Genomic DNA, 288,358 nt, shown 5'->3' with positions numbered 1-288,358 from the left:
CACTCAGTTCGATTTTAGTGGGGAACTGAGGCACTCCTCCTCCTAAAGCTGACTCTTCTATTTTAGCTGCTTACATGAGCCAAACGCAGCAGGATTGACTCAAGTCCCCTCTTTGTTTAGCATGTCTACTCTCAACCGTACAGTTACCCTCAACTTGACAGTTTAGTTTTTGCCAGGCCATGCCTGAATTTACCCTGAAATGCTTCTGTGAAACCCTGAAGGTACTGCTGGATGGAATCAGACCATGGACTGAAGAGGGCCCATGTTAGGAGGGGGAGAACTTGATTTAAAGAAGGAGGTGGAGATGGGTGGATGACTGTGATGTCAAAGAGGACATGGTTTTTTGTTTGTGCTTTTTGGGTTTACAAGGGAGGAGGAGTGGTGTCTAGAAGCAGCAGCGGGGAATGCTCATGAAGAATTCCCATGGTGTGTGGGAAGCCAGTGAATGAGCAACCTTCCTGAGATGCCTTCAGAGAAGGTAATATCTGTTCACTCAGTGGGTACGTGTCAAGCATGTCTAGGTGCTGGGAACACGAGGTAGTATGTGCCTCATGACCAAGGGCAAGAAGAGTGAAGCTGTGCTGAGATCAGCACCATCCCAGCCAGCACTCCACCAAGTCAGGGAGGGCCGGTCAGGTGGAGGAGAGCTCCGTGGGGTCTGAGTGTCCAGCCATCCATTTATAGTGGACAGGGGTCCAGGGCAGGAGGGGAGAGCGTTGGAGAGAGGGAGCAGAGAGGGTCAGGTGAGGGGACCCAGGAAGCCCCTCCCTTGTCTCTATTTTCTCTTGTCTACAGACACTTCCTGCTCCCTTTCTCTACACTGGCTTTCTCTACTTCTCAGTCCACTTAGCAGAAAATGCCTGTATTCACAGCCCTTGGGTCTTTGTATCTCCTCTGTTCCAGGGGTCAGCCCAGACTGAAACTGGACACTCTTAGCCCTGACTCCAAATTTCCAGCTTTGGCCCAGACTAGGTCACCATAGCCAGGAGGGTGGGTCACAGAGTACAAGCATGTCCAGTATGCCTAGCCTGGCAAGGGGACCTGCTGAGAATTAGGTGAACAGCCTGCAAGATGTCTTCCCCTGGCCACTTTCCAAGGGCCTAAGGGTTGGGGAGGATGTTGGGTGTGAGTCTTCCTGTCTGGAGTTTGTGTGGGAGCAAAAGCTGAATTTTGCTCCCTGGCTCCCTGGCACATCACTGCTACTGCCTGAAGCCTCCTTCAGATGACCCCAGAGGCAGAAAAGTGCCAAAATATCCTCAGCCTGATCAGATGAACCTTCACAGTAAAGAGACAGCTTTACATCCCTGCTCTAGTACTGAAAGGAGTCTATGTTGGTTTTACTTCTCCTGAGCAGCTCAGCGTTAATTGGCAACATGTTTTTATTCATAAAGAATATGGAGTATATCTTTGATCCATATGACAAATTTAAATCTGAAATGATAAAGTAACACTATTGATCTGATCTCCTCCTCTCCCCAGCACCACCTCTCACCGCAGCAGCTAAGCCTTATAGCTGCACAGTTCTCTTCTTGCAGCATAGGAGTCCCCTTTGTTTTTAGACACGCCCTTTGGTCCTCCAGAGGCAATCCATCAGAGCTGGTGCAGCTGCTGGTGTCCCTGGGTTGCTAGGCCTGCATCACTCTCCTCATTCCCTGGTGTTGACAGCAAGACCAGCCCTGTTACTGATGATGGCAGCTATGGCCTTTGATGTCTGATGAATGGAGCTTGGGCCCAGGTTTATGGATTATATTTTTAATGGGATACAGTCAAAACTCAAAGAACCCTTAGGTCCTTGGCTTGACACACCCTGCTTGGACAGACCTTGTCAACAAGACAAGAGGAATCTGTTCTTAGAGAAGATGGAAGAGGCCTCCCAGGGGCAGAGAAAATAAATCAAGCTTAATACCTTGTAGTCATTTACTCCATTCATTTGTAAGTTCAGGTTTTCAACATGATATCATTGACTTAATGCAAAGTAGTCATCCATCAAATCCCACCCTCAGGGAGCTTTCCATCCACTTGTGAGCCAGCTTCAGTGGGGATTAGAGGCATTAGGAAAGAACTTAGCATATGTACTGACTTGCACCTCTGGGGAGATGAGATATCTCCGGAGAGGCTGGTGAGTAAGCAGAGATGCAAAGATGAACAGGAGACAAGAGAGCAAGGTGTCTGAGAGGCTCTCTGGAAGCTGGAAGCACAGGAGTGGGGGTGGCCTGGGCCTGGAACAGGAGCCGTGCTGTACCGAGCATGATGCCCAGACTTCCTCCCAAAGGGAATGGGAGCCGAGGGAACACTCTAAACAGTGGAGAGGGCTGAAGGCTCTTCTCCTCCCTGAGTACTTCCAGTTCCTCCTGCAGGGTCAGCATTAAATAGCACAAGTCCACCTTTGTAAATATTCCCAGAACAGTCTCATTTTATCCATGTGAAGGATTTAGAAGTGAATTAAAATGAAGAAAATACACGTGTTTGATCTTATCTCCAGGCACAGCCAAGGTCCTATCTTAGCTTCCTCTTTTTATTTACTCAGTTCCTGCAAACCCCTGGGACTCAAGCCCTGGACTCCAGTCTAGCAGGGCCTCTGGCCTTGGCACAGTGAATGACTTTGAAAGAAGTCTCTGCTCGCCTGGTGAAAGCTGGGTTCCTTGCCTGGGAAGCATGCAGGACCCTGTATCATTCCTGCACAGTCTGTAGGAAGTGTGGGGCAGGAACCCAAGGCATCTCTGTCACGTTGAGGCTGTACGTGGATCCCCACGGGGCCCAATCTGCTGGAGGTTTACTGGGGTACAGGGAGGTTATTTTCATCTCTCTGGAGCTGCTTCATTCTGTGCTTCCACTCAGGTGGCCTCCTTGCGTCATCCCACTGTTTGCATCAGCAGGAAGGCAGCAGGGGGTGGGGGGAATGATTGAGGAAGATTCCAGTTATGTCAGTAAGATGAGTGTATGTGCTCTATGCTAGAAGTGAAAGAGTACAAAGTTAAGGTTCACTCAGTTCACGGTTTTATTTCTAACTTTGATTATCTGAAGACCAGAGGATATTGAAGGTAACTGAGTCAGGAATATGGGTGCCAGAAATGAGATGAGCCAACTGGGGCTGGAATGCCGGATCTGCCATCATTTGAGCATTTGGCAGATAAAGCCTCAGTTTCTTCTCCAATAACGTGGACAAGGTGCCTATTCAGAAGGTGGCTGTGAAAGCCTTGCTTTTCCAGCTTTATTGAGATATAATTGACATATCACACTGTATAAGTTTAAGATGTACAATGTGATGATTTATGCAGTTATATACTGTAAAATGATTACCACAATGAGACTGATTAACCTATCCATCACCTCACATAGTTACAATATATTTGTGTGAGGTGAGAACACTTAAAATTTTCTCTTAGCAGCTTTCAAGTAGATAATACAGTATTATTAACTGTATTCACCATACTATATATTAGATACCTAGAGCTTATTCATCTTATAACAGGAAGTTTGTGTCCTTGGACTACCATATCCTTAATTCCTCCAACCTCCAGCACCTGGCAATGACCATTCTAATCTCTGTTTCTGTGAGTTTGGCTTTTTTTTTTTTTTTTTAAAAAGATCCCACATATCAGTGATACTATTTGGTATTTATCTTTCTTTGTTTGACTCATTTCACTTAACATGATGGCCTCAAAGTCCATCCATGTTGTCACAAATGGCAGGATTTCCTTCTTTTTATGGCTGAATAATATTCCATTGTATATGTGTGTGTGTGCAGAGATGTGTATATGTGTGGGTGTATCTTCTTTATCCGTTCATCTGTTGATGGACACCTAGGTTATTTCCATATCTTACCATTTTGAATAATGCTGCAGTGAGTATGGTGGGGGAGCAAATATCCCTTCAAGATTGTGATTTTATTTCCTTATGATCTATACCCAGAAGTAGGATTGCTAGATAATATGATAGCTCTATTTTTAATTTTTTGAGGAAACTCCATCCTGTTTTCCAAAGTGGCTGCACTAATTTATGTTCCCACCAGCAGTGCACAAGGGTTTCCTTTCTTCCACATCCTTATCACACTTGTTATCTCTTGTCATTTTGATAATAGCCATTTTAATACATGTGAGTTGGTATCTCACTGTGATTTTGATTTGTATCTCCCTGGTGATTAATGATGTTAAACATCTTTTCATGTACCTGTTAGCCCTTTGCATGGTATCTTTGGGAAAAAGGGATATTCAAGTCCATGGTCATTCTTAATAAGATTTGTTTTTGCTATTGGGTTGTATTAGTTCCTTATATATTTTGAATATTGACTCCTGTGTGATACATGGTTTTCAGATGTTTTCTCCATTTTGTATGTTGTGTCTTCATTTTGTCAATTATTTCTTTTACTGTGCAGAAGCATTTTAGTTTGATCTAGTCTCACTTGGTTGTTTTTGAGTTTGTTGCTTGTGCTTTTGGTATCACATCCCCCAAATTGTTGCCACAACAGATGTCAAGGAACTTTTCCCATATATTTTATTCTAGGAGTTTTTTAATTTCAGACATTTAAGTCTTTAATTCATTTCAAGTGAGTTTTTGAGAGTGGTGTAAGATAGGGGTCTAGTTTCATTTTTTTTTACATGTGACTGTACAATTTTCCCAACACCATTTATTGAAAAGACTGTCCTTTCCCTATTCAGTGTTCTTGGTTCCCTTGTCAAACATTAGTTGGCAATATATGTGTGGACTTATTTCTGGGCTCTTAATTCTGTTCCATTGGTCTATATATCTGCTTTTATGACAGTAATATGCTATTTTGATTACTGTAGCTTTGTACTATAGTTTGAAATCAGGAAGTGAAATGTCTCAGCTTTGTTAGTCTTTCTCAAGGTTGCTTTGGTTATTCTGGATGTTTTGTGTTTCCATATGAATTTTAGGATTGTTTTTTCTATTTCTGTAAATCATGCCATTGAAATTTTCATAGGGATTGCATTGTATCTCTAGATGACTTTGGGTAGTATGGACATTTTAACAGTATTCTTCTGATCCACCAACATGGGATATCTTTCCGTTTGTTGTCTTCTTCAATTTCTTTCATCAATATCATTGTTTTCAGTGCGTACATATTTAATTCTCCAGGTTACATTTATTCCCAAGTATTTTATTGTTTTTGATACTATTGTAAATGGGATTGTTTATTTCTTGTTCAGATATTTAGTGTTAATATATAGAAACACAACTAATTTTCATGTGTTACTTTTGTATCCTGGAGTGTTACTGAATTCGTTTATTAGTTTTAACAGTTGTCTTGTAGAGTCTTCGGGTTTTCTATATATACAATTATGTCATCTTCAGAGATAATTTTAGTTCTTTTCCTATGTGCATGCCTTTTCTTTTTCTTGCCTAAGTGCTCCAGCTAAGACTACCCTGAAGGCTTGATGGTACTTAGCAGGTGCTCAATCAGATCAGATCAGATCAGTCGCTCAGTTGTGTCCAACTCTTTGTGACCCCATGAATCGCAGCACGCCAGGCCTCCCTGTCCATCACCAACTCCCAGAGTTCACTCAGACTCACGTCCATCGAGTCAGTGATGCCATCCAGCCATCTCATCCTCTGTCGTCCCCTTCTCCTCCTGCCCCCAATCCCTCCCAGCATCAGGGTCTTTTCCAATGAGTCAACTCTTCACATGAGGTAGCCAAAGTACTGGAGTTTCAGCTTTAGCATCATTCCTTCCAAAGAAATCCCAAGGCTCATCTCCTTCAGAATGGACTGGTTGGATCTCCTTGCAGTCCAAGGGACTCTCAAGAGTCTTCTTCAACACCACACTTCAAAAGCATCAATTCTTCCGCGCTCAGCCTTCTTCACAGTCCAACTCTCACATCCATACATGACCACTGGAAAAACCATAGCCTTGACTAGACGGACCTTTGTTGGCAAAGTAATGTCTCTGCTTTTGAATATGCTATCTAGGTTGGTCATAACTTTCCTTCCAAGGAGTAAGCGTCTTTTAATTTCATGGCTGCAGTCACCATCTGTAGTGATTTTGGAGCCCAGAAAAATAAAGTCTGACACTGTTTCCACTGTTTCCCCATCTATTTCCCATGAAGTGGTGGGACCAGATGCCATGATCTTTGTTTTCTGAATGTTGAGCTTTAAGCCAACTTTTTCACTCTCCACTTTCACATTCATTAAGAGGCTTTTTAGTTCCTCTTCACTTTCTGCCATAACGGTGGTGTCATCTGCATATCTGAGGTTATTGATATTTCTCCCGGCAATCTTGATTCCAGCTTGTGTTTCTTCCAGTCCAGCGTTTCTCATGATGTACTCTGCATATAAGTTAAATAAACAGGGTGACAATATACAGCCTTGACGAACTCCTTTTCCTATTTGGAACCAGTCTGTTGTTCCATGTCCAGTTCTAACTGTTGCTTCCTGACCTGCATACAGATTTCTCAAGAGGCAGATCAGGTGGTCTGGTATTCCCATCTCTTTCAGGTGCTCAATAAATGACCACAATTATTATTAATGAAATGATACATAATGGAAAACTAGCCTTTTATTACCAAAATGACCAGTGGAAGAAAGCAAAGGCCATAAGGATGGAGAACTCATACCCTCATGAACATTAAAGAATCTCTGCAGAATGGGAGAGGGGAGATTCTTCCTCAATGGACACCTTTTCACCTTGCTGCATTGTTCCTCTGCACCTGATTATGCACGTTGCTTTCACCGTGAAGGACCTGAGCACATCAGAAGGAAGTGTATGAAACAAATTGGCATTATGCTGCCCAAGCTCATCAGAAACAAAAGAGTGAATCCACCCCAGCTTTCACTAACTGGGCTCCCTTGCGTGAGCAGCTGCATAGAGACAACAGCCCTGTTTCACAGTTCTTTCAGTTGGGGATAAAAAGGTCAATACAGGCGTGCCAGCTACTGAAGGACAGTCGTGGCTTACTTCCAAAGGAACTTTCAACATTATTATCATAGCTCAGGTGGAAGTTGCGGAGAAGGCAGTGGCACCCCACTCCAGTACTCTTGCCTGGAAAATCCCATGGATGGAGGAGCCTGGTAGGCTGCAGTCCATGGGGTCACTATGAGTCAGACACGACTGAACGACTTTACTTTCACTTTTCATTTTCATGGATTGGAGAAGGAAATGGCAACCCACTCCAGTGTTCTTGCCTGGAGAATCCCAGGGACGGGGGAGCCTGGTGGGCTGCCATCTCTGGGGTCGCACAGAGTCGGACATGACTGAAGTGACTTAGTAGCAGGTGGAAGTTGAAGTAAAATGTTAGTCGCTCAGTCATGTCCGACTCTTTGCAACTCCGTGGACTGCAGCCCACCAGGCTCCTCTATCTGGATCTTCTGACCCAGGGATCAACCCCGGGTCTCCTGCATTGCAGGCAGATTAGTTAGTGGTGGTATTTTGAAACTTGCTTTGAGAAGGCTAGGTGCTACAGACAGAAGCAAAGGGCCTGCCACCAAGAAATGCTCCTGACTGCTCCAGCCATAACAGGAGTGTCGGGTGGCAGCTCCAAGTGGCCTTTGACATGCAGGAAGTGCGAACGTGGAGAAGCAGTGACAGCGACAGCCTTGCGACTTCCCATCCACATGCTGGAGAAGTGAGGCTGCTGTCCACCTCAGGGATCTTTGTCTAGAAGAAGAGGTTCACAGGGCTTAGAGGAAGGTCACTGAGGAAAACAACCAGAAAAAAATCTTCCTTCATTTTGGCAACTGTTCATGCACTTAGCTTGAAAGATGACATCCAGGGCAAAGGTTTGGAGCCCTGAAGTTTCACCCCGTGGGCCCCCGTCTTTGCTGAAGTTTCCAGCTGTCGGGACCAGGCTGGTGTGAGAGACAAATGGACTACGTCTGCCAGCTCACTTAGTTGTCCTTGAGGCTAGAGTCTGGGCAGAGGTCACTCAAGCCTGCTGACCGTGTGTTCCCTTGTAATCCTGCGGTGAAGGCAGGCAGTGGGGCCAGAGGCACAGCTGGCAGAATCCATCACCATCTGCCTTCATTCATCAACAAACGTCTGATGCCTACCATGTGCCCAGCACTGGGCTGAGTAGGATCTGGAGCTCTGGAGATGAAAGTCCTGATTCCTTGATCCACGTGGACAAGTGGACTTGATGATACAGTGTGACGAGGACTTGACAGGACACCAGAGAAGCAGAGGGGAAAGGGCACCCAGCCCAGCTGAGCCAGGAGGAGGGAATCAATTTGCTCCAAAAGATACATGGAAGTCCTAACCTCAGAATGTGGTCTTATTTGGACTAGAGTATTTACGGAGATAATCAGGTTAAAATGAGGTCATTAGGGTGAGGTGGGCCCTAACCCAATATGTGTCCTTATTAAAAGGGGAAGATTTAGACACAAAGGCACACACTCATACAAGGATAATGCCATGAGAAGACTGGAATTACGCTGCCACGAGCCACATAAACCTGGAGAGAGTCTTGGAAGGGGTCCTCCTATCTCATCTCCAGAGGGGACATAGCCCTGCAGACACCTTACTTCAGACTTCGCCTCCACGATGTGAGACAGTGAATTTCCATTCTCAGCCAACCAGCTTGTAGCACATTGTTGTGGCAGGAACTGGGAAACTAATACAAGGACTGAGGGGTTATACAGGTGGAGAAGAGGGGAAGGGAGCCCCCAGCCCAGGAGAGGAGGTAGGGACACCGGGCCATGTTTGTTGCTACAGTCGGAGGTGCACAAGAACAGGCAGGGTGGGGCTGTTGGGGGAGGACTGCCCTGACCAAGATGTATCTCAGTTTCAGTCCCACTGTTCTGCTGGCTAATGCTGTGTGATGTCAAGAAAGTTTCTTAACCTTTCTGAGCCTCCTTTCTGGTCCTCAGTTTCTGCATCATAAAATGGGGCTAATAATGCTTTCCTTATGAGGACTGAACGATCTATGGAAACTCATAGAATATACTCCAAGAGTAAAGCTGTTAACATTACCACCGCCAAGTTGAACGTGTTGATTGACAGTAGGCAAATGTTTATGGAAAGCACCCTATGTGAATATCTATGCTGCCTTACTTATCCCCACCACAACCCTGGAAGGAAGGCATTATTACTCTTGTTTTAAGGTAAGGAACTATAGACTTAGAGAATTTAAGGAATTTGCCTAGGATACCCAGCCCCCATCTAATTGCCTTTAAGAGTTTTTTTTTTTTTTTTTAAGTGTTTTAAGGAGAACTATAGTAATAGTTCCTTTGGTATCTCTGATTTTTTTGAAGAGATCCCTAGGAACTAAAAAGCCTCTTGATGAAAGTGAAAGTGGAGAGTGAAAAAGTTGGCTTAAAGCTCAACATTCAGAAAACAAAGATCATGGCATCCGGTCCCACCACTTCATGGGAAATAGATGGGGAAACAGTGGAAACAGTGTCAGACTTTATTTTTCTGGGCTCCAAAATCACTACAGATGGTGACTGCAGCCATGAAATTAAAAGACGCTTACTCCTTGGAAGGAGAGTTATGACCAACCTAGATAGCATATTCAAAAGCAGAGACATTACTTTGCCAACAAAGGTCCATCTAGTCAAGGCTATGGTTTTTCCAGTGGTCATGTATGGATGTGAGAGTTGGACTGTGAAGAAGGCTGAGCGCGGAAGAATTGATGCTTTTGAAGTGTGGTGTTGGAGAAGACTCTTGAGAGTCCCTTGGACTGCAAGGAGATCCAACCAGTCCATTTTGAAGGAGATGAGCCCTGGGATTTCTTTCGAAGGAATGATGCTAAAGCTGAAACTCCAGTACTTTGGCCACCTCATGCAAAGAGTTGATTCATTGGAAAAGACCCTGATGCTGGGAGGGATTGGGGGCAGGAGGAGAAGGGGACGACAGAGGATGAGATGGCTGGATGGCATCACTGACTCGATGGACGTGAGTCTGAGTGAACTCTGGGAGTTGGTGATGGACAGGGAGGCCTGGCGTGCTGCGATTCATGGGGTCGCAAAGAGTCAGACACGACTGAGTATCTGATCTGATAGTAATAGTAACTGTAAAAGTAATAGATACCCCATACTGGATAGCTTTTTGTGTTAGGCATTGGCCCACTCCAGTATTCTTGCCTGGAAAATTTCACGGACAGAGGAGCCTGGTGGGCTACAGTCCATGGAGTTGCAAAGAGGTGGACACGACTGAGCATTTTACATGAATGATCTGGCATTCTTTAAAACAGTCAACAAGAGAGGTATTCTAATTATGTTTATTCTATCAGTGAGGATGCTAAAGCTTAGAGAGTTCCTTTAGCAAGGTAAGGATCCAGAATTCCCCAGACAAGGACAGGAAACTGTTTATTGTTTGATATACAAGTGGGCATTGAATGGCTGCCATCTCCCAGTGCTGTGTGAGACCCTGAGGATTCCATGATGTACAGACAGGGTTGCTGCCATCCTGAGCCCAGGAATCTTGCAAGAGAGGCAGTCACACACACCAGAATGCAACTTGGATCTTGGTCTATTGTCTCTAACTAGGATTCTTTCTCCTACATGAGACTGAGGAGGAGCTACAGGTTACCTCCCAGCCTGCTAGGCCAGTCTTAGGCCGTTCTTATTTTTGTAAAAGCCAGATGGAATTTCATCAGTGCAATGGCCTCGTTTTCTGGACTGGAGTTGTTTATTTTTGTTTTAGCTATAGAACTGTGCCTTGAAACAGAATCTTACGTAGGAGCCCAACTTTGAAACAGAACAAAGCTGGCACTTTCTGGTTGAAGGTGGGGGGTGGGTATTCCTTCTCATCTCTGATGCTGCTGGGGCATGGGGGGTGCCTGTCCAGACTGAGGGGAGCCTGCTTTGAAGGTGCTACTGAAGATCATACATGAGGCTTAGGAGTGGAGAACAAGCATTCAGGCATTTTCATTCAAGGAAGTGATCCAATTTGGGGAAATTTTTGTTCTTTTGATTGATTCTCTCTCCCTTGGGTTTCATCTCTTTTACATTATTAATGAAGGAGTCTTTGGGCCTAGAAAAAGAAAACAACAGTCTCAAAGGCCCTTGCTGAATCACCTAACTTCGGAGAAAAGAAAACAGAACTTTAGGTCCCGCCCTGATGCTCCAGGCCAGTTGTATCTATCTGGGACTTATCATCCCCTGCCCAGAAACCTTCCACTCCCTACACCTGCCCAGAAGACTTATCATCCCCTTCACAACTACAAATGCAATCTCAACTAAAGAATACCCAAAACATCCTGCCTGATTAACATTTCTCTTATCGCTTCCACAAACCTCCCTATAAATATGGACCCTCCCTGATCCCTCTCAGCCTGGTCCTTAGGCTGACTGTCGCCCCTCCTTGCCTGAATAAAGGTAACCTACTTCCGTTGAGGTCATTTCTCCTTTTCTGCCTTGGCTGGAACTATACCTTACAATTATTGCTTACTAGCATCTTTACCTGGAGAAGGCAATGGAACCCCAATCCAGTACTCTTGCCTGGAAAATCCCATGGATGGAGGAGCCTGGTAGGCTGCAGTCCATGGGGTCGCTACGAGTCGGACACGACTGAGCGAATTCACTTTCCCTTTTCACTTTCATGCATTAGAGAAGGAAATGGCAACCCACTGCAGTGTTCTTGCCTGGAGAATCCCAGGGACGGAGGAGCCAGGTGGGCTGCTGTCTATGGGGTTGCACAGAGTCGGACATGACTGAAGTGACTTAGCAGCAGCAGCAGCATCTTTACATGAAGGTTGACAGGGAAGGTCAATATTGTTAGTTAACAGCTGAAAAAAGCCTTATTTGGGAGGAGGCTGGAAATGGGAATAAGACATGGGGATTTTCCATTGACTGGGTTTATCTGAGCTCTGCCAGTGCATTGACCACAGAGAACCTGGGGCTGTTGCAAAGTTGAGGGCATTTTTTCCCCCATTCAGTCATTTGCTGTTGTTGTATTTTTTCCCCCTGTTTTTAATTTTAAATCCCCTCACCCTAAGATGTGGGGCTCCCCAGGTGGCTCAGCAGTAAAGAATCCACCTGCCAATGAAGGAGATGTGGGTTTGATCCCTGGGTTGAGAAGATCCCCTGGAGAAGGAAATGGCAGCCCACTCCAATATTCTTGCCTGGGATACAGGAGCTGGCAAGCTGTAGTCCACGGAGTCGCAGAGTCGGACACGCCTTAGTGACTAAACAACAACACCCTAAGGTGCAGCCAACTGGAAATCACAAAGGTAATGGAGAAAGAATTTATTCTTTGCCTTATTCTGTAGACATGAGCCGTTGTCCATGTGGTTATGTGTATATAGGCACATAAGTATAGATACACACAAATACAGGCATGTGTATGTGCATGCATAGGAGACAAAAAGCTTTTCCCTCTGTGCTCTTAGGTTCAGTGTTTGGAGGCCTGTGAATTAAACTGACAAAAGATAAATAAGCAAGAGAAAAAACAGCTTTTTATTCATGTGAGTATATAGGTAGGAGTACACAGAAAATTGTGACTCAAGGGGCTAGTTAGAATTTGGGGTAAATAGAATTTATTTACCATCTTAATTGGGTAAGGTAAGAGGGAGAAGGGCACTTATAGAAACATAAATGACTTCTTAATAGGAAAGGGCAGGGAGCAGAGGGCATTAAAAAAAAAAACAAACATTTTGGGAAAGATAAATGGACCCTTAGGAGGATAGGAGATATGAGAGGGTTGTTCTGTTTTTGTTTTTGATGATGAATCTATTTGGTTGTGGTGGTAAGAGTCAGTCTTCCTTGGTTACCTCTGGAGAGAGTATTTATAGATTCTTTTGAGTTCTTTCAGGAAGCTCTGCTTTTAGGCAGATCAAAGGGTTCAGGAATTCAAGTGCCTTCAGATAAAAATGATTTTTATGCCACAGTGGTCTGTTCTGGGCCCTTTCATGGACTATATGCCCCCATGCTTCATGCTCATGTCCTGTTAGGTGTAGAGATGACAGGAGAGGGCAGCTGCGAACAATAGTGTTATTTCTAGGTTTCTTGAGTGGGGATTTAGGCCCCCTCTGAGCAATGGTCATCCATTTCTGCAGTGTGGGATTCATGTGTTTCCAGGGGCCTGGGAGAGCTGGAAAGTCCACACTTCTCACATTTGTGTGTATCACCTTCTGTTCATCCCATGAAGACTTTTTCATTACTTGCCAGATGTTGGGTTCTAGCAGCTGGGAATATAAAGATGAAAAAAATTTTTTTTCACTTTTAAGGAGCTCATAGCCTACTGGGGAGATAGTTATGAAGCTCATAATTAAATATTGTGGATAAATACTAGGATAAAGAAAGACCTGTGATGCTTTTAGGAGTAAGGGAGAGAAGTCTCAACCCAGCCCAGGATGGGGAGGGCAGTGAGAGATGGCTTCACAGGGGAGGTAGCTTCTCAACAGAGTTTGGAAGGCTGGGAGGGCAATCCCCAGAGCTCCAGGGACACTGCAGGCAGAGGGAATGTGTGCACTGGCATAGGGGGCACACAACCCCGTGGTGTGTTTGGGGATTGTTGGTGATGCCATGATTAGAGTGTAGGCTGGGTACCGGGGTTAGATGTTAAGGGGAATGCAGATGATGAACCTGGAAGGCTCTCTAGGGCAGGCTGGGAAGTGCCCCAGAGCACCTAATGAGACAGTGGAGAGTAGGTGGGAGGCAGGGGTACTGTGGACAGGGAGCCCAACAGCAGAAGTGGAATTAGAGTCATGAGAACAGATTAAGATGAACAGGCATACCTGCAGAGGCACTTTCACTATCCACCTGACTGGGCCAAGGGGAGGCTGAAAGCTCAAGGGCCAGCAGTGGCAGGTTGGAGGAAGCTGATGTGCCCTGGAGTATCTTCTTCCATAATTGTGACAGTTCATGTGTAGCCAGGAAGGAATTATATGTGCGTATTTCCCAGTGGCTACTGCTAAGCCAAAGGGAAAAGGACATTTGCATTTTTTAAAGAATCGATTGAGATTCTAAAGCCACCCTGGAAGGTTAAGAGTAAAAATGCACAGCTTGAAAGACTTGGCTTTTTGGCATCAAGAGTGCTGACCAGATTGACTCTAACCGAGACACAGTTTTTAATTAAGTGTTTATAATGAGACATTTATAGCCACTCAAGAGGCCGTTTTAGTCCTTTGGGAAGAAGAGTTGATGGAGGAGACGTCTGTGATTCTAGTAGAAATTAATATATAAACAGACCTCAATGTGCGTTTGGAAAGAAGCAAATAGGAGGGAAGCACTTTGTGAGGTGAAACTCGTCACACAAATTAAAACTGAATACAGTGGGGGAAACTTAGGAAAAATGCATAGATGAGTGTTTTTCACTCCAAAGCATTTGCTACTGGAAAACCAGCATTAATACTGATGAGGAAATTAGACAACACTCTGAAGTTAATTAATTTATATTGATTTTGATTTAACAGGCATCATGTTAAGTCAATACCAGATGTTTCCTTAAAGCAATACAACTGGATGTGAACTGCACTGAAATAGATGAATTCTTATTTCATATGGAATCGTTAAGCTCAATCAGTGGCTTGATACTGAGTCCATATGACAGACCAGGCCAGCAAGACAGGGATTTGGCTAAAACTAGACTCAGTGATGGACTTCCCTGGTAGCTCAGCTGGTAAAGAATCTGCCTGCAATGAAGGAGACCCTGGTACTATTCCTGGGTCAGAAAGATCCCCTGGAGAAGGGATAGGCTACCCACTCCAGTATTCTTGCCTGGAGAATTCCATGGACAGAGGAGCCTGGCAGGCTACAGTCCATGGAGTCACAAAGAGTTGGACACAACTGAGTAGCTCAGCACAGCACAGACTCAGTGATGTTTTTAGTAGCAGGGATGAACTATTATATGGTAGCTGAATTTCCTCTTCCTTGCTTCCTGTCTGTATGAACACTCCATGACTGCTGGGACTTCTAGTTGTGTCTCTCTGAGAGGAGGACTTGGTGTCTAATACTTGTGCCTTCTTTTGTATTGGGCATTTATATCTAACTGTTTAGGAATCCATGGAGTAATTTAGTGTTGACTCCATTCTTTCCAACTAAAGTTTGTTTGTCTTTATGGAGACTGGACTAACATTCCTACAATAGGAATTTTACTTCATAATTTTAGAGTTTCTACTAACACTATAAAACTGAGCTCACATATTTATGTTGCCCTCCATGATTTCCCTGGGCTTCCCTGGTGGTTTAGATGGTAAAGAATCTGCCTGCAATGCAAGAGACCTAGGTTCAATCCCTGGGTCAGGAAGATCCTCTGGAGAAGGGAGAGGCTACCCACTCCAGTATTCTTGCCTGGAGAATCCCATGGACAGAGGAGCCTGGTGGTCTGCAATCCATGGGGTTGCAAAGAGATACACACACACACACACGCAACATAATTTCCCAAAACGTAGAGTCTTCCTTTCTCTAAGTCCCCTCATAGTTCTTCACATATCCCTGATATACAGCAGTAACTGTATTGCCTTGTAATTATTTATCTGTCTCTCTCATTAGCCTGTGTTCTTGAGGGGCTGGGCCTTCCTCATCTTTGCATTCCCAGAACTGTACTTAGTACCCCCATATGCCCTTTGATGAATATATGAAGAGATGAAAGTCAAAGCTTAACAGGCAAAAATATTCCCACCTTTCCATTTGTGTTGTAAATGTGTTCCTTCGCTTTCTGATGATCCCCGTGTGAGTGTGTGCAGGCCCACCTCTACCCTTGAAGTTATTTCCTAAATTTCTTGGAAGAAAGGGATCTCTGTAGAAAAGAGTGACCGTTTCTTATAGGTGGGGACAAGGGAATAGGCCCAAATTTGCTATCTCACTGAAATAGAAGAAGAAGTATTTATTCAAAATTCAGTTTGCTGCTCTTTTCATTGTTATAGAGTGTCATGTGATATTTATGTTTACTTTAAAATGAACTGCACTGAAGAATATCCTCTAGAGTTAGGACACACATTGCATTTGGAGTCCAAGTGACCAGGTAGCTTATAAAGTTAGAACTCCACTGATGAATCTATGTCCTGTTTTTTCTTGTGTTTACTACCAAGATAGCAATGATCTGAGGAAGGTGCTGGGTGAATTATTCAGGCAGTTTAACATGAGAATACTTTTCCTGCTCAAATGGTGTCTTTTTACTTTTGTCTCTATCCCTTGAAGAATTGAGAATGTTATTTTCTTAAAGATTTCAGATGCAAAAACTTTGTTTTCTAGCTTAAACTCTCTCTACTTCCTCAGAAGGAGAGCTTGGTCTTTCCTTATGGAAATTTTATATTAAGTCATTTCTTTTCCCAGATTTAAAGAACAGATGAGAGAAAGAGTTTAGGAAAGGCAAATTAGCCATATTTTTTCCCAGCTAGAACAATTGGGTAATTTGCATCCTGTGTTTCCTTATAGCATTCATTGACTATGTAGCAGTACTGGTAAGATAAAGAACTAAACTCTACATTATTTGAAATATCAAAGGAAGTAACCACACTCATGGCAGACAAATTTGGTTACTAATGCAAAATGTAATTATTTATTACACTGGTAGCATGCCTGTAACATTGTTAAGTACACATTAAAAATAAAGCACAAAAAAAACCCCAGATATAAATAGATCACAATAGTGTCATATTGTTTAATAATCCTATATCTTGCCGTTCCACCTTCTCATTATAATTTGTGATTTTTCTTTTTTCACCTCTACCTAGATGGCATATTCTTTGAGAGAGCAACTTACTTTTCTAATTGGAGGATAATTGCTTTACAATGTTATGTTGATTTCTGCCATACATCAACATGAATCAGCCATAGGTATACATATGTCCTCTCTCTTGAACCTCCCTCCCATCCCCTACACCATCCCACCCCTCTAGATTGTGACAGAGCACCAGGGTGAGCTCCCTGTGTCATACAGAAAATTCCCACTGGCTATTTACTTTACATGTGGTAATGTGTATGTTTCAATGCTGTTCTCTCCACTCATGCCACCCTATCCTTCCCCTGTTGTGTCTGCAAGTCTTTTCTCTATGTCTGCGTCTCTATTGCTGCCCTGCAAATAGGATCATTAGTGCTATTTTTCTAGATTCTATAAATGTGTTAATATATGATATTTTTCTATTTTTGACTTCACTGTGTATAGCAGGCTCTAGGTTCATCCACCTCACTGAACTGACTCAGATTTATTCCTTTTGATGGTTGAGTAATATTTCATTGTACATATGTACCATAACTTCTTTATCTGCTCATCTGTTGATGGATATCTAGGTTGCTTCCATGTCCTAGCTGTTGTAAATAGTGCTGCAATGAACATTGGGGTACATGTGTCTTTTAGAATTGTGGTTTTCTCAAGGTATATGCCCAGTAGTGGGATTGCTGGGTCATATGGTAGTTTTATCTTTTTTTTTTTTTTTCTTTAAAGAAATCTCCACACTGTTCTCCATAGTGGCTGTGTCACTTTGCATTCCCACCAACAGTGCAAGATGGTTGCCTTTCTCCACATCCTCTCCAGCATTTATTATTTGTATATTTATTGATGATGACCATTCTGACCAGTGTGATGTGATACCTCATTGTAGATTTGATTTGCAGATCTCTAATAATAAGTGATGTTGAGCATTTTTTCATGTGTTTATTAGCCATCTGTATGTCTTCTTTGGAGAAATGTCTGTTTAGGTCTTTTGCCCATTTTTCAGTTGAGTTGTTTTTCTTATATTGAACTGCATGAGCTGCTTGTATATTTGGAGATTAATCCTTAGTCAATTGCTTCATTTGCAAATATCTTCTCCCATTCTGAGGATTGTCTTTTTCATCTTGTTTATGGTTTCCTTTGCTCTGCAAAACCTTACAAGTTTTAACTAGGTCCCATTTGTTTACTTTTGTTTTTATCCATCACTCTAGGAGGCAGGTCATAGAGGATCGCTGTGATGTATGTCAAAGTGTTCTGCCTTTGTTTTCCTCTAAGAGTTTTATAGTTTCTGGTCTTACATTTAGATCTTTGATCCATTTTGAGTTTATTTTCATGTTTGGTGTTAGGAAGTGTTCTAATTTCATTCTTTTACATGTAGCAGTCTAGTTTTCCCAGCACCGCTTATCGAAGAGACTGTCTTTTCTCCATTGTATATTCTTGCCTCCTTTGTCAAAGATAAGGAGTCCATAGTTGCGTGGATTTGTCTCTGGTCCTTCTCTTTTGTGCCATTGGTCTATATTTCTGTCTTTGTGCCAGTAACATACAGCCTTGGTGTCTGAAGTCAGGAAGGTTGATTCCTCCAGGTCCATTTTTCTTTCTTAAGATTGCTTTGGCTATTTGGGTTTTTGTGTGTTTCTATACAAATTATGAAATTTTTTGTTCTAGTTCTGTGAAAAATGTCATTGGTAACTTAATAGTAATTGCACTGAATATTGCTTTCGGTAGTATAGCCATTTTCATAATGTTGATTCTTCCAATGCAAGAACATAGTATTTCCAACCCAAGAGCCATCTGTCTATCTCATCTTTGCTTTCTTTCATCTTATAGTTTTCTGTATACAGGTCTTTTGTCTCCCTAGGTTGCTTTCATTTTGCTAATTTTTATATTTTATCTTTCACTTAATTCATAATGCAATCATATTAGCTCAAATAAATAAATGTTCTTTATTATTTATTAAAAATGAGAAGCTAGTATGTGGCATAGCATTTATTATAAAGTGAAAGTGTTAGTTGGTCAGTAATGTCTGATTTTATGCGACCCCTTTAATTGTAGCCCGACAGGCTCCCTTGTCCATGGGATTGTCCAGGCAAGAATACTGGAGTGGGTTGCAATTTCCTTCTCCAGGGGATCTTCCTGACTCAGGGATCAAACCTGGGTCTCCTCATTGCAGGCAGATTCTTTACCATCTAAACCACCAGGGGTTGCTTTTTTTTTTTTTTTTTTTACTATAAGCTCTTCTCTAATTAATATTTAGTGACTTTTATTGAAGTTGTTGTTTAGTGACTGTCATGTCCAACTCTTTGAAACCCCGTGGAGTGTAGCACACCAGGCTCCTCTGTCCCCTGTTATCTCCTGGAGTTTGTTCAAATTTATATCTATTGAGTCAGTGATTCTATCTAACCATCTTATCCTCTGAGGCCCCTTTCTCCTCTTGCCTTCAATTTTTCTCAGCATCAGGGTCTTTTCCAATGAGTTGGCTCTTCATACATATCAGGTGGCCAGGTGGCTTCAGCAGCAGTCCTTCCAATGAATATTCAGGGTTGATTTCCTTTAGGGTTGATCTCCTTGCAGTCCACAGGATTCTTGAGAGTCTTCTCCAGCACCACAATTCGAAAGCATCAGTTCTTCAGCACTCAGTCTTCTTTATGGTCCAACTTTCACATCTGTACATGACTACTAGAAAAACAATAGCTTTGACTACATGTACGTTTGTTGGCAAAGTGATATCTCTGCTTTTTAATATGCTATCCAGATTTGTCATAGCTCTCCTTCCAAGGAGCAAGCATCTTTTAATTCCATGACTGCAGTCACTGTCCATAGTGATTTTGGACGTTAAGAAACTAAAATCTGTCACTGCTTCTATTTTTCCTCTTCTATTTGCCATGAAGTGATGGGACCAGATGCCGTGATCTTAGTTTTTGAATGTTGAATTTCAAGCCAAATTTTTCACTCTCCTCTTCTTTCACCTTCATCAAGAGACTCGTTAGTTCCTCTTCACTTTCTGCCATTAGAGTGGTATCATCTGCATTTCTGAGGTTGTTGATATTTCTCCCAGCAGTCTTGATTCCAGCTTGAGATTCATCCAGCCTGGCATTTCACATTATATACTCTGCATATAAGTTAAATAAGCAGGATGACAGTATACAGCCTTTACATACTCCTTTCCCAATTTGGAACCAGTTGTTGTTCCATGTCTGGTTCTAACTACTGCTTCTTGACCTGCATACAGGTTTCTTAGGAGATAGGTAAAGTGGTCTGGTATTCCCATCTTTTTAAGAATTCTCCACTGTTTGTTGTAATCCATGCATTCAAAGGCTTTAGCATAGTCAATGAAGCAGAAGTAGATATTTTTCTGGAGTTCCCTTGTTTTTTCTATGATGCAGTGAATGTTGGCAATTTGATCTCCGTTTCCTCTGCCTTTTCTAAGTCTAACTAGAACATCTGGAAGTTCTCAGTTCACGTACTGTTGAAGCCTATCTTGAAGGATTTTGAGCATTACCTTCCTAGCATGTGAAATGAGTGCAGTCGTGTGGTAGTTTGAACATTCTTTGGTATTGCACTTCTTTGGGATTGGAATGAAAACTGACCTTTTCCAGTCCTGTGGCCACTGATGAGTTTTCCCAATTTGCTGGCATATTGAGTGCAGCACTTTAACAGCATCATCTTTTAGGGTTTGAAATAGCTCAACTGGAATTCCATCACCTCCACTAGCTTTGTTTGTAGTGATGCTTCCTAAGGCCCACCTGACTTCACACTCAAGGATGTCTGGCTCTAGGTGGGTGACCACACCATCGTGGTTATCTGGGTCATTAAGATCATTCTTATATAGTTCTACTGTGTATTCTTGCCACCTCTTCTTAATATCTTCGCTTCTATTAGGTCCTTCCTGTTTCTGTCCTTTATTGTGCCCATCCTTGCATAAGATGTTACCTTGATATCTCCACTTTTCTTGAAGGGATGTCTAGTCTTATTCTATTGTTTTCCTCTATTTCTTTGCATTGTTCATTTAAGAAGGCCTTCTTATCTCTCCTTGCTAGTCTCTGGAACTCTGAATTCAGTTGGCAATATCTTTTCCTTTCTCCCTTGCCTTTTGCTTCTGTCTTTTTCTAAGCTATTTGTAAAGCCTCCTCAGACAAACATTTTGCCTTCTTGCATTTCTTTTTCTTGGTTATTGCCTCCATTGTATGGTTTTGATCACTGTCTCCATACAATGTTATGAATCTCTGTATTGTGTGATACAAACTACCATTTAAGACAGTTCTTGTATAAAGATTACTTTGTATTTCTCAAATTAAGGTAGTTTATATTCTTATAAAAGTAATTACTGTGAAATAAAAACTTGGATAGGATTTAAACATTAATTCCTTGTTTGCCCCCATAAATCACACTTTCATCACATTCTTTCTGACTTGAGAATTTACAATCAGGGTAGAACTCAATTTTGAAGGGTGTAAAGCTTACATAGTTTTGATATTTCTCATTAAGTAAAAGAATACAAAATCTAAAAACACAAAATTAGGTACAGAATTAGTTATACCAAGAGATCACAGCTAAGTACAGATTTTATAAGAGCTGTTGAGAACAAATATCACAGAATCAATTGCCTGACACATTGACACAGAAATTTCCCCCTTCATTCGTGGCTGTAAATTCTTCACCATCTCTTCTGTGATGACAGTTTTACAGTATTTTCTATAGGGAGAATTGAAAGACAATTCACTCTTCTCTTTATAATGGTTGGTTATAACATGTCATTATTACTGATAGTTTAGAAAAGTTTTTTAAGCTTCACAGTTGAGTGCCATATCATGTAGATTTTTAGAACTGTTGACAAACCTGGGGAGCCTTTATCAGTTTTCTTTCTACGAGCTGTCAGATGTGCTTGCTCTTTGCAGTACATCTTTCTGCTCTGCACCATAAATGTAGGGGTTTCACATCCTGTTTTAAGGAAGCTGGACATGAGTGAGATGGGGGAACTATTTAGACCATGGACGTGGTATTGATGATTGTGAATACAGCACTACCATTTACTGGGTATTCTCAACTCTTGGTCATTAAATGTTCAGGTAGAGATTAGGCTACTCAAGGGCTCCCAAGTCAGGTTTTAAAAATTTAAATAAAAATTTAATCTTAGAATAGCTTGATTTACAGTTTCAAGCCCCTTTCCACATGTGTTGTCTCATTTAGTTCTCTTAATTTTGTGGGATGGGCATTTTGAGATTTAAAGGGATATGAGGATCTTACCTAAAGTGACAGAACACGACTGTTACGGGCTCCACACTAAAGACAAAACATCTGTGCAAACAGCTTTTATACATTACTAGGGGGCAGTAGCAATAGTTATAAGATCATTGTGTAATTATCTTAAAATCCCTTTTCTTTTTATCAGTCCATTATATTTGGGTCAAATTCTCTTTATGAGTTGAGCAAGTTTTCTTGGTGATTCATTTCTCTGTCAGGACTTTAAAGTGTTTACTAAAGTCATCGCAGGACAGTTAACCCCAGTTTTCCTAGAAAGACTGTCTTTGGACACAGCATGGCACTGAGGGGCTATGTTGACCTCTTAAAAATCGGTTCCAGTAAGTGACCACTAAAGATAAGGTGGTACCTTTGCAACTGACTATGAAGTTGATCATCTATAACTTTCTCTTGATAGATCTACCATAACTAGTTAGTGAAGGCAAATCAGTTAAAAAAGAGGGAAGTAGATTATTAGAGTGAATCATCACATACAGAGAATGGCGAATGTCTGTTCCGTTACCTAAACTGGTGTTAAATGCTGATGTAATAAACAGTGAGAGTGAAGAAAAGTTGCTGCTAAGTCACTTCAGTCATGTCCGACTCTGTGCGACCCCTCGAACTGCAGCCCAGCAGGCTCCTTTGTCCATGGGATTCTCCAGGCAAATATACTGGCTGCTGCTGCTAAGTCACTTCAGTCATGTCCGACTCTGTGCGACCCCATAGACGGCAGCCCACCAGGCTCCCCCATCCCTGGGATTCTCCAGGCAAGAACACTGGAGTGGGTTGCCATTTCCTTCTCCAATGCATGAAAGTGAAAAGTGAAAGTGAAGTCGCTCAGTCGTGTCCGACTCTTAGTAACCCCATGGACTGCAGCCTACCAGGCTCCTCCGTCCCTGGGATTTTCCAGGCAAGAGTTAGCAGAACCATTTGTTCCAGCTTTAAAAAAAGCATCATAAAAAAATCACTGTATTAAGATATCTTTGCCATCAGCAATACAACACATTGGAATGAGCAAAGGCTTTGGGTTAATATAGAACTTGATTCAGATGCTCACTTATTGCAGCTCACCATTGCAACTCAATGCAGTCATTGCAACAATGCAAGAGTGACAGATTTTATTTTCTTGGGCTCCAAAATCACTGCAGACGGTGACTGAAGCCATGAAATTAAAATATCCTTGCTCCTTGAAAGAAAAACTATGACCAACCTAGACAGCATATTAAAAAGCAGAGACATTACTTTGCTGACAAAGGTTTGTCTAGTCAAAGCTATGGTTTTTCCAGTAGTCACGTATGGATGTGAGAGTTGGACCATAAAGAAAGCTGAGCACTGAAGAATTGATGCTTTTGAACTGTGGTGCTGGAGAAGACTCTTGAGAGTCCCTTGGACTGCAGGGATATTCAACCAGTCCATCCTAAAGGAAATCAGTTCTGAATATTCATTGGAAAGACTGATGCTAACGCCCCAATACTTGTGGCCACCTGATGTGAAGAACTGACTCACTGGAAAAGACCCTGATGCTGGGAAAGATTGAAGGCAGGAGCAGTGGGGGATGACAGAGGATGAGATGGTTGGATGGCATCACGGACTCAATGGACATGAGTTTGAGCAAGTTCCGGGAGTTGGTGATGGACAGGGAAGCCTGGCGTGCATCCATGGGGTCACAAAGAGTCGGACACGACTGAGCAACTGAACTGAACTGATTGCAGCTCACTTATGATATTGGGTGAAGTATTACAACTGTTAGAAACCTTTGTGTCTCATCAGTGAAGTAGCCAATCGTTGCAAATGTTTAGAATTGAGGGTTGTTATTGTGGAGAATGTGTGCAAATTGCCTGGTACATCACATTCATGTGACAAAATTTGCTGTTATAATTCACATAAAGTTGGAAGACTTCTTTCTTTCTTGTCTGAAAGCAATCTATTGCTTTTTCTGATAAAATAAGAGGTCTGTTGAGCAAGAAGGCAAGGATATAACAAAAGCTGTGTGGAGCAGGTTTTTGCCTAAAACAGTGTGATGGTTAATTTCATATATCAACTCAGCTAGGCCACAGTAACTGGATACTTTGTCAAACACCAGTCAGGCTGTCGCTATGAGAGTATTTTTTTTAGATGAGCTTTTCATTCAGATCACATGGACCACATCCTTGTCTAACTCAGTGAAACTATGAGCCATGCCATGTAGGGCCACCCAAGATGGACGGATCATGGTAGAGAGTTCTGACGAAATGTTGTCCACTGGAGAAGGGAATGGCAAGCCACTTCTGTATTCTTGCCTTGAGAACCCCGTGAACAGTATAAAAAGGCAAAAAGATAGAACACTGAAAGATGAACTCTCCAGGTCAGTAGGTGCCCAGTATGCTTCTGGAGATCAGTGGAGAAATAACTCCATAAAGAATGAAGAGATGGAGCCAAGGCAAAAACAACACCCAGTTGTGGATGTGACTGGTGACGGAAGTAAATTCCGATGCTGTAAAGAACAGTGTTGCATAGGAACCTGAAATGTTAGGTCCAAGAATCAAGGCAAATTGAAATAGGAGATGGCAAGATTGAACATCAGCGTTTTAGGAATCAATGAACTAAAATGGACTGGAATGGGTGAATTTAACTCAGATGACCATTATATCTACTACTATGGGCAAGAATCCCTTAGAAGAAATGAAGCAGCCCTGATAGTCAGCAAAACAGTCCAAAATACAGTACTTGGATGCAGTCTCAAAAACAACAGAATGATCTGTTTGTTTCCAAGGCAAACCATTCAATATCACAGTAATCCAAGTCTATGCCCCAGCCAGTAATGCTGAAGAAGCTGTTGAACAGTTCTATGAAGACCTATAAGACCTTCTAGAACTAATAGCCAAAAAAGATGTCCTTTTCATTATAGGGGACTGGAATGCAAAAGTAGGAAGTCAAGAGATAACTGAAGTAACAGGCAAATTTGGCCTTGGAGTAAAAAACGAAGCAGGGCAAAGGCTGACAGAGCTTTGTCAAGAGAACGCTTTGGTCATAGCAAACACCCTGTTTCAGAAATAGAAGACTCTACACATGGACATCACCAGATGGTCAATACCGAAATCAGATGGATTACATCTTTGTAGCCAAAGATGGAGAAGCTCTATATAGTCAGCAAAAATAAGACTGGAAGCTGACTGTGGCACAGACCATGAACTCTTATTGCAAAATTCAGACTTAAATTGAAGAAAGTAGGGAAAACCACTAGACCGTTCAGGTATGACCTAAACCAAATCCGTTGTGATTATAGAGTAGAGGTGACAAATAGATTCAAGGGATTAGATCTGATAGAGTACCTGAAGAATTATGGACAGAGGTTTGTGACATTGTACAGGAGGCAGTGGTCAAGACCATCCCCAAGAAAAAGAAATACAAAAAGGCAAAATGGTTGTCTGAGGAGGCCTTACAAATGGCTAAGAAAAGAGGAGAAGCAAACAGCAAGGAGGAAAGGAAAGATCTACTTATTTGAATGCAGAGTTCCAAAGAATACCAAGGATAGATAGAAGGCCTTCCTCAGTGATCAGTGCAAAGAAATAGAGGAAAACAATAGAATGAGAAAGACGAGAGATCTCTTCAAGAAAATTAGAGATACCAAGGGAACATTTCATGCAAAGATGGGCACAGTAAAGGACAGAAATGGTATGGACCTAACAGAAACAGAAGATTTTAAGAAGAAGTGGCAAGAATACACAGAAGGACCATACAAAAAAGATCTTCATGACCCAGATAATCATGAGGGTGTGATCACTCACCTAGAGCCAGACATCCTGGAATGCAAAGTCAAGTGGACCTTAGGAAGCATCACTATGAACAAAGCTAGTGGAGGTGATGGAATTCCAGTTGAGCTATTTCAAATCCTAAAAGATGATGCTGTGAAAGTGCTGCACTCAATATGCCAGCAAATTTGGAAAACTCAGCAGTGGCCACAGGCCTGGAAAAGGTCAGTTTTCATTCCAATCCCAAAGAAAGGCGATGCCAAAGAATGTTCAAATTGCCACACAATTGCACTCATCTCACACACTAGCAAAGTAATGCTCAAAATTGTCCAAGCCAGGCTTTAACAGTACATGAATCGTGAACTTCAGATGTGCAAGCTGGTTTTAGAAAAGGCAGAGGAACCAGAGATCAAATTGCTAACATCTGTTGGATCCAAAAAAGCAAGAGAGTTCCAGAAAAACATCTACATCTGTTTTATTGACTATGCCAAAACCTTTGGCTATATGGATCACAACAAACTGTGGAAAAGTCTTTAAGGAGATGGGAATACCAGACCACCTGACCTGCCTCTTGAGAAACCTGTATGCAGGTCAGGAAGCAACAGTTAGAACTGGACATGGAACAACAGACTGGTTCCAAATCAGGAAAGGAGTATGTCAAGGCTGTATATTGTCACCTTGCTTATTTACTTATATGCAGAGTACATCATGTGAAATGCCAGGCTGGATGAACACAAGCTGGAATCAAGATTGCCAGGAATAATATCAATAACCTCAGATATGCAGATGATACCACCCTTATGGCAGAAAGCAAAGAACTATAGAGCCTCATGATGAAAGTGGAAGAGCAGAGTGAAAAAATTGACTTAAAACTCAACATTCAGAAAACTCAGATCATGGCATCTGGTCCCATCACTTCATGGCAAATAGATGGGGAAACAGTGGAAACAGTGAGAGACTTTATTTTTGGGGGCTCCAAAATCACTGCAGATGGTGACTGCAGCCACGAAATTAAAAGTGCTTGCTCCTTGGAAGAAAATCTATGACCTACCTAGACAGCATATTAAAAAGCAGAGATATTACTTTGCCAACAAAGGTCCATCTAGTCAAAGCTATGGTTTTTCCAGTAGTCATGTATGGATGTGAGAGTTGGACTGTGAAGAAAGCTGAGCACCAAAGAATTGATACTTTTGAACTGTGGTGTTGGAGAAGACTCTTGAGAGTCCCTTGGACTGCAAGGAGATTTAACCAGTCCATCCTGAAGGAAATCAGTCCTGAATATGCATTGGAAGGACTGATGGTGAAGCTCCTGTACTTTTATCTAATACTTGACGTAAAGAACTGACTCACTGGAAAAGACCCTGATGCTGGGAAAGATTGAAGGCGTGAGGAGTAGGGGACGACAGAGGATACAGTGGTTGGATGGCATCACCGACTCAATGGACGAGTTTGAGCAAGTTACCTGAATTGCTGATGGACAGGGAAACCTGGCATGCTGCAGTCCATGGAGTCTCAAAGAGTCAGACACAACTGAGCAACTGAACTGACTGACTTTCATTCAGATCGGTAGACTTTGTAAAGCAGATTACCCTATAATGTGGGTGGGCCTCATCAGCTCAGTCGAAAGCCTTCAGAGAAAAGGACTGAGGTCCCCAGAGGATGCAGAAATTCTGTGTTCAGAGTGATGCTGGTCAAGCTGTAATGTCAGCTCTTCCCTGGGTCTAGAGTATACCAACCTCCACTGTAGATTTGGTACTTAATTGGCTTCCAAAATTGCATTAAGCAATTCCTTAAAATAAATCTTTATTTTTCTCATTCTTTTTCATTTATTGTCTCTACCCCTACCCCTGGTCTCTCTCTATCTTTTATTGGTTCTGTTTGTCTCTAGAATCCTAACTAATATGCTCAGATGAAATATTGACTTGATTTGTAGTAGTAACCTTATGGGTGACAAGTTCAAGTGGAGCCCTGCCTCTCTCTGGCTTATTTCTCTTCTCCTTTTAGCTTCCTTTTGATTTTCAGGTGACAGACACCTATACAGCTTTGCTCAGTAATTGTTTTCTATGTTATAGATGATCAAAAAAGTCAGCAAATAACAAGTGTTGGGTAATTTATAACCGTTTACAGTGTGTATTTGTACACATCATTTAGTACATACACCAGCTCCGTGGAATAATTAAAAGCATCCCTGTCTTAGAGATAAAACAATAACAATGAAAACAATACTGAGTGTTTATCAAGTTCTTCTGGACTAAGCATGTCACAGAAATAATCTCATGTACACCTCACAGCAAAAAAAAACTACCCCTAATTTACAGATGAGCACCCTGGCTAGAACTTGAACTCTCATCAACTGATTCAGAAGGAGCCTTTTTACTCCCATGGAAAGATGAGAACATTCCTTATCCCCAGACAGACAAGACACCCTCAGAGCCCATTTGTGGCATAGGTCTCTGTGCTACTGCCATATTTCTGGAACTTAGTTAAGTCTGGTATTCAATTAGGACAGAGATCAAATGACTCAAGGCAGCGAAATCAGCCCCTTGCGTCTCTAGAGCTAAAGATTCTCATTTACAGCTATTAATATTGAAAGGGATGAGACATATCTTTATATCAGTCATCAATTTTCCCTTGTCTTCATGGTGCAATGTCAGGATGATTCTGGGAACAAGTTCATGGCACCTTAGGAAGTAAGAGGAAGCAGAGGATTACAGGACTTAGATGCTGTTGGGGCACTTCGCTTCTTACCCTTCTCCCTTTTTGGATAGATGAGGAAGCTGAGTGAAGTCACTTGCTCAGGGTGCAAGTGAGCAGCTATGATTTGATGTGCATGCAAAATCACCTGAAATCTTGTTAAAGTGCAGGTTCTCATTCTGTTAAACTGGGATGGGCCTGATGCTTCTGATCCAGGGGCTGTGCCATGAGTCAGAAAGGAGAGGGAAGCATTATGACAGAGAGGAGAAGTGGAAGGAAGGAATGGGGTCTTACCAGGTCCCATAAATAGGTGGCGGTGAGACAGGTTGGTCTCTACAGTGTTCGTTATTACTCAGATGCTCTTTCATAGCCACTGCTTTATGGACGATGACATGATTTCACATGGTACCATAGGGGTTAAGAATTTTAGCAGGCTAGAACAGTGGACTAGTTCTTAATATGCTTAAAGTTAAGGGGAATAAATACAGTCCAAAAAACACATGCCAATACAGGATAGGGGAGATACAATTTAATAGCTGCCTGTGTGGAAAAAACCTAGAGGCTTTAGTTGCTTATAAGTCTGTTGACTTAATAACGTGGTGTGTGCTTTCATCAACAGGAGTATGGTCTGCGGGGAAAGGGAGGTGATGGGTTCCTGCCACATTGCATGCATGGTAACACGTCTAGAGGATTGCTCAGCTTAGTGGACATCACATCGAGAGGGGTATGAGAATCCTGAGTGCATCTGAGTGAGCATGTCTGGTGAAGCATCTGTGGACGATGCAGTTGAGGAATAGTTGAAGAATCGGGGTTTGTAACCTGGATATTAAAATAATGTAAGGCCTGACTCAAGTAATATTTCAGTGGTCATCGTGTGTGTGCTAATATCTGGCTTGTCCTGTGTGAACCACAATCAGTAAAAGTTGAAACTAGAGACAGATTCTTCATATTCTAAGGCACTTGTGACTGAGTAAGGGAACACAGCTTGAAGTTGAATTCCAAGTAAATCACTTACCACTCTGCCTCAGGCTCCCTAGAAATATGGGAACAAAATCTTCCTCCCTGGTGGTAATGAATCAGTGATAATGACTTATAACACAATGAGATAACATGTGAAAAACCATGGCCACGTATGGCAAAGAGTGCTGACTCAATCACTTTTAAAAAATGAACTACCTCAGGAAGTAGTGAGTTCTCTGTTGCTGGAGGTATGCAAACCAAGGACAATGAGCCTCTTGGCAATTTGGGATGAGAACATTGCACAGAGGTTTGCTGCGGACAGGAGATTGATGTACAATGAACATGATTTATAGGACCCTTCCAATTTTAAGAGTCCATGCAGGTTGGCATCACTTTTCCTGGTTATAAAAATGCAGGTGGAAAAATTGCTTTATTCAGTTGTAATATTGATATTAAATACTATTCACCTCACAACCCAAGATAGGGAGGCAGAAATGGACTTTATTTTGAGCATTTCATTTCCTACTCCCAAACTGAATCATTTTCTTTTGAGTTCTAAAATGGTACTGTTTCATTTTATGAGGCTATCTAGGGCATACATACCATACAGAAGAGTTTCCTATGTAGTATGATTTGAGGAGAGCAAGTTCAGTTCAGTTCAGTCGCTCAGTCGTGTCTGACTCTTTGCAACCCCATGAATCACAGCACGCCAGGCCTCCCTGTCCATCACCAACTCCCGGAGTTCACTCAGGCTCACATCCACTGAGTCGGTGATGCCATCCAGCCATCTCATCCTCTGTCGTCCCCTTCTCCTCCTGCCCCCAATCCTTCCCAGCATTAGGGTCTTTTCCAATGAGTCAACTCTTTGCATGAGGTGGCCGAAGTATTGGAGTTTCAGCTTTAGCATCATTCCTTCCAAAGAAATCCCAGGGCTGATCTCCTTCAGAATGGACTGGTTGGATCTCCTTGCAGTTCAAGGGACTCTCAAGAGTCTTCTCCAACACCACACTTCAAAAGCATCAATTCTTCCGCGCTCAGCCTTCTTCACAGTCCAACTCTCACATCCATACATGGCCACTGGAAAAACCATAGCCTTGACTAGACCTTTGTTGGCAAAGCAATGTCTCTGCTTTTGAATATGCTATCTAGGTTGGTCATAACTTTCCTTCCAAGGAGTAAGCGTCTTTTAATTTCATGGCTGCAGTCATCACCATCTGCAGTGATTTTGGAGCCCAAGAAAATAAAGTCTCTCACTGTTTCCCCATCTATTTGCCATGAAATGATGGGACCAGATGCCATGATCTTTGTTTTCTGAATGTTGAGCTTTAAGCCAACTTTTTCACTCTCCACTTTCACTTTCATCAAGAGGCTTTTGAGTTCCTCCTCACTTTCTGCCATAAGGGTGGTGTCATTTGCATATCTGAGGTTATTGATATTTCTCCCGGCAATCTTAATTCCAGCTTCTGCTTCTTCCAGCCCAGCGTTTCTCATGATGTACTCTGCATATAAGTTAAATAAGCAGGGTGACAATATACAGCTTGACATACTCCTTTTCCTATTTGGAACCAGTCTGTTGTTCCATGGCCAGTTCTAACTGTTGCTTCCTGACCTGCATATAGGTTTCTCAAGAGGCAGGTCAGGTGGTCTGGTATGCCCATCTCTTTCAGAATTTTCCACAGTTTATTGTGATCCACACAGTCAAAGGCTTTGGCATAGTCAATAAAGCAGAAATAGATGTTTTTCTGGAACTCTCTTGCTTTTTCCATGATCCAGCAGATGTTGGCCATTTGATCTCTGGTTCCTCCGCCTTTTCTAAAACCAGCTTGAACATCTGGAAGTTCACTGTTCACGTATTGCTGAAGCCTGGCTTGGAGAATTTTGAGCATTACTTTACTAGCGTGTGAGATGAGTGCAATTGTGCGGTAGTTTGAGCATTCTTTGGCATTGCCTTTCTTTGGGATTGGAATGAAAACTGACCTTTTCCAGTCCTGTGGCCACTGCTGAGTTTTCCAAATGTGCTGGCACATTGAGTGCAGCACTTTCACAGCATCATCTTTCAGGATTTGAAATAGATCACCTGGAATTCCATCACCTCCACTAGCTTTGTTGGTAGTGATGCTTTCTAAGGCCCACTTGACTTCACAGTCCAGGATGTCTGGCTCTAGGTGAGTAATTACACCATCGTGATTATCTGGGTCATGAAGATCTTTTTTGTACAGTTCTTCTGTGTATTCCTGCCACCTCTTCTTAATATCTTCTGTTTCTGTTAGGTCCATACCATTTCTGTCCTTTACTGTGCCCATCTTTGCATGAAATGTTCCCTTGGTATCTCTAATTTTCTTGAAGAGATCTCTAGCCTTTCCCATTCTGTTGTTTTCCTGTTTCTTTGCATTGATCGCTGAGGAAGGCTTTCTTATCTCTTCTGCAAAGGGAGATTCAATTACAGCAAATTATTTTTCCATCGGTCCTGCTATTATGCTGTGTGTTGTATATAGTAACTAAGTTGTGTCTGACTCTTTGTGGCCCCATAGACTGTAGCCCACCAGTATCCTCTGTCCAAGGGATTTCCCAGGCAAGAATACTGGAGTGGGTTGCCATTTCCTTCTCCAGGGGATCTTCCACACCCAGGGATCAATCCTGCATTGCAAGTGGATTCTTTACCACTGAGCCACCAGGGAAGCCCATCTTGGTCCTGCTGTGTATCTTAAAATTATTCTGTCATTCCTTTGTGCAGAGCTATCAAAAGGTGAATGTTATTTAAGGCTTAATGCCTTAAGCCATTATCAGTCATTAACATCATGGTCAGACACAGTTTGTTCCTTAGTGTGTTACTGTGCACTTGTGAAAGTGAACTGTTCAGTCGTGCTTGAGAAAGCCGTGTCACCTGGCAGCCCCAGCTGCTTGCTCGCTCGAACCCCCACCGTATTAGCAGCAGGCCAAGAAATGTGGGCCACTCCCAGCCACTGGCTGATCAGAGTGAGGGTAGTAATGCAGGTCTGTCCTTGAGAGATGGCAGGTCCTCTCCAACCAGGACTCCCCAGTCAGCCCAGCTGACCTTACCCAGTCCCAGATTTTACCTGCCCAGTCCCCTCCCTTCCCCTCTCATTCTCAAGTACAGACCTGCTCTGTGGTCTAAGGCCCTTCCTGCCTTCTGCTTCTCCCCTTCACCTTCACAGGCATTTCTCTCTACAGTTCTCCTGCATATCCAGCCTTAGAGGACCCAAACCAGCGCAAGTGATAAACCAGAGCAGTCTGAGAAAGTGGGGTGTCAGATGGGGTTGTGAAATAGGCTTGAAGTCAGAGAGGGCTGAGAAATATCCTGAAACTCACAAACATTCTGAGTGATGTTTAGGGCATGGGTGATCCCCGGCACAGGGTGGGGCCCAAGCGCTAACCTTCAGCAGTTTAGGTGACTTGGGCAAACCCCCAGTGAGGGAGACCCCCTTGTGGAAGCAGTGGCTCAGCATTTGAAAATTAGGGGCGAAACAGAGTTGTCTGTAGAGGCAGTGGAGTCAACTGGTTACTATTTATTTGTTCCAGTGCCCTGCTGAGAAGGCCGTGGGAACCCTTCTGTGAGAAACCAGGGCCTCTGACGAGCAGTTAAAGGCTAACCTGAGAGCCAGAGGCTGTCCTTGAAAGCTTACAAAGAGACCTGGCTGAGCAGCATCTTTAGAGAGAATTGCAGAGTTCAGAGATTTTGAATGCTCTGCTGAGCCAGGTCTGTCAGACCAAGGTCAGGCAGGGCCCTGGTTGAGGAAACCTGGACCCAGAAACATGGCAGGAAGATGTCTGGGTGGATGTCTCTGAAGACTTCCCTGAATCCACCAAGTCTCCCTAGTACAAGCCAGCACTTGCCCAGTGCTGGGAGATGCTATGGGTCTCATCTCCACAAGAAACAGGAGCTGCCCCCCTTACCCCTACTTGGCTGCCAGGTATAATGAGCTGTCTTCTTCTTCCCGCCTCGCTTCTTGCTTGAAGTCTTCCTGACTTGGTCCAGGTCACACGCACATGCTCTTTTGCTTCAATGCCATTAGAACTTGCATGTCTGCTCTCACCGGGCTCTGGCATTTTGCCTTGTGTTCTGCTCTGGGCGCGTAACTTACCTCACTTGAGGAGAAATGTAAGGCAGTCGAGGTGGTGGATAGAGCATGAGATGAGGGACCAGGATGACTGGGGTCCATTATTCACTAGCTATGTGAGCAAACGACTTCGTTCTTCTAAGCCCCATTTCCCTTACCTGTAAAATGGAAATGTACAATTTACCTCATATATTATGAATAGTTAGAGGTGAATATGCAGAGCACCTGATACATAGGAAAAAATATTTTGTCATGTATTATCTTTTTTTCCTCTTGGTGTCTGTCAGAGAATCTAGCAGGAAGGACACAAAATTTTCTTCATAAATATTTGACATAAAATTGAATTGTGTTTTTGTGATCATCTTTTAAGATAAAGGCTGTGATGAAACTGGTGCTTCTTGTACTTTCCTGGGTGTGTGCATCCCTTGGAAAATCTGATTTGATGGATCTGAAGAGTGAATTTTAACATGTCCTCAGGGCATACTGATATTCATACCACTTGGGAAAATTGCTGTAATCTCAGAGGATGCTGTAAACCCTTAACTATTATGTCAGGGTATCTGTTTCATAAAAATAAAGGACTTATTACACTATCCTCTTAATAATTGATTCATATTGCTGTGCAACTGATTTGGGCCAAGTGACCAGCATTGACAGGTGGGTGTATGTGGAGAAGTAACAGCACCATTTACCATTGGGGCAGAGCCATCAGCTGCATGAGTGGGTGCTCAGTTTCCAAGTGGGCTCCAGATATATTTTCTTAATTGAATAAAATCCAAGATTTCAATTCATTTCAAAGCTGCATAATGTGGTAATTAGAAGCCTAGTTACTTCTAATGCCCTGAAGAGAGACTCAGGATTGTCTCAGAAGTCCTGCGGCCTGAGCAGATAATTACAAGCACTTCTTGGTGATAATTGCAAACCTGAGAGCTCCACGGAGAGAATGCCCGTGAAACCCAGGGCTTCGAAAAGCTAGAGCCCTGCTCTAACTCAGGCATTGTTATCAGTAAAGAGATTTTTGCCTTTTATGAAGCTGAAATTGTCAAAAAGAGGTTCTTTCACATGTCATTTGTTTCATTCATCAGTCCACAATGAAATGGTTTTAATGAGGCATGGGCTGGGCTGAGACAGAGATGAAAATAGAGCAAAGGCCAACGGGGAAGAGAAAAGAACATTCTTCCATTGTGGAAGTCTTGAAGGAGATTTCCTAATGGGAGGATTTGCAGTTTTAATAGCACACTTGAAATTTAAACTCAATCTATTTCCAGGCAACAAAGGAAGTATCTTTAGAGATAATCAATATATCTTTTTAAAAAATTAATTTATTTATTTTAATTGTAGGCAAATTACTTTACAATATTGTAGTGGGTTTTGCCATACATTGACATGAATCAGCCATGGGTGTGCCTGTGTTCCCCATCCTGAACCCCCCTCCCACTTCCTTCCCCATCCCATCCCTCAGGGTCATCCAGGTACACTGGCCCTGAGCACCCTGTCTCGTGGATTGAACCTGGACTGATGATCTATTTCACGTATGGTAATATACATGTTTCAATGCTATTCTCTCAAATCATCCCACCCTCACCTTCTCCCACAGAGTCCAAAAGTCTCTTCTTTACATCTGTGTCTCTTTTGCTGTCTCGCGTATAGGGTCCTCATTACCATCCTTCTAAATTCCATATATATGCATTAATATACTGTATTGTGTTTTCCTTTCTGACTTACTTCACTCTGTATAACAGGATCCAGTTTCATCCACCCCATTAGAACTGATTCAAATGCATTCTTTTTAATAGCTGAATAATATTCCATTGTGTATATGTACCACAGCTTTCTTATCCATTTGTCTGCCAATGGACATCTAGGTTGCTCCCATCTTCTAGCTATTGTAAACAGCATTTGGATAGATTCAAAACTAGTGGGAGAAGGTGAGGGTGGGATGATTTGAGAGAATAGCATTAAAACATGTATATTACCATATGTGAAATAGATCGTCAGTCCAGGTCAGTCCATGAGACAGGGTGCTCAGGGCCTTAGGAAGCATCACTATGAACAAAGCTAGTGGAGGTGAGGGAATTCCAGGTGATCTATTTCAAATCCTGAAAGATGATGCTGTGAAAGTGCTGCACTCAATGTGCCAGCACATTTGGAAAACTCAGCAGTGGCCACAGGACTGGAAAAGGTCAGTTTTCATTCCAATCCCAAAGAAAGGCAATGCCAAAGAATGCTCAAACTACCGCACAATTGCACTCATCTCACACGCTAGTAAAGTAATGCTCAAAATTCTCCAAGCCAGGCTTCAGCAATACGTGAACCGTGAACTTCCAGATGTTCAAGCTGGTTTTAGAAAAGGCGGAGGAACCAGAGATCAAATGGCCAACATCTGCTGGATCATGGAAAAAGCAAGAGAGTTCCAGAAAAACATCTATTTCTGCTTTATTGACTATGCCAAAGCCTTTGACTGTGTGGATCACAATAAACTGTGGAAAATTCTGAAAGAGATGGGCATACCAGACCACCTGACCTGCCTCTTGAGAAACCTATATGCAGATCAGGAAGCAACAGTTAGAACTGGCCATGGAACAACAGACTGGTTCCAAATAGGAAAAGGAGTACGTCAAGGCTGTATATTGTCACCCTGCTTATTTAACTTATATGCAGAGTACATCATGAGAAACGCTGGGCTGGAAGAAGCACAAGCTGGAATCAAGATTGCCGGGAGAAATATCAATAACTTCAAATATGCAGATGACACCATGCTTATGGCAGAAAGTGAAGAGGAACTCAAAAGCCTCTTGATGAAAGTGAAAGTGGAGAGTGAAAAAGTTGGCTTAAAGCTCAACATTCAGAAAACGAAGATCATGGAATCTGGTCCCATCACTTCATGGCAAATAGATGGGGAAACAGTGGCTGACTTTATTTTCTTGTGCTCCAAAATCACTGCAGATGGTGATTGCAGCCATGAAATTAAAAGATGCTTACTCCTTAGAAGGAAAGTTATGACCAAGCTAGACAGCATATTGAAAAGCAGAGACATTACTTTGCCAACAAAGGTCCATCTAGTCAAGGCTATGGTTTTTCCAGTGGTCATGTACGGATGTGAGAGTTGGACTGTGAAGAAAGCTGAGCACCGAAGAATTGATGCTTTTGAAGTGTGGTGTTGGAGAAGACTCTTGAGAGTCTCTGGGACTGCAAGGAGATCCAACCATTCTATCCTAAAGGAGGTCAGTCCTGGGTGTTCATTGGAAGGACTGATGTTGAAAGTACTCCAGTACTTTGGCCACCTGATGCGAAGAGCTGAGTCATTGGAAAAGACCCTGATGCTGGGAAAGATTGAGGGCAGGAGAAGGGGACGACAGAGGATGAGATGGTTGGATGGCTTCATTGACTCAATGGACATGGGTTTGGGTGGACTCTGGGAGTTGGTGATGTTCAGGGAGGCCTGGCGTGCTGCAGTTCATGGGGTCGTAAAGAGTTGGACACGACTGAGCCACTGAACTAAACTGAGAAAACTAGTTGACAGTAACACCTGGAATATTTCCCAGGGTGTAACCCAAGCAAAGTAAGTCCAGAAAGGCAAGTGGTGCTTTATCTGCTCACATCTCAAAGTTAAGTCCAGAAATCCAAGGGATTGGTTTTCGAACCTTCTTGGAATAGGAGCTGAAAGAGAAGCCCACAGAACAGGGATGTACGTATGTGAGTTGCACATATTACGTCATAGCAGACACTATTTGACATCACTCTTTACCAAAAATCTGCCTTCATTTCAGTCTTAAAGTAATCTATATTGTCTCCAATTGACATTATATTATACTTCCTGAGGAAACATAGGGCCTCTCGCAACCACTGAATAAATGTTGGAGTACAAACCCCCCCAGAACTGTTCACTGTCTTACTTTATAGAAAGTAATTTGAAATATTGATGATATTGATGTCACACTCTTCAGATAATTGTACATGTGAGATTTGTTATTAATGTGGTGTCTTGTTCATGGTGAGAAAAATCACACAAATGTGAATGGAGGTGGTCTGCAAGTTGAGCTATTACATCAGGGGCCTCAGGCGGGGAGCAAGTTCTAGGATGTGTCACATTTCCAGAGTGGTATGTGTGGTTAAGACTCTCAGGTGTTGAGATCACCTAACCACCTACCCAGACTGCCATATATCATGGTGTGTTCATGAAATAAAAGAATTAGATTTTTCTGTGTGTGTGTGTTTTAAAGATTTGAAAATAAGGGTAACCCAGTGTTGCTGATAGAAGGAAAGAGAAAGTTGAGGTTGAAGACAGTTCTAGTTCTTAACTAGAAAACAGAAGTTTGGGGTAAATCAAGCAGTGAAATGTGAAATTCAGCAGTGACCCGGTTCTATGAATATAAGCAATTCACCATATATTTTCCACAAAAAGAAGAAAAAAGTACTTTGTGAAACAGTTTCAGCTGGTGTCTCAGCTAGTACAAAAATTGCTCATCAAGTGAGAGATAAAATTTTAGTGGAAATTGAAAAGACAATTTGTGGTATAATGATATGCACAAGAAGTCTGTGTCTGTAGAGAAAAGTGATTTGGGTGAAATCTAGAAGTTTCCATAATTAAGATCTTGGGGACTTGAGAAAAACTAAATAGTTATTTTTCAAATGGATTAGGTATCTGAAGAATTTTGACATCCTTCTATCTATCTAGTATATCATGCATGTATCCATCCAGTCATTCTTTTTTAAAGAAAAAAAAAGTGCTGTGTGTCAGGCATTGTGCTAGGAGGACGGTTATAGACTTTAAGGGATGTATAATCCTAAAGGCAGAGGTCTAAGACATCACCATGGAAGAACACTTACAGTGGATTAGGGACCCATCTGGTACAGGATTAGAGAGACGTAACCCTTATGGTTCACCTTTTCTTACTCATTTTCCACTCACCCTACTTTTCTACATCAAGCAGTTTGACTGGGGGGCAAGTCCATTCAATCTTACCAGTCCCTTGACTTTTTTTTTTTATTCCCAAGTGGTTTTGAAAGAATCCTTGATTAATTGGCCCTACAAAGTATACCTCATAGAGAGTCTTGCCAACACAATATACAATACCTATACAGGAATGAAAGCAGGTCTCCCCTTTGTTTTCCATGACTTCCCATGGTTTATGGTGACTTGAGAACAAGTATTAAGGGCACTTCCTTGTTGCTGAGTGTGCTTCCACAGGGGGAGAACCACCCCAGGTGCTGACGGCCACGGTGATTTCTGGAGGAGGACCCAGCCTAGGAGCTGGCTCTGGCTTTCTCTCGTTCACGGTCTCAGTGGTTTCACATTATCCTGCTCTTCTGTTTCCTTTTCTGCATGAACACAATAATAGCAAACCCATTGTGTCTTGTTTGTTAAAGGGCCTTTCCTGTATTAACCCATTTTTTGGTAACAACTCCCCTAGGAGGAAGATGCTATTATTATCATCTCCATTTTACAAATGAGGGAAGTGGGTCCAGGGAGATTGGGTAATTGTTCTAAATTGCCTGTATCCCAGATTCAAACCCACAAGGTCTGGCTCTGAAGATGCTAACCATCCTACCTCTGACACCATATCCCTCATCTGTCATGTCCTTGCTTGCTGTTGTCTGTGATAGGAGACTCAGAGGTCTTCCTCCTAGTGGATTTCTATTGACTGTCCTCCTCTATCTCGTTCAATTAATTCATACACAGAAAGGGCAAAAATCAGTAAGCATTTTAGAGAACATCTAGTGGGAACTGGGAAAATTCTAAAGCCATTTCCAAGTGTGATCTGGTTGTGGTACTGGATTTATGTTGGGTGGACACAATAAAAGTAATTAAGTTAATAAAAGGTCCTCAAAAGCAGACACTAAGTGTTCTTTCAGAAATATGACTCCCTCACTCTGCAACCTGTAGGGAATGAGTTGAATTGCGTCTCGTGAGCAGAAGCAAAGAATGCTTTGACTTTTAGGGACTCAGTCTCCCCATTCCTCACAGACAGATAGTGGGAGGATGTGATGGAGGGTCTGTGGAAATCCTGGACTTGTGCCAGACCCCTTCTCCCCTGACCAAACATCCCCAAATGCCTTTCACTCTCTCCCTTTAAAGCAGTAATAAAATATATCAGAAATAAAAATCAAAGTTCTTATCTTAGTTCACAAAATGGATGAGCCAACACTGTGTAACCTTGGCCTTTTCTTTTCTCTGTGAAACATTTTTTGAAACTATTTTAAGTTGCTGAAGAAACATTCCACTCGATGCAAAGGTTAAAACAGTCATGACTGGACTGAGGGGACAAAATCCAGTAAATTGAGCTCAGGTTCCAGGGCCTTCGTTGTACCTATTTCTGCCAGGTTCCCGAACCAGGGCAGCATCCTCACCCTTCAAGTGGCTGGATGACAGTCAGGGCAGATGACAGTCAGGGCCACCCATGACAGGCATCCTCCCAGGTCTGGACATTGTCTCTCTGCCCATCTACCCAGGTGACCACTGTGAGGGAGTGTGGGGGCCAGGCTGCCCTGAGCATCGGGAGAGTAGAAGGCCTTGCCCCTGAATGTATTATTTCTGTCTGTCCCTCCTTTCCCCTTTCCTCTGGAACCTCAAAGGGCTCATTTGATTGCAGGGGGTAGGGGAGAATGCAGTCCCAAAGGAGATTCATCTAGATGGGCTTGTGAGCATTTCTGTCCCAGCTGTGCTGGGTCTGATCTAATCACATGCCCAAGGCCACTGAGAGTATACGATGCACAGCTCAGATCTGTAGAACCAGGTCACAGCTGAATCTCATATTCCCAAGCTTGCTTTCCCCCAGACTTCTGTCTTCTAGTGAAGAACTTTAACTTCCTTTGATCTCAGGGTTCTTTCTATCAGTCAGAAAAATCCATTGTTTCCTTTTTCTTATTTGCTTTCTTTTCTCTCATTTTCCTAATTACAACAATTTCTTTTGAAGTAATTCAGCTTTGGGCTGATCTTAAAAAAAAAAAAAAAAGATCTATTTGCATGTCTGTATCTTCCATTAGACTGTGCTTTCCCTAGCTAACATAGTGACACATTGCGGAACCCAAGAAATATCCATTAAGTAAGCAAATGAACATTCAAGTCACTGTGCCCTGGAAGCCAGCTAGGTCACGCCCATTTCTCCAGTGACTGTAGTAACTGGATTCTTGGTGCCGTCTCCCTAAGTGTCCCAAGTCTCTACAGTATGGACTTAGGGCATGTTGCCTGTGCCCTCAGTTGTCAAAATGGCTCTAATGACAGGACTACTTCACTGAACTGTTGGAGGATTAAATGAGATAATCTGTGGAATTTTACAGCATTGCCCAGCTTACAGTACCTGTTGTTTCTAACTGAGTGCCCCTGCTTCCTGTGGGAAGCAGGGGACGGGCACTCTGCTGCTTAGCACACTTGGAGAGCAGAAATGACTGGTCTGTCCTTTGTGCAGAGTATACTGAGGCCTCGGGTTGCCGTATCTGAAACCCCAATGGCTCCTGCTCCACTGACTATTAGCATGTGACAAAATACTCCAAACTTCAAAGCATAAAATGACAACCACTTATTTATGGCTGCATTTGCTATGGGGGAGAAATTCAGAGTGCAGTGGGATGGCGTATCTGTTCTATGAGCCTGGGGCCCCAGCCGAAGACTTGATCGGCTGGTGGACCGCATCACCAAAGGCTTTGCCACTCACATGTTTGGCACCCTAGCTGTGTGTGTGTGTTTCTGAGGGCTGCTGTAACAAGGTGCTACAAATGGGGCGGCTCAAAACAACAGAAATGTAATCTCTCACATCTCTGGAGTCTAGAAATCTGAAATCAAGGTGTTGACAGGGCCGTGTTCCCTCCAAAGCCTCCAGGGGTGGAGCCTTCTTTGTATTTTCCAGCTTCTGGAAGCTGCCAGGTGTTTGCTGGCCTGTGGCAGCATAGTGCCAGTCTCAGACTCTGTCTTCACACGGCCATCTTCCTTGTGTGTTCGTCTTTGCATGGTGTTCTCATCTCTGATGAGGACATGCTAAGGGCCCTCCTACTCTGATATGAAAGTGGAAGAGTCACTCAGTCATATCCACTCTTTGCGACCCCTGTAGCCCACCAGGCTCTTCTGTCCATGGGATTTCTCAGGCAAGAATACTGCAGTGGGTTGCCATTCTCTTCTTCAGGGGATCTTCCTGACCCAGGGATTGAACCTGGGTCTCCTGCATCACAGGCAGATTCTTTACCATCTGAGCCACTCTAATATGACCTCATCCTAACTCATTACATCTGCAATGACTCTTTTTTTTCAAATAAGGTCACATTCTGAGGTATATTTGAGGTTAGATTTCAACATATCTTTTGGGGAGACATAATTAAACCCCAGAGCAACTGGGATGACTCAAAGCCTGGGCTCACTGGCACTGTTGACTAAAGCACCTACTATGTGGACCCTCCACTTGGCTCAGGCGTCTCATGGCATGGTGGCTAGATTCTGAAAGTGGACATTCCAAGAGAACCAGGTGGGGACCACATGGCCACTTATGACCCAGCCCTGAGGTTACATAGCATCTTTTGTGTTGTGCTCAATTGTCAAACCAGTCACAATCCACCCAGATTCTACCTCTTGCTGGGATGATGGCAAAGAATTTGGGGCGGGGGGTGTTTTGCCCCACCCCCTCCAGCACACACATAGCCTGGGAGTAGTTTTTCTGAACTTGCTCATTTTGATTTCCATTTTAAATTACAGAGCACAGGGTCTCCTTTGAGGAGAAAGAAACACTATTTTCCCCTACATCCCCATAAAACATTGTTACTGTTGTTTTGAAGATGGGCCACTAGGCTGAACTAGTGGAGCTATATATGTCTTAATTTAAAAATCACTGAAGAATTTTAAAGAAGAAAAAAACCAGGCTGGGGAAAAGGATCTTTGAAAAATATTTTTTATATGAGCTGAAAATAGACAACATGACTAAGGTGATTACAAGCTGTTGTCAGGAGGAGGAAGAGGCTGTCAGGGGAGAATGCCAGGATCCCACAGAAACCAAGACCATGGCGTAAGTTGAGTTGTTGCTGCTTGGTTTTCAAGAACAAACTGCCAAAATATTATGGAGAGATGATGTGACTGTCAAACCATCCTATTTTTTTTTTCCTAATGGATTCCTAAATACACACAGCAAATACTTTCTTACTGAGATTTCTAGAATGGAGCCTGGAAAAATGTATAAATACATGACCACCTACTGTGCTGCCAGACATTACTAAAAAATATGACTTTCTATGTATGTTTACCATAAAAAAGGAACAAGATGTTTAGAGAAGTACTATTTGAAATAGCCTCCAACTTGTTGTTCATTGTTGAGTCACTCAGTCATGTCCAACTCTTTGTGACCCCATGGACTGCAACACACCAACCTTTCCTGTCCTTCACCATCTCCCGGAGTTGGCTCAAACTCATGTGCATTGAGTCGGTGATGCTATCCAACCATCATTTTCTCTGTCGCCCCCTTCTCCTCCAACTGAAAACCACCAAAATGCCCAGCAGCAGAATGGATCCAGGGTGGTGTATTCACAGTGGGTGCTCTTCTGTATAGTGGTGAGAATAGCAGCTGCTGTGCACAGCAGTGCAGATGCGACTCCCAAACAGAGGTGAGGGAACTGACACAGATATAAAAAAAGAACATACTGTGTGATTTCAGCTGTATAAAGTACACACCCAGCAAAACTAACCTATGCCAGGAATTGACAGGAAGGATGAGGGGGAGAGCTTCTGGTGATGATTTTTATTTCTTGATCTGGGGGCTGATTCTGTGGTGGTTCAGTTGTGAGGTTCTGGGCTTCTCATATGTGCACTTTTCTGGATGTATATTTTGCTGCAGTAAAAAAAAATTAAAAATGAAGCACTTAACACAAATAGTTACCAGGCTATGACAGAAGAATATTATTTTTTTTTAATTTAAAATTTCTATTTTATTGTGAAAAGAAATATAAGATCTACCCTTGATAAATTTTTAAGTATACAATGCAGTATTTTTCATTGAGGTATAGTTAAAGTATTTTAGTTTCAGGAGTACATCATAGTGGTTCAGTATTTTTACTGAATATAATTCAGCAATATAATTTTTCAGATTATATTCCATTAAAAGTTATTACAAGATAATGGCTGTATTTCCCTGTGCTGTATAATATATCCTTACTACTTATCTATTTTGTGCATAGTAGTTTGTATCTCCTGGCCCCATACCCTTCTCTTGTCCCTCCCTTCTTCTCTCTCCCCACTGGTAACCACTAGTTTGTTTTCTGTATCCATCAGTCTGTTTCTCTTTTTTTTGCTGTATGCATTCATTTGCTTTGTTTTTTAGATCTGTATATAAGTGATGTCATATAGTGTTTGTCTTTCTGTGTCTGACTGACTTCACTCAGCATAGTATTTTGTAGGCCCACCCACATTGCTGCAAATGGCAATATTTTATTCTTTTTATGGCTGAGTAATATTCCCTTTGTGTGTGTGTATTTGTATATATACCACATCTTCTTTATTTATTTGTCTGTTGATGGACACTTAGATTGCTTCCATAAGTTGGCTATGGTAAATACTGCTGCTGTGAGCATTGGGATTGGATGTATCTTTTCAAATTAATGTTTTTGTTTTTTCTGGATATATACCTGGGAGGGAAATTGCTAGATCATATGTTGTAATATTGTAGTATTAGTATAGTTGTAGTATTCGTTTTTTAAGGCTCCTCTCCTACTGTTTTCCACAGTGGGAGCACCAATTTACATTCCCATCAATAGTGTACAAGTGTTCCCTTTTATCCACATCCCCATGAGTATTTGTTATTTGTAGATTTTTTGATGATACCTCTTCTGACAGGTGTAAGGTAATAACTCACTGTTTTGTTTTACATTTTTCTAATAATTAGTGATGTTGAGCGTCTTTTCATGTGCCAGTTAGCCATATATATGTCTTCTTTGAGAAAATGTCTATTCAGGTCTTCTGTATGGCAACCCACTCCAGTACTCTTGCCTGGAAAATCCCATGGGCGCAGAAGCCTGGTGGGCTGCAGTCCATGGGGTCGCACACAGTCAGACACGACTGAAGTGACTTAGCAGCAGCAGCAGCCCATTTTTTGGTAAGATTGTTTTTTTGATTTTGAATTGTATGAGCTGTTTGAGTATTTTAGATATTAACCCCTCATTAGTTGCATCATTTTCAGACATTTTCTCCCATTCCGTAGGTTTCCTTTTTCTACCCTCTGTCTTCCCCCGCTGTCCACACATCTGTTCTCTGTGTCTGTGTCTGTATTCCTGCCCTGCAAATAGGTTCATTTTCCAAGATTCCATATATATGTGATAATATATGACACTTGTTTTCCTCTTTCTGACTTACTTCACTCTGTAAAACAGGCTCTAGGTTCATCTACCTCAGTTCAACTGACTCAAATTCATTCCTTTTTATGGCTGACTAGTATTTCATTATATATATGTACCACGACTTCCTTATCCATTTGTTTGTTGATGGACAGCTAGGTTGCTTCCATGTCCTGGCTACTGTAAATAGCACTGCAGTGAATATTGGGGTACATAAGTCTGGTGACATGTTTTAACTCATCAGTATATTTTTATTAACAGTAAAACAGGTACTGTCACTTAAATATCCAAAAATGTTGTTTGACTCTGGTTCTCATGTAAAGGGACAATCAAGGAATATAGGGTCCTTTGGAGGCTGGAAATCACTTACCTGGCCCTTTGAAGAGATCCAAGACTGCAGAAAGTGAAGAGGAACTAAAAAGCCTCTTGATGAAAGTGAAAGAAGAGAGTGAAAAAGTTGGCTTAAAGCTCAACATTCAGAAAACGAAGATCATGGCATCTGGTCCCATCACTTCATGGCAAATAGATGGGGAAACAGTGGAACAGTGTCAGACTTTATTTTTGGGGGCTCCAAAATCACTGCAGATGGTGATTGCAGCCATGAAATTAAAAGACGCTTAACTCCTTGGAAGGAAAGTTATGATCAACCTAGATAGCATATTGAAAAGCAGAGACATTACTTTGCCAACAAAGGTCCGTCTAGTCAAGGCTATGGTTTTTCCTGTGGTCATGTATGGATGTGAGAGTTGGACTGTGAAGAAAGCTGAGCACCAAAGAATTGATGCTTTTGAACTGTGGTGTTGGAGAAGACTCTTGAGAGTCCCTTGGACTGCAAGAAGATCCAACCAGTCCATTCTGAAGGAGATCAGCCCTGGGATTTCTTTGGAAGGAATGATGCTAAGGCTGAAACTCCAGTACTTTGGCCACCTCATGTGACGAGTTGACTCATTGGAAAAGACTCTGATGCTGGGAGGGATTGGGGGCAGGAGGAGAAGGGGACGACAGAGGATGAGATGGCTGGATGGCATCACCGACTCGATGAACGTGAGTCTGAGTGAACTCTGGGAGTTGGTGATGGACAGGGAGGCCTGGCATGCTGCGATTCATGGGGTCGCAAAGAGTTGGACACGACTGAGTGACTGAACTGAACTGAAGACCGCAGAACAAGGGACCCATTGCTAGGGAGGAAAGGGAGTTAAGGAGGATGCCAAAAACGCCCAGATGAAATACAGGCTTTGCTGAAGGCCCCATTTACTTCCTTGCCCTTCAGATCCAGGGCTCTCTCTGACCAGATCCCAGGTTTCATTCCCCCTTCTTTACTTCATTTCCATTACTGTGTCCTGTGTCTCCAGGATGTTCACATGGAATTCTGTGAAAACTGTCTTTTGTGTGTCTTTCTTGCTTTACGTCCTCTTCTGGGACTGACGGCCACCTGTCCAGGGTTCTTGGTCTTTTCACGACAAACGACCCTCAGCAGGTTTCTCTGAGGCCTGTTTACTTACAGGCTTCCGAGTCTTTGCGGGGATGCAGACCAGACTCTCCTGCTCTGCAACACACCAGTCATACTGATACATTGGAATGCTCTTGGTACCTGGTGTGTTTCCCATGTGGTGGCAGGGAAGAACAGGGTTCTTTGGTTATTTTGTGAACCTGGAGCCAGCGCCCTTGGAGAAGATTCTGTCACTTGTGCTGATTCAAAAAGAGAGTTGCCTAACGAAGGGGGAAAACAGTTATGGACCAAGGCTTGAGCTGGGCAGTTCCAAGATGCAGCCTTAGAAAATGTCCCCCAAGGGCACCGTGTGTACATCACCAGTCAGGAAAGTTTCCTCTTCCCCTGTCTTGGTGAGGTGAGCAGCACATTCGATTTCAGCTGCTGGGGCCTCTGCTCTACTCCATTCCTCAGCTGTGTTTGCTCCTCTGCTCTCAGAGCATTTGCACTTGGTATAAACTGTGAGGCACGGTCTGAGCAGACATACTGGTTACTAATAAGGAAACTGGCACTGACAGCTTTTTAGTCTCTGATGAGAGAAAAGAGATGTCTTCACATCAGAACAGTTTAACTCTCAGTGTAGCATATCCATTGGTTGAAATTTAAAGAGAAAGAGAGAAATTTAATTGTCAGGCTGCGGTGCACAGTGTCAGAGTTACTTAGAGGATGAGAAATAGGTCTTTTCAACAGCTTAAAGGCCACAGTGCTCATCTTTTTTTTTTTTTTTTTATGGGAAGCCCAGACAGAATTCAGAAACCCCAGCCTGTAACTCATAGTTCCATCAAATACTCAGCAGAGAAACAAGAAGTATTTGATTGTAATATTAGCATGGACTGTTCCCTACAAGTCATTTGATTCTGTTAGCTCAGCTTATTCCTGTCAGGATAATAGATAATATCAGATATATTTAGAATTAGAAGGGTCCAGAGAGAAAACCCAGGCCTATGTTCTCATTTTTAAAAAATTTTTAAATTTTAAATTAAAAACAAACCAACATAGTCCCAAAGATATTAAGCAGCTTGTCTGAAGCATTCCGTCAGTGACGGAGCTGAGACCGTAGTTCACTCCTTTAGCCCCCAGCCTGCAAGGACCCTGTTCACTGAACCACTCTGCAGCCCCACTTCCTATAGAAACCTTTCAAAGTCTGAACGGCTTCTTGCCAGAGAGGTACATGTCTCTAGGATAAGCTCCATCTGGGAAACAATCAGAAAAGCAATGAATCAAATCCCTTTTGCCCCAGGCCTTCCTTTCTTCACAAACATGTGACTGTTATTTTCAGCCTCCACTGTGGGACTGAGATCAAACACCAAGGACCTCTAAGGGGTAGTGTGCTGAGCCTTTCCTGGTTTAAGGGTCCCTTGTGGGATATTGGGAGAAGGCAATGGCACCCCACTCCAGTACTCTTGCCTGGAAAATCCCAGGGACAGAGGAGCCTGGTAGGCAGCAGTCCATGGGGTCACTAAGTCAGACACAACCGAGCAGCTTCACTTTCAGTTTTCACTTTCATGCATTGGAGAAGGAAATGGCAACCCACTCCAGTGTTCTTGCCTGGAGAATCCCAGGGACGGGGCAGCCTGGTGGGCTGTCGTCTATGGGGTTGCACAGAGTCGGACATGACTGAAGCGACTTAGCAGCAGCAGCAGTGGGATATTAGCAAGATCTGTTGATGGGAGCTGTTATGATTTGAACCCAGGCATTCAGTTCCTTGTGGGACTCCCAATGCCATCCCAAATCTGGATCATGGTTCCCAAATACCCAGAAGAGTAAAAATGTCTCCCTTAAGTCCTTCTGATGTTGGAAGACCTTGTACAGAGGCAGAGCTTCCTGAGGCTTTCTCCTAGGGTTTAAATGTCTAGAACATTTTGGGTGTTAGGAGACTAGTGTTCATGTAGATAAACTGCCTTCCCCATGGCAGGATTTATTCTTGGAACACATTCATAGTGAGTCCCAGAGAAAATTCTGCTATCTTATGTTCTTGCCAGGCAAGGTTTGCAGCAATAGTGGTGGAGATGAAGGAAGTCACGGGCAACACTGTGCCACACTCAACATTGCAGATCACAGCACAATTAAATGAACCGACAGTTCCGAGTTTCTGAGCCTGTCTCCTTGACTAGTGCAACTGTCAGAACTAGTGGGGCCATCCCCAGGCATCCTAGGGATGCTTTAGAAAGACGTGAGATTTCAGACACTGGGCTCTTCCCTTTGCTTAGCCACATTCCCATTGTCTGTCTCCTGTTGGTATTCAACAAGTATTTCTTACACACTTGTTGAAGACTCTTGAAACAAGACTGATGAGTAAGCGTTTATTAAAATGGAAACAGTGGGAGACTTCATTTTCTTGGGCTCCAAAACTCACTGCAGATGGTGACTGCAGCCATGAAATTAAAAGACACTTGCTTCTTGGAAGAAAAGTTATGACCAACCTAGACAGCATACTAAAAAGCAGAGACATTACTTTGCCAACAAAGGTTCGTCTAGGCAAAGCTATGGTTTTTCCAGTAGTCATGTATGGATGTGAAAGTTGGACCATAAAGAAAGCTGAGCATGGAAGAATTGATGCCTTTGAACTATGGTGCTGTAGAAAACTCTTGAGAATCCCTTGGACTGCAAGAAGATTCAACCAGTCAATCCTGAAGGAAATCAGTCCTGAATATTCTTTGGAAGGACTGATGTTGAAGCTCCAGTACTTGTGGCCACCTGATGTGAAGAAATGACTCATTGGAAAAGACCCTGATGCTGGGAAGGATTGAAGGCAGGAGGAGAAGGGGCCGACAGAGGATGAGATGTTGGATGGCATCACTGACTCAATGGGCGTGAATTTGAGCAAGTTCTGAGAGTTGGTGATGGACAGGGAAACCTGGCTTGCTGTAGTCCATGGGATCATAAATAGTCAGACACGACTGAGCGACTGAACTGAACTGAAACCCCTCCTCTGTGTCAAGCACTTGTGCGTACACTGTCTCAGCTGCACTCAAAATACTGTTTTGTGTTAGGTTCTCTTATACATCCTGAAATTGTGGTCTAGAGAGCTTAGGTGAAATATAGAGACATACTCTGGAGTTGGAATGCTAGAGCTCAATTCCTGACTCTCCTGTTCAATACCTGCCTGATTCACCAAGATTATTAACACTCCAGGGCTTCACTTTTCTTATCAGAATAGTGGTAATTATAGGACTCATCTAAAGGTTTCTACAAAAACAAAAATAGTATTTATATAAAGTGCTTAATATAGTATCTGGCTTATAAAAGACATTCAATAAATTTATTTTATTACTTATCACTATCAGTAAAAAAAAAAAAAAAAAATAGACACAGAGCTGCATTTCAGTTCTCGGGCTTCTGATTTGGGTTCTGGGTAGTTTCTACTATATCTACCCATTCCAGTAATGTGCCCTCAGCCACTGAAATTATTGACAGGAAAAATGTGTGGTTATTTTCCTCAAAAGAACTCATCCAAGTCAAAATGTTTGGTTCAGTCAGTATTCTAATTTAACTATACTGAGCATGTAAATGATAGTGACTTGATATAATGGGTGATAACTGTAGTGCCACGGATAGTTTACCTTGAAGTGTATCTATCACACTTCTTTTTAATAACAGATTTATTTCATTGTTTGGTCCAAATTGATTTTGAAAGTATCTTTTTTATTTCCTGGGCTCATTTCAATTTAAAGGAAGTCATCTAGATAGCATATCAGAGTCAGCCTGGGACCACTGAGGGTCATAACCCTTCGGACCCAAATGCAGGCAACAGCAAGAAAGCACAACAGCAGTGGCAGAAACTGCCAGTGGGAAAAGGAGAAAGCACACGCCAGCCACCCTGCAGAAGCAATTAAGCTCCTTACGAGTTACCCAGTCCCAAATCTGGGAACCAGCACAGCTAAGAGGATAAGCTTTGGAATCTGAGAAAGCTGGTTCAAAACCAGGCTCTGCCTGTCATGTGCAAGCTGTATATTGGGAAATGAGTGAAACCTAAGCTACATCTCAGTTTCCTTCTCTGAAAAATGGTGTGTGTGTGTGGTGGGGGGGTGGATACAATGGAGTGTAATACCTCCTTCATTGGATCATTGGGAGGCATAAATGCCCCTTAGCACAAAGTGGGGCATGTGGAAAGTGTACTGTGAGTGCCAGCTATTGTTACTAAATATGATGCATGATGATAAGCAAATAACATAGCTTTATGCTGTTTCACTCAGTAAAGTAAATTTTTTTCAGGCAAGTGAAGGACTTCCCTGGATTAAATATCTGACAAGAGCTTAGATAGGTTGACCTTTATAATAGTTCATTCCATGCCTGAGGGTCTCAATTTTATAAGTCCTTTTGGGGAGCTGAGTGAGTACTAATTCTAAGCAAGATGCAAGGTCATATTATTTTCAATTAGGTGGAATATTAATGAATAGATAAATAAAGTATAACCGAGAAAGAAACCCATAGATTGAACACTTGCACTCATCTTCAGTCCTGTGCAAATCCTCATAGTAAAACCCTTAAAATACATGAACCTATATATAAGAACAAGAGAAAGGGAAAGGTGATGAGAGATGGGGAAAAAATGGCAATTAAAAAGCAAATAGAAGGGCAGTAACATGCTTAGTGGATTAGGAACAGTTGAAAACCTCATGTCTACGGAGGGGAGAAGCCAACAAGAAGGAAGAGAAAAGGAAGCAAATTTTGAAATGGAATTTTGGGAAGGCTTAGAACAGGAAACCCCTTGAACCACTGAAAGCAGGAGCATTGAGCAGGGGTGAAAACAGTAGGCTTGCTTCAGATTTTTTCAAAAGGAGAACTGGTACCCAAGGTCTCCCCCTTGCCACTCGGCCAGGCAGCTACCCGAGTTCCACCTCTCTCCCAGCTTCTCCACAATCACATCTGCTAAAAATTTTTTTGATCTTGCAACAGCCTTAAGTTCACTTTACCCCAGAGAATAGATATAGAACCTTCTCTTCATTCTCCAGTGCTTATTAACACAAAACAAGGTAGTGGCATTCAACAAATGTTCCTACAGAGAAAGAAAAATCTAAAATAAGATAGTATCGGTCTTCCTAGATTCTACTGTCATGGCCCTGTGAGCACGGAAGACAGTCCCCTGCTGTTTCTCCAGCTCCTCTGGCCCTAGCCTCCTGCCACTGGAACAAGACCTGTTCTTCCCCATGCTTGGATCTCCTTTATATCTTGTCTTCCTGTAGTCAAAGTAAGGGAAAACGTGTTGACAGCGGAATGAGAGTTGCTTAGTTGTGTCCGACTCTTTGCGACCCCATGGACTACAAAGTCCATGGAATTCTCCAGGCCAGAATACTGGAGTGGGTGGCCTTTCCCTTCTCCAGGGGATCTTCCCAACCCAGGCCTCGAACCCAGGTCTCCCGCATTGCAGATGAATTCTTTACCAGCTGAGCCACAAGGGAAGCCCAATAGATGCTGTCATAGTCAACAATATCACTGATGCATCTCTGCCTAATCTGAAGATAGCTTTTGTCATTGTTAGAATAATGAACATCCTCCACGGAAGTTATCTGCGATTGAAATACTCCTGCTGTTCAGGGCTTCTGCAAGACCAGTGAGTAGGTGCTTCTCTCTAAGCAGGACTAAAGACTCACCAGAATGAATCAAGAACAAATGGAAGAGGATCTACCTCCAAGAATATATTCTAAATTCTACCCAAAAAGCAGGTGGGGCTAACAACTCTTTAAGAGACGATGTTTTTTTCAGCTCCAGATATATCAAGATTGAGACACATTTCCAAGCACCAAGAGACTGCTGGGCTCTCTCTCTGAAATATCCTTTGGTTTCGCATTACATTTCCTTTCTGATTTCCCTCAGTACTATTTGCTGCTCCCTTACAGGTGTTCTCATATGTTTACACAGACAGCAGTGTGCAGTGTGATTTATTGCCCTGTCACGGCTTGCTGTTATTACTTGTTACTGGGATTGTCTATCCTGGTAAGCTGTGAGCTACTTGAGGGCAAAGAGTATTTTATTCATCTTTACATTCCTAGTACATAGTAGGTGCTTGATAAATGTTGCTGCTGAATTGAATTGGCTGCAGTGAAAAAACAAGTTCCTCCTCAGTCAGCATTTGTTTTCCAGGATCCTTTCCAATACACTTCCAACTCAAACACGTGATTTAAGAGATAGGCAGAAAGCGAACTGAACTGAATGTTTTGCAAAAACACCTTGTCTTTAAAGGTGGGGAAAAAAAATCAGCCACCTTCCCAAGATAGCTATTCTGTCCCACATCTTGAAGCAGTGAAATGACGAGTGCTGTGATCAGAGAGGGCTCTCAGGAAATACATAAAAACTCAACGCTAGTAATGAAGGCACAAGCTAGGAGGGAAGTGACGAAGGATATCATTATAATCCTGATATTTTTAGAAGTTCTCTGGTGACAGGTCAGATTTGTGAGATTCGGAAAATGGTAAAAATAATCTTGTTATTCCACAAAGGAGGCTCTATATGTATCAGGCTGGTTTTTGAGCACTGTTGGACAGTGTTAAGAAAATATTTTCAAGTGTTCGTGAAATGATAGTCTTAGGGTTCTTTATAAAAGATTTATCTTGGAGGGGGGTGTTGAGAGATTTTAGAGATGTTGGCACAATTAAAAAGACAGCAGTGGATAAAGGTTTCTATTTTTAAAATTTTTAAGAGAAAGGTCCACATGGTAGAATTTCATGAGATGCACAGAAAACAGTGAAAGTTGCTTCTAAAGTTATTAAGTGGAGAGTCCTCCTGGCCCTGCCACCAAGGGGACCATGCCACTTACATTTTAAGGCACCTCCTTTTTCCCTTATATTGAGACTGCAGCATTCTGGAGATTCCTTTTGCAGTTTCCATTTGCAGCTCTTCCTGAGTTGTCCCATAAACATATACCTACAGGGGCTCAGGTCTCCAGCTTTCAGTAGAAATTACCCTTTGTTTGTTTGGAATGTTTGGCTGCTTTAAATACTCAGCCATCTGACTCTCTAATTGTTTAGGATTAGTCATAAGTTAAGTAGGACAGAGAAAATGTTATAAATAGATTTATTGCATATCCATTCAAGAAATTTAGGCTAAGTTTACATATCCCAACCACTGAAAGACAGAGCCTATGTGTTTATTTTAAACATGTTATTTTTGTTTGGAGTATATGAGTCTAATGTGACCATTCTTTAAGACTTATAATGTAAGTGGTTCTTTTCCTCATACTTATCTCCCTGCCTCCTTGTTTCTTGTTTTAAATCTTGAATTCGAGCCTTTGAATGTATTCCCTTTATGAATTTTTTATTTATTTATTTTTGGACAAATTCATTTTATCATAAACTAATTAGGGAAAAAAAATTTTTAAGGCATTGAATATACACAATCACATGTTAGATAGATGATAGATACATAGATATGTAAACAAATTCTGAAGACTATCCAATTTTAAAATAAAAAAGATCCAACTAATTTTAATATTTTTCTCATTACTGTATTCCCTTCTCAAGATTCACCTTCTTCGGGACTATAGAAAGTGTTACCATAATATTGGTATCTCCTAAGGTCTGTTCTCCAAATTTTACATTTTGTTTCTTTAAAAGAAATATGAACCAGTGCTAGCTTGCTTTTAAATTATCTTTCACATGAGTATTTTCTTCTTGTTTTGTATCACATCTTTGAAAAAAAAATTATCACTATTTAACTTCCTCATCAATTTACTTGGTACCTAAGTGTATCTTTTCCTGTGTTTTATCCATATACTGAAGGAGTAGACCTATTTTCTATTGATGGAGTAATGTATCCAATGCTTATAACAATATGAATTTTTTAAATGTTTCTAAAAACTAAAAATGTAAGTCCACATGTCAAGGTAGCTTTATACACTTGTTTCCTTGGACTGAAGAGGTGATCACTATCAACACCAAGTATGTTTTGCTAAATAATGTAATTTTGGTAAATTTTTGGTAAATCAGGTCTCACTATAGCCCAAGAAAACCCGAGTACAAAACTGAGATAATATTAAAATATAATATTAAGAAATATGTAGCGGCCAAAAGAAAAATATTCTAATATTACTGCAGTAAGCACAGTTGACAGTTGGACTTTTAAGGGGCTAAGGTCTTTCCTCGTGAGCCCCAGGACAGCTCTGGCACCGTGCGAGGACAGCCTTTAGGTGTTGCTGCTTTGGGAGGATTTGAGGAGTTCTGAGTTACTTGCTTCAAAGTGACGAGCACATCAGTATACCTGCCACGGAGCCCACATGTTCTCCATCTGTCAAGCACTTAGACGTAGGCACTGAAGGCCTCCTGGAGAATGCAGACATGCTATTGGGAGGGAAAGTACAGGAGTACATAGCATCTGGTATTATTAGTTACCCAGTTCACTGGCCCATCTCCTAAGTGAAGCTCAGAGACAAAGGGGAAGGGAAGGGGCAACTTGTTTTGGCCCAAGGGGGTGGACCCTGTGAAGCCCATCTCTGGGAAGCCAGGATTGGGAGAGGAGAAAGGAGCAAAGGGAAGAGGAGGGATCAGAGGGACCATAATGAGTTTACAAAGTTGCTGTGAGGTTGCAGTTTCCAATTTGGCAGAGCCACTTAGATTGTCAAATTCTCAGTGGAAATTTACACCAGCTCTCTCCAGTTTCCCGTGGTGTTTCTGTAGGTCAAGGACTCTGTTGCTGTTAACCTGAAATGTACCCTCTTTAGAAGTTCGGCAGCCTTGTGGCACTGAGCAGGAGTCTGAGACAGGTAACGTGAGTGGCTCAGCACTCCCTGGGAAGACAGGTACTGGGAAGTTCTCTCTGGCAAGCATGAGAAGCATCCCAGCCAGCATCTTCCTGGGGTCCTCCCCTCCCGAGAGCCACTTGTCCTGGAAGCAGTCTCCTCACTGCAACATCAGAAGGAAGTGCAGGAATACCTCATCATGACTGGGACTTGCAAAAGATGTCAGGAAAATGCTGCAGTTGGGGGTCCAAAGGATCATAGCCTGTGCCCTGTGAATGCAGTATACTACGTTGGTGCCAGTCACTCAAGAAAGTGTTGGTTGCTCAGTTGTCTGACTGTTCGCAACCCCATGGACTGTAGGCCTTCAGGCTCCTCTGTCTGTGGAATTCTCCAGGCAAGAATACTGGCGTGGATTGCCATTCCCTTCTCCAGGGGATGTTCTCGACCCAGGGATTGAATCCATGTCTCCTGCATTGCGGGAAGATTACTGTCTGAGCCAGTCACTTAGGATGGATGTTTCCAGGTCCTTTAATGAGCCCTTGAAGCCTTAGTGAAGTGTGCTCATGGATCACCTATGTTCATGAGCCCAAATAGAGAAGGAGCTTCCCCCATCAGATTCCCGAAGGAGCTAACTGCAGGGCAGTGCATTTATATAAACATCTCACTGGGGGATTGGCTCTTGGACAGAGAATTTTTCTTAGTCTTCTCTTTCTGCACAAGAAGTATAATACAGTGGGAAAGACAAGAATTTTGAGTAATGAGGCCATGTATCCAACAGCAGTCTACCAATTTAAAGCTCATGCCATTCAGGACAATTAATTTTGTCTCATTGCATCTCATCTCTAAAATGCAGATGGTTTTAATAATTGCTTCCTAGAGCTGTTGAGAAGATAAAGTCAGGAGTGGAAAATTTGACCTTTATCAAAACAGCGTTTATGAGATTCCCAGTGGCGTGGACTGGCTCCTGATCAGATAGTCAGCCTTTCTGAAGGGAAAAATCCCAGGGCTCTTCCTGAGTGGACTAAGCTTTGAGAGCTTGTTCCCTTGGATTTTAGATATGAAAAGAACCTTAGAAATCATCTTGTTCAGTCATCAAAACATTTAAAATTTACTTTTTATCAATGAAATGCCTGCCTTTAGTTTTAAAATAAAATATTTATAATGAAAAACAAATTTCCTACCCCTACAGCACCTCTGATCCATTCTCTAAAAAGTATTGTCCTGATGAATTCAATTCTAGACATTATCTTGCATCTGCTGCTCTGATGTATGAGTATTTAGTTCATTATACCTACCATGTCCTTCCCCATCCTCCCAATATAGTCTTATTACTTCTTTGTTTTAGTTTCTTCATGGGATAACTTTGTAACTTCAAAAATATACTCCTTCATTTCCAAGTTTATCATAAGGCCATAATCCTTGACTTTACACTTGGAAAGATGAGGCCACTGGCACCTGCCCCTCCCCCCTCACTGCTTTGAGCTTTCCAGTTTCTGTCCTTTGAATTTTTATGTCTGTGTTACTAAAGTCGATGACATTTCCATTCTGTTTTATGATCATAATTGTCTCATGCCTTATTTATAGGTTGTTTATAAAAGCTTAAAATCAATAAATCCTTCACCTAAGTGTGGTTAAGTAACAGTGATTGACTATAGAGCCAGGAGGAAAACCATGATCGCGTCACCTTTCTTATATGGCATTTTGTTTTTCCAGGAGTTTCTCCCTTTTCTCCAGGAACCCTCTATTCTCTCCTGAGCCACACTGATTGATTTCTAGATTTGTGCTCATGTTTGTTATTCTGAGACTTGTCTTTGCTTTTCTGGATCGAATCTCCTGTTTCCTGGATCCCAGGACTTCTGTTTTTGTTTGTTTTAATGTACTTAATAGGCTAAAGTCAACCCTCAGATAATTTCCTCAAAACTGCTCCTAGATATGGGAGGTCTCAGACAAGTCATTTTGGGGGGACCTCTTTCTGCATAAATAATCGAATTTTTAAAGTTTTACAAAGACCATGTGGAGTACAGTGTTTTGTTGGATGTAATTTAGAATGTTAGGTAGAGGTGAGATATTTACATATTTAATGTTCAGTCAGTGTATGCTCAGGTTCTTCTTTGTCTCTGTATTCTTTATTGCCAAATGCACTATTCCTAGCTACCTTCCACTATAAGCAAAAACTAGCAAGACTTATTAGTCACAGTGCCAAGCTCTCGAGAACCTATTTGCATTGAAACAATATAGATCTGTATTTGTGCATTAATGTAACACCATTTATTGAATGCTGGTTATAGCATTACTTATAATGCTGTAATCATTACTTATGAGTGGCATCCATCATGCCACTCATGAATATTGCTGTATTTTATTGATGACCACAAGTTTCAAGTCTTACCCAGAGTATGCAGGAAAATGTGAATAATAATTTGTTTCCTGGTTATGCTGAATTTACCACTTGGAATTTTATAACATAAATATAGAACAATATGTCTTCCAACTCTTCTCTTGAATTCCTTCTGCAGTAATCACTGCATTCCTAGAAAGTGATTATTTTAATGTTAACTGCACCCTGCCTTCTATTCTCTGCCATCAAAGGAGAGGACTATAGGAGAAATGAGGAGTGGCCTCACTGGGTAGAGGAATGTTTGTCCCTCATCTGGAAGGCTTCAGCTGACTGGAAGAACAGGACGTCCTCACATCAGTGGAGGCGGGAGAGAACATCACTGGGGTCACACCGAATAAAGAATGCCTGTTGTCACTCTCGGTTGCCCTTGGGTGCTAAATTCAGAGGCAGAACCGCAAAACAAAGCCAGGCAAGTGCTGAGACATGGGACCCCCATGCAGCTCAGGCTGAAGGTCCTTGGTCCTGACCCTCTAGCTTGTCCTGTGTGTGATGTTGGAGAGTCACTTAAAATCATCATCAGTGCCATTCTCACATGGCCCAATCTGACGTGGTTCTGTGAAAGAAACAGAACACCAGGTAGCAGGCTCAATCCACTTGCCAGGATGCCCTCCTGGAACCAAGGTCCGCCCAGAGCCTCAAGAAACCCCACGGCATGAGTCCTTAGGGCATCTTGGTGAACTCATGTGCAGGGTAGATGGTCGGAGAGCACAGGGGGTGGGGATCAAAAGGAACTGGGGCCCACGTGGACCCTGGTCCAAGCTAGGATGCCCCACCAAGGGGCTCTGCTGGCTCTCGGTGACCCCAGGCACTAGAGGAGGCTGTAGGAAATTTCAAAGAAGATACCCTGGAGGCCAGAACCCATGCAGAACCAGGTCTGAGCTTGGTTTGTCCTGTGCAGCACTGCCACACCCCAGACCCTGGAGGGGACTTAGAGCTTCAGAGAGGGCGCTCTCAAGGACCAGGGCTCTCCAGGCGGTACTGCTTGCAGGTGTGAAATGTCATGTTTTCCGTTTATGCGTTTCTAGAAGTGGCTTTTTGCTCCCTCATCCTTATTTGTTGGATTGAATATGACATTCAAGGTTGACATCCATTTCCACACAGAAATCTGAAGGCCTTTGCTCTACTGTCTTCAGATCCATTGTAGCCGACGATGAGGTCTCCTGCTGGTCGGACTTGTCTTTTAGAGGTACCTTTAAAATTTCTCTTTCCTTCTGAATCATCTGATTATCTTCTCTTTATTACTGATGTACTAGGCTCTCGTAACACTGGGTCTAGAGGCATCTGTGTATGCACGTACATGACTTAGGGACCTCCTTGCCTTGGGTGCTTGATTGGCATTTTAACTTGTATCCTGATGTCCTTTGACTCTTGGAAAAGCCTCTGTGATATTTCTTTGATTTCTTCCTCTTGGTTTTCTCTTTGTGTCAGTCTGTAGATTAGATGTGAGGCCTCATGGATTCATCCTCTATATATCTTTCCTTTTCTCTCTCTCTCTCTCTCTTTTTTTTTTTTAAATCTCTTTGTTCTGCTATCTGGTCGTTTATTAGACTTCATAATCTATTTGAATTACAGAGTCATATTTTTATTTTATAATAGCTCGTCTTTGTTAGCTGTTTGTATTTTGTTGACACAATGACATTTTTACTCTTTTTAGTAATATTAAGAGAACTTTTAAAAGTTAAATTGTGTTTCCAAACTATGTCTGTTCCTTTCAGAGTTGTGTGTTCTGCTTGTTTATCTTGGTCTCTCTCTCTCGTGTTGTAGAGTTTCCTCAGAAGCTCAGTGCTCTTTGGCTGCTCCATCATGTATAAGAACCAGTCGATAAGCTGACCCTGAACTGTGTATGTGTCAGGGAGGAGCAGGTAAAAGGAAAGGAGGTAGTGCTTGCAGGCTGGCAGTTCCTCTTCATGTCATCTGAGGAAGTAGGCAACAGTCCTAGGGACCTATAGTTGGCAGATTGAAGGTCTTTTCCCTATGGGCATTCCATTTCTTTGGAAAAGAATTCTCATTACTTGTATATTGGGTATATTAGTTTGCTAGGGCTGCCATAACAAAATACCACAGACCATGAGGCTTAAACAACAGACATCTACTTTCTGACAGTTTAGGAGGCTGGAAATTCCAGATCAGAGTGTGGGCAGGTTTGGTTTCTCCGTTTCTCTCTCCTTGGCTAGCACATGACCATCTTCTCACAGCATCCTCTCATGGCTTTTCCTCTGTGCGTGTGTATCCCTGCTGTCCCTTGTTCTTCTATAAGGGCAATAGTCCTATTGGATTAGGGCCCGCCCTAATGGTCTCACCTTAAGTTTTGCCTCTTTTAGGGTCCTATCTCTAAATACAGTCACATACTAGATTAGAACTTCAGCATATGAACTTTGGAAGGACACAGTGCAGTCCATAGATGGATGTCTGTCAGTCTGCCAGTAAGGCGAGCATTTGGAAGTCTGATGTTAACTCTTGAGTCTAGAGTAGAGTCTCTTAACTTTGGCAGTTTTGACATTGGGGCTTCACCATTTTTTGTGTGATACCTGTATGGGACATCAAAGGGTGTTCATCATCTACCCACTAGATGCCAGTCATGACAATCAAAAATGTCTTTAAACATTGACAGATGTCCCCTGAGTGTAAACCAAGATCCCCCCGTAGCTGAGAATCAGTCTGTGGATTTCTCCAACCTTTATTAACAACTGATGTTCCAGAACCCCAGGTTTAATAGACAGATGGGTGTATGTCTTTCTTTCTTTGCTCTAGCCTGTGGCTTCCTCTACTTGTTTGATTAGTCACCACTCCAACCTCTTTTCTCCATCCCCTGGAAGTTTGTTGATGTCCTGTCTCCACAATGGGTTTTCATGTTAAAGTGTCTAGTATTTTTCCTTCTTTAATATTTTAGGAACTGTTAGGACAGAATGTAGATGTGCATGGAGGATCAGTGTATTATATTTAAGTAAAGACTCTCCACCACACCTCCCAGATTATAAATGAGAAAATCAAGACTCTGAGGGAAGAACTAATTTGCAGACAGCTGCATCTAATAATTGTAAAAAGACAGGATTGGAATCCTGTTCACTCCCAGTCCAGTGTAATTTCCATTAACTCAACTCTGTTGTTTCAGCATACTTTATTAGTAAACATACTACCATTCTTCTCAGAGAGTTCTTTCTTTAAAGGAATAGGTCCTCAACAAATCATTTGATTTTTTAAAAATAATAAATGGTAGTAACAGCAAAAGTGTTGGGAGGAACCCTTTACTCCAGACTTTTGAATTTCTCTTAAAAGAAATTAAACTCCAGTATCAGTAAATAAGTGTTTAAAACTGGAAGGGTTGATAGTAGGTGGCTGTTATGCTCCATCCTCTGTTAAATGATTACAGATAAAACATCCGTGTCACTCATTCATTCATTCTGTTAGTTATTTCCCGAAACTCTCTGGCTGAGAATAAGCCCTGTGGGTGTGTGTGTGATTCGAGTGCCTTGCTTGTGTCTGTGTGTTGTGAGGGTGTGTGATGTCTGTGCATTTCCATGTGGTGCATGTATGTGTGCACTTGCATTGGGCACACTAAATTTGGGTTTGTTCAGAAAGGAAGAAGCAGAATTGTATGGGACTAGTCTAGGGAGAGCACATGCTCATTCGGTGACGTGGGTTTTCATCCCCTGCATCCATAAAACTGTCTGAGGTCTCTTCTAACACCTTGACAGGTGGTGATTTGACCCCCGTCCCCCATCACCCCAGTGGGGCTGACAGTCCTGGCAGCCTGCTGCCTGCAGGGCTTCTGCTGCCCGTCAAAGTCAGCTCTGATGAGGCTTTCAAAACACCCACAGGTGTCAGGTGTGTGTGAGCTGCATGGCTGGGCCCAGACCCTCTAATCCCGCTCCCAGGAGGGGTTGAGAACTCGGCCCCATGGAACCACGACCTTGACCAGCTAAAGACAGTGAACCCTGGGCTGTGGAGCAGAAAGACTGCTGAGGACTGTGAGTCTTCAGGGGTCCAAGGAAGAGACAGATGATTGGAGACCGATATGCAGGGGAGAGTGCAGCCTGGGAGGACAGCGGGCAGAGTTCAGTCATTCTTTTGTCACTGTGTGGGCTAAGTTGCTTCATTTTTTTCAAACATAACTTCTGTCATAGAAGGGACTCCTCCATACCCTTTCTCAGTATCCTGCTAGGGCCCAGCAGATAGTGGCTGAATCCTGGTTGATTGATGGGAGGGTTATGTTTTGTTTCAGTAGTGCTTGCTTGGGGATTTCATCCATTCGTGTATTTAACACATATTTATCAAGTGGCTATTTTGTGTCAAGCATTGTTTTCACTTTAGGTTATTATGACAGTGAACAAAACTGTGTTCGCCACAGTGTCTCTTGTGGAGAGACAACAATAAACCCAATAATTACGGTAGATGGAATTCGAGTGCTCAGGAGGACAGGCAGAAAGGGAATTTCAAGTGTGTGAGGAGAGCAGGTGAAAAGTTTAGACAGATAGGGTGGTTAGAGAAGGCCTGCGTGAGGATCCAGGCGGACACCAGAAAGATTCTGCACACTATGAGATGAGGGCACCTTCTGTTGGGATCACTTAGTAGTAGACTCAGCACATCACTTACAAAGCGGGTATTTTGGTTTGTCTGGTTTTGGCACAACATCTTTCTTCACCTCTCAGAGAAGTTCATGTTCTTTGGCTTCTCTCTCGGCCAGTCCCCTCACTCCCCACTTCTCCCCCACTCCAGTTCTATGTCAAGAGCCACCTCCCATCTCCTCAGATGCTTTGAGTCACCAGCATGGGCGCTCACCTTTCTGCAAGCTTGCTTTAGGGCCCAGTAGTTAAACAGCCATCCTGAACATTGCATCTACTTCTTCCTACCACTTTATCCTCTTTTCTCTTTTACTGCAAAATGTTTTGGAAAACTGGTCCTGATTTACTGTCTTGATTTCTGCTTCTCAACCCATGCTAGATGGCTTTCCTGTAAACACTAACTTACCCTTGGGAGGATTTCTGTGCAAATTATAATTCTGATTGCTTAGCCTCAAACCACCTCTGTAGATGCTGCTTTGGGAACCTCGGGCCAGGAGTCGGCCAACTCTTTCTTCTCTGTAATCTGAGTCTTGCTGAGAGGGAACAGTAGAGGGAGACCAGCAGATGGGGGGACAGGAAGGGCTTGCTCTTCCCTGCTGCTTGCTGTTTTGGTTAGTACCTCCACAGTAGCAACCCCACATGCCAGACGTGGCAGTTGGGTCCAGTGTCCTGCTTCTGCCAGCACCCCAGAGCCCCCTCTTGACTTCGTCCTCAGAGGTCCCAGCTCCTGCTCTTCTGGGTCCACCCTCCAGGTTCTAAGGCACCAGCCAAATGGGACCCTTCCCCTGAGTCCAGCTCCCTGAGATCCCTCTGAGCTGCAGAGGGGGCAGCACCCAGCTCTGGGGGTGCCGCTTCTCCAAGGCTTGGGATCCCAGTGACTCCCATATTTGCCCTTGGTTCCCTGGTGCTCAGGGAGGTCATTGCTCCTGTAGTTAACAGTCTCTGTGTTTTCTCCATGTTCCCTTTCGCCTTTTCAGCTCTAACTCCTGTTAACCTGATTCTTTATATTACATTTTCTCTGTTGAAATAACTAGTGTGGTTTCTCTTCTGCTAACTAGACCCTGACTGACACAGCCACCAAAAGGCTGTCAAACCGATTGGATTTCTCTCAGTCCTTACACCGTGGCACTCCTGTGCAGCGTTTTGCTTTTCTGACTTCCTCTCCTTCGAGAGCTCAGCTCCACCCCTCATCTGGCCTCATGGTACCTTTTTTTTCTGGATGCTCCTTCTTGCTCTTGAACTAGCGCTTGTCAGCCTCCCCTGTGATCTCCAGCTGCCCCTTATCCTGGTTTTCTCGGGTGCCTCGTCTCGTCCTGCTCCCCCTGGGCCGTTCCAAGCCACAGTTTCTACCTCTTCCTGAAGATTCCAGTTCTCCAGCCTTGCCCATTCTCCCCGTAGGCTCATATCCCACGTGCATATTCCTACCTGAACATCCCCTGGCTCTTCAATATCAATATTTCCCAAGTTAATCTTGCCATCCTCTCATCCCAGACTATCCTGCTGAGTTTACCATCTGCCTCATCGCCCAGAACAAAATGATGAGATTCATTTGGACTTCCCCCTCTGTCCCACACCCCGCCTTTTCTCACATTTAATGTCTCTCAAGGCCACGGCTTCCACCTCGAGCCCCTGTCATAGTTGACAGTGAGAACAAATCCTACGCACTTCCTGTTTCAGAGCCATGCTGAGGACTTTGCATACAACTCAATTAATCCTCACAGTATAACTCTATGAGGTGAGTTCTACTAGTAGCCCCATTTCACAGATGAAGAAACTGAGGCATGAAAAGTTACATGACCTACCCAGTGACACAACTAGGAAGTCATAGGGCTGGGATTTGAATTGGAGAAGACTTTCTGACAGGCTGTCTGACAGCTTCTGAGGCGCTGTGGACAGATCCAAGCTTGCCAGCATTGATTATAGGATTTCTCACTGGTGTCTTCTCCAGCGCTGGGCCTAGCACACAGCAGGCACCCAAAGCATTCATTATCATAATCATTTTACATGATATCCATCAGGTCCAGGTAGCCTGAATGTATTCTCTGAAATACACATCTTTCCTTGTCATCTCCCTGTTAAAATCTCACCGACTCGCCATTAGCCCAGGATCTCATGTCCAGTTGAGAGTCCTTTGGAGCTCGCCCTTATCGACTGGCCTCTCTCACGTTGCCTTGGGGCTCTTTCCTCTCTGCACACTTTCGCTCAGTACAGGAAACCACTTGTCATTCCTGGAATACTGAATCATCCTTCCAGCTCTGCTTCTTTTCTCTGAGGCTGTCTTGTCTGCAGTGACCATCCTTCCTCTGCTTGTTGGCCATTCTTCCTTCCAGTCTCATTTCAGGTATTGCCTGCTCTGGGGAGCTCTTCTTGAACCCTCCCTGCCCCCTCCCCCCATCAGAGTGGACTCCCTTCTTCGTATGCACAGAGCACTCACCGTACATGTCATTGTTACTAACGTGTCTTCCTTGGTGGGCAGTGAGTATCTCAAGGGCAGCAGGGGTTTTCATTGTTCATTCTTATCTCTAGCACCAACCACAGGGGTGGGACATAGTAGACGCTCAGGAAATATTCTAGGGACTAGTGAGAACTGTTCTCAGTCCTCTCTGGCCAGTTGAGTTCAGTGGTTAGAAACCTGAATGGGGGCCTCACTCGGAGCACACGTGTATCAGCTGCAGGACACAACCCCAGGGTAGTCACAGAGTAAGAAGTCTGCGTTAGGCTGAAGTTGGCAGGGTGGTCTTGACTGCCCAGCAGACCCCAGGATAATATTGGAAAACTCTGACCAAGAAGTGTGACCTGCTCTTGGCTCTGAGAATCCTACCACATGGTGGGGAAAGAAGAAGCAAGACTCGCAGCAAAGGCAGCGTGCTAATCAGCTGCCGTGTCTTGTCTCATGTTGTGAGAAAAAAGAATCATGCAAATGTTGTATAATTGTTTGTCTTCATTATGGGAGCTTGTTCCTTACTTCATTATGCACAGAATTTGCAAGTTGATTTCTGCCTTCCTCCCACTTCAAAAAGCTGATTTGAAATTTCAGTAAAGGTACATATCAATTAGCAGGATGATATAGCAAATATTAATTTAGAAATTGATGTGAAGCATAAACATCAACCTGTAACTTCCATTACAGAATGAGAAACTACACAAATGTTTTCAAGGCCCACAGACATGGAGAGGTTGGAACCTATTTTGAGGACCTGGGTAAGCACATTTTTTAGTGTGTGCATGGGTGCTCAGTCATATCTGACTCTTTGTGACTCCATGGACTGTAGCCTGCCAGGCTTCTGTATCCATGGGATTTCCCAGGTGAGAATACCTGAGTGGGTTGCCATTTATTAGTAGATTGTCTGAATTGCTCTGGGGATGGCAGCAAAGGATGGACAAAAGGGAATATTTGGCATAGTTTATAAAGAAGAGGTGTGAGGATTAAAATTAAGGAGAAAAACCAAAGCAAACAGCAGAATGACTGTGTGTAATGCCTTGGGTAAGTTTCCAAGGCTGTTCGCACTGAGCTTAGGCATTTTGGGGAGTGTTCTCGTTTGTGTGATATGTACCTTAACAGTGTGATATTCCTCAGTCACATCTGGCGCTTAGTGCTGAGGAAGGAGACAGCTAAGGAACAGGGCGTAAATATGGTGCTTCAGAAACATGTGTCGACACCCCACCCCTTCCCAGAGCTCCTGGGCATCCTAAGCGAGAGGAATGGGATAGAGAGGAGGAGCTCTTCAGGATCCCAGGATCCCTCCACATATCAGCTGGGGGACATCAGCCAAGTTACCAAGTTCTGAGCTTCCGCTTCTGCATCTATGGAATGTGGTAATAACATCTCCTTCCCCGTAGGGTTCCAGTGAGGATTAGAGATGAAGAGGGCAATGCTTCTAGAAGTGTAAACAAGAGAAACCATGGTTAGGGATGGAGGTCCCTGTGGCACTGTGCTGTCAGGAGCCACCCCCCGGGATTAGACAGGGAAGTAGGACAGGAGGGAAACAGCAACCCTAGAGAGAAACCCAGACAACCCAGCTTCAGGGGTTTGCTGAAGAGCCTCCTCATTCCTTATCTCCACAGAAAAAGCCCTATGAAAAGTTCAAGTGCCCAGGGAGATGGCTTTTAAGAAAGCACTGAAAGATCCAAATAGATTTGTGCATTTTCTAAATTTAGACCAGTGGAGAGACATACTGTTTGTGTTTGAAAGGTGTAAACATTAAGAAAAGGTAAAAGGCAACTGAAAGGCTTCTCAAGTATCTGTGGAACAGGCTGGTCTGACGCTGGCCATGCCTGTGCTGGTGCCACTCCCACCCTCTCTCCCATCTGGGAAAAGGGGGAACCCTCCAGGGCTTGATCAGGGAGAGAGGTAAGATGAAGAAAAGATTTTTAAATGTATTATGAGTGACTATTTGCTATTGCCTGATCTTAGAGCAGAGACTACAAATGGAATGATAGTAAGGTTCCCCAGAAGCAATTAGGGTGTAGAGAGAAGAGAAAGTGAATCCTCCGTCATTGTGCCTTGTTATCCAGATCTCATCTGGAGACCCTGACAGGTCCATAGCCACTTGTGGGGTAATGGAGGCTCCCACCAGGAAGAGAGGGACTTACTGATCTTGGAATGGAAAAGAGAAGTATATATGTCCTTGTATTTTTATATTAGTTATCAATGTTAATGGTTGTTTTTAACCCCTTTTTAAGATGCAGAGTCCCCCTGTGAGTGCGCCTACTTTCAGTTAAATCAGTAAATGATTAGTTTAAGAATAGTAGTTTCAACACGGAAATAATCCTTAAGAGTCCTCAGCCAAGGAATATTGCTATTCCTAAGTAAAAAATGTACCTTTGTTTGAAAAGACTGAGAGGAAGCTGAAATGCATATTGCAAAGTGAAAGAAAGGGTTTCTTTTTGAAAGGGTTTCAGTTTGAAAAGGGTACATGTTGTATGATTCCAGCTTTATGTCGTTCTGGAATAGGCAAAACTATAGGGACAGGGGATTTTTAGGACAGTGAAATGATTCTGTGTGATGTAGTCCTGTGGACATGTGCCATTGTGCATTGGTCAAAATTCACAGAATGTACGATACAAAGTGAGCCCAAAGTAGACTGTGGACTTCAGTTACAAATAGTGTATCAATATTGGTTCATCAGTTGTAACATATGTTCCACATAGGACTTGTGAACACAGAGGAGGAGGAGAGGGTGGGTAAACTCCGGGAGTTGGTGATGGACAGGGAGGCCTGGTGTGCTGTGGTCCATGGGGTCACAAAGTCAGACACAACTGAGCAACTGAACTGAACAGGAGGAGAGTTGAGGGGAGAAAGAGTATATGGGAATTCCTTGTACTTTCTGCTCAATTTTTCTATAAACCTGAAACTGCTCTTAGGAAATGAAGTCTATTAATGAAAAATTTTTTTAGATCAGCTGGACATCAAAAAGCCTCCAGTATTAGAAGAAGAAAAACTTGGTGATTACACTTATTTTATTTTGTTAATAGATCTGTGTCAAGCCTAATAAATACCGGACATAGTTCTAGGTCCTGAGGAGCTGAGACTGGATGGAAGCACCTTCTTCAACTGAAATAGCAGCCAGGTCATTAGCCTAGCAACAGATGTGCAGTGTTCATTGAATGCTTCTTATATTCTATCTCATTTCATTCCACAACCCTAAGAGGAGAAAATAGAGAAACTGGCATTTTAGAATGATTTGACAGATACGTTTGGAAATTTTAAATACAGGTCCAAGATCACCCAGCTTGGAAGTAATAGAGTAAAAGCTGTATTGAGGTAATGTGACAGCTACCATGCTCAGAAATCTAGTGTATCTCCTTAGGAAGGGAGAGTCAGGTGAATGCTTTATTCTATTTGCAAGGCTTATTTCTTAGTGAAATCTTCATATAAAGACACTAGAATGAATAACTTTATAAAAAGGAATCAGATATAGTATTCTGCCTCAAAAGTCTGCATAACTTTTTATAAAAGAAATCTATCAGATTATATAATTTACTTCTCTTTGAAAATTAAAAAAAAATTCCTTCATTGCAATTATTGTTGTTGCTGGGAAGATAAAAGTACATTAGCACAAGGCAGAACTTCACAGCTATTAAGAATTAAAGTACAAAGAAAACAAGTTGGAAAATGAAATGGAGCTCAAGTATGTATCTATATTTAACTTTATATGAATAGGAACATTAAACTTCACTGCAGCTTGAGGCTGTTAAATCTTTTCCATTATCCTGAGAATGCTGTTGTTCAGATCATTTCCAAATTTTATGCAAAAGAGAACAGTGAATGTGGCAAATCAGACAGATCCTTTCTTTCCCACACATAGGTTTCATACAACCCTCCTTTCAAGGACTCGTTGACTTAGAGTTATGAGACCACCCTGAACTGAGGTAGCCTTTCTCTCTTTTTTAAAATGTTTATTTTAAACATTGTGACGGGTCTGTGATGGGTCTCAGTTGCAGCACACGGGATTTTCATTGCAGCATTTGGGATCTTAAGTTGCAGTGTGTGAGATCTCGTTCCCTGACCAGGGTTTGAACCTAGGCCCCCTGCATTGGGATCGTGGCATCTTAGCCACTGGACCACTGGGGAAGTCTCAGCCTTTCTCTTAGGTAGGATATACATAGTCAGTCTCTGAGAACCAACACACACCCTGTGTGAGCAGTGTACTAGAAGTTATAAAGAAGTGGGAAGTGAGCTCACAACAAGCTGCAAGACAGATTAACAAGCACACACACACACACGAAAAATTAACTGTAGATTTCATATTGAAAGCTAACATCACGTTTCCCACAGATGGTTGACAAAAGCCTTGGGAGAGGAATAGAGCCTGTAGCAAGGTTCACAAAGGGTCTGAAACCAGAGCCAGTAACATCTTTGAGATCCACAGCTCCTGAGTACTGGCTGCCTGTCTCTGTCTACCCCTGCAGCTCTTGTTGCCTACTGCCCCTTGAGTAATCAAATTTCCTTTTGGAAGAAACTTGACATCTCCAACTGCAATTTGTCTAGGAAACTTCTGCCTTTTCACACCTGAAGAAGGTCGTCCTTTGCAAGGTGGGCTCACAGATTTCCCTGGGCTAAATTACTGTAGAGACCAACTCCTTCCCCTGACCAGGAAGTGTGCGAACAGTCTGTTTCATGAATAGCAAGGGAGGGCTCAGCAGCTCCTTTCTATAAAGTGACCCCTCCCCTGGCAGGTGATCCTCAGAAATACTGGAAATAGACTTGTGTCCATACCCTGAAACACTCTCTTCAAGGGTGAAATGTGTCATTTGAAATTATCCCCCTGGAAGAAGTAAAATATTAGCAGCTTTAATCATGGAAATTTAAAGAATTTCTTTCTTTAAAGAAAGAAAGTGTAGCTGAACTCATAAAATGTCTTCGCTTATTGCATCTCCCAACTTGTCTCACAATGAATGAACATGCTCTGTGGTCAAATACACCTGGCAGAGGCTGAAGACTTGGGGATTTACACTTCAGAATAAAAATTTTTTTAAACACTAGAAAATTTTGCAGTAAAAAATGTGTTTAACTTTTATTTAACCTGTAAATAGGGGCTTCCTGGTGGTCCAGTGGCTAAAGAGTCCAAGCTCCCAATGCAGGGGCCTGGGTTCCATCCCTGGTCAGTTCCCACAGGACAGAACTAAGATTTCACATGCCACAGCTAAAATCCCAGTGACACAACTAAGACCGGGCACAGCCAAGTCAATGAAAACAAATGTTAAAAAAACCCACAAAACTTTAAACAGCCCCTCATTTTTCTCCCATTGTAACACTGGTAACATTCCTAGGAGGGTTCTTTGGCAAAAATTTCCTTAGAGTCAAGAAATGTTCATGAATATAAATACCTAATTAGGATGCTGAGTTGATGGATTTCTTTCTTATGACCAACTATTGTAAGATGATTAGTTCCTGCAAATTGCCCTTCATGACAGAAAGTTCACACACATCCTCTCACTGCCCTCCATCCATTATCGGAAGCCTAAAACAGAGAATCTGATGTATTACGATGTAAATAGAAAGGTCAGTCATGTCTATCAAGACAAGGGCTTGTTAGAGAAGCAGAAACCTGTCTCCTTTCCAGTGCTCTGAGTCATCTCCCCAGGGTCAGTTAATACCTAACTTCTGGAAAAATAAAGGGACAGGCAACAAACATTGGGAATGGTAACATTCCGTTTTCTGAGGGGAGGAGGTAAGGCACCCAGGGACAATTTCTGGCTGCTGAGAGATCTGTTGACTTATGGGAAAATGAAAGGAAGCCTTACCATCACCAGCCTTGGGACGGGAGTGTGGTTGCCCGTGGTTAGTATCCTGGGCTCCTGGAACGATCCACAGGAGACCCTGCCACTGTCCTGTACAGCTCCCGCCACCACTGGCGTGTGAGGCTCACTCTGTAGGGGCCCAGTGGTAATGACCCAAAGACCATAACTCATTTGCCCACTTCCTTGCCCCTCCAGCTTACTCTCCACACTGCATTTCGAGAGGTCTTCTGAAATGCACTCATGTTTACCAACACCCCCCCGCCCAGACACTGCCCTGAGACTTCATTTAAGTGGTAGCATAAACCCCAGATGAAGAGAACAGGGTAAAGACTGTAAGCAGGTGGGAGGGATTAATGATCTTCTGAAATGAGGAGAGCAGGAAAGATGAAGTGGTGTCTGAAGAAGCATGGAAGAGGAAGTGGCTGCAAAAGGTCGGCTGAGGAAGGGGAGCCGAGGATATGGAGTGGTTGCTGAGGAAACAGGGGTGGGAAGATTTCTCTGGCCAGTTAACTTTTAAGTTTCTAAGAGGAGGAGGAAGAATTGTTGTTAGGCAGAAATTCACAATTAGGAACAGAGTCTTAATCCAATTACATAAAATGTATGCACTCAGAGAAAAGTCTCAAAGAAAACAAAATATTAATGGAGACTATATATTCTGGAATGTGAGGGATTTTGTATTCTACTTTACACTTTTCCAGTTTTTTAAGTCTTCTGTAAGGAGGATGAATGGCTTTGATCATCAGAAGAGATTAATAAAGGTTACAGTTACTGGTGAAGCAGTTAGATACTTGTGCTGTTTGAGGTCCTTTCCCTAGTGCTACCTATGGAAGGTACAATGACCAAACTACCTATCCACCTATTGGCATTTTTAAAGGCTGTCATTGGAGATGGTAGATTCATTTCAGCAAATGTTTCAGTTAACAAATCTGGAGACTGTCTTCATTTGCTATGAACTTTGCTAATAGAAGCATGTGTTGGGATCTCCTCAAAGTCAGGGAGATGCAGATGGCAGAAATATGCCCAGCAGGTATCTATTATTCCTAATATTTCATTACTCATTGAACTGCTGTGCCATGCCTTTTAAAATTTAACTATACCCTTCCAATATGTTCTTATTGAAAAATATGGTTGTAAGGATGAAGTAATCCCTATTTCGTGCCCATGTTTCTTGGCTTGTTTTTAGGCTCTGAAAGCATTTAAATTCGTTCTCCAGTGACTCCTTTGAAGAATTTATTCCTGCATGTAACATTAAATTTGTCAGTGGTAATTTTTACAGACTTGGCTATTTAGTTTTCTGTATATGTAAGTCCTCTTGCAGTATGTTATTTCTGCAATCACACATTTGTGTCATTAATTTGAGAACTACATAAGCTCTATACTTTCTCAAAAGATCTCTTTTTTCCAAGGTAAACTAAGGTGGAAAAATCAATGCATCTTAAGTTGGCAGTGTATTTGAAAACCTCATGTTACAGTGATGAGATTCAGCTAACGGTACACTGCAGCGCGTGCACAGAGGTTGGGGCCCGGGCATCAACATGCTCAGGGCATCTTTGTGCTGTCTTGCCTTAGGTGATTTATTAATATACGGAAAGTCTGAGAAAAGGTAACTCAGGATTAGTGTGTGAACATATTGCTTCACTTAGATTCATCTTCTCATTTTAATTTATTCTTGCGTCTCTACTGGAAAAGGAAGTTCAAAGGGTATTGTGATATTATGGAGATAATACAGGTGGGTAGTCAAGGGAATGGAGTTCTGATTCTGACTTTTATCACAAGCTGAGTGACTTCACGTAAGTCACTTAACCTTTCTGGCTCTTGTTAAAACCAAATGATTTCTTCCAGTCATTTCTGATGTGAATGCTCAGTGATTTGGTGAGATCTAACTTTTGGTTAAATTGTGGTGAGTAGGGATTACTCTGTACAACTCCTTCACTGAGATCTAGGCCTTCTATTCCTCACCCCTAGTGAGAGCCACTGTTCCCAACTAACTATCTGCTCAAGGAAAATCTCACAGCAAGGATTCAACAGTGTTGAGGGAGCTATACTAAAACAGCATCCTCCATATGGCCAAAGAGGAGAGAGATCTCAAAAGGTTTGGGGCCAGTCAAAGCCTGGAATAAGCTGGGTCTTCAATGGGGCTTCCCTGGTGGCTCTGATGGTAAAGAATCCACCTGCAGTGCAGGAGACATGGGTTCAATCCCTGGGTTGGGAAGATCCCCTGGAGAAGGAAATGGTAATCTACTCCGGTATTCTTACCTGGGAAATCCCCTGGCGGGCTTCAGTCCATGGGGTCACAAAGAACCAAACGTAACTGAGCAGCCAACACTTTCACTCTCTCTGGAGGAACCTCCCAGGTCTTCCCAGCTAAACCTGTTGTCTTTCCCTTTCCTAGTTCTACTTCTGTATTCGTTTACCTCAACTTCCCCTTCCAAACCTATTTTCACCTCCAGATTGATACCCAAGCTGAAATATGTCAGTGGGGACAGAGAATGATTATTTTCTTACCAACATAAAACACAGTTTTCTTCTAAAAGCTCAACTAGTTTTTATGATTATGATCTTCTGTAACAACTCACATCTTCCCCTGAAGACATATTTCTTTCTCTGTTCTCTTATGTCAAAAGTCCATTCGGTAGTACAGTGATCCAACTATGCACTGACTTCTCTGGAAACAGCCAGAATTTTTATTTTTACCTTCCTTTTATTTCTTGGAGCAATTGTGAATTAGTATAGACTCAAAAATGGGAGTTGAAATATGCATTGTATCATTTGTCAGGTTAGCTACAAAGGAATAAGCAGAGGTAACCAGAAATGAGGAACAGGAAATTTCTGATAAACAACTTTGATGGTTATCTAGAAGCTGAATTGAATCATAGACACTAGAGTTTGGAATTGCATTTTGAATTGCAGAATATATTGGGCTTCCCAGGTGGTTCAGTGGTAAAGAACCTGCCTGCCAATGCAAGAGATATAAGGGATGCAGATTCAATCCCTGGGTTGGGACGATCACCCGGAGAAGGAAATGGCAACCCCCTCCAGTATTCTTACCCGGAAAATCCCATGGACAGAGGAACCTGGCAGGCTACAGTCCACAAGGTTACCAAAGAGTCAGACACAACTTAGCAACTAAACAACAAACAAAATTTGCACAATTACAGGTTAACAACCTCCCACCTATATGATATCAGTTTATTTTGAAATATTAGTGTGGTTTTATAGGCATTCAATTCTGTGTTAGTGCCAGAGAGCATTTATGTATTTATCAGGTTCCCATGCAGCATATTTGAATTTAGAAAAAGAAATAATTAAAACAACAACCTGGGTACTCCTGATATGGGCACTGTCATGGATGTTAATAGTATTTGGAAGTAAAATGAATGAGGTTATCATTTTTACAGGCTCAACATTCATCAGTGAAAACATGTAACTGATAAATTCAGCCCTATAATCAAGCAGTTTAAGTCTTTCCCAGTATAGAATGGGAAGTTAGAATGGATGCTTCTGTCATTGGGCTTGCATTAAGGAGACTAGATAAAGATTGTTTACCTCAGTTACCTCTTACTGGCCCTTTCTCTAATTTAGGAACAGAAAAGTCCACAGTTAATTTCAGATTCTGAGAGAAGAGAACAAGGAGGAACAGTGAGATTCTGGGAAACCTTAAAATCTTTGCTGCACCCCTCGCTGATTCTGGTTTGTGCCTCTTCCTCATGGGAGTAGCTCTTGCATCATTTAAAAAACTTGAGCAGTGTTTCAAGAGACTTCTTGATCTTACCTCTGCAGACTCATAATTTCTTTATCTGTTCTTGGGAGGATAAAGCATCTAGAGCTTTAAAAGCTGGATGTCCCTGCAATCCCATCTCCTTGTTCTTCATTCTTTTCCAGGCAGAAAGTTAATGGGACATTTTGTCTCTAGCAGAGGGATATTTTCAGATGCTGAGGAGTTGCCTGACACAGCAGGTCAGAGGAGTTAGGTGGGAGAATGGAAGGAAATGTCCAGAGTTACCCCCTATCACAGGACTGTGTGTTGATAGACTTCCCTTCCCCTTCTCTCCCCTCCCATTCACTCTCTTTTCTGACCTTCCCTTTGGCCTTTCCTAGTAAGAGGCCAGTATGTTTTCACACTTGGGAAATCTCATTCAAGAATTTTTGTCAATGGACAAGTCATAAGAAGCCCTTCCATTTTAGGGCTCGTTGACGTCATCAAGGAGGCGATAAATATCTGTTGATATAATTGGATGTGAGATTCAGTGTTGAGATAGCAAAAATTCTGCCCCTCGTTCCCGGGCAGGGCCCTATGATTTATGCAGGAGCAGAGGCAGCGCGCAATCCAGCTGTCAAGAGAGCGTCAGCTTATTAGGCAAATGCTGCGTGGTTTCTGAAGAGGGTCGACACTATAAAATCCCCTTCCAGGCTCTGGTGTGGAGAAACTCAGAGCCCACATCCGTGGAGAGACAGAAGAGGAAGAGAAGAGGAAAAGAACAGAGTGGGAAGAGAAAGGAGAAGGGAAGAGAACCGCTGAAAAAAAAGCCCCAGAGACTTTCTCTGCAGAGAAGCGCTGCGCCCCGCTCACCTGCAGAAGCACCTCGGAAGGTAGGGAGCGCCTAGACAGAACTGCGCCTCCAACTTTGCACTGCCTGAGCTGCCAGGGTGTGCGCAGCGCTGCCGGCTGTTCCTAGGCGTGTGTGTATATGTGTGTGTGTGTTTGTGTGTGAACGCGCGCGCGCGGGCGCGCGTTTGTGCGCACCCGTGCCACAAGATTCCAATAGATAGTAGCTGAGATGCTACTAAAAGCAAACTTAGACGGCTGCTCAGCGTTACCTGAACTGGCCGTTAAGCCTCGCTGTGTAAACGAGCCCCCATCCATCCCGACCACCACCGAGAGAACCGAGGGCAGGGATGGGAAAAGAGGAAGGAGAGGCAGCAGTTCTGTTTGGAGGAAAAGCTGAAACATCCGGAAAGGGTGGTGGTGGGGTCGCGGGGAGGGGGGAATGTTTAGAGCCCTTGAGACCACGAATTTGCAGGTCTTCTTTAGAGCCCGGGGAATTGATCTGGGGGAATCGTTAGACAGGGGACTCGGGGACCCTCCCTAAGTGAGTCTTGTAAGGAGAGTCGCTCCAGCCTGGAGCGGGACTGAGCCTTGTTGCTGCGCCCTGCCCTTCCAAGCTGCTCCCCTTGGTCTCACTCCATCTCTGGAAGTCCTAATTCGGGCGCTTCAGCACTACGGACAGCGCCCCACCCGCGCCGCGAGCTGGGTCTGTGGGTGTCGTCCTGCGGGAAGACTCCCAGTGGAGCTCAACTCTGATAACTCTTTTTTTCTCTCTCATTCCGCCCCCTGCCCACCTCTGTACCGCAATTAGCGCCCGCTAAAATGCGACTGCGGCTGCTCGTGTCCGTGGGCGTCCTGCTGGTGGCTCTGCTGCCCTCCCCGCCATGCAGGGCCCTCCTCAGCCGGGGGCCCATCCCGGGTGCCCGGCAGGCATCACAGCACCCCCAGCCCCTGAGTTTCTTCCAGCCGCCGCCGCAGCCCCAGGAACCCCAGGCTCTGCCCACCCTACTCCGTGTTGGGGAGGAATACTTCCTCCGCCTGGGTAACCTCGATGAGACCCGGGCTGCTCCGCTCTCTCCCGCCGCCTCGCCTCTCGCCAGCAGAAGCAGCAGTCGCCTTTCTCCGGACAAGGTGGCCGCCAACTTTTTCCGAGCGCTGCTGCAGCCCCGGCGCCCATTCGACAGCCCAGCGGGTCCCGCGGAACGCGGCACGGAGAACGCCCTCGGCAGCCGCCAGGAGGCGCCGGCCGCCAGGAAGAGGCGATCCCAGGAACCTCCCATCTCCCTGGATCTCACCTTCCACCTCCTCCGAGAAGTCTTGGAAATGACCAAGGCCGATCAGTTAGCACAGCAAGCTCATAACAACAGGAAACTGTTGGACATTGCTGGGAAATGAAACGGTGCGTTTGGCTAAAAAGATTCTGTATTTAGCACTAAAGTGAATTTAAAAATCTAAAAATTGAAAAATAAAAATACAATATTCTATACCATAGCATTGCTCTGATACCATGTTTATTTTTATATAGATTGAGATGTAGAGGATGTACAGCAAGAGCGCCCAGACTCCTTAATTAGCATGCACACAGTGTATTCACATGCAGTAACAGCGACAATATGTAATTTGCGTCCTATACTTCTAGTTTCTACTTCCAGGTGTCTTAAACAGTGTTTTATAGAGAGTATAGACCCAGGGGAAAATGTTTTGAAGTAGTAGACATAAGTCACCATACTGATTTTACTGTGTTTTGAGCCAAAAAGAATATCATTCTCTAGGTGGGTGAGACAAAAATATGTAAGCTCTTTGAACCAACTTTTCCTTGTAAACGTTTCAGTAATAAAACATATTTCCAATCCTTGATCAATTTGGCTCTGTAAGGGAATGCTGAATATTTATATTTCTAATAAAAGCTGCAAAGGTAATCACGACTTTATTTTTCCTCTCCAATGCTCACAGGGGAAAACGGAGCTCCTTACTTCCTCCAAATTGACATCAACACAAGAATAAACAAAACTGGCATTTTTATTTTCTGCTAAAACCATAAACATATGTCAATGGCTCACACAAATCCTGCAACTACCTTGGACTCATCTCTGCACCTCAGATTACCCCTCTGAGATTGAGTTCAAGAATTTAGTAAGTTTGCAGTTCTGAGGCTTGGTAATTCTATAAATGAAATATTGATTCATAACAGAAATAACATTCAACCCTGATTAACTACAGAAAGTATTAGTCACTCATGACGGAGAAGGCAATGGCACCCCACTCCAGTACTCTTGCCTGGAAAATCCCATGGATGGAGGAGCCTGGTAGGCTGTAGTCCATGGGGTCGCTAAGAGTCGGACACGACTGAGCGACTTCCCTTTCACTTTTCACTTTCATGCATTGGAGAAGGAAATGGCAACCCACTCCAGTGTTCTTGCCTGGAGAATCCCAGGGACAGGGGAGCCTGGTGGGCTTCTGTCTATGGGGTCGCACAGAGTCAGACACGACTGAAGCGACTTAGCAGTAGCAGTAGCAGCAGTCACTCATGAAAGTGTTAGTCGCTCAGTTGTGTCCGACTCTTTGCAATCCCATGGATGGTAGCCTGCTAGGCTCCTCTGTCCACAGACTTCTCCAGGCAAGAATACTGGAGTGGGTTGCCATTCCCTTCTCCAGGGGTTCTTCCCAACCCAGGGATCAAACTCGGGTCTCCTGAGTTGCAGGCAGATTCTTTACCACAGGGAAACCCCCTGATTTGTCATAAGATGTGACATAATTGGGGAGGACAGGAAAGGAAGAAAGGAAAAAGAGGTTAATGGTTGTGGCAAGGCTTCCCTCCAGTTAAAGGGCCAAAATGCTGTGTTGTTTTTTTCTTTACTTTACCAAACTATTATTTTGGTACCATTATTTTTTTTCTATTTTCCATTGCTGTCTTCTAATAGAAACAATAACCTCTCCACTTAAAACAACTAAATGTAGTTGCTACAAAGTGCCCCTTGGGAACATTTTTCTTATAAAGCACATTTTGACTTTAATAACTTTACAAACACCTCATTTATGTCTATGCCAACACTAATCTCTTTAATTCTTAGGAATATAAACTATCTCTATGCACTTCTAAAATCAAACAGTACCCCTAATACAGTTTATAATGCACTTGCCTTTGGTAGTTTAATTATAACTTTAAAAATTCAATTGAGTGTTTAATATTTCAAAGTCAATTTGGATGTATGAAGATGCTTATTCCCTTGAGACCCTTTAGATTCACTTGACTAATGGATTAATACAATGATATGAACACAATAAATCACTGTAAGACTAAGTTGTTAAAAACAGCATTTATTTAAGAGTTCATACAGAGTGAAGTTAAAACTTAACTTTACAAAACTTATGTTTTGAATGAGGTGTTATGGGGGGACAACACATGATTTAAATACATATATATGTACATGTGTAATGTGTATTGTGTGTGTGTGTATATATATATTTAAATACATGCAGTTGCTCTATAGTTCAGATTGGTGCCTCAGTGGATACATGAGACAGTAGACAGTTCCTGTTGAAAAGTCTTTTTCAGGTAAAGTATGTGATATCTGCATATTTGAAACTAAGATTAGAAAAATGTCACAAGAAATGTCCTTGGCCTTTGCCTTCTGGACTAGGAAAGTGTCACCAGAGACAAAGAACATTTCTGGATATCCATCCAGCGACATCTGTTGTGGAAAAGAGAAAAGCTTTGTGAAGCATCTCATATCTTTGGTCAATGATTTACCTTTTGTCCATATATTGATAAATCGGTCACTTCTGAATTAACACTGAATTTCACTGACCACCTGCACTGTTAAAGAGGAAAGAGAGTAAGAGCTACTATGACATCAGAACAATAGCCAGTGCCTATTAGAGACGAGTGTAGTGCCCACTTTTTTCAACACTTGCCACTTGTTACTGATGTACACACACACATACCACACCTACACACCCTTCATAACATTTCCCACACAATAAAAAATTTGCGTAAGATCAAGTTCCTTTTTTCCCCAGTGCTTTTCTGCAACTTTCTTCTCAGAGCATTGTTCTCCCTCAATGTGTTAGCTAAGTCATCTGGAATTAAAGGGTATTTTTGGTAGAAATGCCATTCAGAGGTCCCTTTATATGATTCTAGTTTCATCTGGGTCCCTGCTGCCTGTGAATATCTCAGCCAGGCAGGCAGAGGCGCAGCAGTTGGAATGAGTGTCATTCGCTGAGGGAGTTCAACCAGGAAAAGGAGAAGACATGGCGAGCTGGCTCAGAATCAGCTCCATTCCCGCTCCCTGAGGCAGCAGCCTGTCTCTGGAGGGGAGGGTTCTCAAATCCAGCCTGCAACAGAAGAGAACCTTCGTCAGAGGCAAAAGAGGCCAGTCCTTTCCAAGTTGGTCCAGTCCCTCTTCTACCGAGGAGAAAAGGTAATAATAATTATATAGGACATAATTATTATTAGGGATGGAGAGCAAGCTCAGGTTATCTTGGCTGTGGCCAAGAGCCATGAAAGGATTTCACACGCAGGGATAAAAGTATGCATGCAGTGGAGGAAAGTTCTAGGGAAAGAGTATAGGCTATTCTACTTTTTTTTAAGTCGACCTGTATATCATTTACTGAGATGAAAATCACATTAAAACTAACAGGAGTTTGGATTTAGAAAAGTCTAAGATAAAATCCTAAATGACTTTGCTACATCACATGACATAATCTCTCCACTGCTAAATTAAGAATTTCTAAAAGCATGTGAAAAATATATAAGCAAATTTTGCAAAACTGTAGGTTTTGAGAAAGGATTCATTTCTCTAGGCAATAAAATCTAGTAACATAAACATTTCTAGTGAGGTATCTTTTATAGATACCAGACAAATCATAGGTTATGATTTTGAATCTAATCTCAAAAGTGAAATGTATTTATGATGCTTTGAGTTTAAAAAATAAAAGTTTAGTAGAATCAGGGACACTCATAAAGAAGTCTTGCTGAAATGCAATGTGTTGTAAAAACACAAACTCCTTACGTGGAAGGTATGACACACACAGTTCTTCCTAGGAGAAACACCGAACATAGACTAACATATTCTGATGACGTCACTGGTAAAGTTATCCTGTGAGATTAGAAGGCTGCTGATACCAAAGCAATGAAGTAGGCACATGCATTCAACCCAGACGCCCAGGGTGATTTTTTGAAGCTGCTATATGATTGGATAACAACCGGCACAGGCAAAGCAGGACTTCAGTGAGTGTGTAGTTTTGTTGCCACTCAAAACAGTTTCAAGTGAAAAATGAGCACTTGTCCTACACTTTACCCGATTTCGCCCTAAGTATGTATTTGGGGGTAATGTTTCAAGTTCAGTAAAATTATCCCAAGTCCTTATGGCCTTAGGATTACCCTTCCCCCTGCCATGTTACTCCCTGATAAAAAGTTAAGAGGGGCCATGAAATCATATTAGCCATGGAATCATATTATTTTTATTAGAATAAAACTGAAGCAGGTAGTTTTCTGTAAAGGAATAGCTGAGACATCAAGTGTGACTGGGCTTCTTTTTAAAAAGGCTGTTATTAGATTCTGTTGGTAACAGGCTAGCTACCTGAATGTCCTTGAAGTTAAGGTGGAATAAACATCATCTTGACAGAGGTCCATCTAGTCAAAGCTATGGTTTTTCCAGTAGTCATATATGGATGTCAGAGTTGGACTATAAAGAACGCTGAGCACCGAAGAATTGCTGCTTTTGAACTGTGGACTGCAAGGAGATCCAACCAGTCAATCCTAAAGGAAATCAGTCCTGAATATTCACTGGAAGGACTGATACAGAAGCTGAAACTCCAATACTTTGGCCACCTGATGTGAAGAACTGACTCATTGGAGAAGACCCTGATGCTGGGAAATATTGAGGGCAGGAGGAGGAGGGGACAACAGAGGATGAGATGGTTGGATGGCATCGCTGATGCGATGGACATGAGTTTGAGTAAACTCCAGGAGTTGGTGATGGACAGGGAGGCCCGGTGTGCTGCAGTCCATGGGGTCGAAAAGAGTCAGACACAACTGAGCCACTGAACTGACAGAGCCTGTTTATGCACACCAAACTCTTCTCGTCCCCATCAGAGTCACCTTACTCTCATGAATCCTAACAAAAAACCCAAGTGATCTGAGCACATCATTGATATGTAAAGAAAGCACTTTTCCTAGCCATTTTGTATGCGCAAACAGTGAATTCTACATAGATGAACAGACCATCAGGCTTCACTGTGTAGCCTCTTTTTTTGAAGACAACTTCTAATCTAGAGGAAACTTCTGTGACAGTTTTCCTGAAATATCAAAAGGGTGAAACTAGTTGCGTAAGGTATAGTCTGTGTGGGATAGAATCTTTGTGACACTGCTGGAGGTGTGCAAGCTATTTCAATGGCTTTTGGAATTTGTATTTCTGTGCTTTTTTATATTCAAGATTAAAATCTGTGTGTTAGTCGTGTCCAACTCTGCAATCCCATGGACTTTAGTCCACCACGCTCCTCTGTCCATGGAATTTCCCAGGCAAGAATACTGGAGTGGGTTGCCATGTCCTTCTCCAGGGGATCTTCCTGACCCATGGATTGAACCAGGCAGGTTCACACCTGATCTGAACTCAGGTCTCCTGCATTGCAGGCAGATTCTTTACCATTTGAGCTACCCGGGAAGCCCAATGGAAAACCTATCTTCCATTTAAAATGTTTTGGCAGTTAATAGCCTACAGCCTTCAAAACTTAGTATCAAATAGTTTGGGTTTTCTGCTTTAACACCCTCACATTTCAGTCAGTTATTAGATTTTTCCTTCTAACAATATGGACAAATGCTATCTTTCAGAGAAGAAAGGCTGGTGCCAGAGTGGGGGCCAAGAGCAGAGATTATTCTGAGTATCTGTAGGTGACTACACTGTCTCCTTGGTCTTATTTATGTGAACTTGAGGATCCCTAACCATCTCAGCAAGGAAGTTTTATGCAAAGAGGCTGAGTCTGGTTTCGAATCCCAGAATAACAATTCATTAGCAGTATGACTCAGGCAAGACACTTAACCTCTCTGAGCCTTTTTTCTTCTCTTCTGTAAAACAGAGATGACACCCTATAACCTGCCTGCAAATGCAGGAGACATAAGAGACATGGGTTCAATCCCTGGGTCAGGAAATCCCCTAGAGGAGGGCATGGCAACCCACTCCAGTATTCTTGCTTGGAGAATCCCTATGGACAGAGGAGCCTGGCAGGCCACGGTCCATACATCACAAAGAGTTGGACATGACTGAAGTGACTTAGCACTCATGCACCCTATCCCACAAGGCTGTCATAAGGACTGAATAAATAATGTACCTAAAGCACTTGCCGGAGAAGGCAATGGCACCCCACTCCAGTACTCTTGCCTGGAAAATCCCATGGACGGAGGAGCCTGGTGGGCTGCAGTCCATGGGGTCGCTAAGAGTTGGACTCGCTAAGAGCGACTTCACTTTCACTTTTCACTTTCATGCATTGGAGAAGGAAATGCACCCCACTCCAGTGTTCTTGCCTGGAGAATCCCAGGGACGGGCGAGCCTGGTGGGCTGCCGTCTACAGGGTCACACAGAGTCGGACACGACTGAAGTGACTTAGCAGCAGCACTTGTATGTGACTTACTTATATTAAGTGCTTCATAAATGTCCATCTCCTCCCTTCCTTCCTTTCTTCTTTTTCATATTAGTGAAGAGGCTCCTCTGCCAGGCAGAATCACCTGGGGACTATTTGTGAGGAATGATATACAACAGCCAGGACCCTCAGTAAAGAAAGACAGTTGTATTGGGGATGTTCATCTTTTCAGAACTGGACATCATGTATGTTTCAATTCTTTTAGCATGTTGTAATCATGACTATCCATCACCCAGTCCAGTGTATCTCCATGTGGCCCGACTTTAAATATGCCTCTCTCATAAAGGAAGAATGAGTTAAAATTTTAGAAATCTTTCTATAAGCACAGTCTATTCAATCAGAGGTTCTTCCCGGGTGACGCCAGTGGTAAAAGAACCTGTGTGCCAATGCAGGAGATGGAAGAGACACAGGTTTGATCCCTGTGTTGGGAAGATCTCCTGGAGGAGGGCACCGCAACCCACTCCAATATTCTTGCCTGGAAAATCCCATGGACAGAAGGGCCTGGCAGGCTACAGTCCATGGAGTCACAGAGAGTTGGACATGACTGAGCACACATGCACGCATTCAATCATAAGCAGACATTTTCCCTACAGCCTTCCCCAAGAGAACTTTATATATGCATTCTTTTCAATAGTTTTCCAAATGCTGGCTCTCCTTCATCACTGGAAGTGCTATTTCTTAGGAATACTGATGTCCCATGAATCTGAACAAAGGACAGAGAATGATAAGCACTGATCTTCTCTATCTGCTTTTGAGTTTGTCCGAGTTGGAGTTTGGTCCAAGGGGCATGACCAAGGGAAGAAAGGATTGTTCATCCCGTATTATTTCTAAATTTCACACATTTTCCTCAGGTAACAAATGAACAAACCTACAACCATCATTTAACACTGCTCTGTCAGCACAGGGCTTCAGATAAGTTAAGAAGTGTGAGTTTTAGTAATAAAATAAAACCAGGAGATAGAATAGGGAGGCAGACTTTGCCATCTCAACTGTGAGACCAGTTCAGTCAAGATCCATAGAAGACCAGCAGAAGGGGGTGACACACCTTTGCTCAAAGGAAAGACTATTTTTGTCAGATGAACTTGACCAGAAATTCTGGGTATTCATGAAGCAGACTCAGTCAGAAACATAAAACCTTTTATTTGCCTTTGATTTCGTTGCTGCTGCTACCAAATGTCCTTTAAAAGGGAATGAATGCAATGTCAGATTATGGTACTAGAGTGTCTTTTCCCTGCACAGAAGGGGAGGGTCATGAGAGGCGCTTTTACTCAGGGCTGAGTGATGTGTGGGCAGCATCCTTCTCATGTTATCATCTAGCGCCATTTCTTGCTGATGGAGATTGAGGAGCATGCATTCTGCCAGAGGCTTGTGGCCAACCTGTTCCTGAGTGCAGAACAGTTCCAGGCTATGGCCAGTGTTGGCTTGGCCTGAACTGTGCATGGTACTTTGACAAAGACTTTAATTAGTTGCAGACATCAAGAATCAGGTGCAAGAACATGGAGAAAAAGAATCTCTTGTCACTGTTGGTGGGAATGTAAAATGGTATAACAGAGCATCGCAGTTCCTCAAAATTTGAACATGGAATTGCTATACAATCCAGCAATTCCATGTTTGGGTATATACCCCAAAGATCTGAAGGCAAGAACTCACACAGATATTTGTACACTTATGTTTACAGTGGCACTATCAGAACATCTAAGAGGAAGCAACTTGAGTGTCCATCAATGGGTAAATAAACAAAATGTGGCATATACACAGAATGGGATAGTGTTGTTGTTGTTCAGTCTCTCAGTCGTGTCTGACTCTTTGCAACCCCACAGACTGCAGCATGCCAGGCTTCCCTGTCCTTCATCATCTTCCGGAGCTTGCTCAAACTCATGTCCATTGAGTCGGTGATGCTATCCAACCATCTCATCCTCTGTCACCTCCTTCTCCTCCTGCCCTCAATCTTTCCCAGAATCAGGGTCTTTTCCAATGAGTTGGTTCTTTGCATCAGGTGACCAAAGTATTGGCGCTTCAGCATCAGGCTGAATGAATATTCAGGGTTGATTTCCTTTAGGATTGACTGTTTTGATCTCCTTGCAGTCCAAGGGACTCTCAAGAGTCTTCTCCAACACTACTCAATCTTAAAGGAAATTCTGACACCTGCTGCAACAGGGGTGAACCTTGAGGATGTTATGCTAAGTAAAATAAGCAAGTCACTAAAAGATACAGTACCATCCCACTATCTAGAGTCATCAAATTCATACAAACAGAAAGTAGAATGGTGCTTGCCAAGGGCTGCACCAATGGAAAGAGGTTGTTTAATGTGTAGAGTTTCAGTTGCAAGTGAAAAAGTTCTGGAGATTGGTTGCCTAATAGTGGGAGTTTACTTAGTGATACTGGGCTTCCCAGGTGGTTCAGTGGTAAAGAATCTGTCTGCCAATGCAGGAGATGCAGATTCGATGCCTGGGTTGGGAAGATCCCCGGGAGAAGCCAATGGCAATCCATCCAGTATTCTTGCCTGAGAAATCCCATGGACAGAGGAGCCTGGTGAGCTACAGTCCATGGGGTCACAGAAAAGACAGACACGACTTAGTGACTGAGCATGAGTGCCTTTACCTACAGGCAGCTTGGCCCACTTGATTGAACAAAACCAGACAGATGCTTTCCTGATATTTACGCTGGCATAAGTCAGGGTAGCCATGTTAATAAGAGGAATTACTTTTTGCTGACCTAAAATAAAAGAGTGAGCTGTGCCAGGTCACGTAACGAGCGACCAGTGCCCTCGGGCTGCCTCTCAGCTTCCCAGGGCCTCTGTAAGGTACCAGCCTTGGCCCTTCTCCAAATGGCCAGCTTCTGTAGCACCCACGATTCTGATCCGTTACCTTGTACCTGTCCCGGGTTCCATTCCCTCAGGCATATCCAAGTGATACTAACTGATCAGATGAATTGCAACCAAGAGATTAATGGATGCTGACAGCTTCAGGTCCAGTCCTGCCATTTACCACTTTACCTAGAAATTGTCCTGCCTAACCCTGCGGGCTGGCTGCTATATGTATGTCAGTCACATGCCTGGCTAGGAAGGGGAGGGGGGCTGGCAGTGAGGAAACTGTGTCCAGACCCCACCCTTGGACCATCCCCTCCACTCAGCCGCTTCGAATGGCAATCACAGATTCTACCTGACGAAAGGGTCTGGTTACCACTGCATGTTAAAAGCCAGTCTTTCTGGGCCAATCCAAAGGAAGCTTTGGCCTTCTACAGTGAAAGCCACTTGCCTTAAAACAATGAGGGTGGGAAAGGTAAGGCTTGACTGGAGGCTGCTGGGTGGGTGACCACTAGGGTCTGTCCTGCACCTGCTGGGCTGAGTCAGAGAGTCAGTGCCAGATGCTGGAAACAGGTGTAAGGGGGAATGCTGAGGGCAGGGTCAGAATGTTTATTCAGAAAGACTAAACCCAAGCACTGGCTGCTCCCTACTCAGCATTCCTGAACCTCGGGCCTCAGATAGCTTAAGCATCATGGATTCCAGGACAGCCAAGAGCCTGGGCCAGTCATCAAGGCCTGGGCAGTGCTTGGGGCCTGGTCTGTGACTCACAGCCAAGAGCCTGAGCCCCGGAAACTCAGTTGGGCAGGTCTATCCTGGGCATTTCCATCACAGGGATACAGTCTGTACTGCTCAGTGGCAGAGCAACTGAGGTATGTCAGGACTGCAGCACAGAGTTGTGAAAATACAGCACATTCTCAGTGGATGCTTGAGGAAGGGTGAAGAAGACACCCTCCCCTCCAACACAAGGAGCCATGGAAAGAAAACATTCACTAAAGGGCATTTTCCCCCGTAGGAGAATTTACAGCTGTGAGCACTGAGGGATGGAAGGGAGGGATGGAGCTGATCTGGGGGCTTCACCGCCTGTAGCTGCCTCCCTCTTGCTCAGTTAGGGAAGATCAGAAACCAGGCCTACGAAACAAGAAGAAATTAAATTCACTCCTTTTTCTTAACCTGGAAGAAGACATCTGGTGTACTGACTTTGTAGGGCCTCTAGGAATAGAAGGAGTTGGGCTGGGGAGCAGGAAGGAGAAGTGAAAATGTCGATGTCACAGTTTTGCAGACATTATCAGCAGCCTTCTTCTCAGGCATGGACCCGCCATTATGTGTCCAGCAGAGTGTGGGTGCATGTTCTCAGCCTTTCTGAAAGGAGAGCTTTATTACAAAGGATGCTAATTAGATTATCAATTCCTCACTGATAGGACTTCTTTGCCTTGTGTGAGGGAAACAATAGGTTTTCCTCAAGAGCAGAGCCATGGGAGGTCGATGGTATTGTTATGCCCAGTTCATGGAGGAGAAAACAGGATGGCTGAGGAACTGGCTCAGAGTAACTCTAAAGTGCTGAGATCAGAACCCCAAAGGGAAAAGAGGCAGCCAGAGCTGCTGAGCATGTGCGACAGGCTGACTCCACCCCCACAAGTCAGAGACAGGGTGGGGGGTGGGGTCAGCAAATGAAGGACTGGTGTTTTCTCGCAGGGGGTGGAAGCCTAGAACTGACCTCTCTGTGCCAATGTGTCACCAGGGGTGAGTCAATGCAGAGAACCCTCGGTCACACTGTTATATCTTCAATCATATCAACCCTGATAAAGTGGGGATTCACCCACTTTCCCTAGATGTGGGTGTGACCTCCATTCTATCGCAGGCACACACTCCGTGGTGGTGGACAAGGGGTCACTGGGCACCAGGCTCCCAGCTGCTCCATAATTTGGAAAAAGTCACTCATCCTCTGTGATCCTCTACTTAAAAATGAGGAAGTTTTATAATAACTAAATCACTTTGCTGTACAGCAGACATTAACACCACTGTAAATCACTTCAATAAAACTAATTTTATGAAAAAATAACAATAACAATATCAAATTTTAAAAATGAGGAAGTTAAAAAATTCCTTCTGTGCGGGGTTGTCGTGAGGTTTAAATGAGAGAATCTCTGTGAAAGACCTTGCACAGGATAGAGCAAGGTGCACCTTAGTTACAGCCTTTGCCACACAGCACTGGTTTTTCAGATGAACAGTGGTGGATTTGTTCTTTGCTTTGTGAGTTCTAGTGGGGAAAAGGCATTTCATGGAAATCACTGAGATGCATAAATAAAGGGAGAAAAATCCACAGGGTGTACAGCACTAATAAGGGCCTTAGGTTAAATCAGAATGACAAACATTAAAAAAACTGCAGAAGTAAAACTCAAGTAGCTTTGTCATGACAACTCCCGCAGAAAGCTCTCCCCGGTGCCTATGTCACTGTTTTCATGGAATTGTAGGACTGCAGGCACATGTTGCCAGGGGAAGTGAATTCATTACACTGCTGCTGCTGCTGCTAAGTCGCTTCAGTCGTGTCGGACTCTGTGCAACCCCATAGACGGCAGCCCACCAGGCTCCCCTGTCCCTGGGATTCTCCAGGCAAGAACACTGGAGTGGGTTGCCATTTCCTTCTCCAATGCATGAAAGTGAAGAGTGAAATTGAAGTCGCTCAGTCGTGTCCGACTCGTAGCGACCCCATGGACTGCAGCCCACCAGGCTCCTCCGTCCATGGGATTTTCCAGGCAAGAGTACTGGAGTGGGGTGCTATTGCCTTCTTCATTCATTACACTGCTCACACATAATTTACATTACATTTCCCTCTTTAAAACAGATACATCCATTTCAGCTTCCTATTAAAGTGACTTTTAGGAAGGAAGCTATTTGATCTTGAGAAATATAGCCTACAGTTTTATTACAGATTTTTTCTTTTCTCTTCTAGTGTTAGTGGCTCAGTCATGTCTCACTCTTTGCAACCCCATGGACTGTAGCCCACCAGACTACTGTGTTCACGAGATCCTCCAGGCAAGAATACTGGAGTCAGTAGCCATTCCCTTCTCCAGGAAATCTTCCCGACTCAAGGACTGATCCCAGGTCTCCCGCATTGGAGACAGATTCTTTACTGTCTAAGTCACCAGGGAAGCCCCTTCTAGAAAAGCCCCCAAACTGACACTTACTAGGATATCACTTTCCCAGCAGGGGGAAAAAAAAAGAGAAAACTGCAGTTGCAGGATACAAATGAAAAAGCAATAATAAATAGTCTCATTAAAAACTTACTTCTTTAAATAAAATCCTTCCTCTCTCCAAAATTTTTTCTATGTAAAAATGCTTGCATTTCATTATCAGAACTTCTTATAATTTCCAGGACTATTAAGTCCTGGATAATATTATGCAGTAAATGTAGGCCTGAGTGCTGATCATTTTTTCCTCTATTTGTACCAAGTGAAATTCCAGCATAGTCAGGGTGCCTGGCTTAAAAGTAATTTGATTCATAAGCTTGAATCTCCTAATTTGTATAACACAAGCAGTGCTCTCAGTAGAGATTTCTGTTTGAAAATAATTTGACACCCTGAATCCCTCAATTAAATTTAGAGAACATAGTTAAATTTTCATTCATTTCAGTTTGTTTTGGAAAATTAAATAGATCATTTCAAAGAACATAGGACCTGTAGTGAAACTCATGGGAAATCATATTCTTGGTCTACTGGTTTATTTTTTTTAAACATTCTCTGATACCTTGTGAAATTAATCTCACGAAGGATAGAAGCTTTTGCCTCAGGCATCGCTCACCACCGAGTCCCTAGTGGCAGGTGGACTTGATATTTACCCTTAAAATTGGACTGAATGATTTGGTCTCAAAGGTTATTTGCATGAAAATTATTTTATCTTTTTGCATGTGATATGTTGTGGGGACCCAGGGCTCCACATACCTGCTTTTCTTTGGAACACTGGCTACTGTTCATCCCAGTTTAAGAAAATATGGATATTTTCAAGGAGATTAAATCTTAGGTAGGGAAATTTGATAAGATCTCAGGTCTGGGGACACATGTATTGGTTTTTGAGAGTCTAGGAAATAAACCCTGGGCTTCAAGAAGAGAAGAGAATCTTGGCTAGTACCATGTATCTTTCTTTCCCCCCTTCCTTTCTTCCTTCTTTACTTTCTTTCTTTCTTCTTTCCTTCCTTCTTCTAAGAAATGTTTTTTATTTTTCCCTGGAGGAGCACCTTTATAATCTCAAAGGACAACATTTATGGAACGTGGGCTGGGAACTAAGATGGCCACGGGCTGGTTTTCCTTGGAGACACTTCCTGCACTGGACTTGCCCTCCACACACTGCTTCTGCTGTTTTAGGGTAGAGAATCCAAAGGTGTGGGTCACCCACATTGTCCCCGATGCTCTGTCTCTGAAATCATGATATATTCTATTGGAAGCATCTGGCAATCCTCAGGACAGGAGGAAGGACCATCTGCACCTTCTTGTCAGTCTTTGGGTGGGGAACCTTGTCAGCCAAGAGGATAAGCCCAGGGTTGGAAGGCCCTGGCCCAAGCTGGGGGGGCCTCTGCAGTCCTGTGGAAACTGGTGTAGACAGCACAAGGAGTGAACTGGGACAGAAGCATGTCATTAAAATGTACAGACATCTTAGCTCATAAAGCAATTTACATCTACACTAAAAATAGGGCCCCAAAGACCTTAATCATCAGATTGTAAAGTTGAGCCTAGTCACTTAAAAGCAGCAGGCGCCTCGGCTGTCAAGACCTTGCTCTGCTAGGCCTTGTTGGTGGCTGTGGGAGGAAGGGGAGACAGGTGTGCTGGATTTAGGCGGTGAGTCTTCCCGTGGCCAGCTGTTTGGAACAGGTGAAGCTTTGTCCTCCTCCAGGCTACCCCCATCTGCCCTCTAACTTTTCTACCCTACCTTAAAGAACAGTATATGTGAACCCATTCAAGCAGGCAGACACAGAGAGTTATTTTTTTAACACTTTCCTTGGGATAAACTCTTCGAGAAAATATAACAATGCTAATTTAGGTAGCTAAACAGAGTTTCAAAACACATAAGGCAAAACTGATAGAACTGCAAAGATAAATAGACAAATCCACAATTATAGTCAGATCTCTCAAAATTCCTCTTTTAGCAGTTGATAACAGAGAAGGCAATGGCACTCCACTCCAGTACTCTTGCCTGGAAAATCCCATGGACTGGTAGGCTCCATGGAGGAGCCTGGTAGGCTGCAGTCCATGGGGTTGCTACGAGTCGGACACGACTGAGTGACTTCACTTTCACTTTTTCCTTTCATGCATTGGAGAAGGAAATGGCAACCCACTCCAGTGTTCTTGCCTGGAGAATCCCAGGGACGGGGGAGCCTGGTGGGCTGCCGTCTATGGGGTTGCACAGAGTCGGAAACGACTGAAGCAACTCAGCAGCAGCAGCAATTGATAAAACAAGTACACAGGAAATCAATGAGGATATAATGAACCTGAACAACACTCACTGACCTGATGGACATTCATAGAACATTCCACCAGCAACAACAGAAAATACCCGGTTTTCAACTGCACATGGAACATTCACCAAGTTAGCTTAGTACATTTTAAAGATCTGGAAGCATATAGACAATATTCTCTCTCCACAATGAAATCAAACCAAAAATCAAACAAAGAAATCTGGAAAATCGTAATTACGGCTGATTCATGTCGTATGGCAGAAACAAGGCAACACTGTAAAGCAATTATCCTCCAATTTAAAAAGAAATCTGGAAAACCTCCATACAATGGAATACTACTCGGGAATATAAAGAAATGAGCTACTGATACATGTAACCAAATGGATGACTCAAGAACGATATGCCAAGTGAGAAAACCAGTCACAAAAGCCTATATATTGGATGTTTTCACCTATATGATCTTCTAGAACTGGTGAAACTATAACGACCAGCAAAATAGCAGCTGGGATGCCAGAAGGAGATTACCCGCAAAGGCACATGAGGATAGAGATACTCTACAGTTTCACTGTGGCCTGTAGCCACATAATGCTACATACCTGTCAAAACCTACTGAACCTTACAATCAAAATAGGTAAATTTTTAAAAATCACACTATTTTTCATCTCTTCATTCATCTAATCTTCTATGACTACATTTACTGTGTACATTCTAAGTCCTTTGTTCTACTGGGCAATGAGGTCTAAGCACCAGTAGGTAGACTTCAGACCTGGATTTTATGGGGTTTATGGAATCTGAAAGGGTAATCACAGCTGTGTAAACATTCAGCCAAATTGGTGTCCAGGAGATGTGGAGATAGTCTTGGAATTAGGGATTTGTGTAATAGCTTCAAGGCAAGAAATACATTTGGGGAAATGCAGTGGGCTATGTGAATCTATTATTACAGTTGCCAGAATGATTTGTCAGGCCTCAATTCATAACCCTCCCAATGAACACATCCTGAAACAATTGACAAGATTCTTGGTACCAGATTTTTCGCTCTCTAATGTTGTGCAAACAGATGAATCCTTTCATCAAGTAGTTGTTTCATTTTCTTCATGAGAAAACTGAGGCTCAAAGAAATTAAGTGCCCAGAGTTGCGACTGAAGTTCTTCCTCTTGATTTCACAGATCTTTCCTGAGCCCCAGGCCATAGCACAGTTTCTACCCAACTTGCTCGTCTATTTTCAGACTTGAGGAATGCGCGGTGGAAAGTGGATATTCTAATCTTGCAACTACAAATAGCTATGATATGGTAAAAGCTTTCAGGGTCCCTGACAACTACAGCTTCGTGCTCTGGTGAAATATGTGAGCTGTGGTTCTTTACAGAGGCAGAAATGGCAGAGATTTTAATGTCAAAAACCCCATCTTCACAGCGGCTGGCTCTCTGAATGCATGTGTATGTGTGTGGTGGCAGTGGGGCTGGGGTCCTCTGACCTTGAGGCAGCTGCCAGGGTCCAGCTCAAGTGTCAGCCAGAGCAGCTGCCAAGTTAATCTACCAAGCAGGGAGACATTTCTCTGGACATCCCTGTTCCCATCAAGTGGTTTGGACAAATTTCTCCAACCACAGTCACTAAGCCTCATTGGGAAGGGCAAAGGGGAATGTGGAGGGGCTTTCATTGCTGCTGCTCCTGCTTCTGGGAAAATCTAATTGCCACACATTCCCGATATAAAACCCAGTTGTCCTGGTGGGTGTGGGGGTGGAACCTGTGCTAACCCTCAGGTGTAGTTAGCATATAAGCAGTGTAGGAAGAGGAGGACAATGGAGGAAGCAGAGAGGACCAGGAAATCTCCCTGGAGATGAGGCTCACAGAAGCTGCTTTTCAAGCGCAGCCGCCTGATCACAGTGCACTCCCCACTTATTATTGCCCTGTCTTCTGAGGTTGACTGGGGCATGGTGCAGTTTCTTAAAAAAATATTTAAAAATTAACACAGGAAGTAGATCAGATATAACTGCCACCAAACTCTTCGTGTTGACTGAGTGTACAACAGGCAGGGTCTAAAAGGGTGGGAACTTTAAGGGTTGATTTTGCAGCTGAAGACAAGCTAATGTATAGGACCTTTGCACAGTGTGACACAGCCCTGAATTCAAACCTTGCTGAGCAGTTAGTTTTCTTGGAGAACCAAGGTGGAGAAGGCAACAGTGTGCCTCTGATCTAACAAAGAGCAGAATCCCAGGTCACCACCAATGCAGAGAGCCAGCGTCTGGTTTTTGCCATCACCAGTTTCTAACACATAATCTTCCCATGTCATTAGGTGAAGAGAGAATGTACATGCTACGGCATCAGAAATCACCGACAGCAAGAACAGGGTAGTTTTCACTGTGTGAATGGCCCCGAGGCAAGCATCAGGAAACATCTTCCTTCTTAAGTGGATTATGGTTCTGCTGATGGGGCTCAAGTGAGTTTACAGATTAGCAAGTGAGCCTGAGATGCTTCTGTCATTCTAAGGCCACCTTATTTCCCAGGATGGGTTAAGAGAGGTAAGACCACCAGTGAATCAAGGAGAACCTGCGTGTCACATCCTAAATGTTCACGGAAAGACTAACCAAGTGTGAAATTCTACAAGCTAACCTTGCATTGCATGCCTGGTCACTCAGTCATATCTGACTCTTTGTGACCCCATGGACTGTAGCCTGCCAGGCTCCTCTGTCCAAGCAATTTTCCAGGCAAGAATACTGGAGCGCGTTGCCATTTCCTACTCCAGGGGAACTTCCCGACCCAGGGATCGAACCTGGGTCTCCTGCATTGCAGGCAGATTCTTTACCCTCTGAGCAACCAAGGAAGCCTCGTTTATCCCACAATATAATTAAATAAGAGCTGTAACCACCTTATATAGAGCCTGTTTAAATATACCAATTTATATACCTTTATCTAAATTCCGCCAACTTCTATACCTTTAAGTTTAGTTTCAATAAGGAAATTGCATTAGACAAATATCTAGTGAGTTGAGTTCTGAGGCAGTGAAGGTGAATCAGGCCTGCAAAACCTTCAGAGGGATGGGGAATCTGATGCTGTGGTGAGGTCTCTATTAATCTGTCCATACCTCCTTTCAGGCAGGGATCAAAGAGTGGTCCTCCATCATAAACAGGTGTCCTTCTCTAAGTGAAAGGCTCTTTCTCAAACACCAAGAACTACCCAAGGTTCTTGGCAGTAGTGAAAGTCAATTCACCATACCCTCCACCCACAACCCCACCCCCCTGCCTCACCCTCACGACAGGCATGTGAATGACAGCATCCATGACAGGGGCTCCAATGGACAGCAGACAAGAAGCATGACTTCCCCCGCAGCCTCAGAGAAGCGTTACAAGGACATATGGCAACAAAATCCCAAACCTGAACTCTCAGAATATAAACTTAACTCTTCAGACAATTATTCAGATCCACAATTATTCAGGACATTCCAATTATGCACGGACTATTCTCTCCCTCCTCATTTGCCCCACTGAGCCCATCGCTGATAACTTCCTCCCCCTGTTGTTCATCACAAATGACAGGAGGAGGAGTTATGCCCTTGAGCTGACCAAGACACTCAGAACATTCTAGAATACACAGGTTATGGCTGACTATTAGACACTGGGGTAGGTGCCACTCACACCCAGTTATAGACATAGCAGGGACCCATGGGGAGCCTACTGCCATTGCTGAGTAGACAGCTAATGAGGCAGAAAGGAGCTATGAGGGGAACTTCCAAGAGAGTCAGTGTCAACCCGGAAAAGTCAGCGAGCCAGAAATAGCTGAGCCCTTTCGGCTCTAGTCACCCTGGATCACTTCTGAGCCACAGGCACAGGGAGCTGGGTCTCAGGTCCAGCAGCGTCATTTACTCAAAAGTATGTGGGGTTTAAATCTTTAAATATGATTCATGAAGCTGATAATATTCAAAAGGTTACGAAAGGAGTAAGATGATTAGTCCCTAAACCCCTTAACAGTCATCAAGAAAAGGCTTGACTATGAGACAACATACCAAAAATAATATACTGTTGGCTTTATGACTTTTCTTTGGTTCTAATTTGTTATAGCCAGTAGATTGAACATTGGCCCTCTGGCTCCTTATTCATTCAGATCTCACTTGGCCAAAATGCCCCCTATGTGACTGCGCCTGGGCTCCCCTCTCTTAGGAGAGACACTGTGGACTCTGAGGGTGCAGAGAGAACCAGAAGTCACCTGGTCCACCTGCCCACCAAAGCAGTTACCTGCCCACCTGTGCACCTCTCTGGTGAGGCAGATGATAGGCTGCTACTGAACTGATGGAAACCTGCATAGTCCTGTATGAGGCCTTAGCTGGTCATCCATCTAAGAGCAGACTACTCATAGCATTCTGGACACCTTTGGAAAATGGCCTCCTCAAATGGCTATTCTGCCTGGAGAATCCCATGGACAGAGGAGCCTGGTAGGCTACAGTCCATGGGGTCACAAAGAGTCGGACAGGACTGAGTGACTAACACTTTCAATGGCTATTATGGAGGGTCCACTCCCACTGGATTACTGAATAATTGCCCAATGAGTCTCGTTCTGAGTCAGGATCCCCTTCCATGCAGGATTAGATGACGGAGTGATTCTCTTCAGGAAGGGGCTGTGAGGCCACGAGTAGTGCTTGGAAACTTGGGTCTTTTTAGATTGGCAGAGCCTCAGAATTGGGGGAGAAATTCATCTCTGGGCCTACAGAAGAGAAACATTATTGAAGAGCTACATGAGATGTTAGTCAAGGGAAAAGAAAAGATTTCCTACCCATTAAAGTAAAAATCAAGCATTGAATCTGACGCCAGATGTAGTGAAGTATAAGAAAAGCCAAAAGTGCTAGGCAGATTCCTAACTCCTGTGAGAAAACAAGAAGAAAGCTTCACTGATATTATCACAAATAATATTTTCATCTTCATTCAGATGGATTTTTCATTTTCATTTCGATTGTGCTCCTATCTTGGGTTATTGTATTACTGTCTTTCTGCCTGACTCAATGTCCACTAAGTATGTAAGGAATCCCATAAACTTTCTAGAAATAAACTTTCCATCTGTCTTTTAGAAAACTTTCTACTCCACTTTTTTTACAACCTAAAATAACCTTCAAAGATTTCCTCACACAAACATATCTTTTTTGTCATTTTTCATTCGTGAAAATAAATACATGGCACGAAAGCAGTCCATCTTTGAATTTTCCAAAAATCATTTCCATTTATTACCTCATGGAAATCGAGGTTCACTTGAGCAGATAGTTAAAACAGTAAGAATTTTATGATTTTTGAAAAAATGCTGTTTGTTGTTGAAATCACCTGATAACCCAGGAGCACGGAACTCGAGCATATTTTTTCCGCCAGCCCCTGTCTGGGCAACACCCACACGTCATTTAAGAATACTCATGGGTATGGAGTAACCATGAACATTCTTCTTTGTGAAGAAATTGTAGAAGATTTCTTCTATGGAATCTTTGAGCCATGCAAACATCTAGCCCAGTGTTAGGAAGAAGAACTTCAAACTCGTATTTTGATAAGAAAAAAAAAAAAGTATTAAACGACCCCTTAAAAAATTCCAAAGGAGGGAAGTCTGTGCTTTTCTGCTCCCAGCAGCACATGCGTAGGAAGCACTGGTTTAATAAAGCCAACACTATCTTTGTCCAGCCTTCACCAGCACGCTCCCAAAACCAAAACCCAAGAATCAGAGGTTATTTTCCAGAGCCGACATAGAAGTTGACTCAAACGTGCCTGCTAGGTGTTGGGAACGACACAGAAGCAAGTGATTAGTCTTTGGAAGCTCAGAGAGGACGCAGAAAAGGCCCAACAAGGGCCAGTGGCCAGTGCAGAGGAGGACCAGGGATGCCAGGCAGTCACTGCAGACAAGCAGCTTTCACCTGCATGCCTAGGGGCCAGGCCCGCTTGCACTCCCGCCCCTGGGCAACCAGGTGTGAAGTCTCCACGCATGGGCAGAGTAAAGTCAAATTGGTGTCTCTTTCACTTCATGTCAGGCTTAGAAAAACAAGCCAACTTGGGATAGATGAGTCGTTCCCCTTATCCCCCAGGCCCCGGGTTCTGTCCGCCCCTTCAGAAGCCCTTCCTCCTTGCTGTCATCCCAGCAGGACCAGGCGGCGCAGGGCGCATTCAGACCCCAGAGCATTCATTGACACTAACCTGAGAAGTAGCTGCAGGTGAGCTAGCATCCTTACCACTCACTGCTGCCCTCTCCCTGGCTGCGGCTTCCGCCCCTTCAGCCTTCCGCGCATGAACATCCTTGGAACCTGAAGGCCCTACGCGCGCGAGACTTCCGCTCCCTGGGGCGGAAGGTGGGTTGGCGGTGGATTTCCGGGTCTGGCCTTTATACCAACTAGGGTAAAGCAAGGGCTCCGCAGTGTCCGTTGCTGCTGGGACTGGAGTTTCAGACTCTGTGGTCTGCTGGGAGCCAGTGGGCACCACCTCCCCCTTCACAGGATGGATAAATTCAAAAGCAAAAAAAGAGAAAAGCAGTGGATTTTAGTTCCCTTCAGGTTTGCAAAGGAATAGCTCTCTGTGTGTGGGCCCGATCTAGTGCGTGTTTCAGCTCAGCCCACCCTCCACAAGGGCTCAGGCCAAGGAATGCAGCCAGCATTCTTGTCTCAGCGTCTATTTGTGCCCCCTCGTCTTTCCTGGGCTTGTCTCACTAGACTGTGGCCTTGGTCAGGTAGACAGCAGAAGCCTAAAACAAAGTTTGCTTATAAAGTAGCAGATAATGGAAGAAAGGGCAAACTATTGACCAGAATTAATTTTGTATATTATACGTGGGTCCCCCAAAACCTCTTTTCTCAACCCCCAAATTGAAATCTAATTGATCAAACCCAACTGTCATTTAATTATCATACCCATTTCGATTTCAGTGCAATTGGTACACCCAGAATTTCAAGATTCCAGGAATTATAGTCTTTTAGCTTAGTTTCCAATGGAGACAGAGCATAAGATATAATTCCATCTCTTGAGTTCCCTCTTTGCAGTTTTGTTTCTATTGATAATTCCAATCCACATTGAAACCAGGACTTTTTTTTTTTTTGATAAGTCTTCATTGCCCACAAACTCAAGGGGTTGGGACTGTCAAAGGTGTCGTGAAGTCAATACAGACGCTTGAGAACCAAACAGTGACATCTTAGAAAACATAAAGTCAGCCACAGGACAACCACAGACAGTGTCTGGGATGAGCTAATTTCCTAAGAAATTTTTAAAAACAATTCTATCAACACATTATCTCATCAAATAACAGAGACATAGGAAACCTCAGCTTCCTTTATTTGCCCATTGACCAAAAGCTATAGTTCTGTTTCAGGGTAAGCAACAGGGACATAAACTAGCATGGTTTCTCTATTTAGTTTCATATTACCTACAGAAAATCCAAAATTCTGAAAATATAACCATTTTTATCTCTCAGCCTATACCCTGTATCTATACTAAGTCAATGCCATGCTCTCAGCTCTCTATGAATTCACATGTTAACACACACATACACAATTGCCATAGATTGCCTCAGATTTGAGGGTGGGAAAATTATGTGAAACTGAGTCTTGCCAACCGGTTATAACCACAAAGACCCTGCTGAGTGCCCTAGAAGACTTTCTCCCTGACACTGTGACGGCCCTAAAATCTCGTGTCCTCCATATACAAACGCCTGGCGTGGCGTTTCCTTTACTTGAGGTAGAATAAATGGTTTGAGCTGCTCAGCAAGGAGGCACACCTGCGTGTCCTGCAAGAGGGAACTCATAACTGAGTTACCTGTGTCACCGGGGCTTCCATAGCAGGTAGCAGGGCTGGAGGGGGGTCCGGAGAGGGAACTGGGGGTGCCTCAGGGGCAGCCTGGAGCTCCAAGGTCGGTGGAGAGGGCTCCAAGCCTTTCTCTGGACTTTGATCTCCCCCTGATGACTCAGTCTGGACGTCTTCCGCCTCTTCCACTTCTACTCCCTCTTCTTCACCTTCTCCTTCTCCCTCTTCTCCCTCTTCTTCTTCGTCTTCATCCTCTGATAAGGTAATGCGTTTTCATATTGTTATAATTACCATTGCGGCCATGAAAAACATGACTGGCCAATATTTGTAGCTCAGATTAAGGTCAGGGCTACGGAAATCCTCTCCATCAGACACTCGACAACAGCAGGGGGCTTGCACTTCCAGTTAAATGTGGACATGATGCTGTGCAAGTGGTCCCAGTCATCACCACCCTGCTTGCTCCCCTCCCCAGTACAAAGTGTGGTCCTCTCGACCACCGTGCACCATCCGCCTCACCCCCAGAGCCTGTTCCCATATCCATCATGCTCTGTCACATCTGCCAGTTCCTGGAGGGCTGGGACTGTCACTTACTTTTTTCTGTCAAATTAAATGGAAAAGCAAATCTCTTCCTTATGTCAGAAGACACACAAAACCCTGGTCCTATTTAATTTCTCACCTCCTTTGTTCAGTGAAGGATGATTTTTGCCACAGTTAATGCCATGACTCTTTGAAACCCACTGATCTGATTTTTTTTTTTTTTGGGGGGGTGCTGTCTTCAATGTGGTTTATTTAAAATTAATTTTTATTGGAGTATAGCTGCTTTATAATGTTGTATTAATTTCTGCTGTACAGCAAAGTGAATCAGCCATAAGTATACATCTATCCCCTCTTGTTTGGATTTCCTTCCCATTTAGGTCACCACAGAGTGCTGAGTTGAGCTCCCTGCATACAGTAGGTTCTCAGCTACCTATCTTATACATAGTATCAATACTATAACCCACTGATTTTAATATTTCCTCAGGCAATATTAATGATAGACAATATTAAGTAATTTTTAAAGAACATCCATCCTGAAGATTTACTTCTAAAGTTATGTCTGTGGACACTGATATAAATCCATGGCATTACAGTGGTCTAGCCAAGGAGCCCTATCATCTAACTGAGCTTCTCTTTTCAACTATCTCATCTGGATCAGTTTCCAAGAATGGGATTTCTGGGCCAGATGAGAGGGATGTGTTTATAACTCATTGAGTACATCTGATCACATAGCCTCAGTTTTATTTCCAGGTGTGACTTACTCTATGACTCACTCTATGACTCACTCACTTTTCTTGTCCTCTAATATTTAAGTGAAAGTGCTAATGGTACAGTATCTAAATCCAAGTGTCTTCCATGTTTTATTTTTATCTCATCCTTAACCGTACAGCTGATGACACTTTACATCATTATCATAATGGCTAACACATTGTGTACAGTTGAAGTTGAGATATTAGCATCACCATCAATTATTAAATATTTGATGAACCAGAGTTAATGCTCTATAACTGAATGATAACAAGCACTGTGATGGGCAAAGCTAAATAAACAACATCCACAAACTGTTTGATTCTGTCAAGAAATAGAGCTTCATGTTGGATTATGATCCTTGTGAAGTTGTCAACATCCATTATGGAGATGATCCTGAATCCCCCTTTCCTCCCACCAAAACCTTCTTCCACGGTCACACACCTGCAGTTTTGGGCAAATGGTCACAAGAATAACAAACCTCTGTAAAAATCAATTTCACGTATTATTTTTTCTTCTCTATTGAGGTTGACTGTGAAGTGGTTCATGTTCTCATAATCATGTTCTATTTTCTCCATCTGAAATGCCTTTGATGCTTCAGAAATTCTGCAAAAAGACAAGTTCCCACTTTCTGTTACTGTGTAAAGTTTGATGGCATTGGGTAAAAATGAAAGATATACTTTTTTTCAAAAAATGAAAATTACTTACTTTTGTAACAGGGTTTTGGCATTCTGTGGAAGCAAACAAAAGACAAGCCTACTTAAATTGTTTTCATCAAAGATGTGTTGAAATTGAATTCTTTCCTTTGCTGTCTCTTAAACATCTCATAGCTTAGTTTTTAAATGCTGTAAATAACTACCGTTTTCTATACCAGATCCCTCTTATATTTAAGCAACTCCATGGTTCCTTAAATATATGCTTATGAAATAGTTTAAACAGATGGAGAGATAAACACATATATTTTAGTTGAGAAGATAGATCTAAGTGAGATGTACAGAAAATATTGAAAATTCAATGACAGTCCTTCAGCACCCACCGTCTTGGTTTGTTTCCTCTGGGGCCAGAGATACTTACCTGCAGAAACACTGCCATTTCTGGCTCATCCATGAACTGTATCCCTGATTCAACCAACTTTGACACATTCTCCAAATGGTCAGAATACTTTTTGATGAGAGCACGGACATGTTCCAACTTCTCCTCTTGAGTTCGGGTGATGACTTGGGTCATTTCATTCTTCCTCTCCTCCAAGATGCCATACAGGTAATCAAACTTCTCACAGAGTTCCTGTTTCTGTTTTCTGCAGCATTCCTGTTGGGTTAGCTAATGTTAGTGTTCAAAGAGTGTCTGGAGAAATTACATGGGCATTTCAGGAGAAAAGAAACTTTACTTATGTAGGATACTTTTTTTCTTTCCCCTCAGGCTATCCTTTCGGTATACATACCTACTGTGTTCACGTGTTGAAAATCCCATTTTTATTATACTTGCTGCTTAAGACTCTCCCCAGTCAATCAAATTGGCCAAGTGGATGGATGATTTTGTTTTCCTTTTGATGAGTCATACAGCTTGCAGGATCTGAGTTCCCTGAGCAGGAACTGGACCCCGGGTAGGGCAGTGAAAATGCTGAATCCTAACCACTAGACTGCCAGGAAACCCCCTGGATTATTTTTCAATCTTGTGTTTTGTAAGTGGAGAATTTCATAGACATGGTTTTAAATGTGGACAGGACTGAGTTTAAGTGTTGTAGTGGTGGTGGTTTATATAATAGTTTTATATCTTGCTTTGGAATGAGTTTAAGTATGGTAGTGGTGGTGGATTAGTTGCTCAGTCGTGTCCAACTCTTTGTGACCCCATGGAGTGTAGTCCACCAGGCTTCTCTGTCCATGGGATTCTCCAGGTAAGAAGATTGGCGTGGATTGCCATGCTCTTCTCTGGGGGATCTTCCCAGCCCAGAGATCAAATCCGTGTCTCCTGCATTATAGGCAGATTCTTTACCACTAAGCCACCTGAAAATCCCAGTCAGGTGGGATTCTCTTAGTCAAATAAGTGACTAAGTATTCTCTTAGCCAGATAAAAATTAGATAGCTTATGTCAGCCATCTAACATTGAGTGGTTTAAATGGAACAACTACTTTATTCCTATATCATATTATTTCTGTTAATACCCTGCTCTTTAAAAAAAATTAAATAATTTTATTTATTTATTTTTGGCTGTGCTGGGTTGTCGTTGGCGAGCAGGCTTTTCTGTAGTTGTGGCAAGCAGGGGCCCCTCTCTGGTTGCCGTGCATGGGTTTCTCATCGTGGTGGCTTCTCTACTTGTGGTCCCGGGCTCTAGGTGCACGGGCTCAGTAGCTGTGGCTCATGGACTTAGTTGCTCCACAGCATGGGGAATCTTCCTGGACCAGGGATCAACCCGTGTCTCCTGCATTGACAAGTGGATTCTTTACCACTGAGACACTGGGGAAGCCCTTTAGTCTGCTTTTAAAAAATGATTTGTGTTATATTGACCCTTAATAAAATTGCTGTCATTTTAACAGCAACTATCATTTGCTTGTACTTTACAGTATCCAAAACGCTACCCCATGCACAGCGTGTACTTTTTTATTATTATATGACTATATATGGTGTAAAGCACTCATAATATTGCCTAGCATACAATAGGCACTGTGTCAATGTTTGTGAAATTTAGATTCCATTTTCTTTGAGTCATTCAGTTGTAGAATTTTGAAGCTATGTGGACGATCAGAAGTGAGTGCATGTGTGCTAAGTCACTTCAGTTGTGTCCAACCCTATGGACTGCAGGCTGCCAGGCTCCTCTGTCCATGGGGTTCTCCAGGCAAGGATACTGGAGGGAGTTGCCATGCCCTCCTCCAGGGGAATCTTCCTGACCGAGGGACCAAACCCACATCTCACGTCTACCTGCATTAGCAGGTGGGTTCTTTACCACTAGCGCCACCTGGGAAGCCCGGACTCTCAGAAGTAACCTGCTCCAAACCAATCATTTCACTCATGTGGAAACTGAAACCTAGCCGAGTTAAGTCACTTTCTCAAGTCATTTGCCATTTAGCATTGATGCCTCACATATAGCCAAGGTTTCTGAGCTCTTGGGTCTTTGCTACTCCAACCAAATAGCTGTGATTTGCTTTAATTTGAAAAAAATGTATGTGAACCACTTATGAACTAAATATATGCCTCTTCACAAAGCTACCGTGCTGAAAGCTGAAGGTAGGCTTTTACAGGCAAGAAACCTCAAATTGTTTCAGAAGCACATTCATTATAATTCTTTTAGCAAGATTCCCTAAGTGCTTACTGGGTATCAAGCATTGTAAGATCAAAACACTTGTCATACTTTCCCAGCGTTCAGGTGGATGGGAGGGAAATTATTGTACTTTCTACTTTCTAAGAGGAAAACCTCACTTGTTTTTTTTTTTTTTTTTCTTTTTCCTCTTGCTGAATGTGCCTTTATATAATTCTATGTAAAATATGTAAGAATTAGACAACTCTGTTTCTGAAATGGGAAAAACACATGCTTATTTTTTGGAATTATGAAAATGGTACTTACAAAGTTTTAGAAATTCACTTAAGATGTTCAGGTTAACCTAATGTCATATTCAAATGAGAAACAGAAACACTCCATGAAGTTGAAATTCTATTTTTCACACATACTCTGAGGTAGAAGAAACACATGAGATATTAGCATGGTCAACCGTCCATCTTTCTGGGCTATGAGACTTTCAAAGTGCCGTGAAAGTCAGTGAACACCAAACACTTCAGTTTATCAACTTGCCCCCTGAGGCAATTAGGGAACAGGTGTATATGCTATGGGGAAAAAAAAAAAAAAAAACACTCTCAGAGGCCACCTTGCTACTGATAGTGATTGCTCTGATGTCACATCCACTGTGCCTTTGTAAATGTGGACCTGGAACGCTTTCAGCGGAGTCTTTCTAGCAACCTAAAAATGGAATGCAGAACATGTGAACCTCTGCATTATCAAAATGCTGGCAGACAGCACACTGTAAAGGACAGCTGTCACATGCAAAAGCATGACTGCAACCGTGTTTCTCTCTTCTGCACACGAAATAAAGGTCCCCACCTCAAAGATTTCTCCTTGTTTTTGTCATAGCTTTTCATTTATTTGAGGAAGAAGACGTGTATGTTTAAGCCCAGTTCCAGGCTGAGTACCTCCCCCATTTTTCTGTGTACTAACTGAATCAAGACGTATACTTTCCGAACTTTCAAGATTACTTTTACAAATATTTTGGACTTCCCTGGTGGCTCAGATGGTGAAGAATCTGCCTGCAATGTGGGGCACCCAGGCTCAATCCCTGGGTCAGGAAGATACCCTAGAGAAAGGAAGGGCTACCCACTCCAGTATTCCTGCCTGAAGAATGCTATTGACAGAGGAGCCTGGCGGAGGAGTCCATGGGGTTGCATAAAGTGACACAACTGGGCAACTGACACTTTCACTTTTTCAAATATGATGCCTGTGGTTCCTATGAGTATAGTGTAGTGTGGTGTGGTGTGTGTGTGCATGCACGCCCACACACATGTGTTTCTGCATGAGTGTGTTTAACAATTGAAGTAACTTCCATCATAAATACACTAGGCGTTGGCCTTCAAGCATATTCTGATGCAAAGCCTCTGACTGCAACTTGACCTTCCTCCTGGTTCTGCCAGAGACAGTAACATTTATATTTATTTATATAGAAGAACAAATTAAAGATATCTGTAATACCTTAATGAAAGTAAAAATTCATCCCAGGACTTCCTTGGTGGTCCAGTGGTTAAGACTCTGTGCTTCCACTGCTTTTTGCACAGGTTTGATCCCTGGTCTGGGAACTAAGATCTCACATGCAATGTGGGGCAGCCACAAAAAAAAAAAAAAAAAAATCCATCCCGTCTTTAGAGAGAAGTCAGTATGGGTAAAATATACCAAAAAGGGGTGAGGATATAAAGGGAATACTATTTTGCTCACATGGAAATGATAAAATGATAGGTAGACTATTTCTAACCAATGCCATAACATCTAGATGAAAAGAAAAAAAAATCAAGTCATTTGGTTTCTTCTTTAGAAGCAAGTAGGTAACCTACAAATTTTATCTTAAAAACATTGTTTAGATGTTGCCTTTATAAACATGTTAAAATTGACAGGCTCTAATTTTTAGCCATTCTTATATTTTAGTGCAAATAAAAAATAAGATGTGTGACTGCAAGGGGGTGCTTTTTCATGGAAAAAAAATCAACAATAGATGATCATATACTAAAGAGTAAGTAGATAGCCTGTCAATCAAAGCAGAATTATTAGGTTTTATCATTAACTTTTCATTCAGTCAGTCAGTTCAGTTCAGCTGCTCCGTTGTGTCTGACTCTTTGTAACCCCATAGACTGCAGCATGCCAGGCCTCCCTGTCCATCACCAACTCCCGGAGTTTACTCAAACTCATGTCCATTGAGTTGGTGATGCCATCCAACCATCTTATCCTCTGTCGTCCCCTTCTCCTCCCGCCTTCAATCCTTCCCAGCATCCGGGTCTTTTCCAGTGAGTCAGTTCTTCGCATCAGCTGGCCAAAGTATTGGATTTTCAGCTTTAGCATCAGTCCTTCCAATGAATATTCAGGACTGATTTCCTTTAGAATGGACTTTGCAGTCCAAGGGACTCTCAAGAGTATTCTCCAACACCACAGTTCAAAAGCATCAATTCTTCAGCACCCAGCTCTCTTTATAGTCCAACTCTCACATCCATACATGACTACTGGAAAATTTACTGAAGATTTACTGAGCCCAGCCCTGCCCATCAGAACAAGACCCAGTTTCCCCCTCAGTCAGTTTCTCCCACCAGGAAGCTTCCATAAGCCTCTTATCCATATTCATCAGAGGGCAGACAGACTGAAACCGCAATCACAGAAAACTAACCAATCTGATCACATGAACTACAGCCTTATTGAACACAATGAAACTATGAGCCAAGCCGTGTGCCTTGAGAGTCCCATGAACAGTATGAAAAGGCAAAAAGATAGGACACTGAAAGATGAACTCCCCAGATTGGTAGGTGCCCAGTATGCTACTGGAGAACAGTGGAGAAATAACTCCAGAAAGAATGAAGAGACAGAGCCAAATCAAAAACAACACCCAGTTGTGGATGTGACTGGTGATGGAAGTAAACTCTGATGCTGTAAAGAGCAATATTGCATAGGAACCTGGAATGCTAGGTCCATGAATCAAGGCAAATTGGAAGTGGTCAAACAGGAGATGGCAAGAGTGAACGTCGACATTCTAGGAATCAGCGAACTAAAATGGACTGGAATGGGTGAATTTAACTCAGATGACCATTATATCTACTACTGTGGGCAAGAATCCCTTAGAAGCATTGGAGTAGCCATTATAGTCAACAAGAGTCAGAAATGCAGTACTTGGATGTAGTCTCAAAAATGACAGAATGATCTCTGTTCATTTCCAAGGCAAACCATTCAATATCACAATAATCCAAGTCTATGCCCCAACCAGTAATACTGAAGAAGCTGAAGTTGAAAGGTTCTACGAAGACCTACAAGACCTTCTAGAACTAACACCCAATAAAGATGTCCTTTTCATCATAGGGGACTGGAATGCAAAAGTAGGAAGTCAAGAGATACCTGGAGTAACAGGCAAATTTGGCCTTGGAATACAGAATGAAGCAGGGCAAAGGCTAATAGAGTTTTGCTGTGAGAACACACTGGTCATAGCAAACACCCTTTTCCAACAACACAAGAGAAGATGCTACACATGGACATCACCTGATGGTCAAACACTGAAATCAGATTGATTATATTCTTTGTAGCCAAAAATGGAGAAGCTCTATACACTCAGCAAAAACAAGACTGGGAGCTGACTGTGGCTCAGATCATGAACCCCTTATTGCCAAATTCAGACTTAAGTCGAAGAAAGTAGGGAAAACCACTAGACCATTCAAGTATGACCTAAATCAAATCCCTTACAATTATACAGTGGAAGTGAGAAATAGATTAAAGGGATTAGATCTGATAGAGTGCCTAAAGAACTATGGATGGAGGTTTGTGACATTGTACAGGAGGTAGGGATCAAGACCATCCCCAAGAAAAGAAAATGCAAAAAGGCAAAATAGCTGTCTGAAGGGGCCTTATAATTTTTCCATTGGCTCACCTTTTCCCCTGGCATTTATTCCTCTCTGAAAACAATCTTATTTGTTTGTCTTACTGTCTAAACTCCTCCTCTGGAATAAACCCTTCTTGAGAGCAGGAACATTTTTTCTGTTTATCTCATCACTATTTCAAAGCATTGTGTGTCAGAATATGGTATACAATGTACACGTGAGGAACATGGTCTGAACAACTGGATGAATGAAATATGACTTGTATTTAGGAGTCCTCAGCCCTCACAAGTTTCTATTAATACCGTGTTCTCTTCCACAGGCATGTATTTAAGTGGATGCTCAAAATCTCTTCTTCATTCAACACTCAAAAGAAAATAGCAAAAAATAGCTAGGAAAAAAAATAGCTAGGCAATTACAGGGACAACATTTAACTCAGGACAGGTTTGCTTTTTTAATTTGTACAATAAGAGATGGGCTTAGATGATTGCTAAGGTCCCTTCTGACTCTGTAGTTCCAAAGGCTCTACAACTTTAGGTAAATGTGGAGATATTTGGAGTCTTCAGACTGTGAAGTGCCTCTTTATACATAGAACACTTTTTTCCACATGGGGCAAGTTTCAGAATGATCATCAACACCACTGAAATGTGAATTATACATTCTAGCCCAGTGACGTCAGTCCCAGCTTGGGACTGTGCCATGGCCATGACAGAAAAGCCTAAGACCATTGTGTCTACTGCTCTTGCCATGTAAGGCGCATGACTCTGTGACCAAAATAGAGCTGAAGATAAGCTCTGAGCCCTCCACTTGTCACTGAGCAACTGTGACTCAACCCAGCCCATTCATATCTCCACCACATTCCTCAACTTTCTAGACACCTTTGTTCAAAACAGCGGCTCTGGGTCTGGAAGGGTCCACCTAGCCTCATTTGACATACAGTACCTCCAAATTACCTTCATTAAGCCAAACAGGATTTCATTCCTTCTCCCCTCGACACCTGCCCCAAATCAGACAGTAGGTTAATCATGCTCAAGAAAAACTATATTAAAGTAGGATGATTCTCCTGAAGAATTCAAGGCCAACCCCTCATGGGTAAAGCCCAGTTCTGGTCATGAGCACATGAGAAGCCCCATAAATGCAGACTATAGGATGATAACCCTGGTCTCTGAAAGGCTTCCCTAGAAAAGGGGCAGACAAATTAGAAAACCACGACCCCTCAAGGGACATAAACTGGTGTTCAGCCTCTCCCCCACCAGCTCAGCACCTCTGTGAAGTATTAGCAGAAGAACTCTGTTCAATGGCCAGGGGTCTCAGGACACCACATGGTGTTGCCACCCACTTCATGTCGGAAGAATAATTATGCTATAACTTAAGGTGTTCCTGGCATTAGAGGTTTTCTGGGCTAGGCCAGATCATTTAGAAGATCTTTGAGAAACCCTCCAAAGGCTGAGGGTCAGGTGTACCAGCCCTGACTTGAGCCCCTCAAGTCACTGAAACCACAAGACCAGCTCAAGCCCAGCCAAGCAGCTGTTTGACTCACTCTAGTCTGCTGTGGAGAGTTGGCACCTTTCCTGGAAGGGGCCCGGCCTCCCTCTGTCGCCAATATTTCAAGTTATCACAAAGCCGCAAAGCATAGAGCTAATATCTACTTCCATTCATTTTCAGTTTTTCCTACTGCAGGGAGTTGCTTCACCCTGCCATTGTAATTGGTCAAGATCTTGAAGCCTTATTTGAACACCATTTAAAAGATGCTCAAATGATTATTAGCATGATTAGGTGAAGTGTGCTCTTTCCAAGCAGAGTGTGAGAACAATACAAGGTAACACTTTGGGAGCCCCCAGCATGTGCCTCTTATCCCACTTAGTGATCACAGCAACACTGTAAAGAGTTTATTAACCCTCCTGTACCAATGAGGCAGGTGAAGGACTGGAAGCAGAAGTAACTGCCCAAGGTTATATCATTAAGTGGCACAGTTAAAATTCAAACCTCTGAAATATGTTCTTCAAGCATCTGTTAGGCTGCTTTAAAAATTCTGGCCTGCTTATTAAAATGATTGTTATTATATTCATTACTTCATATTTGTAACTGCATGGACATTGTCTCAAAGCTGTTCAGGTAAAACCACTGTTTTGTAGGGACTTCTCTGGCAGTCCAGTGGATAAGACTTTGTACTTCCAATGAAGTGGACATGGGTTCAGTCCCTGGTCAGGAAACTAAGATCCCACGTGTTTGTGTGGTGCGGCCAAAAAAAGAAAAAAAAAATCACTGTTTTGGAAATATAATGGATTTGTTGTCATTGTAAAATCATTGGAGGATTTTATTAAAGGTGGTAGTTTTCAGATACCAGAAAAGCTCAAGATCAAATATTTTTAGCTGTTTCCCCTAGATGGGCATCCACATAGAACAAGATTATTTCTAGCCTGGCTGCCTGAGGAGGGCTAGTGCAAATAGTCTGCTCTCTTGGTTTTCTGGTGACCCTTCCAGTAGTCATGTATGGATGTGACAGTTGGACCATAAAGAAGGCCGAGTGCCGAAGAATTGATGCTTTTGAATTGTGGTGCTGGAGAAGACTCTTGAGAGTCCCTTGGACAGCAAGGAGATCAAACCAGTCAATCCTAAATGAAATCAACTCTGAATATTCATTGGAAGGACTGATGCTGCAGCTGAAGCTCCAATACTATGGCCACCTGATCCAAAGAGCTTACTTATTAAAAAAGACCCTGATGCTGGGAAAGATTGAGGTTAAGAGGAGAAGGGCATGACAGAGGACAAGATGGTTGGATGGCATCATCAAATCAATGGACATGAGTTTCAGCAAACTCTGGTATATGGTGAAGGACAGGGAAGCCTGGTGTGTCCATGGGGTCGAAAAGAGTCAGACACAACTGAACATCAAAGAACAACAGGATAGATGCCTTTTGTAAAGACAAGGGGGAAGGAACATTTTCCAGGAATGAGGAATGAAAACCAAGCACATGTTTCTGGAAGCAGAGAGCTCCTGAGGCAGTACAATTCTCCACCCCCCACCAGCAGCCCCCTCCCCTGTCCCAGTCCGTCCCAGAAGAGCTCCAGGTCTGGAGAGGTAAATACAGCTTTAGATCATGCTGGGCTTGTCTAGAACAGCCCAGAAGGCCCTCCAACAACCTGCCATCACGAGCTCTGAGAATGTCTCAGAGCCAGGAGGACTAAAAAGACCATAGTTCCTCCATCTACCTTCAGCCCACAGCAAAAAGGGAACGCCACTCCCCACAATGCAGTTCAGACTGCTCTTCATGACTGCGATCCATCTCAAAGCCACTCCCGTGTCCACTCAAGCTCACATCAGTGGCACACGTGATTTGTAAAGCAAGAATCCCTAGTGGGTCTGACTGTAAGCTCAGCATCTCAGGGGCTGGTCCTAGGCCGGGTGCTTGCCCAGCCTAACCCTGCAAGACATTACACGATTAGGGACAAAATTAGACATCACAAGGAACCTGCTCAAAGGGCAGGTGTCGGGGCCCCACAGGGAGAGGCGTGTAATTAGGGAAGGATGGTGCCCACCCCCTCCAGGAGGAAAACCTGCCGTCAAGTCTCTCCCTGCCCTCAGTGTCCTCTGACGCTGTCTGAATAGAGCGAAGACCTTTGAACTTGCTCAAGGGCAGTGTGTCACCCAGGGCTTTTCTTGTTTTTGTTTTCCAGCCTCAACATCCAGACAGAAAGCCCATTCCCCTGATGGAGGTCTCTGATGAAGGTCTGAGTAGAGATGGGTATAGAGATGAACTCACTGCCCACAAGCAACACACTCCTATTTATAGACTCAAGACTCAGGGTGGTACCATACTAAGTGCTGATTCATGGCCTAATGATAAAGTCATATTTGGCCTTTTCTGGGAATAAGGAAAAAGGGAAAAAAAAAAGTTTGTCCATTTTAGAATCTCTGAGCTCTTCAACAAGAGGAAACTTTCCTTCTATAAACCAGTTCCAAATCCATCATGAGTCTTTTCAGGAATATGAGTATGGAGAAGAGAGGATCCTGATTTCAGTGATGTGTAAATCTAAAATGAGATGATGTCCTGGAGTTATCTAGGAACAGGCCTTTATCTTTTGATAGAATTCACCTTTCAAGCAATAAAATGGTCAGATTAGGGTATTTATCAGGCGCTCTCCATATGCCAGGCACTGTGATAAGCACTATGCTTATGCTTATTTAACTTTTCATGGTTAAACTCTATAAAATGGATACTTTGTTCTGTTTTCCCAGGAGAAAACTGAAGGAATGAATGTACATGTGAATGGATCTTAAAGCATAATGTTTAGTTTTAAAAAAATTAAGCAGAATGAGAAGTACAACAAATACCATTTATAAAATTAAAAGACATGCATACAGCAATACACATTTTGTAAGAATACAGGTGAATGGAACACTGGGCTTCACTGGTGGCTCAGCAGTAAAGAATCTGTCTGCCAATTCAGGAGATGCAGGTTCAATACCTGGGTCAGGAAGATTCCCTGGAGCAGGAAATGGCAACCCACTCTAGCATTCTTGCCTGGGAAATCCCATGGACAGAGAAGCCCAGTGGGCTACAGTCAATGGGGTTGCAAACACTGGATACGACTTAGAGACTGAACAACACCACCATGCAGCTCAAATCTGCATGCGACTTTTCTTAAGTACCAAATAGCATTTCTTAAGACCATTTGGATCCCCACAAAAAATTTTTGCTTTAACAACACTCATTGTCATTACCTGGAAATTGACTTTTTATTTTAAATTTGGCCATGCCATGTGGCAGGTGAAATTTTAGTTCTTGGACAGGGACTGAACTCAGAACCCCTACATTGGAAGTTCAGAGTCTTAACCACTGGACTACCAGGGAAGCCCCCAAATTGATATTTCTGTAGCTAACCCTTTAAAATGGGGTTTCCCAAGAAACACCACAACATGTAACCACCACATTGACGAATGTGGTAAAATCTGCCTTGTTGCCTCATGGGGTATCTTCTCTTCCTGTGCCAGGAGGTGAATGTTTTAGAGACACATCAGGAAGGAGGTTGGGCTGCCCAGGTGGCTCTAATGATAAAGAACCCACCTGCAATGCAGGAGACATAAGAGACATGGGTTCAATCCATGGGTCAGGAAGATCCCATGGAAGAGAGCAAGGCAACCACTGCCTAGAAAATCCCATGGACAAAGGAGCCTGGTGAGCTATGGTCATAGGGTTGCAAAGAGTTGAACATGACTGAAGCAACTTAGCACGCACGCATGCAGAAGGGAGGTCATTCTATAAGGAAAGACTGAAATGTTGGACCAGGGATTTCTAGGGTTGTATCTAGGGAACCACAAAACCCCAGGAGCTTAGGCGTGGCTTACCCTCCCTTGAAGCCACTTGACTCACCTCAATCGTTTTACAGGTGCTCTCCAGCTGGCTGATCACCCCCTGGACCCGATCGTTGCTTCCCACTAGGACAGCAATGCCATCACTGAGCTCGGACTATTGGAGAGAAAAGAGGGATTCTAGTCCTCCACTGATTATGGGTTCATCTTAGTACTGTTTTCATGAGTTCTCAATCTAGGGTCCACGGAACCCCCTAATGAGGAACAGTGAGGCTGAGAGGTCTGAGAACCTCCTAATCTTATAAATAAAATCCTGGAAGGATGGGTGTAGAAATGCATTTGTCTGGGAAGAAGGGCTTTCTAGTCCTCCACTGATTATGGGTTCATCTTAGTACTGTTCTCATGAGTTCTCAATCTAGGGTCCACGGAACCCGCTAATGAGGAACAGTGAGGCTGAGAGGTCTGAGAACCTCCTAATCTTATAAATAAAATCCTGGAAGGATGGGTGTAGAAATGCATTTGTCTGGGAAGAAGGGCTTTCTAGTCCTCCACTGATTATGGGTTCATCTTAGTACTGTTCTCATGAGTTCTCAATCTAGGGTCCATGGAACCCGCTAATGAGGAACAGTGAGGCTGAGAGGTCTGAGAACCTCCTAATCTTATAAATAAAATCCTGGAAGGATGGGTGTAGAAATGCATTTGTCTGGGAAGAAGCTTCACAGTTTTCCTCAAATTCTTAATGAAGACGGTGACCCTGCCAAAAAACATTAAGAACACTGAATTATAGGCTGTAGACAGCGAATAGCACATTCAAGCTAAATAATTCTAAGAACTGTTTATAAATTGAATGGAGACCGATATGTGACATCAGGGGTCCAACATGAATTATTTGGACCTTTAATTATTTGAATTATAGTGCAGCTCAGGATCAGTTGTTTTTTTTTTTTTTTTTTAAGATTTACATATTTATTTTTGGCTATGCTGGGTCTTTGTTGCTGCATGCAGGCTTCCTCGAGTTGCCATGAGTGCAGGCTACTCTTTGTTGTGGTGCACAGGCTTCTCATTGCAGTGGCTTTTCTTGCTGCAGAGCATGAGAAGTAGTTGTGGCACATGGGCTTAGTAGCTCCACAGCACGTGGGATCTTCCCCAACCAGGGATCGAACCCATGTCCCCTGCACTGGCAGGTGGACTCTTAACCACTGGACCACCAGGAAGCCTTCAGGATTAGTTTTACTAGGGAAATATTTCATTATTCACCAAATACCTGTGATGCACCCTTCTCTGTGCTAGATGCAAGCAAATACTAATATACTAGACTCAGTCATTACAGATTTGAAACTAACATTTCACTGTTTTTAGGGGAAAACATTTTTTTAGCTTAAAATTCCTCTCAGGCTCTTTTGACCTGAAGCGATTCCACTATTCATACTTAGGGAATGAATGGGACTCAGGAATCCTACATGCTTGGTCCAACTCTGCCTGTAGCTTCTCTGTGATGTTGGGCAAACCATGTAGTCAGTTTGGACCCTACTTGTCTCACACATAATGTGAGAAGACTGGACCAGAACAGTGGTTGTAAAACATTTTAAAGCTGCAGAACCCTTTTTCCAAATGGGAGCTAATATATAATCCCAATGGATCAAATAATGCTGCTCTGGCCAAACAGGAGCAGAACTGAAGTCCTGTCAGCCTGCCTCCATCCATCCGTGACCCAGGTACCATTCAGTTCTAATAGGCTGTGACTTTGGGGAGGAGCAGGTAAAAGGAAAAGGTGGGTAAGTCATAAGTGGATAGAACAAAAAATAACTGTATAGCTATTTTGCTAAATCCTGCTTCTTTAGCAGTTAGTACTCACTGGTTGTAACTGGTGTCACCCAAAGGTTTGACTTCCAAATTTGATTCCCGTTCTATATTTGGTCAGTAAAACACTAACTGTGTAATCTGTGATTCTTAGAGGAAGAAGCTGAGATGTGGAGCTGCTCAAATCCTAGATGCTAAGACTCGGCCACAGCTCGCTGAGCCCACAACCCCTCGTTCACTTGCATCAAATGGGTAAGTTCCTACCTGCCTGTGCGCTGTAGGCTGGCAGGTTAGCAATAAGCTGGGACACCCCATATTTGCTCATAATGAGGGCGTCATGCTGAGGCCCTGGAGTAGGGGGTGCAAGGGTGGCATGTGTCAGACCCAAAGGAGGCCTTCTGGGCTGACCTAGGGGGTCAGTTTAACCCAGGCATGAGGACTAGCCTAAGGAAACATTTAACAAAATGCCAGTCATTGTAACTCCACCATCTAGGAGAGGGGGAGAAGAGGCCTTGAGGAGGGCCAAAGGAATCTTTGGTTGATGAACAAAGAAAAATATTCTGAGACTGGAGTAAGAAGTTATCCTTTTATTTCCTATGGGCTGAACCTCAGTGTTTGAGCAGCTTGAGCTGGGACTAGGCCCCATAATAGTATTCATCTTAAACCTGTAATGGTGGAAAAATAGCGACCTTTCCCCTCCACACCCCTTCCTGACCTCCTGCACCCTTCCCTCTCCCACCTTCCCCACCGTTCTCCCGGGCATGCAGCAGTCCTTCCGGCTCTGCCAACACCCCCCTCTCCCCCGCAGCCTCGGGGCCCTATGGTCCTGCCTGTGGGCCTCTCTCCTTCAATCGCACTTGGAAGGCGCTTTGGAGGAGGGACAGGAGGGCGTGTTACCTTCTGCCTCTGGAACACGTGAGTGAGGGGAGCCACCTGGCAGTCCTTGTGCGCCCCGAAGACCTTGCACAGAGAGCAGGTGGGCACTTCGCAGTTGAGACAGTAGATGTTGATGCGCTCGTCTTCATGCTCCTCACACATGGGCTGGTCGGACTTCTTTTCTGGTCTGGGAGGAGGTAAGGTGGATGAATCAGCTCAGGTTGCAGCATAGCTGAGCGTGGTTGGCTGAACCTCCCTCCCCACCCCCAATGCCCATACCCCCAGCAACCCTACACCAGCGACTACCAGGGCTCCTCTCACGTGCTCAGAACCCTCCAAATTCCCTATGGGTTTAGCAGCAGCGTCCTGACTAATTAACCAACTTAACCAGCCTTGGGGTGAGGACATGGAAACTCAGACTTGTAGCTTTTGCCAGTTTCTGTGGTGTGAGGGCTTCCCCATGGCTGATTTCAAGATTTAAAAACCAGCTAGTGCAACTCCTGCAAGTTGAGCACTGGATTCTTTTTTTTTTTTTTTTTTTGACTGGCGACTCGTTTCATATATATTATACATGTTTCAATGAAATTCTCCCAAATCATCCCACCCTCTCCCTCTCCCACAGAGTCCAAAAGACTGTTCTATACATCAGTGTCTCTTTTGCTGTCTCGTATACAGGGTTATTGTTACCATCTTTCTAAATTCCATATGTATGCATTAGTATACTGTATTGGTTTTCTTTGTGGCTTACTTCACTCTGTATAATAGGCTCCAGTTTCATCCACCTCATTAGAACTGATTCAGATGTATTCTTTTTAATGGCTGAGTACTGGATTCTTAGGCGCCGCTTCAGCACCAAATTCACGAGTCTCTCAAAAGACATTTTACAAATCCAGGTAAAGAGGAGGCAGCTGAAAATGAAATCTTAAGTGTGTACTAGCTCTGAGGCCCATCTCCCCACCCTTGTGGCCTCTGGCCCCTGCAGAAGAAATGAGAGGTCTAGGCTGGGGAAGCCCAGATCTCTGATCATTCACCTCCGTGCTGGTTGGAAGTAGTTGTATGTAAGAGGGGAAAGGTCAGCGAGTGCTTTGTTAATTTGTTTGGGTCCCCTCCTACCATTAGCCCAAAAAATTAAATTTATTTAACTTCCTGAGGACTCAGCAGTGGTTAAGAGTAGGTAGTCTGTTCTTAGTGGATGTGAACAATTATACTGGATACTTGAGGCAAAAAGGAAAATGTAAAATGCTGTTCTGGGATGTGGTGGTAAACTGGAAGTGCAAATTTCACAGATAATTCCCAACTTTCAGTTTTCCCAATAGGTCAGCACCAACCAAAACTTTTCAGAGCTGCCAAGGTAATAATGGGGCATTGGATTTGTATGTACTAGTGAGAAAATGACCAAGCTATGAAGAGGCAGAGAAGGGTAGTGACAAGTCATTGGTGCTTAAGGATAAACTGTTGGCTGCAGAATCACCTGGAGGAGCCCAGGTTCATACAGCCGTATGCTCTCCTGACCATCAGGGAGGCTTAGGTGTTACATCAAGATCAAAATTGCGTCATCTATGGTGTTTTAGCGGAGAAGGCGATGGCACCCTACTCCAATACTCTTGCCTGGAAAATCCCATGGTTGGAGGAGCCTGGTAGGCTGCAGTCCGTGGGGTCGCTAAGAGTTGGATACGACTGAGTGACTTCACTTTCACTTTTCACTTTCATGCATTGGAGAAGGAAATGGCAACCCACTCCAGTATTCTTGCCTGGAGAATCCCAGGGACAGAGGAGCCTAGTGGGCTGCTGTCTATGGGGTCACACAGAGTCGGACACGACTGAAGCGACTTAGCAGCAGCAGCAGCAGCATGGTGTTTTAGGCTCCCTCTGGAGACCATGGTGGGGAGTCCAGCCTACTGGAAGTAGAGGTGTAGCCTACTTATACAAAATCTGGAATTTGGATATGACCTATCCAAAGCCTGAGGCTGTTTATAGTTTTCACAAGTGTTTGAAAAATTTAAATACAAGTTCACAAGCTTTCCTCATTTTCCCTAACACATGATTATTTAGAAGCATCTCAGATTTGGGACAGAATTTTTATCTTATTGAAGTATATTTGATTTACAATATTGTTTTAGTTTCAGGTATGTACAGCAGAGTGATTCAGTTTTATATGCATTTTTTCCAGATTATTTTCCATTATAGGTTATTACAAGATGCTGAATATATTCCCTGTGGTTTTCAGTAAATGTTTGTTGCTGATCTATTTTTTGTATCACAGTTTGTATCTGTTCATCTCATACTCCTGATTTATTCCTCCCCCTTTCCCTTCCCCTCTGGTAACCATTAGTTTGTTTTCTATGTCTGGTGTGAATCTCCTTCTGGTTTGTAAAGGTGTGGTTTATATGTAGATTCATTTATATTATTTTTTTAGATACCACATATGTGATAACATAAAATGTCTTGCTCTGTCTGACTTACTTCACTAAGTACAGTATTTTCTATGTTCATCCATGTTGCTGCAGATGGCAATATTTCATTCTTTTTTATGACTTGAGTACTGTCCCATTATGGGGCTTCCCAGGTGGCTCAGTGGTAAAGAGTTTGCCTGCAATGCAGGAGACGTGTGGGTTAATCCCTTGGTTGGGAAGATACCCTGGAGAAGAGAATGACAACCCATTCCAATATTCTTGTCTGGGAAATCCTATGGACAGAGGAGACTGGCAGGCTATAGTCTATGGGGTCACAAAAGAGTCGGATATGACTTAAGCGACTGAGCACGTATGCGCTATCCCATTATATATATTATTGTCTGTTTCCTCCAATGGGATGTGAGCTCCAAGAAGGCAGAGGTCATGGGTTGTCTTCTTTTGCTGGGTTCCCAGTGCCCAAAACAGTGCCTTGCATAGAGTGGGCGCTCAGTAAATATTTGCTGGATGTATGAGTGAGAGGTGGAAGGGAATTTGCCAGTATTCCCCATGCTCTAAAGTAAAACGGCTCCTCTAGAGAAGGCATGTGAACAATGGGGAGAGCTTGGTCACTTGACTCTCCTTACTGACCAAGGAAGAGACCAGACAACATCTTGAAAACTCCATTTCTAAATAACAAAGGTGGGACTTCCCTTGTGGTTCAGTGGCTAAGACTCTGTGCTCCCAATGTAAGGAGCCCAAGTTCAATCCCTGGTCAGGGAACTAGATCCCACGTGCCTCAACTAAGAGCCTCCATGCTGCAACTAAAGATCCTGAGTGCCACAACTCACACTTGGTGCAGCCAAATAAATAAATATCTTAAGACTAGATGACAAAGGCCTCCAGGGGTTAGCTAGAGACTAGGAGTGGTGATTTGGTCTTTGCATCATCAAAGGCCTCACCACCTCTAAAACCTTCCCTTCTGTGTCTCTCCACCTCGGAATAAATGTCAGCGAGAGTCTGGAGCACATTTCCTGGGAGATGGTACTGCTGATGCCCTTCCCCTGAGACATTCCCCAAAAGTGGCCTTTGTCCCATGTGCTGTTCCGAAGTCAGCAGCTGTGATCACAGATAATGTTGTAGAGCTCAGACATTTGCAGTGTGTGCAATATTGTGGAAACAGCCACAGGCTCTTTATGTAGTTATTGATTGAGATGACTTTTTCATTATGCAATACAGACCAAGGACTGCCTACAATATTCCTTATTAGGCTTTTCTTGTTCAGAGTGGCTACACAGCCTGAGGGGCATCCCCCACTTACACCTGGGTGTGGAAGGAAAACATTCAGACACCTCACAACACGTAACAGACTTGGGACCAACATGGCGCATAGAATAAAGATATAAAGGCAACTTCATGAGGTGAGCATGGCCAAGCTCTTAGCTGTGGTTTGGGACTCAGAGCCAAATGCCAGCTGTGGCCCCCCTACTGTTCCATACAAACTGGTCTCTGAGAGTCTGTAGCCTTCTCCCTCTGCTCTCTGGGACTTCTGGGACCATCCTGGAGTTTCCTGAAGGATAGGCATCTGGTGCTGACATTTCAGGCATCACCTTTGGAGTCAAACTGATCTCAAAGCTTAATTAATCCCAGTTCAGTTTCACCATGTGGTGGCTTTGGGGCCTTAGGCAAGTTCCTTCAGCTCTTTCAGGCTCAGCCTTTCCTCATATCTGAAAATTGGACTAAGGATCTTCTAATTAAATATGCCAGGATAACATAGGCATTTACTTATTTACATTTCCTGCTGAAATCCCACTACAATGAGAGTAAGGGAATAAAAAGGTAGAAATCAATAAGGACAAAAAAATGAGCAAGGTGACAGCAAAGAAGAAATGGCAGGCAAATGCTGGAAATTGTGAACATCTGACAAAGAGAAGTCACCTGCTTGAACTGCATCTTAGTTCTGCCGATAGCCTTCTTCTCATTTTTTTTATTTTTTTTTTATTTTTTGCCGATAGCCTTCTTGAGAGAAGCAAGCAGGAAGCAACCTGCCTCAGTTTTACAGGTTTCCCTGTAAAGGCCCTGGGACTGCAGAGTCCTGGTACCCAGAAGGTGAGAGTGTGGGGAGGGCTGAAAGGGGGACTTTTTGCACACTTTAGGGGATTACTTGAGGATGTGCTCCACAAAAACAATAGAGTAAACCAATAAAGGAGATGACAAAGGATCCAGGAAACAAGGGATTCATCCCAGGGGAAAGTAAAAGTATCATAGAAAGTGAAGCCCAACCACGAAAGGGTTTAGCCCTCGTTGTCTTTAGTGAAGTCAGTAAGTAATGTCTAAAACTGAAAAATCCAGGGAGAGGAGCTACTAGCAGTGAACACAGGGCTCTAGGTGATGAACAGCAGAAGAAAAACGGAAAGAATTAAACATGGCTGACTCTGGGAGGTGAGGCTTAGCAGCCAAGAGACCGTAGGGCCAGGAATGCTGCTTTCTTCAGAGGCTTTGTAGTGCTACTGGAATGTTTAAAATTATGCATATGTACAGAAATTGCTTTGAGTTGTCCTTGCTGTTGTTTAGTCACTAAGTCGTGTCCAACTCTTTTGTAATCCCATGGACTGTAGCCCACCAAGCTTCTCTGTCCACGGGATTCTCCAGGCAAGAATACTGGAGTGGGTTGTCATTTCCTTCTCCAGGGGATCTTCCCCCAGAGATCAACCTATGTCTCCTGTGTAGGAGGCATCTCTGGCATTGCAGGCAGATTCTTTACCATTAAGCCACCAGGATAAAATATTTAAAAATTTTAATAAGGTGATAATAATAATCACTACAACCTTAGGAAGCATCACTATGAACAAAGCTAGAGGAGGTGATAGAATTCCAGCTGAGCTATTTCACATCCTAAAAGATGATGCTGTTAAAGTGCTGCAGTCAATGTGCCAGCAAATTTAGAAAACTCAGCAGTGGCCTCAGGACTGGAAAAGATCACTTTTCATTCCAATCCCAAAGAAAGACAGTGCCAAAGAATATTCCAATGTCAATAAATGTTCAAACTACTGCACAATTGCACTTAATTCACATCCTAGCAAAGTAATGCTCAAAATTCTCCAAGCTAGGTTTCAACAGTATGGGAACCGTGAACTCCCAGATGTTCAAGCTGGATTTAGAAAAGGCAGAGGAATGATAGATCAAATTGCCAACATTTGTAGAATCATCAAAAAAGCAAGAGAATTCCAGAAAAACATCTACTTCTGCTTTATTAACTGTGCTAAAGCCTTTGACTATGTGGATCACAACAAACTGGAAAACTCTTCAAGAGATGGAAATACCAGACCACCTCACCTGCTTTCTGTGAAACCTGTATGCAGATCAACAAGCAACAATTAGAACCAGACATGGAACAATGGACTGGTTCAAAATTGAGAAAGGAGTACATCAAGGCTGTATATTGTCACCCTGCTTATTTAACTTATACTCAGAGTACATCATGTGAAATGCTGGGCTGGAAGAAGCACAAGCTGGAATCAAGATTGCTGGGAGAAATATCAATAACCTCAGATATGCAGATGACACCACCTTTATGGCAGAAAGTGAAGGGGAACTAAACAGCCTCTTGATGAAAGAGGAGAGTGAAAAAGTTAGCTTAAAACTCAACATTCAAAAAACTGAGATCATGGCATCTGGTCCCATCACTTCATGGCAAATGATGGGGAAACAGTGAGAGACTTTATTTTCTTGGGCTCCAAAATCACTACAGATGGTGATGACTACAGCCATGAAATTAAAAGACGCTTGCTCCTTGGAAGAAAAGTTATGACCAACCTAGACAGCATATTAAAAAGCAGAGACATTATTTTGCCAACAAAGGTCTATATAGCCAAAGCTATGATTTTTGCAGTAGTCATGTATGGATATGAGAGTTGGACCATAAAGAATGCTGAGTGCTGAAGAATGGATGCTTTTGAACTGTGGTGTTTGAGAAGACTCTTGAGAATCTCTTGGATAGCAAGGAGATCCAACCAGTCAATCCTAAAGGAAAGCAGTCCTGAATATTCATCAGAAGGAGTGATGCTACCGCTGAAGCTCCAATATTTCAGCCACCTGATGCGAAGAGCCGACTCATTAGAAAAGACCCTGATGCTGGGAAAGATGGAAAGCAGGGGGAGAAGGGGACAACAGATGATGAGATGGTTGGATGGCATCACTGCCTTAATGGACATGAGTTTGAGCAAACTCTGGGAGATGGTGAAGGACAAGGAAGCCTGGTGTGCAGCAGTCCATGGGGTCACAAAGAGTTGGACAGGACTGAGCCACTGAACAACAACAATAATAATCACAACCTCACAAGACTGTAAAAATTAAAGAATTATACATGATTCATGTGTATAGCACCCTGAACAGTGGCTGATACATATTCAACACATATTAGTTTGGCTTATTGTATTTTAAAGTTAATTATCGTATTCATTGGCTTCTCTGGTGGCTCAGATGGTAAAGAATCTGCCTCCAATGCAGGAGACCTGGTTTGATCCCTGGGTTGAGAAGATCCCCCAGAAAAGGGAATGGCAACCCACTCCAGTATTCTTGCCTGGGAAATCCCATGGACAGAGGAGCCTGGCAGGCTACAGTCCACAAGGTCACAAAGACCCAGACAGGACTGAGCCACTAACACTTTCACTTTCATCATGTTTATTATTAATGTTGGTGAAATTAGTTCTTTCTCGCATCACCTCACCTCCACCCCGAACTGTGGCTAGTTTAGCACCCGGCAGAAGGCTCGATAAGAAAGCCAGGTTGGGAATTCCCTGATGGTCCAGCATTGAAGACTCCATGCTTCACCGCAGGGGGCATGAGTTCGATCCCTGGTCAGGGAACTAAGATCCCACATGCTGCATTTCACGGAGGGCCTCCCATCCCCAGAAAAGAAGGCCAGGCTTTGTCGAGGTCTACAATTTCTAGCCATTCTGTGGGAGGTCAGAGTTGACCAGCACCTGCCCTTTCTGCCTCCACCCCAATGTGGGCCAGGGTTTATCTCATTGTGTATATCCAAGTGATTTCAGAGTCTTCTCTTGTACCCTGAGGCTTAGGGTTCTGGGCTGGTAAAGCTGCCAGCCCTCAGGAAACAACTGTGTTTGTATCCAAACATGTGCCCAAGCCCTGAGCACAATTGGTGGTTCTGCTACCAATTAAAAGTGCCCCAAAAGCAAGTCTGAGGTTCAAGAAGAATTTGATAATCACAAAAACTAGTCTACTCAGCTCTGAGCTTCGATGTTGGAAATTTGGTTCCTTGTTTTTATACGGTTTGCTCACCTGTACATTATTTGTTGGCAGATGTGCTTCACTGACTTTAAAGTTAAAACCAGCCTATGTCTCGTTTTACTCATGCTACAAATGCTAACATCTCCTCTTCTCTGGATTACGTAACAGTTATGGTTATTATTCCACATCATTCAAGCTCTCACTGTGGCAAATAGCAAAACAGAAAACTGTTGCAATAAGTAGAATGTGTAGGAAGATCTATGGTGTTGCTTGTTCATCTGGCACTTCAAGAGCAACTATTCTGTGCAAGGCACTGTCTCAGACACTGAATCAGATGGTATATAAACAGCCATAATAATCAGCTGGTTATTAATTGGCCAATTAACTTCTTTAAGAGACAGTGTACCTTTTTTAAGAGACAGGTACACCATCTCTTAAAAAAAAAGTAGATAGATGTGTGTATCTTAAAGTAATGAAATAAAAGGAGATCAGATCTTAATTATAACAGTGGTGCTTTCCTTCTCAAGAGATTTTGGAAGCCAGGGAAATTGCTGACTCAGTCTGTCATCGGCAACTCTTCCTCCCAGTGCCATCTATATCGTGGCGCTATCTAATTTAGTTTTGAATCTTAAGCAGAAATGAATAACCATAGCGATTATAATAATTATATGTTCTATTTATGGAACAGCTTTCCTTCTAAGAGCCCCAGGCTCTTCGAGCCCGGCAGATGTTCCATGAATCTGTGTCTCCTACTAGGAAGCACAGTGAGGTCATTTCTAGATGGTCCCAGTATCGCTATCAAGCGTTGTGGACCAGACTAACTTGTGTACAGTTGAAAAAGGGCCCTTCACACGAGGCCTTCTAGGAATGGACTCCCGCAGTGTTGTCTCTAGGAAAGGAATTCTATAGCCAGTGTGATTCGATGAGTAAAAATGCCCTTTTCAAAAAAAATAAAATGACTGATGCAGATGCTGCATGTCAATAAGCAGGTACATGCCAAGCATATACAATAAGAACAATCTAGAGAATAGGGAAACATAACCTGAGCTCCATTTTTTTTTTTCCTCCCGTGTCTCTAAATTCTTAAGTTGCTAAAGCCCGGAATTCTGCCTTGCTTTGCTACTTCCCAGAGTCAATACCATGACTAACTCTGTTAGAGGGTTTTGTTTTTATTATTATCCTCTAGGTAGTTCAAAATGAGACTGTCTGAACTAATAACGGGCTGACTTTGGAAGATGCCATTTCTGTTTCATTTTCTGTAGAGTTTTGTACTCTAGTTTGTTGGCTGTGTAGACTCTGGAGCTGTAAAGGACCTGTGACATGCAGAAACATCTACAAGGGACAGTAGTACAAGGTGTATTCCCCTGGTGGCTCAGATGGTAAAGAATCTACCTACAGTGCAAGAGACCTGGGTTCGATCCCTGGATCAGGAAGATTCCCTGGTGAAGGGAATGGCAACCCACTCCAGCACTCTTGCCTGGAGAATGCCATGGACAGAGGAGCCTGGTGGGCTACAGCCCATGGAGTCACAAAGACTCGGACACGACTGAGCAACTAACACACAGTACAAGGCTGGGGTGGGGGCAGTATTATGCCTCTTTCAATAATACCGTCTGAACTAGATTAGTGTTAATGAGTTACTTCAGTCTTAAATCGATACAAAGGCAGGGGCATCAGTTTCCTCCTCTCCTCCCAAGAGGAACTCTCACTCCCACTGGGAAAGACTGACTTGGAAAAACATTTCCCCATAAACCAATTAGCTCATGATTGGTGAATAAGCATTCAGTATCTGCTGCTGCTGCTGCTAAGTCGCTTCAGTCGTGTCCGACTCTGTGCGACCCCATAGACGGCAGCCCACCAGGCTCCCCCATCCCTGGGATTCTCCAGGCAAGAACACTGGAGTGGGTTGCCATTTCCTCCTTCGGTAGAGTGACCCACTAAAACAAACAATAAAAACAAGCGTCGAGCGTGTCTGACACACGGATGAACCATACCTGGTGGACTCCTGCTTGTAGATGTCGATGATGTTTTCCACCAGCAGGTTCCTCTGAAGCCCATAGATCCCGTGTCTGTCCAAAACCACTTCGTGTCTACAGGATGGGCAGCGGAACCGGCCCCCGGAGGCCACAGTGGTGCCTCCTCTTGTGGGCAGGTATGGGTTAGAGGCCTGTTCTTGCCAAGCAAGAAAAGAGGGATTGAGTAGTGCCGTAGGTAGCTTTCCTCAGGTTTTCTCTCCCTCTCTGTCACTACAAACAATATCAACTCTCTTGCTAAAGATCACCCCACAGGGCTTTATGAGCAAGTGGTTGGCAAGTGGCCAACATGGTCCAGTGCGGTGGACCATTTTCAGCATAAGTTCTTTTCCACCCAGCATTTTCATAACCAAAAGTTCCAGCTAGAAACTCCAGTAATTCATTTACTGCCCAAGATTTTGAAACAGAATCCATTTTTTAAAACAAATATGATTCTTAGTATTGAAATAAAATTAGATTTGAGAGCAGAAGGCTGACACCAAAGCACAAAGCAAATCACTTTAAAAACTTTTTTTTTTTTAAACAAATGCAACCTTATAAAGCTTTCTAAAGAAATTCACCTCAAAGTGAAGCACTGGGTTTGGAGAAGAGGGAAACCTTTTCTACCGTCTGCATTCCCAACAAACCTACCTGGAAAATGTCACTGGCACATTTCCTACACAGGTTGTGCTGGCAAGGGAGGATGACCACAGGCTTGGTGAACATCTCTAAGCAAATGGGACAAATGAGCTGCTTCTCCAAGTTATCCATGGTCTGCTGCTCTTTGGAAAAAGACTTGTAATTCAAAGATGCGCTCATCTCCTGGCCGTCCCTGTGTGCTCTGCCAGGGAAAGGCTGCTCCGAACAGCTTCTGCAAGTGATACCTGGAAATAATTCCAAGGATTGGGTGATCAAGTGTCCTTTGCGTTTCTTTCGGCGGAGGACATTGTTTCAGACCCAGATTCACAGTGGCCCTCGAGCTGTTTTTAGCAGCCGAGGGTCACGTGATAGCAGACTGACTTGTCCATATAAGCCAGTGACAGCAGGATAGATTCTGACAGGTGACAGAGAACAGGGGCCAGCATTCCCTCCCCAGGGAGTGAAGGGAGTGGGTGGGAGGGAGTGTTACAAACCCCATTTAGACGGGGTTATAAGAAGAGGTGAAGCCGACAGTTGTCAACAACAAATGCAAATGCCCTCTGTGAGCGCTCAGGAAGGACTTGGTGATGGGCTTCCAGGACTGGGGAGAATGTAGTCCAGGAGTCTCACTGTGAAACCAGTGCCCTTTCTGCAGTGAGACTTTAGGAAGCAAGTCACCAAAAGTAGCATGATCACACTGTCTTTGGTGAAAACAAACAGAACAGGCCTTGAATATCATTATCCTGGCTTCACAAGGGTAAGCGACTAAAAAGACTTGCTTAGTGGTAAATATTTCATTTTTGTTAGGGTTGTGAAATGGGAAAAGTTCCAACTTAAAAGCTGATTTCAAATCTTTTCACCATATAACTATTCACAAAATTCTAAAAGATCTAAACACCAGTTGATGATTCAATTTTTTTGTTGTTGTTTTAAGTTGTATAATAAAGCTTTAGGGACTTCCCTGGCAGCTATTGGTTAAGACTTCAACTTCCAATGCAGTGGGTGTGGGTTCGATCCCTGGTCAGGGAGCTAAGATCCTACAGGCCTCATGGCCAGCAAACCAAAACGTAAAACAGAAGCAATATAGTAAAAAATTCAGTAAAGACTAAAAATGGTCCCCATCCAAAAAAAAAATCTTTAGAGAAACCCAAAAAACAAAAACACCTAGTATGCTCCTTTCTCTCCCCTTTTCCTATTCCTCTTTAATCACATACCCATCACCCATACACATGCCCCAAAACACAAAGAAACTGACAGTCTTTAAAAATGTAAATTTAGTTTGCTCCCAGAACCAGTAACGAGGTAGTAAGTGGCACATGGGGTAGCAGACTCATTATTTTATTTTATTTTCCATATAATGGGGGATAGATACCAGCACCATTTTCAATGGAAGTGAAGATAGAGTCTTGCTTCCATACCTGGGTTTTGTCTGGTCTGAAGTACCTATACCCTTTTGCACTGGTCTTATTTGCCAAGTTGATTTTTTTTTTAATGATAGTTTCCCTGGTCATTTCTGATCATTCTTGGTTTGCTCTTAACTCATCAATATCAGTTCTGATATTTGACAGGATTTTGTTAAACAACAGTTTCTCCTATGTGGTTTATTTGAATATTTAAAATCAGATCAAAAATGAAATAAGAAATACATGTCTATTTTTTTATGTAAGAATTTGCTGCTTTATTTCTGTTTGATTTTAAAAATCACATACAATGAATACATTTGTTAACACAGCCCCAGTGTGCACTTAATTACCAGTAAGGAGTAGGTTGTTGTGACTGGTTCTGTGTGCCCTTAGTGCTGTGTGCACCAAAAGCTTATTGAGAATCTAATAAGCTCTATTAGCTAGTAATAAGTTATATGGATTCACAAATGCTTCAGGGATCTTTGGAGAATTTTGTTACTCCTTTTAATTTCTATTTAGCAACTATAGTGAAGAAGGAGATTGGTGACATATTTTTAACTGAGCTAATTCAGTTCACCTAGCCTAGGCAGTTAACTGCGTTTATTATTACATGGGCTGTGGTGTTCTGAGCATAACATAAGAGCTGTTTTCTAAGAAAGATGAAGTTTATACTGTAAAAGTCCTTGCAACTCTAGGAAAAGCACTTTAACAATATACACTCTAGCCAAGCCTATCTCTTTAAGAGGAATTCATTCTTTTGAAAAATATTCGTTGAGTGTTTATCATGTGTCTTGAAAGACAAACAAGATACCAGTCATTGTCTTCAAGGAGCTCAGTTTAACAACTAATAGAGATAAGATGAATATATACAGAACCACAGTACAAAACAAAATGTGACAAAGAAGTACAGAATTTCAGGGGAGTCAGGAGGGTTTCATGGGTGGGGTGGATCCACTGAGGCACCGGGACACCAGTGGGTGTGTCACTCCATGGGGCGTAGGTGGGGCTTCCAAGCAAAGGCACAGCCAGGGGAGCCGGGACTGTTCAGAGCCTGCGATGCTTTGGGCTGGAGTGCAAACATGCTGCCAGCGCACTGGCAGCTCATGAATAGTGAGCTGGAGAGTTTTTAACACGTAATAAATTAGGCACCAGGAAGTCGTTGAGAGCGCCTCACAGGGACGGTTCCCCAAGAGAGCTATGCCTTGGTTAGGTTCATCTCACAGTAGTAGCTGGAGTATCTCATGCAGCCAGGTCAGCATGAAGGTAACCCTGCTAAAGACCAGACAGAACATTGTTGCCAGTAGCCTAGGTGAGAGGTCACGACACCGGCACCAGGCGACGGACTGCAGTGGGGAAGGAAGAGGAAATGGACTTTGGTGGCTGCAAGAGTAGAATCCATGGGGGTGACTCAGACGCCGGAGCCAGAGCCACCATGAGGATTCGGAAAGAGGCTGCACAGTGAGTCAGGAGGGCCAGCGCCCACGTCCACCTGGCCTGGTGATCCTAGGAAAGTGATCTCACCCTGGCTGGATTTCAGTTGTTTTATCTTTTTCATAACCCAACTTAGCATCGTGTGTAGGAAAAAACACTCTGAAACTGCATGGACTTTGAGAATCCCCAGTTGCATTCTCTGATGGAGAGTTGAGCTCCATTCCCTGCTTTCACTCTCCACCTTCTTGCTCTCTGCCTTTCGTCCTAGAACGGCCCCTGAAAGCTACAGAGGAAAACTAGCAAGAGGCCTGCAGGAATAGGAGCTAAGTTGATGGATAAGAACTGCCTTCCCCTCCTCATCGTCTTTTCTCCACGCCTGGTCCTCCCCACTTACAGACCAGCCATGCATGGTGTAGGCATGTAAGCAGCGCATGGGACACTCTGCTCCAGGGAGGAGCCAGAAGGTTTCAGTGTCCTCCCATATCATTCAGAGTCTGACAGATGGGGAAAATTCTGGAACTGAATCAGAATTGAAGTCAGCTTCAGGACTCTGGGATTTAGAGTGGGCCCGGGCCTCCACAGAGAGGTGAGAACCAGCTTAATCTCCTGACGGTATCCTGGGCTGTAGAGAGATGGTACATGGCTTTACCCCTCTCCTACCCCTACCCCATTCCACCACCCCCCTACACACACTAGCATAGGGGGTTCAAACCAGTCAGGGGTAATGACACAGGAAGTTGCCATAGTTTGAAGCGCCAATGACCCCCATTCTTAAGTCCTGCCACATTGCAGCAAGGGTTAGACACATTGAGAAGCTGAAGCAGAACCACTATGGGCTCTCAGCTCCTCCAGAAGTTTCCCAAATCCCCCAAATAAATCAAAGGAAGTAAGATGAGTCCCTAAAAACCTGAGTTTACACCCAGCAGTGCACTTGGCACTGAGGGGTGATGACTGAAAGGGAAGACTCTTGACTGCTAGCTACCAGGCCAGATGAACTCAGACTTCAGAATCCAGTCAAATGCAGATCTCAGTGTGTTCTTCATCTTAGGAAGGGAGAAAATAAGATTAAAAAATATCTTAGTGCTACACCATCCCAACAAATAAAGTATGTGCAGGATACCAATTGCTCCAAAACTTTGGCCACCTGATGCAAAGAGCTGACTCATTGGAAAAGACTCTGACGCTGGGAAAGACTGAGGGCAGGAGGAAAAGGGGACGATGGAGGATGAGATGGTTGGATGGCATCACTGACTCAATGGACATGAGTTTGAGCAAAACTCATGACTCAGCAAAGTGAGTCAACTCTGGGAAATGGTGAAAGACAGGGAAACCTGCACCCTGCAGTCCATGGGGTCGCAGAGAATTTTTAATCTTTTTTTTTTTTAATGTATTTTTGACTGCAGTGGGTCTTTGTGGTGCACAGGCTCTTCATTGCTGCATGTGGGCTTTCTCTAGTGGCAGAGGCTACCCTCTAGTTGAGTGCATGGGCTTCTCTTGTTGTGGCTCATGGGCTTCGTGGCCCCAGGGCATGTGGGATCTTAGTTCCCAAACCAGGGATCAAACCCATGTCCATGTTAGTTTAAACTTATGTTCAAATAACCACATGGGGCTGGAGGTTGTCATACTGGACACCAGCCCTAGAACATGGGATACTAAAATCTCTGGGGAAAATTGAAACGTATATGAAGACTTCTCTGGCAGGAACTGAGTCTCCCTTTTTTGGTGGATTTTGTACTTTCTGGTTAGGGTGATATGAAATTCCTCTAACTCAAGAATAGTTAGAAAAACAACATCAACTCTTTTTGTTTTTGCATTTTTTTTATTGGGATATAATAGTTTTACAATGTTGTAGTACTTTCTGCTATACAAGGAAGTGAGTCAGCTCTGTGTATACATATGTCCCCTCCCTCTTGGGACTCCTTCCCGATGCCTACCTCTGTAGGTCATCACAGAGCACTGAGCTGAGCTCCCTGTGCTCTGTAACAGGTTCTCTCTAGCTATCTGTTTTACACATGGTAGTGTATATATGTCAATCTTAATCTCCCAATTTGTCCCACCCTCCCCTTCTGTGTCAGTGGAATGTTAGTTAATACAACCTCTATGAAAAACAGTATGGAGGTTTCTTAAAAAAACTAAAATAGAACTACCATATGACCCAGCAATCCCACTACTGGGCATATACCCTGAGGAAATCATAATGCAAAAAGACACATGTACCCCACTGTTCATTGCAACATCAACTCTTGATTCCAACTTGCAAAATAAGACAGAGCACTCTGGTGTTCTGTGTTAGGTGTTAGTTACCAGAGATTCGGTATCAGGAATGCTACCCTTCCCGAGGATTCCAGAATGCCTTCAGCATTTTATTTACCCTTTCATCTCTTCTTTCATTTCATTCATTCATGAAATGAATTCAGTTCATTCATTTCATGTGTTCTTTTTGTCTCTTTAACATAGATGATTGCAAGTACTTGAAAATGATCTAGGCTTAGCTCAAGGAACTTATTCATCAAACAAAACAGATGGAAGGTGGAGCTACAGGGAAGTAAAAACAGATATAGTTTGAAGCAAAGCAGTGAGGTGGGGTGCAGCCCCAGTGGAAAAGAAAACAAGAGCAACTAGATGGCTGATCTTGCTTCCAGCTCCTCCTCTAAGGTAAAGGAAGAAGAATTTTTCCTTCTTTTACCCACTGGAAATAAGAAAGTTGGTGGCTGACTAAATCATTAAAACGGGGAGAGAAACACCAGACAGGGTAGATATGGATGCAGAGAGTAGGGGATTGCTAAAGAAAAGTTTCATTAAATTGGAACACTAGGTCATAAGTGGACTGAGACTTTCAGGTCCAAGTACAGCACCAGGTAAGTCTCCTGAAAATCACTTTAATCCCATGCCAGAACAAAGGCCAATGCTTAATATTTTGCAAACCAAAAAACTAAGATTGTTAACTCTTCCCTGCAGTATTGAGCTATCCATTCATCCATCTATCTATCCATCCATCCATTCCTCTCTCTCTCTTCTTACACTAAGGACTCAACTCATTACATCTAAAAAATAGTTAACATTTTCTTTCTGTCTATATTGTCAACCTTTTCAATTTAGCTGTTTTTCTGGCAATAGGCAGCTTGGATATGTCATTTAAAATTTTTTAATGAAAAGAAATATTTTATAAAATCTAAAATGAAAAAAAATTAACTCACTTGAAAAGTACTTAACAGAAGTTAACACTATGGCATTTCTTTCATTGACAGTTTGCAAACTTTTGGCTGAAAGTGTTTTTTTTTCTTCTTGATAATTACTCCTTTTCCAAATCTGTTGTTTATGATTTTACTTCATCATAAATATCTCTTGAGGAGATGTTAGAAAACTAACATATTGTACTTTCCTCTGAACATTTCTTGGCATACTTCACCTCCCAGAAATAAACAGTAACAGTCCCAACAAGTAACAAATACTTTAGCCTAAGGCCTTCCCAGTGGCCACATCTGAAAACCTCACCTTGGCTCCAAGATCACGGACAGTTGGCTCCGCTCTCAGTGCACACAGTCTCATCTTACCTCCCCTGTACCCTAGCCTGCCAGTTGGTTTCTCTGAATTCACTCTTGCCTTCTGCAGTTTGTTTCTCATGTGTCATTCTCTATTTAAATCCCATTAATGATCATATTCTTGCCTGGAGAATCCCAGGGACGGGGGAGCCTGGTGGGCTGCTGTCTATGGGGTCGCACAGAGTCGGACACGACTGAAGCGACTTAGCAGCAATGATCATATTACCTCTAGGATAAAGACATTAATCCTCACTGTGATCCCTAAGGCCTGATATGATTTGGCCCCTACCTACATTTCTGACCTAACTGTCAGCAGAAATAAGATTCAAGTGGCACTTCACTGGTGGTCCAGTGGTTAAGACTTCAAGACTTTCACAGTGGGTGTGGGTTCAATCCCTGATTGGGTAACCAAGATTCTACATGCCGTGTGGCCGAAAAAGAAAAAAAGAAAGATTTGAGTGATAAATATGAACCATTTATATGATTTTAAATTTTAGTAGCCACATTAAAAAACACAAACCAATGAAATTAATTTTATTAATATATTTTATTTAAACCCAAACCATATAAACTATTATCATTTTTACTTATAATCAGTATTTTAAATAATTAATTACCTGTGAATAGAGATAGTTTTACTTCTTCCCTTCCAATCTGGAGGATTTTGTTTCATTTTTCTTGCTATATTGCACTGGCTAGAGACCTCAGAATAGACTTCCTTGTTTTTTTCCTGATCTTAAGAGGAAAGCATTCATATTACTGTTATTTTTAATGTGTTTTTTACTGATGCCCTTTACCAGGTTAGAGAAGTTCTCTTCTCCCTCCCTTCCAAGTTTGCTGACAGTTTGAAAAATCAGGACTGGATGTTGAATTTTGTCAAATGCTTTTTCTACATCTACTGAAATGACCATGTAGTTTTTCTTCTTTAGTATTATGATGAGTTACATTGAATTTTGAATGTTGAACTAGTTTTGTATTCTTGGAAAAAACCCACTTGGTTATGATGTATCTTCCCTTTTATATATTGTTGGATTTAATTGGCTAAAATGTTGAAAAAATTTGCATCTATATTCATGTAGGATATTGGTCTGTAGTTTTCTTGTAATATCTTTGCCTGGTTTGGGGATAGATAATGCTGGCTTCATGGAATAAGTTAGATAAACACCCCCTCTTCTTCAGTTTTCTGGAAGTCTGTGTATCATTAGTATTTCTTCCTTAAATGCCTGATAGAATCACTGCTAAAGGCATCTGGGCCTGGTGTTTTCTTTATGAGAGAAGTAAATGAGTTAACACATGTGAAGTAATTAGAACTGTGCTTGGCTTGTAGGAGGTGCTCAATAAATGCTAGCTGTTATTTTTGTTTAATTCATCATATTTTCAATTAAAATAATAAATGTTTAGTATAGAACTTAGAAAATATTTTTAAATTTTAAGGAAGAAAAAGTCATAGTAATCCTACTAGTCAAAGATCTCTAGTGTTAACATTTTAGTGCATTCTTTAGTGCTTTCTGCAGATAATTTATGCTTGTTTATTTATTTATTTATTTATTTATTGCTCTGTACATTCTTTATTCACTTAACATTCGATTATTAACATTTCCTAAGTCAATTCCTAAGCCATAAAATTAAAAGACGCTTACTCCTTGGAAGAAAAGCTATGACCAACCTAGACAGCATATTAAAAAGCAGAGACTTTACTTTGCCAATCAAGGTCCATCTAGTCAAGGCTATGGTTTTTCCAGTAGTCATGTATGGATGTAAGAGTTGGACTAGAAAGAAAGCTGAGCACCAAAGAATTGATGCTTTTGAACTGTGGTGTTGGAGAAGACTCTTGAGAGCCCCTTGGACTACAAGGAGATCAATCCGTCGGTCCTAAGGGAGATCAGTCCTGGGTGTTCATTGGAAGAACTGATGCTGGAGCTGAAGCTCCAATACTTTGGTCACCTGATGTGCAGATCTGACTCACTGGAAAAGATCCTGATGCTGGGAAAGATTGAAGGCAGGAGGAGAAGGGGATGACAGAGAATGAGATGGTTGGATGGCATCGCCAACTCAATGGACATGAGTTTGAGTAAGCTCCAGGAGTTGGTGATGGACAGGGAAACCTAGCGTGCTGCAGTCCACGGGGTCACAAAGAGTCAGACATGACTGAGCAACTGAACTGAAAGTCAATAGACATTCTTAATAAATATAATTTCAAAGGCTGTACTATTACATGGTCATAACTCATTTAACCATAATTAACCATAATTTTGTATTTTTAGAATTGTTTACTTTTCCTGCACCAGAGATCAAGCATTTCTTTACTTCACTTCCATATATATTTAGATAAACACACATAGAAACCTTCAGAATATCCCCTCCAGTCCTTCCGTCTATGGTGTGCAGATAACATACACTGATAACAGTTCATGTTCATTGTGTGATTACTACGTGCCAGGCACTGCAGTAAGGACTTTATAAGTTATATCTTAATTAAGAGTAGTTCCATTATTATTATCCCTGTTTTACCAATGAGGAAACTCAAGCACCAGGATGTCAAGCAACTTGCCCAAGGTCACCCAGCGAGGGATTGACAAAGACAAGAAAGTCTGTCCTGTTTCACAGCCCATGTGATTAACCACTCAGCAGTAGTGCCTCTCAGCTTATACTTTCAGACTTTTTATATGACTTCCATCCTACACCTGATTTGCTGATCCTAAGACTTTGAGTTCTCACCCAGCTCACTTGCCCCAAATGTGTGTTCTCCACCTGGCTTTGCGGTGCATTCCTTCCTATTCCTTATTACCCATTTCTTGCTCTTGTAGTTATTTACAGTTTCACTGCCAGCTCCTCTAGTCAGCCAGCCAAAACCCCTATCATCCCATCCAGAAATTGGGACATATATCTGATAAAAGGATTCTTTTTCCTACTTTGTAAATTTGTTTTCACAAAAATAATGATAGAGTTTAAGTCAATCATTATACATCCAACTAAGAGACTTTATTGAAAACAATTTAAAATGGAGGCTGCCCTAGAAAATGAAAGATATGCCAATAAAAAATGGCAGGTTGTACCCACTGATAACAAAAATATACAGGTTGTCTAGAATCCTAAAATGGACATAAATAAAAGTATTTTCATTTCTTAATTGTTAACCCTCACAAAAGGTATTATTTCTGCCTTTGTCTAGAAGGTTTATATTTTGTGTTGACAACCGGCAGTATGGTTTGCGCAGCTTTTTCATGGCTATCGTATGGGAAATTATGATGAAAAGACTTTATTACCAGGAAAGGCTTTGTGTGTGTTCTGCTAAATTTCTGAATCTTTCAGTGACTGTGTGTATCCGTGTTTGTTTTTGTCACATCTTTGTTTAACCAAACAGGCTACACTCTAGGGCAGCCCAGTTGAGTCCTTCCTGGTGGTGGTCTCTAGTTAATTCTCCAAAGTTACTTCCCAGGTGGGAAATGACGTTAGAATCCTCAAACAAGAAGCCTCTGGGTCCAGGGATTTTCCCACTTCCTTATCTGTCCTCAGGTACCCCTTCCTTTATTGTATCTGTCTTGGATCTGCCAAGAGCCAGGCATCCCACTATATGCAGTTGAGATGGACAAGAACAGTCCTCTCCTCCCAGGCTCAACATAAGTTTAAAGTAGCCAGCGTCCTTTTCCAAGTTCTGGGTTTTGTTTTGTTTTGTTTTTCTGTTTGTTTCTCTGTCGGTTCCCCCTAACGATGGGCAGTTTAGGCTCATATGGGTCCCTTTAAGTGCAGCCATCGATCCGGCAGACGTGACTGCAGTCTGTCGACAATTTTGGAAAGAAAAAGAACCAATTTCGTGAACTACGCAAAGTAAATGGGTCTAAAACTTTAAAAATTTTAAATATACCCCTGCAAGCACCCGTTAGCCCTTGCCTGGGAAGTTTTAGTAGCGGTAACCTCAAGAGCTTGCCTAGCTTCTCACTTGCCCTACGGCTAACTTTCAGCTCTACTTAGATTCGAATGAGAATCTAAAGAAAAACTACCACCCGGAGACCAAGAGAAAAACTGGAGGATGCGGGCATCGATCCCGCTACCTCTCGCATGCTAAGCGAGCGCTCTACCATTTGAGCTAATCCCCCACCGCTGGCCACGACTGGTTATCTCTTCCTCTAGAGAGAGATCAGAGCTTTTACAAGAGAAGATAAATATTCTTGACCACATTTTTGACCTTTCTTCATAGTTTAAGGCCAAAGCAACAAAATTAAGACCCTCTCCTTCGAGCCGGAATCGAACCAGCGACCTAAGGATGGCCGGCGACATACGTCTACAGTCCTCCGCTCTACCAGCTGAGCTATCGAAGGGAGCGGAAGAACGCTCTCTCAACTTATCCTGGTAACTTTGACTCGGGTTTCTACGCTTCGTGTACTTTCGTTTCCTGGGCACAGGATCCCCCTTGCTGATCTCCCACCTCCTCACGGCCGCCGCCACGAGCACTCGCATCGCCGACCTCGCCTGTGCTCTGAAGCCAAGGTTGGGGGGCTGGCCCCGGGGACGCGGCGTGGCTGTTTTGTGACTCAGGGGTTCGGAAACGCCACAGACGCTTTAGAAACGAGCAGAAAACCTTGACCCGGCAGCCGCCCCGCGAAGAGTTGACTCTGCTCCTCTGGGAACTTGGACTTCATGTCCCTGATTCTGGGATTCGCAAAAGATTTCACACCCAGGAGGCTGCCATAGACCAAAGCTGCCGCGAAAGAGCTCTCACCTGTTTTCTGGGACGTAATGGATTATCAGGGAAACCCCTGCGTGGAAAGGATGATAAATCAGAGGAGGCTCGACAAAAGTACATTTGTCTCCTTCGAGCCGGAGTCGAACCAGCGACCTAAGGATGTCTCTCTGCTAGAGTATCAACTACAGTCCTCCGCTCTACCAACTGAGCTATCGAAGGGACAGCCGAGACGTGGACCCCGCCCGTTGAGATTCAATACAGAAAAACCGGAGCGCGTTTGCCTAAGAGATCACACTGAGCATGCGCAATGGAGAGAGCCAGACAAGAAGGCGGTCGTTGGCGGAGCTTTGTTTTACGCATGCGCACAAAGACCGGCCGGCTATGGCTCTCTGGACGCTGTCTGACTCCTAACTTGGGGAAAAACTCCCAACTCGTGTGTTAAAACTGAGACACCCCCCTTCCTCTTCATCCCCTGCGTGCCTGCTGCCCTTTTTCTTTACTCCCTTTTCTTAGGGTAGTTACTGTCGGGTGTGGCTTCACTATTATGTAACGTTCATGTCCCCTGAGCCCCTCCCCAAGTGAGGGGCAGTGGTGCAGGGTGGCCCCAGATTCCTATGTTGAAAACCTTATGCCCAGTTGATGGTATTAGGAGGTGGAGCTTATGGGAGGTGATTAAGTCGTGAGGGCTGAGCCTTTATGAATAGAATTAGTGTCCTTATAAAAGAGGCCACAGAGACATGCCTCTCTTCCAGTCATGAGAGGATACAATGAGAAAGGTTGGCTACATACGATTACGTCCTTCCTTCGTAGGGTCCCAGTGAAAGATAATAAAGATATGCAAGAAGAAGAACTCACACATGGAAAACAAAGCAGGTGCAATGAGCAAACTTCAGGTTTTAAATAATTTCTGGGATTGTGGAAAGCAAATGAGTCTGAAAGGATGCATGTCCCAAGATGGAGAAAAATCACAGTTCAGAATATACACAATCTAGAAGCTTTCAGAAACAGAACCATTCTCCCCACGGGTCTCCCCAAGAGGTTTCAGGCACAGAGGCAGGTGCTCAAAGTTCAGAGGCCCACAAATCCCAGGTTGACAGTGATGCAGCAAGTCAATAAAGCAATCAGACAACTTAGGAAAAACGAAAGAGGTCAGGGGGGTTCTAGGAAGATGATCTTTGATGAAGGAATGGATTATTTCACAGTAAGAACTTGCAGATACGATAAAGGCATGTCACTTTTCTCAAAAAGAAAACCAAAACTAATTAGAAATTTCTAAAAAAACAAAGCAAGTACATAGAGCTTTATAAAGAACTCACCATCTAAATATATGGGAAACTGAAATCTGGGATGATTTTGAGAAACTAATGACCTGTGTTGTGGGCTAACTTGTGTCTCCCCTTCTTATATTGAACCTCTGGCTTTCAAAATGTGGCTTTATTTGAAGATAGGCCCTTTAAAGAGATAATTAAAATGATGTTGTTAGGGTGGGCCCTCATCGAATATGACTAATGTCCTTATAAGGATTTAGGAAGAGAGAGAAACACCAGACATAGACAATCGTGTGAACACATGACAAGAAGCAAGCATCTGCAAGCCCAGGAGAGAGGCCTCTGAAGAAATCAAACCTGCTGACTTCTTGATCTTGATCTTCTAGCCACCACAACTGAGAAAATAAACTATTGTTCAAGCCAGCCAGCCTGTGATATTTTGTTATGGGAGCCCTAGCAAACCGATACAGAGATAGTGAGGAAAGAGAAACATGCTTTCTTTCCTGTACTGTTTGGTATTGTTTTGTTTGACCACATCCAAATACGTGTGGGGCAGTCAGTCCCATGAGCTCAGTTCAGTCCCTAAGTCATGTCTGACTCTGCATCCCCCAGGGACTGCAGCACCCCAGGCTTCCCTGTCCTTCAGCATTTCCCGGAGTTTGCTCAAACTCATGTCCATTGAGTCGATGATGCCATTCAACCATCTCATCCTCTATCAGCCCCTTCCCATAGTTGTCATCTAGGACAGCATTTAATGAAAATTACTTTTAAATGAAGGAACTGGTGCCCAAAGCTGTGAAATAACTTACCTTCAGTCACAAAGTTGAACAATGGCAGATAAGATCTCAGCTTTCCAGAGTCACCAGCCAGGACTCCTTCCTTGGCACTACTTGTCACCAGATGGGCACTTGAGTTAGAGTGACTGGATGCTGGACTGCTCCCTGGGAGGAAGGAGGTTGAAAGGCAGTTTCTGACGTCAGGCAAGAACAAATGACGACCAGGACGTTCTGGGAGTAACAAAGTGTTCCATTTACTAAAGGGAGCGCTCTTCTTATCTCTCAAACACAATGATCAAGTTTCTAAAATTTGTTAACAGTGATGCTCCATGAAAATCATGCCAAGGTATCCTGAGATCTGAAAAGCCCTTGTTCAACTTGGAAAAATACCTTACACATATCCGCTTGAAAGTACTTTCACATTCTTCCTTTTTAATTAAGGAAACCGTTCTACAGATCACAAGGCCCTACAAAGAAAGGTTAAATAATTTCCTCAGGATGACCCTCCAGACTCGGGAAGCAGAGTTGAATTCGGGTTTACTGAGTCCTCATCCATGGCTTCCTGTAAATATTTACTGTCTCCAAGAAGGTTGTTTGTGAGAAACCACAGAGGTGCTATTTCCAAGGTCAGAAAGGGAACTGTTCCAGGGGAGCTACAGTTGATTCTTGTTATTCATGGTAGTTAGGGTCTATGAAGACACCACAAACACTGATTTAGTAAATACTGAACCATTGCTCCTGGGGAAATATAGGGCTAAGTTCCTGTGAGCCTCTGTTCACAACATTTTCATCATTAAGTGATCGATACACAACCTTGTTTTATTCATGCTTCTGTTAAGACACCTTATTTAATACGCAACCTTGTTTTATTTATGCTTCTGTTAAGATACCTGCATATTTTTGATGCAGTAACATTGAACTCATGCCCAATAGCACTATTACTCATACCTGGAAGAAGCTTATCTAACATACATATTTTCTCTATAAGGCACAATATAACCTCTTCTGCTTAGAAACAGTAGACAGCTCTGTGCTTTTAAGAATTTTAAACAATGAGATTCAAATAGAAAGCACACACCAAAAAAAGTGATACTTGTTTACAGTAAGAGGGCTGAAACAAAAAGAATGTTATCTTGTTATTCTCTGCTGGGAGCATGTACCCTGGGCAGCTGGGATCTTTTGCTGTTCTGTGTGTCTCTGCAAGTGACCACAAAAGCACTGTGAGTACTGATATGGGGGGTTATAAATGAATAATAGGGAAAGGAATACATCAAGGCTGTATATTGTCACACTGCTTATGTAACTTATATGCAGAGTACATCATGAGAAACACTGGGCTGGATGAAGCACAAGCTGGAATCAAGATTGCCGGGAGAAACATCAGTAACCTCAGATATGCAGATGACACCACCCTTATGGCAGAAAGTGAAGAGGAACTAAAGAGCCTCTTGATGAAAGTAAGAGAGGAGAGTGAAAAAGTTGGCTTAAAGCTCAACATTCAGAAAACTAAGATCATGGCATCTGGTCCCATCACTTCATGGCAAATAGATGGGTAAACAGTGGAAACAGTGTCAGACTTTATTTTTTTGTGCTCCAAAATTACTGCAGATGGTGATGACTGCAGCCGTGAAATTAAAAGACGCTTGCTCCTTGAAAGAAAAGTTATGACCAACCTAGACAGCATATTAAAAAACAGAGACATTACTTTGCCAACAAAGGTCTGTATAGTCAAAGCTATGGTTTATCCAGTAGTCATGTATGGATGTGAGAGTTGGACTATAAAGAAAGCTGATAACTGAAGAATTGATGCTTTTGAACTGTGATGTTGGAGAAGACTCTTGAGAGTCCCTTGGACTGCAAGGAGATCCAACCAGTCCATCCTAAAGGAAATCAGTCCTGAATATTGATTGGAAGGACTGATGCTGAAACTCAAATACATTGGCCACCTGATGGGAAGTACTGACTCATTGGAAAAGATCCTGATGCTGAAAAAGATTGAAGGCAGGAGGAGAAGGGGACGACAGAGGATGAGATGGTTGGATGGCATCACTAACTTGATGGACATGAGTTTGAATAAACTCTGGGAGTTGGCAATGGACAGGGAGGCCTGGTGTGCTGCAGTCCATGGGGTCGAAAAGAGTCAGACATGACTGAGCGGCTGAACTGAACTGCAAACCTGGAATCTGTGATAATGAGAATTGATTGTATTATTAAGCCACACTAAACCCTGAATTATATGCCAGATCACTACATCTAAAGATCTTAATGAGACTAGCCCACAGCTCCCCATCTCCATTAAGGTGGTTAACAGGAGCCACTTGTACTACAGGGAGATGGCAAGACCAACCCAGCCACATCCCAAGGCTCCACAAGCCTCTGCAAACTCGTTTAGTCTTTCACGCTCAGGGAGAGGAGGGCTCTCATCTTGTTCACACAGTGTCTTTCCCAAAGGCATGATTTGAAGGGTGGGAGTCTGGGAGGATGTTGCAGGGAGATTTCCTTTAGAGATTCATATTCCTTTAACAAACATTTATTTAATCTCTACTGCTGCTGCTGCTAAGCCACTTCAGTCGTGTCCGACTCTGTGCGACCCCAGAGACGGCAGCCCACCAGGCTCCCCCGTCCCTGGGATTCTCCAGGCAAGAACACACTGGAGTGGGTTGCCATTTCCTTCTCCAATGCATGAAAGTGAAAAGTGAAAGAGAAGTCGCTCAGTCGTGTCCGACTCTTAGCGACCCCATAGACTGCAGCCCACCAGGCTCTTCCATCTATGGGATTTTCCAGGCAAGAGTACTGGAGTGGGGTGCCATTGCCTTCTCCGTTAGTCTCTACTATGTGTTAGGTATTGTACTGCTCTAGTGCTGGAGATGCAGCAGTAAACAAAACAGGCACAAATCCCTGCTCTGATGGAGCACACATTCTGAAGGCAGACAGACAGTATATTGATTATATATAACATGTAGAGTAGGTTCAGCAGTTGTGAGTACCAGAGGGAAAAAACAAAGCACAGGTTGATCCAGTGTGTGGAGCATAAAATGGAAAATTGGCATAGGGCAAAAAGTAAAACAAATTATTACAGAATATATATACTCACACAAGACACACACATATTTATTTTAAATGGTTGCAGGTAAAGTTCCTTTAGAAAAAGTCAGTTTGCTAAGTTGTATGTCCTTTGTACTACGGAGAAATAATACAGGATCGCTAATTCTTAGGAATTTGAGGATTTTGAGGCTTTGAGGATTTACTTGAGGAAATCACTGGAATTTCAGTAAGGCTATTCACTAGTCCAGTGGTCCCCACCCTTTTTAGCACCAGGGACTGGTTTCATGGAAGACGATTTTTCCATGGTCTGGGGCGGGAGGTGGGTGTTTCAGGATGATTCAAGTGCATTTCATTTATTGTGTACATTATTTCTATTATTGTTGCATCAGCTTTACCTCAGATCATCAGGCATTAGATCCCAGAGGTTGGGGACCCCTGTTCTGTAGGAATCTTCTTGAACAGCAAAGGGCAGTTGAAGAGAAAGGTAGATAATAAAAGAAGTGACAGGAGAGAATGTTCTTTTGAAAACAAAAGGACTCTGGGAAGGAGGTGGATAGGGAGGTATAGAGGGTTTGTTTTGAAGGACAAATGTAGTAGTAAATAATGTAGTGTGGCATTAAGATCATGGACTCAATGACCAGCCTGCTGTACCCCTCACTAACTGGGTGATCTTGGCCAAGGTACTTAATCTGTTTTAGTTTCTTTGTCTGAAAAATGGGGAATGATAATGCTGATTGTACTTGTCCCATAGGTTGTTGAGAGCATTGTTACTATATAAATATAAAATATATAAAGCTAATATAGGACAGTGTCAGGTACTGAGGACAATGTTGTTGTTGTTCAGTTGCTAAGTCATATCTGCCTCTTGAGACTCCATGAACTGTAGCCCATGAGGCTCCTCTGCCCATGGGATTTCCCAGGCAAGAACACTGGAGGGATTTGCCATTTCCTTCTCTACAGGATCTTCCCAACCCAGGGACTGAAGCCACGTCTCCTGCATCAGCAGGCAGGTTCTTTACCACTGAGCCACCAGGGAGCACAATGGCTACTGGTTATTATTGTTAATTTATAATTTTAATTTATGAAAGAATGAACCATCTTTCTTCAAACACACCTGTGATCCTAAAAGCCAACACAGTCCACCTCCTTTCAAATCCGTTAGTTTGGGGGATGGGATGGGTTAAGAAGAAGTAAGCAATGAAACTAAGAAAAGCAGGAGATAAGCAGGGAAGTGAATCATTTTTATTTTCTATTAAGACTTTATCCTCTTATTCAGAATAACATGTACCTTTCAGATTTTGGTATCTAAAAATTAAATTTCCTAGTTTGCTGTGTATCGAGTTAGAAAATAAATTCCTTGCTAAATACATTAAAGAAATTTTGAAGGCACTTTACAGAAAATTATTAGCCATTAATAATAAGTTAATCAATATATGGGCTTCCCTGATGGCTCAGATGGTAAAGAATCTTCCTGCAGTGCAGGAGACCCAGGTTTGATCCCTGGGTTGGGAAGATCCTGTGGAGAAGGAAATGGCAACCCACTTCAGTATTCTTGCCTGGAGATCTCCGAGGACAGAGGAGCCTGGTGGGCCACAATCCATGAGGTCACAAAGAGTTGGAAAGGACTGAGTAACTAGCAGTTAATACACAGGCAGTAATTTTCATTGCTTAACGGCTTTCATTTGTTGCTTTTATAAAGCTTCCTAGGTTAGCTTTAAAATATTGTTTTTTTGTGATTATAATTCTGAAAATATCAGTTTAGTAAATGGTTAATGTATATACATGCCCAAATAGATCATTCTAAAGATAATTAAGAAAATGTTGAAATCTCGTTCCCAGAGTGAGTATTTGTACTAAAAATTTCCCCCAACAATTCTTCACCAGAAAAGAAAGTATATTATAGATGAAACCTTGAGATTCATCAATCTGGACAGCGTCTCAGGAATGGAGAAATTTGGGTACCAGAGCAGATTACTCAGAAGTAAAAAGAAAAAACCCTCATAGGTAAGATCCATCTTCCTGGACCTGGGAACAAGGATGTGCCTGGGGGCTTTCAGGCATGGGAAAAATTGATAGATTTTTCAGCGATTAGAAAGCTCAGTTGGCAGCCTAGAAATGAGCAGAATGTGTTAACAACTGTCCGGTAACTGCTTATTTGATTCTAGGAATTCAGTTTTGCTTGAGGACAGCCCTGGAATAGCATCAAAATTCCAGAAAGTTGTACCACACTTACCCCTTCATCTGGCACTGAGCATGTTTAGGTCTCCTTTTGGAGAAAGGCTTTTCTCAGAAATGGTCTATGTTATGAGAATTGATCAGTTAGTCAACAAGTATTTAGTAGCCTCTTCATATTTTAGTGCGGTGCAGAATACAGATGTAAAGGCTCACTCTAAGATGTAGTTCTGAAATCACTGCTAATGTGAACCACCTACAATGTGGAAATAACTTTATTTTACAGAAGCTGGTTTTTCATGACTTAATCTAAATTTCTGGCCCTTTGTGGTCTAGAACTGCTCAGGAATAATATGAAGATGACTATTACTTAGGTTCTCAGGAGGGCTTCAGGGCAGAAGAAGAGGAATTTTGGAGAGGAGGACCTGTGATTGTCAAATAAAGGTCTTTCTTTGCTTTGAGGACTGTTGCCCTGGAAGCGGACATTTGCCTTCTCACCCATGAGAAGGGGTGGCAGGCTGCTGAAATTTAAAAAAATAAATAAATTCTAAAATTGGGTCAGAGGTTTGAGTGCCAGACAGAGAAATCCCATGGACAGAAGGGCTTCCTTTGTGGTTCATCTGGTAAAGAATCTGCCTGCAATGCAATCCCTGGGTTGGGAAGATCCCCTGGAGAAGGGAAAGGCTACCTCCTCCAGTATTCTGACCTGGAGAATTCCATGGACTGTATGACATCCATGGGGGTCACAAAGAGTCGAACATGACTGAGCGACTTTCACTTCACTTCACTTCGGTTCATGGACAGAGAAGCCTGGCGGGCTACAGTCCATGGGGGTCACAAGAGTCGGACACGACTCTGCCACTGAACAACAACAAATTTAAGACAGCAAAAAAGTAAATAGTTGATTCATGAAACCCTCTACTCTTATAGCCTGGAGGCCAGGATTAGGTAGTGAGCCACTGAAGTGGGCAGTTCATTCAACCCTTCATGAACTGGGATCGTTGTTGAGCATCACAGTCAGCAAGTCCCTTCTTTCCTTGATGCTTGTCTGCTAAGATGTTTGTGGATTCATAATAATAGTAGGCAATTCCAGATGGCAACTCCACAAGATGCTTATGTGGCCCCTCCTCAGATGGAGAGTTGGTCCTTGTTCCTGTGTAGCTAAGGGGCATTCTGTAGAACTCATTCCCTCACTCACAGACATCCATGTGCTTACACTTGCCATGCAGCACTGTAACTAAAACTAGCCCTATGTAGGAAACCTTGGCCGGAACACCTCCAGGAATTTAATTCCACATCTGATTGGGATTCTAATTCATGACCTATTTTCATCAAAACCACTCTTGTACTGGCTCTGTGGGAAAGCTGGGGGTGGAAGTAGAAAGTTTTCTATGAGAAAGAAAAGTGAGGTTGAGGGGAGAAAGAGAAGATGAGTTTTGTGACTTGTAGGTTACTATTCAACAGCAGGACTGCTGTTTTGCTTAGAGACCTCAGAAAGGAAAAGTAGTGGCTCCAAGTACTCAGAGGTGGGGCTGTTCATCTCATTGTTCCCTTCAAATGGAAAGTTACTCATGTGTTGAGTACAGTTCTGAGCACCTGCTGGTCACTGGGCTATTAGTATTGGGTATTTTCATGGGTCTTGTTGGGAGAGAGTTTATATACAGAAGTCTCATCACATTTGTCTCTGTGTATCAACATATACAAACTCATATAAAACCATCTTAAACTTGTTAAGTACTTAACTTTTTGGAGTTCTTTCAGCTATTTTACTTGGTCCTGCAACAGTTTGGAAGGTAAACAGAGAAGATATGAAAACAGAGTCATAGAGAGATTAGCCATATCATTCTTATCTCACTTGGTCACAGGGCTAGTTTGTGAGTGCTTAGTTAGAACCAGGTTCTTAAATTTCAAACCGGGGCCCTTTGTACTTAATTATGCTGATTAAAAAAAAATTCCAGTAACACACGAGTTAGATTTTTAATTATGTCAGAACTGTCAGAGCTATAACACCAATTCTCACTTACAATGTATATTTAACTTTAATTAACTGTAATGGGGGGGGGGTAGAATAAGAAACAAAGAAAAAATGAAATGGCATTTCATGCAATATTAGGTAAAAACATAAGATCTTGAAAAATCTAACCTTACATTAAGAACTAGGGAAGACCTGGAAAAAATAAACACTTGCTGCTTACTGTTTTAGAAATAGCATATGGCTTCTACCACCTTATGAATGTAAGAATCAAGTAAATGCAGAGATGACCTGTGAGCATAGATGTTCAACACGGGCAGTATTTCTGATCACTGTCATGGCTGAAAATGGGATAAGTGATATGCCTTTAAATTTAAATTATAGAATTTAGAATTCTGTCCTTTACCTCATGTGTTTCTTTGTCTTAGTGTGGCTAATCTAAGCCTGTTGGACAAAAAATAGTTTAACTTACAATTGTCAGACACATTGTTGGGGGCTGTTTTGTGCCCAGAATGATTTTTTTGGGATCATTTATAACATTTCACAGGGCTGAAGTTCTGTTTTTATTTTTATGCCCATCTAAAAGTACACAGAAAACTTCTTTCTTCCTGGTTTGTTAGTTTTCAGTAAGTGATAATTTGTAATCTTTCAAAACTATACTTTAATATGATTTGTCTTTACCTAATAATTTCTTCCTGCCTCTTGAAATATTTCTGTGGCCATATTGTATATGACAGGAAAAAAATCTCTACACACACAAGAAATTCCTCCTAAATTCTCATGTATGTTTTGCTGATGATATTTAAAGGCAGATGTTAATACTGCATTTAGTTAAATAGATGAAAAGTGGCTTTGGTTTCAGAATACAACTGTAGTCTTGAGGACTGAGGTCTGGCTCACATAAAGGGAAGGCTCAAAAAGCCTGTCCAATGCCACTGTCTTACCTCAGGCAAGGAGCATAAAACAACTCTTCAGGCCTTTATTCATCAAAATGGAATGTGTTTCCATTAGGAATTCTACTCAAAGAGTGACTCTGCATACTGAGAAAATTATGTAGCAGTCATCTTTCCTTAACCTAAAGATAAAATACAAATGTGGAAAAGTTCACAGCATTTCATGTCCCCTCCCCTCCCCCAGCAAGACCACCTGGAGACATGGCTGAACCAAGAGGAGGTACTGTGGACCCCCAGTGGGCTCAATATTAAGAGTCTGTACAATAACTTCGAGGTTCTTCTCTGATTAGCTGTGTTTTCTCATTTGCATTTGTGGGCTGGAGAACAACTGGAAAGTCCATATCTAAAAATAAACAAAGAAAACCAATAAGCACCCTCGTAGCATGTTATGTTTCCTTTAACGGGGGCAAGTGGTAGATATTTTTGTTGAAGTGATGATTGGCAAGCCAATTCAATTCCTAAAATATTGAGGATCCTACCTTTTAAAGGCCTTCAAAAGGGAGGATTTATAGTCTTTATTCTTCACTTAAGTTCTTTCAGTTATAAAATTTTAAAACCAAAGCACTAAAGGCAACTTTCACCCCAAGGCAATTTTCTAAAACCAATAAACTTAAGCTTTAGTTACCATTTTGTGGGTATGAGGACAGGGCTACCACCCGTGTCGTATAGACTACCTGTTAAGTCTGCATGAAAAGTACCTCCTAGAGTTGTGCAGTGGACAATTGCAAATATGGCCCTGGTTGGGAGAGAGGTCAAAACCCAGAGCTTGCTTAGGTGAGGAGTCTAATAGAAGTTGTCCACAAAAGTAAAAGTGAAGTGTTACTTGCTCAGTTGTGTCTGACTCTGCGACCTCATGGACTGTAGCTCACCAGGCTTCTCTGTCCATGGGAATTTCCAGGCAAGAATACAGGAGTGGGTTGCCATTTCCTACTCCAGGGGATCTTTCCAACCCAGGGATAAAATCTAGGTCTCTTGCATTGGCAAGTGGATTCTTTACTTTCTGGGCCAACAGAGAAGCCACAAGTCCACAAAAAGCTAGTACCCTGGATGATTATGTGGTGTCTAAAGCACCATACTCCTAAATCTACAAGGAAATGTGCTGGTCTTGAGTTTTTGTGAAGCAGGGAAGAGCCTTTTTAAAAATGTTTCTTGGCAAGTCAATGAGCAGACAATTTGGCAGGCCAAATTTATAATACCTATGTGTTCCAAGAAACTTCAGGCTGAAAATTTAGTTTAAAATGGTCCAGTGCAAAAGCACTGAGCAGAAGTGGATGACCCCAACCTTCAACCCAAGCCTTAAAGAATACCCCACAAATTGCAAGAAATAAACTCATAGTTAAAACAGGTAGGAGAGATAAGGAGAAAGAGAAGGAGAGAGACTGAGAGAAGGGGGTGAGAGTGAGTGGAAGTTAGAAACAGTGAAGACTGGGTAAGAGCCAGTAGAAACAACAAAAGGCTTAATCAGACCCCGAAAGGCTTCAAATCCTGCACTGACACTTCAAACTCATACAGTGTTATATGTCAAGTAAACATCTCAATAAGATTGAGATTTAAAAAGGAAAATGATCAAACACGATTTAAGATAAGAGTTACCTCTGAAGAGGGAACAGCAAGCAAAGAACTTAAAGGTAATGGCAATAATCAGGTCGTAGTATTTGCTTGTATATGCTGGATAAGTAGAAACAATAACAGATAAAATAAGTGAATTACCCCCCAAATCTCTACCAGTAACTAACAGAGTTGGGGCTTGAAATGGAACTGTGTAATTCAAAGCCCTTTCCTGTCTTAGCCACTAACAGTGTACTGTTCTTGAGGTAGCTGGCATAAAGGCTGATGATCAACTTTCCTGTTTCCCCACACTTGTGAATATTGATGCTTTGTGGTATCCTCTGCTCCTTGCCTCATGAGTGAATTTGCAGGAAACAAAGAACCTTCTCCTTTTCTGAAGAAAGGGTGTTTAGCTTCTTTCTGTAGTCAACTCTTGGTATACCCCTCTCCTCTACTACAGATATTTTTTAATTGAAGTGAGATTCACATAACATAAAACTAACCATTTTAATGTGAACAAGTTAGTACATTCATAATATACTAAATATATAATTCACTGCTTCTATCTAGTTGCAAAACAGTTCCCCAAAGGAAACCCAGTACATATTAGGCAGTTGTTACCTGTTCCTCCTCCCCTCCTCTCCCCCACCCCCCAACCCAGGCCCTGGCAACCACCAATATGCTTTCTGCCTCCATGAATTTACCAGTCTGGATATTTCATGTAGATGGGGTTATACTGTATTTGTCCTTTTGCATCTAGCTTCTTTCACTTAGCATAATGTTTCCAGGTTCTTTCATCCTATAGTATTTTTCAGTACTTCATTCCTTTTTAAGGTTGAATAATATTTCACCTCCAGATTCGATCCCTGGTTTGGGATGATCCCCTGGAAAAGGGAATGACTACCCACTCCAGTATTCTTGCCTGGAGAATTCCATGGACAAAGGAGCCTGGTGGGGTTCAAAGAGTACAGTTCATGGGGTCATAAAGAGTCAGACATGACTGAGCGACTGATACCACCTTTTTGCTTTTCTTCCCCAGAACCTTCTGGGTTTTCTCTCAACTCCCTCTCCCCTCTTCCTAGTTAAATCCTACGGCTCTTGCTCTTGTCTAGCAAACTTTCCAGGATTCCAGCTGTTTTCTGCTTTTCACATTTTGCTTTGATGGTATGAGCCCTTGTCTGGATGTAGCCCAGTTTGGGGTTATTTGCAAATATGATCTCTGCATAACTTCTACTTCATTCTATTTCTTGATAAAAACTATGCAATAGAACAGCCTAATAAGACTATCCCCGCCTTGCCCAGCATCTAGAGCTCCATTTTGTCCATAGGATAAAGAGAGATTGTGCTGTGCAAGTTATCAAGATTCCTCCCTTCTGGGACTTCCCTGGTGGTCCAGTAGCTAAGAATCCACCTTCCATTGCAGGGGATGCGGGAAACTAAGATCCCACATGCCTGGTGGCAACTAAGCCTGTGTGCTGCAACTAGAAGACCCACAGCCAAATAAATAAATTTTTTAAATAAAATACTTAAAAAAAAAAAAAAAAAGGATTCCTCTCTTCTAGGATTCTCCATCCCCATAATCTCCTGCCCCTTAACTTCTCCTCCTTAAAGTTTTCAGCTTTAAGTGTCACTCCCTCTGGGAAGCGGTCCTTACCTGCATCCGGGTCAGGCCCCCTGGTGTTCACTGTCACAGCCCCCGTGCTTCTCCTCTGGCACACTTACTGTACCTCTAAGTTAACTAGCTTGTTGTGTGATTATTTCTTTACTATTTGTCTTCCCATCTCCTCTGCTAGACTGTCAGGTCTAAGACCACAGGGACGGCATCTTTGCTCTAGCCCCTAGCAAAAAGTGCTCAATAATTGTTTGTGGTTGAAAGACTATCTTGATAAACCTGTCGAGTAAATTTGTTCACTGAACCTTAGTAGGCAAACTTTGAAGAAGCCTTGGGTCCACTTTGAACTGCTTCTAGGGCAGTATTCTGAGCTGACTCACTCGTCCTGCTCCCCAGGCCTGGGCCTCGGTGATGCTTACTTGATATTTTCATATAGAAAGTGAGGGGGGTTCAGGATGGGGAACACACGTACACCCATGGCAGATTCATGTTGATGTGTGGCAGAACCAATACAATATTGTAAAGTAAAAAAAAAATTAAAAATTAAAAAAAAAATGGCATAGTGTCAAAAATGACAACATAAAAAAAAAAAAAAGGAAAGTGGAACTGTCAGCTATTCAGTTGTATCCTACTCTTTGCAACCCTGTGGACAATAGTCAGCCAGGCTCCTCTGTTCATGGGATTCTCCAGGCAAGAACTGGAGTGGGTAGCTATTCCCTCTCCAGGGGATCTTCCTGACCCAGAGATGGAACCTGGGTCTTCCTCATTGCAGGCGCAGTCTTTATCAGCAAAGGGCTTTGGACTAGTTACCACAGTTATTTTCCATAAATTATTTTTAGAAATCAGACCCTTTGGATTGGGGGATGGTTAGGAAGGGGATTGAGCGGGATTGGTGAAAAGAGGAAGGATGAATTTAAGCTCTTCCTTGGTGCCCTTTCACTGGCCAGTAAAGTGCGATGAATGCTGAATAGTAATAAATGTCTCAATATCTTGGCTGAGGGTGAGTCTAATTACAAGCCATATGGCCTCTTCAGCTCAGTGACTGTGAATTTATTTGGGCTTCATCCAGGTGACTGGCAGGAGCAGCTAAGCAGTCAACAGATTTTTCTCTGCACTGACTCTCACGTTTTTAGATCCAAGGTCAGCACACTATAACATCTTCTCCCTTAAATACTGTATTCCCTTGCCTTCAAAGAAAAATAGGGAAATTGTGACTCCACAAGGAAATTTTAGGGTTTTAATTGGTCGTTTGAGGACCAGTGCTTGGAAAAAAAAAAACAACGGAATTTATCTTTTGTATTTTTGGTTCTCTTTGCCAGGGTGTTCAGTGAAGCTAGGTTTCCATTTACGCTCTTGTTTCTATACCTCCTTCCTCTTTTCTTTCCTTCCTTCCTTCCTTCCTATCTCTGTCTGTCTGTCTGTCTGTCTGTCTCTCTCTCACACACACACACATACACACAGGCCTAGGGAAAGGTGTTCTGTCTCAGGTAGTAGAATTTTGACTTCATTGTATCCTTCATCTAACAGAAGAGTATAGGGTCTAGATGAGCTTGTTTTACATATAGTGCTCGAAATTTCACAAAGTAGAACTTCTGATTTGTGATATCCATTACCTTTATCTTTCAAGCTTTAAATTTTCCAAGACAAAAGGGAGGGATGGGCAACCTGCCAAGATACTGTCTTCTCTTTGCTCCTAGTTGATTAATAATAGAATTCCCCTGTGTTCCTAGAAACCCACTGGGATTTTATTTTTATTTTGAGAAAGAGATGGGCATAAGTCTACAAGTTCTAAAATTTGCAGAGACTATTGAAGATGCCACTGTTTTGAACTTCCTTCCTTTATTTCTTAAGGGTAGAAGTTGGGTTACACCCTTTTGCATGGATGAAACAGACCCAATAACCCAAGTAAATCTGCAAATGCCACCCTGTACCACGACTCTTAACCAGAAACTGTGGGGTATGTTTTTGTGGTTTGTAGCAATTCTGTGTATAATTACTGCTAGCCATACTCGTGTAGAAGTGGCCTTAGAGATAACTTCTGTAACTCAACATCCCAATTTAATTGCTTAAGAGACTTGAAGATCCACACCAGACATGGTGTCACACTCTATGAATGTGTCCAGTGTGCTCTGATCCTGGAAGCACTGGGTGATGGAGGGGCAACAGGGTTTCAAATGTGTATTCAAACTTGGTCTGTAGAAAAATTCTTCCAAATTTTACATCTTATATATGAAATAAGTTGGATAGGAGTTTTCTTAAATTTGATAACATCCCTAAAAAGTTAGACAACTTTATCAATAATGAGATGTAAAATTGAAATTTTTCTAATCTACCAATAATAAAAAACAAATTTTGAACAGACATGCTAGAGGAAAGACAATTATTTTTCTATTGCCCCTACAGTAAATGATGTTAATGAAATTGCTATTAAAGAAAGAGGCAATGAAAGAAGATGTACCCAGAAAGTATGGCAGGGAGTACTATAAAGATGTGCCAGGCAGTTAATTAAACTATTGCTATTTTTCAAAATTTGTGACATTTAAGATGTTTATGAGTTTTTAAGCCTTGCAATTTTTTGTAATTTCTTTTTTTCATGATAGATATTCGCTTTCAGATATAATTTTGTATTTGTAATTTTATGTTTTTTTTTTTTCTCCAAAAGGACTGTACAGATTGTGTTATGTTTCTGGCCCTCAAAAACCTAGAATAATTGTGCATTAAAATACTTCAGAATAGGATAGAGCTTTTCCTTTTGGTTAAGGCTTATAGTAACACAGTCAAATGGGTTCATGATTTACTTAGTCTGTAATCTGACCTTTGCAATGGAACTGGTAGCTCTGGAGTGTCAGAACTGAGGACAGGGAGTGGCACATAAGTTCATCACCAACAACTCTGTAGGAAGGAAACCTGGGTGGCATTTGGCACTGAGTATGTGTTTCTGTTCCAGAAAGGAAATCTTCTACAGAGAAGGTCTGCTGAAATGACTGGGTGGAGCTTTTGTCTAATTTAAAAAGGAAAGACTCTGTGGCTCTTCAGAGAAGAGTGAAACACTGGATTTGTGACATCTAGATTTAATTCACCCAGTTTTGGTTTCCACGCTGTAAGGAAAGATAAGGACGGCACATGGGCTGACAGTGACGGTGCTCTCTTGTGTCACTGCTCTTTCTGTTCTCTGCCTGTGATGGACTGGGTTGATGGATATTATAGGAGATCCCAGTGACCCCTGACATGACCTAATGTCAGTTTTCAGAACTTTTCAGTCACTCAGCTGTGTCCGAATCTTTGCAACCCCATGGACTGTAGCACACCAGGCCTCCCTGACCATCACCAACTCCCAGAGCTTACTCAAACTCATGTCCACTGAGTCGGTGATGCCACCCAACCATCTCATCCTCTGTCCTCTCCTTCTGTCTTCAATTTTTTGCAGCATCAGGGTCTTTTCCAATGAGTCAGTTATTCACATCGGGTGGCCAAAGTATTGGAGTTTCAGCTTCAACATCAGTCCTTCCAATGAATATTCAGGACTAATTTCCTTTAGGATGGACTGGTTGGATCTCCTTGCAGTCCAAGGGACTCTCAAGAGTCTTTTCCATCACCACAGTTCAAAAGTATCAATTCTTCAGTGCTCAGCTTTCTTTATGGTCCAACTCTCACATCCACACACGACTATTGGAAAAACCATAGCTTTGACTATATGGACATTTGTTGGCAAAGTAATGTCTCTGCTTTTTAATATGCTGTCTAGATTGGTCATAGCTTTTCTTCCAAGGAGCAAGCATCTTTTAATTTCATGGCTGCAGTCACCATCTGCAGTGATTTTGGAGCCCAAAAAATGAAGTCTCTCACTGTTTCCATTGTTTCCCCACCTATTTGCCATAAAGTGATGGGACCAGATGCCATGATCTTAGTTTTCTGAATGTTGAGTTTTAAGTCAACTTTGTCACTCTGGTCTTTCACTTTCATCAAGAGGCTATTTAGTTCCTCTTTGCTTGCCATTAGGGTGGTGTCATCTGCATATCTGAGGTTATTGATATTTCTCCCGGCACTCTTGATTCTAGCTTGTGCTTCATCCTGCCCAGCATTTCACATGATCTACCCTGCATATAAGTTAAATAAGCAGCATGACAATATACAGCCTTGATGTACTCCTTTCCTGATTTGGAACCAGTCTGTTGTTCGGTGTCCAGTTCTAACTGTTGCTTCTAGACCTGTATACAGGTTTCTCAGGAAGCAGGTCAGGTGGTCTGGTATTCCCATCTCTTTCAGAATTTTCCACAGTTTGTTGTGATTCACACAGTCAAAGGCTTTGGCATAGTCAATAAAACAGAAGTAGATGTTTTTTCTGGAATTCTTTTGCTTTTTCAATGATCTAACAGATATTGGCAATTTGATCTCTGGTTCCTCTGCCTTTTCTAAATCCAGCTTGAACATCTGGAAGTTCACAGTTCACGTATTGCTGAAACCTGGCTTGGAGAATTTTGAGCATTACTTTGCTAGCATGTGAGATGAGTACAATTGTGTGGTAGTTTGGGCATTTTTTGGCAGTGCCTTTCTTTGGGATTGGAATGAAAACTGACCTCTTCCAGGCCTGTGGCCACTGCTGAGTTTTCCAAATTTGCTGGCATATTGAGTGCAGCACTTTCACAGCATCATCTTTTAAGATTTGAAATAGCTCAACTGGAATTCCATTACCTCTACTAGCTTTGTTCGTAGTGATACTTCCTAAGGCCCACTTGACTTCACACTCAAGGATGTCTGACTCTAGAAGAGTGATCACACCATTGTAGTTATCTGGGTCATGAAGATCTTTTTTGTACAGTTCTTCTGTGTATTCTTGACACCTCTTCTTAATATCTTCTGCTTCTGTTAGGTCCATACCATTTCTGTCCTTTATTGTGCCCATCTTTGCCTGAAACGTTCCTTTGGTATCTCTAATTTTCTTGAAGAAGACTCTAGTCTTTCTCATTCTATTGTTTTCCCCTATTTCTTTGCACTGATCACTGAAGAAGGCTTTCTTATCTCTCCTTGCTATTTTTTGGAACTCTGTGTTCAGATAGATGTATCTTTCCTTTTCTCCTTTGCCTTTAGCTTCTCTTCTTTTCTCAGCTATTTGTAAGGCCTCCTCAGACAACCATGTTGCCTTTTTGCATTTCTTTTTCTTGGGGCTGGTCTTGACCACTGCCTCCAGTACAATGTCATGAACCTCTGTCCACAGTTCTTCAGGCATTCTGTCTGTCAGATCTAATCCCTTGAATCTATTTCTCACATCCACATTATAATTGTAAGGGATTTGATTTAGGTCATACCTGAATGGTCCAGTGGTTTTCCCTACTTTCTTCAATTTAAGTCTGAATTTTGCAATAAGGAGTTCATGATCTGAGCCACAGTCAGCTCCCAGTCTTATTTTTGCTGGCTGTATAGAACTTCTCAATCTTTGGCTACAAAGAATATAATCAATCTGATTTCAGTATTGACCATCTGGTAATGTCCATGTGTAGAGTCTTCTCTTGTTCTTGTTGTAAGAGGGTGTTTGCTATGCCCAAAGTATTCTCTTGACAAAACTCTGTTAGCCTTTGCCCCAATTCGTTTTGTACTCCAAGGCCAAATTTGCCTGTTACTCCAGGTATCTCTTGACTTCCTACTTTTGCATTCCAGTCCCCTATGATGAAAAGGACATCTCTTTTGGGTGTTAGTTCTAGAAGGTCTTGTAGGTCTTCTAGAACCGTTCAACTTCGGCTTCTTCAGCATTAGTATATGGGGCATAGACTTGCATTACTCTGATAGTGAATGGTTTGCCTTGGAAATGAACAGAGATCATTCTGTCATTTTTGATACTGCATCCAAGTACTGCATTTCAGACTCTTTTGTTGACTATGATGGCTATTCCATTTCTTCTAAGGGATTATTTCCCACAGTAGTAGATATAATGGTCATCTGAGTTAAATTCACCCATTCCAGTCCATTTTAGTTCGCTGATTCCTAGAATGTCGACATTCACTCTTGCCATCTCCTGTTTGACCACTTCCAATTTGCCTTGATTCATGGACCTGACATTCCAGGTTCCTATGCAACATTGTTCTTTACAGCATCAGAATTTACTTCCATCACTGGTCACATACACAACTGGGTGTTTTTGCTTTGGCTCTGTCTCTTCTTTCTTTCCGGAGTTATTTCTCCACTGTTCTCCAGTAGCATATTGGGCACCTACTGACCTGGGGGCTTCATCATTCAGTGTCCTATCTTTTTGCCTTTTCATACTGTTCATGGGGTTCTCAAGGCAAGGATATGGAAGTGGTTTGCCATTCCCTTCTCCAGTGGACCACATTTTGTCAGAACTCTCCACCATGACCCATCCATCTTGGGTGGCCCTACATGGCATGGCTTATAGTTTCTTTGAGTTAGGCAAGGCTGTGGTCCATTTGATCAGTTTGGTTAGTTTTCTATGATTATGGTTTTCATTCTGTTGGCCCTCTGATGGATAAGAGGCCTATGGAAACTTCCTCATCGGAGAGACTGACTGTGGGATAAACTGGATCTTGTTCTGATGGGTGGGGTCATGCTCAGTAATTCTTTAATCCAATTTTCTGTTGATGGGCAGGGCTGAATGTCAATTTGAAAGTGAAAGTGAAGTCACTCAATCGTGTCCAACTCTTTGGGACCCTGTGGACTGTAGCCCACCAGGCTCCTCTGTCCATGGGATTCTCCAGGCAAGGATACTGGAGTGGGTTGCCATCTCCCTCCAAAGAGAAGATGCGAAAAACGCATTGGTCTCATCATCTTTACCCATGGAGGATCTTAGTTCCCTAACCAGGGATCAAACCTGTGTCCCATGGACTGGGGGCATGGAGTGTTAACCACTGGACCGGCAAGGAAGTGCACTGGGCCCATCATTCTTAAGCAAGTTATGCCAAAGTCCCTGGCTCTTTCCTGAAGAAGAGTTTACACATATATTTTTCTGTTTCACCTACTCACAAGTAATATAGTTTGCTTGCTTTTTTTGGTATGTATGCCCCATTAAATATGTGTCCTTTGTATCCCAAATTAAGCAAAAGAAAGTTGTAATTGTATTTGACCATGGGCCTACAATTTGGCCGCAGGGGCAGTAATAAAAAATGGTAGGAGCAAATTCCATCTGCCACACTGGCCACCTGCTGGTCCCCATAGGAAGGAGTCACAGCTGGCATAGACATCCCTTCTGATATCCCAACCCTGAAATGGTCTGAGACCAAGCCAGGTTCACATGACTCCTTTAAGCTGGAGTCATCGCTCTGTCGCTCAATCGCTCAGTCATGTCCGACTCTTTGCAACTCCATGGACTGTAGCCTCCCACGCTCCTCCGTCCTTGGGATTTTCCAGGGAAGAGTACTGGAGTGGGTTGCCATTTCAGGGTGGGCAATTATTGGATATTACTTAGCATCATATTTGATAGGGAATTAAAAGTACCTCGAAACCTTTAAACAGTCTCTGCTCTGTCTCATGTCATGGAATTTATGCTTCATTGTCATCAAAAGAATCAGTCCACAGAAGTGCATCCTGCATCACTGTCTGAGTACTTGCTCAGTTGCTTCAGTCATGTTTGATTCTTTGCAACCCCATGGACCGTAGCCCACCAGGCTCTTCTGTCCATGGAATTCTCCAGGCAAGAATACTGGAGTGGGTTGCCATGCCCTTATCCAGGGATCACTGCCTGAATTATCAAGTAATTCTTTTATTTCCAGACTTCTCTGTGACTTAGTGATAAAGCCTATTATCTAGAATAATGATCCATTCTGCAGGAGAAAATGACAGTGGCATTATGGCTGCAAGACAGAGAGGACAATGGCAGGTTTGCCTCCAGTTTGTTTAAACAAAGGCATTTCCCAGGGAGTATGGAGTATTCCTGATGTTGTGAATTCTATGAGATTTTACCTTTCTTTACATTTTTTTGTTCAGTGAGTGAACAAGGAATATACCATGGCCATGCATACACACTGATAAATACATGGAGGTTGTTTAGCAAACAGTCCCATTTGTAGGATGACATTCTTTATGCTAGCATGGTTCGAAGCTAGCTCTGAATGTGTGGATATGAAGGAAGCCGAATTTCCAGGAAAGGCTGCTGCCCACCAGTTTTACCCAAATGCATTTTCAAAGTAATCAAAAAGAAGAAAAGTCAAGGGTTGCTGACTTCTCTTGATGTTCGTTCCCTTCTATTTGAATAGAGATCCTAACATAAGAGAAGTGAAAAGCAAAGGAGAAAAGGAAAGATATAAACATCTGAATACAGAGTTCCAAAGAATAGCAAGAAGAGATAAGAAAGCCTTCATCAGCGATCAATGCAAAGAAATAGAGGAAAACAACAGAATGGGAAAGACTAGAGATCTCTTCAAGAAAATCAGAGATACCAAAGGAACATTTCATGCAAAGATGGGCTTGATAAAGGACAAAAATGGTATGGACCTAACAGAAGCAAAAGGTATTAAGAAGAGATGGCAAGAATACACAGAAGAACTGTACAAAAAAGATCTTCATGACCCAGATAATCATGATGGTGTGATCGCTGACCTAGAGCCAGACATCCTGGAATGTGAAGTCAAGTGGGCCTTAGGAAGCATCACTACAAACAAAGCTAGTGGAGGCGATGGAATTCCAGTGGAGCTATTTCAAATCCTGAAAGATGATGCTGTGAAAGTGCTGCACTCAATATGCCAGCAAATTTGGAAAACTCAGCAGTGGCCACAGGACTGGAAAAGGTCAGTTTTCATTCCAATCTCAAAGAAAGGCACTGCCAAAGAATGCTCAAACTACCGCACAATTGCACTCATCTCACACGCTAGTAAAGTAATGCTCAAAATTCTCCAAGCCAGGCTTCAGCAATACGTGAACCATGAACTTCCAGATGTTCAAGCTGGTTTTAGAAAAGGCAGAGAAACCAGAGATCAAATTGCCAACATCCACTGGATCATGGAAAAAGCAAGAGAGTTCCAGAAAAGCATCTATTTCTGCTTTATTGACTATGCCAAAGCCTTTGACTGTGTGGATCACAATAAACTGTGGAAGATTCTGAAAGAGATGGGAATACCAGACCACATGATCTGCTTCTTGAGAAATTTGTATGCAGGTCAGGAAGCAACAGTTAGAACTGGACATGGAACAACAGACTGGTTCCAAATAGGAAAAGGAGTTCGTCAAGGCTGTATATTGTCACCCTGTTTATTTAACTTATATGCAGAGTACATCATGAGAAACGCTGGACTGGAAGAAACACAAGCTGGAATCAAGATTGCCGGGAGAAATATCAATAACCTCAGATATGCAGATGACACCACCCTTATGGCAGAAAGTGAAGAGGAACTCAAAAGCCTCTTGATGAAAGTGAAAGTGGAGAGTGAAAAAGTTGACTTAAAGCTCAATATTCAGAAAATGAAGATCATGGCATCCGGTCCCATCACTTCATGGGAAATAGATGGGGAAACAGTGGAAACAGTGTCAGACTTTATTTTTGGGGGCTCCAAAATCACTACAGATGGTGACTGCAGCCATGAAATTAAAAGACGCTTACTCCTTGGAAGGAAAGTTACAACCAACCTAGATAGCATATTCAAAAGCAGAGACATTACTTTGCCAACTAAGGTTCGTCTAGTCAAGGCTATGGTTTTTCCTGTGGTCATGTATGGATGTGAGAGTTGGACTGTGAAGAAGGCTGAGCACCGAAGAATTGACACTTTTGAGCTGTGGTTTTGGAGAAGGCTCTTGAGAGTCCCTTGGACTGCAAGGAGATCCAGCCAGTCCATTCTGAAGGAGATCAGCCCTGGGATTTCTTTGGAAGGAATGATGGTAAAGCTAAAACTCCAGTCCTTTGGCCACCTCATGCGAAGAGTTGACTCATTGGAAAAGACTCTGATGCTGGGAGGGATTGGGGGCAGGAGAAGGGGACGCCAGAGGATGAGATGGCTGGATGGCATCACTGACTCGATGGATGTGAGTCTGAGTGAACTCGGGGAGTTGATGATGGACAGGGAGGCCTGGCGTGCTGCAATTCATGGGGTCACAAAGAGTCGGACACGACTGAGTGACTGATCTGATCTGATCTGAACATAATAGGGCTTCCCTGATGGCTCAGCAGTAAAGAATCTGCCTGTGACACAGGAGATATGGGTTTGACCCCTGGGTCAGGAAGATACCTTGGAGGAGGGCATGGCAACCTGCTCCAGTGTTCCTGCTTGGAGAATCCCATGGACAGAGGAGCCTGGTGGCCTATAGTCCAAGCCAGACACAACTGAGCACAGCATGAACCTAAACTAACAGACTGAAGTGCTTTTCCTGGGATAAATATCTACTTTGGCTGTCCTACCCCTGGGATTCCCACCCAACCTCCCTGGATCCATGGTTCACTCTCTCATAATGTGACTATGAACCTTTGCTCTGTGATCAGCATATCTCATGGCTTCTTTCAGTGTCAGTTTGTGCTTTTTTTCTGTGACTGGTAAAGATAAATTCTTCTTATCTTCCTCAAAACAAGTACCAAAGGAAAAAGTCTGTGGGATTCTTCCCCCGGTTTGGTTGTTGCATCTCTCTCACTTTGGCAATGACCATCACCATGGGACTTGGTGCTTGGCCAGGCACATGAAGGGACACCCACTACTGTATTCTCATCTCACTCCACCTTTTGCTATGTCTGTCTTGATCTGCTCCTCAAGATCCTCTGGAGACACGTAGAAGTCCTCTTCTGGCATCGATGACTTAGTCCAGCAGCGTCCACAGCAGCAGTTGCAACAACAGCACAGACAGCAGCAAAAATAGCAGCCGGTCAAGAGGCCAATGATGACAAACAGAGTCTAGAGGAAAGAGAGGCAAAGCAAAACAGGGGTGAGGGGTACAGGGGTGTAGGAGCTCCCAGAAATCAAGTGTTCTGCCCATGTACCTCCAAAGACCTGGAGGCATCACAGTTTTCATCCCACAAACTACATAGTCACCCTCATTCCTTATTCCATGGAGGACTATCTTTTCTGTTTCCTTGGAAACAAATTTCTCATAAAGTTTTGCCTAATGAGCCAGGAACAAGTGACTTGCAGTCAAAGTCATGAGGTATGACATTTTCTTCTTTATTCTTAAGTCACAGTGATCATTATTAAGAGCAGAGCAAACAAAACAAACCAGAAAACATACCCTCTACAGGTCAGACAAGCTGACCACGGGCACTGAGCCACTCTCACCAAAGAAGAGCCATGGATAGCCAGCCCTGCCACCACCTTATTCTCTCGGTCACCAAGTCCTGCAGTCTCTCTCCTCGGGACCTTTGTCTTGCGCCACCCCACCCTCCCCCACCCCTATCATCTGTATCCTGAGTGGTTGGGCTTTAGAACAGAGCCCCTTATCCTGAAAGGCTACCCACTCAAGTATTCTGGCCTGGAGGATTCCATGGGGTTGCAAAAAGTCGGAAACAACTGAGCGACTTTCTCTTTCCCTTTCCCTTATCTGCTCTGGACACTTCAGTAGCCTCAAAACTGACCTACCTGTGGCCACTCTTGCCTCTAACCCAGCCTACACATCACTGCTGGAGTTTTCTGATGTGCGTGTTCTCATGAACCCATGCAGCAACTCTTCTTGCCTTTTAGAAGAAGCTGGAGCTCCTTATTAGTGGTCGTCTGGCCTCTCCCAATGCCTCCCCTGCACCAGCATGGCTCCCCTCCTGCCGTATTTGCCATAGCTCTGCTCTCCCTGTGGACTCATCTGCCTGGACGTCCCCTGCCCCACTCCCTAGTCATCTTAACAGATACCCACTCCGTGTGTAAGTTTATCTCAGCGATCCTCTCTGTCATCTTTCTGGAAAGCCCACCTCCCCCAGAACAGTTCCCCCTGGAGAAGGGCATGGCAAACCAGTCCAGAATTCTTGCCTGGAGAATCCCATGGACAGAGGAGCCTGGTGGGCTACATCCATGGGGTCTCAAAGAGTCAGACATGACCAAAGTGACTTAGCACTCATGCACCAGAACAATTACTCCCTCCTTTGTGCCCCAACCGTACTCCATACAAATGTCCACAGTAGTCTTGTTTTGTTGACAAGACAAAACTTTTCAATTATTCTGAAAAGTTTAAGACAGTGATCAGTTTATAATTCTGTCTCAGACCATGAGCCTCTTGAAGGCTAGAACTATATATTAGTCATCTTTCAATCCCTCCTCTACCTCAGGGTTTAGTATTTGGCGTGTGGTAGACAAGAAATACCTACTGAATGAATGAATGTATTGATTGATTAGTAGATAAACAAATGATTTTTTTCCTCCTAGTGCACAACACCAGGATTTCCCCATGAGCATATAAAAAGTTTCCTCACTAAATTCACCATAGTTAAAGATTAAAAGATTATACTCTCCTAATCTAATCTGCAGTGAAAACAAGGCAATGTTTGTTAACTGAGCAAAATAAGTTTATGATTTTATTAAAAATATGTTATTTGAAAGTGGAAGTGATTTTATACACCCTCACACCTACAGTTTTTTTGCTGTGGATTCTCTGCATTTTCATAGAGTTGTAAATTTCTTAAATTAGTCTGAAAAGTACAAAAAAGCTTCCTCCTCACCAACAGCCTCTAAGACCCTCCTGTGCAGTGTTCTGGATCTGTTTCTCCAACATGCTACTCCTTTCTTTACCTACTGTTGTCCTTTTTGCTTTTCCTATTCCATTCCCAAATTTTTTCTCCTCTCTGAAAATTTCCTTTAATACATGTTTTGTTCTTTAGTTATTCCAGCTGGATTGCTTGCCTATTTCAGAAATAACCTTGCCTTATCCTCACAGAGCTTAGTGTAGTATAAGATACAAGTAGGTGTTCATTGTTTTTAAAATACACATTTTCAAATTGGTACACTAATTCATACATGTAGTGCATACTTAAAACATGATCATCATGTGCTGGGGCACTCTGATTGATACTGTGCAATGAGGCTTTGGCACAAGCAGAAGGGAAGGTAGATTTTTTTTTGTAGCCTTATTTTTAAAGAACCACATCAGGAATTATTTTATGTATATCTCTTACACTGTTCTTCCCAAGTGGTGCTAGTAGTAAAGAACCTGCCTGCCAAGGCAGGAGACATAAATGATAGGGGTTCAGTCCCTGGGTTGGGGAGATACCCTGGAGGAGGAAATGGTAACCCATTCTAGTATTCTTGCCTGGAGAATCCCATGGACAGAGGGGCCTGGTGGGCTTCAGTCTATGAGGTTGCAAAGGGTTGGACAAGACTGAAGCAACTTAGCACACATATCTCTTATACTACTTACAGCTTCTGCTTAACTCTATGAATTTTGATCAATTTTGTCAACTTCCTGGACAAGGGAATTGATTCTACTTTTTATCCATGTAGGCTCCAATATGCAATCAGGTACTAGTGTGTAATTACATAGAACTCTGGACATACCTTCCCATGGACATTATGTCATATCTGAAGGTTAGGTTCCCAGGTAAGCCCACAAAAACCTGTATTTTACATAAATGTTCAATCTATCATCATAAGTGACATTGACAATATTTACATTCTCATTCCAAGTCCCACATCCTCTGGGCAGAAATTTGTCTCCCTCCCAAGTCCTCAACAGTAAAGAAAGGGGGTTTCAGTGGGAACCCCACTTATCCACAAGAAAAGGAATTCTGAGGACTGTAGAAGGCGAAGGAGGCTTTAGTCTGCAGACTTGCTCTCCCCATGAAAGTGAAAATGTTAGTCATTCAGTCATGTCTGACTCTTTGCGATCCCATGGACTGTAGCCTGTCAGGCCCCTCTGTCCATGGGATTCTCCAGCCAAGGACACTGGAGTGGGTTGCTATGCCCTTCTCCAGTGGATCTTCCTGACCCAGAGATCAAACCCAGGTATCTTGCATTGCAGGCAGATTCTTTACTGTCTGAACCACCAGGGATATCCTCTCTCATCCTGCATATGTACAACCACTCAATTTAGCAAGATTTATTTTTGTGGAAGAAGGTGGCAATCAGAATACTACTGAACATGACTCCTGACTCTGGAGATCTGCAGTTTCTTAAATTATTTGTTACAATGCATGTGAATTGAGTTGTAACGGGTCATGTTACATGGGAGTTCATGTGATTTCATAAGATGTATGAACCGTAAACTTACTACATGCACATGAAATGTCCAAAAAGAGATGCCAATGGACTATATGTATGATTCAAATGTAAATATACTGTAATCAGAAGGTAAGGATATGAATAGTCGTGTGTGTGTGTGCTCAGTTGTGTCTGACTCTTTATGGCCCCATGGACTGTAGCCCACAAGGCTCCTCTGTCCATGGGATTCTCCAGGCAAGAATACTGGGGTAGCGGGTTGCCACTTCCTACTCCAGAGGATCTTCCTGACCCGGGGATCAAACCCAGGTCTCCCTGGCTCCTGCACTGGCAGGCAGATTCTTTACCACTAGCGCCACTTGGGAAGCCTGAATACTAGTAAACAAATACGAAATTATCATCAAACATGCCTATATGAGGAATTCCTAGGAAATCACACTACTGTCAAAAGTCAATTCTGATTGCACTAAGTCCTAGCAATGCTGCCTTTCTCTTGACTAGCTATCATTTTTCTCCCTCTCTCTCCCTCTCTGTCTCTCTAACTCAGTGTCCTCCACCACTTAATTCTCACCTTTCCCCTTCATTTCCTTCTCCGGTACCTCACATCAGGCTTCACATGAACCTATGACATAATTTCCATGCATTCTCCCTAGCATTGTGTTCACTGATGTAGCCTGTGCTATAGATAGGAAAGTACATAGCTAAATTTGTCCCATAATAATTTTTAAACAGTTGTCACACTAATTAATTATTTTTGGTTTTCAGCAATGAGTCAGTTCTTAATTAGTCATTATGGGAGTAGGGAGGGCAGTCAGAATTAACCTGAAGCTTCAAATTCAAACATAATTAATGTCTAGAAGTATTTTAAGTCATGCTGTATTTTATAATCATTTGGTAAGCTAAAGCAAAAATGATCCTTAAATATCATAACAGCTTTCAGTCCAAGTGATAGCTCTTTTATTAATAAGAGTTTAGTAATAGGAGTTGGTGATGGACAGGGAGGCCTGGCGTGCTGCGATTCATGGGGTCACAAAGAGTCGGACACGACTGAGCGACTGAACTGAACTGAACTGACCTGAAGGTTAGGCTTTCTTTAAGATGGAGTCAGAGTGAATAATATCATGACCTTTCAGGAAATTTTTTTCAAGGGAAACAAAAAATCCGATTCACCTTTGCCCACCAACTTGACAGCATGAAGTAGGTATTAACGTTTTCATCTCCAAATTGCTCGGCCACATAGAGTCCCAGTGATCCGTATTTGTCATAAATGTTTCTTTTTGACATGTCAGTAAGAATTGTGTGGGCGTTGTTGATTTCCTTAAACTTTTCAGCAGCCCCTGGATCATCTGGATTCTTGTCTGGATGGTGTTTTAAGGCCAATTTTCTTTTAAAATTAAAAAGAAGTGAGGAAAAGTGTTATTCAACAGGAATTACAATGACATTCTAGAAGGGCATTATTCATTTGTTCATCTTTTATATATGTAAATACCCGACATGATAAGTTTCACAATAATATTGATTTAACTAAGCAAGGTTTCTTTTAAAATTAAAAAGAAGTGAGGAAAAGTGTTATTCAACAGGAATTACAATGACGGTCTAGAAAGGCATTATTCATTTGTCCATCTTTTACACATGTAAATACGACATGATAAATTTCACAATAATATTGATTTAAGCAACGTTTTGTTGTCAACTCGTGTTTCTAACGTATAGGCTCAATAGTACTGTTTTTCCCCTCACATCCTCAAAGGAATTCTCCATAGCTGCACAGTTGTTGAGTTGGAGAGATTTTGCTGTTGGTAAATATGTGACGTTTATTTTTGCCCAGAAGCTCACGTGTAGTCCACCTCAATGTGCAGAGGCCTTTAAGAGTTCCAGCAATAGGACCCGTTTACACCACAATTTCGTTTAGAACCGCAAGACTTTTCCAGAATTAACAAAACGTCACACCACATATTCTAAAAGTTAAACTCAGCTGTCAAAAAAAGAGATCTTACTCTGCTCAATGTCATGTGGCAGGCTCCACAGGAGGGGAGTTTGGGGGAAGATGGATACATGAAGGGCTGATTCCCTTCACTGTTCACCTGAAACTATCCACAGCATTGTTAATCGGCTATATATACCTCAATACAAAATAAAAAGTTTTTTTAAAAAAAGGTCTCTCATTTATACACCCTTGAATAAATTTCATGACCTATTCACAATTTTTTCACAAATCCTAACTCCCTTTTGTTTTTATGGGCAAACACTGTGACTTACCTTGTATTCAAATGTGTATTTGACCTCTTTTCAAAGAGGTCTTCCCACTTGAAATAATCTGTAGACGTTTTCTTGTGAGTCCAAGGCCTTCTCTCCTCTGTGGATCACAAGGCAGTTCCAGAAGGGTATGAATATATGTTGTGTTGCTGTGTGTGTGTGTTGTGCAGAGGGGGGTGGTTTGTGAGTATTCTTTATTCTTCAGTTATAATGAAGTATTAAAAGTGTAAAATGGATGTAAGAACTGAGCTATGATGATCAGGCTCTGGCTAGGGACTCTTTCCCCCCTCCCTCCACAGACAGATTTAAATTGATAAAACCTTGTTCAATATTGAGTCTGTAGTGTTTTTTCCTCTACAAAATCAATTAATTGTATGACTCTCTATGGAAATTCCATGTGACTTACTCTGCCTATTGTACCCATGATATTTAATAGGTATATGTAGGAATGCACTTTAAGCTTTTGTTTATTTTATCAGTGTAGATTGAATTGTTTCACTTCAATGCATTAATAAAAGGCATAAGTAGAGCAAAAAAAAAATAAAGTGTATCTTAGAAACCAATCTATACAATAAACTAAAAAAAAAAAAACCACCTATTTTAGGAATTAAAGCATTGCTGGTTAGGAAGTAGGTGAATGAATAAGCAATTTAGCATCAGGATGCTTAAAAAGCACCAAAATGTTTAAAAACATAAATCATGGTGTATAATAAATTCTAACTCTGAACTCAGAATAAACAAGAAGAATAAAACAATGATGTGTGCATTCGTGCTAAGTCACTTCAGTCATGTTTGACTCTTTGTGACCCTATAGTTCATTTTAAATTTGTTTAACCAAACATATTTCATCCTTATTTTTTGAGAGATGTTTGGGGTATCTGTAAATGCTTACTGTAGACATTTTTTTATGTGCAGAATTTATGATAAAATCTTCTGCTAATAGCACAAAAATGCCAATTTTGTCATTTAAAAAAATGTATAATGTTTGCTACACGCCAGCATTATTGTAAGCATGTTATAAATATTAATTCATTAATCTTCACCACCGTTCTATGAAATTAATATTATAGTAATCCCATTTTATAGTGAGGAAATTTAGCCACTGAGGTGAGAGGCTAAGTAACTTGCCCAACATCACGTTTTTGTTGTTTAGTCCCTAAGTCCTGTCCAACTATTTTGCATCCTCATGAGCTGTGCACGGGACTTCTCAGGCAAGAACACTGGAGTAGGTTGCCATTTCCTTCAGCAGGCGATCTTCCTGACCCAGGGATTGAACCTGCAGCTCCTGCATTGCAGGCAGGTTCTTTACTCCTGAGCCACCAGGGAAGCCCAGCATCATACAGCTAATAATTAGAGCCAGGCTTTGAACACAGGCACTCTAACCCCGAGCACTGTGCTGCCTCCCACATATTCTTAAATTTAAAAAGTAAGACACAGAAAATGTTAATAAGACATTGCAAGGACTTTGGCATTTGGTCTGGGTGATATGGGAAGCCCCGGAGTGTTTTGAGAAGAAAAGTGGTTACGATCCGAATTTAAGTTTAGAAGAACCACTCAAGTCTTGGAGAGGACAAGTGCAAAAGCAGGAGACTCTTTCAGGGGAAGTTCATGGTGGTTTGGACCAGTCTGGTAGTGGATTAGTCAGAAGTGGTCAGACCCTGGATACCCCTTGGGGGCTAGCTGATGGATTGGGTGTGGGATGTGAAGAAAAGAACAATCAAGGATAGCATCGAAGTTTCAGCTCAGGTAACTGGCAGTTTGGAGTTACTATTTAAAAAGTTGGCAAGAGATTTTTTTTCAGTAGTAGGAAATGGTTTGCTAGGATTTAGAGTTCTATTTGAACACCTTTGAGATGCCTGTTAGACTTCCAAGTGTAATGGAGTAGAGATATATGAGCCTGAAGTTCAAATGAGAATTACTCTGGGGGATGTACATTTGGGAGTTCTCAGCAAGTAGATGGTATTTAGAGCCATGAAACTGGAAAAGATTCCCAAGAGAGTTGGATCCAAGATAAGTCCAAGGACTGAGTTTTGGGAAGGAAGAAACACAAAAGAGAAGAGGAAAGAAAGACCAATGATACAGAAGGGAAAATTTGGAGAATATGGGATCTTGGGATCCAAGGGAACAAAGTATTTCAAGGAAGAGAGTGGTCACTTGTGTCAAGTACCATTGACAGGTCATGTGCAATGACGACTGTGATTGCTGGATTTAGTGATATAGAGATCTTTGGTGACCTTGACATGTGCACACACATATACGCATTATACATGTACACATGCACATATGTGCATATGCACACAGACTGTTGTAAATATGCCTTTTATAGGGAAAATATAGCAGAAAAATAAGTAAAGAGAATAATGGAAGGTTATAACCACACTTAACTGGGATTATAGGTAATTTTTTTTGTTATTAAAAAATTATACATACTACTCATGTAGTTTCTTTCCCTAAGCATTTTTAAGCTCCAGCTAAAAAATTTTATGCTCTTTTAATAGTTAAGAGTTTAGAGTTTGCTCTCTTAATTAAATGACCCACTGCCAAATTAGAACAGGAGGAAGGAAGAAAGAAGTCCTCAAACTTCAATAATACAACAATCATTATCAAAAAGCCTCAAGTGGATTCTTGAAGCACATTCATTTTAATGGCTCAGTATTCCTGGAATTCTCACTCCGTGCCCTGGAACACAATTACAGCATTTCCCCCTACCAGTTCCAGAGATCATGTTCAGGACAACCAAATGCAAAGGGCTAAAAGAAAAAAGAAAAAAACCTGGAAAATGTCTCTTTATATACACTTCTTATTTCTAGGGTTTAGTTGTAGATGGATGGCCCACTGCCCAAGACTTAGCCAGTGGAGCCTATCATTTTAAGCTGCTTGGATCTTTGTCAGCTTACAAGGGCAGAAGCACACAACCATTTATCACATTCTTCTAACAATGAAGTTGGCAAATTCAGAGGCTGGAGCACTTCCATCTGTAACAAATCCAGTTCCTTGTCATCAGCAGCATTTTGACTCCTCTTGGCAGATGCTCTTGGCTCCGAGGAATCCTCAGAAAGCATGGCTAACAGAGGCAGCTACCAAAGTCACACAACTGCTCACACAATTGCCAAAGTCACACAGTCAAGTTAATCGATCAATGACTCACCTCCTTGTCCATACATCAGGAAAACACATATGGAATTTAGGGTAAAAAGAGGGATGCTTGAAGTACATTTAAATATGAAGTGAAGTGATGTAAAAGTCACTCAGTCGTGTGGACTCTTTGCTACCCCATGAACTATACAGTCCACGGAATTCTCCAGGCCAGAATACTGGAGTGGGTAGGCATTCCCTTCTCCAGGGGATCTTCCCAACCCAGATAACAAACCCAGGTCTTCCGCATTTTAGGCAGATTCTTTACCAGTTGAGTCACCAGGGAAGCCAACATTGCCTATTCATCTTAAAGATCTTTCTTGTAATTTCTCATTTTATACTTAAAGCCAATAATGATGTTCAATCAGAATGTGTACCTTTAATTCCAAATCTTTCTATACTCTTATCACTGTTAATCTGAGATGGCTATAACTAATATTACTGATTACTGATATATATATAACTAATACTGATATATATATGTGTGTGTGTGTATATATACACATACATATATAACTGTGGTGTTGGAGAAAACTGATGAGACACCCTTGAACTGCAAGGGTATCAAACCAGTCAATCCTAAAGGAAATCAACCCTGAATATTCATTGGAAGGACTGATGCTGAAGCTGACACTCCAATACTTTGGCCACCTGATGTGAAGAGCTGACTCACTGGAAAAGACCGTGATGCTGGGAAAGATTGAAGGGCAGGAGGAGAAGGGACAACAGAGGATGAGATGGTTGGATGACATCACAGACTCAATGGACATGAGTTTGAGCAAACTCTGGGAGGTAAAGGACAGGGAAGCCTGGTGTGCTGCAGTCCATGTGGTCACAAAGAACTGGACATGACTTAGCGACTGAGTAATAACTAATATTAGAAATAGCATCAATACCTGTACTTTCCACTTCAAAATCCAATAACAGCTTTCAACTGAAAAGCATAATGAATTCAGTGAGTGGCAGATAAGATCAATATTGATTTATAGTTTTACTTACCAAAGGCTCCTAAGATCTACCTATTTTGAGGCAGTGGAATAATTCCAAGAATTGTAGTGCCCAATTCTCTCCCTTATACCATATACTACTCTGGTGAGATCTACTTACTACTCTCTACCAGTCTGGTTTTTTTTTAATTTATTGGCATGTAGGTGATTTACAAAGTTGTATTAGTTTCAGATGTACAGCAAAGTGATTCAGTTATATCTAAACATATATTCATTATTTTTTAGATTCTTTTCTCATATAGGTTATCACAGAATACTGAGTAGAGTTCTCTGTACTATAAAGTAGGTCCTTCCTGGTTATCTGTCTTATACATAGTAGTGAAGTGAAGTGAAGTCGCTCAGTCATGTCCAACTCTTTGTGACCCCATGGACTGTAGCCTACCACGCTCCTCCGTCCATGGGATTGTCCAGGCAAGAGTACTGGAATGGGTTGCCATTTCCTTCCCCAGGGGATCGTCCCGACCCAGGGATCGAACCCAGGTCTCCCACATTGTAGGCAGATGCTTTACCATCTGAGCCACCAGGGAAGTCAGTACTATCTATAGGAATATGTATATGTTAATACCAAACTCCTGACTTATGCTTCTCCACTCTGTTTCCCCTTTGGTAACCTTAAGTTTGTTTTCAAACAAAGTCAGTCAGTCAGTAAATCTGTTTCTATTTTGTAAATAAGTTCATTTGTATCATTTTAAAATTAGATTCCACATATCAGATCAGATCACATCAGTTGCTCAGTCATGTCCGACTCTTTACGACCCCATGAATCGCAGCACGCCAGGCCTCCCTGTCCATCACCAACTCCCGGAGTTCACTCAGACTCACGTCCATCGAGTCAGTGATGCCATCCAACCATCTCATCCTCTGTCGTCCCCTTCTCCTCCTGCCCCCAATCCCTCCCAGCATCAGAGTCTTTTCCAATGAGTCAACTCTTCGCATGAGGTGGCCAAAGTACTGGAGTTTCAGCTTTAGCATCATTCCTTCCAAAGAAATCCCAGGGCTGATCTCCTTCAGAATGGACTGGTTGGATCTCCTTGCAGTCCAAGGGACTCTCAAGAGTCTTCTCTAACACCACAGTTCAAAAGCGTCAATTCTTCGGCGCTCAGCCTTCTTCACAGTCCGACTCTCACATCCATACATGACCACTGGAAAAACCATAGCCTTGACTAGACGGACCTTTGTTGGCAAAGTAATGTCTCTGCTTTTGAATATGCTGTCTAGGTTGGTCATAACTTTCCTTCCAAGGAGTAAGTGTCTTTTAATTTCATGGCTGCAGTCACCATCTGCAGTGATTTTGGAGCCCACGTATAAGTGATATCAAATATTTGTCTGTCTGACTTCACTTAGTATGGTTTCAACTGAAGATGATGTAGCACCAGCTACAAATGACATCATTTCATTTTTTATGGCTGAATAGTATTTCATTTTATATATGCACCACATCTTCATTACCCACTTGTCTGTTGTTGGACACTGAGGTTGCTTCCATGCCTTGGTTATTGTAAATAGTGCTGTGGTGAGTGTTGGAGTGCATGTATCTTCTCAAATGACCATTTTCTCTGGATATATGCCCAGGAGTGGGATTGCAGGATCATATGGTGACTAGTTTTAGTTTTTTAATGAACCTTCATACTGTTCTCTGTAGTGGCTGAACCAATTTACCTTCCCACCAACAGAGTAGAAGGCTTCCCTTTTCTCCACAGCCTCTAAAGCATTTATTATTTATAGACTTTTTGATGATGGCCTTTCTGACCTATGTGAGGGGATACCTGATTGTAGTTTTGATTTACATTTTTCTGATAATTAGTAATGTTCAGCATCTTTTCATGTGCGTTTTGGCCACCTGTATGTCCAGAAATTCTTAACTTTAATTAGTTGAATTAATCAGTCTTTTCCTGAATTAGGGAATATATTGTCCTATAAACTCTTCAACTCTAAACTTTTTATAGATTGGACTTACACATAGAATTCATTGATGCATTTATAGTTGATTTTTAAATAGTAGAAAGTAAGCATACAATTTCATTTTAAAAATCTAGATATGCAATTTCCCTAGCATCATTTATTAAAAAATATAAATTCCTTTTCCTATATTTTAGGATCTCTATTCTGCTACATTAGTATGTTTGGCTATTTCTGAGCTAACAACAGTCTTAGGTATGGTGTTTTTAAAATATGTCTTGATATATTTAAGAACAAATTCTTCCATATTGCTGTTTTTCAAGAGTTCTGTGGCTATGCTGGTCCTTCTATATTTCCACAAAAATTTTAGAATTGGCTTGTCAGTTTACACACACACACACACACACACACACACACACACACACACACACTTACTCTGTTGGGATTTTTATTACAATTACGTTTGACTCTGCAGATCAATTTAGGAGTTGATATTTATATGGTATGTCTACTTATTTGGAACTTAAACTTTATCATTTTACCATTTAAGCTCTGCATATATTTTATTAGCTTTATTTCTAGGAACTTAATTTTTTGTGTATTTTTTTTTTGGTTGTTTTTTTGTTGGAAGTTTTACTTTCATTTTTGGTTTGAAGAGTTTGTTAACAAAAGAAACCACTCTTTACACACACATAAACAATTTCAATTTTTTATAGAAGATTAGTTGACAATTTCAATACACAGTCTATTCTATTAAAAGAAATAGAAAAAAAAAAAAAAAAAAAGTAGCAGTGTTTATGGTCTTCCCTGGTGGCTTAGTGGCAAAAAATCTGCCGGCCAATCATGAGATGTGGCTTCAGTCCCTAGGTTGAGAAGATCCCCTGGAGGAAGAAATAGCAACCCACTCCAGTATTCTTGCTCGGGAAATTCCTTGAACGGAGGGGCCTGGTGGGCCATACTCCATGAGGTCATGAAAGAGTAGGACACAACTTAGCAACTCAACAACAACAGAGTATACTTTACCAAATTAGACTGACCTCCACCCAGACTTCCATCATTGACAGCAATCTGGAATCCCACCTGGGAAGTGGTCCTGGGCAGTACATCCCCTCACAGGTAAGACTTCTAATTGCAGTTTTGTGGGGTCCTGCTTATAATCCCAGGCCACAAACTGATATCATTGTCAGTTTGCATACAAAAATGCAGCTCTGGTTTTTATGACTTTTACAATGCTGTTTGCTTCACACTGTGAGTCACAGGATTTCGTTAGACCCTGAGGGAGGGTAGGGGGTGGTGTGGAGGGGTGACCAGACCCTCAGGAGCTCAGGAATTCCAAGAATTCCTTTCTTATCTAAAGTGCCACCAGACTTGCTGTGCTTGCAGACAAGGAATCTGAGCTGTGTCCAGGCAGGTCAGAAGCAGGTCAAAACCCTCTTCTGCTTCTGAAGCCCTAACAAGACTTCCTCCATTTTAATTTCCCTAACAGTGGGCCTCAGGATTGTTTAGTTTGAACAGCATAGGAATAAGGCAAAATCACACGAGTGGTTTTCTTAACCCTACAAGTCAGACCACAAATCCAAATAGTCAAACAAAAATAATCAAAGAAACAAGGGATTAAACAAGTAGGCAATAATTTTTTGAGCATAGGGGATTTAGTAAAGAAAAAGTCCCACCATGAATGATTAGTATGTTTTTGTACATCAATTCCTATATCTATTAACTTTTTGGCAGCAATAGTAATAACAGCAGAATGTTCTATCAAGGTATGATTACATTTATCTATGAAATTTTGTAACACTTTGGTTCCTTGCAAAATCTTACATAAAGGTTTTCAGGGGAAGCTAATATTAGGAACAGACAAAGTAGGAAATAACATTTGGGTCCATAATACCTGAGTTCTCATGAGGGGATAGTAATAGGTGGTCCCCTTCCAATATAAATAATCAACATGTACCAGGCATCCAGAAAAAAGGGGTTCCTAACTGATATGTAGAAACAGTTTCTACACCATTGGTTACAATACAGAAAATTGAGCATCCATTTAAAAAAAAAAAAAAAACATAGGATTTAGGGAAGACAGTCCTTTCATAATAGTTAATGGAGGTCCCCAATAAGCAGGATTCCCAAATGAGAAGTTGGTCCACAGAGCAGGACCTCAGTAGCCTCATCACAATCCGTCAGTCACTGGGTATGGTTATCAAAGTCCAAATATTTCCCAGTGAAACGAGGCAACCAATATTCTTCTCCAAATACAATAGGTAACGCATGAAACCGGCCCTTGACACTTGTGTTCACTACACTATAAGGTGAGCTTTCCTTGGTGCCTGGTGTCACTGCACTTTGTAATGCCATTGGGGATAAGAGCCCAGTGGTTGTTAAGAATCCATGCTGTAAATAATGTTTTCCATTATGCATTAATAGACATTAAAATTCCTTGGGCCTTATCCTTTTTAGCCAGGTACTATAATAACTGGATACAACAAGCTGTCTAATCAAATATGTCAGTTAAGGATTAAGTTCGGTGTAGTTGAAATATCACTGAGCCTTTAAACAACTGTAAAATGTCTGTCATGTATTAAGCTAAGTTCCTGTCCTGTGAAAGTCACTCAGTCATGTCTTACTCTTTGCAACCCCATGGACTGTAGCCTGCCAGGCTCCCCTGTCCATGGAATTCTCCAGGCAAGAATACTGGATTGGGTTGCCATTCCCTTCTCCAGGGGATCTTCCTGACCCAGGGATCAAATCCAGGTCTCCCCCATTCTTTACCATCTGAGCCACTGAAATACTGCCAAGCCTTTAAACAACGGCAAAAAAAGCAAAATGGCTGTCTGAGGAGGGCTTACAAACAGCTGTGAAAAGAAGAGAAGCCAAAAGCAAAGGAGAAAACGAAAGATATACCCATCTGAATGCAGAGTTCCAAAGAATAGCAAGGAGAGATAAGAAAGCTTTCCTCAGTGATCAGTGCAAAGAAATAGAGGAAAACAATAGAATGGGAAAGACTAGAGATCTCTTCAAGAAAATTAGAGATACCAGAAGAACATTTCAAGCAAAAATGGGCTCAATAAAGGACAGAAATGGTATGGACCTAACAGAAGCAGAAGATATTAAGAAGAGGTGGCAAGAATACACAGAAGAACTGTACAGAAAAGATCTTCATGACCCAGATAATCACGATGGTGTGATCACTCACCTAGAGCCAGACATCCTGGAATGCAAAGTCAAGTGGGCCTTAGGAAGCATCACTATGAACAAAACTAGCAGAGGTGATGGAATTCCAGTTGAGCTATTTCAAATCCTAAAAGATGATGCTGTGAAAGTGCTGCACTCAATATGCCAGCAAATTTGGAAAATTCAGCAGTGGACACAGGACTGGAAAAGGTCAGTTTTCATTCCAATCCCTAAGAAAGACAACACCAAAGAATGTTCAAACTACTGCACAATTGCACTCATCTCACACACTAGCAAAGTAATGCTCAAAATTCTCCAAGCCAGGCTTCAATAATATGTGAACCGTGAACTTCCAGATGTTGCAGCTGGATTTAGAAAAGGCAGAGGAACCAGAGGTCAAATTGCCAGCATCCACTGGATCATCGAAAAAGCAAGAGAGTTCCAGAAAAACATCTATTTCTGCTTTATTGACTATGCCAAAGCCTTTGACTGTGTGGGTCACGATAAACTGTGGAAAATTCTGAAAGAGATGGGAGTACCAGACCACCTGACCTGCCTCTTGAGAAACCTGTATACAGGTCAGGAAGCAACAGTTAGAACTGGACATGGAACAACAAACTGGTTCCAAATAGGAAAAGGAGTACGTCAAGGGTGTATATTGTCACCCTGCTTATTTAACTTATATGCAGAGTACATCATGAGAAACGCTGGGCTGGAAGAAGCACAAGCTGGAATCAAGATTGCTGGGAGAAAGATCAATAACCTCAGATATGCAGATGACACCACCCTGATGGCAGAAAGTGAAGAAGAGCTAAAGAGCCTCTTGATGAAAGTGAAAGAGGAGAGTGAAAAAGTTGGCTTAAAGTTCAACATTCAGAAAAAAAGATCATGGCATCCGGTCCCATTACTTCATAGCAAATAGATGGACAAACAGTGGAAACAGTGTCAGACTTTATTATTTTGGGCTCCAAAATCACTGCAGATGGTGACTGCAGCCATGAAATTAAAAGACGCTTACTTCGTGGAAGGGAAGTTATGACCAACCTAGACAGCACATTAAAAAGCAGAGACATTACTTTGCCAGCAAATGTCCATCTAGTCAAGGCTATGGTTTTTCCAGTAGTCATGTATGGATGTGAGAGTTGGACTATAAAGAAAGCTGAGTGCCCAAGAATTGATGCTTTTGAACTGTGGTGTTGGAGAAGACTCTTGAGAGTCCCTTGGACTGCAAGGAGATCCAACCAGTCCATTTTAAGGGAAATCAGTCCTGAATATTCATTGGAAGGACTGATGTTGAAGCTGAACTCCAGTACTTTTGCCACCTGATGTGAAGAACTGACTTATTTGAAAAGATGGGAAAGATTGAAGACAGGAGAAGGGGATAACAGAGGATGAGATGGTTGGATAACTCAATGGACATGAGTCTGAGTGAACTCCGGGAGTTGGTGATGGACAGGGAGGCCTGACGTGCTGCAGTCCATGGGGTTGCAAAGAGTCGGACATGACTAAGTGACTGAACTGAACTAAACAACTGTAAAAGGTCCTTGTTGTGTGTTAAGCTAAGTTCATAAAGTTTTAATGTTGTAGGGATTCACTTAGCGTTAGTGGTCAAGGCTTGAACTATATCTTTACTAGTGCTATGTAATCTAGCAGACAGATAAATTTTGTCCATAAAAAGTCAAAGTTAAGAGAGGACAGGACTTGTTTGTTGGGCAGATGATATTATCCTGAATTTGGTCACGTTTCTCCAGCTGAAGATTCTTCAGTAGATTTCTTCATATTTCTCTTTTAACTGTAGCATATCCTTGAATGTTGAGGCTTGAATGACAATCCACACTACAGTCAGGCTTCCAAGAAGAGTCTGTATGTTGCTTTTTCTCCCAAATGGCCACATTTTTGGTGTGCCCACAAAGTCAAACCCTGTAAATTGCTTGAGTTCAGATCAATGTCCACTGCTTGGATTTCCGTTTACTCATTTGTAATAGTTACAGCATTGTTTCATAGAATCTGGGACACTGTGAGAATCTCCATGAAAGACTGAAACATCAGTAGTGTGAACAGTTTCTGAAATGTTCTTTGGCATGAACTTGTCAGTTATGCTTCCCTGGTGGCTCAGACAGTAAAGAATCTGCCTGCAATGCAGGAGACCTGGGTTCGGTCCCTGGATCAGGAAGATCCCTTGGAGAAAGGAATGGCAGTCCTCTCCAGTGTTCTTGTCTGGAGAATTCCATGGACAGAGGAGCCTGGAGGGCTATAGTCCATAGGGTCACAAAGAATTGGACAGGACTGAGTGACTTTCACTTTCTTTACCCATAGGGGAAGTCAAGTGGTCAATCCATTGGCTACCAACCAAGAATCTGTATTAATATGGCATGCTGTTAAATGTTCTTATTTTAGAGCCTGATATACTGTGTGTAAATCAGCGAATTGACTTGTTCAGTTGCTGAATCCTTTCTGACTCTTTGTGACCCAGGGACTGCAGCATGCCAGGCTTCCCTGTCCTTCACTATCTCCCGGAGTTTGCTCAAACTCCTGTCCATTGAGTTGATGATGCAAATTGACTGTTCTTGGTATAATTCTTTTCTGCCTCTGGAAATTTCCTATTCCAGAAACTAAGGTCACTTTTTTGTAGTTTTCACCATAAGCTCCAATTAGCATACAGTTCAGTGATATATACATGTAATTTTGTTTCTCCTACTTGTAGCTTATAGGGTGTTTAATCTCTATCCTAAAATAGATTACTGAGATAAGCTTTAGAATAATTCACTTCAACTTTTCAGCAATAAAACATAATAGCAAGAAACTATCACTATCTGGGAAATGGGTCTTGGTCAATATGGATTTCAATTAACAAAACTAGAATTTAATACTCATCAACACATAAAAGTTTTTTTTGTGAGGGCATTAACCTTGCAGCCAGAGAAGGCTTTATTCCTTCAAATAAGAAATGAGGTTTGTCAGGGAGCCTAGAAAAGCCAACTGGCTACCTCAGATTTACCATTGCCCTGAGTTTTTTATTTACATCTATTGTTTGTGTGGGTATTGCTCAGTCATTCACTTGTGTCAGACTCTTTACAAACCCATGGACTGTAGCCTGCCAGGCTTCTCTGTCCTTGGAATTTCCCAGGCAAGTATAGTGGAGTGGGCTGCCATTTCCTTCTCTAGGGCATCTTCCTGACCCAGAGATCAAACCCGTTTCTCTTGTTTCTCCTGCACTGGCAGGCGGGTTCTTTATCACTGCACCACTCCAGTGCTCTTGCCTGGAGAATCCCAGGGACAGGGGAGCTCGGTGGGCTGCCGTCTATGGGGTCGCACAGAGTCGGACACGACTGAGGTGACTTACCTTACCTTACCTATTGTTTACCCATTTTAAATTCCTTGACTTTCGGGTTGACTGTTTGGGGGTTGATTACTACCTTGTCCTAAGTGATCTCTGGTGGCCTTGACTTGCAGTGGCTGGAAGCAGGGCTTTGGTCCAGGCCAGAGATTGAGGTCAGGTCATGGTGGTGAGAGCACCGAATCCTAACTACTAGTCCAGTGGTCAGTGACAAGGCCCTGGCTTCTTGGCTTTGCAGAAAAGAATTTCCATAAAGAAGGGAAAGTAGTGAAACAAGCAAAGTGTTAGGAGAAAAAGAGTAACGTACATGTGAATAGGCACATGGGCAGGCTCAGAGAGAAAGTTGCTGAGTCGCTTGTATGGTTTTGATAATAAAATATTTTTCTTAATTTATTGCAGATGTAAAAGATTTTTATATACTGATTTTTTCCTACAAACTTTTTAAGCTCATTTATTAATTTTAAGAAATAATAGGGGTTTTTGTATTTTCTACATATACAATCATATAATTAGAAAATAATGATTTTTTTCACTTCAATTCTTATATCATTTACATTTTTCCTTATCTTATTTTCCTGTATAATTCAGTATAAATTCCAGTATAATATCAAGTAAGAGTGACTAAAGCAGGGGTTCTTTCCTTCTTTAACTAATTCACTAAGAATGAATGAATATTGAATTTTAATCAAATCTTTCTTCTGCATCTGTTGAGAAGATACGTGTTTTCTTTTTCAATCTATTAATATAACTGATTTCTTAGTGTTAAATGAAACTGATGTTCCTGGGATAAACTTAATCATGTGTTATTTTATTTATTGCTGAACTCAGTTTTCTAATATGTGCATTTAATTCTGTCACTTTCCCTCTACTGTTTTAACTACATTCCACAAGTTTTAATATGAAGTATTAACTTCTGTATCTTTTCTACTTTCAATTGTCATATAATTTTACCCATGAATTATTTTAAATTATGCCTCCAAATTTTCAAACATAGGGGAATTTTCCAGCTATCTTTTTATTTTTGCTTTCCAACTTGATTTCCCTGCAGTGGGAGAACATATTCTATATGATTTAAATCCTTCAAAATTTGAGATTTGCTTTATGTCTCATTACATGTTCAATTTTTATGTGTTTCATGTGTACTTTAAAGAATATGTATTCTGTACTTGTTCAGTGCTTTTTTCATATAAAGACAATACATTTTCTTTCTAATTCTTTTTGTTCTAATCTTCTGTATTCTTTGCCATTTTATTCTACAAGCAAGGTATAGTGAAATCTCCCACTATTTCTGGAGGTTTGCAAATTTTTCCTTATAGTTCACTTTTTGCTTTATATAGTCTAGGCCATGTTCTTTAGAAGCATACAGATTCACAACTGTTATATATTCCTGGTGAACTGAACTTTTATCATTATGAAATATACATCTTTTCTCCCTAGTAATACTTTTTGTCTTTGATATTATTAAGCTATACCAGCTTTCTTTGGGTATGTTTATACGTGGAATATACTTCTCTTTTATTTTCAGGTTTCAAATTGGAATACTAATAAGATGTTGTTTTTTAGGTTCTACTTTCAGATGTCTGGAGGATCTTACAAAACTGGGATCATCTTGATCCAACATTAGGACTTGAGGCTTTCTCAGTCACCCCGATGGCTCAAAGTGCAGTTACAGTCCATATAAGGGTGGTGTTGCCATTGTCTGTTTCTGTGTCATAAGCTACAGTAAAATTTAGTAGCTTAAACCAGTATTTTATTTTTCTGCCTATAATGTTGTCAATTGGGTTGGACTGTGTGAGAACAGTTTTTTCTTTGCTCTTTTTGGCTTTGACTGGAACTGAAGGATCTGCTTCCAGGATGGCTTCCCTGACCTGCTGATAAGTTGGTGCTTCCGTGGTGGAAGCTCAGTGAGGGCTGTTGGCTGGGAACTCTGCTCCCCTCCATGTGGCTTCTCCACATGGCTGGGTAAGATGCCTCACAGCAAGATAATGTCATGGTAGTAGTCATACTTCTCAAATGTTGTCAAAAGTAGAAGTTGCTAGGCCTTGTTGTGATTTAGGTAATCCTCACTTCCATTACTTTCTATTAGTTAAATCAGGTCAGAAAGCCAGCCCAAATTCAAGAACACTACTCAAGGATAGAATGCCAAGGGGATATGGTTTACGGAGGACTACCAGAGTAATTGTCAACCACAGATGGTTTCCTTCCATTTTGCCGTTTCCCCTGGGCTGCAGCACTTTGGCATCTAAATAGAACTGCAGGATTTCCATTCATGTAGGGCCAGTGTCCAGGTTTGTTCTCCCTTCTCTGAAGATTAAGTCCCGCTCAGCCTCTCAGCTTCTCTTCTCCTATATTGTGACCTAGTCAGCAGCAATATTCCCTTCTTTCAACTGTATGTTAGCTCCACAAAGAGCTTTTGACCACTGTTATATGAATGAGTCTCTGTGTAATAATTTATTGTTTATTTCTTTGCTGTAGACTGACACCCATTAGCTCAAAAGCCTGTCAGTGCCATACTCAAATTTCTACACAATCAGTTATTTTTTTATTAACTTTTTTGGCCATACTGCGAGACTTGTGGGATCTTAGTTGCCTGACCAGGGATTGAAGCCAGGGCTTCGGTGGTGAGAGCACAGAGTCCTAATCACTGTACCACCAAGGAATTCCCTCAGTTAATTTTAAAATAACCCCAACAAGTAGATTGTTAGCCATTTAGAGCCTATATGCTTTACATATCTGTAAGACTCACCCCACGTCTGCCAGTCATTGGTAAGAGAGTCTTGTGGTTGTGAGACTTCAAACTGGTGTGGCCCTTGGAACTCTCTGACTCAGAAACTCCCCACTCTGGTCCTGAGTGACATCACTTAGACACGTAACCCCCTTTCCAACCTTCTCGCCTGGGTGTTCCCTTGGCCTCCTGCCTTTCAGCGGTAACCTCCATGCCATACACCTCTGGATGGTCTCATGCTGTCAGAAACTTCCCCTCTCGTGCAGCCCTGCTCAGGCACCACCCAGTGAAACCTGTTGTGTTACTAGCTCTCATGATTGTATTTTTCCCCTTGATCAGCCCCCGAGTCTCTCAAACCGCCAGTTTTCCTCCTCACAAGGCACTTTAGTATAATAAGCTGCTGAGAGAAAGCTGAAACAAGAGTGTAAGTGGGACTCAAGGAAGCTGGAGCCACTGGGCCAGGATTGGTATGTAGAGTCAAGGAAGTGAAATGAAGTGAAAGCCGCTCAGTCATGTCTGACTCTTTGCGACCCCATGGACTATACAGGCCATGGAATTCTCCAGGCCGGAATACTGGAGTGGGTAGCCTTGCCCTTCTCCAGGGGATCTTCCCAGCCCAGGAATCGAACCCAGGTCTCCCGCATTGCAGACGGATTGTTTACCAGCTGAGCCTCAAGAGTCAAGGAACAGAATAGCAAAGAATGATGCCAGTACCACCCCTACTGTGTAATTGTTTCCGAAACACCGGCTGCCATATGATTTAAGTGTATGATTCTAGTACTTTGACTACCCAGGCAGGCTTCACCCAGGGCCCTCTGAAGGCCACATTACACAGTGCTACGATTTCCTCACATTTACAGACGGAATATCTGAGCAGCTCACCCCAGTAATGGTTCATGTTTTCTCCAGTTTTCTGGGATCTACAGTCACATACACGATTCAAGACAAGTTGCATGAGATAAGAATGGTTATCTCATTGTGATGATCTATTTTCTCATTGTGATTATCTGCTAGTGATAATCTGAGAATGTCTCTCATAACAGAATCACATTGAGAGTCCAGTGCTGACCCCTAGTGGCGGTTGAGACAGCGATCCCATATTTGCGGGATTTTTACTTGACTCCGTGAGGCATTATGCTTGTCATTTCTCATTGTGAGACTTAAAAGTTTTTAAAGTTCAAATGCCAATTGATAGAGTCTTGTTTTAGATAGTTTTCTGATCATTACAATTCTTTTCTATGACTAATTTTAAGAGCAGCTCTTTATCCTCCTTAATAAAATAGAATAGACCATAATATTTGTGCAGACACAGTAGATAAAATGTGGCCAATATTAGAAGTATTTATCTATACCAATCATAAAAATACTACTTTAGGGACCTGAAGTTCAGACACCAGTGGGCCTCTGACAGCCTTCAGTGGGCCACTAAGATTGTGTGCTATATTTAATCCTTTTCCTCCATAGCCCACCATCTCACCTAGGACTTGAGAGCTGCATATAATACAGGATGTATCTGTATCTGGCTCAGATACAGAAGATTTCAGGGCCTTGGGCTGCCATCTATGGGGTCGCACAGAGTTGGCCACGACTTAGTGGAAGTGACTTAGCAGCAGCAGCAAGAGGCTTTCCGGGTGCTCAGTGGTAAAGAATCTGCTTGCCAGTGTGGACACAGAAGACGCGGGTTTGATCCCTGGGTCAGGAAGATCCCCTTGAGAAGGAAATGGCAACCCACTCCAGTATTCTTGCCTGGAGAATTCCATGGACAGAGGAGCCTGGCAGGCTACAGTCCACGGGGTCACAAAGAGTCAGACTCAACTAAGCGATTAACACTTATTCTTTTAGACTGTCCATTTCACTGAGTCAGTTTCCTTGACTAGACAAACTCAACCTCATGCATGGTCATACTCTTGTAGTGCTACTCAATCATTTACATACAATTTCTTAAAAGCTCTGATTTCCTGACATACCTCCAGGAAGATATGACACTCTAGCCATCCACTGCTTCCATTCCTATTTCTGGGAGACCAGTATTGCTGGAGAGGATTGCAAAAACATGCAAACCAGGGACAGTAAAGGTACAGGGCTTCCCACCTCACTAGCCTTTCATGCTGCTTGCCAGTCCTGTTGCTTGACCTCAGTAAGTTCCCTTTCAAGTCTCCCATGGCAGGTGTTCAAGTTTTGCCACTTCTTGATTCCTCTTCCTCATTCCCACACCCCTCTCCACAAGAAACCTCATTTCCTACTTCAAAGGGATTAAGAGGTCATTAGAAAGAAACTCCTTCACACACTTTTATTTCTATACTTATGCATAATTGCACTTATCTTTCCCTCCTCCTTTTATTTAGAGAAAAGAAGACCCTCTCCTTTTTAAAATTAAAATTTCCAGTGTATTCTAGAATCTGTTTAACTGTGCACCTTCCTAAATCCTGGTCCATCAGTAATCAATCCCTACCCCCAACTCCAGTATCTTCAATAATGTCTCCATTAGCTCCTGCTCAGCAAGCAAACACACTCATCATTTTTTATAAAAGGAAACTATTTTTTTTTTGTCCTCACCTCCCCTTCAAACTATTGGACTGTTAATTATCTCCTCTTTCTCTTCCCCATGTGTATACATGCTAAGTTGTTGCAGTCGTATCCGACTCTTTGCAACTCTATGGACTGTAGCCTGCCAGGCTCCTCTGTCCATGGAATTTTCCAAGCAAGAATACTGGAATGGATTGCCATTTCCTTCTCCAGGGGATCTTCCTGACCCAGAGATCTAACCCAGGTTTCCTGCATTGCAAGTGGATTCTTTACCACTGAGCCACTAAGCCACTGGGGAAGCCCCTTTTCTCCTCTGCCCACCCGTTAAATCAGTGGTTTTCAACATCTGGTATTAACAGTCATCTGTGAAGGGGTTTTCTTTTTAAAAACTCACATGTCATGTCATAGATCTTTCTTTCTTTTTCTTTGTCTAGAGGTTTTTTTTTTTTTAACCTTGCAAAACTGAAATTCTGTATGTATTAAACAACTTCCCAATACCTCCTCCCTGGAAACCACAATTCTGTGTTGTTTCTGTGAGCTTGACTGCTTTAGACAGAAATGTGTTTTTGTTTTGTTTAACATATAGATGAATTACTAGCTTCAAAGCTATCTAACACTTTCTCAACAGCTTTGTTGGAATGTTATCATGCTACTAATTATTTGATGCTTTTTCCCCCTATGGTAAATAGTTAAGCGCATCGTACAACATTAATGGCAAAGCATTATACACATACAACATAAAGTTATGGCAATTTGATCTCTATTAAAACATTTAAGCCTGTTCTTTTCGTTTTTTTATTTTGTATTTTTCTTCAGGACTTATTTCATTTTATAACTGGAAGTTTGTAACTTTGGACCATCTCAACCCACTTCACCCAGCCCCAGCGTCCACTCTTACAACCACCAGTCTGCTGTCTGTATCTATGAGTTTGGGGGGTTTTTTAGATTCTACGTTTAAGTGAGATCACACATTTTTTTGTCTTTGAGTTTTTCACTTAGCATAATGCCCTCGAGGTCTATTCATGTTGTCAGAAACGGCAAGCTTTCTCTCTTTTTCATGCCTGAATAATATTCTCTTGAATATATACCACATTTTCTTTATCCATTTATCCATTGAAGGACACTTGGGTTGTTTCCATGTCTTGACTACTATAAATAGTGCTGCAGTTAACATGGGTACAGATATCCTTTCAAGTTAGTGTTTTTGCTTTCTTTAGATAAATATTGAGAAGTAGAATTGCTGGATCAGATGGTAGTTCTATTTTTAATTTTTTTAAGAACCACTATACTGTTTTCCCTAGTGGCTACACCAAATTTTATTCCCACTGCATAAGAATTCCCTTTTCTCCACGTCCTCGCCAACAGTTGTTATTTCTTATCTTTTTGAAAACAGTCCTCCTAACAGGTGTGAGGTGGTATTTCCTTATGGTTTTGATTTGCATTTCCGTGATGACCGGTGATGCTGAGCACCCTTTCATGTGCCTGTTGGCCATCTGCACTTCCTCCTTGCAACAAAGTCTATTCAGTTCTTCTGCCCACTTTTCAATCAGGTTGTTTATTTCTTTGATGTTGAGTTGTATGATATATGCAGTTGTTTTTTAAATCAGGTGGGAAAAAATAGGAATTGCAAACAGATTAATTTGTTTTCTATATTTACCTATGAAGTTACTTTTACTGGTGTCCACTAAGTCTTCATGTGGATTCAAGTTACTGACTAGTGTATTTGCATTTCAGCCTGAAGGACTCCTTTTAGGATTTCTTATAGGCGAAGTCTACTAATGACACAGTTATTTATTTATCTAGAAACATCTTGATTTCTCTTTCATTTTTGAGGGATTATTTTGGTAAATATAGAATTATTGGTTGACATATATATTTTTTCAGCCTTTGAATATATTGGTCTACTGCCTTCTGGCCTCATAGTTTATAGTGAGAAATCAGTTGTTGATCTCATTGAGGACTGTTTATAAATGATTCATTTTTCTCTCATTGCTTTCAACATACTATTTGGCTTTGAATAGTGGTTTATGAGGTATCTCAGTGAGGATTTTCTTGAGTTTATCTAATTAGAAATTATGGAATTTCTTGGATATGTAGATTAATTTTTTTTTAATTTGGAAATTTTTAGCCATTATTTCTTCAAATATTCTTCTTTCCCCTTTCTCTTTCTTCTCTTCTCTGGGACTCATGTGTATATGTTGGTGTGCATGATGGTATATGTGGAGAAATTGATCTATCTTCAACTTCATTGGTTCTTTCTTCTGCCTGCTCATATCTACTATTAAATTCTCTAGTGAATTTTTCATTTTAGTTATTGTAATTTTCAGCTAACTCTGGAATTTCTATTTTTGTTCATTTATATAATTTTTGTTATTAATATTCAGTATGTGATGAGATACCATTTTCATCTTTCCTTTAGTTCTTCAGATAAGATTTTCTTTATCCTTTGACATATTAGCTTATTTAAAGTCTTTGTCTAACATGTCCAAATTTGGAGCTTTCTCGGGGACAGTTGCTATTGATTATTTTTCACCCTGCATATGGGCCTTATTATCTTGCTTTTTGTTTTTGCATGGCTCATAATATTTTGTTTTGAAAACTGGACATTTTGAATAGTATAATCTGGCAACTGTACATATCAGATTCTGTTCTTTCTCTATGGTTTTCAGTTGTTAACTTGTGGTAGTTATTGTTTAGTAACATTTCCGACCTAGTTTTATCAAGTATGTATTCTTAGTCATGTATGGCCACTGAAGTCTCTATTCCATTAGCTTGATGGTCAGATAAGGATTAAACCAATTTTCTTACACATTTGGAACCAAAGATCACTCAGTCTTTGCAGATGGGCTCTGTGTGTGTCTCTTAGGACACACCTTAAGCACTCAGCTGGGCAGTTTACAACTGTGCCTTATAACAGCCTTCACTTCCTGCTTGCACATCTCTTCAAGGTCAGCCAGAAGTGGGACCCTAGGGCTTTCTTGGGTCTTTTCTGTACATATGCAGAGCCCTGAGCATGAGAGTAGCTTATAGATTCCCAGAAATATGTCAAAGCTTTCCAAAGCCCTTTTTCCCCAAAGCATCTCATTCCCCAGCCTTTCCTCCCAAGTTTCTTTAGTGAGTCTACTGTTACCCCAACTGTTAGCCTTACTTCAGGCAGCAATGACTACAAATTTGCCCATAAATGTTTTCAACAAATCCCCCCCCTCCCACTCCTTTTCATGGCAACTTTAGCACTGGATGAGTTTTGATTTAGGTGAGATGAAACAAACCTCTTAAATAGGTCTTCCTGAAAGCCACCAGACAGATCATCCACTGACAGTTATTTGCAAATGAAGTCCTTCCTGCTTCTTGTAGTACCAGGACTACCATGAATGCAGGCAGTTTATTTTCAAGGTTACAACTGAGCATAGGAGCAAGTTGTGGGACTAGGATAATTTAAAATGCCATGAAATTCACTGTTCTTCCCATGATTCAACTTAGTTAAAAATAAGTACACCCCAGTTGCCACAAGCTTTTGTACACTTTCCAGATTCTGAAAAGGTTGATTCTAATAGTTTTGATAGTTGAAAAATCTTTCAGATTTTTAGTTGTTTTTATGGTGAAGCAGACTTTAGGAGTCCCTTATTCAACTATTTCCAGTGATATCATCACTTATCAATAGTTTTAATACATATACGAATTTCAGTAAAATGTATTTTTAAAGTTTATAGAAAACATTTCTTTGAAAGTATACTTTTATACTTTACGCTTCTGTTTCAAGAATACTGATAGACATAAAGCAGATTTAAGGAACATTTTGGTACCTAAAAGATGTAGCAACGTCCAATGAGGAAAACAATGTTAGTTTTGTACCATCATACTCTTGCTTTTGTAGCTCAGTCGGTAAAAGAATCTGCCTGCAATGCAGGAGACCTGGGTTTGATTCCTGGGTCAGGAAGATCCCCTGGAGAAGGAAATAGCAATCCACTCCAGTATCCTTGCCTGGAAAATCCCATAGACAGAGGAGCCTGGCAGGCTACAGTCCATGGGGTTGCAAGAGTCGGACATGACTTAGCGACTAAACCACCAAACCACACCACTCTTGCTTTCACATTTACATCTACATAATTTCTTTCACGGAGAAGGCAATGGCACCTCACTCCAGTACTCTTGCCTGGAAAATCCCATGGACGGAGGAGCCTGGTGGGCTGCAGTCCATGGGGTCGCTGAGTTGGACATGACTGAGCGACTTCACTTTCAGTTTTAACTTTCATGCATTGGAGAAGGAAATGGCAACCCACTCCAGTGTTCTTGCCTGGAGAATCCCAGGGACGGGGGAGCCTGGTGGGCTGCCGTCTATGGGATCACACAGAGTCGGACACGACTGAAGTTACTTAGCAGTAATTTCTTTCAATTGCTATATTGTGTTTTTTGGCTTGAGGGCCATTGCTCAAGCCGCCAGGAAAACAAGCATTGCTTTGTCATACTGATTTACTCATTTATACTTTTCATGCATGTATTTATTTGTATTTAGTCACTCAATCGTGTCGTACTCTTTATGGCCCCATGGACCATAGCCTGCCACGCTCCTCTGTCCATGGAATTTTCCAGAAGAATACTGACGTGGATTACCACTTCCTATTCCAGGGCATCTTCCCCACCTGGGGATAGAACCAGCATCTCCTGCATTGCAGGCGGCTTCTTTTACTGCTGACCAACAGGGAAGCCAGTGTAAATTGTTCTAAAATTGGTGTAGTTTGTCCTAAAATTAAGTCTGCATTAAGTTTCTTGTGGAAGACTTCTCTAATCCTTGGTCCACATCAGCCTTGTTATATACTCTCATGGAACTATCCTTTTTTCCTTTAGATCTCCTTATCTTATCAGTAATTACACACTCATTTTTGTCACCATTTGATTAATTCTTGTCTCCTCCATTAGGTTACATGAGATCAGTGACTATGGTTTGCTTAGAATTGTACCCCCAGAACCTACCATAATGCCTGGAACAGAAATGAATAATGGCATGAAGCATTCACTTTCATTAAATGATTGATATGAATTCTATGCTCAAATTAATCTATTCCCCTGCACCACAATTTCCCTTGTTTTGCTTGTTGTTTAATATGTATCTTTTAAACCTTACTAAATCTAACTCTTTATAAGTTAACCTCTTTAAATGGCACAAAATTTGTATTTACAGATATGTATCAATTAGAGAAAGCAATGGCATTAGAGAAAAAGACATTAGAGAAAGAAATGGCAACCCACCCCAGTATTCTTGCCTGGAAATCCCATGGACACAAGAGTCAGACACAACTTAGTGACTAAACCACTACCACCATCAGTAGACATAGATACAGAAATCAGTTCAGTTCAGTCACTCAGTCATGTCCAACTCTTTGAGACCCCATGGACTGCAGCACGACAGGCTTCCCTGTCCATCACCAACTCCCGGAGTTCATTTCCATTGAGTTGGTGATGCCATCCAACCATCTCATCCTCTATTGTGCCCTTCTCCTCCCACCTTCATCTTTCCCAGCATCAGGGTCTTTTCCAATGAGTCAGTTCTTCACAGCAGGTGGTCAAAGTATTAAAGCTTCAGCATCAGTCCTTCCAATGAATATACAGGACTGATTTCCTTTAGGGCTAGCTGGTTTGATCTCCTTGCTGTCCAAGGGACTCTCAAGAGTCTTCTCCAACGCTACAGTTCAAAAGCATCAGTTCTTTGGTGCTCAGCTTTCTTTATGGTCCAACTCTCACATCCATACTTGACTACTGGATTACTACCATATGGACTACTACTATAGCTTTGATTATACAGACCTTTGTCAGTGAAGTAATGTCTCTGCTTTTTAATATGCTATAGGTTGATCATAGCTTTTCTTCCAGGGAGCAAGCGTCTTTTAATTTCATGGCTGTGGTCATCATCTGCAGTGATTTTGGAGACCAAGAAAATAAAGTCTCTCACTGTTTCCATTGTTTCCCCATCTATTTGCCATGAAGTGATGGGACCAGATACCATGATCTTAGTTTTTTTGTTTGTTTGTTTGTTTTTTACTTTGATTTTATTTTATTTTTAAACTTTACATAATTGTATTAGTTTTGCCAAATATCAAAATGAATCCACCACAGGTATACATGTGTTCCCCATCCTGAACCCTCCTCCCTCCTCCCTCCCCATACCATCCCTCTGGGTCGTCCCAGTGCACTAGCCCCAAGCATCCAGTATCATGATCTTAGTTTTTTGAATGTTGAATTTTAAGCCAACTTTTTCACTCTCCTCTTTCACTTTCATCAGGAGGTTCTTTAGTTCCTCTTTGCTTTCTACCATAAGGGTGGTGTCATCTGCATATCTGCGGTTATTGATATTTCTCCCTGCAATCTTGATTCTAGCTTGTACTTCATCCAACCCAGCATTTCACATGGTGTACTCTGCATACAAGTGAAATAAGCAAGGTGACAATATACAGCCTTAACATATTCCTTTCCCTATTTGGAACCAGTCTGTTGTTCCATATTCAGTTCTAACTGTTGCTTCTTGACCTGCATACAGATTTCTCAGGAGGCAGGTCAGGTGGTCTGGTATTCCCATCTCTTTCAGAATTTTCCAGTTTGTTTGGATCCATACAATCAAAGGTGTTAGTGTAGTCAATGAAGCAGAAATAGGTGTTTCTCTGGAACTCTTTTGCTTTTTCTATGATCCAATAGATGATGGAAATTTGATCTCTGGTTCCTCTGCCTTTTCTAAATCCAGTTTAAACACTTGGAAGTTCTCATTTCCAGTACTTTTGAAGGCTGGCTTGGAGAATTTTGAGCATTACTTTACTAGCATGTGAGATGAGTGCAATTGTGCAGTAGTTTGAGCATTCTTTGGCATTGCCTTTCTTTGGGATTGGAATGAAAACTGACCTTTTCCAGTCCTGAGGCCACTGCTGAGTTTTCCAAATTTGCTGGCATATTGAGTGCAACACTTTCACAGCATCATCTTTTAGGATCTGAAATAGCTCAGCTGGTATTCCATCATGGTGAGAGATGAATATACATATCTAGATATAGAAATAGATATGTATATTCATCTCTCACAGTGTAATATAATAAGTATTCAAAAGTAAACAGGTATTGAGTGAATGAGTGAGTGGGGAAAAAAATCATTGATCATAATGATTCTAGAGCCCAAGAATAATCAAAATAGATGCTGCATGAAGAATGAAGAGAATCAAGTTAGTTCAACTTGATCAAGTTATATCAAGTTCAACTAAGAGGAAGAACCAAGAGGATCTGCTACAGGAGAAGGGAAGTTCTTACTGACCTGGAGGATCACTCTGGCATAGCCTCATCTACTCTTCTTTTCAGTGGAAGGTTTTAGAATTCAGGAAGCAAATTAGTGCTTGATAGAGATTAATTTCAATTTATTTTGTGAGCTTGAATCATCACTTTGCCTTGTAAATATTTACAATTCTTCTATTAGCTATGCACTCCCCTGACATTTAAACTTTATTCATAAGCACCTCTATTATGACCTGTAATTGCTGATAAAGATGGGTAAAAGCACCACATATTGGGGTTACCACAGATCTCTATGGAAATGACAATCTTTCCTGCCTCTTGTGAAAACACCATTTGCCTCACTTCGGTCTTGGCTGAGGCAACTCACCTCTTCAGAGGTGGAAGACAATTTCCAGAAAGTTCCAGGTGAAGTTGAATGAAACAGAAGAATCAACTGAGTCCCTGCTACCTTGGGAACCAAGATTTTGGTACCTTGTCTACAAGGAGAAATTAAGCTCATCCATGGACAAAGAGACCCAGGTGCTAACGTACAAATGATTCATTCTGATTCTGTGGTTCTCTGAGGACTTAAGAAAGAGCTCAGTCTTTGATTTCTCCTCTAGTTGGCCAACCATGTGTTAGGCTCTTGTGCCATAAACACCATGGAGACCAAGCAGCCTTCTTTTCGACCATCTTAAGTTTGTTTTTATCTAACTTCACATGAGTGAAGTTAGTACACATGTAGTAACTTCACATCAGTGTACACATCAGTGTAAATAAAAACTACCGTTTAAGTTACAGATGAGATTGTGACTACTCAAGACTTAGATTCTCTAAATTGCACAGCTGGCTCTATTTTCTAGTTTTCCATTCACTATTGTCTGTCTCCTCCTTCACCAGCTTCCTAACTCAAAAATGTTGTTGGTTCAGAGGTGCTGCTTAAATTAGGCAAGAGGGAAAAGCATGTCTGTTTAAAGCTGCAGCAAATATGAGAAAGATGGGTGAATACTTAACAATTCCGGGTGTATCCAAACTTTAAAAGATTAACTCAAGTAAGTCTTCTTCAGACAGCTTGAAAAAGGGGGAGTAAAGACTTTTAGGAAGTGGGAGAATGGGGGGAAATCTTCCTTCATCTTATGAAACCCTGTTCGGATCAAGTGACATGACCCAGTTATGGGAAAATTGGATTAAATAAGGCTTAGACTTCAAACTCCTGGGAATTATGGTGGCTGAGATGGTAAAGAATCTACCTGCAATGATCTGAGTTTGATCCCTGGGTTGGGAAGATCCCCTGGAGAAGGAAATGGCAACCCACTCCAGTATTCTTGCCTGGAGAATCCGATGGACAGAGGAGCTATAGTCCATAGGGTCGCAAAGAGTCAGACATGACTGAGTGACTAACACTTTTTTTCACTTTTTCAGACTTCAGACTCTTAAGAGTTATTACATTCCATGATACCAAAAGCAGATTTATTTCATAAGGAAGGCCCTGGATAAGACTCATGGCACAAACCTGAAACTACCACAACATTGTTAATTGGCTATACCCCCAATATAAAATAAAAAGTTCAACGTTTGAAAAAAAAAAAGACTCATAGCATAATCTCATTCCGTGATGTGGCACTTTTTACGTGGTACAGAAACTCACCTTATGCTAGATAAATGGTTTTTGAACAGTAGCACCAAATAGCAGGATAATTTCAGACTTTTAAGGATAATGAGAGTATCTGTCCATTCATAATAGTACCTGGTACATTAATTGTGCTTTTCCACAAAGGGCTCCATGCACTCTGAAAAAATGATCTCTTCACAAAATCTCAGTGAGGCAAGAGCTTTTGGTACATTGTGGATTGATGCAGTAGAAACCTTCCTCTTGTCATACTCCTTGATGTCTTTTGAGAAAGCTGGGGGCTCCAATTTATCAGGTGACTAATGAACCATGATTGTACTCATAATGCAGGAAAAACAATGATATGGGGGAAAGAGATGGTTTATTCACAGAAAAGTTCTAGGACAAAGATTTCTAAATAGACCCAGAAAGGGACTGAGAGAGATCTGTGAGGCTTCTGTCTATGATACTCTCTTAAAAATAAAGAGCTAAAGATATTGATAATTTCCCATCCAACTCTGTACCCCCTCTCTTTGAGAACATTACCACTTCTCCTTCCCATAGAATTGGATCCCACAGTCCTTGCTAAGTGGTAGTGGGGATTTGTGATTCCAGATCTCTAGTCTGAGCCAGGCATACGTGGGTGAGCATCTGATCTAGCTGAGTCCATTAGCTACTTGCTCAGGAATTGAGAATTGGGACCTAGCAAAGCTGAAAAGTGGATAAGAACCAAAATAGTTCTCCTCTTCCCACCTCTGTCTACCTTTATGGGACTATGGAAAACATTCTGTTTCCTTCTCTGAGAAGCTCTAAGTTGGTTTAAAAAGGAAGCCTTGATGGAAAACAACCTAAATATCCATTGACAGAGAAAGGATTCATTCACCGTTTGGCTATACAGCACTGTGAAAACAATGAAACTGCCTTATGAACTGATCATTTCTTAGAATGATCTCCAAGATATATTAGAAAAGAATGCAACACACAAGATAGGAATGATAGTACATCACCATTTGTATAACAAGAAAGGGAAAATTTAACATACTTAGACTATTTACATTTAATTACTAATACGTAAGTCTGTCATTTTACTAGTTGATTTCTGCTTGTTTCCTCTATTTCTCATTTCCCCATTTCCCTTTTCTTGTCTTCCTGGGCGTTATTTGAACATTTTTAAGGATTCCATCTTGATTTACTTGTAGTACTTTTTGGAGTCTATTAATTTGTCCACTCTTTTTAGTGATTGGGTATATATTTATCACAGTCTACTGATAGCAGTGTTTTACCAATTTGAGTGATGTGCAGAAGCTTTACTCCCATTTAGATCCCATTATCCTCTCCACTGTAAATGTCATTGTCTTGAATATCAAATGGTGCTAAAAGATTTTTATGGGTTTTTCAGGTAGCTCAGATGGTAAAGAATCTGGCTGCAATTCAGGAGACCTGGGTTTGATCCCTGGGTTGGGAAGATCTCCTGTAGGAGGGCATGGCAACCCACTCCAGTATTCTTGCCTGGAGAATCACATGTAGAGAGGAGCCCGACAAACTATAGTCCATGGGGTCGCAAAGAGTTGGACACAACTGAATGACTAAGCACACATAATTTTTATACCAATCATAATACATAATTTTAAAAACTTATGAGAAGGTAGTCAATTGTATTTACCCATATTTCTGTAGTCCCTGGGGTTGCAAACAGTCGGACTGAGCAACTGAACAACAACAGTATTTCCGTGTCCTTCATGTTCTTTCTTCCTTTCAGATCCAAGATTCCTTCTTTTATCATTTTTTTTCTTTTGAAGAACACCCTTTAGCCATTCTTTGAGTAGATCTGCTAGTGATTAATTGTTTTAGTTTTCCTTAATCTGAGAATGTCTTCAATTCCTGAAGTATATAATGGGAAAGACTAGAGATCTCTTCAAGAAAATTAGAGATACCAAGGGAACATTTCATGCAAAAATGGGCACAATAAAGGACAGAAATGATATGGACCTAACAGAAGCAGAAGATCTCAAAGGAGGTGGCAAGAATATACAGAAATAGCCAAAAAATATTTTCATAACCCAGATAATCACAATGGTATGATCACTCACCTAGAGCCAGACATCTTGGAATGTAAAGTCAAGTGGGCCTTAGGAAGCATCACCACAAACAAAGCCAGTGGAGGTGATGGAATTCCATTTGAGCTATTTCAAATAAAAGATGATGCTGTGAAAGTGCTGCACTCAATATGCCAGCAAATTTGGAAAACTCAGCAGTGGCCACAGGACTGGAAAAGGTCAATTTTCATTCTAATCCCAAAGAAAGGCAATGCCAAAGAATACTCAAACTACCACACAGTTGCATTCATCTCATACACTAGTAAAATAATGTCAAAATTCTCCAAGCCAGTCTTTAACAGCACATGAACCATGAACTTCCAGATGTTCAAGCTGGATTTAGAAAAGGCAGAGGAACCAGAAATCAAATTGCCAACATCCATTGGATCATAGAAAAAGCAAGAGAGTTCCAGAAAAACATCTATTTCTGCTTTACTGATTATGCCAAACAAACTGTGGAAAATTCTTCAAGAGATGGGATAGCCAGACCACCTGACCTGCCTCTTGAGAAATCTGTATGCAGGTCAGGAAGCAATAGTTAGATCTGAACATGGAACAACAGACTGGTTCCAAATAGGGAAAGGAGTACGTCAAGGCTGTATATTGCCACCCTGCTTATTTAACTTATATGCAGAGTACATCATGAGAAACGCTGGGCTGGATGAAGCACAAGCTGGAATCAAGATTCCCAGGAGAAATATCAATAATCTCAGATGTGCAGATGACACTACCCTTATGGCAGAAAGTGAAGAAGAACTAAAGACCCTCTTGATGAAAGTGAAAGAGGAGAGTGAAAAGGTTGGCTTAAAAGTCAACATTCAGAAAACTAAGATCATGGCATCTGGTCCCATCACTTCATGGCAAATCAATGGGAAAACAGTGTAAACAGTGTCAGACTTTATTTTCTTGGGCTCCAAAATCACTGCAGATGGTGATGACTGCAGCCATGAAATTAAAAGACACTTACTCCCTGGAAGAAAATCTATGACCAACCTAGACAGCATATTAAAAAGCAGAGACATTACTTTGCCAACAAAGGTCCGTCTAGTCAAGGCTATGGTTTTTCCTGTGGTCATGTATGGATGTGAGAGTTGGACTGTAAAGAATGCTGAGCACTGAAGAATTGATGCTTTTGAACTGTGGTGTTGGAGAAGACTCTTGAGAGTCCCTTGGACTGCAAGGAGATCCAACCAGCCCATCCTAAAGGAAATCAGTCCTGAATATTCATTGGAAGGATTGATGCTGAAGCTGAGACTCCAGTGCTTTGGCCACCTGATTCAAAGATCTGATTCACCAAAAAAAAAAACAAAAAAACAAAGATCTGATTCATTTGAAAAGACCCTGATGCTGGGAAAGATTGAAGGAGGGAGGAGAAGGGGACGACAGAGGATAAGATGGCTGGATGGCATCACTGACTCGATGGACATGAGTTTGAGTAAACTCTGGGAGTTGTTGATGGACAGGGAAGCCTTGAGAACCGCAGTCCATGGGGTCGCAAAGAGTTGGACACGACTGAGCGACTGAACTGACTGACTGACTGATAGTTTCACCAGACATAGAATTCACAGTTCTTTAAGCATTTGAAAACTATCGTATCACTTCTTTCTGGTCATTATTATTTCAGATGAGAAATCTGCTGTCATTTGAATTACTGTTCCCATACAGGTATTATGTCATTTCTCTGTCTGCTTTTAAGATAGTTTCTTTGTCTTTAGTTTTCAAAGGTTTAATTATGATGTATCTTGGCATGAATTTGTTTAGATTTATTCTACTTGAGATGCACTTAACCTCTTGAATTATAGGTTTGTATATTTTGCCAAATTTGGGGAATTTTCAGTCATTATTTCTTTGAATACTCATTCCGTGCCACTCTTTCTCCTCCCCTTCTAGGACACCAGTGCTGTAAAAGTTGGGTCTTTTGTTAATGGCCTCACAGTTTCCTGTGACTGTCTGTTTTCAGTTTATTTTCTTTCTGCTGTTCAGATTGCATATATTCTGTTGATCCATCCTCCATTGATTCTGTTCTCTGTTATCCCACTCTACTACTAAGCTCATCCCGTTAGTTGTATTATTTCTATGGTTTTTCAGTTCTTTAATTTCCGTTTGGTTCTTTTTTATTACTCTATTTCTTTGCTGAAATTTCTTTTTTTTTTTTTTTCACTTGGTTCAAGAGATTTGCAATTGCTTATTGAATCTTTTTTGATGGTTACTCTAGGATGCCTAGATAATTCCAATAACTGGTTCATCTCTGTGTGGGAGTAAAGTGGTTATCTTTTCTCATGCAAGTTGGGATTTCCTTCTTTCCTTGTGTACAATGAGTGATTTTAATCTAGACACTTTGGCTATTATGTTATGAGACTCTGGTTTCTATTTTTTTTTTAAATAAAACACTATAGTTAAAAAAATTTATTTATTTATTATTTTTGCCTATGCTGGGTCTTTGTTGCTGTCCGGGCTTTTTTTCTAGTTGCCGTGTGCGGGCTTCTCAGTGCTGTGGCTTCTCTTGTGGAGCACCAACTCTGCCGTAGTTGCCATGCACTGACTCAGCAGCTGTGGCTCATGGTCGTGCCCTGTGGCATGTGGGATCTTCCCACCCCAGGCATCAAACCAGAGTCCCCTGCACTGCAAGGCAGATTCTTAACCACGGGACCACCAGGGAAGCCCCTCTGGGTCCTATTTAAATGTTTTACTTGAACAGTCAGTCACTTTGTTAGAGTTTAGCTTGCAGGTCTAGCCTACTTTTGTGGTCAGTGGTTCCAATGACAGTCTAATTTTCAGACCCTAATGGTGTTGTTTTGGTCAGCTTGGTCTGTCTCCTGCCTCTGGGGACCCTACTGGTGCTCGTTGGTTCTAGATGAAGAAGTGAAAGGAGCCTCCCCAGTCTGGGTGCCTTGGTGCCTCTAGGTGGGGAAAGAGAATCTCCAGGGGCAGGGACAAAAACACTTCCTGGGCTGGGTGTTTGTTGTGGCAGAATCCCTCGGTGTTAATTTCCCCTGTAAAGTGGGGTCTCTGGTGAGAGAGGGGAGTCTCAGGCTGGGGAAAGCCCTCTGTCTGGCTGTTGTTAGGGAGACATTCACTGGGTCCCCTGGCCGTTTCTGTGGGGATTGCCTCGAGCTGCTGGCAGGGCTCCCGTTCAGTCTGGAGGATGTGTAGGACCACCTGGCTGCCTTGCATTGCTACGGCGGGTGTCGGGAAAGGCCAGGCCTGGCTTACCTTCCCTTAGATGTGGAGTCGTCAGAGGCCTTGTCACAGTGTTGTTCCTTTGCTCCTGTGGTCCCTAACTAATTTGCCTTTTCTTCTTCCTTCTACCTTTCGAAGGTTCTCTTTTTTTGTCTGAGTTATTTCCAAAGCTTTTTGTCATGTTTCACGTGAGGAACTGGGAGAGACAGGCCTATAACCATCTTGCCTAGACCAGAAGGTCTCTATATATGCTTATATAGGCATAAGATCTCTCTGTAGAAGGGTACACAAGGAATTGTTTTCCTGGGGAGGGAACCTGGGGACTATGAGGTAGGAAGGAGACTTTTCTTGCATACCTGTTTATGTGTTCTTCCCTGATGGCTCAGACAGTAAAGCATCTGCCTGCAATGTAGGGGACCTAGGTTTGATCCCTGGGTCAGGGAGATCCTCTGGAGAAGGGCATGGAAACCCACTCCTGTATTCTTGCCTAGAGAATTCTACGGACAGAGGAGCCTGATGGGCTACAGTTCATGGAGTCACAAAGAGTCTGACACGACTGAGCAACTAACACTTTCATTTTATGTGATCTCATGTTAATCAGGTGAATATATTATGTATTCAAAAACAAAATAAAATTTCTAGCTCAACCTTATTCAAGAGCACAACCAAGGATTACAACAGCGGTCAAGCGGCGTATAGATTCAACAGTTGGTAATTTTATTAAACTTCAGTGACTTTTAATTTCACTGTATTGTCACTGCTTTGATCCAGATCCCTGAATATAAGAATAATATTCTCAGTGGATTTTTCAGCCTGATCATACATTTTGAATAACTGGCAGAATACAAATGTGTAATTTAGTTAGAAGGAGAGACTTTTGGCAGCATACTAGTATCCTAATCAGCTGAAAAAATAATATTTGTATGACATTAAAACAAAATTAATAGGAAGACACTGATTACATGAAGAGACTTTAGGTTGTAATGATTAAACTTGCAAACTACTCAGCATAATTAGTGCCTTAATTAGGATATGACCTGAAATTTCAGTTTACAAAATAAAGGCAATTAAAAGTCACATTTGTAAAGTGGGCTCTAGAACTTACAGTTAGACATCACTTTTTTTCTCATTTTGGGAAGCATCTTTGTAGGTATTATGCTTATTGTGCATTTGCTTTGATTCCTAGTCTCACCCCCAGCACAATGTCTCAGCCCAGAGCCTTAAAAGTCAAGTTTAATGACCTTTCACCAAGGACATCTACGCACAGGAAGCCGAACAGCTTCTAGCCACACTCCAGGGTAACTCTAGGGTGCAATGAAACAGCAAAGACTTTTCTAGCACATTAAGTTAAGTAAACTAGAAGTTTGATATTGACTTTGATCGAAATATACCATTTCACAGAACTATTTGGGTCCAAATGGCAGTTTTCACAGCTGTCATTTATTTTTCAACATGTGCTTCTTGAAGGCATTTCAGGGCCCAGAGCTTACCACATGGTGAAGGTTCTAATCCAAAGTCAAAGAATTTTCCATCAGTAGATAAAAATGGAGAAGTCAATAAATTTTGGTGGGCTAGTGATTTAGGAAAAAAATAATTTGGAATCCTACCTTCATTTCTCATGTCAAAATAAACTCCAAATGGATCAAAGATTGAATATAAAAGCAAAATTATAAATGTACTATAAGAAGATAATGGTTAAATATTTTTATAATATTATAATCAAGAGAGGCTTTTTAATCACAACAGATTAAGCAAAAGCCATAAAGGAAATGACTAACAAATTTGCCTACTTAAAGATTTTAAACTTCCATACAGCAAAAAAAAAAAAAAGTTTTCCTAATTCAAGACCAAATCAAGAAGTAACTGATTAAAATCTGAAACTTTCATTTGTCTTTTGATTCATTTTTCTTCTAAAGGCACAGTTTTATTTTTCAGTAAGTTAGGAAATAATTGGAAATATGCATTACCATTTATGTACAAGGATATTAACTATAGGGTAAAGTAAAAGAATTTACATGTTGAAAAATAGCTCGTGGGACTTCTCCAGTGGTCCAGTGGCTGTCTGCACTCCCAGTGCAGGGAGCCCAGGTTCGATCCCTGGTCAGGGAACTAGATCCCACATGCCACAACTAAGACCCATTGCAGCCAAATAAGTAAGTTAAAATGTTTTTTTAATGGCTTACCTTAAATTAATTAAGTTACAGAATAGCCTAGGTTACAGGCATTAAAAATCATAATATTAAATGGCACCTGTATTCACGATAGATCCTCTTTAAAAAGAAAGCTAATTAGTTGGTGGGAATATCAATTGGTATAGCCACTGTGAAAAACAGTATGGAGATTTCTTAGAAAACTAAAAATAGAAACACCATATGACCCTGTAATTTCACTCCTAGGTATATATCCGAAAAAAAGCAATATTTCTGATTCAAAAAGATACTTGCGCCCGGTATAGGGGTGGGAGAGTGGGAGGTGCAAACCACTGAATGTAAGTTAGGCTCAAGGATGTGTTGTACAACACAGGGAATAGCACCAATATTAGTAAGTGTAAATGGAAAGTAACCTTTAAAAACTGTATAAAAATAAAAAATTAAATAAAACAGAGAAAAAAATTATGTTTTCCTAAAATATAAAAGGCATGGATCTGGAAAAAAATTGAAGAATGAAAAAATACAATAAACTAGTGACTATAACACAAAAGAAGCAGACTCAGATATAGAGAACAAACTGGTGGTTATCAGAGGCTGAGATGGGGACAATGTAGGGGTTGTATTATCTAGATATTTTTTTAAAGACTGGAAGAAAAATTTCAGTGATTGTCAGTAGAGGTAAAATTATGGATAAATGTTATTATCTTCATTTTTAGTAATTTCCAAATTTTGCAAAATAATTATACTTAATCCTTTTTTAAATTCCTTGATGCTTTTAAGAAAAAGTTATTTCAGTTTTTCCCAAAAAGAGCTAAGTTGGAACTAGATCAGATATGAAAGATCAAAATGGAAGACTTGAAAAGCATAGCACAATACAGCAATTGCAAGAAACCCCCCTTTATTTTTTAAAACCCTCTGCCATATTTGGTGGTGCTATCATGTCAGTTAACCACAATTCCTGGTCATTTGCAGTGTCTGTCTGTCTGCCTGTCTCTCTAACAACATAGGCCTAGAACCCAAGACTACCTTTCCAGCATAAAAGGTATGCTGGAAAGGTATTCTTTCATAAAACCAGCGTCATGCTTTCTGTTCCCAGCTGCTCAGCTGTAGAATAGGGAATGCAACAAGAGTTCCAAAGCTCTGATTAGCAGGCCTCAGCAGGAAGCTTATGTCTGAGCCTCGCCAATTACAACATAGCTATCACTAGTAGTACAAGGAATGCCATCATTGAACTTCCTCTGTACCTGTAGGTCTTCTTAATTTCCTCATTTGATGCTCCCTTATGCAGACCAAGAATTTCATACAGAGCTTTTCCAGAGGTTGACATTGTCCGCTGTCGTTGGTTAGGTATGTTACATGCCATTTTCTCAAACTGCAAAACCAAAGAGGGAGATGGCTGTGAAGGTTATGCATGCCAGATCTCTGAAGGGAAGATAGTTTGTTTCTGAGTGTTTGTAAAATGTTGACCTGAAGTACATCTTTGTGTCAGCTGCAAAAGGAGGGGAGAAAAGGATTAGGAAAGCCAACACTAGAGCTCCAGGTCAGGGTCCTAAGAGCTACACGCAGTCATGCAAATGGAATATGGCTTTGTCCACATGGCTAAATAGAAGCAAGATGTTATCTAAATAGCCAGCTAACTTACAGTTGTTAAAAACTGATCCTCTCAGGTCAGGCATATGTAGATTTTTTTCTGTCAGGATTTTTTTGGTTAGAATTTGTCCTTTTTAAAATATCTTTTCCAAATGTAGCCAACAACGGAAATAATCATCTATTTTACTTTGACTCTATTGGCATAGCCATTGTTAAAGTATGAGTTCTTATAGACAAACAAAAAACTAAAACCCAACATTTTGTAAGTATCAAAAACAAAACAGAACACAACGTTCCTAGTCTCATCTGAGAGCCTGGTTAGACCATCTCTGCAGCTATGGGGTACCGACTCCCCCCACAGTGCTCATGAGCTCTATATCCAAGATAGCTCCTCTCACTGTGGTCTATACAGAAGGGGTTGTGCTGCCCCATGTCCCATGGAGCTGCCTTTTGCTGTTTTCTGGCTGTGGGGGGAAGCACGGAGAAGCAAACACACTGGGGCATTCCTGCATCCATCATGTAGTCTTGCCAAGCCTAATGTCTTCACTCGGAATACAAGGATAATAAAGCCCACATCATAAGGGTATCTTAAGGATTTAGAAATAATGCAGATAATGTACCAAGGACATATTGACTTTAAAGAACTATTTCTATTAGCGGAGGCACAGTGTACAATTCAGAGTGTGCACGGCATTCTGCCTATAGGTCTGAATATAGGCCTTGCCATGACCAGCTACATGACTATCCCTATCTATAAATTGGAGACCAAAAAAGTACTTAAATTTATAGAGCTGTCATAAGAATTAAATGAGTTAATATATTTAAAAGATACCAATGTTCATAGCAACATTATTCATAAAAGTCAGATAAATGAAAATGTGATATATATATACAATGCAATATTATTTGGTTATAAAAAGAAATAAAATTCTGACATATGCTATAATAAAATGAACCTTGAAAACATTAAGTGAAATAAGCCAGTCACAAAAGGACAAACATTGTATATGATTCCTCTTATATGAGTACCTAGAACAGGCGATGGTGATGGTTAAATATCACAGAGATTTTACTTCGTGTCATTGAATTGTGCACTTTAAAACAAAATAGTAAACTTTGTTATATTTCATCACAAAAACAAAACAAGATAAAAAACAAAACTACTTAGATTGCAAGCTCCTCTGACCAGAAGTTCCTTGAAAATTATCGTCTGTCTTCCAGCTTTGGGCTTTGTGCATCAGGTGCTGTAAGAGTGAATAAATGTGGATGAATGAACGTGCCAGGGCTCAGGAGATGGTGTCAGGGCTGGGGAGACTCTCATGTTCCACACAAGGAGCCCCTGTGACAAGAGTGAAGCTGCAGACCCAAATGGCATATCCCAGGGACGGGTGGGCTTGGTTGAAGCCAACCTTCAAGCTCTGCTCCCACCAGACTAGACTGAACCAACACAGATAAGAACAGAGCCTTCTGGATGTGCCTGGTGGGTTCCAGTGGTCTTAGAGGCCCTTGAGATTCCAGCATGGCACAGCGAGCACTTGTGGTCCTAAGTAATTCAATTAAGAACAGAGTGAAGAACTTTGAAATGTTTTTGTGAGCATCTAGCTCCTTGAGAGGAGAAAAGGAAGCTGGTGCTGAAGAAAGTCAGACCTCAGTCAAAAATCCTGTAGACCCCAAGGCACTGCGGCACGAACTGACTTAACAAGGACAGCACCCCGAGGACAAAGCCTTGTCTGGCGGCATGACTATGTTGTCTCCTTTCGGTTAGCTAGCCATGCAAGTCGCGCTTCCAGAGGCCAGAGAGGCCCTAGTCCCTAGTGTCTGGTACACACCAGGACAAGAGGAGGAATTCTCATTCTGCCTGCCACTAAACAAAATCTGGTCTTCCCAGGTGGCACGGGTGGTAAAGAATCCACCCACCACTGCAGGAGAGGCAGGTTTGATCCCCGGATCAGGAAGATTCCCTGGAGGAGGAAATGGCAACCCACTCCAGTATTCTTGTCTAGAGAATTCTGTGGACAGAGGAGCCTGGCAGGCTACAGTCCAAGGGTTCTCAAAGAATCAGACATGACTGAGCACACCCACACAAACAAAATCTAGCAGATATTCAAACTGACTGGCAGCCACGCAGTAAATCATAGCACATATTCTAGTTACTGCTCCACCTTACCTTTCTCACCTTCCATCACAATTTCCCTAGCAGATAAATAATTCAGGACTGGGGGCTGGGTCATTCACCCCTGTGTTCCAGGTCTGCAGCTCAGCCCTCTCTTGGAACCACAGCCCAGCTGAGTATTCACAATTGAAGGAAAAATTGCCTGACACCTTCCCTACTTCCTTTCCTGTCCCCTCTTTCCTGCTGCCACCTCACATATAAACTCAGAACACTGAAACTCTGCCCTACACTTCACCTAAGGGCTCCCAGAAATGAAGACAACTGGCAGACTACTTGCCATGAATGAATGGGATTTGGAAAGTAGAGATTTCTGTGTGACTTGGTGGGCAAGGAATAAACCACAGTAATTATACTTGTCTCTGAGATTGTAAGGTCTCAGTGGGTAGCAAGATTCCTAAGTCACTAAGACTATGATTCAAATCCTAAGACCATAGAGTATGGAGTTATAGGTGATCTAAGCCAACTTGGATGATCTTAGATGGTCATCTAATGCAAGAGATGCAAGTTTGATCTCTGTGTCAGGAAGATCCCCTGGGAGGAGGAAATAGCAACCCACTCCAGTATTCTTGCCTGGAGAATCCCCATGGACAGAGCAGCCTGGTGGGCAACAGTCCATGGGGTCACAGAGTTGGACATGACTGAGCGACTGAGCACAACACAGGACAGGCCAACTTAACAAAGGCCTGCTGGGGCCTTCTGACCAGAGATCATTGTAGTCGACTAGACCAGGAGTAGGTACCTTACCCAAACCAAGTCAGAGTCCTTCCCTAAGTTTCTTTATTTTTTTGGATGTAGAACAATCTCTCATGGTAAAAACCTGTCAAATGTAAATTTTTGGTATTGTTGGCTGGCCTGAAAGGAGAGAGATTGAAACAGACCTGTAGATTGAAACAGACCTGCAGAGGACGAGCAGTGGCAAGAGACGGAGACAGAACCTAGATGGGGTTCGGGTACACTTGCAAGTCCTTGTCTCCCACAGTTTGTCAATTAATTCTTCCTTGGATTGAGCCAGCGAAATTCCTCCCTATACACAAATTTATATACATTGTTTTCTTTTGAATATATTTTCGCTAGATTACTGGTCAACCAACATTGCTTAGTGTCATGTACCTCAATTAAAAGATCAAGCTATTTCCTTTTAGACAACATCTAAGAAAAGATAGTTGGTCAATAGTTGGTCAGAGTTGTTAGTAGTTGGCTTATTCTACAAACGGAAACATAAAGGAACACAAAGACCGCAAGTTTGCTTTTTTGTGTGTCAAGCAACAACCTGTTATTTTTCTGTGCCTTTGGTGAGCTAGAAACCAGACTCTTCATATATTATTAATGTAGATAACATTTAGTGTCAAATTCAGTAGAGCCATACATTGAAACCCTCACTTGTTTCAATTTGTGGAAATAAAGACATTATGCTAAGAACCTACTAACTATAGGGCAATAGTCCAAATATCTGCTAAAAACTCTCCTTAAACTTAAATAATGGAGCTATACCCTTGTTTAATGCCTTATATAAAATATACTTTTTATGAGTTCTTTCTCATAGCCTTTTGAATGCTCATATTCCTATGCAAAATTCAAGTCTTTATTCATAGTTTCTCATCTATACCACCCAATGAAGAAAAAATTGTTATGCAAAGTTATTAAGTAATTTAATTTTGATCGTGATAGGTACATGATGCTTAGTCTTCTGAACTTAAATTACTTTCTAGCTGCATTTGTGTTAGTCGCTCAGTCGTGTCTGACTCTTCCAAGGACTGTAGTCCGCCAGGCTCTTCTGTCCATGGAATTCTCCAGGCAAGAATACTGGAGTGGGTTGCCATTCCCTTCTCCAGGGGATCTTCCCACCCAGGGGGTTGAACCTGGGTCTCCTGCATTGCAGCCAGATTCTTTACCATCTGAGTCACCTAGCTGCATTACAATCCATGAATATCATAATTTCTTAAAGCACTGACCACTGAACAGTCACTACCAAACCACATTCACCTGTCTCTTGATAAAGATACAATTGAAAGAAGGCTCAGTGCTCCAGTGGTGACAAACATCCAATTCAAAATAAGCACATATTTTAAAGGTACTAACTCGAGGAGTCCTACAAATGCTGTGCTAAAATTTTCATGTTGACATGAAATGTTTCCTTCAGAATAAAAGAAGTTTCACCTCTATCTACTATGTGAATTCTGAAAATGGAAAAAAAAGAAATCAGACTCTTCCTTTCTTGGCAGGGTCCCTTCACTGCTGAGAAAGTAAAATATGAGCAGAGGAGATTAGATCATTAAACAGTAAAAACACTTTTGATGGCTGTGATTGAAGAAACCAACACGTTTTACCATTTTTTATTACATCTGTAAACTCTCTATAGAAATCTATTTACTGGAGCAAGATCTTATTCAGAGAGCATTGTATCTTAAAGCTAAACACACATCCAAAATGCTAAGCCTATATTTTAAAGTATTAAGTCTCCCTAGAGTGATTACAATTTGTTATTGAAAAATAATTACCTCTTGACTGTACTGGTACTTATATAAACAGCATCCTGAAGACAAGACAACTTGGAATGTCACAAATAATCCCCAGTACCTGTTCGTATAACTCCGATCCTGTGTTTTCAAACAGGAACCACTTGCTGTTTTCAACTGGTCTGGAAATAGGTGTGCAAAGAGATAAAGAAAGGCAGCAACAAAAGGAACTATTTCATACCTGTTCCACTCTTTCAGAGTAAATGGCTGCCTCTTTCCATTGTTTCCACACGAGCTTAAGCGAATCAATGGCGTCGAGTTACTTTTGATTTGCTACTCTATTAGCCAATAGATTATCCCTCTGGAAAACACAACAAAGAGAAAATAAAATATGCATGAACTTGAAGGTTGCCATTACAAGGCATATCCAGTGATACCAAAATACATGCTATATCTGTGTATCTAATCGGATCATTGGTCAGCTGGTGCTGGGCTCAACCAAATGCTGGTATGAAACTGCCTCCAGGTTTCCACCAGAACTTTCAATCAAGAAAATGGGCTATCCCCTGACATGCAAACTGGGTTCTTTTAATTTTTTTTATTGAGATATAGTTGACATATTTAATTCATTTTGGGTGTACAATGTAATGAATCAATATTTGTATATATTGCTAAGAGATCACCAAGTCTAATTAACATCCATCACCATACATAGTTACAAATTTTTTTTCTTGTGATGAAAACTTTTAAAATCTTCTCTCTTAGCAACTTTCAATAGGCAATACAGTATTATTAACTATAGTCACCATGCTGTACATCTTTATCACTCATGTTTATTTTGTAGCTAGAATTTTGTACCTTTTGACCACCTTCAACTGTCACCACCGCTACATTACCCATCCCCCCACGGCCCCCACTTTGCTTAAGGCAGCCACTAACCTGATCTCTATATCTGTGAGCTCAGGTTATTTTCAAGTTCCACATGTAAGTGAGATTACATGGTATTTGTCTCAATTATTTCACATAGCATGATACCCTCAAGATCCATCCATTGTCACAAATGGCAGGATTTCCTTTTTTTATGATTAAGTGCTATCTACCATATTTTCTTTATCCACTGATACACACTTAGGTTGTCTCCATATCTTGGCTATTGTAAATAATGCCGCTATGAACATGGAGGTGCAGGTGTCTTTTTGAGTTAATGCTTTTATTTTCTTCAGATAAATACCCAGAAGTGAAACTGCTGAATCACGTGGTAGTTTTTTAAATTTTCTGAGGTACTGTTTCCCGTAGGCGCTGCACCAGTTTGCATTCTTATCAACAGTGCACCAAGGGCTCCCTTTTCTCCACATTTTCATCAACATTCGTTACAGACATTTTGATGATAGCCAGTTTGACAGGGGTGAGGTGACAGCTTACCGTGGTTGTGACTCGCATTTCCCTGATGATTAGTTATGCTGCACACCTTTTCGTGTACCACCTGTGTGCCTTCTTTGAAAAAATACCTGTTCAGATCTTCTACCCACTTTTAATTGGATTGCTTGCTTGCTGTTTTGCTGTTGATTTGTATGAATTCTTTATATATTCTAGATATTAACCCATTGTCAACTATATGATTTGCAAATACTTTCTCCCATTTGGTAGGTTGCTTTTTCATTTTGTTGATGGTGTCCTTTGCTGCGTAGAACATTTTTAGCTTGATGTATTCTCACTTGCTTGTTTTTGTTTTAGTCTTTGCTTTTGATATCAAATCCAAAATATTGTCACCCACACCAATGTCAAAAGGTACTTCCAAACCTACATTTTCTTCTAAGAGTTTGGTTGTTTCAGGTCTTACATTCAGCTTTTTAATCCATTTTGAGTTGATTTTTTGCATATGGTGTAATATAGTGATCCAGTTTCATTCTTTTGCATGTGGCTGTCCGGTTTTCCCAACACCATTTATTGAAGAAACTGTCCTTTCCCCAGTGTATATTCTTAGCTCCTTTGTCATAGATTAATTGACCATATGAGCCTGGCTTTATTTCTGGGCTCTGTATTCTATCCCACTTATCTGTATGTCTGTTTTTATGCCAGTACCATACTATTTTGATTACTATAGCATTATAATATAGTTTGAAATCAGGGAGTGTGATACCTGCAGCTTGGTGGTTCTTTCTGAAGGTTGCTTTGGATATTCAGGGTCAAGTTGAGTTCTTTTAAATTTTACTTTCCTTTGGTCTAAGGCTAATACTAATCAATTGCTTTAAAATTACTGGAAGGACCATATAACATTAGTAAGGGGAAAACTACAATTTTTCACTACATTAATTCAACAATTTTCATATCTGAACATTTTGCTCTAATCTTAGTTAATAGGCATTGAGGTGACTGAAGTGGTTTTAAGAATTAGAGACTTCTTGTTAAAACTCTTATGTAACATAAAAAGATCCCATGAGAGAATAGTTCCCTGTGATTTTGAGTAAGGTCATAAAGATTGAAAAAGGGTTAAATGAGACAGGTGTTACTCTTAAATTTTGCAAAATGGGATCTTGCTCCTGAAGTTGACAGTAGAGTTTAAGTTTGCTTCTTAGCATGACACACAACAAATTCTAGTGCTATTTTGTGCAAATAGTTCAGAGCGCTCTCGCTTCTAGATAGCATTGTTTATTTTTTTTTTTCAGATACAATGGTTATTTCTCATAGATCCTGATTTCCAGCCAGAGTTTAGGAAGCAGCCCATCATCATGCAAAGAAATGGGGTAAGGATGTGGGGGAGGGGCGGTGTGGAACTAAAGACATTTAGAAATAAATACCGAAGTTCCAGCATCACTTCAGCTTAAGAACAATGTCCTTAAAAAAAAAATGAAGTGTAGTTAATTTACAGTATTGCATTAGTTTCAAGTGTATAGCATAGTGATTCTGCTATATATGTGTGTGTGGATATTGAGATATATATGTATATATATGTGGGAAGCCCATATAGATATACATATGTACATATGTATCCTTCTTCAGATTCTTTTCCATTATAGGTTATTAGAAGATACTGAGTATAATTCCCTGTGTTATAATGTAGGTTCTTGTTGTCTATTTTTTATATATTAGTGTATACACATTAATCCCAAACTCCTAATTTATCTCTCTCTCACACACCCCACTCTTCCCTGTGGGTAATTATACATTTGTTTTCTATGGGAGTCTATTTCTGTTTCATAAGTGAGTTTGTATCACTTTTTTAGATTACACATTTAAATGATGTCATATGATATTTGTCTTTTGCTGTCTGACTTACTTCACTTAATATGATAATCTCTAAATCCATCTATGTTGCTGCAAATGATATTACTTCATTCCTTTTTTATGGCTGAGATATTCATATGTATATATATGATATGTCACGTCTTTATCTATTCATCTGTCAGTGGACATTTAGGTTGCTTCCATGTCTTGGCTGTTGTAAATAGTGCTGCTATGAACTTTGGGGTGCTTGTATCTTTTTCAGTTAGAATTTTCTCTGGATATATGCCCAGGAGTGGGATTACAGGATCATATGGTAACTCTATTTTTATTTTTTTAAGGAACCTCCTTACTGTTCTCCATACTGGCTGTACCAATTTACATTCCCACCAACAATGTAGAAAGGTTCCCTTTTCTCCACACCCTCTCCAGCATTTATTATTTGGAGACTTTTTAATGATGGCCATTCTGACTGCTTTGAGGTGATACTTCATTGTAGCTTTAATTTGGATTTCTCTAGTAATTAGCAATATTGAACATCTTTTCAGACTCCTGTTATCATCTGAATGTCTTCTTTGGAGAAATGTCTATTTAGGTCTTCTGCCCATTTTTTGATTGGGTTGTTTGTTTTTTGACATTAAGCTGTATGAGCTTTGTGTATATTTTGGAAATTAAGCCCTTGTCAGTAGCATTGTTTGTAAACATTTTCTCCCAGTCTATAGATTGCCTTTTTTCTTTTGCTTATGGTTTCCTTTGCTGTCCAGAAACTTTTAAGTTTAATTACAAGGACAAAAGCTCTAAGTTGATCATTTTTTAAGTGTTGCAAAACTCTTAGGTGAAGTAGAACTGTACTGTTTTTCAGAGAGAAAACATAGTTTCTTATTCATCTAGTCATTCACCATTTGGTTACCTACTAGATCCCATCATTGCTTAAATGCTAGAAATACCCTGGTAAACAAAAATACAGACTCTGGGTTTGTGGTTTACAGAGTTGCAACCTACTAACAGAGATAGATATTATTCAAATGATTGCTCAAATAAATATAAGAATTTGGAGAGGTGTTACAAGACCATGTAAATGTTAAGACCATACAAAGGAAGATCAGGAAAAGCTTCCCTGAACTAAAATAGCCAAGCAGATATCTGAAAAGAACCAAATGACTGGGTTTGTGTACTTCTCAAGTATACTTGAGAAGCAAATATACTCTAGGCAGGAGGAAGAGCATATTCAATGGGCCTAGGCACGTAAATTGAAGAAGTAAAACATTCATCCTGAGGTGCGCTCTAACACATAGAACGTCCGCACATGCCTATATATGTATGGCTTCTGATATATAATCTGAAGATATAGCAGGAAATTCTGCTTAAACAAGTGAGGCTTTCTAGAAATGGTGACGTTTAAATGATGTTTGTTAAAGGACATAACTCATGGGAAGAACATCAATAACTCCTTGATGCAAAATGCACTAAATGTACTGTAAAAGCAGTATAATCATTGAAGTTTGAAGAGGAGAATTTAGAAAATATTCCAAGATGAAGCAATGTGGCCTTTCTGTAAGTTAAAAAATTGGAGAGAGAAGTCTATGTGTGTGTGTTTGTATTGGGGGATGGGACACTACATACTAATTTTCCCTGTGTATTCTATTTATGGGCTTCCGAGGAGGCGCTAGTGCAGGAGACGAAAGAGATGTGGGTTCAATCCCTGGGTGGGGAAGATCCCCTGGAGGAGGGCATGGCAACCCACTCCAGAATTCTTGCCTGGAGAATCCCATGGACAGAGGAGCCTGGCAGTATACAGTCCATGGGGTCACAAAGCGTGGGCCACAACTGAAGCAACTTAGCCCTCGTAGATGCGCATTCTGTTTATGGGGTCTTCACTATTCCCTTAGGAGCTCCTGGAGGCCTTTTATATACCTCTCTCAATTGCCACATAGGGTTAGGGCTATTATAATAAATGGCTAGTATCAATACATCAGCACAGAATCTGCAACAGGTACTAGATGAATTTTAATATTCAAACAAAACAACCTAAGAATCATAAATATTAGGGTACATAGTGTTTAATGTAAGCTACGTACATCAGCAGATGCAAACATGACTCTTTTTGAACATGTGATGTACAAGGGCACGTAGTTCCAACAAATAGTGTTAGTTGCTCAGTCATGTCTGACTCTTTGTGACTCCATAGACTGTAGCCCGCCAGCTCCTCTGTCCATGGAATTCTCCAGGCAAGAATACTGGAGTGGGTTGCCATTTCCTTCTCCAGGAGATCTTCCCTACCCAGGGATCAAACCCAGGTCTCCTGCATTGCAGGCGGATTCTTTACCATCTGAGCCACCAGGGAAGGCCTATTCTAAAATAAATCTGAAGAACCCAATGCAATGAACAAAGGCATTATATTATTGCTATCTCTGTTACTATTATTACCCCACTACATTGTTGTTGTTATTATTGCTATTATATGGAATTCAGGTCACTTTTCAAAGGGACGAGTTATCTGGGTAAAATTCATTCTGTTAAGTGAATTTAGAAAGGGAAAAGATACAATATTCCTTTGACTGTGTAAAATTAAGAGGTTATTGGCTACCAGTCCAGCAGCGCCTCAAACAAAATTACAGAACAATTCTGGCATTTCGGTAAAACCAAATGTTCATGTTTCAGAATGCAAATTGGTTAATTCCTATTACATTTCATAATTTTTCAAAGTTAAAAAATGTCCCTTTTAAAAAGAGGTTACAAAGAGGGTGGAAATTTTAAAGTGCCTAAATCTATAAATATGAAGAAAGCATAGAATCATAGAAGGCTAAGGGGGATGGTAACCACAAATCAAAAACCTACAACAGATATACAATTAAAGAGAAAGGAAAACAAGCACATCACCAAAAAAAAAATTATTAAACCACAAGGAAAGAAACTAAATGAAAAAAATAACAGAGAACTACAAAAACAACCAGAAAGAAATATCAAAATGGCAATAAGTACACACCTAGCTATAACAATTCTGAATGTCAATGGACTAGATGTTTTAATAAGATAATACAGGGTGGCTGTTTAGAAAAAAAGAAAAAGCCAGGATCTGTCTTATCAGAGACTCACTTCAGAAATAAAAACACACAGAGATTGAAAATGAGAGGATGGGAAAAGATATTTCAATATTTAATAAATGGATATTTAAACAATGGAAATGGCAAGAAACTGGGGATAGCAATACTCATAGCATAAAAAAACAGACTTTAAAACAAAGTCTAACAAAAGATAAAGAAGAGCATTATATAATGATAAGGGATCAATATAAGAAAAGAATATAGCACTTATCAATACATATGTACCTAATATAGAAACACCTTAATGTATAAAGCAAATATTAATAGACATAAAGGGAGAAACTAACAAAACCACAATAGTAATAGAGGACTTTAACACCCCATTTGCATCAATGGACAGATTATCCAGACAGAAAATCAATAAGGAAATGGTGGTCTTAAATGATATTAGACTAACTAGATTTAATAGATATCTACAAGGCATTCCATCTAAAAACAGAATATACATTTTTTTCAAGTACATGTGGAACATTCTCTATGATTGGTCACATACTAGGCCACCAAATAAGTCTCAACAAATATTAAAGGATAGAAATTATAAGAAGCATTTTTTCTGATAACAGTAGTATGAAACTTGAAATCAATTGCAGAAAGAAAACCAGGGTGAAAATGGAGACTAAACAACATGCTACCATAAAAACAATGAGTCAATGAAGAAATTACAGAGGAAATAAATCAGAAAATACCTCCAGACAAATGAAAATGGAAGCACAACTTCCCAAACCTATGGAATGCAGCAAAATGCAGTTCTAAGAAGGAAGTTTATAGTGATAGTCCTTGCCTATCTCAAGGACAAGAAACATTTCAAATAAACAACCTAACTTAATATCTAAAGGAATTAGAAAAAGAAAAACAAAGTCAGCAGAAGGAAGGAAATAATAAAGATCAGAGAGAAAATAAAGTAGATACCAAAATAAAAGAAAGTATCTGTGAAACCAACAGTAGTCTTTTTTAAAAGACAAATAAAATTGATAAACTTTTAGCCAGGCTTATAAAAAAGAAACAGGACCCGAATAAACAAAATAAGAAATGATAGAGGAAAACATAACAACCAATAATATAACAAGGATACAAAATATCATAGAACACTATGAACAGTGAGTCCAATACATTGGATAACCTAGAAGAAATGGGCAAATTTCTAGAAACATACAACTCTCTAAGACTGAATCAGAAAGAAATAGACAATCTGAACAGACTGATCACTGGTAGTGAAATTGAATTTATAATTTAAAAACTCCCAGGAAACAAAAGTCCAGGACCAGACAGCTTCACGGGGGAATTTTACAAAACATATAAAGAAGAGCTAATACCTGTCCTGCTCAAATTATTCTAAAGAAATAAAAAAGAAGAGAAGAAAGCACTCCCAAATTCATTCTACTATTACCCTGATCCCAAAACCAGACAAAGACACTACAAAAAAGGAAATTAAAGCCAGTATCTCTGATGAATATAGATGCAAAAATCCTCAACAAAATATTAATAAGTTGAATTCAACAGTATGTTAAAAGAATCATACTTATACACCATGATCAAGTGGGATTTATTCCAGGGATACAAGGATGGTCCAGTATTTGCAGATCAAACAGTGTGATACACCACATTAAGACCTGGCTAATAGAAATTACATAATCATCTCAATAGATGCAGAAAAAGCATTTGACAAAATTCAACATCCATTCATGATAAAAATTCTCATCAAAGTTGTGGGTATAGACGAAGATATCCAGTTCCATCACTTTATGGCAAATAGATGAGGAAACAATGGAAACAGACACAGATTTTATTTTCTTGGCTCCAAAATCACTGCAGATGGTGACTGCAGCCATGAAATTAAAAGACATTTGCTCCTTGGAAGAAAGGCTATGACCAACCTAGACAGCGTATTAAAAAGCAGAGGCATCACTTTGCCAGCAAAAGTCCGTATAGTCAAAGCTATGGTTTTTCCTGTAGTCAGGTAAGGATGTGAGCGTTGGACTATAAAGAAGGCTGAGCACCAAAGAATTGATGCTTTCAAATTGTAGTGCTGGATAAGACTCTTGAGAGTCCCTTGGAAAGCATGGAGATTAAACCAGTCAATCCTAAAGTAAATCAACCCTGAATACTCATTGGAAGGACTGATGCTGAAGCTGAAGCTCCAATACTTTGGCCACCTGATGGAAAGAGCTGATTCACTGGAAAAGACTCTGATGCCAGGAAAGATTGAGGACAAGAGGAGAAGGGGGTGGCAGAGGATGAGATAGTTAGATAGCATCACTGACTCAATGACTTTGAGCAAACTCCAGGAGATAATGAAGGACAGCAAAGCCTGGCATGCTGCAGTTCATGGGGTCCAAAGAGTTGGACGTGACTTAGTGACTGAACAACAAAACTTCAAACAGAATAAAGAGCATTTACATAAAAAAGACCAATAACGCAATTAGCATCATACTCACTGTGAACATTTGACAGCCTTTCCTCTAGAGTCAGGAACAAGACAAGGAAGCCTACTATCACCATTTCTATTTAACATAGTATTGGAAATGCTAGCCACAGCAATCAGACAAGGAAAAGAAATTAAAGGCATCCAGATTGGAAGAGGACTAAATCTGTGACTATTTGCAGATTCTATGGTACTATTTCTAGAAAACCCTAAAGTCTCCAACAACAACAACAACAAAAACTGTTGAAACTAAATAACTTTGTAAATTTACAGGATACAAGATTGATATATAGAAATCTATTCCTTTTTGAAATAGTAATAATGAACTATCAGAAAGACAAATTAAAAAAAAATCCGTTTTAAAATCACATCATAAAGACTAAAATATGTACGAATAAACTTAACCAAGGAGATGAAAGATCTATATTCTGAAAACTGTAAAATATTAATAAAGGAAATTGAAGATGATACAAAGAAAATGGAAAGATATTCCATGTTCTTGGATTGGAAGAATTAATATTGTTAAAATGGGCATACCACCTAAAGCAATCTACAGATGAAATGTACTCTCTATCAAAATACCCATGACATTTTTCACAGAAGTTGAACAAGTAATTCTAAGATTTACATGAAACTACAAATGACACTGAATTGCCAAAGCAATCTTTAGAAAAAAGGGCACAGCTGGAGGTATCAAGCTCCCTTTCTTCAGGCTATACTCTGAAACTACAGTAAGCAAAACAGCATGGTACTGGCACAAAAACAGATATATTGATCAATGGGACAGAATAGAGAGCCCAGAAATTAACCCACAAGCTTATGGTCATTTAATCTACAACAAAGGAGGCAAGAATATACAAAGGAGAAAAGACAGTCTCTTCAGTAAGTGGTGCTGGAAAAACTGTACAACTACATGTAAAAGAATGAAATTAGAACATTCTCTAACACTGTACACAAAAATAAACTCAAAATGGACTAAAGACCTAAATGTAAGACCAAATACTAGAAAACTCCTAAAGGAAAACATAGGCAGAACATTTTTTGACATAAATAGCAGCAATATCTTTTTGGATCTGCCTCTTAAGGCAAAACAAACAGAAGCAAAAATAAACAAATGGAACATAATTAAACTTAAAAAAGTTTGCACAGCAAAGGAAACCATTGACAAATGAAAAGACTACCTATGGAATGGGAGAAAATATTTCTAAATGGTGTGACTGACAAGAAGTTAATATCCAAAATATATATATTCAGCTTATACAACTGAACATCAAAAGACAAACACTTGATGAAAACTATGGGCAGAAGAACTGAATAGATGTTTTTCCAAAGAAGATATACAGATGACCTACAGACTTGAAAAAATACTCAATATCCCTAATCATCAGAGAAATGAAAATTGAAACCACGATGAGATGTCACCTCACACATGTCTAAATGGCTGTCGACAAATAACATTTTGTTAAGGACGTGGAGAAAAGGGAACCCTCCTGCATGGTTGGTGGGAATGAAAATTGGTGCAGTCCCTATGAAAAATAGTACAGAGTTTGCTAAAAAAAATAAGAAGAATAGAACTACCATCACTTTAACTGAGTTCAGTTCAGTCACTCAGTAGTGTCTGACTCTTTGCAACCCCATAAACTGCAGCATGCCAGGCTTCCCTGTCCATCAAAAACTCTGGGAACTTACTCAAACTCATGTCCATTGAGTTAGTGATGTTATCCAACCATCTCAATCTCTGTTGTCCCCTTCTCCTCCTGCCCTCAATCTTTCCCAGCATCAGGGTCTTTTCAAATGAGTCAGTTCTTTGCATCAGGTGGCCAAAATATTGGAGTTTCTCTTTCCAATGAATATTCAGGACTGATTTCCTTTAGAATGGACTGGTTGGATCTCCTTGCAGTCCAAGGGACTCTCAAGAATCTTCTCCAACACCACAATTCAAAAGCATCAATTCTTGGGCACTCAGCTTTCTTTATAGTCCAACTCTCACATCCATACATGACTACTGGAAAAACCAAAGCTTTGACTAGATGGACCTTTGCTGGCAAAGTAATGTCTGTTTTTTAATATGCTGTTTAGGTTGGTCATAAATTTTCTTCCAAGGAGCAAGTGTCTTTTAATTTCATGGCTGCAGTCACCATCTGCAGTGATTTTGGACCCCAAGAAAATAAAGTCTCCAACTGTTTCCAGTGTTTCTCCATCTACTTGCCATGAAGTGATGGGACCAGATACCATGATATTAGTTTTTTGAATGTTGAGTTTTAAGCCAACTTTTTCACTCACCTCTTTCATTTTCATCAAGAGGTTCTTTAGTTCCTCTTCACTTTCTGCCATAAGGGTGGTGTCATCTACATATCTGAGGTTATTAATATTTCTCCTGGCAATCTTGATTCCAGCTTGTGCTTCATCCAGCTCAGCGTTTCTCACGATGTACTCTGCATATAAGTTAGATAAGCAGGGTGACAATATACAGCCTTGACATACTCCTTTCTCTATTTAGAACCAGTCTGTTGTTCCATGTTCAGTTCTAACTGTTGCTTCTTGACCTGCATACAGATTTCTCATGAGGCAGGTCAGGTGGTCTGGTATTCCCATCTCTTTAAGAATTTTTCACAGTTTGTTGTGATCCACACAGTCAAAGGCTTTGGCACAGTCAATAAAGCAGAAGTAGATGTTTTTTTCTGGAACTTTCTTGCTTTTTTCCGATGATCCAGTGGATGTTGGCAATTTGACCTCTGGTTCCTCTGCCTTTTCTAAATCTAGTTTGAACATCTGGAGTTTATAGTTCACATACTGTTGAAGCCTGGCTTGGAGAATTTTGAGCATCACTTTGCTAGCGTGTGAGATGAGTGCAATTGTGCAGTAGTTTGAACATTCTTTGGCATTGCCTTTCTTTGGGATTGGAATGAAAACTGACCTTTTCCAGTCCTGTGGCCACTGCTGAGTTTTCCAAATTTGCTGGCATATTGAGTGCAGCACTTTCACAGCATCATCTTTTAGGATTTGGAATAGCTCAACTGAAATTCCATCACCTCCACTAGCTTTGTTCATAGTGATGCTTCCTAAGGCCCACTTGACTTCACAGTCCAGGATGTCTGGCTCTAGGTGAGTGATCACATCATCGTGGTTATCTGGGTCATGAAGGTCTTTTTTGTATAGTTCTTCTGTGTATTCTTGCCACCTCTTCTTAATATATAAGAAGAGCCACAGCCTTGGCTCTTCTAAGGCTGAATATCTAAGAGTATAGATATTTAAGAAGGTATCTTAATATCTTAAGGCTTCTTAATATCTAAGAAGGACCACAGCCTTGTCTAACAATGAAACTATGAGCCATGCCAGGTAGAGCCACCAAAGATGGACCATGGTGTAGAGTTCTGATGAAACGTGGTCCACCGAAGAAGGGAATGACACACCGCTTCAGTATTCTTGCTTTGAGAACCCCATGAACAGTATGAGAAGAACTACCATATGACCTAGCAATTCCACTGCTAGGCAAAGAAAACAAGAACACTAATTCCAAGAAATACGTTCTCCCCAGTGTTCATAGTAGCATTATTTATAATAGCCAAGATATGGAAGCAATCTATGTGGCCATAAACAGATAAATGGATAAAGATGTAGTGTGTGTACACACACACACACACACACACACACACACACACACACACAATGGAATATTACTCAGCTGTAAAAAGAATAAAATTCTGCCATTTGCAACAACGTGGATGAACCTAGAGAGTGTTATGCTTAGTGAAATAAGCCAGATAAAGACAATTACTCTGTGTGATCATTTGTATGTGGAATCTAAAAAATGAAACAAACAAATGAATATAACAATAGAGGGATAGACTCACAGATAGAGAGGACAAACTAGTGGTTACCAGGTGGGGGGGAGAAGGGGAGGGGCAAGATGGGGTATGGGATTCAGACATGCATACTACTATGTAGAAAATAAATAAGCAACAAGGATATATTGTACAGTACAGGGAAATATATATGTTATTTGTAATAACGTTTAAATGGAATATAGTCTATAAAAATACTTAATCATCTAAATTAATATAACATTGTAAATCAACTGTACTTCAGTTTTAAAAAGAACCATAGAAGACCCAAAGAGGGAAGAACTAGAGAGGAACTCTTTCTAGAATCATTGGTAAAGGTTTTAAGAATTCTGATGTCTAGGTGCCACCCATGGTGTCCCAAAGCAAAAATCTCTTGGATTTAACCCAACACAAAATCGTGCACAGTGGATGCAGCTCAGGCACTTTTAAGGGCTCCAGATGGTTCTGTAGAGCTGCCTGCCTTAAGAGCCAGTGCTGACTGGTCCCCAGATTCACGGACCTGACAACTTTAGTGAAGTAACATGAGAAGCACTTGTTGACCAAGCAGCTGTCTGGAGGAACTTTCCTTGGCCTGGGTTTCCTAAGAAAACACTTAGGTGAAATAATGGCATCTGTGTGATTCAACAGGAAATAAAATTTGGCTTCTCATAGTTTAAATCAAGAAAAAGTATCCAAAAACATTCCTGTAGACTCTGGGCAAGTCACTTTAAGCCACTTTTCTTCTCTGCAAACAGTCATAAAATATGAACTTTTTATCTCTTAGACCTTTTATCAAATGTCTAGTATAGATGTGCCAAGAATGACACTTTCATAAACACAAATCTAATGATTATTTTCTAGGGTTGGGGTTTGAGCAATTGTTAAGACAATCATTGCTCTCTCTCTGCCCCCTAAAATTGAAACAGAGTATGCTGAAAGTGCTTTATTAATTTGCATGTGTAATCCTGGTAGATTTCACCCCAAATCTCTAATTCATCAGTAAGCAGAATGAGCTATGCGATGCATATAGTGCAAGACATTGTTCTGGGGGTTGTGGTAATGATGGTCCTGGTGATGATGGTAACTTACATGTTAATTAGATTTTTTATTGGAACCCTACAAAAGTATGAGGAGGGTATACTCCTATCCTTATTTTACAGAGGAGCAATATAAGATTGGAGAGGCTGATGAACTGCCCAAATTCACTAGCTAGTAAGCTGTGGACCCGGGCTTTGATGTCACACCCCAGGCTCTAACTCACCAGAGAGCTTTGCTTCAGGAGTTCACGGCCTATTAATATATTCCCTTGCTTATTAATCTGTGAATGAGCCAGATGGTGTATGTTTTAAAGTCCATGAAAAAAAAATTGGAGTAATGGCTTTAAACAAGGAAGTATCAATAAGCCCGTTCCTTAGTGAGAGTCAATATGTAGTTCAATGTCAAGGACAGTATCTGTTTGGTTAAATAAAGCTCTGAATCTGAGACCTGTATTACTGAAAAAATATTGATCGTGTCTTGTCCCCTGCTAGGAAACATAACATGGACTTCACAGATGTGAAATTTAAGCACCTTGTCGCTTACTTACAGTAAGCACTTGCTGTGATAAACCAAGGAGACGTCAAGTCCAACAGAAGTGTTTATTTGACAGAATGTCTCTAAGCAGAACGTTGATCCTTGATGTTGCCTGTAGTTGTTCCCCATTCACATTAGCTCAAGATGTCTCTTGTTAATTAGCTAAAAGAGATAGAGGACAAAAACAAAGATAAAAACCTTTACTCAAGGCAAAATTTCCTTCAATATGGTTTCCAGTATAGTGATTATTCTGCACATTGTCATATAAATGTGGCCAAACAGACTACAAAACCAACAGAGTACACAGCTACCAGAATAGGAGTCATTTCTTTCTTTTTTTTTTGCATTTAAGTAGTAGTTTAATAGCACTGGCCTATAGATATGTATCTTTAACTCTAATAAACCCACTAATTGCTCAGTCGTGTCCAACCCTTTGCAGCCCCATGGACTGTAGCCCGCCAGGCTTCTCTGTCCATGGGCTTCTCCAGGTAAGAATACTGGAGTGAATTGCCATTTCCTCCTCCAGGGATCATTCCATCTCAGGGATCCACTCCTCGTCTCTTGCATCTCCTGCATTGGCAGGTGGATTCCTTACCACTAGTGCCATAAGGTCCACTTTCAAATGAAGCCTCACCCAGAATGGGTAACAGACATGTATTTGAAAGAGAAAGAAATACTAAAGCATTCCTTCTAGAGATTAATAACTGCCTTATATCATACTTGGTAATTTCCTAAGGTTTTTCACATGTCAGATACATTATCTGACACTCAGTGTCTGTTTTAAGGAAGAGCTGACTGACTACTTGTGGTCATGTCACTTTCCCCAGGGATGAACATCAATCCTGAGGGGCAGGAAGCTGGAACTAGGGCCCCACCTAAGTACTCTACTTCCAAATCTGTCCTTATATATCCTTGTTAATTTAAAAGGCTCAATTGAAAAACAGAATCATAAATAGCCGAGAATCCTCTCTAATTAGTGCACGTGGTCAAGCAGCTCCTGCAAAAACCCCAGGCCTGGCAGCAGGGCAGTCCTCTGAACTTGCACCAGTTTCTAGTGTCCACAGCAGATTTTCCAGGGGAACATTTCAACTTACTCATCGTTGGGATAATGGCAATGACTTTGTGCCCTCTGTTGTAGGTACAGGGCTTCCCAGGTGGCACCAATGGTAAAGAATGCCAATGCAGGAGACATAAGAGACACAGGTTCAATCCCTGGGTCAAGAAGATCCCCTGGAGGAGGGCATGGCAACCTACTCCAGTATTCTTGCCTGGAGAATCCCATGGACAGAGAAGCCTGGCGGGCCACGGTCCATGGGGTCACACAGAGTCCGACACGACTGAAATGACTTTGGAGCAGCAGCAGCATTGTAAATACACATTTCCCCCTCAGTTTTCTAAAGGTTTGTCTTTCAGATGAACAGCTAGGGCCCACTAACTTGTAATCAATTCATTGGCACAGCTTTTTGGTCTGCACGACCTTCTTCTGTCTTGTGGAGTAAGTGGTACTTTACAACTGACAACATGTCATTGCTAAGCACAGTTTCGCTGTCTGCTGAATGCCTTTGGAAGGTGCACAGACTGAATAGCTAGAGCTGAGATGCCTCTCCCAGTAGGTGAAAGTAGACAGGTCCCTTTCTTTTTCTTCTTTTTATATTTATTTGACTTCAATGGGTCTTAGTTGCGGCACACAAACTCGTAGTTGAGGCATGTGGTATCTAGTTCCCTAATCAGGGATCAAACCCCGATCCCCTGCATTGCACCAGTAGACAGTCTCCTTTCTGAGTGAGTTATGTAGTCAGGGGCACACACACACACATCTATGACTTCTAAGCCTGCAGGATTAGATAGGCTCTGATGCTGTCTCCCTCCTGTCTACCTAGGTGGGCACTTGTGCAGCTTGGGCTCTCCTCAAAGGCTCAAAGATCCAAAGCTGAGCCCTGTCACCCCTTCCAGGGCCCTCACCACCCCTGTCAAGCCTCCCCTGGGCATTCCCAACTGCTCTACTCCTGCTTCTCCCAGACTCTTCCATGAGTCCTCACCACTGTCCAGAGTGCTCCAGAAGCCATGAACATTCTGTCAGAATGTCCTCGCAGCCAGAGACCATTGGTGAGAGCTGATCCAGGGCCACACACACACAGACTGGTCAGCTGGCCACCACCAAAGCCCCACCAGCTGTCAGGGCAACAACCAATAAAGTGAAACTAGTGAGGGCGTTAGTCACTCAGTCATGTCCAACTCTGTGTGACCCTGTGGACTGTGTAGACTGCCAGGCTGCTCTGTCCATGGGATTTCCCAGGCAAGAATACTGGGATGGGTAGCCATTCCCTTTCTCCAAGGGATCTTCCCAACCCAGGGATCGAACCTGGGTCTCCCACGTTTCAGGCAGATTCTTTACTGTCTGAGCCTCCAGGGGAGCCAGAGGACCCCTGCAGTCCTTCAGCTCTCCTTGCGGGGTCTTCTCTCTCGGGCTTCTCCATTCTGTCAGGGCCAGACACTAAGTATAGAACTCAGGAAACCAGTTAAATGACTAGCCCTGGAAGTAACAAGCTGGGTCCCCACTCGAAGTAGCTCTTACCTGGGACACAATCCACACCCTCCCAAAGAGCTGAGCACGGATAATCTCAGCATGGGGTGGGAGGGTCAGTGACAAGGGCTTCCCCACAAAGGAAGCTGTGACCCTGCCCAGCACCCTCTGGTGGGTGTCCCAGGGCCAGGTGTCAGGACTTGGACATCCAGAAAGTGGTCTCAAAAGCCTTTGCCGTATCTTTCTTAGAGACAGAGCGAAACAGTCAAAAGAACAATTTTCAACATTTGATCTCACGTTAGGAAAATGAAGCCGAGCAGCTCTTCCCTGTGACTGTATCGCCCTCTGGTGTTCAAAATGTAATGAACTGTAGACAGGAATTGCAGCTGCTAAACAGTCCTCACCCCAAATCACCCATTCTGTTTAATATCCCTGGACTTCTCAGGTAGCACACTGGTAAAGAATCTGCTTGCCAATGCAGGAGATTCAGGAGACTGGGGTTCAATCCTTGGATGGGCGAGATCCCTGGAGTTGGGAATGACAATTCACTCCAGAATTCTTGCCTGGAAAATTCTATGGACAGAGGAGTCTGGCATGCTACAGTGGGGTCACAAAGAGTTGGACATGACTGAACACACGCACAGACAGATAACTCATCGCTGACGCAGCTCCCTCAGCCACCTGAGATTCTGAGAATCACCAAGAAAAACACTCATGGAAATATCAGGGTGGGGCAAGACATGGCTAGAGGGGACACCGCCCTTTTGCTGCATTCTTCTGAAGCTGAAGTTTTGCAATAGTGTCAAGTAGCTAGGCAGTTGCGGGGTTTAAAACATAACCTTATAAAAATCTGTTCTGGAATTTGTCTGAAGGGGGAAACTTAGGGGCAGTTGCTGCAATTCAGAGGTCTCACACCCATTGACTGGGCCAGAGCAGAAGACCCAAGAGCTCCAGGCAGCAAATCTATAACCAGCACATCAGTGCCTGCTGGCTGCTGCTGGGGGAGGCAGAGGCCAGGAGCCGTTCCTGCTCTCGCTCGCTCGCTCGCTCACTCTCTCTTTCTCTGGCACATTACAGAGGTCCCGAAACACCAGATCTTAGGTGTTCCTCAACCAGCAAGGTGGGGTAAGTTTTTTAAAGGCAGGAGTATACTGCAGTCTGAAATGGCTGCACTGGCCTCACCCTCAGCTACCTTGAATTTACAGCTTCAAGTTACCAGTTAGAAGAGGAGACAACTCATCTACACTTAAAAGCACACTCCAGGGTATATGCCCCGTAGTGGGATTGCTGGGTCATATGCTAGTTTTATTCCTAGTTTTTTAAGGACTCTCCATACTCTTCTCCATAGTGGGTGTATCCATTTGCACTCGCACCAATAGTGTAAGAAGGTTCCCTTTTCTGCACACCCTCTCCAGCATTTATTGTCTGTAGACTTTTTGATAGTGGCCATTCTGACTAGTGTGAGGTGATACTTCACTGTGGTTTTGATTTGCATTTCTCTAATAATAAGTGGTGTTGAGCAGTATGTGTTTATTATGCACCTGTATGTTTTCTTTGGAGAAATATCTGTTTAGATCTTCTGCCCACTTTTTGATTGGGTTGTTAATTTTTCTGGTATTGAGCTGCATGAGCTGCTTGTGTTTTGGAAACTAATTATTTGTCAGTTGTTTTTGTTTGCTATTATTTTCTCCCATTCTGAGGGCTGTCTTTTCATCTTGCTTGAAAAAGACACCTGTACCCCATTGTTCACTGCAGCACTATTTACAATAATAGCTAGGACATGGAAGCAACCTAGATGTCCATCGGCAGATGAATGGATAAGGAAGTTGTACATGTACACAATGGAATGTTACTCAGCCATAGAAAGGAATGCATTTGAGTCAGTTCTAATGAGGTGGATGAACCTAGAGCCTATTATACAGAGTGAAGTAAGTCAGAAAGAGAAAGACAAATGTCATATATTAACATGTATATATGGAATCTGGAAAGATGATACTGATGATCCTACATACAGGGCAGCAAAGAAGCCACAGACATAAAGAACAGACTTTTGGATTCAATGGAAGGAGGAGAGGGTGAGATGGTTTGCAAGAATAGTATTGAAACATATACATTACCATATGTAAAATAGATGACCAGTGTGAGTTTGATGTATAAAGCAGGGCACCCAAAGCAGGTGCTGTGTGACAATCTGGAGGGATAGGATATGGAGGGAGGTGGGAGGGGGGTTCAGGATGAGGGGGACACGTGTACTTATGGCCAATTCATACTGACGTACGGCAAAAAACCATCACGATAATGTAAAGCAATTATCCTCCAGTTAAAATAAATAATTTTTTTTAAAAAGCACACTCCACAATCCGAGGCAGCTGACAAGGAGGAGCAGATGACAGTGCAGGACAGGCAGGCTGGGGAGGGGAGAGGAGGGGTTCCCTGGGAGCCAGAGCACAGGAACAAGGACCTTCCCTCCGCAGTTCTCACTGGGGAACTCCCACCAGTCTGGTGCCCAGACGGGATGGCATGGCAGGTGTGTCAGTTTCTGGCCACGCTGAACAAGCTAGTACAAAGTGGATGCCTTAGAACAATGGAAGCGTATCATCTCACAGTCCTGGGAGGCTGAAGTCTGCAATCGAGGTGTTGTGGACCAGGTTGGCTCGTTCCGGCGGCTCTGAGGGAACAAAGCTCGCGGCACTCTCCTGGCTTCTGGCGCTGGGCCATCCTTGGCGCGCCTCAGTCTCTGCCTCCATAGCCACAGTGTCCTTCCCGCTCCGTCTTCACATGGTGCTCCTCTCTGTGTGTGTCTGTCTCTGCGGCTCCTCTTACAGACTACAGTCATGTGGGATTAAGGACCTACCCTGCCCATTCCAATATCCTTGCCTGGGAAGTCCATGGACAGAGGAGCCTGAGGGGGCTACGGTCCATGGGGTCACCAAAGAGTCATATGACTGAGCGACTAAACAAAGCTCCTACTCCAGGGTGTCCTCATCGTAACTGACATCTTAATTCCATGGGCAGAACCGTACTTTCAGGAAGGTCACATCCATACACACTGGGATTATGACGTTTCTCCTTTAGTAACACAGTTAAACCCACAACAGGACTGTAAGGCTGGGCAGACTGGAGGTTCTCATTAGGCCTCTTCAGTGGTGTGCTAGAAAATATTCAACAACCAGATTTCCAGGGGAGAAAAAGCTCTAGTGGTGAAGTGTTTGCAAATTTTCTTGGCATAACTATTCCCTCACAGGCCTGCTTCAAGCTACCAACATAACACCAAGCTTGCCAAAATTCCAGAAAATTTAACAATGTGCATCCCTCATCCACTGGTGCAAACCAACTCCCACGTGCTGTTGAGCCTACAATATTTTAAAATGTCAGTGGCTAAAAGGAGTTGTCCAAAACAGTTTGTTCTATATGTTTACATGGGCTTCTCTTGTGGCACAGTGGTGAAGTGTCTTCCTGGCAGTACAGGAAATGCAGGTTTGATCTCTGGAGGAGGGCATGGCAACCCACTCCAGTATTCTTGCCTGGAAAATTCCATGGGCAGAGGAGCCTGGAGGGCTACAGCCCAAAGGGTTGCAAAGAGTTTGACATGACTGACCACACACACGTATAGGTTTACCTGTTGAGGCCAGGGTGCCCCTACAACTTTTGATTATCTGTACATAAAGTGACCAGTTCTGTATACTGCATATCAACTTTTAAATCTGAGCACGCCTTGGGGCCATTCTATTTTCTGGGCCTCCCTAACCCTGAAGCAGCAGCAGCAGCATTCTCCTTCCAACCTCCCAGACACTCTGCCCACCACCTCTGATGTCCTTACCATCCACTGGTCCCGTTTGCCCCATGGCCGTCCCCAGGCCTATCAACTCACCCACGCTCCTCGGGATCTTGGCACTCGGCTCTCACTCTCTCCACCCCAAGTCCTGTCACTGACCTTTGACTGCGGGGCCTTCAGCTCCCATGTAGGCCTCCCAGCCAGCACACCCTCCCTTGTGACTCCTTGTTCAGATACCTGGATGTTCTCCAGGTCACAAACCTTGAACTCCAGCCTCACCCACTACTGCCTACCTCACCAGCTAACCTCCCTGTGCTCTTGGTACTACCATCTCACTAGTACCCGCCTAGCTCCCCAAATCTGTCAGTTGTTCCTTTCTTCCGCCCTCTCCCTGTTCAGCCTAGATACTGTAACTATAATATTCCCTTGTCCATGTTCCCAATTCCTTTCACCACCCCAGCCAACATCCAGTTGTGGATCCATGGCTGAGGCAGATGCCAGAACCACAGACCCATGGTCTCTGTTAGCAGCTGCAACCCTGCCTCATACCCTCTGTGTGTCTTGTGGCCAAGTCCTGGCCGACTCTTTGAGACCCCATGGAAGGCAGCACGCCAGGCCTCCCTCTCCCTCACTATCTCCCAGAGTTTGCCTTTGTGTCCTAGGGGAACCCTAATCCTTTCACCATTCTCCATCACTCTCATCCCAAACTCTTTCTTCACTTCCGTCAAAAGACATTATGTGCCACTCGGGAAAAAAACATAGAGTACTCGATGGTTAAATGTATTTTCACATATGTTCATTTGACCTCCACAGAAGCTGGGTCAGGCAGGCAGGGAAAGGGTTCTTATTCCCATTTCATAAGCCAAGAGACTCCTCTGAGGCTCAGAGGAGTTTCATGTTAACACCGGACAAAGTACTAGCAAAGCCTCGGTTGGTGCACAGGTCTCCCAGGTCCAAGAACCCCGAGTCAGGCAGTGAAGTGGATATTTGTCCAAGCGCATGAGTGAGTCCTTAGCAGCCAGGACAAGCAACCATGTCTCTGCATACCTTCCAGATTCTTTATCCACCTCTAGGGTGTGCTGCCTTCACAACAATGGCTCTATTGCTCTCAAAGCGCCTGAAGTCCATTTATCCTTTATGTTTGTGTATGTGTGTTAGTTGCTTGTGCATGCGAGAGTGTGTGCTAAGTCATTTCAGTCATATCCGACTCTTTGTGACCCCATGGACTGTAGCCCATCAGGCTTCTCTGTCCGTGGGATTCTCCAGACAAGAAAACTGGAGTGGTAGCCATTCCCTTCTCCAGGAGATCTTCCCCACCCAGGGATCAAACCTGCACCTCCTGCATTTCAGGCAGATTCTTTACTGTCTGCGTCACCAGGGCAGCCCCCCTTTTAGGTTTAAAAAATTTTTAAGTAGAATGATCTTGAAAACAATAAGCGATGTTATTTTACTTTTTTTTCTGTGTTGTTCCCACCAAGGACTGTTTCTCTGTGTAAATACCTGACAATGTCCTCAGAGCCTTGCCTGACGCAAGCACAGCTGCCCTCGGCTCTTGTCATCAGGTTTGCAGGCTCTGGAAGCAAGACCAACAACAAAACAAAGGGAGCCAGACCAGGGATCTAATCTAGAAATGTCGTCCCATGCAGCCCACATGCATGCCTGTTTGGCCTGCCATGGAGAATCCTCTGGGTGGATCCCTGCAAACTAACAGTCAAGCTGAGTTTCTGTGAATACATGATATAAGCCAAAGCCACCTCCGTTGGGAATGGGGTCCATAGTGAGTCATTCACTTCAATTCCAGACAGATGGGAATCTTAGCCCTTTCCAGGCCCTTCCAGCAAAACATGAAGACTAAAGGGAATCGGCTTCTGTTCATAAGGTCCATCCCATCCCAGCATCTCTAGCGATACTTGCTTTGTTTGTGCTGTTGTTGTCGTTCAGTCACTCAGTCATGTCCAGTTCTTTGCGATCCCACGAACTGCAGCACACCAGGCTTCCCTGTCCATCACAAAAATCCCAGAGCTTGCTCAAACTCATGTCCATTCAGTCGAAGGTGCCATCCAATCATCTCATCCTCTGTCTCCCGCTTCTCCTCCTGCCTTCAATCCGTCCCAGCATCAGGGTCTTTTCCAGTGGGTCTGCTCTTCGAATCAGGTGGCCAAAGTTTTGGAGCTTCAGCATCAGTCCTTCCAATGAATATTCAGGGTTGATTTCCTTTAGGACTGACTGGTTTGATCTCCTTGCCGTCCAAGGGACTCTCAGGAGTCCTCTCCAACACCACAGTTTGAAAGCATCAATTCTTTGGCACTCAGCCTTCTTTATGGTCCAGTTATCATACATCAGTGTACATGCAGGCAGACACGCAAGAGGGGTGCTGACGTCCCTTGTTGTCTGTCGGAGCCTGCATGTCTTTCTGCCCCTCAGCTGCTGCCTTGGAGATAAACTGTTCTTCACTTGCCCCGCAGCCCTGCGCCCACACCCTCAGAACTGATATCTCTGGGGAACACTGGCCTGGGGGACAGATGACTCAGCCCGTGACTGTAAACTTGGGTAAGACATAAGAGGAACCTCTGATTCCTCCTCTCTAGAAACCGAGGTTTGCTGTGACCTACCCAACTCAGCTGCACTGTTAGAACTGCCTATGTTGTCCCAACGAAGGGGACTCGCAGGAAGCAGCCCTGAGAGGGGACAGAGGAGTCCCCTTTATATAAGGTTGGTTTAGGGGCTCCCAGTACAGTGTTTCCTGACAGTGCTGGTGGAGGTAGAAAGTAAGGAGCAGCAACTTGTAAGCTGAGGAGCAGACCCAACAAAGGGAAAGCCCAGGCCTGTCCCATGGGTGAATCAGCAGGTGGCACCCCTGTAGAATTTTTGATTCATGTGCATTTTATCCTGGCTTTATGGGCAGATTTTGGGGATGGGTAGAACAGGATGAAGGGCTTCTCATATGGCGCTAGTGGTAAAGAATCCGCCTGCCAATGAAGGAGATATGGGTTCAATCCCTGGGTTGAGAAGATCCCTTGGAGGAGGGCATAGCAACGCACTCCAGCATTCTTGCCTGGAGATCCCATGGACAGAGGAACCTGGTGGGCTACAGTCCATGGGGTCGCAAAGAATTGAACATAACTGAAGCAACTTAGCACACACACCCCGAAATCCAAGTTGGGGAGGAAAAAGGGTCTGGTTACTGTTTACACTATGAAGGGCAATAGAGGATAAAATGCCCACCAAGTCTTTGAAAAGCAAAATAACAGGAAGACCATCAGGAATAATACTTATAGGCATAGATGTCTATTCACCAAGATTCACTGAATACCTATGAGCCCTGGGGACTCTAGCAAACAAATGAAAGAGATCCAGAGCCTGTATCAACTACAGTGTCCTCTAAAAGCTAAGTGCCTGGAGAGTCCTTGGCCAGCCTTATTGAAAGCATCATCTCTGAGAAGAAAAATATCTGCTACTCTGAGCTTAACTTTGATTGGCAGTGGGGCTCTGACATTTTAGAGTTTAGAGATAACCCGCCTTGTGGCACCTGTATAAGTACAGTTCGAAGCACATTTCATAGATTTAGAGAAAAGACTAATCTTTTTGCCCAAGAAATATGATCTGATAAGCCAGGTTGGCCAGTTGACTCCATGATGGAAGAAAATTTAGCTTGTGCTAAATTCGTGTGGCTGCAGAGGGAGTTCTCTTACTTTAGATTTGAAAAGAGGTACATGGAAGGAGAGAGTGCCCCCAGAGTGGAGCCAGGAAGAGTTTAAAGCATCCACCGCGTGAGGAGCTGAGGATGGGGTACAAGGAAAAGGACACTTCAAAACCAAGTTTGACTTCGATGTTAATCAACGGGGGGTTTGTGAGATCACCATAGGAGCATAGCCATAGTAGACATTGAAGAGAATGAAGCTGACATAAAAATGGTATAACAAAACACAGTTTCCCGTTTTTTTAAAAAAAGGAAGGCCTATGTTTGGGCTTCTCTGGTGGCTCAGATGCTAAAGAATCTGTCTGCAGTACAGGAGACCTGCAGTACAGAGTTCAATCCCTGGGTCAGAAAGATCCCCTGGAGAAGAGAATGGCAACCCACTCCAATAATCTTGCCTGGAGAATTCCATGGACAGGGAAGCCTGGAGGGCTACAGTCCATGGGTCTCAAAGAGCAATTAACACACACAAGGCTTCTGTATAGTAATCTCATTTTTAAAAGTAGATCTATGCATCTGTGTATAGACATACGTACACAGAGATGCAGCATGCACATAATACATACTCAGACACATTTGTATATGCACAAAACCTTTCTGGACAGTATGTAAAACTTGCAAAATCTCCATGGAGGAAAAGGACTGGGGCCTGGGGGGGGGCGGGGAGAATTGTTTTTCATTGCGTAGCCACTGTTTAATTTTTTTTTTTTTTAACAACATGCACATATAACTTTTCAATTAAAACACTATTTTTTTTTTCATTAAACTATGTTTGAGGAAGAATTACCAGCACCAAGAAGGGTCCCCTGCTTTGAGCAGCTGTGTGCTGTCAGCATTTAACACCCCACCTCAATAGCTCTGCCGTCTAGTCTCGTCTGTGGCCAGTCTTCTCCTTTCTGGCCATGCTCCATGCCACTTCCAGTTTTCTCTTTCAGAAACGTAGGTGGGATGGGGTGGGAGGTGGGAGGGAGGTTCTAGAGGGAGGGGGCATATGTATACCTAGAGCTGATTCATATTGATGTATGTCAGAGTCCACCACCATATTGTAAACAAATTATCCTCCAATTAAAAATAAGTTTAAATTAAAAAAAAAAAAAGTAGGGTTACCTAAGCCAAGAAATCCTCCTTGCCTCCTGTTTCTTTTGGGATAATATGAAGTCTCCCTGGTGTGAGGCATTATCAGGAAGTGATACCGCAGCTAGGACAGTGTCTGCTGGGCCTTTTCTGGCTGTCTCCCTTCACTTCTCCTCCAAGTAATCCAGGCGTGGTCGATCAACAAGGCCTCATTAGTCCTCCTTTCTAAAGCTCCTGGAAGCCCACTGTCTTCCTCTCTTGCCACTCTCACTAATCTAGACCCAGTTCATCACCTCCTTGGTTTATCCTGCCAGCATCCTAATTGAGACGCCTTTCTCCAGTCTCTCTTCGTTCCCATCTTTTCTCTGAACACTACATTCTTTTAGAATGCTAGTAGTATCCTGTCCCTCCCCTGCTTATAACCCTTTAGGGTGGCCCACTGATGTCAAGCTAAAGTCCCAGCTCCTTAGCAAGGCTAGCCTCTGCATCTTTATCCAGAGCCATCTCCTCCCAGCTCCTTCCCCTCAACTCAGACTTGACTTCCACCAACTCCTGTGAACTGGTCAGAAGAGACAGAATGTCTCCTCTGAGTCTTTGACGTGCTGTGTGCTCAGTTGCTCAGTCATGTCCAACTCTGTGACCTCATGGACTGTAGCCCTCCAGGCTCCTCTGTCCATGGGATTCTCCAGGCAAGAATGCTGGAGTGGGTTGCTATGAGAACCCATATGAGATCCTCCAAGGGATCTTCTCAACCCAGGATTGAACCCATATCTCCTTCATTGGCAGACAAGATTCTTTACCACTAGCGCCACCTGGGAATCATCACTGACATGTTAATCCCTATCTTAAAACATTCTTCTCCCTTCTCCCTGGTGTTCCAACCACACCCAGGTTAATCCTTCAGCATAAAGGGTCATACATAATAAGAATGTCATGAGAAGATCATAAATAATGGGGGAAGAAAGTGGTCACCCCTTTGAGGAGGACTCATGCAGGAGTTTAGCTGTCAGAAGAGACCTGCATAAGAAAGAACACAGTGGCAGGAAAGTTCTGGGCAAGCTGGAGAAAGGGAAGCAAAGGGATCCATCCAGTGCACGGGGGAGGGAGGACCAGGTGAACAGGTGGCCGAGGAGAGGTGCGGCCCAGGGAGGCTACAGAAAGTGAAGGACCTCTTGAAAGCCAAGATGAGTTTATATATGCATGCTAAGTCACTTTAGCCATGTCCAACTCTGTGTGACCCCATGGACTGTAGCCCGCCAGGCGCCTCTGTCCATGGGATTCTCCAGGCAAGAACACTGGAGTGGGTTGCCGTGCCCTCCTCTAGGGGATCTTCCCAAACCAGAGATTGGACATGCCTCCTTTACGTCTCTTGCATTGGTCAGTGGGTTCTTTACCACTTGGCCACTTGGGAACCTCAAGATGAGTTCAGTCCTCATTTTTTTAAACAGTGGGAAACCTGAACTGTTTTAAAACTGGCAAGTGACAAACTCTAGTGTTTGTTTTAGAAAGATGTGACTGGCAGAGTGCAGAGGAATGAAGCTGGGGAGATGACTTACCCTGGGAAACACGATGGGAAACAGCCTGGTCCAAGGCAGCAGCCAGCAGAACCAGCAGGAAGTGATGGATTCCAGAGAGATGTGGAGCCATAACCTCCTGGGCCTGGTGGCCAAGTGCCAGGGAGGACTCACGGTTCTAGCTAGAATAGCTGGGAATGTGCTGAGGTCATGGGCCGAGATGGGAGTCACAAAAGGAGATCAGATTTGGAGGAAGATAATGAATCAGATTTAGAGCATGTTGACTTGGAGTGTAAAGTCAGGAAGCCCAGGTCCATAATTAAAGTCCAACACAACTCTGGTTACGGCAGGTAGGCCCTTTCACAGAGAGCACCTGTCAGGGTGGGTTTCATCCTTCCTGGAGTGTCATGTTTCCATGACTCCAGTTTCCTTGTCCCAAAGCAACCTTGTGAACTGTTTGTATCACATGCAAAGAAGGAGTTGTGAAAGCACAGGGAGAGGGTGGAGATGAGGGCTGAGCGGGACAAGACCCACTGTGCTGGGGCCAAAATTCGTGCCAGAAAATTGTCTTCCTCCCCAAGCTTGCATCAGTCACTGTTCTGTTTCTCTTCAAAGTTCTCTCAAGTCCTAACTGTGCTGTAATGAGCAACCTGAACACTGGAGACAACTTTGCGTCTGCCCTGGGCACTCTGAAGTCCTGGGCACTCTGAAGTCCTGGGCACACTGAAGTCCGTAAAATCACTTCTCATGTGGTTATGCAGTTCTTTCTTTGCTTTTGAACTCTTCACAGGTGTATATCTCATCTCCTCACCTAAATCCTTCATTGTTAAAAGAACCCAATTTATGGCAAACATTGCATTTTGTTATTGCCACTGTGCCTGGTATACTGATACATCGTCCCTTGTCAAAAACTACAGATTTGATTGACACTGAATTCATTTGGGGTAGAAAGAAGAAAGGATAATAACCACCTTGGAAGGACAGGATACAAGAAATTATATGCTGGTAAGAGGAGTAAGATAGTGTCAGTTCCTAGCATACAAAGAACTGATTCTAACATGAAAGGAAAGCTTTCACCTCTGCTGATAGAAATGGCTTTGCATTCTAAACATGCTTGAAAGGAGCAGAAGAATACTGACATTCTAGTTGTCAAGTGAGTGGTCTTCTCAACTGGCTAACAAGTCTGTTTTTCTTGGACCACCTTTTGTTTATAAGCAGTATTGGTAAAATAATAAAATAGTTAACTATACTACATGGTGTGGCTTTCCTGATGGCTCAGTGGATAAAGAATCCTCCTGCAGTGCAGGAGACATAGGAGATGTGGGTTTGATCCCTGCACTAGGAAGATCCCCTGGAGGAGGAAATGGCTATACACTCCAGTATTCTTGCCTGGGAAATCCCATGGCAGGAGCCTGGTGGGTTACAGTCCATGGGTTTGCAAAGAGCTGGACACAATTGAGTGACTGACACACACACACACACACACACACACACACACACAAGCATTACAATCACCCTTCATCCTACACTGGGGAACTGGAGGAATGGGCCCTACCACTCACAACGTTCAGCAGAGGCACAACCGGATGAAGTGGAATGACTCAAAACTGATTCAGAGTCTTCTCCTGAGAGCAGCCCAAAGCTCGCCTCTGGAGGTTGGCAGAGAAGAGGGCAGAAGGCCCTAGGGTGTCTGCTTCTCACTCCTGCCAAGGGCTCCATTCCCCTTCTTTTTAGAGCACATCTTGCACTTTCTGTGATTCCCCCAAGGGCAAGGTAAACAGCAGGAGAGTTCCTTCTTGGCCCTGGTGGCAGCAGCGCCTGTTGGCTCCGGGTCACATTCCTTTCCAGACTTCACAAACCTTGGGTTACAAAGGGCTTGTTGCACAATTCTTGGGAGAGTGGGTATGGGGGCTGGGCTAAGTTGAAGGGGGGTGTCTGGTATGTGTCAACCATCCAGGTGTGGCTGTTTGCCAAGGCTCCCCAGGTGGCGGCATTGAGACAGGGAGGAGAGGAGGGGGGTACAGAGAGAGGGAGAGAGTCAAATGTCTCAGGATCTCTGGTGAGGCAGATTTCCTTTCTCTTTTTTCTCTCCCACAGCTGTTAATAACACTTGTCAGGATGCATTTCTCAGGTGGAAAGCTTTTCAAAAGTACAGTTGGCATACCTGTGTTTCAGCTTACTGGAGGCATTTGAAAGTTCAGAACCCACAATGGAGAATCTGAAACGAAAGCTCCTCTTATCTCTCCATTTTTCATAGTCAAGCTTTCTCCTGCCATTTTATGCGATAAGATGTATAAAATTACTCAATCTATTACACAACTTTTGAAATGAATATGGAAGCTGAAAGATATTGCCACAGCTTTGTTTCAACCCCATACCATGATGGAATCTTCTTTCCTGTTGGTAATCATTTCATAATTCTCCTTTATTAAAGACAATCTGTCTGAAAAACCAGGAAACTATGGAAGATCCTTATAGGATAAATGCATTTCAGTGAGTTAAAAAACAAGCTAGTGACCTAGAAAATATTAATCAGATCTTTGGAGCTGGTGGCTGTACAAATGAGGTCTGTGCTTATATTGAACAATTCTTCATTTCATTTTCTTTCAGATTTGGGGACTTTAGGCTGATGTTAATATACTTGCAATGAATATATTGCAAGTTGGAGAAAACTCTGAGTATCTGTATCGGGGTGTGCCTGGACTCAAACTTACAGATTAATTAGCGCTGCAAGACATAGACAACTGTACATAAAATGGACTCTGGACATGCTAAGATTGCTCCTGAATTATCAGTAACTCTAAACAAGATGTTAATTCATGGTTTAAGTCAGGAAAGGCTCATTTAGGAGACAAACTAGGTAATAAAGATAGGTCAGTTACCATGGATGGTGTAAAGCTCCATGCCTGCCAGATTAAGTTTACTCACATATGCATTTCCAGAGTACACACATACATACCACAGAGTATACACATGCACACACATAAGCAAAGTCTTCCCTGGTGGCTCAGACAGTGAAGAATCTGCCTGCAACACAGGAGACACAGGTTCAATCCCTGGGTCAGGAAGATCCCCTAGAGAAGGGAATAGTAAATAGCAACCAATTCTGGTATTCTTGCCAGGAGGATTCCAGTAACAGAGGAGCCTGGCAGACATGACTGAACAACTATTACTACTACACATAAGAAAAGTGATCTACCTAAACTGGAAAAGGCCACAGAAAGTTTGTATATTTATTATAAAGCAAAATGCTCATTAACTGTATAAATTCCTTTTTTTTTTTTTTAATAGACTACTTCTAATCAGGCCTGATGCTGGGAAAGATTGAAGACAGGAGGAGAAGGGGAAAACAGAGGATGAGATGGCTAGGTGGCATCACCGTCTTGATGGACATGTGTTTGAGCAGGCTCCAGGAGTTGGTGATGGACTGGGAAGCCTGGTGTGCTGCGGTGCATGGGGTCACAGTGTTGGACATGACTGAGCAACTGAAATGAACTAAGATGAACTGAATCAGGTCAGAAGGCAGAGTAGGCAATCTGTTTCCCTGGATTCATTTTCATTGTATTCTCAGCCTTTTGAATGAGGTCTCAGGTGCTTTCTGTTGACCTTGGTCAAAGCTTGTTTTGTTTGGAGCTGAAGGCTGGGAGAACTCTGGTGAAGAGTGTCACCTACCTAGAGTACCAGAGTTTACCAATAACTACACTAAGGAAATAAAAGGAGATTTCCTTATCTTAGAATATTCTGACTTAGAAATTAAAATAGTCCAAGTATGAACCAGTAAATTCCTTCAGGATGAATTGGGGCAGGGAGTACTGAAGAGGCCACCAGGCTGAGAGTGAGAAGATTTAAGCCTTAGTCTCAAGATAGCACTAACAAGCTCAATGGCCTAAGTCAAGATATTTAACCTCTCTCTGCTGGTTTCCTTTTCTGGAAATTAGGACGTTGGAATGGATGATCTTTTAGTTACCCCCGCCCCCCGCTGCCCCCCACAACTCTAAAAGTCTGTGGTGTGTGACTAACACAAGGGTCAGAGAACATTACAGTCAATAAATGTAAATGTAGACAAGTTAGAATATTCTGTGTTTTGTGGATGTTATTTTAGGTTAAACTTAAACATAGTTTTCAGGGCTTCCCAGATGGCACCAGTGGTAAAGAACTGCCAATTCAAGAGACGTAAGACTTGCAGGTTCGAAACCTGCATTGGGAAGATACCCTGGAGGAGGGCATGGAAACCCAGTCTAGTATTCTCGCCTGGAGAATCCCAAGAACAGAAGCCTGGTGGGCTATGGTCCATAGCGTCACAAAGAGTGGGACATGACTGAAGCAACTTAGCACAGCACAAATGTAGTTTTCAATGACTATAAAATGAATAAAGTCTAAACACTGGACCAATGAGCTTTTACTTTCCAAGGACTTGAGGTGGGGTCATAATCTAATTGTGAAAATCATAGCGGCTTCTCTAGATGGAAGTTGAATATGTGCTAGAGTCAATGTGCAAACACATTTTGTTTTTGACTGAGCCTCTGGATTTATTTACATGCTTTGGATTATTACTACTTTTATAGAGCAAGTGAATATTAGCTTTGCAGCTGAGATATATTTATTCCCAGGGTGTTGGAGGTCAGAGTGTTAAAATTGTGTGCTGTGGGTAGAGACTGGGTCTCCCCGCCTTGTCTGTTCCTCTTGGGGTCCCTGGCAGGCAACTAATCTACCTGTCAGAACACTGGACTGCTGCTTCCACTTGGGAAAGGAACATGGCAATAAACCTGGATCTCGAAGGCCAATCTCAGTGTGCCTGCCCGAGCAGTCCTGCACTTGGCTCTGGGGTCGTGGTGTGCCGAGGGCAGCCAGTGTGGATGAGTCAGAGACTGGCACCCACCCCACCCTCCGCCCTCCTGGTAAACAGAGCAGCTATTTGCCGTCACTCAGAGCCTCCCAGGGCCTCGAGACTCCAGGAAGAAACAAATAAGTTAGAAGCCAAAACCCCAAGGCAAGGTAAAGAAAACAGAACTGTCTGCCTCCCCAGCGATGATTTCACTAGTGGGAGTTCTTTAGGAGGAGGAGTGGTAGACAGTCTCAACTGAACTGTCTTACTTTCTTCTCAACCAGAAGGCCCTTCTCTTTCACTGTTTCTAGGGGTGACCTTCTGCCTTTTAAGCCTTGAAACTTCAAAAGCAGACCTGAGAATCAATATTGGTTGCTAATCCATAATATTTTTTCCCTCCCTTTTATTTTGTTTGCATCTTTTTTATACAACCTTCTATTAAAATACTTCTTTCAGTTAACTTGGTTTTCATTTAGTTTATTCTTCCCCATAGAATTCCATGGACAGAGGAGCCTGGTGGGCTATAGTCCATGGGGTCACAAAGAGTAGCTTACTCATTTGAGGCTTCCCAGGTGGCACTAACGGAGGAGGCAATGGCACCCCACTCCAGTACTCTTGCTTGGAAAATCCCATGGACGGAGGAGCCTGGTGGGCTGCAGTCCATGGGGTCACTAAGAGTCGGACACGACTGAGCGACTTCACTTTCACCTTTCTCTTTCGTGCATTGGAGAAGGAAATGGCAACCCACTCCGGTGTTCTTGCCTGGAGAATCCCAGGGACAGAGGAGCCTGGCGGGCTGCCTTCTATGGGGTCGCACAGAGTCGGACACGACTGAAGCGACTTAGCAGCAGCAGGTGGCACTAATGGTAAAGAACCTGCCTGACAATGCAGGAGAAATAAGAGACTCAGGTTTGATCCCTGGATTGGGAAAATCCCCTGGAGGAGGGCACGGTAACCCACTTCAGTATTCTTTCCTGGAGAATCCCAAGGACAGAGGAACCTGGAAGGCTACAGTCCATAGGGTCACACAGAGTCGGGCATAACTGAAGCAACTTAGCACTCACTCACATCGTTCTGGGAAGAAGCTATTAAAAGAAGAATACCTGGATAAAATAAAAGAATAGACATCACCAGGCACTAACTGAAGACTGTTTTAGAAAGTAATTTTACACTGACCTGTTGAGGTTCCCTTACCTCTTTTGCACCCTTCAGTGGATGGGGAGAGGACTAGGCACCAACTGTCTTGGAAATGTTCCTGTGGTCTGTCTTCACAGTAGGAAGTCTGGCTGTTTGGAGAAGATGCCACAGCTGTGTTTCTGCTGGGAGCTCCTTTGTCATTTGGTCTGCTCATTTGGATCCTTTACATTGCCCGAAAGCAACTGGTGCATCATCTCTGTGCTTACACTGTTACTCCTAAGCCTGGAGACACACCTATCTTGTAGTCCTGTCCTCTGGATAGCCATTCCCTTCTCCAGGGGATCTTCCTAACCCAGAGGTTGAATCCAGGCCTACTACATTGCAGGCTGATTCTTTACTGTCTGAGCCATCAGGGAAGCCCCTTGTTCCTTTAGACACAGTAAATTTGTTCTGAGTTTAGCAAATGTCAATGTACCTGAACCGGAGTCATGGCTGGCTGATTCCTTCTAGCTCCATCAGGTAGCGTCTCACCTTTAATATATCAGATAACTTCTCCTTCTCAGTAGCCAGGGTTGAGCCTGGGCTGGACATTGTGATGTCACAGAGTGGAATCCTTACTCCTCCCAAAGGCCCATCTGGGACCCTCCAGTGGAGCACTTCCTCTCCTGTCCATGGTAGGAGGTTGGGAAGGTACACCCCCTAATCTCTAAACTGACCCACGGAATGATAGAATCTTAAATGTGGGCAGAGATGTAGGAGACCTCATGACTCAGTTTTGGTCTAACTGCCTGACTTTGAAGCTGGGAAATCAAGGCCCAGGGTGGTTAAGTGTCAGAGATACATCTCAAAGCTGGGTGCTTTCAGGGTTGTCCCCTACCCTTCTGGACATGCCATTTTCACTCTAGGCTGTACTCTCTGGATCTTGTCAGCATCGCCATTTTCTGATAAGCACCTCATGGGGCTAATTCTTACCCGAATCCACTCACAGAAAGAGACCATTCGAACAATTTGAAATATAGAAAGAACAGAGTCTCAGTGAAAATCATTCGTTTTTCCAACAATGTATAGGCTGCCAGAAATAACAAATTCTCATCCTAGCCTGAACTCAGAAATCCTGAGCTAGCAGACCAATCCTAGATTAACCAGTAATGTGACTTCTGGGTGACCCGACGTTGCCCATGAGATCTGATGATAAGGAGAAAAGCTCAAAAGCCCGGGATTAGTGTTGCTGCAGTGCCAAATCAGGCCCCAGTGTTTGCTGAGGCGGGCACAGGAAGGAATGAGCTATAAAGAGGGAGGCTCTCACTGGAATTTACTTCTTTCCTTTCATACTCTTCACTTTCTCTAGATACTGTCCCCATATCGTATTCAAAAATTACCTGCATTCATTGCACGAAACGACTTGTATCTGTGAAGCTAGAGAATTGTGCTTTCGAAATCTCTCAAGGTGGGATGAGATATTGCACTCTTCTAATACCAACGACTAACGTTTTATATCACGCTTTAGCATTTACAAGCCACCTTCACATACATCATTTCATTTCATCTTCACAGCTCGGTGAGGCAGTGTATTTTTAGTACATTTTTATGGGTGAGAAAATTATAGCTTACAGAGGTTGTGACTTGCACAACATCACAAAGCTAATTACGTGAAAAGGGTAACATTAACTACAAACCAGATCTTCCAACCAAACTTTTCCCCAACATAGGGCTTCCGTGGGGATGGGAGGAATTGTCCTTTGGTCCATGAACACACTTGAGGGCAATTCCATTAAGCAGTCCTTTGAGAAATTAAGAAGAAATTATTCCCATGGATCATAAATACTTCTTTGCTAACCTCCTAAATGTCTTCATAAAAACTTAGAGAAATGATTGAAAAAGAAAGTGACAGTGTTAGTCACTCAGTTGTATCTGACTCTTGGTGACCCCGTGGACTGTAGCCCACCAGGCTTCTCTGTCCATGGGATTCTCCAGGCAAGAATACTGGAGTGGGTTGCCATCTCCTCCTCTAGAGGATCTTCCTAAACCAGAGATCAAACCTGGGTCTCCCGCATTACAGGCAGATTCTTTACCAGCTAAGCCACCAGGGAAGCCCAAGAGAGTCTGGAGGGCTTGTGAAAACACAGATCACCAGCCCTGCCCTCAAGAACCCCAGTTCTGAGGCCTCAGGACATCGCTTTGAGAATCCCGCCCAGAAACTGGAAGTTCTACAGGAACAGGAAGTTCTACAGTTCTACAGTAGAACAGGAAGTTCTACTATCACAGAACCAGGAAACACAGTTTGGGACCCTGACTCTTTACCTATCAAAGACTCAGCAAAGCATTTGTACATTAAGGAATTTTGTTCTTTCTTTGCCTTTCCATTTTCTTTAATTAGGATTTCTTCCCACAGATAATGTTTATTTTTCCACGAAAATGCTTGTTTTTGTCCACCCCTTCACAGTTCTCCAAGGTTAAAAAATATCCCTTTTCCTTTATTTTGTACTTTTTAAACATGAAAATGTTGTAGATGAACATAATATCTGACTTTAAAGATGCCTGCATTAATTTGATTTCGATGACCTATTGAATACCAGTGTTAGCATATAATTACCAGGAGGTAAAACTCCAACATAGGTAAGGGATATTAACACACTGTGTGCTAGAGATTTTAATTAAGCCTTAGTGACCCTGAAGCCGGACTTTTCTTTAAGGGATGTTGTGAGAATCAACATGATCTTGAAAAAAATAAATCTAACTCCAGGCCTTTTTCCAAGCCAAACTACTTGTGCTTCTTAGAAATGTAAGCATGCCTGAAGAATCAGAAAGATATATGTTGCTAATGTTTACTCCCACGAGACCCACCTCATGTGCTCATAAAAATTGTAAGATTTTCTCAAAACAAAGGTAGTACTGTACACCCCTACATAATTCATTTTTAAGTAGTGCTAATGACATTAGTAAGGGAAAATGTCAGCCAAGCTGCAATAAAACATTTCCAGGCCAATAAAAGTACTGTAGCTGAGTCGAATGCTTTAAAATTACTGGGTTTGAAAGGTTAAAATAATAAATGATCACAGATCCAAGAAATAAAACGCTCAAGTCATTAGCAGAGACATTTTCTACTGTCATAACTAAAGTTGTAGGGACTCCTCAGTGTAGATCCTGTAAGGTGATCCTTTGAGGATCCCCTTTGCTATATGACTCCTCTCTTTTTGAAGAACAGAAAGTTATATACAGGACCAATAACACAGACACCTTAGGAAATTTCTAAAAACTATATTTTGTTTTGTAATGTATTTGTGTAATCCCATTTTGGCATAACAACCTGTTCTTTCAGAAATGCTTTAAGCCAAATATAAAGGCACACTGTGAAGATCTACATCTCCAAAAACTAAGGCTGATATTGATCTAATTTTCTCACCAAGGCACCTTTTCCGAAAATTTTTCCAATTTTTTTTTCAGTTCTACCTGTATACTGCCAGCGCATTATTTCCAACACATCTTCCTCCACCCTCCTCACGCGTGTGTGCTCAGTCATGTGACCCCATGAACTGCAGCCCTACCAGGCTCCTCTGTTCATGGGATTTCCCAGGCAAGAATACTGAAGTGGATTGCCATTTCCTTCTTCACTACTGCTTACACCCATGGAAGAAGCAGACACAATCATGGCTCAGGAGTTAAGGAATATATCATTTATTGAGCTTTGTGATTAGGTACTTAACATATACTTTCTTCTCACCACTCACTTGTGAGCTGCTGCTGCCAGGCAAGAACACTGGAGCAGGTTGCCATTTCCTTCTCCACACTTGTGAGCTAGATGTGTTGTTATTGCCATTAATTTGTAAGGACATAGTTCAGAGAAGTAAAATTTTCCTTGAACTCCGTGGTAGTGAGTGAAGACGAGACAACCTGAGGAATACCTGACTCCAGAGGTTGTGCTCTCTCGCCCAGACTGAATCATCCTAAAATGAGGTCTATTGCTTACACCTTCTCCTACTTTGGAGAATTATGCTTGGCCTTAAAAGCTGAGCTAGAGTTTCCAAGAGAAGCACAAATAACCAAGAGAAAGTGAAAAGTCTGAACAAAGACCTTTAGTTTCAACAATTTCTGTTAACGAAAACATGAGACCTAGCAAATAATCCTGGAGAAGGCAATGGCACCCCACTCCAGTACCCTTGCCTGGAAAATCCCATGGACGGAGGAGCCTGGTAGGCGGCAGTCCATGGGGTCGCACGGAGTCGGACACGACTGAGCAATTTCACTTTCACTTTTCACTTTCATGCATTGGAGAAGGAAATGGCAACCCACTCCAGTATTCTTGCCTGGAGAATCCCAGGGGTCGGGGAGCCTGGTGGGCTGCCGTCTATGGGGTCGCACGGAGTCAGACATGACTGAAGTGACTTAGCAGCAGCAGCAGCAAATAATCCAAAGTTAGTGGTTTCCTACATGTACTTTGTACAAAGAAATTGTTTCTAGGTCAGTTAAAATTTTGAAACTGAAGTGTTTCTAGTGCAATTGAAATTTTGTAAATTATATATTAAATGCATTGTATGTGCATGCGTCCTAAGTCGCATCCGTCATATCTGGCTCTTTTGCAACGCTATGGGACTGTAGCCCACCAGGCTCCTCTGTCCATGGGATTCTCCAGGCAACAATGGTGGGTTGGGTTGCCATGCCCTCCTCCAGGGGATCTTCCCAACCCAGGGATTGAACCCAAATCTTTTATGTCCCCTTCATTGGCAAGGGAGTTCTTTACCACTAGTGCCACTAGGGAAGCCCATTAAATGCTTTACAAGAACTAATTATTTAGCAAAAACATGAAGCTTTGTTGAAAAAAAGAATATTCACATCCTAGCTTAGTTCCTTTGTAAAGTTGGGATCTCCTCTTCATAATCCATCCACTTCCTCAAGTGTTAATGTCAAACCTATGGTGCATGAGGCACCATGCCAGATGCTACAGGGATGCATTGAATACAGTGTCCTCAGAGAGCTTAGAGCCTAATGGTGCAGGAGTTAAATAGCAAAAACAAAAACAAAAACTCTACTACAGAAAGCAGTGTATAAGTATGGTGAGAGAATTATCATCAAAGTGCCATGACATGTTAAAGCAGAGAGAACTGACATCTAGGTCTGGCAGTCAAGGAAAGCTTCATGAAGTGGAAGACATGAAATGAGTGAAAGGATGGGTACTTTATTCATTCGTTTATTTTATTCCTTTGTTTATTCGTCATTTATTTTTTATTGCGCTGGGTCTTTGTTGCGCTCGAGGGCTTTCTCTAGCTGCGGTGAGCAGGAGCTACTCTCTATTGCGGTGTTCAGGCTTCTCATGGCAGTGTCTTCTCGTGTTGCAGAGCACAGGCGCTCGGTCATGCAGGTTTTGGTAGTTATGGCATGTGGGCTCAGTAGTTGCGGCACACAGGCTTAGTTGCCCTGTGGCATGTGGGATCTTTTTGGACCAGGGATCAGATCTGTGTCCCCTGCATTGGCAAGTGGATTCTTAACCATTGGACCACCAGGATGAGTAAGATGAGAGTGACGGGTGAGAAGGAATTTCTGGACACAGCTGAGTTAGAGCTTGTCTTATCAATAATTAATCAAGTGAAAGTCTTAGTGCTACAAAATGCAATTCAGGATATTCATTTATTTGTATCCACCCAAAGTCTTTGAGAGAAAATATGATTAACCCACACATATAACAGGATTGTTAAAAATAAAAATTATGTAGGAATGCCTATGCGTGCATGTGTGCTGAGTCACTTCAGTCATGTCCAGTTCTGTGTGACACTATGGACTGTAGCCTGCCAGGCTCCTCTGTCCATGGGATTCTCCAGGCAAGAATACTGGAGTGGATTGCCATGCCCTTCTCCAGAGGATCTTCCCGACCCAGGGATTGAACCCACATCACTTACATCTCCTGCACTGGCAAGCAGGATCTTTACCACTAGCTCTACCTGGGAAGCCAGCAATGGCTCAGGTCTTGGTAAATCTGCCTCTTCTCCCCTTTCTTTACCACAAATAGTTACCCCAGGTAAAGAAAATCCTAACACCATACAGACTGCTCACACTACAAGTGGTCTGCAACCTCAGTCATGCCCTCAACACAAGGCAGCTCTTCTGTTGTCCATTTCACAGTTATTGTTAACCTTCCCCAATCTCCAGAAGCCCTCTGCCTTACCTATTTCCCTCTCACTCTAGGCAATGAACCTTATCTCCTTTGTAAAGAACTCAGATGTCATTGTGTTATCTCTCCCAACTCAAACCCCACACCTCTCTGAACACACCCATATCTGCACCCTCTCTTCAGTCATTCCTTCAGCTCAGTTGTAAACCCATCCCTCCTCCAGATCAATGCTGATATCTCTGTGCCCTGAGCCCCATTCAGGCTAAAATGATTATTTAGCAAAAACTTGATTATATTCTTTGCAGCCAAAGATGGAGAAGCTCTCTACAGTCAGCAAAAACAAGACCGGGAGCTGACTGTGGCTCAGATCATGAACTCCTTATTGCCAAATTCAGACTTAAATTGAAGAAAGTAGGGAAAACCACTAGACCATTCAGGTATGACCTAAATCAAATTCCTTATGATTATACAGTGGAAATGAGAAATAGATTTAAGGGACTAGAACTGATAAACAGAGTGCCTGATGAACTATGGACTGAGGTTCCTGACACTGTACAGGAGACAGGGATCAAGACCATCCCCATGGAAAAGAAATGCAAAAAAGTAAAATGGCTGTCTGGGGAGGCCTTACAAATAGCTGTGAAAAAAAGAGAAGTGAAAAGCAAAGGAGAAAAGGAAAGATATAAGCATCTGAATGCAGAGTTCCAAAGAACAGCAAGGAGAGATAAGAAAGCCTTCCTCAGCGATCAATGCAAAGAAGTAGAGGAAAACAACAGAATGGGAAAGACTAGAGAGCTCTTCAAGAAAATCAGAGATACCAAGGGAAGAGTTCATGCAAAGATGGGCTTGATAAAGGACAGAAATGGTATGGACCTAACAGAAGCAGAAGATATTAAGATGAGGTGGCAAGAATACACAGAAGCACTGTACAAAAAAGATCTTCACGACCAAGATAATCACCATGCTGTGATCACTGACCTAGAGCCAGTCATCCTGGAATGTGAAGTCAAGTGGGCCTTAGAAAGCATCACTACAAAAAAAGCTAGTGGAAGTGATGGAATTCCAGTTGAGATATTTCAAATCCTGGAAGATGATGCTGTAAAAGTGCTGCACTCAATATGCCAGCAATTTTGGGAAACTCAGCAGTGGCCACAGGACTGGAAAAGGTCAGTTTTCATTCCGATCCCAAAGAAAGGCAATGCCAAAGAATGCATTGCACTCATCTCATACACTAGTAAAGTAATGCTCAAAATTCTCCAAGCCAGGCTTCAGCAATACGTGAACCGTGAACTTCCAGATGTTCAAGCTGGTTTTAGAAAAGGCAGAGGAATCAGAGATCAAATTGCCAACATCCACTGGATCATGGGAAAAGGAAGAGAGTCCAGAAGAACATCTATTTCTGCTTTATTGACTATGCCAAAGCCTTTGACTGTGTGGATCACAATAAAGTGTGGAAAATTCTGAAGAGATGGGAATACCAGACCACCTGACCTGCCTCTTGAGAAACCTGTATGCAGGTCAGGAAGCAACAGTTAAAACTGGACATGGAACAACAGACTGGTTCCAAATAGGAAAAGGAGTCTGTCAAGGCTGTATATTGTCACCCTGCTTATTTAACTTATATGCAGAGTACATCATGAGAAACGCTGGGCTGGAAGAACAAGCTGGGATCAAGATTGCCAGGAGAAAGATCAATAACCTCAGATATGCAGATGACACCACCCTTATGGCAGAAAGTGAAGAAGAACTAAAAAGCCTCTTGATGAAAGTGAAAGAGGAGAGTGAAAAAGTTGGCTTAAAGCTCAACATTCAGAAAACTAAGATCATGGCATCTGGTCCCATCACTTCATGGCAAATAGATGGGGAAACAATGGAAACAGTGTCAGACTTTATTTTGGGGGGCTCCAAAATCACTGCAGATGGTGATTGCAGCCACGAAATTAAAAGACACTTACTCCTTGGAAGGAAAGTTATGACCAACCTAGATAGCATATTGAAAAGCAGAGACATTACTTTGCCAACAAAGGTCCATCTAGTCAAGGCTATGGTTTTTCCTGTGGTCATGTATGGATGTGAGAGTTGGACTGTGAAGAAAGCTGAGCGCCAAAGAATTGATGCTTTTGAACTGTGGTGTTGGAGAAGACTCTTGGGAGTCCCTTGGACTGCAAGGAGATCCAACCAGTCCATCCTAAAGGAGATCAGTCCTGGGTGTTCACTGGAAGGACTGATGCTAAAGCTGAAACTCCGGTACTTTGGCCACCTCATGTGAAGAGTTGACTCATTGGAAAAGACTCTGATGCTGGGAGGGATTGAGGGCAGGAGGAGAAGGGGGCGTCAGAGGATGAGATGGCTGGATGGCATCACCGACTCAATGGACATGATTCTGAGTGAACTCTGGGAGTTGGTGATGGACAGGGAGACAGACCTGGAGTGCTGCAATTCATGGGGTCACAAAGAGTCGGACTGAGTTGGACGACTGAGCAACTGAACTGAACTGAACTGGTATAGCACTCAGGGGCTACTTCAAGGAACTTACTCCTTAAATTACCCCTGTAGTTAATTTCTAACATTGTTATCTCTCTCTGCTGACTCCCCCTTATCAACATAAAAACATCCTCCTTTCTTCTCTCTCTCTATGCTGACTCTCTCTTCCCAGCATAGAAACATTCTTAAGTCTCTTCTATTTATAAAAATACAAACCCTCTCTTAAACTCAGACCCCTTTCCCCAACACAGCTACTTTCAGTTCTCTTTCCTCCTTTGCCAAGCCAAGCTAATGGAAAGAATAATCTGCAGAGTCACCTTTCAGGCCACCACTCCAATGTCCAAAGCAAAACAGAGAGGATGCAAAAGTGCCCAGGCTTGATATCATTTTATACATAACAACTCCCTTCATGCCATCACTCCCAAACTCTCCTAGGACTTCCTTCAAGCTACAGCTGGTAGCCAGGCTACTCATGTCCTGCCTGAAAGACTGTTTATAGTGTTTTCACATGATTTTTCTCATTCTTCTGCCATTGCCAGGACATGTGGTGATGGAGTATGTACAGAGTCAGGAGGAGCTGGACTCCTGGTTGGCCACTGTCTGTGTTTCTGTCTTATCTCAGTGTGGGAATCACAAAGATGTAGGCATTCAGCAGTTTCCCTTCCTCATAAGATCTTAGTATAATCCGCATGTTGCCTTGAAATCCATTGAACTCATGATGTTTTATTTCTAATATGCTATTAATTATCTCTGTTTGCCTTCCCCTTCACTTTCAGATGGTTTCTCCTCTGAATTTCTGCTCTGATTAATACTCAGATGGGATTTAAAAGTCTGAAGACATTTACCTCTACAGTGACCTAGTCTTTTCTCTGAGTAGTTAAACTTCTTGTTATTGTTTAGTTGCTAAGTCATGTCCAACTCTCTGCAACCCCATGGACTGCAGCACACCAGGCTTCCCTGTCCTTCACTGTCTTCCCAAGTTTGCTCAAACTCATGTCCATTGAGTCGGTGATGCCATTCAACCATCACATTCTCTTATTGTCCCCTTCTCCTCCTGCCTTCAATCTTTCCCAGCATCGGGGTCCTTTCCAATGAGTTGGCTCATCGCATCAGGTGTCCAAAGTAGTGGAGCTTCAGCATCAGTCCTTCCAATGAACATTTAGGGTCTATTTCCTTTAGGATTGACTAGTTTGATCTCTTTGCTGTCCGAGAGTCCTTTGCTGTCTCTTAAGAGTCCTTTCTGCATCACAATTCGAAAGCATCTGCAGTAGTTAAGCTTCTACCCAAGTTTAATTACTAATTGATCCTAAGAGAACATTGGTAGGAAACACCCAAGGGCTAATAACAGCTTTTTAGGAAAAGAATGAAGAAAGAGATCACCATGTAAATCAGGACACCAATTGGGCATATGTTCCAATTTAAGAGACAAATGTGGAAAGAATAGCTGCTTTTTAGAATACAGAGAATTTTTTTTTAATTTTAATTTTTTTTAACTGTGTAAGACACTGTGAAGATATATAAAGTGATACCGAGATGGTCACATGCGGTACCTGCCCAAAGAACTCCCCAACTGAGGGGGGAAACAGCAATCACATACAATTCAAATGCAGACCAAGTGTTCCCAGCAGAGTTGTTAAGATCACTATTTTTGGAGTTAAATCCTAAGTTCAAATCTTTGCCCAGTTTCCTCATCTATAAAGTGGAAATAACAGTACTTACTTTGCAGGAGCCTGCAAGGAAGAAATGAGATGGATAGGGAATGTAAGTTTAGCATGGATGAAGCACATTTGAAGTTCCCAAGGATAAGTCAGTGTGATTTGGGCTGTTATTAGCTTTATTTAGCTTTATCGTTATTATGGAAGGATAAACCAGATATTGTATGGATTTAAAGGAAGAAGAGATCACATATGCTTGGGAGATTCAAGAAAGACTTATTTTGTAGGCAGCCTTTTGGAAAAACCTTGGGGAGCGTGTAATATTTCTTCAGGGCAAGGTGAAGGAGCTGTATCTCTCTGCGGTCCTGGCATAGGACCCAGAGCCTGCCTGTGTAATCACCTTAAGGGTCATGGGTAAAAATGAAACTTGATATGTGTTAAAATTTACAATACTTGTTTATGACTGTACCTGGTCAATTCATTTATTTAATAAATTCCTATTTATATTTTTGATTTGAAACAGGCAATACTTGTTAAAATTCTATAATATCCATAGTAGTCCAAAAAGCAAGTAAAGGGTATTTTCAATAAGTGCTATTGTAAAATAATTTCAAAAGAGCACACTTGTTATTAATGACAGGCAGTGTATTATGTACCTCTTGCCTTGTCATCCTGTCTACGGAGTACGTGTTGTAAAGGAAGAAAAGTGGGTAATTATATTTCACATGAACATCAAATTGAGTGTTCCTTTCTTGTAGTTTTATAAAGTAGAATTGTGGCAAGATTGTCCCTGGCTAATGCCAGGAAAAAAGAAAAATAAATGTCTTTTTAAAAATGTCTCTTATATAAACAAGTAAAATCTGTTGAAGTGGTTTGTGGTCATTGAACACAAGTCTGTTCCCATTAAAACAAACTCCATGGATAAGTCTGAATTATTTTATGTTGGTATTTGGTTGTATCAAATATTGCTTAACATGAAATTAAATATATAAAGTTTACATCAGAGCAAAATAAATATCATTATTATTACTAATTTAGGCATTGCTAGCAATTATTCAAATAATTTTGCAATAAGAGTCTTAACTTTTCCTGTATTCATCTTAATGGGTGCAAGTTGATAGCTCAAAAAATTGACAAGTGATTTTTTAAATCTTTTTATATAAATAGAGAAGTTAATTTTTGTCTCTGATGTCTATTTTAATAATTGCCTTCAAGATACTTATTGGAAAAATGCTGTTGAGATTTGATTATTAAGATTTGTGTGTTTTGCATAAAAATTATTTAAGAGGTTTTGAAAGTAAAAAATAGAACAAAAACAAAATTATTTAAGAGGTTCTAATATTCCTTGGCATTCTATACCTCAAGCTCATTCCCAAGGAATTTTTTAATAACAGGACCTTATTTGGGACTATAATTATTGTCTGAGTTTTAATATTATCACTAATCTTAGAACTTTGATGTAAAATTCTGGACATTAGTCATTTGAGAACATTTCTGGTATGTGTTGTGGGTGTGATATTTGGAATACTCTAACCTGATTTTGGAAATAGAGCTGATCATTATCTAGAGGGTCATTCCAACTTTCTCCTCCACCTACTCTCTCGTCTTTGCTGCATGCTGTGCTCAGTCACTCAGTCGTGTCCGACTCTTTTCGACCCCCATGGACTGTATCCTGCTAGGCTCCTCTGTCCATGGAATTCTCCAGGCAAGAATACTGGAGTGGGTTGCCATGCCCTCCTCCAGGGGATCTTCCTGACCCAGGGATCGAACCTGGGTCCTCGCATTGCAGGCAGATTCTTTACCATCTGAGCCACTAGGGAAGCCCCAAGAATACTGGCGTGGGTAGCCATTCCCTCCTCCAGTGGACCTTCCTTACGAGGGATGGAACCCTGGTCTTCTGCATCGCAGGCAGTTTTTTAACCATATGAGCCACCAGGGAAGCCCTGATCAGCTTTTGCTGTGTACAAAAAATTCTCAGTAGTTTGCAATAACGAAATTTTTACATCTTGCCTACAGGTTGGCTGAGCAGCTGTGGCAGTGATGCTCTGAGCTGTGAGTCAGGTTCAGGTATGTTCCCTGGGCGTTCATTCTGGGATACTATGATCCTAGATTATTTGGGGTTCAGGTCAGTTCAGTTCAGTTCAGTTTAGTTGCTCAGTCGTGTCCGACTCTTTGCGATCCCATGAATTGCAGCACACCAGGTCTCCCTGTCCATCACCAGCTCCCGGAGTTCACTCAGACTCACGTCCATCAAGTCAGTGATGCCATCCAGCCATCTCATCCTCTGTCGTCCCCTTCTCCTCCTGCCCCCAATCCCTCCCAGCATCAGAATCTTTTCCAATGAGTCAGCTCTTCGCATGAGGTGGCCAAAGTACTGGAGTTTCAGCTTTAGCATCATTCCTTCCAAAGAACACCCAGGACTGATCTCCTTTAGAATGGACTGGTTGGATCTCCTTGCAGTCCAAGGGACTCTCAAGAGTCTTCTCCAACACCACAGTTCAAAAGCATCAATTCTTCACATATCATAGTAGAACAGAGACAGACAACCAAAATTGATTGCCCATTGCAGAAGAGGAAGCAGTCACCAGTATGTAGCAATTCTAAAATCTCACTGGACATACATTGCCAAGCTCCCAACCTGAATGTGGGGATTGTTCCTGGATCAGGCTCCAGCTCTGTTCCCTGGGAATTAATGCTTCTACCCATTGTTTTCAGGACTATTGGCTCCACCTTCTGGGACTAGTTTTCCATCATCCTTTTTGGTCATATCTGAAGAAGTATATATCCTCCCTGGCAGCTGAGCAGCTTCTTCTTCCTACTATTTGCCTGTAGAATGTTGAAGATCCTAAGGTCTTTTTTTAAAAAAATCAAATCTTAACCAAGAATATAAGTGTATGTGTTCTCAGTCATGTTTGACTCTTTGCAGCCCCCGTGGACTGTAGCCCTCCAGGCTCCTCTGTGCATGAAATTCTCCAGCCAAGAATACTAGAGTGGGTTTCCATGCCCTCCTCCAGGGGATATTCCCAACCCAGGGATTGAACCTGCATCTCTTTCATCTCCTGCATTGGCAGGCGGATTCTTTACCACTGGCACCATCTGGGAAGCCCAACTGAGAATAGTTTTAGATTTACACCAAAGTTGCTGAGCTAGTACAGAGAGTTCCCATTTACTCAATACCATGTTTCTCCTATGTGGTAACATCTTACATTAGTATGGTCCATTTTCCACAATTAATGAATCTATGTTGATATTTTATTGTTATCCTAAGATATTTTATTATGGCTCAGAAAGTCATAGTATCATTTAAGGGGAAAAAAAAGTCACAGTGTCTTTTAATCCAGGCAAGTCTGCTTTGGCACTTAAATCTCTCTTGAAGCCTATTAAAACTCTGAGTGTGTGACTTGAGTCAGCTCCATGGACAGCAGCCACATCCATATCCACATCCACATCCACATTCAAGGCTTCTTCTCCCTAGAATTAACCACAGATGGTTTATCAAATTTGTGAAACCTACTCCCTATTTCTTTCTTATGAGCTCTTTTGTTCAGATGAAAGAATTTATTGGGGGCCACCTTAATCCATTCAGAGGTTTTACAGAGAGTATCATGGTGAGTTTTTGTTTTATGTTTGTCATGAGACTGGGTCTTTATTAGCATCTCAACCAGCCTTTGTGACTTTTAACATTTCTCAGTTTTTCCTGTTCTTTTGGAAAATGAGAAACAGTTCTGTTTTCAAAGTTGTAAGTTTTGAAATTTATGGAGTCACTCTTCACTCTCTCATTCTTGCTTGCAGGCAGGTCAGTTTCTTCTTAAAACTGACTTAGCAAAAGAAGCAACCAACTCATGCTAGTAACAGTCTATCTTGAAATCTCTTCAGCCCAAAACCATGCATTCATGAGATATACTTTCTGTCTTCAAGTTATCTTGGTTGACAGTTTAATCAAATATTTACTGCCTCATAAGATGGGTCATCATTTTTCCAGTTTCCAACACTTTCTTGCTTCCTGGTTCAGTCCCAAGACCAAAGACACCTATTTTAGGTTTGTTTGGGTTTTTTTTTAATCTGTTATTATTTACTTGTTTATCCCCTATATATCCAGTTTTTATCTCAGTAGCATCACATTTTTAAGGACTAATTTCTGTGTTAGTCAGTTTTTACTGCAATAATGCTGTGTAGTAAATATCCCCCAGAGGTCCGTGATTTCTAAAACAAAGGCCTCTGGCTCATGGGTCTTTGGCTTTGTTGCCCTCAGCCTGCAGATTGTTCAGATCTGCTTCTCTGTCCTTATCTAGGACCCAGGCAGGAGAGGGCTCTTTACATGGCAAAGAGCAGAAATGCAAAAGGCCGAACCAAGCCATACATGCAGAATTTAAGCCTTTGCTCACATTTTATTGACCAAAATAAGTCACACTGTCAGACCTAATATCAATGGAGGGAGGAGTTGTTTTTGTTCAGTTGCTCGGTCATGTCCGAAGGAAAACATTTTATTTTAATTATTCTGTTTTATGTGTGTTTGCAACCCCGTGGACTGCAGCACGCCAGACTTCCCTGTCCTTCACTATCTCTTGGAGTTTGCTCAAACTCAGGTCCATTGAGTTGATGATGCCATCCAACCATTTCATCCTCTGTCACCCCCCTTCTCCGCCTGTCTTCAATCTTTCCCAGCATCAGGGACTTTTCCAATGAGTCAGCTCTTCGCACCATGTGGCCGAAGTATTGGAGAGGAGAAGTCAAATCCTTACATGCCAATAATACATTTTACCTCACCAGACATAAGTCTGGCCTCCAGAATTCATCATTCAGATGATCCCTAAAATGGAAGGGAGCAGGAAAGGGAGGGGTAAAAATATAGTTAGGAAAATTTTTTGTATATATCAGTTCAGTTCAGTCGCTCAGTAGTGTCCAACTGTTTGCAACCCCTTGGACTGCAGCATGCCAGGGTTGCCTATCCTCCACTGTCTCCTGGAGTTTGCTCAAACTCATGTCCATTGAGTCAGTGATGCCATTCAACCACCTCATCCTCTGTCATCCCTTTCTCCTTTGCCTTCCAGCATCAGGGTCTTTTCCAAAGAGGTAGCTTTTTGCATCAGGTGTCCAAAGTATTGGAGCTTCAGTATCAATCCTTCCAATGAATACTCAGGATTGATTTCCTTCAGGATTGACTGGTTTGATCTCCCATCCCTTCATACCAAAACCAAGGATCCTGGCCCCACTGATGCACTTCAGCACGCACACTCCTCCTGGGATGTTGGACAGCAGACCTAGCCACACTTGGAATAGCTACATTTTTCTCAGGGCCTTCCTGTCTTCATCCCCATGGACTGCAGTTCTTTGGGGTCATCATCACCTCTAGCCTGGCTTCCTACAACAACCTTTGAGCCTGGCTCTTTCTCTAGCCTGCCCATCTCCAAACCACTCTCCATTCATAGTAATCCAAAGTAATCTTTCTCGGGTGGACATTTCATCTTGTGGCTCTCTCAGCATAAGTCTCCCAAGGTTTTTACTTTTTGTCTCTAGTAAATAAAACATAGCTTTGCACATGTGCCCGCCCCCACCCCTGCCAGTTGGTCCCAGAATATTGGGCTTCGGTAAAGGGTCAAGTTTCTCTCATCCTCTCAGACTCCCACACTTTGGCTCCTGGATACAAGGGAATGGTGTCCTTTCTGCTGGGTGGGCCTCCTGGGCAGCAAAGGGGGTGCTGAGAGCCTGAGTGCCCCGAAAGCTTTGCCTACTCCCCGCCCAGCCCCCATACAGCACTTCTGACCTCCCCAGAGAGGGAAATGACTACTGACAGAAATGTGATCACGCTGCCAGACACATGGTGTCAGCTCCACAAATTGTGAAACTGAAGTCTGTGGCCCTTTGATCTTGCCCCTGTGGTGTCAGGAAGTGAGTAAAGACAGCTGCTGAGAAGCTGGTGGAGAAGGGGGAAAAGTTAGCCTCTCAGGAAATTGGGGAAAAATTTTCTTCAGGCACCCAGAAACTAGAAGAAAACAGTTCCTGTCTGAGGTGGATGTAGACGGCCTCATGAGGTCAGTTCAGTTCTGTTCAGTCACTTGGACGTGTCCAGCTCTTTGCTGGGGGTCCCATGGACTGCAGCATGCCAGCCTTCCCTGTCCATCACTAACTCCCGGAGTTTGCTCAAACTCATGTCCATTGAGTCCATGATTCCATCCAACCATCTCATCCTCTGTCATCCCCTTCTCCTCCTGCCTTAATCTTTCTCAGCATCAGGGTCTTTTCCTCATGAGATACCTTCTTATGATTCTCCAGCAGCAAGACTAGGAGGTAGGAGCTGTCCTTCAGTATCCTTTCCTGTTCTTGTATAGAGCAGTGAAGAGACCCAGGCATAGTTGCAGAGTAGATAGGCTGTCAGGATCTGTAAAAGTCAAATTTACTCTTTAACAGATCCCTCTTACCCAAACAGAATTACTGTTCTCTTTGGAAATTATTTTAATCAAGTCTTTTTTTTTTTTATGTTCAAGTCAAAAACACATCAAACTAGCTCATGCAAAGCAGCATGGTTATTAAATAACGATTCTGGGATATCTTATAAAGCTGACAGTCAAGAAAGTGAGTCTTGTGAGTAACCAAAATGAGGAATTGGCTATTACAGTAAAAACTGAAGCCAAATCTAAGCAGTATGTGTTCGTATTGATGTTTTCCTATAATTGTTAATGCCAGTAGTCCAGGAGACCAAATTCTAGACTTGTCAAATACCAGCTATATCCAGCTTCTCTTTCTCCCTGAAACTGACCTTCCCACCACTTTCTATGTGGGAAACCAACGTGTACTTGTCCCCTACACATGGCAGCTGCTGGCAGAACTGGATGAGGATATATGATACAAGAGCAGTTTACCCATTGCTGGCCAGAAACCCATGAGATGGGTCACCGCAAAGGTCTCGTCCCAGTAGTATCAATGGTAGTTGTTGTTTAGTTGCTAAGTCAGGTCCGACTCTTTTGAGACCCCATGGACTGCAGCCCACCAGCTTCCTCTGTCCATGGGATTCTCCAGGCAAGAATACTGGAGTGGGTTGCCATTCCCTTCTCCAGGGCATCTTCCCCACCCAGGAATCAAACCTGCATCTCCTGCATTGCAGGCAGATTCTTTACTGTTGAGCCACCAGAGAAACCCCCAATGGTAGTTAGTCAATCCAGTTAATTTAGGTTCCTCTGGATGGCGGAAAATATGGAAAGATTGGCCAGTGAGTGATAAAGGTAAATGGAACCAGTTTACAGAGGGACACAGATACCTTAGCTAAGAGACCATGTTGGCTCAGAGAGGTGGAGAGAGTCACTGGCCTCTAGAAACATCTTGCCTCATTCTAGTTTACAGGTGCCTGTGTTAGTTTGCTAGGGGTGCTATAAGAAAGCACCACAGACTGAGTGGCTTAAACATCAGATATTTATTTTGTCTCAATTCTGGAGGCTAGAAGTCTCATAGCAAAGTGTTGGCAAGTTTGGCCTCTCCTTGGCTCATAGATGACTGTCTTCTCCCTGTATCTCCACAGAACTCTCCCTCTGTGCATGTCTGTGTTCTAATCTCTTCTTATCATGATACCAGTCAGATTGAATTGGGGCTCATGTAATGACTTCATTTTAACCTACTTACCTCTTTAAAGATCTGTCTCCAAATGCAGTCACATTCTGAGGTATTGGGGTTAGGACTTCAACATATAAATGCGAGGAGACCCAATTCAGTCCATACCAATGCCACCTCCCCTTTTTTGCAGAGTCCTGAATAAGTCTATACAATGAAAAGAACCTAACAAACTGTATCAGCACTCTCTGTTGTAATCAGCAGAAAACCCAATTCAAACAGTTTTTAGGAAAAAGGGCTCAAGCAACTGAGAAGTCAGAAGTGTCACTAACTTTAAGTACCTCTGAATCCAGAACTCAGATAACATCCTTTGATTGGTTAGGATCCTGGCAGGAAATACATGGCTCCATCCATTCAGGTTTTATCCACTGGACAGGGCTGCAGCTTCCTTCTACTCCCGACTCTCTATCTCTGCCACTGTCAATGATTCTGACACCCCATCTCTGACAGAAAGCAAAGTGATCTGGACCCCACAGAAAGTAAAGTTATCAGATGAACCATAGAAACAAAAGAAGATTACACTAAGTTTAACTCTAAAGATTTGAATTCCAATCCCAAAGAAAGGTAATGCCAAACAATGTTCAAACTACCACACAATTGCACTCATCTTACACACTAGCAAAGTAATGCTCAAAATTCTCCAAGCCAGGCTTCAACAGTACGTGAACTATGAAATTCCAGAGGTTCAAGCTGGATTTAGAAAAGGCAGAGGAACCAGAGATCAAATTGCCAACATCTGCTGGATCATGGGAAAAGGAAGAGAATTCCATAAAAACATCTACTTCTGCTTTATTGACTACGCCAAAGCCTTTGACTATGTGGATCACAACAAACTGTGGAAAATTCTTAAAAACATGGGAATACCAGGCCACCTTACCTGCCCCCTGAGAAATTTGTATGCAGGTCAAGAAGCAACAGTTAGAACTGGACATAGAACGACAGACTGGTTCCAACTCAGCAAAGGAGTATGTCAAGGCTGTATATTGTCACCCTGCTTATTTAACATATGCAGAATACATCATGCGAAATGCTGGGGTGGATGAAGCACAAGCTGGAATCAAGATTGTCAGAAGAAATATCAATAACCTTAGATATGCAGATGACACCACCCTTATGGTAGAAAGCAAAGAGGAACTAAAGAACCTCCTGATGAAAGTGAAAGAGGAGAGTGAAAAAGTTGGCTTAAAACTCAACATTCAAAAAATTAAGATCATGGAATCTGGTCCCATCACTTCATGGCAAATAGGTGGGGAAACAATGGAAACAGTGAGAGACTATTTTCTTGGGCTCCAAAATCACTGAAGATGGTGACTTGCAGCCATGAAATTAAAAGATGCTTGCTCCTTGGAAGAAAAGCTATGACCAACCTAGACAGCACATTCAAAAGCAGAGACATTACTTTGCCAACAAATGTCCATATAGTCAAAGCTATGGTTTTTTTAGTAGTCATGTATGGATGTGAGAGTTGGACTATAAAAAAAAGCTGAGCACTGAAGAATTGATGCTTTTGAACTGTGGTGTTGGAGAAGACTCTTGAGAGTCCCTTGGACTGCAAGGAAATCCAACCAGTCCATCCTAAAGGAAATCAGTCCTGAATATTCATTGGAAGGACTGATGCTGAAACTCCAATGCTTTGGCCACCTGATGGGAAGAACTGACTCACTGGAAAAGACCCTGATGCTGGGAAAGATTGAAGGCAGGAGGAGAAGGGGACTGACAGAGGATGAGATGGTTGGATGGCATCACCGACTCGATGGACATGAGTTTAAGTAAGCTCCAGGAGTTGGTGATGGACAGGGAAGCCTGGCATGCTGCAGTCCATGGAGTTACAAAGAGTTGGACATGACTGAGCAACTGAACTGAACTAAACTGAAAGTTTTGAAGACTCTAAAGAAAAATAGCAAAATGACCACAGTTCCGAAGGCTTTGACTCACATTAACAAGAGTGAAATGAAAAGTATTGATTCCTTTTTTGGTACAAAACATTTTTTAAAAAATTGGAAAGATTTGAATCTTTGAAAATGAAATTGAGCAAGAAAGAAAAAAAGGGTATTTAATCACAAGGTATTGAAGTAGCAGAGCAAGTAACAATTAACAGTGGGACTTCCTTACCATCTCTAGGCCTACAGGAGTGAAGCAAGTACAGATACTGGAACCTGAAGCCACTAAGCTGTAGGAACATGTCCCTTGACAGGGCCATAGCCTTCAGTAGAGATAGCCAACCTGAGAGGATCCTACATAAAGAGACTGGGAAATAACCTAATCTCTGATCTCCTGACTACACTCCCATCTTGAAGCCAGAGGGGAAGAGAGCTGGATGGAGTCCATTTAGTCAGCTGGTGGAGAGAAGGAAAGAGATCTAGGGGCAAGTGGAAGAAAACTAACAGGACTTGGTCTCCTTCTTCATCTCTGTTGGTGTCTTTCTGGACAGGGTCTCAACTCAACACCCTTACAGCTTTCAATCTGTGGGAAGAAAGCTTCTTGCACAAGTTTTCCAGAAGCCCAGAATTTAGTCTTATTAGCCTGCTTGTTGGAGAAGGTGATGGCACCCCACTCCAGTACTCTTGCCTGGAAAATCCCATGGATGGAGGAGCCTGGTAGGCTGCAGTTCATGGGGTCACTAAGAGTCAGACACGAATGAGCGACTTCACTTTGACTTTTCACTATCATGCATCGAAGAAGGAAATGGCAACCCACTCCAGTGTTCTTGCCTGGAGAATCCCAGGGACGGGGGAGTCTAGTGGACTGCCGTCTATGGGGTCGCACAGAGTCAGACACAACTGAAGCGACTTAGCAGCAGCAGCAGCAGCAGCCTGCTTGTATCACCCAATTCATATCTAATTCAATCACTGTGGCCAAAGGACAGCTGAGCAGGTCGTGATCACCTGAAAACCCCTAGAGCTGTGAGAGTGGGATCAATCCCATAGAAACACATAGTATCCAATGGGAGAGCATAGTTCCCCAAAGGAAAATTCAGATGTTGTTAACAGAAGAAGGGGGAATACACAGAGGCTAGTCAGGTGAGAACAGCCGATGAGCGCTACAATACCCAGATGATTCATAGGCCAGCCCTTGGTAAAAATGTAATGACTAATTGTATTGATTGGATGCAGTATGTTTTGAGAACAATTCATTGCAGATAGTCAGAGGTCAGTAAACATTTGCAAAAATCTGTTGGTCTATAAATGTTCATAACCTATGCGTGCATGCTAAATTGCTCAGTTCTGTCTGACTCTTTGCGACCCCATGGACTGTAGCCCGCCAGGCTCCTCTGTCTGTGGGATTCTCTAGGCAAGAATACTGGAGTTGAGTTGCCATTTCCTCCTCCAGGGGATCTTCTAATCCAGGGATCAAACCTACATCTCTTATGTCTCCTGCATTGGCAGGCAGGTTCTTTACCCTGAGTGCCACCTAGGAAGCCCCTCATAACCTATGGACAGAATTACTTTGCAAATGACTAGGGAACATTTCTGAATCCAGAGGATGTTTTTTCCACTTCCAGTCTCTATAGCCATCCTTATATGAATATTCTTGTTTGTAGAAATCTGTATTTACACCCCAAACACTGCCTCTATTCAGTGATCTGAATTATTTTGTAAACACTGTTTATTTCTTTTCATTAGACCACAGTCTTGAGAATTTCTGGCTTGTTTACATACATCATCAAAGTACTTTTTTAAAGACTCATTTAGCAAAAGATCATCATGAAAGAGGCAGTAAACTAAGGTTAGTGAATAGTTTAAATTTAACTGTTAATGAAGCTTCTTTGTTTCTGCCCATTAAAGATGACTGTCAGTGTTGCTAAGAGCTATTTATTAAGCTGATAAAAAGTAAATAAAGTCAAGCTGCCTTTATCTGATCTCAAAGGTGAGCTTGTAAAATTAATTCTTCTGATGTTTGCTTGTCATTCAAGCATAACTTTTCTTCTATCCACACCCACTGATTTTCTTGTTCAGCTCCAGTAAACTTTTGGCAGTAGTTCTGTCAATGGCTCTTGGGATAAGAAACCCTGCCAGTAGGGTCTAAGCAACATTTTGCAGGGAGGGAAAGCAGGAATCCAGATTGCTCTGACACTGAAAATCAAAGAATTTTCAAAATAAGAATCACTATTTTTAGAGTTTTAATGCCACTGAAAGTTTCATATAGGGAAACTTTCCCTTTTATGTCCCTTTATTCTAGACAGCAATGATTTTAGTGATTCAGTCCATAAATATTTATGCAATGGACAAGAGAAGCAAGGACCCCACTTTAATTGAACAATCTCCTGTAGAGGATCCCCAAATACTTTGCCCACCTGATGCAAAGAGTCGACTCATTGGAAAAGACCCTGATGCTGGGAAAGACTGAGGGCAGGAGGAGAAGAGGGCAACAGAGGATGAGATGGTTGGATGGCATCACTGACTTGATGGATATGAGTTTGAGCAAGCTCCAGGAGTTGGTGATGGACAGGGAAGCCTGGCGTGCTGAAGTCCATGGGGTCACAAAAAGTCGGACACAACTTAATGACTGAACGAATACATGGATGATGGGTTTGCCATGGGGTCTACAGATAAATTCGTGCAGGGTGTTGCACCCACTGCCCAATTATTCTTGCACAGGACACACCAGGGAGAGTAGGAGAGAAAGCCTAAAGTTATGAAGCAACCAACTTTCCATCACCTGTACCAACAAAGGCAAACAACAATATGAAGAGCTCCTCAAACTTCACACATTCAATTTTGGAATACATGACACTCAGCAAGAGAGGGAGATTTAACTTCTTATCTCTTTCATAGACATTTCATCTGTCTAAATCCCTGCCTCTTTAAGCCTTTCTGACCATTCCAGATCAGAGTGATCTTATCATCCCCTTTCTCTCAAAACCTGTGGTGCTCAGACCTGACTATATACTCTCTCTCACAGTATGTATCTGATTTTTAGGTGTCCCTCTATGCTCCTTCATGGCAAGGGCCAAATTGAATGCTTTTTTACATCCCCTATGGCCTAAATTCTGGGGTAATCACAGGCTAAAATAACAGAAATGCTTTGCTCAGGTTAATATTAAACTAAGTTTGCATTCTCAGTCCATAAACCACTCAGTAATTAGAGGGTCATTTGTACAGAAGCAGCCTTAAATGTAACAGCAATGAAAAAGATCTTGTCTGGTGGCTGGAGGAAGTAGAGCAACCTAATAAAAATCTAATGAATTGAGTCCAACCTAACCCAAAGAACATTAAAGCTGAAACAGTTGGTACAAAAACCTTTCGGTCCACATTTCACAGAAAGGAAACCAGAGTCCTTAGAGGCTGTGGCTTGCTCAAGGTTACCTTGAATTAGTAATAGAAGCCAGACCAGTAACTACAGTTCTAGACCAAGTTATTGGGTGAAGAGTCAAGTTAGGAGTTGGTTAGATTCAACTTTGTGTTTTCCAAGTCATCATAATAGCAACCATTTTTCAAACTCTTTTTATTGTTCCTGAAACTGTATCAGATCCTTCTTAGATAGTAGTAACACATTACTTCATTTAATCTTCACAACCCATCTGAAGGAGACACTGGATCAGCCAGAGTTCCTCCTGAGGAACAAAACCAGAAGGAGACAGATATCAAGAAATATGTTTATTAGAGAAATGCAAATCAAAACAATGAGATATCACCTTACACCTGTCAGAATGGCTATCATCAAAAAGTATACACATAACAAATGTTGGTGAGCATATGGAGAAAAGGGAACCCTAGTACACTGCTGGTGGGCATGTTGATTGATGCAGCCACTGCGGAAAACATTGTGAAGTTTCCTCAAAAAACTAAAACTAGAGCTACCATATGATCCATCAATTCCATTCCTGGGTATATATATCCAAAGAAAATGAAAACACTCATTTGAAAAGACACATGTACCCCAGTGTTCAGAGCAACATTATTTTCAGTAGCCAAAATAAGGAAGCAACTCAAATGACCATGAACAAATGAATGGATAAAGATGCGTGCGTGCGTGCACGCACACACACACACACACAATGGAATATTACTCAGCCATAAAAAAGAATGAATTTCTGCCATTTTTACCAATGTGGATTGACCCAAAGAATATTACATTTAGTAAAATAAGTCAGAGAAAGACAAATACACTATGATATCACTTACATGTAAAATCTAAAAAATAATGCAAATGAATGTACACGCAAAATAGACTCACAGAGAATAAGCTAGTGGTTACCAGTGGAGAGAAAGAAGGGGGCGGGACAAATTAGAGGTATGGGGCTAAGAGATACCAACTGCAGTGTATAAAATAGATAAGCAGTAAGGATATATTGTTTGGCACAGGGAATTATAGCCATTATCTTGTAAAACATTTTAATGGAGTAGAATCTATAAAAATACTGAGCCATTATGCAGTACACCTGAAACTATACTTCAGTTTTGAAAAGAGATTTGTTGCAATTGGTTTACATGATTTGGGGAGCTGACTAGGAGAATCCAAAATCCATAGGGAAGCGTAGCCTGGGGTTTGGGGACAGATCAAAACTGCTGTCCACAAGTAGACTTTCTTCTTCCAGGAAGCCTCAGCCTTACTCTTTTATTTTTTAAATTTTATTTTTATTATTTTTTAACACTAAAAACATTTTGTATTGGAGTATAGCTGATTAACAATGTTGTAATAGTTTCAGGTGAACAGGGAAGGGACTCAGCCATGCATATACACGTATCCATTCTCCCCCAAACTCCCTTCCCATCCAGGCTGCCACACAACATTGAGCAGAGTTCCCTGTGCTATACAGTAGGTCTTTGCTGGTTATCCATTTTAAATATAGCAGTGTGTACATGACCATCCCGAAGTCCCTAACTGTCCCTTCCCCCCAGCAACTGTAAGTTCATTTTCTAAGTCTGTGAGTCTCTTTTTGTTCTTTAAATTCATTTGTATCATTTCTTTTTAGATTCCACATATAAGGAATGTCATATGATATTTCTCCTTCTCTGTCTGACTTATTTCTCTCAGTATGACACTCTGGGGCCACCCATATTTCTCCAAATGGCATTATTTCACTCTTTTTAATGGCCTCAGCCCTACTTTTAAGACCCTTCAATACCTTCTGGGGGTGTGTCTAATTCACCACCATGACCCTCTCCTGCTCTGACTCCTGTCTGCTGGAAGTTTGGCTTACTTTCTTAGCCAGACAAAAGAGGACACATTGGTTGATCCTGGCTCTTGCTCTGCTATGTTTTCCCTACCTCAGCTGAATTCAGATCTCTTTGCTAAAAAAAGTATTTCTGCCTTCATGAAATAATTGTAAGAAATGGTCTTGTGTATGGACACTCTGTGAGCATATTCCCCCAAAGTCACTGTCCTACTGTTTCCTAGAACATTGAAGGTTTTCCACAAGGGCAAGAGGATTGGACCTGCTGGAATTCTTTTGTCTCCCATGACTTGAGTCAGGCAAAAAGCGAGTTGATTACCACTTTCGTGTTTTCATGATAAGAGCAGTCACAATGCCAGGTCCAAAAACCAAGTGGCACCCCTTGATGTTACAGTTTATCTGTCCAAACTTGAAGCCAACCATTTTAGAAGACCTTCATGGCTTTGACATGAATGGCACCAAGTGAAAACATTACTTCTTTTTCCATTGGAAAGTCACAATTGCATGTTTTTTCTATACTACCCACCTGGCATCCTTAAATACATCTCATGATAGCATCTTTGCACCTCATCCAGGGGCAGCTGGAAAAAAAAATAGACTCTAAATCTTAAAGATCCTAGGCATCTCCATCGTGTGGTCCCACACACTTGAGCCATTTGTGGTTATCTTGTCTGCATCCCATTCTCACTGTTCAAACCTCTCACTATGTCCCTTTACCCAGCTCCAGCCTCTTCACCTTACTCTCAGCAGGTGCCCGTGCCAACTCCCTTGCAGAGAAGTTGAAGGTCATAAGACAGAAACTCCTTCAACATCCTGGCTGATCACCCCCTGCTTTCCCACTAAAATCTTCCTATATCTGACTTTCCTTTCTTCCTTCTCCCACTCTCAGAAGTAGGAGTATCCCTTCTTCTTCTCTTGTTCCAGGTGAATCCCTCCATCTATTCTCACCCACTTCCCTTCTCTATCATTTCCTTTCTGGAATTGTAGACCTTTTTTCATAATATCTTACCCGATAGCCTATAAAGAGGTCCAAGGCTTGCCCATCAGGAAGGAAAAGAGGGAAGGAGAGAGGAAGAGGAAAAAGAAGGGGGAGGGGACAAACTCCTCTAGCTGTTGCTCCACCTCCTGTCCTCAGACAGCTGTCCTCATGTCTCCAGTTTCTCATCTTTCCCTATCTATGAACACACTGCAGTTTGCCTTTTGCCTCCATCAATTTACTAAAGATGCTTTTGCTAAGGTTGCCAGTGACCTCCCAATTGCCAAATCCAATGGATGTTTTCCAATCCATATCAAACTTGCCAACTCCCTTGCAGAGAACTTGAAGGTCATCAGACAGAAACTCCCTCAACATCCTGGCTGATCACCCCCTGCTTTCCCATGTCCCATGATTATGGGACACCTGGCACTGTCTCCTTAAAAAAAATGCTTTCTAATCTTTAGGACAGCACACAGCCCTGGTTCTCTTCCACCTCCTGAGAGATTCTCACCAGAACCCTTCATTGACTTTCTCCTTCCATCTGCTCCCCAGGCTCTATCCTGACTCTTGTTTTCTTCTCACTTTGTACTCTTCCAACTCTTCCAGTGATGTCCAGGCCTTACCAGGACCTTTAATGACTCCTTCCTCCCAGTGGCAGAGATAATTAGAACTTATCTGCAACAATTCCCTACAGCCCAGGGAATTTCTCTAGGCAACACCTTTCACCCACCACTTAGAACTTTCTTCTCTTGTTCGGTTTCCATCCCACTCCCTGGAATAGGATCCCTGTGCTCTGTGCTCATGCAAAGCCTCTTTGAATGCATGACTTATTTAGATGATCAGCCTGGCTTTTGAGTCTACTATAACAAGAACAGAATTATTAATGCATGAATCCTTCCAACCTTTCACCTCCTTCTGTCCTCTAAAAGGATCCTGACTTTGCAAGTTTCATTTCTTCTCCTCCCTCACCCCCCAGAGAAAACTCCTCTGCCTTACCAGACTCATCTTTGGGGAATTTGTGATGTAGAATAAGGAGGAAGTGGGAGGGAGATAGGAACAGGAGATGCAGGAACTGGGGTTGGGGAAGGCTTTTCAGGATGTGTATGAAGGTTGGAGGAGTTTGTGATGAGAGAGAGACATAAATGGAAAAGAGACGGGGATTTTAAGAGGTACTACTGTGGTCTGTGTTCATTCAAAATATTACAGAAATGAAAGTGAATAACTTGAATAGTTTGGATAGTACTTTTGGGTTTGGGCAGATTTTCCTTGATGGCAGTTTTGCTCTAAAGATGGGCTTCAGGGTTTCCCAAGTATACCCCTCCTCCCCACAAGCCTCCACACTGAAGCACCGACTCCCCCTGGACACCACCCCACAGCTCAGATGTCCTCATTTTCCCTTGAGGCCAACCTGGGTGGAAGGAAAGATCCAAGTGCTCATGTGGTCTTACATATGAGGCTCCGGGTTCCAGACCTGAATTCTCAAGTCAGTTCTCTCTTCTGAGCCTCAGACCAATACATTAAACTGTTTATAAAACATTTCATCTAACATTCACAGAACTCTCACAGTCACCTTGTCCCAAAGTTGCCTCTTTGTCTTTATCATCTCTTCCTCTTGATGTTGCTCCTCTGAAGTCCCTCAGAAAGACATCAACCTCAAGTGAGTCACCTGATACAGAGACGTGGGTGTCATCCTTTCTTTGCTAAGACCTCTCCTCTAGATGGTTACCAGCCCTCTCCTGATTCTTAAATGTATCAACACACCGAGCCACTTGATGCTTCTGAAACTCTTGAAGTTTCTAAGTTTTTCACATTATGCCATGGAGCGTTCTCTTGGGTTTGCCTTCAGCGTCTATTTCCTACCTCCACTCTTCTGTTAAACATTAGATGATTCTTAAACTTCATCTCTTTTTCAAAGCTCCCCTTGATTGCCCGACATGGATTGATCATTTTTTCCTTTATACTACCTTGAACTTACTGGTATAAAGGCAGATATCACAATGTATTGCAATTATTTTACTTATTCAACTATCTCTGCTCCTAGACAATGACATTCTTGAGGGAAAACACTGTATCTTATTACTGAATCTCTGTCACCCAGCGTGGCATCTGGTTTCTGGTAACAGCTCCATAGATAAACACTTATAATTCCACAAATGAATTAGCAATTATTTTATGAGGTAGTCAGGAATTCAAATTAAAGATAGAAAAGATAGGCTTCATGAAGTTAAACAGTCTGCCCAAAAAGCTGCAAACTGAGGAACAGAGTTTGATCTTGGCCCATTACTACAAAGCCCTTAACTTTTTTTTTTTTAAACAATAATCACGCTATGTCTTAGCTGTGGTCAAAGCCCTTCTTATACTTTAGGAAATTTTCTCTGCTGATAGTGATCATGTTTGTCCCTTTATGGTGACTTTTCTTGAAGGGCATTTTCTTGGAGGTAACCCAGGGACACAAGAAGAACTTCAACCATTCTGTTTTCATTGAACATTTTTAATCTCACTTCTGAAGTTTTCCTCAGAAATTCAATTTTACAGCCATTTCTTCTGCATTTATTTCACAAATTCCAGGTGGTGGTATTGCTGGAAAGTAGGCTGGAGTTGGGATGCCACAGCTCTGCCCGCTGTCACTCACAGAACGATGGCCCTCAGTACCAAGGGCACCTGAAGTAGAGGCAGGTGCGAGAGTTCATTTTGAAGACAATTAAAGGATGCAATATTGCTAGTTTTTTGCAGGGGAGCATTTATGTTCAATAAATCCATAGGACCTTCCTATGGATTTCTCAGAAGTCAAGTCAAACAATCACTGATGCCAGTGAATATTCTTCTTTTGGGTTCGTTTCTGTAACTGCTGCCTACAGCAATGTAGCACGTGATGTCTGACATACTATCTCAGGGAAGAACAAAGAAGCATTTGGAAGTGCATACTATTTAAAAAAAAAAAAAAAAACAAACAGTTGGCTCTCTCCAATTGGAGGATATTCTGTTTCATTATGGTTATAGCTTTGTTTGCTCATCCACAGTATCTCTTTTATTTCATCTGATAAGAATGTGAGGGTAATAGATCATTTCGAGTCATTTAAAATACTCTACCACTTTCCTACGTTGTTCAGGGCATCTGAGTTCTTTATAAGTGGAACACAGGAGAGTAGTGGCACTGATCAGAGTCACTGCGGAATTTTAAAACAGGCATCCTCCCTTTCCTCCAAGGCGTCTTCCAAAACTTCCATCGCCATATAGGCATTACTGTTTCCAATACTCAAGGACATGGGTGAAAGTGTACACTTTATCAGTGTAAATTTATTGAACTATTGATATTTAGGGGAAAGAGACAGCAGCTCACTTGCAGATGGAGTAATAGGGAGAAACGTAATGGAGATTCTAGTTTGTTCTACTGTCTTTCTCTAAGGACTTTCTCAGCATCCAGCACTGTGCTGCATGTTAGGAAAACAGAGACTGAACTACCAAGCCTGGTCTCCACTCTTAAAACACTTCTGGAGGAGTAGGCAGTCATGGAAGCTGCACACTCCTGGTGAGGGCCACGGGGGTACAAGCGTGGAAACCCAGGAGTGCACAGAGGGGCACCTGCTGTAGAATGGGGGTGAAGGAAGAATCCCCGGCGGGGGCGCCTGGGCTGCATCTTGAGGACAAATAGGAGATGGGCCAAGAAGAATATTAAAGGCAGAGAAGGAGATCTGCCTTTGATAAATGAAAGCGAGATGACAAGGCTCCTTCAGGAAACTGTGAACATTTCAGAATGATGAAGTAGAACTTTGAAGGCTGAGAGTCTGGAGGGCTAGTCCCGTGAAGTCTGTGGTAAGGGGTGGGGAGCAGATCAGGTGGGACAAAGGTATGAGCCCCAAAAGAGGGGGAGGGGTCCATGAGACAGCCTCCACAGCTTCCTGTCCAGCTACAGTTGAGCCGGATGTCCCTGGTGGGCACAGCCTTTTTCTAGAAATGCCCACTTCCTGGAAACAGCCCTGAGTCATTGGCTCAGAGTTCACAGAGCTTGTTCCTCAGAGCTCAGGGATGCTAGGAGGCAGAGAAACGAGCCCCCTCTCACCTCCCCCCATCCCAGGAAACACTTACCAGGAGCCTCTTGCTCCCAAATGGGAACAGGCTTCCTAAGAAGTCATGCACTGCAGGTCTCTGCTCTGTCATCAGCAGTTGAACAGCAGTGTTGTCCCAAGCTGTGGAAGACCAGCTGCCTGCACCGCTGCATGACCACGTACCCACAGGGCAGGGACCGAGTACAGAGTCTCTCCCAGCCCGTTGCTTCTGATAATTGCTTAGGAAACCCTCACAAGCATATTAACTCTTTTGAACTGTTGTTTAATGGTGATTGATTGATGCTCAATAAATATTTACAAATAATAATTATAATCAGTCTCTATGGTAAGGGGAAAACAAAAGCAAAGGACAAGAGAAAAAAAATGAAGGTGCAGAAAGAATGTGGAAGAAGTAATCATTCATATTAACCCGTTGTTGTTGTTTCATCGCTGAGTCATCCAACTCTTTGTGACCCCAGGGACTATAGCCCACTAGGCTCCTCTGTTCATGGGATTTTCCCAGCAAGAATTCTGGAGTGAGTTGTCATTTCCATCTCTGAGGGATCTTTCTGACCCAGGGATTGAACTCACAGCTCCTGCATTGGCAGGCGGATTCTTTACCACTGAGCCACCTGGAAAGCCCTATTAACTCATTGAATGCTTACTAAATCACAAGTCATTGTCATAACACTTCCGTATATTATCTCACTTAATATTTACAATGATCTACGATATACATTATGATTCTCTCTCCTTAAAAAGTGAAAAGACCAAAGCTCAGAGAAGTTGAGTAACTTTCCTAAGGCCAGGGAAGTGGTTTTCTGACTCCAGAGCAGGGATCTTGTTTGTTAAATCCAGCTTCTTGTGAGAGAGGGACAGGCTTGGGGGTTTCCTGGTAAAGCTGTAGTCACAGTTCAGACTTGAGTAAAAACAGCGGGAGAATCTGCCTGCTGTTTCAGTAACCAAAGAATAAAGTTTAAATCTTGCTTATGTATAGTCCTAACACACAGGATGCATGCATGTGTGCATGCTAAGTCGCTTCAGGTGTGTCCGACTCTTTGCGACCCCATGGACTGTAGCCTGCCAGGCTCCTTTGTCCATGGGATTCTCCAGGCAAGAATATTGGATTGGGTTGCCATGCCCTCCTCCATGGGGATCTTCCTAACCCAGGGATGGAACCCGCATCTCTTATGTCTCCTGCATTGGCAGGTGAGTTCTTTACTACTAGCACCACCTAGGAAGTCCTAAATCTTGCTTGGGAGGCTTAAAAAAAAAAAGAAACAACCCTAAGGATCCAGCCATCACTCAACACTCCACACAATTTTCTTTGGACATTCTGGGTCACCACTGTCCCTCCATGGCCCTTCCCACTCTCTCCCTCAATTTTTCTGATCCTTGTTTATAATCCTTCCATACCTTTTTTTTTTTTTAACTTCCATATCTATTTTGATGACAAGTACATGTATACCTTTCTGGGGACTCTAACTTAGCAGGGAAGCCAGAGTTTAAGATCTGATATCTAAAATGCGGTATAGTGACCAATGCCCACATTTAATGTGTGTGTTCCCCCGGCATCATCTTAGAACTTCCCATCAGACACGAGAAAAATTTTTCTCAATAGGATTATCCATAATTGAGTAGTGGGTGTCTTTAAAAGCATTAATTTCTAAATGCACTTTGGCTATCAGACTGTCAAAAGCCCTACAAGAGGATCCATTTAAAGATTAAACAGGAGTGTATTTGAAGAGGTCTGCTTTTACTATACCTGTACTTCCATGATTCATTAGGTGTATCTAAGAAACAGAAGTTATGTTTTATTTAGCCTGCAGATAAAATATTACTGAGTAAGCAGTAACAGGGCTTCCCTGGTAGCTCAGGAGTAAAGAATCTGCCTGCTAAGGAAGGAGATGTGGATTCAATCCCTGGGTCAAGAAGATGTCCTGGAGAAGGAAATGGCAAACCATTCCAGTGTTCTTGCCTGGAAGGTCCCATGGACAGAGGAGCCTGGCAGACTATGGTCTATGGGGTTGCAAAAAGTCAGACATGACTGAGTACATACAATAAACAGATAATTAAGTGGAAACACGTTCTCTTTCCATCCATATTAAAATTTTTCTAAGTTTCCTACTTGGGGTAAATAATGCATTATCAACTTATTTTCATTTTCTTGTTCATGTCTATTTTGTGCCAGGCACATGTGGGTGCTGTTAGGCGCTGAACAAGCAGCAGTGAACATCACAGGCACATTGCTGCTTTGACCAAGCTTACAGTATCGAAGAACCTGCATTCCTGAGATCTTCCTTTTCTTGCTTCAATATGGAAAGGCTTAGGAGCTGGGATTGGGAATTCAGCTAGGAAGAGGGATAGGAGAGGATTGAGGTGGGAGGCAAAGGCCAGATGGTGGAGGCTCAGGAAGGGCTTGTAGACAGACAGTTTCTAGCCTCTGAATGGAGAAAGGAGAAGTCAAGTGATGAACCTTGGGGGCCCACGGAATTGGTGACCCACAGGCAAAGGGTTTGGGCACCAAGGGGCAGGAGTCTTGGCCAAGCATCTTAGTCAGTTACAGCCAAGCACCCAAAGCAAGAAAGGAGCTGAAACAGGCTGGCTCAGCTGACAGGACTCGAGGTTTGACATGGAGGGTTTTCGGGCGTTTTTGTCAAGGCTGAAGGACAAGGTCTCAGTTTTTCTGTTGTGCCAAGGTCACGGGTTGAAAACATGAAGGCAGGGGTTTGGTGAAGTTGCTGCATGTTGGTGGAGTTGAATTGCCCAGTTTCTGAATGATTATCTGAGCCATCTGCTCCCCAGCATTGGTGTCTTCCAGCCCCAGGGGTCTCCCGACCAGCTGGCATCACAGTTATTGCTCACGACTGTGCCCACTTCTCCAGGCATCTCTGCTTCCCCAGTCCCCGACTGGCTAGGACTCTCACTATAGAAAGTGCCAGCACATAAACAGTGGCATTTTCAGTAAATCTCGGATGTCAGCTTTTTCTTACATGTCTTTTTTTTTTTTTCCTGGAAAAAAAATTCAGGAGTTTTAACCTTTAATTTTAATTCATATATAAATAACTAAGGGGCTTCCCAGGTGGCACCATTGGTAAGGAACCCGCCTGCTGATGCAGGAGACATAAGAGTCGCAGGTTCAATCCTTGGGTCAGGAAGATCCCTTGGAGGAGGGCATGGCCATTCACTCCAGTGTTCTTGCCTGGAGAATCCCCTGGACAGAGGAGCCTGGAGGGCTACAGTCCATAGGGTCACAGAGAGTCAGACACAACTGAAGTGACTTAGCAGGCACACATGCATAAATAGTTAAGATTGTTTGTTGTTATTGTTTATTTTTTGAGATCTTTTTTCTTTGGTAGCCTTTGCCCTATTTATATTTACATGTGCCCTATTTAAATAGGCACACTTACGCTTTCTTCCCTATGTATCTTACATCTTTTACATAAACAGTACATCATATAATCCCATATATGATTATTCATTGGAAGGACTGACGTTAAAGCTGAAACTCCAGTATTTTGGCCACCTGATGCGAAGAGCTGACTCATTTGAAAAGACCTTGATGTTGGGAAAGATTGAAGGCAGGAGAAGGGGACGACACAGGTTGAGATGGTTAGATGGCATCACCGACTCAATGGACATGAGTTTGGGTAAACTCCGGCAGTTGGTGATGGACAGGGAGGCCTGGCATGCTGCGGTTCATGGTGTCACAAAGAGTCGGACACAACTGAGCGACTGAACTGAACTGAACTGAAGTATATTATATGACCATCCTTCTCTAGGAAGTGAAAACAGTGTTCAAAATAAAAACCAAGGTAGAATGTGAATGCTGGGTTCTGGGTTTTATGTGTGCGTGTGTTAGTCGCTCAGTTGTGTCCGACTCTTTGTGACCCCATGGACTGTACAGCCTGCCAGGCTCCTCTGTTCATGGGATTTTCCAGGCAAGGATACTGGAATGGGTTGCCATTTCCTTCTCTAGGGGATCTTCCCGACCCAGGGATCAAACCCGGGTCTCCTGCATTGCAGTCAGAAGCTTTACCATCTGAGCTACTAGGGAAGCCCGGGTTTTATATAACACAAGGTAAAGGAAATCTGGTAGCTGGCATTCATAAAATTAGTTTAGATGTTCAAGTCCTACTGTGTGTTTCTTGGTTGCCATAGCAACCCAGTGTACAGATAAACTCTGAAATAATGAAAACCCTGGAAAGAAGGTCAAATGCTCAAAACTATACTCTTATAAGGACTATAGCAATCACCTTGTTACAGCTCCTTCAAAAAATTTTTTGAACAATATTTTTATTTTCTGGGTTGAGCTTTTCTTGTTAATAACTTGTTTCCTTAAAAAAAAAAATACTCCTACTCCGAGAAAATTGGTAACCGCATTTATTCCTTCTACCTCTGAAAATAGAATCGTCTCAGTCTCAAGGTGAATGACTGGATGCACTGAGATCGCTGTTTGTTCAACTCAAGCTTCAGACAGCATCAACCCTGTAGCAACAGGCGTGATCAGACCAAAATAGGCCCTCGCAAAGGAAGCATCCTGAAATGTCTGTCCTGCTTTTGTCAGTTCCGGTCTCGTCTGTGTTAGTTTAGTTCCTGTCTACCCAGATTAGTTATCTTTCTGTAACAATTTATAGAGAGTCTTTAACTCAGGGACGTGACAGAGGAATCTGTTGGAATGACAGCACCTTTTACACCTAAAGTTTCCTAAACAAGTAACTTGAATATAAACATACAGGTGATTCTGAACACTCTGTGCTGTTGCTGTTTCCTCACTAAGTTGTGTCTGACTCTGCAGCCCCATAGACTGTAGCCCGCCGGGCTCCTCTGTCCATGGGATTTTTCAGGCAAGAATACTGGAGTGGGTTGCCATTCCCTTCTCTGGGGGATCTTCATGACCCAGGGATCTAACCCACATTTCCTGCAATGGCAGGTGGATTCTTTACCTCTGAGTCGCTGGGAAAGCCCTTGAATACACTCTGGTTCTTTCTTACTGAGAAATTGGTAACAGTGCCTAATGTGATTGTGGAAATTGTCTCAGCTACTGGACAGCCCAGATTCTCTTTTCCCAGGTTTTAGAATAAATTTCTGGATATTTCATCCTACTTACCATAGAATGTCTACTTCTTGTTCTGGGGGCTGTTACTGCTAACCTCAAAAAGTTTTCAGGCTTCACTTGCAACGTGTACAGATTATGTATAGAAGTATTTGCCTCTCTCTACTCTGTAAACTCTCCTCTAGGAAACACCATCATGTGTCCTGTGCCAAATATATATATATATATATCCTGGGAAGTATCAGTAGAGGCAGCATTATTCTTTTTTTTTTTATTGTTATCCTGTTCATTTAATTTCTATATAGGGTACATCATGTGAAATGCCAGGCTGGGTGAATCCCAAGCTGGAATCAAGATTCCCGGGAGAAATATCAATGACCTCAGATATGCAGAAGATACTACTTTAATGGCATGAAGTGAAGAGGAAATAAAGAGCTTCTTTTTTTATTATTATTATTGATACAGTTGTAATTTATTAGTTCAGTAATATTAATATTTTGGAATTTTTTACTTAGCAAAGCTTTTTTTGAGTTTTTTTTATTTTTCTTAATTAATTTATTTATTTTAATTGGAGGATAATTACTTTATAATATTGTGGTGGTTTTTGCAATACCTCGACACAAATCAGCCATGGGTACACACTTGTGCCCCCATCCTGAACCCCTGTCCCACCTCCCTCCCCACCTCATCCCACTGGGTTGTTCCAGAGCACCGGTTTTGGATGCTCTGCTTCATGCATTGAACTTGCACTGGTCTTGTATTTTACATATGGTAATATATGTTTCAATTTAAGTCTGAATTTGGCAATAAGGAGCTCATGATCTGAGCCACAGTCAGCTCCCGGTCTTGTTTTTGCTGACTCTATAGAGCTGCTCCAACTTTGGCTGCAAAGAATATAATCAATCTGATTTCAGTGTTGACCATCTGGTGATGTCCATGTGTAGAGTCTTCTCTTGTGTTGTTGGAAGGGGGTGTTTCCTATGACCTGTGCATTCTCATGGCAAAACTCTATTAGCCTTTGCCCTGCTTCATTCCGTATTCCAAGGCCAAATTTGCCTGTTACTACAGGTGTTTGTTGACTTCCTACTTTTGCATTCCAGTCCCCTATAATGAAAAGGACATCTTTTTTGGGTGTTACTTCTAAAAGGTCTTGTAGGTCTTCATAGAACCATTCAACTTCAGCTTCTTCAGCTGGTTGAGGCATAGACTTGGATTACTGTGATATTGAATGGTTTGCCTTGAAAACGAACAGAGATCATTCTGTCGTTTTTGAGATTGCATCCAAGTACTGCATTTCAGACTCTTTTGTTGACCGTGATGGCTACTCCATTTCTTCTAAAGGATTCCTGCCCACAGTAGTAGATATAATGGTCATCTGAGTTAAATTCACCCATTCCAGTCCATTTTAGTTTGCTGATTCCTAGAATGTCGACATTCACTCTTGCCATCTCCTGTTTGACCACTTCCAATTTGCCTTGATTCATGGACCTGACATTCCAGGTTCCTATGCAATATTGCTATTTACAGCATTGGACCTTGCTTCTATCACCAGTCACATCCACAGCTGGGTATTGTTTTTGCTTTGGCTCCATCCTTTCATTCTTTCCGGAGTTATTTCTCCACTGATCTCCAGTAGCATATTGGGCACCTACTGACCTGGGGAGTTCCTCTTTCAGTATCCTATCATTTTGCCTTTTCATAGTGTTCATGGGGTTCTCAAGGCAAGAATATGGAAGTGGTTTGCCATTCCCTTCTCCAGTGGACCACATTCTGTCAGTGGAAGAAGCACAAGCTGGAATCAAGATTGCTGGGAGAAATATCAATAACCTCAGATACGCAGATGACACCACCCTTACGGCAGAAAGTAAAGAGGAACTAAAAAGACTCTTGATGAAAGTGAAAGAGGAGAGTGAAAAGGTTGGCTTAAAGCTCAACATTCAGAAAATGAAGATCATGGCATCTGGTCCCATCACTTCATGGGAAATAGATGGGGAAACAGTGTCAGACTTTATCTTTTTGGGCTCCAAAAATCACTGCAGATGGTGACTGCAGCCATGAAATTAAAAGACGCTTACTCCTTGGAAGGAAAGTTATGACTAACCTAGATAGCATATTCAAAAGCAGAGACATTACTTTGCCAACAAAGTTCTGTCTAGTCAAGGCTATGGTTTTTCCAGTGGTCATGTATGGATGTGAGAGTTGGACTGTGAAGAAAGCTCAGCGCCGAAGAATTGATGCTTTTGAACTGTGGTGTTGGAGAAGACTCTTGAGAGTCCCTTGGACTGCAAGGAGATCCAACCAGTCCATTCAAAGGAGATCAGCCCTGGGTGTTCTTTGGAAGGAATGATGTTAAAGCTGAAACTCCAGTACTTTGGCCATCTCATGGGAAGAGTTGACTCATTGGAAAAGACTCTTATGCTGGGAGGGATTGGGGGCAGGAGGAGAAGGGGACGCCAGAGGATGAGATGGCTGGATGGCATCAGCGACTCGATGGACGTGAGTTTGAGTGAACTCCAGGAGTTGGTGATGGACAGGGAGGCCTGGCGTGCTGCGATTTATGGGGTCTCAAAGAGTCAGACACGACTGAGTGACTGAACTGAACTGAATATATGTTTCAATGCTATTCTTTCAAATCATCCCTGCCTCACCTTCTCCCACATAGTCCAAAAGTCTGTTCTTTACATCTGTGTCTCTTTTGCTGCCTTGCAAATAAGATCATTGGTACATTCTTTCTAAATTCCATAAATATGCATTAATATACTCTATTGGTGTTTCTCTTTCTGACTTACTTCTCTGTGTATAATAGGCTCCAGTTTCATCCACCTCTTTAGAACTGACTCAAATGCGTTCCTTTTTATAGTTGAGTAATATTCCATTGTGTATATGTACCACAATTCCTTACCCATTCATCTGCCAACGGACATCTAGGTTGCTTCCACATTCTAGCTATTGTAAACAACGCTGCAATGAACATTAGGGTACACGTGTCTCTTTCGATTCTGGTTTCCTCAGTGTGTATCCCCAGCAGTGGGATTGCTGGATCACAAGGCAGTTCTATTTCCAGTTTTTTAAGAAATCTCCGCACTGTTCTCCGGTAGTGGCTGTATCTGTTTGCATCCCACCAATAGGGTAAGAGGGTTCCCTTTTCTCCACACCCTCTCCAGCATTTATTGTTTGTAGACTTTTTGATGGTGGCCCTTCTGACCAGCATGAGATGATACCTCATTGTGGTTTTGATTTGCATTTCTCTGATAATGAGTGATGATGAGCATCTTTTCATGTGTTTATTGGCCGTCTACATGTCTTCTTTGGAGAAATGCCTGTTTATTTCTCTGGCCCACTTTTTGATTGGATTGTTCATTTTCCTGGTATTGAGCTGCATAAGCTGCTTATATATTTTGGAGATTAATTCCTTGTCAGTTTTTTCATTTGCTATTATTTTCTCCCATTCTGAAGTCTGCCTTTTCGCTTTGCTTATAGTTTCCTTCATTGTGCAAAAGCTTTTATGTTTAATTGGGTCCTATTTGTTAATTTTTGTTTTTATTTCCATTACTCTGGGAGGTGGGTCATAGAGGATCTTGCTGTGATTTATGTCAGAGAGTGTTCTGCCTATGTTTACCTCTAAGAGTTTTGTCGTTTCTGGCTTTACGTTTAAATCTTTAATCCATTTGAGTTTATTTTTGTGTGTGGTGTTAGAAAGTGTTCTAGTTTCATTCTTTTACATATGGTTGACCAGTTTTCCCAGCACTATTTGTTAAAGATATTGTCTTTTCTCCGTTGTATATTTTTGCCTCCTTGTTCAAAGTGTCCATAGGTGCTTGGTTTTTCCTCTGGGGTTTCTATTTTGTTTCATTGATCTATAATTCTGTTTTTGGAGGCAGCATTATTCTTAGTGTCCAATATCTTGCAGGCTCCGTGTCACCTGCCTGTTGTATGTTTCCATTGCACATCCTGCTGCCTCTGCCTCAAACTCAACATCTAAACCTGAACTAATCAGGGACTTCCCTTGTGGTCCAGTGGTTAAGACTCCAAGCTTCCAGTGCAGAGGGTGTGGGTTTGATCCCTGGTTGGAGAACTAAGATCCCACATGTTACATGGTTTGGTCAAAAAAATAAAAATTAAAAAAGAAAACAAAAAAAAACTCTTGCACTAATTCTTCCTAGAACCAGCTCTCTTCTTGATTTCCTACTTCTATTACGTATTTTCCCAGTTACTCAGGCTTAAAGCTGTGAAACCATCTTTGATGCTTCATCTCCTTGGCCTCCAGGGTTTAGTCAACAAGCCCTGGGCATCCATAATGTAATCTCTTTCACAGTTGTATTTTTTACCCTACCACTGCTAGCCTTCCAGTTCGTGTCCTGTTACTTCATGGAGGGACCACTGTGATGGTCTCCTTGCCCCGTCCTTCAGGCTCGCCCTCCTGTGCTCTGGCCAGATGACTGGTGATCAGACACTGCTTCAGTCATGGCACTTTTCTACTCACATATTTCCAGTAGGCCCCTGTTGCTAACGGGATAAATTCCAAACTCCTTGATTTGGTGGGTAAGGATCCTGATGCCAAGCTATCTCCCTAATCTCATCTCTTCTCACCTAACCTCAGCTCCAGTGAGATGTCATCTACTTGCCCTTTCTTCAACATACCCCGTACATCCCACCCCCTCACCAGTGACCAAGCCATTTCTTTCACTTGGTTGACTAACTCAGTTGTCATTCCTAACTTCCTTTTTTCTCTGATCACTTACCACTCTAGAAGCTGGAAACACTAAATATCGTCTTTCCCAACCTCTCTTGCAACTTAGGTCAGTCATGTGTCACAGTGGAACACTTAGAATGTCATCAGATTATTGTATGCTGTTCTACTTCTGGAAAAATTATAGTAAATAATGTAGGAATGTGGGTTCAATAAAATGTCATGATGGGGGCTTAGAGCCAAAAGAGGAATAGTGTTACAGTTTCTAGTTTACTCAGCTGAATTAAAGATTTCCAGTTAAGAAACATAGCACCAGTTTTTGAGAAATTCAATTTTTTTCCTCCTTCTCTCTTTCTCTTTCTTTGATTTGATGGAAATAGATGAGGGAGGTGGGATTGTTTGTTTGACATCTGGAAGTAACAGGAAGGTTTAAACCCTCTTCTTTACCTCTTCTGGTTTTAAAAAAAAAAAAAAGGTGGTTTTATTTGCTAATGATTTAGAAGCTACATTCTATTTGATTGATTGCTATGGCCCCTCACAGAGGTGCTATTAACTAGCAGTCATAAAACTCGAAGACTTCTTGTTTACTTGAATTTCAGCAGATTCCTTCACAAGGATGTTAAGTTTTTTTGTTTTAGGTTTTTTTTTTTTTTTTTTTAATGTGCTTAGGGGGTTACCAAGTCAAATAGTGTGACCCATAAACTCTTGAACTTAAGTCCAGGAAGTAGTAGCTATAGAAACTGAAAGGGTCATTTAGAAAGGCTACTAACAGTTAAAGACACCTGTGGTTAACACCAAAAAAAGAGAGAAGGAAAGCCTGTCAACCCTCAGTCCACTCCATGAGCAATTTTACTTCTGTTTCTTACCAGTGAAGTGGAACCTGATTTTGAAGTAAAATGTCTGAACAAAAGAGTTACAATGTAGCAACAGCTGTGGAGGTCAGATTAAGTGCTCCCTTTTAACAGGCAGATGATGTTTGATCCCTTCACACATTTGAGCAATTCGGCTTCATAATCAATCCTTTTCTAAAGGTTCTTATGAAAATACCACCCCCTGAACCATTTCAACCCTGGCATTTGTGAAAGATGTCAGTTTCTAAAAGGAAATGCAGTCATATTTGCTTTAAACCCTCATCACATGCTTCACCATGGTAGAATTAGGAGCTAGTGTTTCAGGCACATGCCTTTAAAAGCCAAACTCTAGTCCTAAATATATCCCAATGTATAGAAGAGTGACTGTAAGTAACCAATGAAGAACCAAGAGCAGAAAGGAGGTGTCAAAGGAGGCAGAAGGCCCCTGAAAGGGGGAGGGAGGAGGGAGGACACAGTCAGGAGAACTAAAGTCCCCATTCCTTCCACTGCCCCCAGGGTTCTTGCAACAATTCAAAAATGCACAGTATCAGGTTAGGGAGGCTGACATAGATAAAGCCATCTGATGGAAAGCTGGTCTTGATAAATATTTAAATAGCTCTCTGAATGTGACAGAAGACCAGGGGACCAAAAGCTTCTCTTCTGCAGGTGGGATGGGGGGTGTTCTAACGGAGATGGTGAGATTCAAGCTGGGTCTTGAACGATGAGTAAGACTGTCACAGCTGGAGTTGCAATCCTGTGCCATAGCTCACATGGGAGCAATGACGACTGCATAGGAAAGTCAGACTCAGCTCATACACCAGACTGAGAACTTCACCCTTTTGGTCCACCTGTAAGGCAGTCAGTAAGGTGTCTGCCCTCTGAGCAAGAGGGAGAATGATTTGAGTGAAGGTCAGGGCTTCTGGGTAAAGCCCACCCCTGCCCCTTATCCACAGGTGTCGGCCTGAGCCCCTTTCATGGCGGACAGCATGGAATGCCCCTCCACCTCCTCAGTTTCTCCATCCTCACCTGTGCTTCCATGTCCTTCCTTCTGCTGTTGCTGCTGCTGCTGCTGCGTCGCATCAGTTGTGTCCAACTCTGTGCAACCCCATAGACGGCAGCCCACCAGGCTCCCCCACCCCTGGGATTCTCCAGGCAAGAACACTGGAATGGGTTGCCATTTCCTTCTCCAATGCATGAAAGTGAAAAGTGAAAGTGAAGTTGCTTAGTTGTGTCCTACCCTTCGCGACCCCATGGACTGCCACCTACCAGGCTCCTCCATCCATGGGATTTTCCAGGCAAGAGTACTGGAGTGGGGTGCCATTGCCTTCTCCGATGTCCTTCCTGCAGTGGACACCTATTCTCTTTTTCTACACAGGACCCTTCTTCCCTTTTTCTGGGATTGACACCCTCTGAAGGGGGGCACTTTTTCCTCCCTCCACGCTGAGCACATGGATTGCCAGTCACAGCATCCTGAAGCCCTGGAAACAGCTGTTGTGTTAGGACCAGTCAGCAGGTGTAAGACTGGAACCAGTCCTGAGATTTTTCACACAGAACACAGGCAAAGAGATTTAGTCTCTTTGATGTTGGAGGTATAAAAGTGGAAGCTATTGATGGATGAGACTGATGTAAGAGAATAAAGTTGAAATAGAAAAGCAGAGATGAGAACTCAGAATGGCAGTGCTTAAATCGTAGTAAAGTTTTCCTGAGGTTCAAATAAGCTTGTACAACACTGCTATATTCAAAATGGATAACCAACAAGGACCTACCGTATAGCACAAGCGACTCCACTCTATGTGGCAGCCTGGATGGGAGGGGAGTTTGGGGAAGAATGGATACATGTACATGTATGGCTGAGTCCCTTTGCTGTGCACCTGAAACATCACAACATAGTTAATTGACTCTGCTGCTAAGTCGCTTCAGTCGTGTCTGACTCTGTGCGACCCCATATACGGCAGCCCAACAGGCTCCCCTGTCCCTAGGATTCTCCAGGCAAGAACACTGGAGTGGGTTGCCATTTCCTTCTCCAATGCATGAAAGTGAAAAGTGAAAGTGAAGTCGCTCAGTCGTGTCCAACTCCTAGCGACCCCATGGACTGCAGTCTACCAGACTCCTCAGTCCATGGGATTTTCCAGGCAAGAGTACTGGAGTGGGTTGCCATTGCCTTCTCCATTAATTGACTATCAGTTCAGTTCAGTTAAGTTCAGTCGCTCAGTCGTGTCTGACTCTTTGAGACCCCATGAATCGCAGCATGCCAGGCCTCCCTCTCCATCACCATCTCCTGGAGTTCACTCAAACCCACGTCCATCGAGTCGGTGATGCCATCCAGCCATCTCATCCTCTGTTGTCCCCTTCTCCTCCTGCCCCCAATCCCTCCCAGCATCATAGTCTTTTCCAATGAGTCAACTCTTCACATGAGGTGGCCAAAGTACTGGAGTTTCAGCTTTAGCATCATTCCTTCCAAAGAACACCCAGGACTGATCTTTAGAATGGACTGGTTGGATCTCCTTGCAGTCCAAGGGACTCTCAAGAGTCTTCTCCAACACCACAGTTCAAAAGCATCAATTCTTTGGCGCTCAGCTTTCTTCACAGTCCAACTCTCACATCCATACATGACCACTGGAAAAACCATAGCCTTGACTAGACGGACCTTTGTTGGCAAAGTAATGTCTCTGCTTTTCAATAGGCTATCTAGGTTGGTCATAACTTTCCTTCCAAGGAGTAAGCGTCTTTTAATTTCATGGCTGCAGTCACCATCTGCAGTGATAATTGACTATACCCCAAAACAAAATAACAAGTTTAAATTAAAAAAAAAAAGAAGTTGGTACATTCTCCTCTGAGACTTCCAGTAAATCTCCTTTTTGTCTCTGATTAGCAGAGGGTCCTGTCACTTGCAATGAGCATCCCAGGGCTGCTGTAACCAAGTACCAGAGATCAAGTGGGTTAAAACAACAGAAATTCATTCTCTCATTCCTGGAGGCTAGAAGTTAAAATCAAAATGTCAGCAGGGCCATGCTGCCTCCAAAGCCTCTAACTGGAGAATCTTGCCTTCCCTCTCCCCAGCTTCTGGTGGCCTAGTATTGGCTGGTCTGTGGTAGTGTAACTCCTGCCTTTGGGTTGCTTCATTAGCAGATTTTATGGAGAATTATAGCCAAGGCAAAAAGACCATCTGAGAGCAAGTGAATACCTTTTAGAGGACAAAGTGATGAAATTCCTTTGATAATCCACTCACTATTTATTAGGAACCTAATTTTGTTGTTGTTCAGTTGCTAAGTCGTGTCCAACTCCTTGCAACCCCAGGGGTTGCAGCACGCCAGTGAACCTTATATCACAGGAAATAAAGCATTTTGAGGGTTGGTACCAGTCCTTTCAAATCTTCAGAGAAGCAGAAACTTCAAAAAAGCCTGAACCTGCTTTTTGTTTTCATGAGTCATTCTGTAAGGAAGACAAATTTCAGACCTATCACACACACACACACACACACACACACACACACACACACACACACACATTTTCTCCATAAGAATGGGTCCTGTTGCTGCCGCTGCTGCCAAGTCGCTTCAGTCGTGTCCGACTCTGTGTGACCCCATAGACGGCAGCCCACCAGGCTCCCTGTCCCTGGGATTCTCCAGGCAAGAGTACTGGAGTGGGGTCCCACTGCCTTCTCCATAAGAATGGGTGGCAAACCAACAAATACACACCCAGCCTGGCATGCGGCCTGCCTTCTGCTTTGTAGACAGTACCTGGCTAATTTCTCCTAGAGTACAAAATGAAAGAAAGAAAGAAATCACCTCCTTCAATCATTACAGCAAAGCTCTCTGTGATGTGTTTTAATCCACATCTAGAAGGTGTGAATTAAACTAGAAGATATTAACTGTACCCAATAGCTTTCAATTTGTGCCAGCCTGATTCTCCCTTCAGTCTTTCTCAATGGATACATTCTTACCAGCAGAACAGTCTACTGCTCTGCACTTGCCTTGATATAATCTCTAGTGGCCAGGAGGGTAACCATTGCTGGCTTGTTTGTATTTGTCTTAGGGGCTAAGTGGAGGAAACTGGACACAATAATTAATTCAGATTAATTGCCCAGGGGTACGTCAAGAAACCTGAACTTGAATCTCAGGTTGCAAAAGCACAATTCAAAGAGAACATGATATTCCTTCTCCCTTGTCATTTTGCTGATAGAATTGTAAAGCTAAGTGGAAGATTATCCCCTAATGTATTACATTCACTCTAAACATCCTCCACTCTTAGAAGCAGCAAAACCAAAAGTAAAATGATACCACCAGTGAACTTCCTTGATTTAGAATACTACCAGCACAAGTCCAGTTTGAACTTTTCAAGTGATCTTTGACAAGCAAAAGCTGAATCCTTCTACAGATTGCCCCTCCATGAAAAACATACTGTACGGTGGGACTGTGGGGTTTTTTCTTTCACAAGCAGTTTTATAATGGAAAAACACTGTGACCTTAACCTTACAAAAAGTTGAAAAACACAGACAGGCTTTATGTTGAGCATCAACAAAAAATACCTAACTACCAGGCTTATTTCCTGGCCAGTGCATTTGATGTGTTTGTGAAGCCTCGTAAAGTGTTAACAGCAGCTGTGACTGTATGGAAAGTCTCCTTGGGCAGGTTGGTACATGACTTCAGCCTTATTTAGAGTTGTCATCAGCTCCTTGTAGGATACTGGCTTTTCACAGTGCTCTGGGATGCAGCTATGCTTTCCAGGGTGCAGTCATCAGCCCCTGCATGATTGTTTCTTGGACTTTTGGTAATGCTTGTTAAATAGTTGCATAAGAAAATTTTCCTCTTGACTGCAGGCCACAAAACATCTCCTCTTCTCTCTCTCTCTCTTTTTTTTTTTTTTTTTTCAGTAGAAAAGCAATGTGTGTTCTTTTTTTAATTTGGAAAAAAAATCTTTGATCATCTGATCACTTCTTACATCCACTGTTAATATCCTTGTTATAACTTCACCACTTATTTGCATACCTTGGTTCTTATGTGACCAAGTTGGGTGATTATACAAAGTATTCAATTTTGTGTTCCACTTCTTTGGGAAAGATTGTATCTACACTTTTGTTCACCTTTAGAATTATTTTAGTAACTTCAAACTTAAAGTGTTGGCCTCATAGCTTACCCAACTGTTTAATTTGCACCCCCAAGTCCAACACAAACATTTCTGATTTTATAAACAACTTTATAATCATCATCTTTGTGCAAAAAGAATAGCAAATTCCAAAAATACAAAGGATCGCAAATTATTAATATTTATAACTCTTGGATCAGCCTTCTAGTTACTTCCCAAAAGAGTTCTGTTATTTTATACAGACACTAATTATATGCAGAGTACCTAGTTAGTTTATCACATACCTTTCTTGCCATCGGATTTGGTGATATTTTTAATGGCTTCTCTAATTTAATTGATGGCTACAACAGTGCCCAGAAAAGTTCCTTTCCCCATAATTTGGGTTCACTATTTGTATTTATTCTCTTATAAACAGTCTTTTTGTGCTCTTTCCCACATACCTATCAATGTCTTAATGTTTTTCTTATGGATTTGTCAGAGCTCTTACTATTTAATATTTGGTCTGCTATTTGCTATAAATATTTGTTTTACTTTTAAACTCACACACCCAGATTTTAAGATTTTTACTGTAACTAAACCTGTGTGTTTTCTCTTATTGGCTTGTTGCTTTTAAACTTAGGAATCTCTTCTCCATGCATAAAGGGGACAAATCAACTCCATTTTCTTTCAAATTTTCTGATTAACTCTTTAAGTTATGTGGAATTAGTGTTCACAATGATGTACTGACCTAAACTGTTTTCTCAATAGTTAGCCAATATGCTTATTCATTTGCTGAATATTTATAATGTTGTACGGTATAGAAGTAATTCTTACATTTGAGGGTCAATCTTTTCTGCTTTGGGTTTCTCAGATGGTGCTAGTGGTAAAGAACTTGCCTGCCAATGCAGGAGATGTAAGACACTCTGGGTTGGGAAGATTCCCTGGAAGAGGGCCTGGCAACCCACTCCAGCAAGCCTGGAGAATCCTATGGACAGAGGAACCTGGAGGGCTGTGGTCCACAGGGTCGAAAAGAGTTGGGCATGACTAAAGACACGCGTGCACGCACTGTTATGTTTTACTGAACTATTGGTTTAAGACATAGCTGAAATTATTGTAGTTTAATAATGTACTGACACAACCCGTATGCCTCCAGAGACATTTTCTTTCAGCAGAATGCCTCTTGGACTGTACTACACAAACTTCATGGAGCATACTTTTTGGTACAATATTTTTTTCCCCACTGATTACATAGGAAAATTTGATGTTTTCTCATAAAACTCAATATGAAATTTTAAGCAAAATTATGACTAGAATAAGTCTTGAGTGAAATAAAATTAGTAGATTATCGGAGTCATGTTGATACCATAATGTGTAACCCATTTTGAAGAGCACACTAAGTGACAGCAAAGGGAGTTACATTTGGGGACATTACATTACAAAGCAAAAGTTTGTTACTAACCCTACTGTTTGGTGAGAAAGTGATGCTCTAAACATATATACTAACCTAAGGAATCTGATATACAGGTATTTTACTTTGTTTTGGTTTATGTTAGGGAAATTCGTTGGGTGTTTTATGTTGATATACCAACCATATACTTTTTCCCATTAAAATAGTGGTAAATAGGCTCTCAGTCAGCATTTTTTGGGGGCAGTAAGTCTGATTATCAAGAACAAATTATTGACTTAACTGAGAGGTCCCTGTTCTTTATTATCTTGCAGGACCAGAACTGCCCTACAATTATTTCTCTTTTCTACAATATTTTTTCTTCTCTTTTTCAACTTTTTAAAAACTAAACTATTGAGAGTAAGTTGTTTACATGATGCCTCCAAATACCTTAGGACATAATGCCTATAAACAACGAATTTCCCATTTAATGCTTCCCCCGAAAAGATCAAAATCAGTAAATTAACACTGATGTGCTGCTACCATCTAAACCATAAGACTCCTCGCAGATTTTGTCCCTTGTCCCAAAATTGCTATTTATAGTAAAAGAATGTAGTTCAGAATCATTTTTTTTGGTCACATCTCTGTGTACATGCGTGCCAAGTCACTTGAGTCGTGTCCGACTCTTTGTGACCCTGTGGACTGTAGCCTGCTGGGCCCCTCTGTCCATGAGATTCTGTAGGCAAGAATACTGGAGTGGGTTGCCATGCCCTCCTCCATGGGCTCTTCTCACCCACGGGTCAAACCTGCACCTCTTATGTCTCCTGCATTGGCAGGAGGGTTCTTTACCACAGCACCATCTGGGAGGCCTCATGTCTTTCAGTCTCCTTCAAACTGTAATCGTTTCTTGGGGTTTCCTTGTTTTTAATGACCTTGACAGTTTTGAAGAATGTTCATCAATTTGAGTTTGCCTGATTTTTCTTATAAATGGTTTCAGCTTTTGAATTTTGTGCAGGAATGTTACAACGTTTCTACAGTTTCATTGCATTCTGCCACAGAGAAATACTAAAAGTTAGTATACTGATTTCAGCCTCAAGTTTATAAAGAAACAAAAATAAATAACGTAAAACTGTACAGAACTACCAGTACTTCTCCACCTTGTTCTTGACAATAAATCAAATAGAAGGCGAACATACCAGTTAGATATCGCTGTGTAACAAACCACTTCAAAACGTATAACTTAAAGCAACAACTGTTTTTTAGTTCATGATTCTTTACACTGGCAATTTAGGCTAGGTCCAGCTGGGTGGGTTCTTTTGGTCCAGCCTGGACTCAGATGATCTCAGCTGGGCTTGCTCATAAGTATACAGTCAACCAGGTGGAGGGTGGTTTAGTTGGGATGACTCAATTCTTCAAGCTCTAAACTTTCCAAAAGAGCAGGAGCACATAAGCCTCTTGAGGCCCAGGCTCAGAACTAAGACATTACCACTTATGTCACCTCTGTCAACAGAAATCGTAATGTCAGATAGATTCAAATTTTGTATAACTATTAGAACAATTTCGATGAATGGGAAGAGTGAGTGCTTTGGGTTAAATAGTAAATTAAAAATAGAAGTTGTTCTGGTTACCTATGACTGTGTAATAAACTGGCCTAAACTTAGTGACTTAAAGAGTGTTAATTGCTCAGCCATGTCTGACTCTGCAACTCCATGGTAGCCCACCAGGCTCCTCTGTCCACAGGATTTCCCAGGCAATACAAGTGGATAGCCATTCCCTTCTCCAGAGGATCTTCCCGATCCAGGGATCAAACCCAGGTCTCCTTCATCAAAGATGGGTTCTTAATCATCTGAGCCACCAGGGAAGCCCTAGTGACTTAAAGAACCAGTTTATTTTGCTCATAATGTTTATATCAGTTCAGTTCAGTTCAGTCACTCAGTTGTGTCTGACGCTTTGCAACCCCATGAATCGCAGCACACCAGGTCTCCCTGTCCATCACCAACTCCCGGAGTTCACTCACTCACATTCATGTCCATAGAGTCAGTGATGCCATCCAGCCATCTTATCCTCTGTCGTCCCCTTCTCCTCCTGCCCCCAATCCCTCCCAGCATCAGTCTTTTGCAATGAGTCAACTCTTCGAATGAGGTGGCCAAAGTACTGGAGTTTCAGCTTTAGCATCATTCCTTCCAAAAAACACCCAGGACTGATCTCCTTCAGAATGGACTGGTTGGATCTCCTTGCAGTACAAGGGACTCTCAGGGGTCTTCTCCAACACCACAGTTCAAAAGCATCAATTCTGCAGTGCTCAGCTTTCTTCACAGTCCAACTCTCACATCCATACATGACTACTGGAAAAACTATAGCCTTGACTAGACGGACCTTTGTTGGCAAAGTAATGTCTCTGCTTTTGAATATGCTATCTAGGTTGATCATAACTTTTCTTCCAAGTAGTAAGCGTCTTTTAATTTCATGGCTGCAATCACCATCTGCAGTGATTTTGGAGCCCCCAAAAATAAAGTCTGACACTGTTTCCACTGTTTCCTCATCTATTTCCCATGAAGTGATGGGACCAGATGCCATGATCTTTGTTTTCTGAATGTTGAGTTTTAAGCCAACTTTTTCACTCTCCTCTTTCACTTTCATCAAGAGGCTTTTTAGTTCCTCTTCATGTTTATATAATATATCATAAATTCTGGAAGGGTTTATTTCGGATCCATGAGGTATCTGTGGTTGCTAGAACTGGATGATCTATTTCTAAGGTGACTTTCACTCATATGTGACACAGTAGTTCACTATGGCCTCCCTCTTCCCACACATGATGTCTTATCCACCAGGGCCTCTCCAGCATGGCTGGGCTTCTCA

At 42.2% G+C, this 288,358-nt stretch overlaps 3 protein-coding genes, 1 long non-coding RNA gene and 3 other non-coding genes across 14 annotated transcripts; 1 reads left to right on the top strand and 6 right to left on the bottom strand.

The window, feature by feature from the left end:
- The first annotated feature begins 74,225 nt into the window (after positions 1-74,225).
- On the top strand, positions 74,226-76,477 carry CRH (corticotropin releasing hormone). Its single transcript, XM_070802613.1, has 2 exons — positions 74,226-74,512; positions 75,280-76,477. The coding sequence occupies exon 2, from the start codon at positions 75,291-75,293 to the stop codon at positions 75,861-75,863; it is 573 nt and encodes a 190-aa protein (XP_070658714.1). The 5' UTR covers positions 74,226-74,512; positions 75,280-75,290; the 3' UTR covers positions 75,864-76,477.
- A 1,289-nt stretch (positions 76,478-77,766) lies between these two features.
- Positions 77,767-138,353, bottom strand: TRIM55 (tripartite motif containing 55). Of its 6 annotated transcripts, none has more exons than XM_070802610.1 (11): positions 137,907-138,353; positions 124,782-125,014; positions 124,113-124,285; positions 114,497-114,662; positions 111,861-111,956; positions 100,460-100,693; positions 100,094-100,116; positions 99,867-99,991; positions 98,114-98,355; positions 96,512-96,799; positions 77,767-78,803 (listed from the first exon to the last, which is right to left on the bottom strand). In XM_070802610.1, the coding sequence occupies exons 2-11, from the start codon at positions 124,947-124,949 to the stop codon at positions 78,681-78,683; spliced, it is 1,638 nt and encodes a 545-aa protein (XP_070658711.1). In that variant the 5' UTR covers positions 124,950-125,014; positions 137,907-138,353; the 3' UTR covers positions 77,767-78,680. The 6 variants fall into 6 exon arrangements, with proteins under 6 accessions (XP_070658711.1, XP_019829293.2, XP_019829292.2 ...); XM_019973734.2 differs by lacking the exon at positions 137,907-138,353 and adding an exon at positions 95,121-95,208 and having other exon boundaries at positions 124,782-125,116; XM_019973733.2 differs by lacking the exon at positions 137,907-138,353 and having other exon boundaries at positions 77,767-95,208; positions 124,782-125,116.
- TRNAA-AGC (transfer RNA alanine (anticodon AGC)) lies at positions 135,170-135,242 on the bottom strand. The gene has a single exon. It is a non-coding gene; the product is annotated as a tRNA-Ala (tRNA).
- TRNAY-GUA (transfer RNA tyrosine (anticodon GUA)) lies at positions 135,376-135,464 on the bottom strand. Its single transcript is given in 2 exon segments — positions 135,376-135,411; positions 135,428-135,464. It is a non-coding gene; the product is annotated as a tRNA-Tyr (tRNA).
- On the bottom strand, positions 135,955-136,048 carry TRNAY-GUA (transfer RNA tyrosine (anticodon GUA)). The gene is made up of 2 exons: positions 136,012-136,048; positions 135,955-135,990 (listed from the first exon to the last, which is right to left on the bottom strand). It is a non-coding gene; the product is annotated as a tRNA-Tyr (tRNA).
- A 6,714-nt stretch (positions 138,354-145,067) lies between the features above and the next one.
- On the bottom strand, positions 145,068-239,063 carry DNAJC5B (DnaJ heat shock protein family (Hsp40) member C5 beta). 3 transcript variants are annotated; one of them, XM_070802609.1, is made up of 8 exons: positions 238,947-239,063; positions 238,529-238,620; positions 219,939-220,087; positions 206,023-206,142; positions 200,807-200,934; positions 164,400-164,613; positions 159,821-159,992; positions 145,068-146,358 (listed from the first exon to the last, which is right to left on the bottom strand). In XM_070802609.1, exons 5-8 carry the CDS (start codon positions 200,923-200,925, stop codon positions 146,264-146,266), a joined length of 600 nt encoding a protein of 199 aa, XP_070658710.1. In that variant the 5' UTR covers positions 200,926-200,934; positions 206,023-206,142; positions 219,939-220,087; positions 238,529-238,620; positions 238,947-239,063; the 3' UTR covers positions 145,068-146,263. The 3 variants fall into 3 exon arrangements, with proteins under 3 accessions (XP_070658710.1, XP_070658709.1, XP_019829066.1); XM_070802608.1 differs by having other exon boundaries at positions 238,529-238,753; positions 238,947-239,055; XM_019973507.2 differs by lacking the exon at positions 238,529-238,620 and having other exon boundaries at positions 238,947-239,060.
- Positions 239,064-261,743: 22,680 nt separating this feature from the next.
- LOC109568296 (uncharacterized) lies at positions 261,744-268,669 on the bottom strand. Its single transcript, XR_002182224.1, has 3 exons — positions 268,495-268,669; positions 263,959-264,013; positions 261,744-261,869 (listed from the first exon to the last, which is right to left on the bottom strand). It is a non-coding gene; the product is annotated as an uncharacterized lncRNA (long non-coding RNA).
- Positions 268,670-288,358: the final 19,689 nt, after the last annotated feature.

The sequence above is a fragment of the Bos indicus genome, chromosome 14 (genome assembly GCF_029378745.1).
Source record: "Bos indicus isolate NIAB-ARS_2022 breed Sahiwal x Tharparkar chromosome 14, NIAB-ARS_B.indTharparkar_mat_pri_1.0, whole genome shotgun sequence".
In the NCBI taxonomy this organism is placed as follows: domain Eukaryota; kingdom Metazoa; phylum Chordata; class Mammalia; order Artiodactyla; family Bovidae; genus Bos; species Bos indicus.
This window is presented reverse-complemented; position numbering and strand designations above follow the sequence as displayed.

What these genes read in the sequence shown, in the direction of transcription:
- CRH (XM_070802613.1), top strand. Translation starts at nt 75,291, where the DNA reads ATGCGACTGCGGCTGCTCGTGTCCGTGGGCGTCCTGCTGGTGGCTCTG.
- TRIM55 (XM_070802610.1), bottom strand. Translation starts at nt 124,949, where the DNA reads ATGAGCGCATCTTTGAATTACAAGTCTTTTTCCAAAGAGCAGCAGACC. An exon ending in AAATGGCAGTGTTTCTGCAG is followed by an intron (nt 100,117 to 100,459) that starts GTAAGTATCTCT and finishes TTGCTTCCACAG; the next exon opens with AATGCCAAAACCCTGTTACA. An exon ending in GCCAAAACCCTGTTACAAAA is followed by an intron (nt 99,992 to 100,093) that starts GTAAGTAATTTT and finishes GTCTTTTTGCAG; the next exon opens with AATTTCTGAAGCATCAAAGG.
- DNAJC5B (XM_070802609.1), bottom strand. Translation starts at nt 200,925, where the DNA reads ATGGCATGTAACATACCTAACCAACGACAGCGGACAATGTCAACCTCT. An exon ending in GAAATTAAGAAGACCTACAG is followed by an intron (nt 164,614 to 200,806) that starts GTACAGAGGAAG and finishes TAATTTTAAAAG; the next exon opens with AAAATTGGCCTTAAAACACC. An exon ending in TGTCAAGTTGGTGGGCAAAG is followed by an intron (nt 159,993 to 164,399) that starts GTGAATCGGATT and finishes TCTTTCCTCTAG; the next exon opens with ACTCTGTTTGTCATCATTGG.